Source organism: Podarcis erhardii (genome assembly GCF_964252035.2).
Source record: "Podarcis erhardii genome assembly, chromosome: 5".
Classification (NCBI taxonomy): domain Eukaryota; kingdom Metazoa; phylum Chordata; class Lepidosauria; order Squamata; family Lacertidae; genus Podarcis; species Podarcis erhardii.
The window spans coordinates 72469839-72758196 of NC_138509.1; the positions used below are offsets into that span (position 1 = coordinate 72469839).

At 41.9% G+C, this 288358-nt stretch overlaps 7 protein-coding genes and 4 long non-coding RNA genes across 40 annotated transcripts; 6 read left to right on the plus strand and 5 right to left on the minus strand.

The window, feature by feature from the left end:
- Positions 1 to 2838: 2838 nt before the first annotated feature.
- On the plus strand, positions 2839 to 29087 carry MFF (mitochondrial fission factor). Of its 7 annotated transcripts, none has more exons than XM_081861604.1 (10): positions 2839 to 3027; positions 4046 to 4150; positions 4836 to 4992; positions 6634 to 6854; positions 7082 to 7254; positions 8034 to 8122; positions 16151 to 16309; positions 23369 to 23428; positions 27113 to 27197; positions 28252 to 29087. In XM_081861604.1, exons 3-10 carry the CDS (start codon positions 4955 to 4957, stop codon positions 28381 to 28383), a joined length of 957 nt encoding a protein of 318 aa, XP_081717730.1. In that variant the 5' UTR covers positions 2839 to 3027; positions 4046 to 4150; positions 4836 to 4954; the 3' UTR covers positions 28384 to 29087. The 7 variants fall into 7 exon arrangements, with proteins under 7 accessions (XP_081717730.1, XP_081717731.1, XP_081717729.1 ...); XM_081861605.1 differs by having other exon boundaries at positions 4095 to 4150; XM_081861603.1 differs by lacking the exon at positions 4046 to 4150.
- Positions 20288 to 22286, minus strand: LOC309341833. The gene is made up of 2 exons (XR_014156576.1): positions 22168 to 22286; positions 20288 to 21835 (listed from the first exon to the last, which is right to left on the minus strand). It is a non-coding gene; the product is annotated as an uncharacterized lncRNA (long non-coding RNA).
- LOC309341823 lies at positions 21756 to 22490 on the plus strand. The gene is made up of 2 exons (XR_014156564.1): positions 21756 to 21844; positions 22176 to 22490. It is a non-coding gene; the product is annotated as an uncharacterized lncRNA (long non-coding RNA).
- A 1156-nt stretch (positions 29088 to 30243) lies between the features above and the next one.
- Positions 30244 to 31975, minus strand: LOC309341828. Its single transcript, XR_014156572.1, has 2 exons — positions 31838 to 31975; positions 30244 to 31079 (listed from the first exon to the last, which is right to left on the minus strand). It is a non-coding gene; the product is annotated as an uncharacterized lncRNA (long non-coding RNA).
- Positions 31886 to 39811, plus strand: MRPL44 (mitochondrial ribosomal protein L44). The gene is made up of 4 exons (XM_081861615.1): positions 31886 to 32329; positions 35014 to 35482; positions 37425 to 37603; positions 39503 to 39811. The coding sequence occupies exons 1-4, from the start codon at positions 31932 to 31934 to the stop codon at positions 39672 to 39674; spliced, it is 1218 nt and encodes a 405-aa protein (XP_081717741.1). The 5' UTR covers positions 31886 to 31931; the 3' UTR covers positions 39675 to 39811.
- A 3208-nt stretch (positions 39812 to 43019) lies between these two features.
- Positions 43020 to 70381, plus strand: AGFG1 (ArfGAP with FG repeats 1). 20 transcript variants are annotated; one of them, XM_081861572.1, is made up of 15 exons: positions 43020 to 43587; positions 46296 to 46389; positions 52757 to 52872; positions 54811 to 54973; positions 55620 to 55773; positions 58399 to 58518; positions 59092 to 59181; positions 60253 to 60456; positions 63574 to 63670; positions 64543 to 64622; positions 64875 to 64967; positions 65918 to 65965; positions 67439 to 67591; positions 68623 to 68714; positions 69091 to 70381. In XM_081861572.1, the coding sequence occupies exons 1-15, from the start codon at positions 43421 to 43423 to the stop codon at positions 69148 to 69150; spliced, it is 1731 nt and encodes a 576-aa protein (XP_081717698.1). In that variant the 5' UTR covers positions 43020 to 43420; the 3' UTR covers positions 69151 to 70381. The 20 variants fall into 20 exon arrangements, with proteins under 20 accessions (XP_081717698.1, XP_081717688.1, XP_081717687.1 ...); XM_081861556.1 differs by having other exon boundaries at positions 43024 to 43587; positions 63574 to 63757; XM_081861567.1 differs by having other exon boundaries at positions 43024 to 43587; positions 59092 to 59166; positions 63574 to 63757.
- SLC19A3 (solute carrier family 19 member 3) lies at positions 65972 to 109411 on the minus strand. 4 transcript variants are annotated; one of them, XM_081861588.1, is made up of 8 exons: positions 109256 to 109411; positions 79815 to 79975; positions 78018 to 78840; positions 76602 to 76794; positions 75558 to 75699; positions 73120 to 73480; positions 72347 to 72465; positions 65972 to 66629 (listed from the first exon to the last, which is right to left on the minus strand). In XM_081861588.1, exons 2-6 carry the CDS (start codon positions 79944 to 79946, stop codon positions 73310 to 73312), a joined length of 1461 nt encoding a protein of 486 aa, XP_081717714.1. In that variant the 5' UTR covers positions 79947 to 79975; positions 109256 to 109411; the 3' UTR covers positions 65972 to 66629; positions 72347 to 72465; positions 73120 to 73309. The 4 variants fall into 4 exon arrangements, with proteins under 4 accessions (XP_081717714.1, XP_081717712.1, XP_081717713.1 ...); XM_081861586.1 differs by lacking the exon at positions 109256 to 109411 and adding an exon at positions 87852 to 87925; XM_081861587.1 differs by lacking the exon at positions 109256 to 109411 and adding an exon at positions 82920 to 83641.
- On the minus strand, positions 84030 to 86839 carry LOC309341824. The gene is made up of 2 exons (XR_014156565.1): positions 84709 to 86839; positions 84030 to 84180 (listed from the first exon to the last, which is right to left on the minus strand). It is a non-coding gene; the product is annotated as an uncharacterized lncRNA (long non-coding RNA).
- CCL20 (C-C motif chemokine ligand 20) lies at positions 100607 to 104614 on the plus strand. The gene is made up of 4 exons (XM_081861677.1): positions 100607 to 102201; positions 102697 to 102811; positions 103573 to 103650; positions 104174 to 104614. The coding sequence occupies exons 1-4, from the start codon at positions 102099 to 102101 to the stop codon at positions 104208 to 104210; spliced, it is 333 nt and encodes a 110-aa protein (XP_081717803.1). The 5' UTR covers positions 100607 to 102098; the 3' UTR covers positions 104211 to 104614.
- Positions 109412 to 109470: 59 nt separating the features above from the next.
- DAW1 (dynein assembly factor with WD repeats 1) lies at positions 109471 to 134568 on the plus strand. Its single transcript, XM_081861649.1, has 13 exons — positions 109471 to 109638; positions 114189 to 114261; positions 116764 to 116908; positions 121884 to 121942; positions 122513 to 122635; positions 122788 to 122887; positions 123441 to 123548; positions 124910 to 125016; positions 128075 to 128177; positions 129357 to 129471; positions 130508 to 130584; positions 132468 to 132630; positions 134445 to 134568. Exons 1-13 carry the CDS (start codon positions 109599 to 109601, stop codon positions 134477 to 134479), a joined length of 1248 nt encoding a protein of 415 aa, XP_081717775.1. The 5' UTR covers positions 109471 to 109598; the 3' UTR covers positions 134480 to 134568.
- Positions 134569 to 137246: 2678 nt separating this feature from the next.
- SPHKAP (SPHK1 interactor, AKAP domain containing) lies at positions 137247 to 216836 on the minus strand. Of its 2 annotated transcripts, XM_081861491.1 has the most exons (12): positions 216270 to 216836; positions 191950 to 192052; positions 180330 to 180440; positions 154821 to 154880; positions 153284 to 153418; positions 152539 to 152794; positions 148470 to 152232; positions 146992 to 147174; positions 145114 to 145200; positions 143410 to 143462; positions 143136 to 143320; positions 137247 to 139729 (listed from the first exon to the last, which is right to left on the minus strand). In XM_081861491.1, exons 1-12 carry the CDS (start codon positions 216302 to 216304, stop codon positions 139586 to 139588), a joined length of 5115 nt encoding a protein of 1704 aa, XP_081717617.1. In that variant the 5' UTR covers positions 216305 to 216836; the 3' UTR covers positions 137247 to 139585. The 2 variants fall into 2 exon arrangements, with proteins under 2 accessions (XP_081717617.1, XP_081717616.1); XM_081861490.1 differs by lacking the exons at positions 145114 to 145200; positions 154821 to 154880; positions 180330 to 180440; positions 191950 to 192052; positions 216270 to 216836 and having other exon boundaries at positions 153284 to 153506.
- Positions 216837 to 288358: the final 71522 nt, after the last annotated feature.

Genomic DNA, 288358 nt, shown 5'->3' on the forward strand with positions numbered 1-288358 from the left:
GGACACCTCTTCAGTTACCATAACCAAATTTTGCATTATGATTCCTGAGATCCAGAATCAGGATTTTGTTTATGTTTAGATATAATTGGGCACCATTTTGAATCAATATTAACCCTTAACCCTTTCCAAGCTGCACTGATTTTAATGACTGACTTCAAAACTGCATCAATTTTTTTGTTTCTTGGAATTCCTGAGCAGCATCAGGTATAAGGCTGCTAGTATCCAATAAAGAACCTTTGTGTGTTCAATGCATGTTTTTATATGGAGTTTTGCATCACATGGCAGCTATGGAAAGTTAGCATCTTAGATCACTGGAAGCACCTGTAATAGCTGCTCTATGTTGATAAAAGAACTTTAGGAAGCTCAATCACAGGGAAAGACTAACAGGTTCTTTTAAACAGCTTTGGCTAATGTACTTGACTCTCACTATCTGGTGTATGCAACATATCTGAAACACACTGATTCATCAGCTAGTTAACAAACAGTGCCTAACAACTCAGAAGTAAATCCTATGGGATTCACGTATGGTAAGAATTGTAGCCCAACTCAGCGGCATCAGTGGAATTGTCAAAGGAGGGAGTTCTTTACAGATTACCAATGGTTATGGTTTGGCTATCCCTTAAGTTTTTTAACTACCAGCCTAGTCTTATGCATGTTACTCAGCAGTCTCACTAAGTTAAAGGGTGCTTACTCTCTAGCAAGTGTACATAGGGCTGCAGCCTTGGACAATTTTGATTTTGTGGTACTTGTAAACATTTAAAAGTGCAGGTTGGCTGCATGCAAGTTAATAGAGCACAACATTTTTGTGTACATTTGAGTGCTGGATTTGGGCTGGCAGGGGGCAATATAAAGAACATGACATTTTTTTTGCAATCTGAGTAGTTTATTTGGAAAACTTTTGGCTGGAAATCCAAACCAGCCTCTGCCTCACCTAACCTGTACTAATAATAATGGACAGCACTGCAGCAGTCATAAACCTCTTTGCCTGCAAAATGGGCTGTACTGGTGGCGTTGGAAATTGCAGGTGCCAGCCTTTTCTTTTTAAGGGTTTGATTATAAGTGCCTCACTCAGAACAAGACCTGGGTACAAGAAAATCTCTAAAGACAATGAGATGCCCCCTCTTATTTTTTACTTACAGTATTCTGTGTGGAAGCAAAATGAATGATTGACAGGAAAGTAAGAGGGAAGAGAATAACATAATCCATGAGAATTATGTTTTGAAAAAGAACCTATGAATACACAAGCAGATAAATTTCCAAAAGGAATACATATACTGTAATTCAGTAACCACAATGCAAGCGTACATGTAACTAAGCCCCATTAAATTCAGTGGGAGTAGACACAAGACTGCAATTCATTTTACAGTTAGTTGAAGTGTGCCTATGCTTGTGGAAGTTAAAAGGAAATATCTCCTGAGATCATACTTCTGGGGGTTGGGTGGAACTATAGAGCAAGGCAAGAAATCCCACTCACTGAGCATAATGGTTAAAAGCACCATCCTAGGCTAGTCTACTCAGAAGTAAGTCCCACTAAGTTTATAAGATCAGGCTAGTGCAGTGGCTCATCTAGTCCAGCATCCTGGTCTCGCAGTGGTCAGTGGAGCTTCCTCCCAAGTATGGGTGTACTGGATTGAAAGCACTGATGTGAATCTCACAGCCCTAACTCCAATATCGGAAAATAATAGAAATTGATATACCTTTTATCGTAGGATTGTAATGTGCGTGAAGCGCCCTGAGCACGCAAACGTGCAACGCATGTATATACATATACATATACTGCTTCTTGGGAGAAAAGCAATGACAAACCTAGACAGCATCTTAAAAAGCAGAGACATCACCTTGCCAACAAAGGTCCGTATAGTTAAACCTACAGTTTTCCCAGTAGTGATGTATATGGAAGTGAGAGCCGGACCATAAAGAAGGCTGATCGGCGAAGAATTGATGCTTTTGAATTATGGTGCTGGAGGAAATTATTGAGAGTCCCAGGGACTGCAAGAAGATCAAACCTATCCATTCTGAAGGAAATCAGCCCTGAGTGCTCACTGGAAGGACAGATCCTGAAGCTGAGGCTCTAATACTTTGGCCAACTCATGAGAAGAGAAGACTCGCTGGAAAAGACCCTGGTGTTGGGAAAGCTTGAGGGCACAAGATATATTACTTTGAAAGCAAGTGGGGCGGATCTACAAAACAACAAAACCTTAGCAGGATATTAAGCTCCCTTCCCCGCTCTTAACCCTGAATATCTAGTCAAAACAAAACAAATTCCTTCCAGTAGCACCTTAAAGACCAACTAAGTCAGTTCTTGGTATGAGCTTTCGTGTGCATGCACACTTCTTCAGATACACAGTGTATCTGAAGAAGTGTGCATGCACACGAAAGCTCATACCAAGAACTGACTTAGTTGGTCTTTAAGGTGCTACTGGAAGGAATTTGTTTTGTTTTGACTATGGCAGACCAACACGGCTACCTATCTGTACCTGAATATCTAGGTCTTCGCAGCCGCCAGTGTATCAAAAAAACCTATCTGCAAATTCCGCAGCAAACTGAAGCTGAGCATCACGTATGAGCCAAATCCCCCACACTTATATAAGGGCCTGAGCTCTCTTACAGCACATGGGTCTCATCACCTAAACCACGCTGCATCGCCAGGAGCAGCAGGGAAATGAATCCACAGTACGGTACTTGCTTCCTCGGAAGCAGCATTGTGACCACAGTAAAGATGGCCGCTGCACCTTCAGCCCCTGCCGGCTACCTTTTTTTCCCTCCCCACCCCTTTTCCCGTCACGTGAGGTGTCACGGCTCATTCTCCCCCCCCCCCCGCCGGTTACGGCAACGCTGTGGGGCCAATCGGGGTCGGGTTTTTTTTTGTTTCGTTTCGTTGCTTCTGTTCCAGGGCTGTGTAGGCGAGGGGCTGCTTGGATGCCCTTTGGCTAACGGCCCCGGAGAGAGAGAGAGAGAGGAACCGAGACCAAAGCGGTCGGAGTGGATACCCGAGACCCAAGAAGCCGCCTCCCCGTTGGCCTCAGGGTGAGAACCGGAGAGAGTGCTGGTCTGGGCCTTCCCTTCCCCTCAGAGGGAGGCGGTGGCGGGGGGCGCGGGAATGGGGAGGAAGCTGCGAAATTAGCACACACACCCCCCCACCGCCGACCAGATGCCCGAGTCCAACCGCCGTTGCGCCTGGTTCCCTCAGCATTGGCGGGAGGGGGGGGGCTTTATTCCCGCCCCATCTTTGAACCCCCTTCCTCATAAATAACGGTCCCTCAGCCCACACAGGTTCCTATCAAATCGTTGCCTCAGCCCGCCCACCCGGCCGTTGCCGTTATTCCTCGCCCCCACCCCCGTCGCCGAGGCCTTTGTTACTGTCATGTCAAATCCCCCCCCCCGCAAAAAAAATACCCATTGACCTGTTGGCTTACTGCGCTTTTCTCGGTTTCTGACCAGAGTCTCTCCCCCCCCCCCTTCCCCACCTCTCAATTCGGCTATGGCTGTAATTTCTATGCTCAAGAGGCCTTTACATGCTATATATTACATGCTTTGTGCTGAAGGTTCTTGTCAAAGCACCCAGCTTGCCACGTTGAGGAAATGGGTGCTGAATTGGGTAGACCTCTGCTCCGATCCTGCCTTGGGCTCTCCTGAACTCTTACTACAGAGTTTGCCTTATGAACCTGTTACACTCCTTGCCTTCAGGCCGTTAAGCATTGCAAACCACGTCTTTGGTGCGCCTTAAGAAGAGCCCTGCAGGATCAGGCCAAAGGCCCATCTCATCTAGCTTCCTCTTCTCAAAGGAGTCATCATGGGAAGCCTGTAAGCAGGATCGATGCACCGCAGCACTTTCCCCACTTGCGGAATCCCAGCAACTGGTATTGCGAACCAAGGGTCAGACACTCCTCTGTTGCCTGAAGATTTGGGTAACAACTTTTAGCAGTGCTTTTATGCCAAAAGCTGATTTCTGCATGTGCCAGCAGTTCCACTGGCTTTTCCCCAAACCATTGTCCTCCAGATGCTGCCGATGTAGAGTGCTTCAACCTGACACACTCATCCACAGGTGCACAAGGCTTACAGGGATTAATGTTGGTTCTTTGGGCTTTCTTCAGTGGTTGAAGGGATTGGCCCTGGATTCTTGGCCTTTGCTATCAAAGTTGGACCACAGGTACCTCATCTATGCTGTCCTTTGTTCACATCTTGTTCTACCTCTTAAGATTCTCAGTAGGGGTTGAGCCTTTTTACAGAAGTGTGAACAGGCTGACGTTCATGTCATAATTGTTCCCACATTTTGTATGGCAGCAAAATAATATCTCTTGCTACATTGCAGCGTGGTTAGTTGTATTCTGATTTCTAAACTCCCACCACATATACTTATTCACCCTTGTGAGATTTGCAATAAACCATATGCTTAAGTAGGCAGATTCCCTGTCTTGTTTTTGGATCTGCTTGCCATGTAGCCTAGAATAAAAGCAAGTGTTAGAAACCAAGTAGTCTCTGCTTTGTTGTAGTTATATTTATATAGGCACAAATACAATCTATTTTTCTTTAGGATGGTTTAATTATTTTGTAAATTTAGCAACTGCCATCTGATTGCATATTTTGCTCCTTCAGGAGCACATCTGTTGAATTATAGTTCCATTCTTGTAAAAATCAGAACTGGGGACTTAAAAATTTGGCATTTACGAAGCCTCATAAGTTTAAGTATATGGAAGATATCTGACATTTACTTACTGAGCTCACATTACGGAATAATTGGGTACAGATCAGATATGTCGTAGGTAATAAATATTTAATTATGTAATATGCCTAATGCTGTTTTCTGTTCTTTTTTTCCCTCCCCCCCTTTACAGCTTGAAAGCAGTTGTCATGCTGTCTTATGTACAAAAGTTCCACTGTTTAGGGATACTGTTACGTAAAGTGAACAGTGCTGCAGTGTAGTGATATTAAAACGTTGCAAGCAAACAACAAAATGAGCAAGCGATCAAGCAGTGACATTCCTGTAGGAAGGTTAGTGAAAGCTGTAGAGTTGAACTTGTGCTTGTAGAAGCAGATAGAAGATTGACTCTTGTAGGTATTTTTATCTCTGTTGATTGCAATATTTAAAAAACTTAGCTAGCCTAATGTGTTCCCTTACTTGAGGGAAAGATAGGGCCTTGCCTCCTTTTCACAGAAATTTGGATAATGAAAGAAACAGTAGAAATGTATTCTTCAAATTGCAGCACAGCTAAACATTTGGTAGTTAGAGCCTATACTTGCAAGCAGACAAGTGGAATTTTGATGTTTTGTGGGGCTACATCTCATTGGCCTCAGCCAACATAGGCAATGGTCTGGGAGTTGGAGTCCCACAACATCTGGAGGGCTCCTTGTTGGCTGTCCCTGCCTTAAATGTTAAGGAATCCTTAATATGAATCTATATTGGAGAACTTAAAATGCATACAGATTGGAACTGTTAATTTTGTTTGATTGGCTCTTGGAGAAGTCTCATTATTTAAGAATGGAGAATGCTGATATGGCCTTCGTTGTCTTCCATCAGAACACTGGGCTCTTCAAAAGTGTGCTTTGTTCTTGGCCAGTGGTGGCTAAGCTTTTTTGGCCCAAGGGCCACTTTCACCCTTGGCTGCCCTTCTGGGAGCCACATTCTAAAGTTGGGTATGGTCAAAAGAGTGTGGCCATTCCACAGTCTCCTGCACACTGTTCCCCCACACAGCAAAGGACACAGGCAGTCAGGCACATAGCCCCTTCTTTACTTGTATGTGCATAGCAGTTAAGGAGGAGAGGTTAACCACCCCTGTTCTTGCCTCTTAGAAAGAGATGTCTTTAAAATAAATTGCCCAGAGCTAGGTACTCATTTGGAATAATTAGTACTATTTAATTTAGGTGGTTGTAGATGCTTCATGAATCTTGAAGCAAGAATCTAAGCTGTGGGGTGAAGCTGGGGGAAGAGAGACACAGAACCTTCATTTTTTGAAATGTAGGTCAGAAAGTGAGACTTGCTCACTTTCAGGCTCTCTTTGTACCCTGTATGCTTAATATTTGTGAAATTTGTCTCTTTACCATCTGCCTCCAATATGGTTGCCCTGGGTTGGCATAAATTGGCCACATTTGCACAAACTAATTTCTGTTTAATAAGGCTTTGATATCTTGGTGCAAAGATATGTAAAATTTTCATGCAGCCACATGCAGCTCCTGTGCTCTCACTTTGCTTTGCCCTTCACACACGAAGCTATGGTTAACTCTAGCTTCCTTTTGCATCTGATCTGGGAACTATGGTTAATGTCTTCCAAACAAGCCAAGATATGGAAGCCAACTTTAAACCTTGGTTTATATTATGGTTTGTTTGAAAGCCATTAATTAATTATGTTTTTTATCATTACATCAAAATCAGAAGCTATGGATAACTGGCTATGTGGCTTCTTTCTCTACTCACATGGAGCAAGCAGTAAAGCAGGTGTATGCAAATTTTAATTCCAGTGTTAAATCATAGGGGGCATCTTATACACAATGGCTGTGCTGCACATCCACCGTTACATAGACTTAAAACACATTCTCTACCAACAGTGGAAGACTTCAATTTACTGTGGATCAAAACCCATGTTGTGTTTCTTTTTACTACTGAGGGTTAATTGAGGTTGTTTTATCTCGTATTAGGATGAGCACGACAGCATTCCCATCTCCGGCTGCCGAAATGGCAGAAATGAATCGAATTCAATATGAAATGGAGTATACTGAAGGGATCAATCAGAGAATGAGAGTTCCGGAAAAACTCAAGGTTGCTCCACCAAATGCTGACCTTGAACACAGTGCTCATGAAGGGGGGATTCCAAATGCCAGTGTAACAATGCAGGTTCCAGAGCGGATTGTAGTGGCAGGTACGTTTGCCTTCAGGTGGACAGAGGTGATAAAGTAGCATGCTGTCAGACTTCACACCCATTCAATTTATTTTTACATATGAACTTGAGTGTGATTTGCTTAAGACCACCTAGTGAATTCATACTTCATATGGGATTTGAGCTTGATTTTACCCAGCTCCAGCAATCTACCCATTGAGCCATTTTGAATAATTTGTTAGTAAAATGTTCTTGATATTAACTTACAGGTAATAGTGAAGACATTCCACTCTCCAGGCCGCCAGATCTAGATCTTCTCCAGTCAACTCCATTCAAGTCTCTGTCACTGAAAACACCTCCCCGTGTTATTTCACTCAGTGAACGACCACTAGATTTCCTGGACTTAGAGCGAGCCCCTACTCAAACTCCTCAAAATGAAGAGGCTAGTATTCTTTAGGCCTTTCATTTCATCATGTTTTGTTTCAATATTATATTTAATAAGTCAAAAGAGAAGTCGAATATTTATTGCTTTATACTCCATTTCAGATCAGTACTATAAAGTAGGTTACTGCTTTGTAGAACACAGTATATTATTTTAATACTCCCTGTTGAAAGCAAAGATACCCCCAGAACACTTTTTTGTGTGGTGCTTACTTGGTTGTATTTTTGGTACCAGGCTGCTTAGACATAATTTGGGCTATCTTGATTGTTTTTATCTGGCTTATAAGACTTAATGCCTTTTGGTCTTCAAGTTTTTCTGATAATTTGGATTTGCATCTTAATCATTTGTATTTTATTACTGTGTAAACTGGCATAAGAATTTTAGTGGAAGGGCTGTATATGTTCTTGGACTACAGTTCCCATCTTTCCTGATGTTCTGTGCTTGCTGGGGCTGATGAGAGCTGGGAGTCCTACAATGTCTAGAGACCCAATGGTTCTCTATTTCTGTCTTAAACCAAACTTAATTTCAAAAGCTGTTGGTAAACTTAAATTATTTTTGACATTTTTTTCTCATTTTAAAAATTGGGGACATGCAAGAGAGGGGAGTCTTTGTTCTCCTTACTTTCCAAAATATCAGGAAAAATGTCACCATCCAGGAAGACTGTTTTTATTCATTTTCTGCTTTACTAAAAATGAAAATGGTTCAGTTGTTGATATTAGATAAAGCTGGATACTGATTTCATAGCATTGGTACCCCCCCCCCCCCGCTTTGTTTTGCAGGTTCGCTCAGTTGGGAGACTGAAAAGAGAACGCTCCATGAGTGAAAGTGCAAATCGTCAAAATGGTCAATTGATGAGAAATGAGTCAATGTGAGTAGAGGGGTTATTGGCGCATGCAACATTTGTAGAAAAAGCTTCTTCATGTGTTCCTTACCAATTCATGCTTAGGATATGCCTTTCAACTGATTATCTTCTTTATAAAGAGAAGTTACTTAATCTTACACAGCTACAACTGACTTTCCAAATATTTTTTCTTCTGTTTGTTGGAATAATAACTAACTATTAATGAAGTAAATTTTGTGTGATTGTTCACAAAACATTTTTTCAGCTGCAGAAAACAGCATTTGCTAAATGACTTCATATAGCAGCATTTGGTACCCCCCCCCCCAGTATATATGTATATAAGGATGTGGGTGGCGCTGTGGGTTAAACCACAGAGCCTAGGACTTGCCGATCAGAAGGTCAACGGTTCAAATTCCCATGACGGGGTGAGCGCCCGTTGCTCGGTCCCTGCTCCTGCCAACCTAGCAGTTCGAAAGCACGTCAAAGTGCAAGTAGTTAAATAGGTACCGCTCCAGCAGGAAGGTAAACGGCGTTTCCGTGCGCTGCTCTGGTTCGCCAGAAGCGGCTTAGTCATGCTGGCCACATGACCTCGGCCAATAAAGCGAGATGAGTGCCGCAACCCCAGAGTCGGTCACAACTGGACCTAATGGTCAGGGGTCCCTTTACCTTTACCTTATATATGCATATATTGCATATATATTTCTTAATTTAAGAAAACAAACAAATGCATCACTGGATCAGCTTAAAATGTGTTAACTTTGGCTGCAGTCCTATACCTACCTACCTTGGGAGTAAGACCCTATTAACTCAGTGGGGCTTGCTCGTGTGTAGATATGAATAGGATTGCGTTGTTAAACAGCCAACTTAACTGTGTGTTTATCATAGTGGTTCAACACATCTTAATAAGTACACATCCTGGTACATATTAAGCTAGAGGTTGATACCCACCAGTCATGTTCAGAGTAGACCAGTTGAATTTAATGAACTTCACAAAATGACAGGTGGATATCACCCAAAATCAAATAGGACAAGCTATATATCAGACTGTATATCTTCACATGAAATACATCATTTTCTGTTCCTTTTTCAACTAGCACTTTTTGTGTGTGTAATTCTTCTGGATAAGTGAAAATGTTCTTTAAACTTTGTATGATAATTTTTAATAGTTCCTTCTTCTTTTTCTGTATTGAATCCAGGCTAAAGTGACACTTGAGCTCCATTGAAACAGAGGGCAATTTAGTCATGACAGACATAAGTTCCTTTAATTTCAGTGTGGGGGTGGCGCTGTGGGTTAAACCACAGAGCCGAGGACTTGCCGATCAGAGGGTTGGCGGTTTGAATCCCTGTGACGGGGTGAGCTCCTGTTGTTCAGTCCCAGCTCCTGCCCACCTAATCAAAGTGCAAGTAGATAAATAGGTATCGCTCCGGCGGGAAGGTAAACGGCGTTTCCGTGCGCTGCTCTGGTTCGCCAGAAGCGGCTTAGTCATGCTGGCCACATGACCCGGAAGCTGTACTCCGGCTCCCTCGGCCAATAAAGCGAGATGAGCGCCGCAACCCCAGAGTCGGTCACGACTGGACCTAATGGTCAGGGGTCCCTTTACCTTTACCTTTAAAGTGTCACTAACCTAGTCTGGATCCAGAACTCTCTTTATAGGATAAAGAAAGTTTGTTTCTAAAATACATTTATAGTGGATTTGTGTGAAGGGAAGTATTTCAAATTGTTATTGGATCTACTTGAATCTTCTGCTGCCTGCATGCTTAGAATTAATTACATCGTCTTTGTTTATGCAGTGCAAAGGACAGAGTGGGTCTTTATTACAAACTTATAAATGCTGATTCATTAAGACTATGGGGTGATCAGTATCTTTTAATTAAGATTCTTGTAGTGAGGTAAACACTTCATTTTGCTTCCAGCTATGAGCCTGAAGAAAGAAATCACTTTCCACTACTGTTTTCCTGCTTGTCCCCTGTTGGCAGGAGAGGAAAGTGGGGAGATGGAAACAGCTAGAACAACAACTCCTTGTCTCCTCTGTAGTTGAAGTTATATGCTATCACAAGGGTGACTGGGAGTTCAAGGTCTCACAGAAGGGTTTCTAGCTATCTGTAGGTCACTATTGGAGCTGGTGTTGTGAGGCCTTTTTGTGAGGTTGGTGCTGTGATGACTCATTCAAAGGGTAAGTGGTCGTTGGATATAAAGTATGTCTTCCAAGTGTCAAGCTAAGGTATATGACCTTTCCTGAATCTATCTGCAGCCATCATAGTACTTTTGACAATCCCACTTGCATTTGAAAAGGGTAGGATGATATTCTAGTGCTGCAGTGGTGAGTTTTACATGGACCGAATTAAGGGTGTTGCTTGATGTGGTATACTGATAGCATTGCCTTCTCAGTTCTGAGTTTCCAGGCTGCTGCCTCCAGTTTTCATTTTCAATTTGTTTCCTGTTTTTCCACAAAAAAAGAAATTGTGGCCAAAGAAGCTAACAGTGTATAAATAGTTATCCTTTCAAGTGCTGTTGTGCAGCATTTTGGCAAACACATTTTTCTTTCTTTTGGAGGGTGCATATGCATGTTAGTAGTTGGAACTGTGGCCATGCATGGCAAGTGCAATTGCACAGGGTAGCTTCCACATTCTAGCATAGGAACTGTGACATGACATTCTAGTATGTTTGTTGCAACAATGAGAAAATTCTGTGCCAAACCTTACCATGTCTAGAAGAGGAATTGGCTTGGTTCCTTTTCCTCATCTGCCTTCTTGGAACAATATATGTTGTCATTTCTGCACTTGCCATACAACTGTATGTAGTGGCTTTCCTGATAACCTTTTGAGCATACAGAGATTCTCAAATGCTTTTGAGGACTAGTAATAACTAGGCACAAGAAGTGATAACCAGTAATGATGATTGCCTTAATGACCTTCCAATTATTTAGAAAGTTGCTCCCTCTTTAAGATATTAACAACTGTGATTAGTGGAGTCACAGTCTTGAAACTGTCCTGAGAGTTAAAATGCCAAGGTACCAGTCACCCTTCACAGCTAAAGATGAAACGTAAGCTTGACCACTAATTATAACCATTCACTTTTAGATATGTCAAGTGTGTACATAATGCATTGCCATCTAAGAGACTTGTCTATATTGTCTGATTTGATATTTTTTAAATATTCTGTATGTTTGGTTCCACCTGTAATTAAGACACAAATTAACGGAATATGAAAATTTTTCAGTATTGTAATGAATTTGGGAGCATATTTTTGCTTAGTTTTTAACTATAAAATTTGAGTACAAATTTTAGGGATAAACAGTGGTTGGTGGAGAGGACAAGGCTGCATGTTTCTGGCATACTAATCCTACATGAGCGTAGTAGAAATATGTGTGTGCAAAATCCAACACATATCAGCTGAACCATGTGGTTGGTTTGTGGATTGACTGCACTGTTCAGACCTATGCACTTTGGATTTTATGCATGCAAATTTTAGGCCAGTGCAAGGATATCAGGTGGCCCCAGAGGCCAGATAGGTATCATAATCAGGTTGGAAAAATATGACAATGCATAACTTCTATTTGCAAATATATTCTTTCTACATAAGTGGCTTAGCCAGTGTTTTTTTTTTCCTGGGGGTACACATAAACCTAAACATTTTGTGAATCTAAGTTTGGCCTCATTGAGGGGGCAGTATTTCAGTATGAGTAGGAAAATGAGAGTACCCCTAAACATTTTTTTTGAAAAAAAAGCACTGGTATAAGCAATATTATTAGTTGTAGAAATACTGTAGGGAAGTTTGCCTTCTTTGAGTTATTGTTCCTCTGTCTCTCTCTATTGATAGTTAAAAGCTGAGGCTTCTTAGATCACTAACTTGATACAGGGAATAAAGGAAGGGGAGAGACATAAATTTTTTAATAAACCCTTCTTGTGCTAGTCTTGAAGCTTCTTGCTTGAACTTGCTAGAGGAAGTGACTGCATATCATAGCTAATGAGAAATTGTTGTCAGATTTTAAGCTGAATATGATTTTGTACATGTTCCTGAATTTCCCACAATTATTTATGGGTTTATATTACTCGTGATGTCATTATGAATGTTGTCTGTTATTTCCCCTTTGCCATTTTGTAAATAGTTTCATCCCCAAATTTGTAAATAAGAGTTTGATCCCTAATATACATCTTATCACACAACCTGGGGAAAGCTCACCAGAGTGCATTCTTTGCATGCAGAAGGTCCCATTTCAGCTCCTATCCTCTCAAGGTAGTGTTAGGAAATATTCCAGTCTCAAATCCTGGACAGATGCTTCCAGGTATAGACAATACTGAACTGAATGAAGTGATGGTTTGATTATTAAATAAGTCTGTTGTATAGCTTTTTGAGTGTATCTTAGCTTTGACTTCGGTTTTTAGCACCACATTTTCTCAGACATTATATACACAACTAGCCTTGCACAGTGTCCCTGAAGACAGTTTTTGTGGCGATAAAAGCAGTAGATGTAGTTCATGAGCAGATGGTGGATGAATCAGTCAGGTTTTTTTTCTTACTTGTAGTCAAATCCTATACATTCTGAGGAAGTTCCATTGAATTCAATTAGCTCTTCTCCTGGTAAGGTTTAGAGCAGTGGTTTTCAACCAGTGTGCTGTGGCACCCTGGGGTGCCTTGAATGATGGTCAGAGGTGCCCTTGGGCAACACTGGCCTCTGTCTCCTTCCCTTCCTCCTCTGATGCCCTCTCATGTCTCTGCCTCCCAAATAATAATAATAATAATATAATAATAATAATTTATTATTTATACCCCACCCATCTGGCTGGGCTTCCCCAGCCACTCTGGCCGGCTTCCAAAAAAATATTAAAATACTGTAATACATCAAACATTAAAAGCTTCCCTAAACAGGGCTGCCTTCAGATGTCAAAAGTCTAGTAGTAGTTCTCTTTGACATCTGGTGGGAGGGTGTTCCACAGGGAGGGCGCCACTACCGAGAAGGCCCTCTGCCTGGTTCCCTGTAACTTAGCTTCTCGCAGTGAGGGAACCGCCAGAAGGCCCTCGGTGCTGGACCTCAGTGTCCGGGTAGAACGATGGGGGTGGAGATGCTCCTTCCGACATACTGGACCAAGGCCGTTTAGGGCTTTAAAGCTCAGCACCAGCACTTTAAATTGTGCTCGGGAACATACTGGGAGCCAATGTAGGTCTTTCAATGTAGGCTTGCACAGCTGTTTTATTGCAGCAGCCCTGGCTATAGGCTCTGCAGGCTCTGAGAGGCACCTCTCTTTGGGGCAGGGCAGGTCAAATACCAGGAACCACAGCAGCAGCAGTCCAGAGAACTCCCAAGGAGAGAGGAGAGGAGGCTGAGGGAACACTCCACAGGGTGAAGGTGTTCGAAAAAGGGTGAGAGGGTGCCAGTTCTGCAGGCAAGGGGTGACATAAATGTGCTTCTGAGCCCCATAGGGGTGCCACAGAAAGAATGTAGTTGGTTAAGGGAGCCGTGGACTCAAAAAGGTTGAAAATCTCTGGTGTAGAGGATTTCCTCTTCAGTCATAGAATCAGTCCCAGCAGGTCTTGACCATCATACAGTCATACCTCGGGTTGAAGTAGCTTCAGGATGAGTATTTTCGGGTTGCGCTCCGCAGCGACCCAGAAGTAACAAAGCGCATTACTTCCAGGTTTCACCTCTTGCGCATGTGCAGACGCTCAAAATGACATCATGCGTGGAAGCGGCGAATCGCGACCCGCTCACGCACGGATGCGGGTTGCGTTCGCTTCAGGATGCAAACGGGGCTCCGGAATGGATCCTGTTCAAATCCAGAGGTACCACTGTAGTTGGTTTTTGGGTATGTGAAGATAGCAAAGAATAAAACAAATTTCAGCTTATATTAGCTGAAAAATATATTGTTAGGTATATTTCTTCTCAAGTGGGTAAGTGAGCCATTCATGAGAACGCTCTGCATCCCAGGCCACTCACGTTAATCACAGCAAATCCCCCTCTTCTCTGTGTCAGGTTCAGCATGACATCCTGATTCCCTAGTCATATTTTGTTTGTCTAGGTTCTCAGAAGCCGAAGCCAGTTAAATCAGTTAGTCACATGGCCGTATTTTGGACAAATCACGTTTCATGGCCGACTCACTTATCAACCTGAGGTCCTATTCACAATAAGAGACCCAATGTTCCATTTTAGGTAGTAAGCTTGCTGAGACAGGGACCTGTTCTCTCATTTTATTTACTTATTTATTTAGTTAGTTAGTTAGTAAAACACCAGGATCATAGAACAATATTAATTTGTAGCCTTGTGTTTGCTAGAATAGTTGTTTTTGGTTTACTTGCAGAACTTCATATCCGAAAATCTGCATTTTACTGTTGCTGAAGTAACAAGGTACAAGAGGTTTGCAGTTCTAATGAGACTTCCTTGAAAGCAAGTTCCACTGAAAACTCTTTGAGGTTTCGTTTTATTTAAATACATTCAGGATTGTGAGAATAGCCTTTCTTATTTGTTGGTTGTGTAAAACATAAGTAATAATTGTCCATTTCAAGCACAACAGACATAGCCTCCCTGTGAGAATATAGGGTTATGTGTGAGGATATAATTACAATATATAACCTATATATAGTCATTTTTAAAGGTGCATTGAGTGTATTCATCAGAGCTATTTCTATATAATATATACGCACTGTACAGCAGGCTTGGCAGACAATTATATGGGGACACTACATGTGTATGGTTGTTGTTGTTTTTTGAGGCCCAAACGTTTTTATTTCCAGGTTATCAGTATTGCTTTTTCTTTTCTCTTTCCACAAGCTCTGTATTTTTCTAACATTCAATAAGGATTTTTTAAAATTGTATTTTATATATAATTGTTTCGCTCTTAAACAGAGGATAGGCATGACTGCCTTTCAGTCCCTTGATTGATTAATCCCTCTTAGTTCATCAGGTTCATTTCAAAATAATTATTTAAAATTTTGCTTGAAACCAAAGTGCTTGTTGGCTTGTACCCAGATTGTGTCATGAACTGATTATTCAGAAGGACTTAAAATGCTATACCCGTAATGCTTCTCTTCCTGCTCTTAGTAAGGCAGAGTTCAGACTAAATGGTAAAATCTTGATTAATGTAGTTAAACCTCAAAATTAAAGAACAATCTTAAATGTGGAAAGGGAGAAATGTTTCTTTTTAAACAAAAACAAAAAAGGTCAATACTACAAGCTTTGAAGATTTTGCTTAGTACTTTTGCCTATTCATATGTGTAGTTTTCTGAAATCTTGTTGGGATCAATAGCTCTCTCAGAATTGACCTTTGAAAAATAAAAGTTTAATCAATATCCTGTTGAAGTGAATTGCAAAATTCCCATTTATATAGATGGTGCTGAATTGCACTTTCATTTGTCTTATAGGCAATGAGTGCTTTTGATGCAATTTTTTTGGTAAATCCTCAGCCTCTTGCTTTCAGGATAAGTGCTAAAAGAAATTTTTGCTTATTGGAATATTTGGGATATAAGAAGCCTTCACCAGTGTTTTTGTTATCTTGCATGTTTCTTTTGTAGTCCTATATTTGCATGTTTTTCACATAGCCCTGTATTTGCAAAAAAAAAAATCAATCAATCAAACTAGTATGTTTATGTCACTCTTGTTTTATATAGGCTTCTGTTTTTCAGAATGTTTTCAACATACTCTCCTCCAGTCTCTGAGTAACTTGGATATATTTGAGGCTGTGATCTGCATTGTATGATTCTGGCATACAGTGAATCCAAATCTGTCTTTACTATCTGCTAAAGAGTGCTGTTGTGTCCTGTGTTTTTAATACAGACCTGCTTATTATCATGCCTCTGGTTTTTAGTATTCTTTGATCACAATGAATCAAAGCCATTATCCTTGATATTTTGCCTCATATAAAGGGTTCCAAGAGTCAGTTCACAAGATACCCACTAACATTTCCTTGATGTGGTTTTTAATCTGTTGATGGGGAAGGAAGAAGAAAAAATGGGGGTCAGCTTTAATTTTTCAAAAAGGGTTGGTTGATGGATGATTTTTTTTCCTATCTGAAACCTGACACTAGTGTTTCTCTCTTCATTTGCTACACTTGCACAAACAGTGTGACACCATCACCTCAACAGGTTCGTGTCTGTCCACCCCAAATGTTCTCTGAAGATGGATCTAATCTTTACTCTGCTCGGGGCATATTGTCGCTTATCCAGTCTTCTACCCGTAGGGCTTACCAGCAAGTCTTGGATGTGCTGGATGAAAATCGCAGGTGATTGGCCATCACTGATTCTGCCCAGTTTACTGCTTTTTACTTCCCTTTCATTTCCTAGTTAATTGGTTTTGGTTTGCTTAAATTACATGAAATAAAATTAACTCTTTTTTTTTGCTTTTGCTATTTGCGAATGACATTTCCAAACTTCACATTTCATGGAGCTTAGTTGTCTTATTTCTTTGGTCAAGAGTGAAACAACTGAACAGTGACTTAAAACGTCAGTCTCACTCTCATTGGAAATCCAAGAACAGAAGGGCAACAAGGTGCTACAAACATAGCTGCATACTCTAGACAAAGTTGATTGTTTAAATCCTCTTGCTTTCAGCGGGAGAGTTTTTGTTCTTTTTGAACGCAACTGAGAGTTTGAATTGTTTTATACTCAAATCCCAAAATGGCCTTAATAAACTAAAAATTCAAGGTCCACTAATATTGAGAGGGATCTAGATGAAAATGCTATTATTGACATTCATCTCAGCTGAGTCCTATCTGCAATTGCTCTGATTATTGTGATAAGAAAAACCTACATTGAAAGGCAAGTCATATAGTAGCTCTGGACAGAAACTGGAAAAAAATCTGCTCTTACGATCTGCTGCATGGAGGAGAGACTCTCTCAAAAAAATCCAGAGTCTTTGTTTGTTGTCAATCCACCAGTTAATTGGAGGTGGGTGTGCAAATATTATTTTTATACAATTTAAGTTGTAAGACCTCCTTACATATGAGCCAGGTATTTATTCATTTTTTGTTTCCTTTTCACACCAAAAGAAGTGTTATTTTATTATAAATAACATTTTTAACCCAGTTGTGTCTAGACCCTCTCGTTTATGTAACTGTCTTATCAGACTATAGATCAGAAGTCTGCTCCTCTCTCACATTCTGCTAGTGGAAGATTTTTGTGTTGGCTTTTGAGAATCTTAGCCATACTAGAGAATATTACCCAAATAAAATTCTTTGTTTAGCAGCCATAGACCCTGTGATCCTCTTGGAGGTGCGGGGGGTGCTGAGGACACCTGTGCAAATGAAAGGTTCACCTCCTTTGACATAACTTTTTTTTTACCATGTGAAGGGCCTAGGTTGGGGTTCAGATAACTGCAGAATCCTCAGTTTGCAGTTTCTTCCAAGGCCGGTTCAAAGGAGCTTTTAGTGGGGAAGCAAAGCCTTAAATCCCTTCCTCCTTCAAGTCTTTGTACTAATCTTGAAACCAAGGGTGGTTGGAGGAACCAAACCTAAACCTACTGCCTTAAAAGACTAATAATTGGGCTGTTCACTGTCAGGAGGAATTTTGTTTGTTTTTTATTTAATATTTGTGCCCTGCTTTTCTGCTTTAAAAATCTTGCAAGTGGAAAAACTTACACAAAGTAAAACAGTAATTTGGAATACACCAGAAAAATATGCACACATAGCTTCCCCAAATTTAAATAGAAAGTTTTAATATACTTATTTTCATTTTTATTGGGGGGGGGGACAAAAACTTTCACTTTTATCCCATCTGGGAGTTCTAAAATTTTTAAAACTATTTGAGCAGGTTTTTTCTTCATTTGGTATATTAATAGTAAGAACCTGAGTGTTATTGGAAACTCTCATTGCAGTTGTTGCCAATGTTCATTTTCAAAATCTAGGATAACATCCTCTTTTTCTTCAGTACTCAATACACCATTTTGTTAGATGAAACTTTTCTAACCTGCATGTATGAATGTGAAATTTGGAAAATGCATCACTTGCATGGCTGCAAAATACTGTCTTTTTAAAAAAAAACATTTCACACTATACTCTTTCTTTTATTGGCCTTGGTAGCATAGTCTCACTGCTTAAAAGGTATGTTTTCTTTACGTGTAAGTACAATACTTATTTCAGTGATTGAGTTTTGGCTTTGTTCTTCTTCCTAAAGCTTCTGGTTTTAGTTCTGTTTTGGTTTTCTCTTTCAAATTTTTCTGGTTCCTCTTCCTACCAGTTTTGCATAACTATACCATGTTATACTATAATGAATTGAAATGTTGAGAATTTATCATTGCTAATAATACTATGGTAAAGTAACTCTTCTCTGTTCTTCAATTCCCTGCCCCATCCCACTCCCTCATTCCCAATATGGGAATGCCTTGGTAAATACCAACACTTTAGAGTTAACTTGGTATGGTTCATACTATCTCATGTGAGCAAGGTGCTGTGCATGAAAAACATTTTATAACCTGGATACTTATGTTACAAACAAGTATGTTATCATAGGGACATCAGTAAATATGCCCAAGAGTTAGTGAAAAAGTACTCACTGGACTGAACTATTCCTATTCATGTTGCCTATTATTTCTCTACCTTAGCTTGGATAATGAAAAGGGGTCAGATTATCTCTCATTTTTAAGAATCCTCTATTTTAGTGGTTGAGAAATTACAAAAAAGTATACTACCTGAAGCTTATGGGTGTTTATGTTTTACAGGCTGTAGCACAAGAGAGGACCCCTTTAATACATCTTAGGTTCTGTGTATTGGTTTGGATCCAGACTTAGTCATTCTTAGTCATGATTAACGTAAGTTTCCTTGGTTTCAGTCCGTGCATGACTGAACCTGAATCCAACCCATTGCATATTTTGTAAAATCTGACTCCCATTTAATACCTAAAGTGAGCATCATGGTGGTGGTTTCTTGGCTCAGTGGTAAAGCATCTGCATACAGAAGGTTCCACGTTCAATATTCAGTATCTTCCAGCAGGACTGGGAGAGACCCTTGTCTGAAGCCTGGGAGATCTACTGCCAGCCAGTGTAGTACTGCACTAGATTGACCAATGGTCTGAGTTGCATAAGGCAGTTTCCTATGTTCCTAGTTATCACGAGCATTTAAAATTAAATATTTATAAAAGCCAATTTTTTTTTGTTAAACCACTAAACTAAAGTGTGAAATCTGTAGTCTTACAAGCATACTTCCACTGCAGCAATGAAATTCAGCTTCCGGTCCTCCTCCCTTCTGCTCTCCCCCACATGCCTCCCAAATGCTCTGGGTGATCTTCTAACCCTCTGGGGCAAATTGGGAGTCTGCTGGGGGGCACTTGAACACACATGGTTGGAGAGAACTCATTAAAATTTCATTTTGTAAGCAAAGAAGTCCAAACCTGATAGTTTGTTGCTGAATGTATATTTTCTAATATTAGAAATTGCTACATTAAGGCTGCAGTCCTTAATAAGCCCATGGAATACAATGGAACGTTTGAGTATGTTTGCAAAGAATTGTGATCACAGAAGGATATATATGGCATTTTAAAGGCAGGTATAGAAAAACTAAAATCAAGCAGAAGTAGCCATCTAGTAGACGGCTAGTGATTATTTTCTTTCTATGCCTTATTTTCTTTAGGGAATAAATACTGAATTTTGAACATGAAACGTCAAGTCAGTTAAAGCATATATTAACCTGGGACAAATTTGAGCAGCTGCATAGGAGCTTAAAGTCATATTTGAATGTGCTACTTGAAGCATTCCTATTTGCTATGAGGTTGTGGTCATTAGTTTGTTAATGCAGAACAATATCATTCAGTCAATACGTCATTTCAAGATAAAATTTGATCATAGCTTGGTTGTAGAGTGTAGCATTCACATACCAAAGATTTCTGGTTCAGCTCCTAGCACATGGGTAAGGCAAACTAAGGCCCGGGGGCCGGATCCAGCCTAATCACCTTCTAAATCCGGCCCTTGGACGGTCCAGGAATCAGCGTGTTTTTACATGAGTAGAATGTGTCCTTTTATTTAAAATGCATCTCTGCATTATTTGTGGGGCATAGGAATTTGTTCATTCCCCCCCCCCAAAAAAAAATATAGTCCAGCCTCCCACAAGGTCTGAGGGACAGTGGACCGGCCCCCTGCTGAAAAAGTTTGCTGACCCCTGTCCTAGCATCTCCAGTTAAACTTTTTTTGGTTGCTTTAATTATGCTTCTTCCCATATATTAGCAGCCAGTCAATAACTATTGCTGACCAGTGCTTCTGGGGTGGGTTTAAAAAAAAAAATCTCTGTGAAGAGTACTATGTGAGAGACGATAGTATGATATGGAACCTTAGGGTGGAATTCAATGTTGCACACTTCCAGTCATTCTATTTGTGCAAGCATTGCAGCTTGCCAGATAGCATGACCCCCCTTTCCTCTCCCTGAGTACTGTTCTGGGGGCTCTCCTGACCTCCCCAGAGCTAATTTCAGGGGGAGGGGGGAAAGCCCCATTGTCCAAGTGAAAGTCCTTTCACTGAAACCTATCCCCAGTCTCTTGATTTCTAAACCATTATGGCCATTTACACATGCATAGTAATGATTAGAGGTTGCAGTTGGCAAGCAATGGTCATGCATATTTAGAATCTCCCTAAGTCTATAAAATATTAAACCTGGTAATGGACTGTCATCTATTTTTCCACCTATGTTGAGTATAATTCACTACAACGTACCCATGTTCTGATGTCATTACCTTGTGTTTCTCTGTACACCACCTTTCTTTTCCACATCTGGCCGTGGCTGGTAGACACTTGGTAACACTCAGTATAGGGAATTGAGACACAGGGTGGACTGTGCCTCCCTCATGTTATGTAGAGAGTTTGAGGGAAGCTCTCAACTGGCCACCATTTCTTACAATGTGCAGTTCCAACTTAAGAAGAATGAACTCTGGTCTCGTTCATATAGCAGCACACTGTTGATGTGTGATGTATACAGTTATTGTATTTGGTTTTTACTGGAAGTGCAAAACCTTTAGTTGATCAGTAGCTGTGGTCTAAAAAAAGTCAGGTACGTAACAGGATTCTTCTGTTTTAACAGCAGTTTGTACCCCTGGTCTTGTCATTTCCAACAGAACATGGGTATTTATGGCTTCTTGAGTGCCAATTTTAAAAGTATTCAAGTGAGTTGTGAACAGGATTTTTTGTTTATTCTCTCATTGTGGGAACATCTTTTTCATCCCTCGTGATTGTAGAGAAATAGAGATGACAAGTTTCTTTGGGAAAACATAGACAATACAGGGGAATTAAGTAGAAATTGTGGTGATTGCAGAAATAACTTTTTCCATGGGTCAGCTCTCAACTCAGGGCAGTAAGTTACTGTACCCTTGTTGTTACAGTTGTTTTCCTTCCTCCTACATTTTTTCTGAGTTCCAGTCATTTTGTCTATACAAATTATAGAAACACTCCGTCTCTGACACAAAGCAAAATTATACAACTCTATAAACATAAACTGTGTGAACAACACACATAAAAATAAACTGCAGCCATTCTGCCCCCAGAGTATATTTTTAAAAATGTGAGTCCCATTGAACAAAATGTGACATATTTTAAGACTACATATTCAGCAGATCAGGCTGTAAGTATCTAAAACCAAGGACTGTTAGTTACTGGGCAAAATAATGTTTCTCTATGAGCTGGAAAGTAAATGTACATGCTGTTAAGTTAATAGTTGTAGATTATCACAATTTGAAACAACACACTGCAGAACTCAGATTGTTTGAGGCCATAGAATAGGAATGCAAGATAACCTATATGGACTCAGCGGATTATCCTGTTGAGAAACTAGTCCCTAAGTACAGTGGTGCCCCGCAAGACGAACGCCTTGCAAGACGGAAAACCCGCTAGACGAAAGGGTTTTCCGTTTTGGAGGTGCTTCGCAAAACGAATTTCCCTATGGGCTTGCTTCGCAAGACGAAAATGTCTTGCGAGTTCCTGCGGGTTTTTTTCCCTTTCCCCCCTCTTTTCCTAAGCTCTAAGCCGCTTATCAGCTGATCCGCTGATAAGCCGCTAAACCGCTAATAGCGCTAATCCGCTAAGCTGTCAATGGGCTTGCTTCGCAAGACGAAAAAACCGCTATACGAAGAGCCTCACGGAACGGATTAATTTCGTCTTGCGAGGCACCACTGTAGTAGGAAGTGCACAAAAATAAATATGGTGCGTGATTATAATTTATTGTGCAGATTCTTCCTCATTGATATCTTTCTTTTAGGAAAACAGTTTTTTAACTCAAAATAGTCTTAATCCAGTTTTCAGGGGAAATGTGTAGGCTTTAAAACTGTTAAGAACAGAGCAGGGAGAAAAGAGGAAGTGGCAGTTTTGTTGCTTGAGTAGATGTTCATCACACAACTTTAGGTATCGCCCAATAGTCTTACATAATATAGCATTTTTTAAATAAAAAAAAAAGTTATTAAATTGGGAAAAATAATTTTAGACCCTAGCAACTGTGAAATAAACAGCCAAAGTGTTCTATTACGATTTATGGTCGCTTTAGGCCCCTTTTGACAAATCTTTAGTTGTGGTTATGCACACTGAATTGTTGCATGGAAAACTTCAGTTTAACTTCTAACATGATTGTACCTTGACCATACTTTAGATGGGTGAAAATGATCTATATAGTTTTAAAACTATATAATCACGTAAAATACCTGCATGGGCTACTTGTATGTTACTGCATCACCTTCAGGGTTCTTAAGGCCCTAAACAGCTTCAGTCACGAATACTGTAAGGACAGCATGAGCTCTTATATTCCAGCTCAGTTACTGAGATCACGTGGAGAAGCATTGCATCCCATGTTCAGAAGCCTTGTGAGCAGTGGCATGCTGTGGAATACTCTTCCAGCAGTGATTTGGTAGTGTCCTTGCTGCTAATTTCCAGGTGTCTCTTGAAGGACTTTATATATCTACAGGCCTTGTCAGTTGTTTAAACTTTCCAAAGTGAGCCAGTTATTTTTATGATGATTTTACATGGTATTTTATGTTTTTGTGTATTTTGTTGTACACCACCTAATTATTTTATATGAGAGAATAGTAGATCAGTATTTTAATAAACAAATAATGTGTAAGCGTTCCAACATTTCTTCACAGATTTTGTATCTGGAAAAGCAACAAGCAAATAGTTAAGTTCCCTTCGCACATTGATAATTAGTATTTATAAAACGGAATATATTGAAAACATAACCAGGGTTTATATTTGTAGTATTTCAGTATAACAGAAGAAAAATATTTAACAATTTTTGTCTCTGGTTTTTTATTCTGCTTCTTTTCTCTGTCTTTCCTGTTTTCTTCTTCTGTCTTGTGTCTCCTATCTACAAAACTTGCCCTAGGCCAGTGTTACGTGGTGGGTCTGCTGCTGCCACTTCCTCTAATCCTCATCATGACGCCAGGTAAATTTGCACTTAGTTAGCCATTCTAGTCTATATTCAGCTTTCTCAAAACCTGAGACTAGCTTGCTCCTGAACTTTACTTGAAAGTAAACCCCTCTGAGTTCAGCAGAGCTTGCTTCCTGCTATTAAGTGATATATAATCATTTTTATCAAACAGGCTGTGATTATGTGTACTAATCTAACTGCTGGTTTCTATATTAATTTTAAACCCTTTCACTGACATTCTTTTTCATTGTACTATGCCTGGTGATTCTATGCCTGCTGAATCTTAGAATAAAAGTATTTCCCATTGATTTTAGCATTCAATATAAGACGAGTCCAGGTTGGAAATCTGTTTCAAAATAACTAAAAATCTGGTGAACACTCCAACAAATTTTGCAGTACATAACCCATCACAGAATTAAAGAGAGAGAAAGGGTGAGATTCACCTGTCATCTGTTAACAGAAGGATGGAGCAAGCTTGTTTTCTCCTGCTCCGGAGACTAGGAGCCAAACCAATGGCTTCAAGTTACAAGAAGGGAGATTCCAGCTAAATATCGTAGAAATTTCTAACAGTAAGAGATGTTCAACAGTGGAACAGACTCCCATGAGAGGTGGCGGACTCTCCTTTATTGGAGATTTTTAAGCAGAAGTTGGATGGATCCAGTTGAGGTTCTTGCATTGTAGGGGGTTGGACTAGATGGTCCTTGGGATCCCTTCCAGATCTGCAATTCTATGATTCTATAAGCCCTGAACAAAGACTTCTGCTTGAGCAATGGTTCTTCCCCCCCCTTAATTGGCTCTGAGTGGATCAGGAGAACCCATGGAACAACAAATGGGGGGGACAAGGGGAGGAATTCATTCTGACTGGCAAGCTGAAATGCTTGTACAGACGGAATGATTGGAAGAGCTTCATGTTGGATTCCACCCTAAGTAGTTTTTCAAATAGAAATTTAAAGTTAAATCAAAAAGTTGTTAAATAATGCCAATGGTTGTGCAGAATGCTTTCCTTCTCCCTCCTTTCCTATGTTCCTTTTACTAAGTCTACTTGGATCTCATTGTATACAACTAAAATATTATTCTCTTTATGCATTTAAAAAGTTTTTGTTTTCTCCCTCTCCAGTCCCTGATGTGGACATAGGACTGTAAAACTGTTTAACATGTTTCACTATTGACAGAAATAGGAAAAAATATTTTTTTGCTATGCAACCTTAGAAAATTGATTTGGACTTTGAAGAAACAGGTTTGGCAATATTGGGTTTTTAAAATATGCCCAATATGGTTTACAGAAGGAGAATGGAGCGCATTTAATATAAAAGTTTCCTGCTGGTTTACAGAAAGGAAATAATTTACAATCTTATTGTGTAAAGGGATTATGCAGGGCTCCCCTGTGCATTTAGAGAACTGTATGTCTGAGGGTAATAAAACCCATAGCATATGAATCTAGTGCCCAAATATAACTTGCAGTTTTCAAGCTTTTTCATATAGGAGTTCAGTGGAGAAGAGAATAAAAGCTTGTGGTACCTAGGGCAGAACTAGTACTTTGCAAGAATAACCCCTGGAGGCAGGGGAACCTTTGTAAAGTAAAAAGGAGTTGGTTCATTTATCTTTCCTCATATCCCTTTCCAGACCATCAGTGTGCCACAAACTGTTAGCATAAGTAGGTATAATATTTTTTAATGGATATTGTAAAGGTTTTGAGTAACTTTTGTCTGCAGAACATCACAAGTCCTTCTGTAATTAAGGCTGCAGTCCTGTTTCCACTTCCCTGGAACTTTGTCCCATTGAACTAAGTTGGACCTAGATGTTTATAGGATTGCACTGTAAGGCATTCTTCGCACAGACTATAAACTGATAGGCATTCAGAGATGTTCTTTGTATGCATCTTTCTTAAGCCACAAGACTTAAAATAAAAAAATGGTGCTTGTGGGTTGCTGTAAAACTTGTTCAGTACTACAGAACCAAGTCCCAAATTTGAAATTATGTACTATAAAATTAAAATCCCCAAAATGCAATTGCTATGGAAAACAAGTGCTAGTACAATTATAACTATATATTTGGATTTCTCTTTTGTTCTGGTTAGTGTTAGATCAAATGCTATTTATTTACTGTGCCTTTTCAGCTGTGAGAGCTAGAAATCTAGGTCAAGATTGAATGTTGCAAAATTGGGCATCCACTAGTGCAACAAGGCTTCTTTTTCCTTTCTTCCTCAGTAACCCCTTAGGTGACCCCAAAATCTGATCCAGAAGGTTGAGAGACCCCCTGGAGCAGATTTTGAGGGTACAGTATATGGGGGACTAGAGGGGAGGAGAGAAACTGAAATTCCTGTTGTACCTCGCACTTGTTGGCCTGCCCCGGCTCCTGATCTAGTTCTTCCAACTCTGCCGGCAACTGCCTCAGAGATACTGCTGGCACCGGGGAAGGTTCCTCCTCACTGGTGCCATGGAACCCCACAACTCACTGGACTATTTCCCCAAATCCTCCTCCTCACTCTCCCATTCCTCTGCCTGCACATCCCCTCCCCCCCCGACCCCTTCATCCTCCAACTCCTGCCAGTCTCTTGATATGAAGCAGTCTTTCAGATATTTGGGGTGTTTTGGGCTTTTAGCACGAGCACCTTGAATTGCTCCTAGAAACAAACTGGCATTCAACGCAGCTGTACTAAAATAGAGGTTGTGTGAGATCTAAATGGAACCCCAGCCAGTAATCTGACCACTGCGTTTTGGAGACATTTAAGTTTTTGAGTCATCTTCAAGGGCTGCTCCACATAGATTGCATTGCAGCAATCCAATCTGCAAATAACCAGAGCATGGAGTACTGTTCAGAAGGGACCATAGTTGGTGGGCCAGCCAGAGGTGGGAAAAGGCACTCCTAGCCACCTGAGCTTCTAGTAGCAGTGTTGAATCCAAGCGGACCCCCAAGCTGTGGACCTGCTCCTTCCAAGGGAGTGCAACCCCATCCAGAACAGGCTGTCTTTCCACTTACTGGACATGAGAACACGGGACACATAATTCCTCTTTCATTTTAGGCTTCAGCTTCAATTTATTTGGGAAACTTGATTGAAACTCCTGAAATTTATCAGGAATCCCAGGGCCGGTGATGTACTCGACATTATGAAAAGCACTTTATACATAAAAACTGACAATATTTGATCATAGCTCCGTCAGTACAGCATGAGACTCTTAATCTCAGGGGCATGGGTCTGAGCCCCACATTGATCAAAAGATTCTTGCTTTGCAGGGGGTTGGAATAGATGATCCCTGTGGTCCCTTCCAAATACAGTTCTACATTTAGATGGAAATGGCTAGAGAGAATTCAGCCAAGGTTATGTTTCTTTAAACAGAAAATCTATGTATGTAGGAAAATAGTCAAGAAAGCACTTAAAAATGGTTGGTTCCCCCCCCCTTTCATCTAAAGAACAGTTAATTGTATATTTTGAATGGAATCCAAATACACCCAGATGTATACTATGGTCACTCCTATATGCACCTGAGAGGATCTACTTATTTCCTTTCCCATTTGTAGCCCCTCAACCTGCATTGCATACAGCTATGGAAAGGCCTCTGAATGTCAGCAGTTGCTTTTCAGAGGGCACAGGGATAATGGAGAAATTGAAATGACCCCATGTGTGTACAAAAGACCAGCCCGTGTGCAGTTAAATGTGTGACATTTGAGGCATATTTTTGGTTGTTTTTTATCTCATAGATATACCCTTTCAAATATGGACACAACATTTGAGGGAACACCAGAAGATGTCACTGTTGTGGATGCTGTTTCTTTAAGACGACAGGTAATTAAAATGCTTCAACTGTTACAGTGGAAGTTTGTATGCCTCTTTCCAGTCTAGTCAATGCAGAATGTAATAAGATAAAGGGGGACAAAATTAAATTTGGAAGTCTGAATACCACAACTTTTTCCGAGGCATGATGATACAATTTCTTTTCTTTGAATGTTAATATGTCTACGAATAAAACTTCGTGCATTCTCAACTCAGAAACATACTAATAATATATAGGAACTAAATAGTGCATACATGATTGATGGGAGAGGAATTGAGAAAGAAGAACCTACTTGGATGGAAAATATCCAGCGGTGAGGTGTGGCTGCAGTCAATGTGTTTAAGGTTTAGTTTAATGGTAAACAAGCAAACAAACCATGCAGAATGGAATCTGTTCGGTTTTGTATGTTCTGTATCTTATTTTTCTGTTAGGTTTCTATTCTCTTTTACTGGTTTTAAGCAGCTGAATTGATTTGCTTGCATTACATACTTGTTTTGGTTGTATTGTGATTTATTTATACTATATTGATACATGGGCCTATTTGCATATCATAGTAAGTCATAAACCACGGCTGAGTGTGAATGAGTAAGGTGCTAGCGCATGCTGCTTAGATGCTCCTGTTTTGTTCTGTCCTAGCTGGATACCTATCAAAGTTGGCACACAGACTCTCCACCTCTAAAATGAGAGATCCAGCCCACACATTTTTTGCACTTAAAAAGGACGAGATGTAGAGTGGAAGGACAAAAATCAGAAATGGAAACTGAAATGAATAAAAAATCCCAGTGAATTTGCCAGCATTGGCAGTGAATCTAAACCCAGCATTAATATAGGTATAAAGAGCCAGGGTTTTGAGGCTGGAATCCATGTGTGTGGCATCAATGTACAGAAATATTCTACTGTATTAACAAGAACTGCAGACTTCCATTACTAAGTCCCCCATGTGAGCAGACTTTTGGGGTGAGAAGTGATACAAATCTGAAGTACATGAACGAGAAAAGTCTTGAAATAATTAGTAAACTTATAGTAAGCACTAAAATTGAAAGGCATTTCCTTTTTCTTTTTTAGATAATTAAACTTAATCGTCGTCTACAACTTCTGGAAGAAGAAAACAAAGAGCGTGCTAAACGAGAAATGATCATGTACTCAATTACTGTAGCTTTCTGGCTACTAAATAGTTGGCTTTGGTTTCGGCGCTAGAAATGGTCACAGCACTTCAGAAGATTTGTCAGTGGAGAAACATATAGAGAATTTGCAAAGTCCTTTGTTTCATTCTCTGAATTGTATGGTGATTTAGGATCCATGCACTGGATATTTCTGACACAGTAAACAGCTGTAACATAACTTTACAATGTTAAAGGGATGTCTGGATGATTGTGTATATATTTTCAGAATTGTTGTATCATCCTATTATCTTCCTTTTGCATGACATGTACATTTGCATTGAATTATTTTGCAAAGGGAATTGCATCCAGATAACAAAGGTGTACTGCAGACAGTTCTCTCTTGTGTAGAAAGAAACAACTGGGTTTTGGAATTACCTGCAAAATGGCCTAACTTATGGTTTCTCATTGTTATTCCATAATTAAATGTAGCACCTTTATAGTTCACCTTATTGCACTTGTTTTATTTTAGCCAAATTTCAGGTAGTAGAGCAGCAGATTAAAGAGCATCCTGAGTATCTCTCATTCAAGCACATGTACATATTGACTAAAATACATTCTTTGCTAAAATAAGTCAGCAGATTATCCAGAGGTGTGTGTAAGATGTATTTGAGCTTTAATTTTGCAATGTTTTTTCTAAAAAAAAGATGGTTTTTAAGCAAATCTGTCCATGAGTGATCTTAAGATTATGGAACAAAGTACCAATGTAATGTATTTAATAAAAGTCAGCCAAAAGCAGTATTTAATTTCTTATTTTTCCAATTAACTGTACCTTTTGCCCTTTGGATGTGTGGAGCATACAAAAAAGCTTTTATATCTCTCAGTCTAGATCAATATACTGCATCTAAAATCACCACTCCCATTATTGATTGCATTTTTTTGCTTGCTCGTAGATTTCTATTCAATTCAACCATTTGCACAACTCTTATTTTCTTACATTAATATACACTTTGTGTTGGATTTTAAAATATATGTCTTCTTTGGCCAAATAAAAAATGGAAAAGTATTTATTTGGGGGTGGGGTGGAATTAAGCCCTGCTCCTAAATACTTTTATGAGTAAAAGCTAGGTGAGCTGAGTGCTGAAATCTTTAAGAATGGTGTATGCTAATTTGTTTAAATATCAGTGAGATAGGCACAAATGGACTTCTGGATAGCCACTTTGCACAATGGGACTGCTTCTTGTCTTCCCATATCCCCCATGTCCTTCAAAATCAGATCTGAAGAGTTGGGGAGTAGGCAAATGTGTGTGTGATGAAGTCAGAAGGAAATGAAGTCTTGTTACATAAGTGGAAATCCTGTGCATCACTGGATTTCACCCTTAGTTTCCAAATTGAAAGTGGAAGGCACCAAAAGACATCAGGCAGAACTGTGTTTGGAGTTATCCCTATACAAAATCCAAATTGGTGTGTTACCAGCAGTGAGTAAGTATAGTGGGTGAAGGTGTTTGCAGAGCAAATAGCTTGGAAAAGGAACCAAATAGTAGATTTTCTACATATGCTTATAGGTTCTAGTAATAGGCTTTCTTAAAGTTAAGAATGAAGGGAAAGGTGGGAGTAAAATTTTGCAACTTAGTCATGTTGTTTCTTTGTTCACCCTACCCCATTTTTCAAGTAGTGTGTGAAGTGAGATACCGCCCATAATGTGAACTTTCAGCTATTTCACCACTAGTGAGAGTTTTGTATGGGAGAAGCAGAGAAAGAAGCACACATTATTTTTTGTTTCATTCTTTTTCATGGAAGCTAGACAAGACCTTACAACATTTCTCCAGTAATAACAGGACAGGAATTGCCTGACTCCACTCATAAAAGTTAAGTCCATTGCTACCTAGTGACTAAACTCAATACAGCTGCTCTGTGATGTGAAAGACAGATCAGTTAACATCTGCAGCCCTTGGCCTGGTTTGCATGTCATGCTTTATTCTTGGCTACAGCTAATGGTTAGTGACGAAAGAGCTTAACAATCCTGGGCCTGAACAACACATTTGACTGAGCTCAGTGTGGGGTAGGAGGAAGAAAGATTGAGGATAAATGCAGCTGCAAGCTCCTCTCCACAAGTCTACACATTCATGTCCCAGTAAGCCATAGTTTAGCTTACCATGATGTTTGAACCAAGCCATTGCTTATGGCTGAAAGAAAAAGAGTTAATAAGCTTTGTTGTGGGAGCACTGTAGCAGAACTGTGCAATATTTGTAAATTACTTGCTTTGGCTGAGGAGAACTAAGACCATGACTATTTGTTCTGGCCAAATTGGATGCACATTTTACTCCCAAACGTAATGTATTTGGATCAAAACAAACTTTTTCATAAAGAACTCGGGAACTCTCAGAAGTTGCTGACTCATTTGTTAGAAGCCCTTATAAAGTAACTAAAGCACGAGTTTGGGGATTAAAACAAAGCACCTTTTAAGATAGGCCTTTGCCTAGAATCTCAGGCAGTTAATAATGATGTAGGTAATAGAATCTCAAGGTAATAGTGATGACAAGGCCAGAAGAGTTGATTAAAACTCATGTTGGAGAGCAGTAGCACCCAGACACCGATCCAGGGCCTACACAGCCATCCCAATTCAGATGTTAACAAAGAAATAGTTGAGATATCATCAATGTACACTGTGCTCCAGATCTAATCACTTCCTACAGATGTTAAATAGCATTACAGACAAGATATGCAATGCTATCCTCTGGAACGGTTCTGGAAGATAAGACCTCATCTGAAGATCACAGCGTGGTTCACAACCTAAATACACAAAATGAGAACATAAAATACATAATAAAACAAACAAAAGCAAACCAATAACCACACTCCCCAAAACTTTTCCACTTCCTTCTATATCAAACAATTTTACTTAAAACAACTCAGAAAGGCTTACATTCATCACCCGGTGTTTTTTGTCAGTCTTCACTGCAGCCCAGTGAGGTAGGCCGGGCTGACAGATAAGGACAGTCTGAAGACCACCCAATAAATTTATGGCTGAGAAGGATTATAAATCTGGAACTGCCCAGTTTAAGCCCAGATTTCTGGCCTCTTTCTCTGTATTGCTCTTCATCTGAAGATCACATGGCAATTCACAGCATAAGAACAAAAAATACATAGTGGAACAAAAACAAATCGATAAGACACAAACACGTTTAAAAGGCCATAGAACGTTAATCAACCTCCGGACCTCTTGAGGAGGCACACGAAGAAGCGCCTCAGAAGATGATCTTAGGATCCAGGTGGGTTATGGAGAGAGAGAGAGAGGCAATCCTTGAAATATTGTAGCCCTGAGCCGTATAAGGTTTTATCGGTAAAAACCAGCACTTTGAATTGGGCCCGGGAACTAACAACCAGAGCTGTCAAGCCAGGATCGGTGAAATATGCTCAAACCATCCTGCCCCACTAAGCAACTTGGCCATTTGAATTCTGCACCAGCTGAAGTTTCCAAACCACCTTCAGTGATCCAACCAGTCAGTGCCAGTGCCAAGGACAGCTGGACATATAATGGACCCCATTACCTTCAGTAGCTTAGAGCCTCATCAAACCTAAATCCGGCCCTGGATGCAACCTAGAGGTTACCAGAACATCGGGATCACTGGCTAAACTGTCCAGATGAGGACCACCGTGGCCACACGTCATTTACACGTCATTCGCCTTCACCTGTTCGTAGGGGCAAACCTGCCCTACACTTTTCTCATTCACCTTTCTACAGCTAGGGGAAAAAAACCCAGTCCCGAACTTGGCCGGAACAGAAAACGAAGCGGCGCTTGTTTCCGGACGGCGGGGCAGCCAGTGCGCCTGGTCCCCCGCTCCTTTCCCTCTCTGCCTGACTCCCTTCGATGGAAAATGGCGTCCGCGTTGCTTCGGCCTCTGTTTATTGAGGGCTCCCACCGCTTACTCTCTGCCGCGCCGGGACGCGTCGCGCTCCGCCCTCAGCCGCGCCGAGATAAGCAGCGTTGGGTCCGCGCGTATGTGGAGCAGCAGCGGCTGCTCGAGACCCCAAGGCCCCGGTGAGAGAAGAGGGGGGAAGGAGGATGCTTGCTTGCCTGCCTGCCTGCCTGCCTGCCTGCTGGGAGGACGGAGGCTTAGAAAGAGAGGGGTCGAGGGCTGCTCGCCTTTACCGCCCGTCTCCTTCCCTAAGGCAGAGCTTTGACCGTCGGCTAACGAGCGTCCCTCGCCGAATAGGGCTGCTGCCTTCGCTTGCTTCTGAGGTTGAGGAGAAATCAGGAGCCGAAAGGGTTGCTTTGGCAGGATGCGTGTCAGAAACTCTGGAAAGGAAGAAAGGAACGTGGGAATGGGTTTTTTTGCCCCCCCGCCCCCAAAGCAGGCTTTTTCAAACAGCCCCGTCTTATCTCTTTGCCGGGCTTGCAAAGTGACTTCTTTTGAGGAGGTGGGCTGGCGAGAGAGACGGGTTGCCGCGGTCAGTCGTGGAGTATTTATTTTTAGTTATTTTAATTAATTAATTAATTTCATTTTTTTAAAAAAAATTACTGCTTGATTGTAGGGCGGGGTGGGGGTGGGGAGAGAGAGAGAGAAGCCTCAAGGCTGCTTATGCAAAAATAATAATAAGGTTATATTGCTAAAACCTCTGCAGCCATAATTTGAAACATGCAGGAAGTTAAAAAGCACGATAACGTACATTAATATTCATGCATTTTTTTCTAAACCTGTGGATAGGTAAAGGTAAAGGGACCCCTGACCATTAGGTCTAGTCGTGACCGACTCTGGGGTTGCGCGCTCATCTCGCTCTATAGGCTGAGGAAGCTGGCATTTGTTCACAGACAGCTTCCAGGTCATGTGGCCAGCATGACTAAGCCACTTCTGGCGAACCAGAGCAGCACACGGAAATGCCATTTACTTCCCCGCCGGAGCAGTACCTATTTATCTACTTGCACTTTGACGTGCTTTTGAACTGCTAGGTGGGTAGGAGCTGGGACCAAACAATGGGAGCTCACCCTGCTGCGGGGATTCAAACTGCCAACCTTCTGATTGGCAAGCCCCGGGCTCTGTGGTTTAGACCACAGCGCCACCCGCGTCCCTTAAACCTGTGGATAGGCTTGCCAAAATAAGAATGTCTTCAGCAGGCACCAGGGCAAGTTCCAGCCTGATACTGGTTGGTAAAAAAATGGTAGGGAAGGAGGGCTTCCATAGTGTCTGAAATGAGAGGCTCCCCATACGTATAAGAGTGCATGGGTATAACTGGGATTTATTTTAGGGGGGGTGGCTTTATGTGGGAGGGGACTGAGTTATCTGCAACACAATTGGTCAGTTGTCTATTTATTTATTTAGTTGAAGGGGGTCAGCTACCCCCCCAGCTACGCTCATGTAATAGTGTGTACTGTATGTATTTCCTTTGCATCCACAAAGGCTTCAAGGTGGCTCCCACCCCATGACATCAGTTTTTGGGGACCAGAGAACACTTATAATCAGATGCATGGAATATCAGCTTGAGTTGAGATGACAGGTTTTTCAGTCAATCAAAACCATAGCTCATCACAATATTGAATAAAAAAGCCATAAATCATCTCAGTACAAAATGCTATAATGAGGGGATAGGTAAAACTGGAATTGATTATAAAAAGTGACTTAATTGGAAATTTGTAGTCAGCCCTTCAAATGGCATACTTATCAACTGGCTAAGCTGTACTTACTTGCCACAGGTGTTCCAAATTTTAGTTTGTAAGTAACTATTGACCATAGTGAAAAATAGATGGATTTCTCCCATTATGGACTAAAAGTCAATTATTTCCGATAAAGCAATTCATCATTCACTTACATTTTAGCCAGTAGTTAAATACCTGCAGAGGACTCATGCTGAGGATTCAGAGTAAGGATGCAAAGTAGAGCAGAGTGATATAAGGAAAAGGTTAAGAAACACTATACTGTATTGCTTGAGAGTGTTTTTTCATTCTTGATCTGTGGGAAGAGGCATGGTGTCACAGTGAGGCAAGTCCAGCAGTATGACACTGCAAAGGCTTTCAGGATGTTTGACAGGGAGTGCAAAGTAGGCAGGAGTTAAACAAGCCAACCGCATGAAACAAGCCAAGATCTGTTTGATTGTATGTGGGGTGACTTGTCCTTGTTTAATAAACAATGGCTTGATTAACAATAGTTTCACTTTGGCTTAGCAGGATGTGCAAACCAGACCGAAGCATTTGATTTCTACATGAATTTTATGCCTGCCTTTTCGCCACTTTGTTCAACATTAGATAGTTTACCCTTGCATAAATTAATGCACAGTAAATTAAAGCTTATGTAATTAAAGATAGTGGGTGATATTCAACTAAGTCATAATAAGAGTAGAGCCATTGAAATTAAGGGACTGTGGGTAATACCATTCAAAGTTCATCAGATTCTCTCTTCCCAAAATGTTTAAGCTAACAGCAAATAACTTGTCTTATTGGGCATAATGCATTATTAAGCTTTGCATTCTTGCACTCAAGGTTTTCCTGAACTGTCAGAAACGAAACATGGCACAATTGGGAATGTAATATTTGTTTTGTAAAATCTAGTTCAGAATGATCAGCTAGAGTTGGGATGGACAATCTGTGGTTGGACTCCATCAGCCCCAGCTGGCATGACTAATAGTCATGGATAATGAGGGTTGTAATCCAACAACATAGCAGGGCCACAGGTTCTCCATCCCATTCAAATGCCTTTCATTATTGTTTTCTTGCTTTTTGTCATTATTTAGCTCTGAGAAACCTAACTGGGATTACCATGCAGAAATACAGGCTTTTAGCCACCGGTTGCATGAGATGTTTTCATTGGAATTCCTCAAAACTGCATTTGTTAACCGTTGTTATATTAAACAAGAAGAGTCGAGACGCCAAGAACTGGGACTAGACAAAGAAGCAATTGCTCTTAATCTCAAGGATAATAATGAACTTTCTCTGAAGGGTATCTCTTTTTCACGATCTTACCTCACGCGATGCTTGGAAGAAGCCTATCCAAAAATTCCACAAGCTGGCATTGAGGCACTTGTTAACTTTCTTACCAGTGAGGAATTAGTGTCTTATTTGGCCAGAAACCTGTCTCTACAAGACTTCACACTTTGTGCAGAATTTCCTGTGCCACCTAATGTGCTTCAGAAGACTTTCTTTGCTGTAATAGGAGCATTGCTTCAAAGTAGTGGCTCTCAGAGAACAGAAATCTTTGTGAGGGTAAGTTATTGTGCACTATAACATTGTTATGTATAGCGTAATTAATAGTTCTTTGGCACCCATCCAGAACTACAGTGCTCTCTCTGTCATAACACTTAAAGGAATGATAAATTGCATTCTGCTGCCCAAGCATATAGTGTGTAATCTCCTACAACCATCCTCTTAGCTTTAACTCCATGTGTGTGATTGAAGTAGAAACAATGCTGCAAGCAGCTTGTGGCAGGAGTGTTTGTAAATTGTGCCCAAGAAAACCAATGTTGCACCTAGAAAATAGAACCTATATTACATTATATATTGCTGTATTACCCAAGTTGTAGTTGGGAACTGCCCTGAGATCTACAGATCTACAAATTAAATTAATTACAATATTAATAATAATTCAGGTACAGTGACCTCTATGACCCAGTCTTCTTTTGGCATGGTGCTTTCATGCATTCATATCACTCCAACTTACTTTTGAGAATTGGATTATACAAATTACTAACAGGGATTTTTAAATGTATTATTTTTAAAATGTTAAATGAAGCATTAAGGTTTGGAAGAGACAAAGACAAAGACCTGCATACGTACATGTCAGGGAACTGCCATCGGCTCAGGGGCGAGAGGGGAAAAGTCAGATGGATTACAGAGAGCCCCCAAAGATCGTGGGTAGCAGCACCTCCTCAGCAGAGGAGAGTAACCACGCCTCCAGTGGAGAGGAGCTTCAGGGCTCGGAGGAGGCAAGGCGGTGCCAGGACACCTTGCCTGGGCAAAGCAGGGAGGAGAGAGGTCCTCCGTTACCCATGCCCTCCCTGCGCAGTAGGCTTCTGTGCCAAGAGGGGAGGCGCAGACTGGGCATCAAGAAACTACTCTGCTGGGCAAGGTTTAAGGACCACCCCCTCACAGATTATGCCAGTGAATGAGCGAGCCACGGAATAGTGGCGCTCTGCATGGTGAAAGGTTTTTGGCACCAATAACGAGGCTTTACAGCCGACCAGGGAGGCATTTACCTGATTCCTCTCGAGTAACCCCCTGATATCCTTGCAGCACATTTAATACAGACATCTGAAAACTGGAGAGCTCCCACTGCTAATTACAAAGCATGCATATCCAGCTATATTAGTAGAACTTTAATAGTGTTATGACATTGTTTATTAGTCTGCTTACAGCATGCACATGTTTGACTACTGCAATAAATAGGGCTCTGGCCTGAGTTTGGGGCAAGGCACTTCACAAATATGTGGTTGGGTCTTTGTACTGCCTTCAGGGGTCAGAAGGACCACTAGCTTAACTACCTCTGTCCTTTTAGTGGGTGATTTCTGAGAACATGTGATGTAACCAGCAGGCTGTCTTGTATGCTTGATGTCTTTATCTGCATGCAGGCCTGTTGGTGGGAACAGACACCAAATCGTAATGACTAGCTTTCTCTGTCCCCCAAAGAGGGATGCAACATGTTCATCTCAGCTGCATTAATCTACAAGAAACTTTTTCCTATTAATATGCAAATAAAAAAATGTCCTTGATTGTGAAGTGTCTTGAGAGAGGCGTACTTAGTTCATCATAACAGAATGATGTATCAGCAGTTAGCCTTTGCAAGAAATACAGAGCTGTATCCAACAAGGTTCTACTCACTGCAGGCTAGTCATGCATTCATTAATTTTAGTGGATCTACTCAGAATATGACCAACATTGGATACAACCCATGGTCATGTAATCCTTAACAGTTCTGTTTGACTTTAAAGGATTGTATGTTTTTATTTCTTAATATTTATTTTAAAATATTAATCTGTGCTCTGTATTACTCCCAGCCTGTTGGCTATCAAGTTTTTCTGTCTTTGAACCATTAGAATTAACAAGATACATTTATAACCATGGCTCTTTGTAACAATCATTATCAATTAAACATACATACCAGGAATCAAAATGAATTGACATCTGAAATTTCTTCCATTTTTATATTTAGGACTTCTTTATTCCTCAAATGATAGGAAAAGATCTGTTTGAGATGTGGAATGTTATGAACCCAATGGGCTTGCTGCTGGAGGAATTGGCCAAGAGGAATGTGTCTGCTCCAGAACCAAGACTAACTCGACAGTCAGGAGCTAGCACTGTACTGCCCTTGTACTTCGTTGGATTGTATTGGTTAGTAAGACCTGAGATTGGTTTGAATGACCTTACTGGCTGTGTATTATGAGATCATACCAGTCCTGCTTCTAGGCCCACAGGTTGTATGTGTGGATGTTGCATTTGAATCAGTGCATGAAATATATCACAGCCTAAGCCCTGACCATGCAATCAGTGTAATCTGGGAATCAACCATGGCATATTGGTGAGTCAAATGTGATGCCCTCACAAGTAGATCTGCTAGGGCCTGTGATGTGGCATTGGCACTCCTAGCGGGCACTTCTACCCCACTTAGTTGGTAAGATAATCAGAACTGGCTTTTTATCTAGTCACATTTTTTGCTAAGGTGTGAGATGCATCTTATAAAGAAGCTACATGCTTCTGTTAGTTTCCACTCTCCAAAAATGTTAGGTATCAGTGTACCAATAAATCTTGCAGCTTGGCAGTTGTACAAGAAATGTGTGTCAGACTGTTCTGACAGGAGGAGACTTGTCTGGCATTCTTTAGCCTGATTCACTGTTCACTTCCTTGAAATGTCAGTACAGAAAGTATAATGTCAAAATGTTAGGTTGCTGTGAATGCCTCAGATTTAGTCTGATGTATTTTTAATCTTTAAAAGGGAGGAGGAGAGAATTTAATTACATAACCAAGCTTTTGTCTTGACTTTATCTTAGTCCTACTATCGGCTTTGTTATCACTACTGTTTTATAGTTCATTCCTATCTCCTTGTCTTCTCTGAATGCTTGGAGTAATCTTACAAATTCAATTCTTGGTTGTATAAACATGACTGTTGTTTATTTCCTGCCAAGTACTTAACTGGACTTCATTCTGAATTTGTTAGATCTTGTTACTCAGCATGTAAGTTGAGGCTCAGTGAATTAAAATTGCCTGTGAATATTTATCACATGGCCCATAGGGACTTGGACATACAACGAAGGCAGTATTGTTGTTTCCTTCTATACTATCATATATACCGTATTTTTCGCTCTATAGGACGCACTTTTTCCCCTTCAAAAATGAAGGGGAAATGTGTGTGCGTCCTATGGAGCGAAGATGCCATAGCCCCGCGACCCTCTCCCGGCTGGAGAGCCTCTATAGCCAGCCGCGCGTCACCTCTCCAGCCGGGAGAGCGCACGCGGGGCTAAAGAAGCACCCCGCAACCCTCTCCCAGCTGGAGAGGTGACCCGCGGCTATGGCAGGAGCCTCTATAGCCGTGCGTCACCTCTCCAGCCGGGAGAGCGCGCACGGGGCTAAAGAAGCCATAGCCCCGCGACCCTCTCCCAGCTGGAGAAGTGACGCGCGACTATGGCAGCAGCCTCTCTGCTGCGCCTTTCCGCTGCTCCCCACCTGCTCTTTGGGGCTGGTGGTGGGCTTCCCCCCGCCAGCCCCGAAGAGCAGGTCAAAAGGAACCTGAAGCCTCTCCAGGCTTCCAAGGTAGCCGCCTGAATGCACCTTAAACGGCACCTTGTTTTAGAGGGGGGAAACAAGAGGGGGGAAATTCTCCCCCTCTCTGCGCAGCTCCTCCTGCCGCTTCGCTGAAGGGGCGCTGGGCAGAGAGGGGGAGATTTTTTTTTTCCTTGTTCTCCCCCCTCTAAAACAAGGTGCGTCCTATTGTCCGGTGCGTCCTATGGTGTGAAAAATACAGTACATAGTAAATGTTGTTTCTGTGCACTCTGTTTTCCATCATGGTGTTCTGTTGCACCAGAAGCGGTTTAGTCATACTGGCCACATGACCCAGAAAGCTGCCTGTGTACAAACGCCGGCTCCCTTGGCCTGAAAGTGAGATGAGTGCTGCAACCCCATAGTCGCCTTTGACTGGACTTAACCACCCAGGGGTCATTTACCTTATTTACCTTTATCTGTATGCACAGTATTAATTAATTAAGACTTCTCATAAAAGTATTTCCTCTTTTTCAGTGATAAGAAGCTTCTGGCAGAAGGTACTGCTGAAACAATATTAGCAGCTGAAGAAGAGGCTGCACGTGTAGCCCTGCGGAAACTTTATGGGTTTACTGAGAACAGAAAGCCATGGGATTATTCTTCTCCAAAATGGGAGCAGAAAGCAGAAAATGCTATTAGCAGCAATTAGGCAGAAAAGGTCACTTCTTATGTGTGCAAGAATGCTACCTTTTAGAAGAACAAGATTTAATGAGTGAACTATTAAGAAACTAAGATTTTGAAAATGCCAGTTTCCCTTACTGCTAATAAACATGTTTGTGGTACATATTTTTTTCTACTAGTTCATGCATTATGGTGTGCTGAAAGCTCTGTTAGACCTTGTGTTGCATAGGCTCAGAGCAAGTGTGGAGTACTGAGGGAACTCTACAATACAAAATGCTAGTATAATTTAGGCCAACACTGCATTTCAGATTCCCCTATAGCATAAAATTAACTCATAAATATGAGTTATATAACAGCTAGTACTGACTCTGTCTTCTGAACATCTATGTGTCACAACAACTTTCAAAAGTTACCCAGCTGTATATATTTTCTCATATTAGAAGGAAAAAATAAAGGAAGAAAATCTGCTTTTAATTTATTCATGTATCCCAAAGAATCAATATAGTCCATTATCCCAATCTCTAGAGTCATCTATTTCCATTACTTCCAAAACCCATTATGAAAAATATCTGCTAATTTCATCAGGCATGCTTAGCATTAATGGAACTGAGTAAAAAGCTACAACAAACATGTTAACCTTTGCATCCCATTTTTCTTTCCCTTCTACTTAAAATTCCTCTCGGTTGATTAAATCTGTTTGAAAAAAAGAGTAATCAATATGTAGCAATGATTCACATGAGCTACTGTCTTCAGCATTCCTTCATTCCTTTGTACTCTGTTTATTTGAATTCCCATACTTGGAAGAGAATGTATCGGTATCTCTCTTGAAGGGGAAGTAAAACTGAGATTGTGTCATCTTCCTTGATTACTCAGTGAATTCATGACTGTGTATACTTTTATGACCAGGTCCAAGTTCTGCATTCCAGTGGGCAATGCTGGTTTGCAACACATTCTTCAAAAGGCTTCACTCAGTTTCAAACAACGTTCCCTTTTGCTACTTGCCTGTTGTGTGCTTCTGCAAATTTCTACTGGACTATTACTGTGTATGCATCTCACTGGAATGAACAAAAATTGTGCAAGACCAAGCATTCCAATGGAGCATGCAAAAATATATTTGCCACCGTGCTATGCACATAGGGATTTAGAAATGAAAATGACAGCTGATCATAGCTTTCAAAAAACATTAACCCATGCCCAAGCATGCTTTTAGTTCCTGGTTTTTTATTCTGAAAATGGAATGCATTTGTGGCATTAAAACCTTGAATTAGCTTCTTAAAGTGAAAGTAAATGTTAATTCTAAAAGCTGCTATTAGCTATAGAGAGCTTTTAGAGAGCAATTCTACACACCAGTTATGCGCTGGTTTGTGTGTGTGTGGTGGGGTGGGGGGTAGATATGCTGCTGCATGATATGTACATAGCTCAAGGAGATCAGAAAATGCAGAAACTAAAAATGGAATACACCCACCCCCAATCTCATGGAAAACGCTGCCAAAGCCACCAACTGGACTGCTCCACTGGAAGTCCAGCGATCCAATTGAACTCATGACCACAGGGGCGGAATCCCTGCACCACCTCATTCTGCCAACCCCTTCAGGAAGGGGTTCAAATGCCCTTATCTGTTCATAGCCACAGTTTTGTAGTACAGCATTCTTAAGGGAGGGAGACAACTTATCTGAGCAGAATGCCTGCAAAGACCATAAGCAGCCTTCCTGGATGAGGGTTCAAGACACACCCTGGAGGGGTCAGTAGTAAAAAGGAAGGGGCCAGATGAAGGAAGCCAAAGACATAGCAGAAGACAGGAGTTTGAGCCCTGGTATAGGGTAACATGTTCACATTCACATTTCGGATACCTAGCAAAAACTGAATGAATGGGACAGAAGAGCTTGTGGGGCTTGCACATGTCAATGAGCTCTTTCTGCCCCCAGCTCCCACCTCTGGGAACCAATGAGACCAATCCTTCCCTTTCTGTTGCCTGAAAAACAGGGGTGTACCCAGGGGTTGGCGCCAGTAAAGGGTGTGGACCCACAGGAGCACAAAAATTGCAAAAAAATATTCTGGCAAGGATGCAAGGGACCGATGCATCTCCTTGCCAAGGGCACAAGGGAGCCTAGGTAAGCCTCTGCTGATAAGCTAGCTCTACAGGGTAGCATACCAGATGGACTCATTGCTCATCTCACATCAGCCTTTTCTGCCTTGCCCCACACTTAACTGATTTGTACATGGTGATAGCAGCACCCAACCCCCCTGGGTAAAGTCCAAAAGCTCTCGTGTGCTCTGGAGGGAAATCCTTTCCCCTTAGATTCCTCTTGCCAAAATTCCTCCTTGCAATTTCTTAAGGGTGCACAAAATAACAGGAATTTTGCCCAATAGGTAAAATGTCAGGGGAAACCCAGAAGTATGGCAATGCGATGTAAAAAGCAATGGAAACAGCCCAAAAAAGCTCAACAATTCTGGGATCTTCCTAAAGAGAGCTCAACAACTTTGTGGGTTGTCAGGAATTTTTACTTTTTGAAAATTGCAACCCTAGCCACAGTATGCTGTGCTCGCCGTCAGTCTGAGTAGACAATGCCCTGATGGACCAGTGCTCTTACTTGGAGAAGCACTTAGGCCACCGTCCAACAACAGTGAACGTGGATAGCACTGCTTAGGGCACTGCTTTGATCCGCATACTGATTAACTCTGTTGGATCGGGGCCAGTGGATTTAAAGAGCTGCCTTGTAGTGGTTTGCTCGCATAGAACACACCCTCGCTGTGCGTGGGTGCAACACACACACACACACCCTTTCTCTCACACACTTTACCTTACCAGCGAAATAGCGGGGTGGCTATATACTGCCTCCAGCTTCGGATCCTGCCTGCTTCTGAATACAAGCAGCTGGGAAATAGCCGCGGAGAGGGCTATGGAACTATCCTGTCCTGCCTGCTGGGGGCCTTTTGGCAGGACACAGCTAGGAGCTATGAACTACACATGCCATGGGTCAGATATTTCATTAAAATCAGGCAAAATTGCGGGGGCAAAATCTCGGGGGGGGGTCATTTGCTGCTTATTGGCTGCCAGTTGTCCCATCTGCCTCCATCCCTTCCCTGACATTTCTCTCTCTGACCTCTTCTCGCCACCTCCCCCTGCAACTGGGCCAGGTTGTTGTTGTTTTTGCCCCCTCTCTTCCTTCTCCTTTCCTATTTACTTATTTTTAACCGCCTACAGGGTCACGCCAGGTAAGCATCTCCCACAGGGCGAGGTGGGGGGAAGAGAATGAGACAGGAGCCGCTCGTGGAAAGAATCCTCCCATGCGGGAGGGGGCGCTCGTCGTCAGGCGCCTTCAGGGCGCAGGCGGCGGCTTATCGCCGAGCTGCTCTCCACCTCCTCCTCCTCCTCCTCCTCGCTCCCCCCTCCTCCTCCTCCTCCTCCTCTCCTTGTCTCTACAGAGAAAAGGTGCCGCGCAGGTTCCGCTTCGGCTCGTCATTCAGCCGCCCCGTCCTCCTCGCCGAGGGCCGACGCCGCTCCCCTCCCCCTCCTTCCCTTTCCCCCCGCCCTTCTTCCCTTCCTTCCGTCGGTCCGTCAGTTGGGGTTGGGCGCGCGCGCCAGGGGCGCGGGCCCAAGCCTCGTCCCCCTCGCGCTCCCCTCACGGGCGTCTCGGAGCCGCACGGGTCCCGGCCTCCCTCCTCATTCCCCGGCCGGCGTGAGCGAGCCCGGGGAGCGGCCTCTATACCTCCGCGCGCGCGCGCTCACGGACACACACACATTACCCGGCCGCCTCCTCCTCCTCCGAAGCCATGGCGGCGAGCGCCAAGCGGAAGCAGGAGGAGAAGCACCTGAAGCTGCTGAGGGAGATGAGCAGCCTCCCGCCCAACCGCAAGTGCTTCGACTGCGACCAGCGCGGCCCCACCTACACCGACATGACGGTGGGCAGCTTCGTGTGTACCTCCTGCTCCGGCATCCTGTGAGTTGAGGAGAGGAGAGTTGAGGAGACCTAGGAAAAAAAGAGACACTGAGAGAAAAAGAAAGGAAGGAGGAGGAGGAGGAGGAAGGGTTGACCTCCTCCCAGGCGGGAGGAAACAATCGAGAGGGAGGGAGGGGGGTGGTGGAGCTGAGGAGAAATGCGGGGGCTGGGAGGGGGGGTGGTGAAGACTCCCCCCCCCGCCCCGCTCCTGATCCCATATGGGAATTGGCAGCGGTCTCGGGGAGGGGGGTGGGGTGGGTGGGGAGAGGCTGAAGCGTGAACGAGACTGCGGGCAGTTTGCGGTGTGTGGGGGGGGATTCCTTTTTTCTTTCCTCCTCTCATTTCCCCCATAATTGCTGGGCCAGACCCTTTGAGAGGAATGGGGCGCGTGGTGTAGGGCAGAGAGCGGGGGTGGGGTGGGGGTTGCTCGTGTGCCTTTCAGGCGAGTGACAGGGGCACACGGTGTGCAAGAAGGCTGCGCCTGGGTATGGATGAGAATTGGGAGACCAGGCTGAAGAGATCCCCGGAAAGAAAAGAAGGAAGCTGATGTGGTGGAGGATAGATGGTGTGGGGCTTGCTGAATCTTCCAGCGTCCCTTAAGTGTAGAAGGGGTGGGTTTTATTTCCTCAAAGTGGGAGGAATATCGGTAATGAAAAATTGAGGGTCTTAACGAGCACATTCTCTCTGTATATAAAGTGGGCTATGTCTTTAGGAGGAGGGATGCAAACTTGGTTAGTTTGATCAAGTTCCCTTAGAGCATATGAAAGGCTAGAGGTGGACAGGTGCCAATTGTGATATTAATCCAGGAAGTATGTAAAAAGGGTGGGGAAAGCTTGACAAATACTCTGCAGATGCATTTTTATTTTTTGATACACTTTTGCCTGAGTGTTCCCTTCATGGGTTTGAGTTTATTGAGCACATTAAAAGTTTGCCTTGAGGGTTTACAACAGGAAACAGATTAATGGTTACTGGTTAACCTCTGGATTTGAGTTCACCATGCCAGTTGTTTGGTTAGAATAATTTGGTCTTTTTTCGTAACCCAATTAATATCAAACTTGCTGTACAAATGGTTTGCAAACTCTGCAAATTGCCCCTCATCATTTTGAAGCAGTTGCAGTTTTCTCCAGCATGTTATCCTTTTTACCTTGCAAGATTTGTTTTGTTCAACCACATGGTGTTGCACATGGAGCTTGATTTGCTGTGACAGTTACTAAAATGAAGGTACGGCACTTGTCAAATGGATCAGAACTGTTGACTCCTGCTTCTAGATTGGAGCTCATAGGTTGAATATGTGCTTTGTATGGAAGGTTCCAAACCGACAATTGGATATCCAATTTAAAGCGTATAGTAAAGAAAGTCACTGGAAGGTCTTATGCTAAATAACTTGTAGAACCAAAGTTATAGTGCTCCCTGTGTGACCATGTTTAAGGAATCCATCACTTGCCATCCATAATTAGACACATGTGCATGTAAAAAGTTCTCCATAAAAATTATATGTAAAAAGACTTGCTGTCAACACCATGTACTTATATTATATACTCACAAGTTTACTCTTAATTGATTTTTACTAGCTTACTATTACAAGTACACATGAAAGTAACTTTAGCCATATCACTATTTCCATTGAGTCACTAATCCTTTCTGCAGTAATCCTTATACAGAGGTGTAGCTTAGATGTATTGCTGAAGTTTCCTATTTAGTACTTGCAGGAATCATTGGTTCTCTCACTTTCAGACCTTTGGGTTCTATTTCATACATTATAGCAGTGGCAAGGTTGCTGCTGAACTTTTGCAGTTGAAATTAGCATAACCATTCTCAAACTGAGACAGGACCATATGCGATATGACAAGGGATGAGGGGAGTTCAACAGTGTCTGGACCGTAAATTTGTCACACCCATTTTAAGGAACAGGTTTGATTTTAAGAAGTCTGAAGAGACAAATATGGAGGGAGGTGGAACAAGTAAACTTCTTCCTGTTTGCTTGTTTATTAGACTATATTGCTTAGAGATTTTTGAAATATTAAGCAGTTTAAATAAATCAATTTCTTGGACATATGTGCATTTTTAGAGTAGAAAAATCTGTTAAATCAATAAAACTTCAATGGTAGCAATGTGATACTTAAATAAATTTCAAATCCTTCAATGATGTTATTATTATTATTATTTATGTGCCACCCATCTGACTGGGTTACCCCAGCCACTCTGGGTGACTTCCAACAAATTAGAACACAGTAAGACATCAAACGCTAAAAAATCAAAAGAATATATAAAACCTCAGGTTATCTAACACTTTTAGCTTTCCAGATCTTAAGCAGGTAAATAGGGAAAAAATGTCACAGATTCAAGGCAACGAGGTGAATCTGTATCTTTACAAAGTACTTTAAACCATCCAGTTCCTTAGTCCCTTCAAAAGATTTATGTCCTTAAGAGAAAGGGCTATGGAATTGAGATCTGATATTCTTAATTGATTCCTGTAAAATTTTAAATACATTAAACTAAAATTATTAGGCCTAAGTTTTTCACTGCTCTTGGATAAGTACTCCAAAACAAGTACTAACACTTAGAAAAAGGCAATTTTCTTTCATGCCTAAGATTCTTCAGAGCTAGGATGGTTTCTTTGACCAATTGTAGCTTCAAGGTATAGTAGAACTTTATTTTCTTCTTGAAAAGTTTCTAGAATGACTTCCTTCAATTTTCTTGTTTTATAGACGAGGTTTAAATCCACCTCACAGAGTGAAGTCCATTTCCATGACCACATTCACACAGCAAGAAATAGAATTTCTGCAGAAACATGGGAATGAAGTAAGTATTACAGACTTGTTTTTAAGGGACTAAATAATCCTCAAATGAATGTGATTTATCATTGTACAAGAAGATAGAAGCCTTTAATTCAGGGATGGTTAACTCTTGGACTAATGAAGTCCCCAAGCAAGTTTTTCTGCCCTATAAACCACACTGATTTTGGTGTTGGTAAAAATGGAGTGTTAAGTAGACATGGTGCAGGATGGTCATAGATTTATAACCCCCCTGCCCAGCACCCTGATGGGTATTAGAAATGGCAAATTATCATCAGATTGATCACTTGATGAGTGGGGAGGATGCAGTGACCGTCATCCTGAGCTGATGGTGGACCAACTGGGGGCTGTGTGTGAGGGTGTATCTTGTGTGTGAGGGAGAGTGGCCAAACCCACCCACTAGCATGTACACCCTAGAGAGATGGCCAAGGATGAATACAGCCCCCGAGGCAGAAAAGGTTAGTCACTCCCATGCTGAAAATGAGAATGGACATTTTCTTTGCTGTATGTAGCAAAAAAAAAAAAAAAAAAAAGCATTTGAGAACTATGAAACTTCAGACCCCTCCAAATTGGTTTCGGCAGCAGGAATGATGTCTCATAGCCTTGTGCCAATTGTATTTGTTACTTTTTTTTCCTTTTTCTTCTACAAAACTGTTTATTGTTCAAAATACTGCAGTGGTACATTTTTCAGTGTGGGTAGAGCTGCCTGTTAAAGATGAGTGGTCTTTCCTCAAACCACTTAATTCCCATCCATTTTACACAGTGCAGCAGTAACTTGCCATATGTTAATTATAGGGAGAAAGGAAGAAGTTGCTGCATGTGGGATCTTTGAAATTACCAGAAAATATAATGGTTTTGTAATATAAAAATGGAAATTCCTGGAAGAAAGAAGAACCTAAGTAGAGCCTGCTGAATCAGGCCAGCAGCCTGTCTAGTCCAGCATCCTGTTCACACTGGCCAAGCAGGTGCCTTTTAGGAAGCCTGGAAACACCTGCCCACCTGCAATTCCCAACAACTTGTAGAACAAGCAGCTGTTGATAGCCTTGTCCTCCATGAACTTATCTTAATAGTCTGTTAAAGCCATCCAAGTTGGTGGCCATCACTGCTTTCTGTTGGAACCAGCTCCATTGTTTTAAGTATGAAGAAATACTTTCGTTTATCTGTCCTGAATCATCCAAGGTTCAGCTTCAGTGGATGTCCATGAGTAGTGGTGTTATGAACAGAGTTTGAAATTAGCAGGGTGCCAGGCACATTTTGCACCTAAAGAGTCTCCATTTGCGAGCTCCTCCAAAAGTCTGGGTGCCTTTTTTTTGTGCCTGGCTGACATTCAAGGATTAGTGAAATGTATGTGATTTGAAGCTTTGAAGTCTATGTTAAGGACAGACAGTATGTTAAGGAGTTTAACAAAAAAGAGTAGAGTGTTTTGAAAACGGAAGTATGGTACCAATATTTTTATTGTAAACACAAAAATAAACAGGTAGTAACAATTTCTGCTAAAAATGTGATATTAACAATGTGTCCCTTGTGTGAATTGTGTATTAATTCATGCTTATCAAAATAATAAATAAAAAGTGTTGCTTCCACAACCCAGGTCCCAGGAGCCATTTGGCTCCTAGTTTTTCTATTCCAGTTTCTAACACTGGTTATGAGAGAAGGAGAAAAACTCTTCTCTATCCATGCTAAAGCTGCTTCAGCAAGCCTTGTTCTTCTGTATGTTCGGCTATTTTATCTTTAACAATACTTTCCACCAGTTTTCCTAGGGCACACATAGCTAACCAGTCTGTAATTTCCAGGATCTCCTCTAAATCCCATTTTAAAAATTGGTGTTACGTTGGCTACTTTCCAGTCCTCTGGTATGGAGGCTGATTACGAGGGACAAGTTACATATTTTTGTTAAAGATTCAGCAATTTCACATCTGAGTTCTTTGGGCGGATGCCATCTGGACCCAGCAGTTTGTCAGCTTTTATTTTGTCTTTTAGGCCTAGGTCTTCTTTTATCAGCCACTATCTGCCTCAGTTCCTCAGACTCCCTCCCTGCAAAAGTTAGTTCAGGCACTGGGATCTGCCCCATGTCTTCTGTTGTGAAGGCAGATAGTTATCAGATTACAGGCATTGGTTCTGGAATCTTCTAAAAATAATTTCTTAACAGCATTGTAAAAGATCTAAGTAAATTTGGCATAAATTTGGAGAATACTATGTTTTGAGACTTGACACTGAACATATGACATCTCATGAAATGAGTACTTCATTTAGGCATTAGCAGGGTATCCCAACTACTTTATGAATGCCATAAAGACACCATAAATAATAAAATTGTAGGTCTTTATAGTTAAAATAATAGTAGGTGATAGCTAATAAACATGGGTGGAGCCTGGCCCATGACTCTGTCTTACATTATTCAGCCAGGTCATCTGCTTGCTGAGGAATATAGTTAACTTACATCGGCAATAAACTTTTCCATTCTTCAGCAATCAGTTAAAAGTTATTTTTAGAAAGGGGTTTATAGCACTTAGTTTTTCTGATAGAGCATAGTGAAACATAATTATGCTTGATTATAAGTTAAAAGAATATCACTTGTGCCAATCCATACTTTTCTTGTCTAAACAGGCAAACATAGTTGGTGCTTAACCTGCAAAATGGGATCAAGAACCTGGTTTTGATTTTGTTTTGCTACATAACAGGATTGGAGTTATTAATTTCCTCATGCAATAGGACGAAGCACATAAAACCAAAGCTCCCTAGGCCTTGTTCTTTTAACGCTAAACCTTTTGCAGCATTAGGGCAATAGAATTTTCATAGTCTGACAGTCTATCCCATGTGTAAGGTGGCATGGTCTTCATTGGGAGTGTTGCCCTCTGCAGTGCACTAAACTTAATGTTTCAAGGCTTTGACCCTTTGGTGTAGTAATCTCCCTCAAACTTAAGTTATATCTAGGATGACCGGGACTATGTGTGCCAACCTTTTCTGCAATACAAATTCTTACAAATATTGATGCCCCTATGATGCATGTGTAAGCTAGTTGTGACGCTATACAAATTTATCATAGGTGTCCTTTTTCTATTAGTTATTGTCTCCCAGAGCAGCTCACATCAGTTAAAAAGAGAGAAGGGCACTTATTAAGCCACAAAAAGAAGGTGGAGGAAAAAAGTAGGGGTGGGAGATCAGTTCTTTAAACCCATAATAAAGTGGTGAGAAATAAGTGGGCATTTATATCCTCTTGGGACCAGGCTAATCAGTATATTTTTCTTGTTTATCGGAAATGTAATATGAGCAGTTGTGGTCATAAGTTACCGTTGAAAGATGCAGAAACTATTAAACGGGTCTCTGTAAGCAGTTGTGGTATTTAGAGCAATTCCTTACACAAATAATTGACAAGTACAACCTTCTTACATTTTCATAAATTTATTTTTGTCTACTTAATATTTTTTATTGTGTGATACACAAAAGTTGTTCCCATTACAGTATTTGCAAAGGAATAAACTGCTGCAGATGAAGAAATACTGTGCCATAATGAATTACTATGCTCACAAAACAGGAGTGAGGCAGTTCCTGTAGAAATAGAATACAGTGGTACCTCGCAAGACGAAATTAATCCGTTCTGTGAGGCTCTTCGTATAGCGGTTTTTTCGTCTTGCGAAGCAAGCCCATTGACAGCTTAGCAGATTAGCGCTATTAGCGGTTTAGCGGCTTTTAGCGAATCAGCTGATAAGCGGCTTATCAGTGGATCAGCTGATAAGCGGCTTGGCTTAGGAAAAGGGGGGGAGGGGAAAAAACCCGCAGGAACTCGCAAGACATTTCATCTTGCGAAGCAAGCCCATGGGGAAATTTGTTTTGCGGAGCGCCTCCAAAACGGAAAACCCTTTCGTCTAGCGGGTTTTCCGTCTTGCGAGGCATTCGTCTTGCGGGGCACCACTGTAGAATGTAATCAAGTAAAATGAAAGTGATATAGAGGGAATATTTAAATGTCTTATAAAGGCAGCCAAGCAAGTAATTCTTGACTGAAGTGCAATTATTATTTATGGAGTATCTAAAATTGTGTTGGACTAAGGCTTTCAGCTCTTGCATTTCTAGGAAGCATATATTAGCCAATAGATCAGTGACTAAGACAAAGGAATTAGGGTATTTACTGAATACAAGTTACTGCTTGCTTACTCAGGAACACCGTTTCAAAATCCTTCCTGTGGCAAGTTTCACTTGTACTATAGTTCTGCTTTGTTGCTATGTCAAATTGTAAATTTAGTAATTGACTGCTGCAAAATATACGTTATTCATTCATTGTATGGCATATTCTGAAATGTTCATTATCTTTATTACCAAACTGTTTTTATACAGAGTAGTCTGCAGATGAATGAAATGTGACTTATTTGTATCAGACCACCTATTTTTAACTAGAAGTTATCCAAATGATCTCTGTGCCATAAGGTGGAAAATACTGAGATACAGGGTTTTGACCAGTCTGCATAAGCAACAGTGTGCAGTTGCATCTTGAATGAAAGATAAACTGGCACTCCAGTCATTCCATACTTGCATCAACTGTGGAAAGTGTCTTTCATAACTGAGGAAGCTTTCATAAATCAAAGCATGCTTTTCAGTACATTAACAACTTAGTTGCTTTAATTTAAATTGGTTCACTTTTTGCTAGGATTTGAGATATATACAGCTTATAGCTCTCTACCTGTATTATCAATTCACTTGCAAAAACCTATTGAGAATTTTCTTAAGCTTAGTGTTAATATTTGGTTTCTGGAAAGAAAATTAAATTATTGTGCCTGCCTGCCTGCCTGCACTTAGGCAGCTAGCTGTTCCTGGCCAACTTCCTGGTTTATATTAGTCAGGGTGACCCATGGGAATCCTCATTTTCGTCATTGCTGTTAAATGCAGACTGGCAACAACAGTCTGCATGCAAAATCCCAGTTTCTTTGCATTTGCTAGGAGGGAAGTAATGTAACAGATAAGAAATAGATGCCTTTATCCCCGAATACATTAATTCAGCTTTATGCAACAATTGTCCTATCCTATCGCAATGAACTGAGCAACCACTTGGCCTCCTGCTGTAATATATGGGACGCGGGTGGCGCTGTGGTCTAAACCACAGAGCCCGGGGCTTGCCAATCAGAAGGTTGGCAGTTTGAATCACAGCAGCAGGGTGAGCTCCCATTGTTTGGTCCCAGCTCCTGCCCACCTAGCAGTTCAAAAGCACGTCAAAGTGCAAGTAGATAAATAGGTACTGCTCCGGCGGGGAGGTAAATGGCATTTCTGTGTGCTGCTCTGGTTCGCCAGAAGTGGCTTAGTCATGCTGGCCACATGACCTGGAAGCTGTCTGTGGACAAACGCCAGCTTCCTCAGCCTATAGAGCGAGATGAGCGCGCAACCCCAAAGTCATCTGCTACTGGACCTAACGGTCGGGTACCTTTACCTTTATCGCAATGAACTGAGCAACCACTTGGCCTCATGCTGTAATATATACATTCTAAAAAAACACATTTTAAAGTCCTGTGGATCTCCTTATGTGTTGCCATTATGCCAAAAGGCCTTTTGTGTCCCCAATTTTAAATTTATCCATTAAAAAAAGTTTTAGGTTTTTTTAAAAACAACAACATTTTTTCTTACAGACCACTCCCATGATGTGATTCTGTGATGTCAAAAGGCTTTTGTGTGCTCCCCTCAACACCAAATCTGTGTCCTTTTTAAAAAATGGCCATTAGCATCCTCTTCTAGAAAGCCATAACCAGTTTGAAAACTGTATGGTTTGTTTCGGGAACCTTTTTGTACCAAATTATATATATTGGACTAAATTGCATCTTTCAATTAATCAGTTGTATTAATTTAGGCATTCAAGGTCTTGAAATACAAATAAAATTTTGGATGCATTTTTACAGAAATGTATGTAAAGTTTGAAACAAAACCCCTCAATTAAAGATGTAATTTGTAAAGTGCAGATTTTTATTTGGGGAAACATCTGTTGTAAACTGTTTTAGGGGCCTTTGTTTAGGTTGAAATGCAGGATAAATAACTGAACTTCTGTGATATGTTTTGGTGATACTATCTTACACAATTACACTGTCAAGAAACGGATTAAGATTTATGAAAAGCACTGATATGCACACCACTAAATTCTTAAGCACAATGCTTATTCTGCTTCTTGATATAAATAGTTGCTATTGTAGAGGAGCTAAATGGCCTTGCAGGTATGCATAGCAGGATCAGATTACTGTGTCTCAATGCACACCTATAAATGTTTACTCCGAAAGTAACCTGGTTGAACCCAGTGGGACTTAACTCCTTGGTAAGTGTATGTATGCACTGTTTGTATGAATTAAATGATCACGTTGAAATTGATTTAACCTAATACTGTATTGTGTTTCCTTCACAAGGTGTGTAAACAGATTTGGCTAGGATTATTTGATGATAGATCATCAGCAATTCCAGACTTCAGGGATCCTCAAAAGGTCAAGGAATTCTTACAAGAAAAATATGAAAAGAAAAGATGGTCAGTGCACACCTTATTTTGCTAGTATTTTAAAACACATTTTTTGTTGCTAAAATTGGTGTTTCTTAATTTTGTTAGTATAACTATCATTTAAGTATATACATGCTTTATCTGTACATTGGTACCTCAGGTTACATACGCTTCAGGTGCAGCAGCAGCAGCAGGAGGCCCCATTAGCTAAAGTGGTGTTTCAGGTTAAGAACAATTTCAGGTTAAGAACGGACCTCCGGAACGAATTAAGTACTTAACCCGAGGTACCACTGTATTGTTATTTACTTTGTCTGGATGCTTTGCAGGAAGATAGGTTCCCACGATTCATTTGTAATTGCCAAATCTTGATCACTATCTTAGAAATTATTCCTCTTGGGGCCCCTGAAACTACTTCCTCTTCTCCATTATTATTATGATGTTTCATTGGGCTTGGGCTAGCATGAGGGTTGGCACTTCTCCGAAAGAATGCAAAACAATTGTTCCTGACCACAAGGAGCAATATTGAGGGTAAGACCGGACAATGGAAAATTTGCCAGGAAGCAATTCTTGTGGCATAGGGGCATGCGTTCTCTTTTTGTAATAACTTTCAGGCAGGCTTGTTGACAGTGCCTATGATTGACTAAGCCAGTCTGTAGGTACTGGACAGAAGCAGGAGGAAGGTTAAGACTGCAAATTCAAATCCCAGTGATGGGACTTTTTGGAGGAGAGGCGAAACAGTGGAGAGCCTCTCCCAGCCAGGATAAACCTAGCTAGCTGAACCAGTGGTCTTCTGTAGCATGAGACAGCTTCCTTTCCCCACTACTTATGTGGCAAAATAATTTATTACATACATATTGCTTCCACAAAGGTGGAAAACATGACAAAAGCATACTCTTTGGTAGGTGTACGTGAAGTTAAAGAGATGTACAGGTTTACTGTATATTCAACGAACACTGGATTTTCCTCGATGAAATAGACACTGATGTGGGAAACAGTCTTGTATCAGCAGACCTTGGGGATACTTCAGTTTGGGATTAAAAATATCAGTAGCATTAATTGAGAATTTAGTTTGTTTAGTGGACCATTCAATGAATTCCTTAAAGTTTAGTATGCTGCCAAAATATTGTAAATTTTATAACACATTCCCAAATGTGCGGCATGTTTGATTTGCTCTTCTTGAGGTTAGTGCACCTTAGTAGCAGTTGACATAAACATTAAGAGCTGTACAGTTACAGAAATTGTACTTGAAACTGTTAGATGATATTGCCCACTGCCTCTATTCATTAATTACCTTATACTCTTAAGACCAGGAATGGCAGGTTATCAGAGTATTTGAGATGGATTCTAGGGCAGACAACTGCTGGTAGTAGCTTAACTGGAATTGAATTGAAATAGTTTTGCAAAATAACTGTTCTACTCTGGGGTCTCTTGTCATGACTGCTATGGGGAGATTTGTTGAAACTGTTTTTGCATGGCGGCTGTTCTGTATTTTAAGCTGCTATAGTGCAGTGGTTCCCAACCTCACCACCCCCTTGGGCACTTGAAAATTGTTGTTCTTGACAGACCACTTAATGATTTTTCTGCCCAATTTAGCAGTTGTAATGTACTGTGTTAGATGCTATATGATATTTTATTTTATTTTTATTGCTGCTTTTGTTTCTTACAGTATTTTATTACAGTTTGAATTCCATAGAATTCCAATTTTAATACCATGTAAGACATAAAAGCCATAATATATAATTAGAAATCAATATACGTATTTAAAGGAATGACTTTGCCACCTCCCATCTTCAGCCACAAATCCACAGACACACCAAGACCACCTGAATGAAGCTCATTCAGTGGCCTGTGGACCACACTTTGGGAACCCCTGCTATAGTGCTTGAAAAAGTAACTTTGGGTTCTCTTTCTGCTAACAAGATATATTGGGACCGTGTCTATTAAATTTGTGATATATATTTGTCTTAGGTATGTTCCACCAGAACAAGCAAAAGTTGTGGCATCTGTCCATGCATCTATATCTGGCTCCTCTGCTAGTAGTACAAGTAGTACTCCAGAAGTCAAGCCACTTAAATCTCTTCTGGGAGAGTCTGCACCGGCACTGCACTTAAATAAGAGCACACCTACACAAGTGAGTAGAGGAGCAAAAACTGTTCTTTCACACCCTACAGTTCTCCTGAATTTCTGATTTTTCCTCCTACTCTCATTTCTTTTAGCCATGCTGAATCTCAGCCAGCCTTATTGCTTGCTCAGCACTCGTATCTCTTCTCTCAGATATTTCGATCATATAACTGCTATTTTGGCTGGCTGCATTAGCTGCCTGTATATTCCCAGGCCTAATTGAATATGCTCATTTAAACTTGCAAAGCCTTACATAGCTCAGGACTCCAATATTTAACAGAATGCCTCTCCTGCTATGAACCCAACCATACTCTTAAGTCAATATTTGAGGCCCTACAGTTACCCCCTCTGAGAGAGGTTCAGAGCATGATGACAAAGGGCCTTTATAGCAGTGGACCTTTGTCTGTGGAATGCTCTCTCCAGCTAGGCATTCCTGGCACCAACTTTGTTATTCTTTCTGTGCCAGGTCAAAACCTTCCTCTACTCGCAGAGAGTTGGAGGGATGGAATGATTGCACAGATCCCTTAGCGCATTATCAGATAGAATAACTTGATCTGGGTGAAAAGTAAAATGGTGTGTCCTTCTACATCAGTAATAGAACCTTGGATTAATCTCTCTTCATGTTTGTTTAGCCAACTTTAACTTGTTGTTTACAGTCTCCTGTTGTAAATCGATCTCAAGGACAGTCACAAGAAAAGAAACAGTTTGATCTTCTCTCTGACCTTGGTTCAGACATATTTGCTGCTCCTGCTCCTCATTCCACAGCCACAGCGAATTTTGCTAATTTTGCACATTTCAACAGTCATACAGGTAATAGTCTTTTCCATTCCTGGATTTGTTACTGATAACTGATATTGAAATACAGTCCCTACAAATGTACATAGAATAGTTTTGTTTGTTTTTTTAAAAAAAACTATTTGCCCAATTTGCTTCAATAAGAATGGTTAAATTTTCCACTTAGCTGTTACACTGAAATTGCCACTTTCCCTTTACTGTTAAATGTAAGCAGGAAACTTAGTCTGAAAAAGTGGACTGATTGGCCTGTCTTAATTCTGAAATAACTGGCAAAATGGCAGTCCCTCACCATTATGAAAACCTTATTTATTGAAATTGTGCACTATTTATTGTTTTAAACATCTGGCCCTTCCAGTCTATTATCTTAGGATCATAAATTGATAATTTAGTACTGGTAGTATAGCTTATATGGAATACCAAATCTAGAATTAAATTGTTCATAGTGTTTTGCATACATTCTCTCAATAATCCTTACCACAGCCTTGTAAGGTAGGTCATTATTTTTGCACTGCAAAGGGAAGGTTGAAAGGATAACATACTGAGTAGCCTGATAATCAAGCACTTGACAGTTTGTATAATTGAATATATTATACCAGCTCTCAATTTATTCGTTCACTTCTGTTTATGCAAATAGTTATGTATGGGAAATGAGTACTGTTGGTTGTGTTTTAAGCAAATGTATTAGTGTGGCATTCTGTGGTGAGTGGCCTTTACAGAATGGGTGGAGAGCTGCCAGACCTTGAGCCAGATCGGGCCTATATCATATCTGGATCCTTTCTGCATGGCCCAACCCCATGCTTGTTTAATTCATATGTCCTGATTGCAGAGGGAGACAGGTGACCTGGAGAATTGCTCCGTCCCTCTTCCAGCAGCTTGCTCTGCTTCTGTGCTGTCAGTAGAGGAAGAGAAGCTTCTTCATCACTGGTCATCAAGGAAAGTGAGCAGTAAGCACAGAATGCATAGTAACTGCTTGGGATTTCTAATCCCATGCTGATTATTGGGAATTTCCTCTCAGGACTTCCCTCTTCCTCTTCCATTCTCTCTGTGTGTATGTGTGAGAAATTAAATATATGGATCGTAGGTGAATTGGGTACAATTTTATAAATGAATGCTTGTCTGACTGCCTGCATTTTGGTCTGGCCACTGCTTGCATGTATTTCCCAACACCCCTGAGGGATTTTGACTCAGAAGCAAGGAGGTTGGATAAAAGGAACAGAGTAAGCAATGAACTGAGAGAAGAACCAGGAGGGAAGGATAGGTGGAAATTATGCATGAGGAGAAAACAATGCGCTTTGTGGCAGAAGGAGAGAGGAGTGCATATCAGACTTATGAAAAGTCAGGGCAGTTAAAAGGAGTAACAAATAATGCAGGGACCAAAGGAAAATAAAGTTGGATACTTTCTGCTGAAGAAAGAAGCAATGGTGCATGATTGATGGAAGGGAAGAGGCAAGAAAAGCTTTGAGGGCTGAAAACTAGAATTGAGAGTGCCAAGGGTGATAAAAGTTTTCCAAGTCCAGGCCCTGATGGGAATTCAATGAACTCTGTTTTCAACTGTTACTGAACCTCTGTGATCTGGCAGTCTAAAGGAACAACAGAAAGAGGTGCTGAATTTCAGAGTGGTTTCAACTCACTAGTTAACTCTTTGATTGCATGCTTCTGGAAGTGATTATAGGAACAATATATTAAAACTTTGATTAACCTTGTTGCGTCTATGGACGACTTTGTAATGTGTGCACTTTGTTACTTGCCTTACATTCTCAATATTGTAAAGTGATGGAAATACTAAAAATCCTAATTTCTTTTGGCCCAATATTTGACAGCGTTGTTTGCCCTTCCTTTTGGATTTTTCTCTTAAAATTTATATTGGCTGTCTTGTCTTCTTTTACGGCTCAGTAACTTCTCAAAGGCCAGGACCCAGAGAGCTACCTTAGGTGAGCTCAAGGGGCTTGTGTATACCCAGTGGGGTTACTGACTTTCCATGGCATATTGCACAATGCTTATGAAACTCCTTCACAGTTTCAAGAGCTATTTTTTTGTGGCATGGATATTTTCTGTTCAAGAAACACCAAAAGCCTTGGGTGCACAGAACTTGCAGCCTGCTTTGTACATCAGCCAAAATGTTGTAAGATCACCATGATACAAGATGAAGCTGTCTTAAATGGATGCCATAGTAGCAGTGAACAAAGATCCAACTGGCCCATCGCTCTATCCAACAGAGACCAGGAGTATAGTATTGCAATATGATGACATCCTAAAAGAACTCCAAATTGTGTGAGCTGGAATTTGATAGCTGTTTTTGTATTTTTAAAAAAGTGCAACTTATTTATTATCAATACCAAAAATGTGTGTTTGGAGGTATTGTGATCAGCAGAAGTGATCTTTTCTGTGTTGCGGACCAGCATGAGAGACAAACATCAGTTCTCTGTATCTTGCACAGATCCCATGTAAATAACTATATTCCCATTTGGAGGTTATGTTTTCAAAATTATTTGTCCCATACTTCATAAGTGACAATTTATGTCAGTGGCATGTTTGAGGTGCAGCTTTGCTACCCTCAAAGCCTGCCATAATCTGATTCAGTTTATGACCTATTTTTTGTTTTCATACCATTAACATGTTTTGTTCATTTGCAATTTACAGCGCAGAACTCTGCAAATGCAGGTTTTGCAAACTTTGATGCATTTGGACAGTCTAGTGGTTCGAGTAATTTTGGTGGTTTCCCCACAGCAAGTCAGTCTGCTTTTCAGCACCAAAATACAGGTAGAAATGCTCTAACATTGTTAGCTTTCTTAATGTAAACTAATCTGGACACAATTTAGAATATCTTAACTCTTTTCTTCATCTAGTTGTCTTAACACACACACTTTGAAGCTCTGGGGAAACCTGTAATGAATGCTGCCTTTTGTTTGGTGTGGATTGTGCTTTTTTCTCGCATGAAGTTTTTGCCCTGTAGCTTCTTGATTATCCCTACACATGAAATATTTGTGTCGTGTTTGTGGGCACTGTACAATATTGGCTAAATTAAAAAATACTGCTTTCCATATTCCAAGTTGTTGATAAATACACTGCAACTAGAGAAGAAACCAATTTAATGTAACACAAGTACATTACTCGATCACGAAAAGAAAAGAAAATCTCATGTGTAAGGGCTACTGCTTTGCTTTTTCTTTAATTTCGGTCATGTTGTATAATGTTTGCTTGTCTTGATCTATGGCTGACTTATTTTCTTTTTTCCTTTTCCTTTTTTAAGTGTGTTGTCTTAAGATTTTCTTTTAAAATTTTGTTTTTCCCTTTTGTTAACTTTAACCCCTCACACAATTTCTGGCTGTCCAGCGTTCAGAACGCTTTCATCTAGCTGCAGTTTTGGTGAATTTACTACTTCCGCTTTCCCTCTCCAGGCTGTGCGCAGTAAGTTCCACCAAGGTGGGAAACTCAGCTCACTTCATTTACAATTCCTTTTTTTTTTCCTTTTCATTTTCATGTCAAGCTTTTCATTAGCCACTGAATTAAAAGATGTTAGCTTGTAGTTTACTAGAGCAGCACTTGATTGAGACCTCCTAATATAAACGTTTAGAGTCAAAGTTAAAATGGTTTTCTTTTTCCTGCAAATTAAAAATGTCACTGAATTATCAGCATTTAAGAGAATCTAATAACTTAAGGATAGCTATATAAAACCTGGTCAGTATCTCATAATTGGAGTTTTGAGGTATTAAGGATGGAAATTTTAATGACAAATTTTGTAGAACCCACACAAACTGATCTCTCAAATGTTGTCATGAGTCAGGTCACCCAAGATGTATGGCAGTTTCTTGTGAGGAAGGAGGCTTTATATCCTGTTACCTTCACCAGTGGAAACAGATATTCGTCAGTAGTTAAGGACCACTTGGTGGCAGCCTTTGAGTGGAATCTCTTCCAGTTTAAATTTGAAAACATTAAATGCATGGTTGTCACAGGTACTGATGTGGATTTTATTTTATTTTTAAAATGTGGTGCACACTTCTTCTACGCTCTTTAGCTATCTTTGTTCGTCAAAGATAGCAATAGGATGTGGGGTGCCCACAACAATAGTCCCTGGGAAGAAAGAAATTAAGGTCATAGTAAGGCCTCAGGATCCTTTGTGTTTACTTCTTAACTTGATATTTCTGCTTCTCTGTCAGAAATAATCAAAGTATGATTAATCAAAGGAATTCTTATTTAACTAAATTTGCAGCAGGAGATACAATACTAAAATACTTGCTGCTTATGTGAATCGTTGAGGTTAGCCTTGTTGCGACACCTACTCTTGCAGCACTCTGCTATAGCACTGGTAAGCTAGGGCTTTTAGATTTTGGGAATAAAAACCGGCTATTTTAACCAAGTGAAGACCTGGCCATAGGAGAGGCTTCTTGAAATTTGTGACCCTTTAAACATATCCGCACATGGCCACCAATAGTATTTGAAGAGACATTCATTGAGCTTGAAAGTATCCATCATGTTTAACTTATTTTGTTACAGGTGGGAGCGCTGGATCAGTGAATGCTAACTTTGCACACTTTGATAACTTCCCCAAATCCTCCAGTGCTGATTTTGGAGCCTTCAGTGCTTCTCAGAGCAACACAACTGCAGCCAGTAAAGCTGCAGTGAATAAACCGAACCTCCAGTCAGCAGATAAATATGCAGCTCTTGCTAATTTAGATAATATCTTCAGCACAGGGCAAGGTACTAATTCTTATTCTTTGACCTGTTCTCTTACACTATTTATCTTGGCAGTAGTGGTGTTCTGTTATGTTCTAGTAGACATTTATTTATGAAACGTTTATAGACTACCTTTTGGCCCCCTTAAGGGCTCCCAAGGCAGTTTGCATTAAAAAACAACCCCAAACCCCCTAAAATCTTGATACAAATAAAAAATGAGAACAGTAAACCCATTATTAAAACAAATGAAAAAACAATAGACAGCAAAATAAAAACTAAAAATAAATAGTCTGATGAAATTAAAATGTTTTGATTGTTTACTTAAAATGTTTCTGAATGCTATACACCATATAAACTGATAGCCTATTGCTTGAAAATGTGATACACTGGCAGTCGTGCAAGCATTGTGGATCTGGAAAAGGAAAATTAGTGCAGCAGTAGTGGTCCCTGCTCTATTCAGTTGTTTCCTCCATCCACACCAGGATCCAGAGCACCATTTACATTCTGTCAGTTATCTGGTGGTATTATGTCACTGTGTATATAGGTGATGACTCAGTTGATTTGACTGAGGACAAAGCTTCCAAGGAAATACATCTCTTTCAGTGTAGTTAATACCATCAGAGAACTCAAAATGTGGTCAAGTTGGTGATGCTAGAAATAGCGATCTTAGAACCTGAATATTTTTTTGACTTTTCTTCTACTTTCCCTGCTTATTTCTGTATCAATGTCACAATGTATTTTTGATACACAATGCATAAAAAACCCTCTGATGCAGTTATAAAAATGAACTTGTGGAGATTTATGTGTTTCAGTTATTATATCTCATCCTTTAGAAAGGCAAAGGTAACCTTAAAGTTCACAAGGGGCCATCTAGCCAGGTTCCCTTCAAGCTTAAAAAAGCAGAGTAGAAATGTCCATTCACACAGCTGCTGAATGGTCACCCATCATTCGGAAATTTGTGCACCAAAACTGCAATTTCCAGAAATAGATGACTAGCTGACTTCATGTGGTACAATGTTCCAGAGTTTCTGTCCATCTTTTCTTCCAAGCAGGTCAGGGTAGCATAGATGGATCTCTTCCCCCTGCTCCCTTGCCTCTCATTGCAACCTTGTGAGCTGGGTTGTTTAAATTGTTTTATTGTAATTTTAACTTTGTAAGACACCCAGGTATCAGTCAGTCAGTCAGTCAGTCAATCAATCAATCAATCAATCAATCAATCAATCAATTAATCAAAGAAAGATGGTTGTGAAATCAGATAGAGAACTTGATGGCTGAATGGGGATATCGCAGAATAGGTCTTCCTGGTTCTAATCTGACACTACAACTACTGCACCACACTGGCTCTTGGGTCTCTCATACCCTTATAAATTATATCGAGTTTCAAATAAAGTAGAAATATGCCTAAAGCTGAACATCTATAATAAAGGAGGTGTTTGGAATGCAGTACAGTATTTCAAAATAAGTTCAAAGTCCTCTGTGGGATACATTTCTCATTAACCTAGAGCTATGGGTCCACTAAGAATCAGAAATACTCTATTAGCCCAATATGATATATAAGCAAAAAAAAAAAAAAAAAAAAAAAAAAAAAAAAAAAAAGGCTTAGGGTTATAAATATATCTTAAAAATATAAAATTGCTGTATTCCTTTTATAATGCCTTCTGTTTTTTGTGTTTGTGGACCTTGTTGTACACTGCCCTGATATTTTGTATGAGGGGTGTGGTGTATAAATAAATAAATAAATAAATAAAGGATAATAGTACAAGTTAACTGTTAGTATTTAATATCAGCTTTTCCCTGGCCAGCTCTGCAACCATTTGGTTTCTTTATTTCCTGCAGCTAAGCTAGGAAAAAGCCTCTTAACAATGAGGAAACCATCAGAAGCCTCATCCTGATCTCATTGGGCTCTCAAACAGTGGATTGTGTCCAACTAAGTTTTTCCTCAGAGTAGACCTATGGAAAATAATGGACCCATGTTGGGCATATTCACTAATTCAACAGCTCTACTTTCAGTAGGACCAGCATTGGATATACTTGCCCTGGGGTCCTTTGAAGGAATGTGCAGGATATAAACTTATAAAATAAAGCTTAGTAATTTCAGGAATCTACCCTCCAATTGAGGTTAAGGACTCAAAGGCTTGTGAATGTGCGTATCCTAAGCAAAAAATTACAGCCTTTAACTGTACTCTAATTTTTAAGATTTTCATGGTGTTAGAAGTTTAACACTACAGAGAATAACTTGTGTTGAACTGTTTGGGATGGAAGCAATGTAATTGATTATTGGGTATGTAGGTTTCATTTTGTTTGTTCAGTATCATATTAAAGTTGCAATACGCTAGACACGGATACAAAAAAGGATGCACATTTATTAGGGCAAAATCCAGTGGTGTTTGTGTGTCAGCAGGAGAAACACCACTATGCAATGAGATTTCCCTGCGAGCCTCCCAAATTTGCTCTGGAGGGTTTGAGGACGCTCTGGAGCAGACCAAGGGAGCAGGGCGGAAAGAAAGGAAGGCCTGTTACATAATCAGAAGCCTGCTTGTGTAATGCTGGAGTGTGCCACAATTTCTTTTCATATCTTAGTCGATCATCTTTTTGTTTTCTAGATATTAAATATAAAAGGGTTCACTTTGAGTGGCTCTTACATGAAAAGCCATTCACATGCAGTGACTCTTCACTTGTCTCACACTACCACAGAGCTTTTGGAGGTAGTGTTTGATCTGCTTACTTAGGTTCTACATATGAATAGCAGTTAAAGCAAGCATCCACATGGCATTCCTAACATGTATGCTGGTCTTATATGAGCTGATTGTATTACATTGAACAGGTCAGCCTATGTCCATGTGTGACTTTCAGAAAGTGCTCCTGACTTGGGACTCTCTTTTAATGTTCATATTTCTGAAAATGAGGTGAATACAAGGTTTGGTTTGATACAATATGTTGAATAAAGTTTAATGCTGCCATGGAGAAGGTTTGCATTTGCTGGGAGCATGACTTTCTCTGATTTTAAAGAAAATGGAAAAGCATGGTTGCAACTCTCTAATAGTAGGTTGCTCAACAAAAAAATGTCATATCAGTTATTGCTAACTTAAACTCTAAAGAAATCTACTCTGTGAATTTTTAATCTGGTCTCTTTCTTCCTAGGTGGTAGTGAGCCAGGAAGTGGCTTTGGTGCTGCCCATACAGTACCAGCAGGTCCCACTGTGTCAGCCCCAAGCCAGCCAAGTGCATCTTCAGACAAGTATGCAGCTCTAGCAGAATTAGACAGTGTGTTCAGCTCCACAGCAACCTCTAGTAATGCATATACTTCCACCAGTAATGTTAGCAGGTACTCTTTCTTGATAGAAGTTGTTGTAAACCAGTCATGTTTACAAATGGCAAAAAAATGAAATGGTAAAATTTTGAAGTGCAGACATTTTGTGAAAACCCATAGTTTAAAAATTGCAGTTACATTGGGAGTTTCTGCTTCAGTGGGAGGATGAAGAGGTTGATTGGTTTACTCAGGTGAAAGGTTTTAAACAAGCTTATAAGTATCGCCAACTCAAAGTAGAAAGAATAAAAATGTAACAAATATTCTGGCAAAAGGGGAAAACACTTTCAGTATTCTCAGTGCTTTAGGGCTGCATTCCTATAGACACTTACTTGGAATTATGTCTTGTTGAGTTCAGTGAGGCTTACTTCCAAGATAAAATTAGGATTGCTTTAAATTGTTTTCAGGGATAAGCCATTTGTATGAATATTTTTATTGGTTATAATGGCATAATTGGTTCAAATCTTTTCATAAAGAGAGGTTTGCAAAACTTGGTACTAGCCATGTCAAAAGAAATTAGATATATTGTTATTGTAACTGTCTAGAAGTGCAAGTTTCTGCTTGAACCGTATCTAAGTTTATTTTGTTATACAGCTGTGACTACTTTTGGCTAACTGGGAAAACAAATTCTGATCTATCACCAGTTAGCTTTTGACTTGTGGTTTAAGTTGAACGAAATGGAACCAACCCCCCCCCCCCTGTGATTTAACAGCCTCCTATGTTTTCACATGCAGTAATTAGCTGTAGGTGTCTTAATTGTTAAGTAACTGACTCTGATATTGATGAATGTGAATTATTTCCAGTAATGCTTTTGGAACAGTACCAGTGGGTGCTAATACACAGACACAGCCTGCGTCATCAAACGTTCCTGCTCAATTTGGAGGTATTGTAAAACATTACTAAGCCATATTGCTAACCTGTGTTTGAGAGATTCAGCTGCATGACCCCATATTTTCTGTTCCAGTAGCTATGCTCTACATCTTGAAGGCAAATGTGCCTAGCTGTGCCAGGCTCATCTTTAACCAGGAAATGATAAAAATATGTCTTAAACATAAGAGTTATCATACTGTTTTCTTTTGATAGGCAATTTGAGGGCTGTATAGTGTGTTAAAAATGTCCATTCTTAATTTTTCAGCAACACCATCCACAAATCCATTTGTGGCTGCCCCTGTAGCCGCAGTAGCACCTTCAACGAACCCATTCCAAACCAATAGCAGAGCAGCAACAGGTTAGAAAAAGAAAACATGCTATGCATTTGTTTGATAGCAATTAATGTTTACCTTCTGGTACTATAGAATTTTAACTTTGAGGCAGACTAACATGCTAAATATAGTTAAGCTCTTATGAAATCAAATGCAGGCGTCTCCCCACTTATGCGGGGGTTATGTTTCCGGGGACACACATATACGTGAAATTGCATAGAGTGGGGAGCAGCATCTAAGAAGCCTGTAAACACTGTCTAAACCTCTGGAAACCCTTGAAAAACCTCCCTACAAACTTCCTTTCCCAAACTCAACTTTCCACAGGCCTCATAGGTTGGTGCAAAGGCTCATGGGATTGCTAGCCATTTTCCTGTTATTTTTGCACCATTTTTGCAGTTTTCCTGCTCTTTTCCAGACTGTTTTTGCTCTTTTTACACCTTTTTGTGGTTGAAATCAATTTATTTAATTATTTCACAGTGTAATGTATATACACAGTCACATGTAAGTCAAATTTGTGTAAATGGGGAGACGTCTGTGCTTTTGTTGTAGCTTTATCAATCTGGGACAGACAACTAGGAGCAGGGAACATAGATAAGTCTAGATAAAAAACTTCCACTTCCTGCTTTTTAAAGTATAAATGGAATTGTTTATATATTTGTGTTTCAGACATTTGCATTGTGTTGCTACTTTTAGAACACTTAATCTTTGTAGTTCATTTAACATATATAATGTATGCAAGAAAATTTACACATTTATCCTTGCAGCTTTTGAGCCCTTGTGCACATTAAAACTTGTATAGCTTCTGTATTAGAGGAAGGAATTTGACAAGTGACTTGCGCATAGTTCTATCTATGAAGTATTCTTAATTTTTAAATGGTGTTTTAATACTGGCTATTTTATCATGCAAAAATATTTCTGCGAGAAGTTGTTTATAAATCATTTGACACTGTCTGGTCTCTTTGTGACTTCCCATAAGGCCTCTCAGGAGCAATGCACTCTCATATATTTCCTCAGGCTCACTTTGGTAGGTGGCCACATTTTATATGAGCTTCATGTGGCTAACTGTCCATTTGCTTGTGATAGCTTATTGCCAGTTACTGGTTTCTCTGCATGTACGACTTTTTCAACCCTCCTTCCATATTCTGAAATGGAGTGGGCATGGATGGTGATGCACCTGAAATACATGATGACATTACTCGGTGTAAATGTTAATACATTTTACACCTCGCTCCTAAACACACATACTGAAAAGTACATGCCATTTATTTCATTGGGACTTGCTGTCAAGTAAGTGCGTTTAGGATTGTAAGCAGAAATTGTTATCTTACGTCCATGGTCACATTAGTAGGTGCTTAAAATGTGGAGTTTTGAAGCTTGTGTTCATAGTAGCTCAAGTGAAATGAGTCATAGCGCCAAACCATTTTGCCACAATGTGTTTGGCTTTGCTGTTTTAGCAAGCTTCACTATTAAGTATCCTCTCTGCTAATAGTAGCTTGTGTAAGTTCTGTCAGTGCACTATTTGTATCTTGTCTATTTTTCTAGTCATGTGTGGCCTCCTTATTCCACAATTCCCTTCCGTTAACTCTTATGCCATGTATTTCCTGGCTAGCCATAACTATTGATGGATGTGATGACATAAATCTGTGCCAGATCTCAACAACAAATTCCTTGGAAGCGTCATTCTAAATCTGTAAATAAAGCAAAAATAGTTCCTGGTTCGGTAAAATAATGTTCTAGAAATTCTTGTGAGACTTTTATGTCTAGTAATATTAGGTATAAATTAATTACTAGACTGTTTCACATGCAGTGCTGCCACTGAAAAATATTTTTCTTTTCTTTACTGTGACCCGGGTTAAGAGTTTCCTTGAGTAGCACCTCCCTCAAAAATCAGTTTGAAAGGGCAGATAGATCAGTTGTCAGAGTACAAATTTCACTAAGGTAGCCAATGAAGCTGCTCTTGAATCTTGACAACTGCTGTGTATTGAACAGAATTTAATAGTGGTTTGCATCTCAGTGAACAGCAACAGTGTTCTAATGCTTTCTGCTCATTCTTTCCTTGTTAAATTATTTCTGAACATGCTCTTGAATTACTGAGCTAAATGGCTCCATTGCACTTTTGAAATTAGGTGCTTTTTCCTGCCCTTTTATCTTGAAATTAGCTGCCTGTTTTGTATTTTTGTCCCCTCTAAATAATTTCTGTCTATCTTGTATTCACTGGAAATCACATCCCGATTGCCTGTTATATCTAGTTTCCATGTTCTATTTTTTTAAAAAACATTTGGAAATATCTAGGCAGAGATACTGGCAAATGTTATGTTGTCAAAAAGAACAGGCCCAACAAATTGTTGGCCGTGTTCTTAGAAAATCCAGAAGCTTAATAGTTTTAAGGCTAGCCATGTGACTGGCTGCTTCATAAGGGATTCTGAGGATATGCGTGACTTCACAGAAAAATCATAGCTCAAAAATAATTGAATACTTACATTTCCCTTACCAGCAGCAACATTTGGCACAGCATCCATGAGCATGCCTGCAGGATTTGGAACAACTGCCTCATACAGTCTTCCTACTAGCTTTAGTGGTAACTTCCAGCAGCCTGCATTCCCAGCCCAGGCAGCCTTTCCTCAGGCTGCTTTCACTCAGCAACCAAATGGTAAATGCTTGCATGTTACATTTTGTTTTAGCTGATGGGAGTATACAATAGTAGCTTAAGAATGTCTTGGAAGTTGAGACTGTTTATTTCAAGAGAATTTGCCTATCCTGTGTAACATCAATTGAATGTTACATTGCTGCTTCAGAATAACACTGGTGGTATAAACATTTGTGCAGGGAGGAGGGTGGGGGAGAGTCACCTGAGCAGCGTATTTTATATTCTCATGTTCTTTGTCCTTAGGCACAGAAAAAATTGTTGTGAAATTTATTCTACTAGCATGAGCTGTTTTTATTGTGCAAAGAATTTTTGTCAGCCTTCCTTTCCTTTTATAAGGAAAAGAGTGTTATAATTTCTAAATAAGTTGTGTTTGGCCCTAGCAAAACCAGGTTACACCTAAGTTGCTACTTAACAAACACAGGGAATGTATTCAAGATGATATTCTGAATCTTTTCACTTAAAGAATCTGGCAAATATACTACTGTATGATTAAGTAGAAACTTAGTTTATGTATAATTTTATACCATGAAGTTTGAATGTGCCTTTATGTCAGAAAAAGATGCATGTTTCATAGGCTTTGCTAGCTAGTATTTTTATATTTCAGACACACCTAGGATCCCAGCGTTAAAGAACTGGGCACAAGAGATACTAAGATGGTTGTAGTAAGCCAGACTTCCTCAACCTTGGCCCTCCAGATGTTTTTTTGGCCTACAACTCCCATGATCCCTAGCTAGCAGGACCAGTGGTCAGGGCTGCTAGGAATTGTAGTCTCAAAACATCTGGAGGGCCGAGGTTGAGGGAAGCCTGTAGTAAACCCTTCTGAGCGCACAGAGAGCAGTTCAAGTTGTATTTTTAATTGACATGATTTTGTTGAAGAAACCTACAGTAGGAAGCAAATCAACTAAGTGATTAAGTCCCATTGTTTAGATTGGGATCAGATATTTTATTGAGTTTAATTGCTGAGAGCAGAGTATATGCATAGTGTGATACTTGGTTACCAGTCTAAAGTTAACTTCTGATATTTTATTACAAAGGAGCCGGCTTTGCTGCATTTGGACAGGCAAAACCAGTAGTAACCCCATTTGGGCAAGTTACAGCTGTTGGAGTATCTAGTAATCCTTTTATGGTAAGTGAGCTCTGGTGATATGGTAGTCTAGATCAGGGGGTAACTTTTTCTGTCATTATTGACTTGGATTCATGAGACAGTTCAGTTGGGATGGAGCAGGGGGCCATGCTCTTGATGCTTGTAATTTTATATATTTGGAGTCATAGCTGATTCCAAAGGGATACAAAAAAGTAAAACTTTCACCTCCCCATCCTGTTTTATACAGTCATCTGTGTACATTTGCTCTATGCTGTTAGCTCTTTTCCTCTTGTGCCTTTGCTAAAAATGTATTATAGGCAGTTGGCCCATCTAGAGGAAATGGAAAAATTAAGTTTTGTCCAGATGGTATGCTTGGCATATGGCTTTTTGTGTGAGACTTCTCTTTTGTTTTCTTTAGGCAGGTGGACCAGCAGGGCAATTTCCAACAGGAAGCTCATCAACCAATCCTTTCTTATAGCCTTATAGACACTTTACCTAAAAGAACTCTTATGTGATCACACAACATCTCTGCGCCTCTTGCACTGTTGTCTTGTTTCACTGATCTTAGCTTTAAACACAAGAGAACTCTTTCAAAAAAAAATAAAAAAGCCTGCATTGTGTATTAAAACCAAGAAACACCAGGTAATGTGCAAAACAGGGGCCATGGAAACATCTTTTTATCTGTGCGTTGGCAGGAGAATGTTAATGGTATCATGTATTTTAAAATTGGCTAATAAGTTATTGCAGATACCACATTCATTATGCTGCAGTACTGTACATATTTTTTCCTTAGGAATTAGTTATTTGTGCATATCAGTATTTGTAACTTTTAACACATTGTTATGTGAAAAACGTTACTGGGGGAAATAGATCAGTCACTTTAAGGTGCTGTCGTATCTCTTGGAATGAATGGCCAACATCATTTTAACCATTGCTGTTTGGAGTTATGAGTTCAAAATTGAAGGTTTTATTCATTTCTTGAAGTGTTTTTCCTTTCCTAAAGAGCTCTTCTATTTATACATGCCTAAATTCTCTATAATGTAGAGGGATACCTGTCTGCATAATAAAGCTGATCATGTTTTGCTACAGTTTGCAGGTGGAAAAAAAATAAATATTAGAAAAAAAAGTGTTTGTCTTTGTCGGCATTTGCACTAACCAATTTTGTTAAATCTTTAGGAATCCTTCCAGGATGCGTTTCCACAGCTGCTTTTGGTAATGTTGAAAAATCTCCTGTGATCAGCCAATAAAGCCTGTGCACAACATTATATAGGTTTACAGATGTCACAAGACCAGTCAGCCGCGCGTGTCATTTCCTCTTTGATAGTTTGTGTGAAAGAGGGGGAAGAGAAGATGACACAGTGAGCCCTGAGAGGAAAACAGATTGGGGGGGGGCGGGAATCCAAAAGGTGTGTGTGTGTTTATAAAGAGACTGCCACCTTTCAGTGAACAGTAGAGTGGAGAAGCCATCTACAAATCAGGTTGCATGAGGGGAAAACTGAGTCCCACTTCATTGCAATGAGCCGCAGGAGTAGGGCGGAGACTGTTGGAGTGAGGAAGGAAAGCTCTGTAATAACTACATATGTCGAGGAATGGGGAAGAGATTAGCGGGGAAAGGAATGAGCCCTGTTGTCTTGAAGTATCTCACTTAAGATACTCATTGCCTTCAGTGAGCTGCCCACTTCTTTACTCTGGAGCTCATGAGACATTTCTGTGGCTCATGGAAAATATCAAATAAAATATCAAACTGTCATTATTTTGAACACTATAGCTAATCTGATTTTAGATGGGCAGTACAGAACCTACTTAACTTCTTGCTCAGTTTTGTTCATGAAGAATCCCACTCTGGTGGGACACACATTGTTTGATTTATTGATCTAGGCTTGTATCCCATGCACTGCAAGCAGAACTCTGTGCAATAGGCCTTCCCTTCCCTTCCCTTCCCTTCCCTTCCCTTCCCTTCCCTTCCCTTCCCTTCCCTTCCCTTCCCTTCCTTTCCCTTCCCTTCCCTTCCTTTCCCTTCCCTCCCCCTCTCCCCTCCCCTCCCCTCCCCTCCCCTTCCCTTCCCTTCCGCATTAACAGAACCAGAGTGTTGGATGTTGCCCGAGGTTTCTGTTAAACTTATTTTGAGATCTCCATGACAGGGTGCAAGAACTTAATAGGCCTTGTTAGAGGCTAGACACCTGTTGCGATAGTTTGTGACTACTTGAATCATAGCAGCAGTTTGCTCAACATATCCTGTGTATTTTGTACAATACTCATTGAAGGTTAGAGGGTTTTACTTTAATATGTTGACTCTAAGCTTCTGTAATGGTAATAAACAAAAGTTCTGTATTTTACTACAGTTGGCATACAGTTGTTTCTCTTTCGTTTAGTTTAACGGTGTGAGATGGTAAGTGCTGCTTTCTACATAGGCTCAAAAAGCAGTATGAACATTATTTTTGGAGAGAGCTATTCAATATGGAGACTTTCCAAGGGAGTTGACTTATAAAGCAGACAGAATATTTTGTACAAGAATTAGCTAAACTATGGTAATGCACAGTTTTTGGCTTGCCAAAAAAAATCAAGGCAGTGAAATGTACCCCACCCAGTACTGCTTTTGCTGCATCTTATTTGAACTCTTCTTTATGAGGAGGGTAAAAAGAGGGTAAAATAAAGGAATTAAACTGGCCAGAAAATATCAGTTTATGTAAAGTTGGACCAAGCTCCCATTATATTGTTCACCATAAACCTCTGGGGAGCTCTAAAAAATATCTACCTTGTATGATTGTCACCCTCACATACCTATTTTCAAATCAGGAAATGGAAAGCAAAAATTAGTACCAAAATGCAGACTTCACACATTTGACCACAGAGCTCAAAACGAACATCATATGAGAGTGCTGTGATGGGGGATGTGGTCTCCCAATTTGCTTAGCTGTAAAGCAGCTGAGGGCTGCAATTTCCATTGAAGTAATAGCTGAGGATGAGAGATTTGTAATTTCTTCCTCATGCAGATTTAACCCTTCCATCCACCAGTCACTAACGTTTGCACTGCCTAGGGGAAATAATAGGTAATAGTCATGCCTTCACCTGGACATAGAATGTAATGAGCAGCACTCTTGCTTTTCTGCCTCACTTTCCCTTCAAAATAGAGCAAGTGTACTTTTTCTAGAATTTTACAATATTTAGTATGCCATGTACTTACAGATTGGGCATAATCGCAATAGAACTTGCTTAATATAATATAAACATCTTTAGAATTATTGATTTAAAGTTAATGTTAATGCTCTTATGTCTTACTAACTTGACTTTGTTTTCTATGCTTCAAGCATTATTTTGAATTTCTGATAAACAGTTACATGATTAGGCTTGGTCATTTGGTTTGGGCGTGAAATGCAGTTTATATAGTGGGAATAGATGCAGCACGTAACTGTAACATTATTGCTTGTGTTGGGGTGGCAATCCTAGAACGCATTGAATAACAGATTAACAAATTTCAGGTTACCTGAATATTAATTATGGATGAAGGACTGGGTTAATGAGTGTTTCAACAATACTTAACATAGTTTGCCACTGTGGATTGGCACAGTTGCAATGATGAAATTTGTGAAATGTTTGCACCGGGGTATTTGGTCTGAAATCTCAATTAGCACTTTAAAATATTGTCTTTATAAAAAAGAAAAAGGGATACTGGCCTTAATCTAGCTGTTGTCATACATAAATAGAGGATAGGTTCATCCGTTTTCAGCCTACTATTTCCACACTCGCCTCCTGTATTAAGGCCACTCCAGGATTGGATGCAAGTTTGACTCAGCTATAAAAAAAAATGACAGGCATAGATAATTTACAATAGATAATTTAAACAATGAAAGGGTATGTTCTTGCAAATACTTAATATTCACACTATTTATTTACACCATTCCTTTCATGCTTTTTCAGCTAATGAGTCTGCAAGATGACTAATAACCATACAAATCACAATAAAACTATGGAAAATAACACTGAAATATATGCTGCTTAACAAAGCAGTTCCAGCAAGTACACAAAACAACAGAAAATCGGAGAGGACCCACGAGTCTCTTAAAACAATATTTTCACCTGATTTCAAAAGGCTGCAAGTTTCAAGAGAGAGGCAGAGCTACAAATGTGTAGCACCAAAGGGCCCTGATTATAGTCCAGAACCCTCTTGCCTATTTGTGCCGTATGTTCAGTGCCAGTCCAATGTTTACCATGTGACTTACCTCATGCAACAAGTGACTTACAAACCATAATTTACCTTTCATTTGGTGAATGTGAACTTAGCATAATAAGGAATGCTGAACAAGGACCAAAACTGGAAATTTTAATCCGATAAGTTGTGTAAACATGATAAACCTAACTTTTAAAGATTCAGACCAACAAAATTCAAAATTCTATTTTTGTTTTTGAAATTGAAAAATGCGATTGATAAAAAATAAACAGCCATGACCTGGCAAAATGATTTGGAATTGAAAGATGCTCCAGGCAATTGCTGTCTGGCTCACAAATGACTAGGAATGCAATGGTGCACCAAACATGTTTGCTTCCATTTCTTCCTCCCCCTTGATTAACATTGTGTGGATGAACAAACCCCAAAATGAACTTTATTCTCAGGTAATTTTTTGCTGAAGGTGCTAAAGTCACAGTCTTGTGTCATAGCGGACTGCATTCTGCTCTTCTGTCTCAGTCTTCTGAAGATTTTCAACCAGGTTCTTTGACTCCTTTTGGCATTTGAGTGATGTTATCGTAAAAATACTTCTGATTAGGAAAATCACAGCTATCACTGCAAAGTAACTGCCATATATTAGGAACTGCAAGAAAGCAGAGTGAAAAAATACAGCTTTTTGAAAAAACTTAGCTTCAATCGTAGAGCTTTTGCAACCATTTTTAAAATACCTACTGTTTACTAAGCACTGCTATGTTCCTAAGCTCCTTGGCTCCAGCAGATGTTTAGCCTTAGGTCGCTGTCCTATGCATGCTTACCTGGAAATAAGGCCCAATGCACTTGGTAGGACTTAATTTTGATGCATAAGATCACACAGTCCTCTTACTTCATCATCACAAGAAACTTAATTACCATAATATAAAGTATATAGTCAAAAATGACTTGCAATTATATGAAAGCCAAAGCACTGAAATCTATATTTTGAAGACTGAAACTTAAAATCCACTGATACAGTATGAAAAGAGCATAATGCATTTTAAAAAGGATTATATTTTGCTGAAGTAGGCAAATAAGCATGTGATGTCCTCAGCTTCACCCTATTATTAGGGAAGTTGATTCCTCTCCTCTCCATCCAGTTCTATCATGAATGTACTTCCTCAGAACTGGAAGATGACTAATGATCCATCTCTTTGTCGCTACACAATAATTGTGAAAATGCATATCAAGTGACCATATGTTGCAACAGCAGATGCTTATGGGAAACACACAGGGACCTGAGCGCAGTAGTATTGTCCCCTCCTGCAGTTTCCAGCAACTGGTATTCAGAGACATTCTGCTTCTGTCAGAGGAGGTGGGACATCTTCCACGAATCTATCTCTTATCTTTTTGAAAGCCATCCAAATGCTACATACTGATGAACAAAATTCACCTCTGCTTTGCTGTCAGTAACTTCAAGGCAAATCCCACAATTTGTCAGAGTGATGCTAGTTTGAGGGCATTGGGGGAAATTAAAATGGTGACAAGATCCAGCCATCTGCCACTGTTTGGTGTGCTGGTCCAGAAAGAAAATTAAACAAGGCCTAGTGCAGACATTGGCAGCGAGTCCTGGCAGCTGCCCAAGGGTACCAGGTGCTGATGCCAATCCAGCCAGGGATACAGAATATCAAGTCACTGGGGAATTGGAGGACAGCCAGTATTGTGTGTATGCACACTGATGTGAAGGCAACACACTGGAATTGCTGTGTGCAGTGAGATAATGAACAAGATTTTTTTTAAAAAAATATGCTTTTGCCAGTTTAGACGGGTTATTCATTGGAGATCTGGGTGGTGGAGTGGTAGAATGTTAATCTAGGCCAGACATCAAGCATGCTCCTTCCAGCCTCAGCGTAAAAACTGGGCTGATCTGAACTTCATAACCTGCACAGTCAATTCTCGAAATCCATGGACCACAGAAAAAAGTGCTTGTTAGCAGTTACCTGTTTGGGTGGGGCACTTGTTTCAGTGATTGGTTGAGCAACTTTGAACAAGACTAAAAAGTCAGTATTAACAAATGAGCCAAAGACTGCAAGCAAGGAGACGTGAAAATTTGGCAATTAATGTTAAAATTCTGGTGAATTGTGGAGAGTTACTCCTGGCTAACTTTTAAAATTCCCAAATATGTTTTGTATATTTCACTAATAGCGCAATCCTATGCATTATCAAGAAAGTTTTGCTTTATCTATTGTGGCTTACTCACAGGGGAAAACGATTGTAACCTAACTATTTTTAACGTTTAGATGATTTATACTGTAAATCACCCTGTGATCTTCGGATGAAGGGTAGTATATTAATAGTAATGATGATGATGCTAAGGAATCCAAACTAGAAATTGACACTCCTGTGGAATCTTATGGTATTCAAAGCACCAAATCACATTATATCATTTATAGAATTATGCAGTTGATAGGTAGGCAACCCCGCCTACCTGCCAAATTTGGCTTACAAAGTAGATCCTGAAAAGGATCCAACCTGCGAAGACAAAAAGGTCCCATATACCTGCCCTAAAGGATGGGGTAGAAATACATTATAGATGTGTAAGCATATGTTATTTATATAAACAGACGTTTATAAACAAAACAAAAAGCCTCTTGATTTGAGTGCCGCATCTTGCAAATATGTGAAGCATGCAAATGTTACTGAATTAGCAATAGTGCCCACAATACAGCATCAACATTACAACTTACCTGAGTCCCAATATCCAGTCCCAGTCCTTTGGAATCCACCACTGTGACAGTCACAATAGTTTGAATTAGCAGTGCAACAAAGTTGTTGAATCCAAACATTAAGGCATAGCGTTCCATGCTGAGACTGATGGCAATCTGAAAACTAAAATTCAGCTTATTTTAGAATGTTGATATCACCATGATATCTAAGTGCAGATGACTTGTTTTTCAGACCCGGCAAAATGGGCACACACTTGTGTGAAATGGATGCAGACAATCAGGATGAGGAAACCTCAGCCATGCACATAGCTTATTTCAGGGGGTTGGACTAGATGACCTTGTGCGTCCCCTTCCAACTCTGATTACCATAGGATTTCAGGAAATGTGGGCAGTACCGAAGGAGCAGGAAAAGGCCTGCAAAAGTTTCATTATTATGATAAGAGATCACATCCCACGTTTGCCTTAAACCTGTGCATAAGTACTGGTCTGAACACGAGCTCTGTTTATTTTATTCACAGCAGGTTTGAACTGTGTATCAACTACAGGCCCATGAAGGGTATGCAGGTGTATATTTGGCAACACTGATGTGTGGCTGGAACAGCAATTGCTAAAGAAACAAATCTCAGGGTCGTAGAGTTGGAGAGAGTCTTGTACTGCACCCATCTAGTCCAACCTTCAGTTTAATGCAGGAAATCCAGAGCTAGGAGCATCATCAAGAGATGACTATTGAGTCTCTGCTTGAAGGGTTCCAGCAAGGAGAGTGCCATACCCCTCTGTTAGGGTATTGGTTCTATTGTCAAATGGCTCTTACACTTAAACTGTTGCAGCAGAGAACTGGTCTTAGTCCTCTTCTATATGACAGCCATTCTGAAATTTGAGGAGAGAGTTCTGCATTTCCCTCTCAGTAGTTTTTTTATGTCTCACAGGGTATGCCCCTGAACCTCTCCCCCCATTTTCCCTTTCCCCAATCTTTCTTACTTTCACTGGCTTTATCTAACTTTCCTGTAATAAAGGGCCCAAACAATAACAAATTGGCCTAAGTGAACTATACCTATATATACTTACGTTGCTATGGTTATAAGGAGCATATAACATGCCTTGAAAACTAGATAGCTGGCATAGCAAACCCAGATGTTGCTGGTAAAATGCATCAGAAGCAGGGAACCTGCATCCAGGGCAGAGAAGATTCCTAACGCCATCTCCCCTGTAAGGTCCCAGTTCATTTTCACATATCCCACAGCCAGTGATGTTACCGAACCTGGAGAAAGAGATAGTTTTAGACCTACTATGCACTTGCAGCAAGGGTGGCTAACATTTGGCTTTCTACATGGCCAATCATCAGGGATGGCTGGACCTGGCATCCATCAGCATTTCCAGAGTAACAGGTTAGCCACCCCTGTTCTGCAGGTTCTCAAGTCTTGCTAAAATGGTTTTAAAATACCCTATTTCCCTCAAAATGTAGATACAAAAGATGCCTAGAGCATTTCTCTTAAAGGGGAACGAAAATACTTCCAACTGAGCAAGATTTAATAAACAATTACAGAAGAGTAGCTTAAATTGTTCTGCAACAAGTCCTAAAGATTATGGGACAAACTAGAGCAGGAAAAACATTGGAAGTGGACGGGAGAGTGGGGAAAAACCATCGGCAATTCCACCCCATTGCACTCATGCAGGACAGTGCTCAGAGGTGCAAGGAGAGTCTGTAGTGGTCTTGGGAGAGTGCAGTAAGGTTATAGCTTATAAAGCGTTGTTTTGACTATATGATTTTGGCCCGAAAATATGTCGTACCTTTAAAATTCGGCAGCTTAGGGGAGGCTTGGGAGCCGCGGACGAGATGGGCACCATTGCCCCGCGGTCCCGGGCTGCTCGGGGTGGTGGTGGTGGAGCCACACCACTTTGCTGGCGGCATAAAGTCATGAATATAAGCCCCACTTTAACTTTTCACAATCGGAATTTGGAAAAAAAGTGTGGCTTATTTTTGGGCCAATATGGTATTTCCAGAGCATAACTGCTGTATAAGCCGCAAGTCAACTACCTGCATATTTGTACAGAAAGCAAATACAACAGCAGTACCTAAATAAACAAATCTATGTGATCAGACACTTCATCACACTTCTAGATAGGCACAAGTTGTGAGCTGTGGACCAAACTCACTGCAGAAATAATTTGTTCCCTCCAATTTGTTCCCTTCCTTATGGCTATGGAATCTCTGATGTGCACAAAGAGCTCCCCTCCCCAGATATCTGTTCATTTTCACTGCTGCATGTGAAAATTACCTCCACTGAAATAAATGGTGCCACTTGCGTGCCCCAAAACATTATGCACACCACACCTAGATGGCGTGTGGGATTCTAGAAAATGTTTTATGATTTCCCATACCTGGTTATCTTGTTCACCTTCCTATGCTGCATGGGAGTGGGGGAATTAAGTGCATTTACCTGGTGGTTTGCATACAGGATATATTTTAAGAGGGATACTTACTCAGGAATGTTGCTATGGCTTCAACAGCTCCATTGTACACTTGAGAGCTATGGGAAGGTGCTTTAGCATCCCACAGTACTTGGACGTAATTCAAAACCTGGTTAAATCCTGCAGTGGCTAATGCCCACCATATTGACCAGTAAAGGAGTTTCTTTGTGGTGTAGCATTCCTTCAAGTCTTTACAGAGCTGGAGAAGCACGGTCAGAAAGCGATTCTGGTCTTTTGTTTTGGGCAACTGATCTACTGGCACATTCTGGAAGTTGCCGGATGATGTTGTTGGAACACACGGATCCCATTGGTGACTTGGCTGGCCTGAGACATTTGGTGGATCCTTATCTGTTGGTCCAATAGATGCTTCTGGGGGAGACGTTCTATGAAAGAACATACTTTTTTGAGGCATGGGTAGAAAAAATGAAGACATAAAGGCCACAGAGACAGAGGCCATGGTTATGGCATTGAGGTAAAAATAAGAGACATGGGCCAAAGAGACTAGAAGCTGGCCCAGCAAGGAACCTATGGTGGATGCCACAAGAGTGATGCTTCTGCAATAGCCAGTGACTTTTTGGTAATGGTCAGGACTGACAACACTGTATATGTAGGCATAATAGGCAACCTCTGTGGCAGTCACCATGCCATAGAAAAATTCCACCAGCTGCATGGCAGGCACACCATATGCAAATAAAAGCAGCAGCCAGGTGATCAGGAAACTAACTCCCTGGAGAATAATGACAGGCTTATAGCGTACATAGTCTGTGATCAGGAATACTGGGATTAGTAGAGCCAAGTAGGAGTACGTCCAAACAGGGAAAACGTGCTGCGTCACCTGGAAGGGAAAAGGAGGAATTTTGTAACATTGAAAGGCTAAGAAATATAAGGCATGAAAAATATAGAAGCACTTATTTAAACTACAAGGTTTCTGTACAATATAATTTCACGGTGGAGACCCTAGGCGAACTTTGGTAGCCGAGGCCTGTTTTCTCCTCTAACAGCTCCTCTGTCTCTTCAGTCCCCTATTCTCTCCCATTCATATTTTGCTAGAAGCTAGTGGCGAGCTCACCATCTCATTCACAGCCTGGCCTTTCTTTAGGCACAACACATGGGCATCAACTTGCTTTGGTTAATTCCAAACTGGCATTCCAGAGCTAGATTGATAGCTGATCTTTTCACACACGATGTCCGATGCTTCATTGCTGTCATTTCTTTTTTCACACAGGGCATTTTCAGTCACTGTCTTTCACTTGCATGGATAATACACCTCAATCTCCTAGAGCTTTAATAATGCTAGCCACATAAAGTAATGTCCTGGAAAGAAGTGGGACAAAACTTGCTTGCTTTGAGTTGACTGTGGGCCTGCGTGTGCAACCAGGTTGCTTTGTTACCAAAACAAAATAAAAAAACGAAAATCAGGGTGAAAGTCTTGAAATTATGTTCAGAAGTAAAAAAGAAATGTATTGTGGGAAGTAGTATGTCCAACAGGTTTCAGTCTCTTCAGGAGGTGTAAGAGATGGCAAACATTAAGCACTAATGGAAATCTAACAGGTGGCAGCATAGCATGATAACATGGAGGAACTCTGAATTATTGTGGCAAGAAGTTCAACAGACCCTGAAATATAAAACATAACGAAATACATGTATCTAAACTTACATTTATAAAAAGTGAGATGAAGGTAACGGTTTCTCTGTAGAAAATTATGTTACCTTTTGTTTATAAGGTTAAACGAATTCCTTCCCCATTTGTAATTCACTCCCAACATATGACTGAATACCTTACTGTGAATAAAATGTGCATCACTGTACCTCATCAATAGTCAGGTTTTTATCAGGCCCAGCAAGATAAGGAGTCAAGAAAGCCTCAGATGGTCTCATCAGGGAGAAGAAGCCATATATGCAAAGGATCAAGGTGGGGAAAATCCATTCACTGCTTTGCATTTTCCTCCAACAATCTGTCGTTTTCCCAGCTAAAATACAATGAAGCAAGAGATTGAAGGGAGAGGCTCTCAATTGGAAAAAAGACTCTTATTGAAAAATGCACAATGAGACATTTTGTAGAAGGACTGTTGCTTTCACTTGTAATACATCTGAGGGCAGCAGGCTGAGGGGCACATAGCTCTCTGCCCCCCAACACCTTGCGACAGCTTCCAGCATTTGCCACCTGAGGCACCTGCCTCATTTTGACTAATGGTATGGTTGCCCCTGCAAGTTGGCATTTCATTAAGAAATGGCTGGACACTCCCTGGTTTGATTTCGCAGTCAAATTATCAAGCCACCCACCCCACCCCAGGCAACGAAGCAGGTTACTCCCAAATACAAAGCAAGTCAATATTTATTTATTCAATTTATATCCCACTTTTTCCTCCAAAGAGCTCATAGTGGTGTTTCTCCCCACTCCATTTTATCCTCACAACAACCCTGTGAGGTGGGTTAGGGTTAGGGTTAGAGAAACAGGGACCAGCCTAAGGCCACGCCAGTGAGCTTCATAGCTGATTTCAACCTTGGTCCTTCAGGCCCCAGTCTGATGCTCGAACCATGTGTGGTATTTTTTAATTAAGTCTTAAAGCGCACGACAGCTATGCCAAGAGTTAAGCCCTCGTCAAGTTCCTATTCATGGGTTTGTCAACACCCACAGCCACGTTTTTATATTCTACACAGGGCTTTTTTTCAGCTGGAACTCACCAGAACTCAGTTCCAGCACCTCTCAGGTGCCATTGCCATTATAAGAGAACAAGAGAGGCGTTCATGGTGAGTTCCAGCACCTCTTCTAGAAAAATAGCACTGATTTTACATATACATGCCCTGGGCTGACTGTACCAGAAAGCCTCTTTGTAAGACTCCCGCAAAATGCAAGACAAACATTAAACACTGTATATACTGATAGAGTCAATTACTTATGTACTGCCCTCATGCACAGTCTGAACTTCAGCCATCCTCTCCCCTCTTAGGCTGGAAAACCTTCTATGCAACCCTTACAGCAAAGCTGTTTATTTACTATTACTCAGATGGAGCCTGAATCAATGATCAAGGTTGAAAAGACAAAAAACACAGGCCAAAAAACACAGGTAGTACAAATGATTCTGTCCTTCTGCATTTGTATTCAATACAATACCTTTCACAAGCTTGCAGCTGTTCTTTGAGATCCACAGGCACATCTGCTCAAAATCTTATGAGAATCCTGTGTTAAAATGTCTCTTACTTATTAACCAGCTTGACTTTTCTCTGAAATTGTCAAGGCTCTAGTGTAGTTTCTCCAGGTATTTATTACGGTGGCTTTAACTTGCTTGTCAGAAATAAATACATAACTATGTGGAAGTCCTTCTTTACATCCTTAGCATAGGGAAATAAAGACGAAAGCTTGCTCTTTTACTGCAAAACAAAGCACCAGGCAGGACGCAAAATGATGTAGGGGGAGAAAACTCAGCCTGTGTCTATACAGAAGCAGGTGAATCCAGGTAGCATTTGGATATGGCAAACCTTGTTAGGTTGAAGAACTGCAAGAGGTTCTGGCTGATGGCTTGTTCTGTGAATTACTGTCAGCTTAAAGCTATGTATTAAAACTATTCAAATAGCGAGAACCCAACAGCAAAAGCAAGGCTGATCAGTGTGTTTACACTTGCGCCCAAAATAAGAACAAGGGACTGTGGACCAGGGCTGGCCCAAGACATTTTGGCATTTGAGGTGAACGACAAAATGTTTACCCTGCCAGGGAAAAAGGGGTGAGTGAAGATCTACACCAGGAACAAGGGGAAAGAGAATCAAATCAACCTTACCCTATGGTTGAAATGGAAGTCCAAGTTGCCATGGCAGGTTTTGTAGGGGGAATGGGGCTGCTCTGAATCATGCTAGGTTGATGCAGAGCCCAGGAAACCCCAGAGGGCAGACCCACTATTCCTTCCGTGGGGCTCGGAGACCACCAGTGGCACCTATTTGCCAAGAGGTTGCTGTAGCTGTGGCATGGTGGTGGTGCCTGCTGAGAAGGCAACAGATCTGGCCTCCAAGGAGTGTGTCGCAGCCATCCCTGCCACTGCAGCACCTGATGGTGATCTGCTGCCCCAGTGTATCCTGCCACCAGAGGCAGTTGTCTCATCTTGCCTCATGGGTGGGCCGGTTCTGCTGTAGGCATTTTTGGCTTTAGTATGACTTGGCCCTGACTTGTTTGCTCTTACTACAAGCCTCTCTTTCATTTGGATGAGGTTTCCGACCTGCTTTGCAAGATAGCTTAGTCTTCTCTTGTAAACACAGCTGAAATCCTAGCAAATTACTTGCAATTCCCATAGAGACTAGGAGTGGTCAAGTGAAAAAGAGGAGCTTAGAGTAGCTACCGGTATATCAATGAGTGATTATCAGGAGGTGTGACTTGTCATGCAAAGCCACACCTGCTGGAATCACCCCTTCTAAAGTTAGTAGTACACAACCACTAAGGTGAATCCAAATTACCTGGCACTGAACATTCATTCCAAATTGTTTGCAGGGAGGTTATACAACTGCCAAGCAGTTATTATACCAAAGTTTCCAGTTAATTTCCTCACCCTCTTCCTTTCAATATTTATCTCCCAGAAGTGGGATTTTTGCACTTGAGCACCAAGGTTACTTTAATTGCACAACCTGAATTTGCCAGCCTGCTTTTTCACCCGATCACCCTAAGATAGACTTCAGACAAAGAGGGGCTTTTATGGATGGAAAGAAACTCTGCTCAAGGGTCTAACACTCCATTGTATATCAGTACCATGAGTTTTCATTTTCTCTTAACATGACAATAGTCAATGTGGTACTCTCCAGATACTGCTAGACTCCAAATCCTGATGGTAGTCTTTAGACAATGTCTAAAGTTCACCATGTTGGCTATGTCTATCTTAGCACATCTCTTCTAAAGTTTCTAGAGATAACTTTGCTTTATCATGTAGTTACCCATGCTGTCTTCTCAAGTCCTTTGGCTGGTCACAGAACTACAGACTTCTCTGCTTTCTTCAGATGATTGAGTCAACTTTTCTCCTTTTGCCTTCCTTTTATTTCTTGCCAGTGCATGTCCTGGATTTCAGATGTTTTAAAATCCAGACAAAGTCAAACCTTTTCAAATACAGCGAATTCCTGATCCTGTTTCCACCTTTGCTGTAGGTTAACTCTCGGCACTTCTTATTCCACTGGCTGTGCTTGTAGTTTAAATCTTGTGGATTGTTTTATTCTAATATACTTTGGTGTAGTCTCTTTCGTGCCTTGTTCTTGTTACTCCAGTCTTTCAACTTCGAAAGCTGCCACCGCCTTGAAAAACTGGCTCCATTTCAACATCCTCCTCTCAAAGGAAATGAAAAACATATGACAAGGATCTTTTAATTCTTATTCTGTTTACAAAGTGGCTCCTGCTTTTTGTTAATCAGGGGGGAAAGGTGCAAGCAAGCTGAGATACAAAATGAAGTTCTGATGAGGTAATATATAGAAACAAAAGGGACCTTTGGCCTGTTTTAAAGCCCAGGCTAGGCATGCTGTATGATAGTTTTACATTAAACTAGGACTGTGACCTGGGTAGAATCTACACTTATCTACGGTGAGATTGCTTTCAGCATGGATTCTCGTGGAGTAGAATATGTGGGAAGGGCTATGGCAAACTGAAATAGCCATGTAAAATTTGCAGAAAAGATCTGAGATCTGCTGTGTGAGCCCCCCCCCCCCCATTAATAGAGACCGTGCCCAGGATAACTTCATTTTGCTGCTTGAAAAAGCAAAATGGACAATGTTAATGTGATTACCTTTACAGTATGTTTTATTTAATTTTACTACAAACCTTTGTTGATTTATAAAAGTATTTATATTCCACCCTCCTGAAAAGAAAATCTGGAAAGCTATGTTGTCCATTTCAGTTATATTTCACAGTGCTGTAAGAGGGAAGATTAAGAGGGGAAATGAAAGAGGCATTATCAGATTTTAGCCACTGAGAAGTCTTCTCACCCTTTGTGTTAATTGGAACCAATTGCGTGGAAAGTTCCCGCCCACCAGGATAAATAAAGACACGAGACACCATAATTTAAGGTTAAATGGGCGAATTAGGCCACAACTTTATTGAATTCAGGAATGAGAGGCATTGGCTTAGGCATTGGTCCTATCGACTATCCGGCTCCAGCCCATTTGCTGGAGACACGGGGAAGGGTTAACACCATAGAGGGGGAGTCTCCTGCTGAGGCACGTCAACTAGGAGCTCCCCCCAAACAGAAGAAGACGCCTTCACCCCGGTATGGCTCCCCTTTATCACATACACAGCCCAACAGGACAACGACAATAATCCACCAACAGCATACAAATCAATATGGCTAACCTGATCCAAAACACCCACCCACCTCACTCACACACGAAAACAAAGATCACCACAGCCAATCACAAGCAAACAATCACACCCTAAGCCAACCCCAACCTCTCTCACCACCAAAGGAACACAAGTGAACAACACAAGCAACGCTGACACCAAACTCTACATACATTAAACATAATAGAAACACCGCCACCCGACCCCACCCCCATCCATCCTCCCTCTCCCCACCCCCCCTTTCTTTTTTCTTTCTGTTTTCTTCTCCCCCTAATGCCTCAACAAATGAAACGGATTTGTAAAAACGTTACATGGAAGAAGAAGAAGAAGAAAAAAAACAACGAGGCACTACACTTCTGTAAAACAAGAAAATCCTTAATAAAAAATATTTTAAAAAAAAACAAAACTAGGAGCTCCCCCGGGTCACCGCTCGGGAGCGTGCCTTTGGCCCACACCTCCATAGGCTTTGGACAGGGCCACGCCCCCCGGAGTCCTTTATCGGACCACCCTTTGTTCACTGGGGGGAGGTGATGGCGTTCCTCCCCCCCCACATCCTCTTAACCCCTTCTTACCAATGCCTAACCGCCACACGAGCAATCGCTCACCGCCAATACTCTCATGCCTGAAACTAATCCCTTATCCCCTTTGCTATATCCATCAGCCAAACATCATTGCCAGTATCCGAAAGATGCATGCCATCAAACCGGTAGAGGGCCTCACAGCTGAAACGTATGCCCGGGTATTCAATGACCTTCCCACCCAGGGCTGCCACTCTATGCACCACCACCCGATCCAAGGCTTTCCTAGCCCTATTCATGGCTATCGGGCACCTGCAATCTCTCCAGACCCGCCTCTCCATCAACGAGGCCCAAATAATTGTGATGTTCGGGTAAGCGGCCTTAAGCTCCTCAAAGTCATTAAATATGTGCCACTGCAAATCAACTGCCTTTCTGTAAGCTATGTCATTTTCTCCTAATTGTATCAGTAAAGCATCTGGGGGGCCCTCCGCTGCTGCTCTGGCCTTAAGTGCGGGCAGCATCTCGGCCCAGGGCATTCCCCTCCGAGAGACGCAGGATATAGTGATGTCAGACGGTAAGCCAAGGCGCGGCCCAAAACCGGAATTGATGGCGCGGACCCTGGCCCAATGCACAATGCTGTGCCCGATTATCCAGACGCGCACCCCCATATCTCCTGTAAGAAAATTGAAAGAACAGGCCATGGTCAGTTAACCCCAGATGAGCCGTCATAATTTTTTTCTAACATAGTGTTTGTAAGCATCCAATTTCCAGCAGCCTAAGTCCTTAATCCTCTCAGCAGTGAGGCCCAGGTGCATTGCTGTGGTGGCCGCTCCTATCCTAAAAGAGTGCGCCGCGAAATCTGCGGGGGGAAGGCCGCATGCTGCCAGTGTTAAGCGCATGACATGAGTGAACTGGTGACGCGTCAGGGGTAAGCCATCTGCATGGATCAATAGTGGCCCTGCCGAATTAGCCCTCAGAAATAAGAAGCTCCTGGTGTCCTTAACTGGACACGGGCCTGGTTTTCCGGTTGCCAGGAGCCGAACCAGAGCCCCCCTCCCGTACTGATCCGTTTTGGAGCTACGTATCCGCAAAACTAGATCCTCCCGTGAAAGCGTAATGTCGCTTAATAGCAAACCCCGGGAGGAACTGCGCTGACCCTCTTCGTATACCACCTCACCAACGCGCATTGCGCCGAAAAAGGCGATGGAGTATGCCGCTGAAAATAAGCGCGCCTCATACTTCGACCAGCAGACCGTTCTCAACTTTTTATGAATTTGAAAAAGGATGTCAAATGATATTGGCCTCCTCATATCGCAGCTTGGGGGCTGCAGCCTGCGCCAGCCCTCTAAGGTCTTCCGTATGACAAAATCGGCACATGGATCAGAGGAAAATACCGCCTTGCAAAAGAATGATATTGCCGCAACCTGTAGGTTGAGGGTTTTAGGGGTGCAGCCCAAGCGTCTCAAATATACTAAGTAGGATAAAACCTCTGACTTGACGGGAGGGGCGTTGCTTCTGGCGGCGCAGGTTTTACTGTGGAATTTTAAGAAATCTGACCAAGCCTTCTTATAAGATCTTAAAGTGGAAGGCGCCAATGAGGCTAATACTCCCTGAATCACTTCTGGTTCCCAAGACTCTGGTCCCCAAGACTCCACAGATGTTCTGGGAATGGCTGAGGAAGCGGATGTGCGTCCGGTGCTAACGAGCGGAAGCGGTCCATCTGAAAACGAGATAGGGCGTCCGCGATGTCATTGTTTACACCAGGCACAAATTTAGCGGAGAAGTGGATATTGAGCTCTAAACACCGGAGAACGAAGGAACGCAGAAGGGCACCTACCCTTGGGGACCGTGCGACCTGCCTGGAAAGGACTGCTACTACTGCCTGGTTGTCGGTGTGGAAGCAAACCCTATGGTTACTAAAGGCTTCAGACCACTAGTGCACTGCCACTACAATCAGAAAGAATTCTAGGAAGGTTAAATCTCTGGTTACGGGGCCCCCCTGTCAGGCTGCCGGCCAGTGCAGCTGTCCCCCTGGCCATGTGGTGACTTAAAGTGGCTACCAGGAAGAGCTCGTCACCAAGCAACCACGTCGCCACTTCTCGCTGGCATCCGCAGCAAGTAGCACACAACCAGCCTTTTCCTCCGCCCGCACATTGCTAAAGGATCCCCTGGACTCCCCCGGTTTTTTCGCTACTCACTTGCGCTCCCCGGCCCCAGCCGTTGCTTCGCGGCAGGAATCGAGAGGCTAGTCGGCTCAGCTGAGGAAAACCTTGCAGCGGCAAAAGGTGGGACGTCAGCTGGCAGAAGCCCCGAAGCCCCGAATCCAGAAGCCAATCAGAAGGCTAGCTGCCTCCGCTAAACAAAGCACTACACGCCAGCACGTGTGGGAGAGCCAGCTGGGGAAAACGAAGAAGCCTCGATTCCGTAATCCAATCTATTTGATATATCCCAGGGGGGGCTCTGTGGTAAACGGTAGCTGCCTGCGACTGGATCATTTTACTGGCCGACAAGTGGAGCGAAGAACGGAGCAAGGATCAGGTAGAAGCAGCCGTCGGGAGACAAAACCTGCAACAAAATTAACTGAAGAACAGCGTAAGCCAAGCGAGCAAACAGCAGCAAAAGAATACAAACCGCAGCACAAACGAAAACGTGGGGGCTAGCCGGCGAAAAGAGGGCGAGCCCCCTCTGCGCCAGCCCTAAATAGGGCAGGCCACGATTGGCTGGCTGGGGGGGGAAGACGCGGTCGGGATTCCCCTGTTCTCGCGGGGGCTGAAACCAGCCCCCGCTCACATGGGGGTGGGCGTGAAGCCCGCAACCCCACCTCTTGGGCAGGCCGGAAGTGGCTTTAGAGTTAAAGGAGGCGAGTGAGCCACTGGGGATTAGCCCCTAGAGTCACGCTGGAGGTGTGCAGGGAAAAACACTGAGGAGTTCTATATACAGCACTCCATCTAGAAGAACACAAGGTAGTCAGTTTCAAGAGAATGGTGTGCAAGTTCTGTTATGTACTTCAAGGAAAACACAACTTACATCCTTCCAAAAGAAGACATTGGAGCATTCCAAATCACTTGCCCATGAATGTGCACAGAAAATAGTAAATCTAGCTGAAAGGCAAAACATGGAGATTTTCACTGATTATTGCAATGCATCCTAGTTATTATCATTGTGCATCCAAATGATTATTGTACATTCTTAGCTGTCTGTATAATCTTTGAATGCTGCGAGAGGGCAGAGCTGTAACTATCAAGAAGGGACCCCACATATCTGAATTTACCATGACACTTCTGCCAGTAGAGCTTCCGTGTTTCCAGCAGAGAGGTCTTTCCTATCACTTGCTACCTGACCATTCAACTGGAGATGTCCAGTGACTAAACCAGAGGACTTCTGCATACAAAGCAACTGATTGAACACTGAACTATGTCCCTTCCCCAACCAGGATCCTGTGCTACACAATAGGACCCCATGTTGCTACTTCCCTGAATACAACCAGATAAATGGTGTTAGCATACTTCAAGGTGGGGGGGGCAGGGTGTGTGTGTTTTGCCTTTTTCTCTGATCAGCGGCAGCAGTAGCAGCAGGCCCCATTAGCAAAAGCATGCTTCAGGTTAAGAACCGTTTCAGGTTAAGAACGGACCTCTGGAACGAATTAAGTTCTTAATCCGAGGTACCACTGTACACCAAAGTCTTACATCAATGAGCAGGGCGTTCCAGAGTACAGGTCTTGCCACACTGAAGGTTCATTTCCTTGTGTGTGTGTGTGAAGCAAACAATATGTGACATAGAAGTGCCAGTTCTGCAGATAGAAGTGGTTGAGTGGGCGTATATGGAAAAAGGCATTCCTTCAAGTCAACTGGAATTTTGTTTCTTGACATTTCAGGAGCCATTGTTGACAGAGAAACCTTCTTGACAAGGAGATTGCTTTGCTGTAGAGTAGGGTGGCAATGACAAATCCCCAAATAAAAGGAATTGCATCACCCCCCACAAAGGACAAAAGGGTAACACTCATCTGTGGGGCAGGAGGGTGATTTACCTAACTGGTGGTTGCAGGAAGCTGCAGCAGTGTTGTTGCCACTCTGATGGTGAGAGGGCCATCACCAGACAGAGGTTTGATTTGAAAATAAGGGACAGATTTGAAAATAAGGGACCAGCAGCCTTGAAAATAAGGGACCAGCAGCCAAAATAAGGGACCTGCAGCCTCACCTGTTCCAGGCACTCTAGTCTTCCTGTCCTCCTGCAGTCTGGTCAAACTCATGCTGGTAGCTTCGAGAACACTGTCCAACCAACTTTGTAACCAGAGGTTCAACTGAATAGAATCTGAATCACATGCACCACAAGGCCTATGCAGCCTCAACTTAAGATGGCTCCCCGTCCTGGCTTTGCACTGCAAAGTTTGCAGCAGCACGTGCAACAAAATGGCGTCCAGCATTCAAAAAACCCCTCAGCTTGCATTAACTAGCCACACACAAGGCATGCAAGCTCCACCCCCCAGTCGTTCTTAGACTTCTTATTGGGCGAGCACACAGCCAAGCAACACAGTTGGAGCCTCCCTCCTCCCTGGCCGGCAGGAAGGGAGGGAGAGGAGCTGCTTCCTTTGAAATTTAAGGGACATCATTTAAGGGACATTTAAGGGACATCCATCAATAAGGGACAGCAGCGGGACATGGCGCTGGAATAAGGGACAGTCCCTTCAAATAAAGGACACTTGACAGCTATGGTGCAATGGCAGAAGGGCTGGCAATAGACCCTATTTAGCTATCAGGCCCCTGGAAGATCCTGATAGTGCTGAGTGAGTTTGGGGAATCTGCAGATTCAGCCCAGTTTAGAACACCTGAACACAACCATTTTTATGGATAAACAGCAGAGAGAAGGAAACATCCACGGAAAAGGCTCCATCTGCCTGGTTTCTGCAGCTGAGGGCATGCACAGGCCACTATCTCACTTGCTGGACAAGTTTTTATGGCTATTCACATCAGGAAAGCAACACAAGGGAAGAAGGTACCCTCTTCCAGCAGCACACCCCCAGCCTGATTCATGCACACACATGACTGCTTTAAATGTTTTAAAAATGCAAAGATCCAATTATGTCTCAAAGAGGCTCTGGACCCTTATTGCTTTAAAGGAACAAATGTGGGCCATTAATATAAGGCAAGGCTGAGGAATGTGTTGCCCTCTAGAAGTTGGGCTTCAGTTCCCAGCAGCCCTGGTCTGCCTGGTTGATGGTCTGGGATAAGAGAAAGAGAAATGGTTGAGTCTTGGATGGTCACTTTCCCTTTGACAAGCTCCAAACCAGAGACCATTTTGGTAATTACAGTGGTACCTCGGGTTATATACGCTTCAGGTTACATACACTTCAGGTTACAGACTCCACCAACCCAGAAATAGTACCTCGAGTTAAGAACATTGCTTCAGGATGGGAACAGAAATCATGCTCTGGTGGCGCGGCGGCAGTGGGAGGCCTCATTAGCTAAAGTGGTGCTTCTGGTTAAGAACAGTTTCAGGTTAGGAACGGACCTCTGGAATGAATTAAGTTCTTAACCCGAGATACCACTGTACTTCCAAACACACTTTTCTAGGGAGCCATACTCTGATTATGCAACTTTGTAGTCTTCCTGAATGAGGACAAATTGGTTTCATAGATTTCCAGTATCAACTATGACAAACGGATTGAGAAAGGGCATCTCCAACACATCTCTACCACCCACCTCATTAAACCACGCGCAGGAAAAGGACGGGCAACCCTGGGAACATAACAGACACAACTGTGAAGAGACGAAAGAATGAATGGGGTCAACTGCCATGAAAGGAAGCAATAATGAATAGAATTCTCTATGACGATAGCTAATTACTGGCTATTTCCCAAAGTGTTAAAATTAATGAGAGCTCACGCAGGTTAAACCTCTTGTAGTTGCCTTATCTTGCTTTCTGTAAATATGAGAATATAACTAAGATAGGATAAGTATGCCATAGCAAAAGAGTAAGGCTTGCAATAGAGAACTCCATCTATCAACCTTTCTAGATTGTCACTGAATAGTGTGACAAATATCCTCAAATGTAGTTCTTCTGTTATATGGATGTCTAATTTTCTCACCTTTTGTGTGAATAAAGCTCCCACGTTTTGATTCTGGAAAGTGATTTCATTCCCTGGCTAGTATATCAAGAGTGGTTGTTAGGTAGTTTGGTGAAACACAGATTTGTCCCTGTCATGCACATCAGGATTCCATTCAGGGACAGGAAGCTTTTGATGCCCCAGATATTGCTGGACTGACTCCCATCATTCCTGACCTTGGGTCATGATGGGAGTTGGAGTACTTGTCATTTTACAGCTGTTGGTGAGCAGCGGAGAAGGCAAACTTTTCCTAACACAAGCACAGCTGCGTTGCTGCACAGCCCCACAGAGTATCAAATAAATGTTTCCTGAATTATGCAATGAGATGTGGGAGGAGTTCCTGGCACTGAAGGGACAGACGAGTCAACCACACCGCATAGCCTAAAGCCTTGGTTTGGGCAGGGACATGTTAAGATTAGACCTGTGGTGAATATTTCACATACTAGCATTTGCTTGGAAGTCGCCCCCGCCCCCTGCCTTTGTATTTTATTATTCGTGTAAAACTTGGCTTGTGTGGTTTTCCAGGGCCAAATTTTGCTAGAAGGCAGCTATTTGGCAACTTGCTAACCGCAGCAAGGTACAAGCAGTAGTGACTAGTGCCAACTGGGACTGGTAGGATGCAAGGCAGGGAGGCCAACAGCAGGTGGCACCAGAAACAATGGCAGTTGGAGGAAGAGCCAACAAATTCTAGTTTTGTCCCTATCCCCCCTTCCTGCAACAATAAGACTAAGGAAGGGGAAACTGATAGCCACCACCACTGCCCTGGAATAGCTGTAAGAAAGCAGACAAGTGGGGCTGGGTTGTACCGCATTCATTCTACTGGACCAGCCTCCTCCTGGAACAAGGGGAGAATCCTGAGGCATGACTGCCATTTAGGTGATCACCTGATTTTATATATATATATAAAACTTTTACACGGGAAGACACCCGAGGACACCAAAACCTGCATTCCTGTACCCGTGAAAATCTACGAAAGCATATATATATATATATATATATATATATATATACACATATGTTTTGTTCTGCTGCGGCACTGCATTGGCAGCTTGGCCTCCATTTTGCATTCTCCACAGTGCTCCGTATTTACAGTGGTACCTCGGGTTACATATGCTTCAGGTTACATACGCTTCAGGTTACAGATTCCGCTAACCCAGAAATATTACCTTGGGTTAAGAACTTTGCTTCAGGATGAGAACAGAAATCGTGCTCCGGCGGTGCGGCGGCAGCAGCAGGAGACCCCATTAGCTAAAGTAGTGGAATCATAGAATCATAGAAGTGTAGAGTTGGAAGGGACCACAAGGGCCATCTAGTCCAACTCCCTGCAATGCAGGAATCTTTTACCCAACGTGGGGCTCGAACTCACAACCCTGAGACCAACAGTCTCATGCTCTACCAAGTGAGCTTCAGGTTAAGAACAGTTTCAGGTTAAGAACAGACCTCCGGAATGAATTAAGTACTTAACCCGAGGTACCACTGTATCTTCATTCATGGGCATTGTGGGGAGAAATGTCAGCCACGAGGGTGGAGGCGGAGGTTAAACTGGTAAAGAACACTGAGAGGATTCAGCAAAGTGGCCTTCTTTTTCAGGGGTGGGGGAAGAGAAGCTAAAGAAAAACCTTAGAAAAATGTCTTCCGAGAAATGTTGGCTCTGCTGTAGAGGAAATTCTGAGAGAAGATTTGTGAAGTACGCTGTGTTAAGCCAACCCATTACAGTGCTAGGGATTAAGCTTTCCAGCATGACATGACAGGGCCCTTTGAAAAGACACAGAGGAGAATTTGAGGGAGCTGGACCTGTTCCAAATTACATCAACACACAGCAGCATGTTTCGTGTGTCTTCTCTCCAGTTTGGCTTTATTGGAAGAACAGCTTCCTCCTCTGCTTTGTGCAGTACAGCCCTCGCAATCGGAAGTTACGCTCTGGACTTTTCCCTTCCAATTTGCAATTCTTTCTTCCTTGTCTCTGCTTTGCTAAAGAGTTTCCCCTCCCCCACTTCTTTCTTTTATAATAGCTTTGAGTGTGGCAACAGAAATTGACGTAAGGTTACATTGCATTGTAAATGCAGGAAATCTACAGAATGAATAAAATGCATTTGACTCTCATTGGCTCTATCCTTCCTTTCTTTAGGCAAAACAAAAAAAATCCCCCACCTTTTTGTGGGTGGAGAGAAATGGAGCCTGGCCAATTTTATACAAGCTGTACATCTGACCTACTCCAGAATCAGAGGAATCAGTTGACTTTAGCCTGTGGCTTCAAGTCTTCTGTGCTGCCGCCAAAAATGTTCACAAATAAACCATTCAAGATAGTAAAGCACCTGTAAGGTCATGTAATGAAAAGGAAATCAGTAATGATAAGAAACCCTTTGCAATTGTGTAAGCAAATATAAAATATATTTCCCACAGAGATAACAATGGACGGTATTCAACAAGTCTGTCTCATCAGCACAGTGATGTATGCTTGTGCAATGGGATGTTCCCACTTCCCCCTTGTGCCCACTTCACCCTCCTCAAATCTGTTCTAAAGGGTTTGGAGAACAGTCTGTCCCCCTGAACAGAGTTAGGGGTGCATGGGTAGAGGAGAGGAGGAAAATTCAGTTGCTCAAGGATAAATCTCTATACTGACAGAACAAGTTACTTAGAGCTACATTGGATTAATACTACTACTACTAATAATGATAATGATAATGATAATAAATATTGCCAGGAGCTCTGTGGAGATATCATGGAGGGGATGATCATATCCTGAGGAGGAATGGGAGCTTAGGGAGCCCACACTGGATGACCATGGGAAAGTTCTTAGGGGGAATGTGAAACTGGGATGCCAAGAAATGTGTGAGTCCAGGAAGATGGCCAGCAGTCGAGAGGGTGGAGAGCTAGACCCAGAGGAGGGACCAAGCAGATTGACAGAGGAGTGCTCTGCCCCTGTGTCATTGGATACTCCAAACCACATAGCTCCTCCAGTCAGTGTGGAACCAGGGAAGTGATTGAGAGTAAACTGGAAGCTGAGCTGGCATGCCCATTGTCGAGAACATGGCCAAACTCACTTGAAGGAGTGCCCATTTACATGACTAGTCCTGGGACTATGGCTGTTTGCTGTGCTAGAAGTTGTGCTTGCCCTGTTCTTCAAAAGAAAGGTTCAAGGGGTGTGTAACTCATTGGATGAACGTCCTAACTTGCACTTAGCCATGTACCTTGCCTATGTGCAGTTCTGATTTACGCATTAAAGCCTTTGGCAGAAATTGAGCTGAGAGAGTTGTTTGTCTAGTAGTGAGGGCCAAAACACCAATAGATCTCAACCCCTAAATTTGACAAGAAGCTTAAGCTTCTTGTTTAGCCTTTGTTCTTCTGTGGCTTCTGAGAGGAGACTGGAATATCCATATTACAGCAGATCTAAGAGGTGACTAATTTGGAAGGTCTAGGTACTTAAGTTTGAAAATACAGAATGTCTGAACAAATCAGTTAAAGTCTGAATAATGAACATACAGTAGTGCCCCGCAAGACGAATGCCTCGCAAGACAAAAAACTCGCTAGACGAAAGGTTTTTTCGTCCGCGATTTGCCTCGCAAGACGAATTCCCCTATGGGCTTGCTTCGCAAAACGAAAACGTCTCGCGACTTTGTTTCCTTTGTGTAAAAACCGTTAAAACCAAGGGTGCTTAGCTTGAGCAACTGCAGTTGCAACTTGACTTCGAGGAGCAACTGTTAGCACGTGGTTTGGTAGCCTTTTCTCAGACTTTGCTCACTTTTGAAGATTTTCCAAAACTTTTCCAGAACTTCTCTTTCATCCATTTGGTAAGTTAAACTTTTAAAACTTTTTTGGGGGGTTTTGGATTTTGGATTTGGGGTTGGGGTGCTTGGGATTCAAGGCCTTGGTTCTGGGTTTTAATTTCTGTGTGGTGGGTGGCTGGCTGCTTTTGTATTTTTTGGGTTTGAAGCACATCACTGATTTTTTTTTCTGTTTCTGAGTTTACGAAGGTAGGAGCTGTGCTGCCATGGGACCCAAGAAGACTGCTGCTGCGGTGGCCGGCGAGAGGAAGAAGGAGAAGGTGACGCTGGAAATGAAGAAGGAGATCATCTGGAAGCACGACGGCGGAATGCGTGTGACGGACATCGCCAGGGAGTACGGCAGGAACCCATCGACCATCGGGACCATCCTGAAGATGAGGGAGAAGATCCTGGCGACTGATGCAGCCAAGGGAGTCACCAGGATCGTGAAGAACCGCCCAGCTGTCCTGGAGGAGGTCGAGAAGTTGCTGCTCATCTGGATAGAAGAGAAGCAGCGTGCAGGGGACAGTGTCTGAGGCCGTCATTTGTGAGAAGGCCAAGGCCTTGCACGCTGACCTCATCCGGGAACAGCCAGGAACCTCAGCCGAGCCAGAAGTCTTCAAGGCTAGCAGAGGTTGGTTTGACCGGTTCAAGACAAGATCTGGCATCCACAGCGTGGTCAGGCATGGAGAGGCTGCCAGTTCTGATGTTCCTGTGGCTGAAGACTTTGCAGCGGAGTTCCTGGAGGTTGTGACGACGGAGGGCTACGTTCCGCAGCAGGTCTTCAACTGCGACGAGACCGGGCTGTTTTGGAAGAGGATGCCCAAAAGGACTTTCATCACTCAGGAGGAGTCCAGGCTGCCTGGCCACAAGCCCATGAAGGACCGCCTGACCCTGCTCTTCTGTGCCAATGCAAGCGGCGACCTGAAGATCAAGCCCCTGCTGGTGTACCACTCGGAGAACCCACGGGCCTTCAAGAGACACAAGATCGACAAGGAGCGGCTGAGTGTCATGTGGCGATCCAACAGCAAGGCTTGGGTCACACGTGTGCTGTTTGTGGACTGGGTCAATCTTGCTTTTGGCCCTGCTGTCAAGCAGTACCTGCTGGACAACAACCTGCCGCTGAAGGCTTTGCTTCTGATGGACAATGCTCCTGCCCATCCTAAAGGCCTTGAGGTGGACTTGTTGGAGGAGTTCAGCTTCATCAACATCATGTTCCTGCCGCCTAACACCACGCCACTGCTCCAGCCGATGGATCAGCAGGTCATTGCCAATTTCCAAAAACTCTACACCAAGGAGCTTTTCAGGCGATGCTTCGAGGTGACTGACTGCACCACCATCACCCTGCGGGAATTCTGGAAGGACCACTTCGACATCGTCACCTGCTTGAAGATGGTCAACACGGCCTGGAAAGGGATCAGCCAGAGAAATTTGAATTGCGCTTGGCGCAGCCTGTGGCCGGACTGTGTGGCACCAAGTGACTCTGATGCACCAGAGTCAACAGTGGTGCAGGACATTGTTGCCTTGGGGAGGACCATGGGCCTGGAGGTCACGGAGGAGGACGTCTGCGAGCTGGTGGAGGGGCACGACGACGAGCTGACCACCGTGGAGCTGGTCGAACTGCAGGCAGAGGCTGCGCAGGAGCAGGCCTCACTGGAAGAGGAGGAAGCAACTGAGGAACGGCTGTCCTCCGAAAGACTGAGGGACATTTGCCAGAAGTGGAAGGAGGTGCAGACTTTTGCAGATCTACACCACCATGAGAAGCACGTGGCACATGACGCTGGGAACTTTTATGATACGAGGGTCATGTCGTCTTTCAGGGAGCTGCTGAAAAGGCGGATAAAGCAGCAGACTATGGACAGGTTCTTGACCAAGAAGCAAAGAGTGGAAGAGGAGCCTTCTTCGAGTGGTCCCCCAGAGTCTTAGAAAATGTACTGTACACTTTGTTGATTTTAAAATGTTTTTCTGTCATGTTTATAAAGTTAATTTATTTTCCCTTCAATTTTTGAACTGCTCTTTACAGTATGTGTGACTTTAAAGAGCAGTTAATAAATTGTTGTTGTACCAAATTTGGCTTTGTTTGGACTTTTTTTGACCATAGGAACGCATTAATTGATTTTCAATGCATTCCTATGGGATTTCGTGCTTCGCAAGACGAAAAATTCGCTAGACGACAAAAATTGCGGAACGAATTAATTTCGTCTTGCGGGGCACCACTGTAGTTGTCTCTCTGGGCCAAAGTAATGTCAACTGTGTGAGTGCAATCAATGTATGTGTGCTTTTGTTATGAAAAAAGGTGCAGGGAAGCTTTGGAACCATGGGGTAGCTTGGTTGAAGAAGGGAAAGTTGGATTTCTATGAGAGGCTGAGGAAAAGGTGAACTTCTCTCCACCTGTTCTTCCCTTTATAACTAGGGGGATTAAATAAAAAAGAACCCTGGGTGATTGAATGGAATATTCTGCCTTGGTTTGCATTTATTTACACTGGGGGTTTCCAAACGAACACTCCACGCCCTTGAAGCATAAGATGGAAGTTCCCTGGAGTACAAGGCTTGTTTGGTGGCCGAAACAATAATCTCAGGGCATAATCAGGGTTGGGAATTTTATTTTTTAATTAAACAAAGTTATAACTGATTTGTAACTTCCTTCTTATTTTAGAAGGGCTTGCACTTCCCTTGAAGTAGTGGGTAGGAGCTTGGGTAGTCCTAGAACCATCTGTCACTGGACGCCCAGGTATTTTCAGTGGTGAGGTGTGTTATTTCCTAGCTATGGCTGTTTTACAAGCTATGGCCACTCCTGGACAGAGATTATTTGACAACAGTAATCCATACTGTGGTAACTTCTACATAGGGTGTCCTTGAAGAGGGTTTGGAGGTTGCAACTAGTACAAAGTACAGCACTCAGGGTGCTTGTAGAACCTGTGGGACAGTGATATATAACACAAGTTTTGAAAGAACTGCACTGGTTGGCTATTATCTTCAAGGCCTGATTCAAGGTGCTTATGCTGACATATAAATCCCAAAATGAATTGAGCCCGAAATATCTGAAAGAAGAAGAAGAAGAGTTTGGATTTGATATCCCGCTTTATCACTACCCGAAGGAGTCTCAAAGCGGCTAACATTCTCCTTTCCCTTCCTCCCCCAAAACAAACACTCTGTGAGGTGAGTGGAGCTGAGAGACTTTAGAGAAGTGTGACTAGCCCAAGGTCACCCAGCAGCTGCATGTGGAGGAGCGGAGACATGAACCCAGTTCCCCAGATTACGAGTCTACCGCTCTTAACCACTACACCACTCTGGCTCTCCATACAACTTCCCATACTAATCTGCCTGGGCATTAAGTTCTGCAGAGGGAGCTGTACTTCTTTGCCCACCACTGAGTGAAGTCTATAATGCAGGAGTCCATGAAGGAGCCTTCTGCATTGCAGCATCGCACTTATTTTCATTTTACAGATGGTTTAAAACATACGTATTAAGGAACATTGAAATGTACTGTGAATTGGGAAGGGCATTAATGTTAGATCACTGCCTTGTCGTAGCGAAGGGGCTTAAATAACTCAGAGAAGCTATGAGCTATGCCATGCAGGGCCACCCAAGACAGACAAGTCATAGTGGAGAGTTTTGACTAAACGTGATCCACCTGGAGCAGGAACCGGCAAGCCACTCCAGTATCCCTGCCAAGAAAACTCCATGGACAAAAACAAAACCCAGCAGTGGCCAGAGAATAGGAGAAGATCAGTGTTACATCCCAATCCCAAAGAAGGGCAGTGCTAAAGAATGCTCCAACTACCGCACAATTGTGCTCATTTCACATGCAAGCAAGGTTATGCTTAAAATTCTACAAGGCAGGCTTAAGCAGTATATGGACTGAGAACTCCCAGAAGTGCAAGCTGGATTTCAAAGGGGCAGAGGAACCAGAGACCAAATTGCAAACATGTGCTGGATTATGGAGAGAGCTAGAGAGTTCCAGAAAAACATCTACTTCTGCTTCATTGACTACGCAAAAACCTTTGACTGTGTCAACCACAGCAAACTATGGCAGGTTCTTAAAGAAATGGGAGTGCCTGATCACCTCATCTGTCTCTATGTGGGATAAGAAGCTAAAGTTAGAACTGGATATGGAACAACTGATTGGTTCAAAATTGGGAAAGCAGTATGACAAGGCTGTATATTGTCTCCCTGCTTATTTAACTTATATGCAGAATTCATCGTGCGAAAGGCTGGACTGGATGAATCCCAAGCTGGAATTAAGATTGTCGGAAGAAATATCAACAACCTCAGATATGCAGATGACACAACTTTGATGGCAGAAAGTTTTGGGGAATTAAATAACCTCTTAATGAGGGTGAAGGAGGAGAGTGCAAAATATGGTCTGAAGTTCTACATAAAAAAACTAAGATCATGGCCACTGGTCCCATCACCTCCTGGCAAATAGAAGGGGAATCATAGAATAGAATCATAGAATCATAGAGTTGGAAGAGACCACAAGGGCCATCGAGTCCAACCCCCTGCCAAGCAGGAAACACCATCAGAGCACTCCTGACATATGGTTGTCAAGCCTCTGCTTAAAGACCTCCAAAGAAGGAGACTCCACCACACTCCTTGGCAGCAAATTCCACTGTCGAACAGCTCTTACTGTCAGGAAGTTCTTCCTAATGTTTAGGTGGAATCTTTTTTCTTGTAGTTTGGATCCATTGCTCCGTGTCCGCTTCTCTGGAGCAGCAGAAAACAACCTTTCTCCCTCCTCTATGTGACATCCTTTTATATATTTGAACATGGCTATCATATCACCCCTTAACCTCCTCTTCTCCAGGCTAAACATGCCCAGCTCCCTTAGCCGTTCCTCATAAGGCATCGTTTCCAGGCCTTTGACCATTTTGGTTGCCCTCCTCTGGACACGTTCCAGTTTGTCAGTGTCCTTCTTGAACTGTGGTGCCCAGAACTGGACACAGTACTCCAGGTGAGGTCTGACCAGAGCAGAATACAGTGGCACTATTACTTCCCTTGATCTAGATGCTATACTCCTATTGATGCAGCCCAGAATTGCATTGGCTTTTTTAGCTGCCGTGTCACACTGTTGGCTCATGTCAAGTTTGTGGTAAACCAAGACTCCTAGATCCTTTTCACATGTACTGCTCTCAAGCCAGGTGTCACCCATCTTGTATTTGTGCCTCTCATTTTTTTTGCCCAAGTGCAATACTTTACATTTCTCCCTATTAAAATTCATCTTGTTTGTTTTGGCCCAGTTCTCTAATCTGTCAAGGTCGTTTTGAAGTGTGATCCTGTCCTCTGGGGTGTTAGCCACCCCTCCCAGTTTGGTGTCATCTGCAAATTTGATCAGGATGCCCTTGAGTCCATCATCCAAGTCGTTGATAAAGATGTTGAATAAGACCGGGCCCAAGACAGAACCCTGTGGCACCCCACTAGAAGAAATGGAGGCAGTGAGAGATTTTACTTTCTTGGGCTCCATGATCACTGCAGATGGTGACAGCAGTCACGAAATTAAAAGACACCTGCTTCTTGGGAGAAAAGCGATGACAAACCTAGACAGCATCTTAAAAAGCAGAGACATCACCTTGCCGACAAAGGTCCATATAGTTAAAGCTATGGTTTTCCCAGTAGTGATGTAATGGAAGTGAGAGCTGGACCATAAAGAAGGCTGGTCACTAAAGAATTGATGCTTTTGAATCATGGTGCTGTAGTAGACTCTTGAGAGTCCCATGGACTGCAAGAAGATCAAACCTATCCATTCTGAAGGAAATCAGCCCTGAGTGCTCACTGGAAGGACAGATCCAGAAGCTGAGGCTCCAATACTTTAGCCACCTAATGAGAAGAGAAGACTCCCTGGAAAAGACGCTGATGTTGGTAAAGATGTTGGGCACAAGGAGAAGGGGACAACAGAGGACGAGATGGTTGGACAGTGTTTATGAAGCTACTAACATGAGTTTGACCAAACTGCGGGAGGCAGTGGAAAACAGGAGTGCCTGGTGTGCTCTGGTCCATGGGGTCACGAAAAGCTGGACATGACTAAACAACAACAATAATTGTTTAATTGTACATTGAAAAGGAAAATGATTCTGTATGTGTGTTGCTTAAGGTTTAACATAGGAAATTACCATTGAAGCTAAGTAAGAGCTCCCAGTAAGTGCCTAACAAGTTGGTAGTTAACTAGTAAGGTATCTCAGCTGGCTCTTTTATGAGCCTAACTTAGATCACATGGTATTCAGTTGCAAATCGCCATTTGGAGAGAGTTGCCTTTGTTCTCAAGCCACTGAAGGCAAAGGTCAGACACACTTTGCTCCTAGGCCTTCCCACTAGGAAACACTGATCTCACTTCTAACACCAGTGTTAACAAGCCACCCCAATCTCTGCCAAGCAATGCACGAAATTCCAGGAGTCTTGGCCCTGAACAAGGGTCTGTGTCTCTTCAAGGCAAAATAAGGCAGTGTCTGTCAAATATGGTTTATTTACAACCTGAGTGTAGATGGAGTACAGAATTTACAGCATCCTCACCTCAGGAGCAGCTAGTCCTTCCCCATCACCTGGCACTGCATTCAGAGCCATCCTATGTGCCATCTCTTTGTTCCTGCTTCTTGCCTCCACAGCAGCTCATTGAATTCTGCCCCACTCTTTCCCAGCAAACTTTAAATTTTCTAAAGGCACAAATTTTCCTGTGACATCATGCCCCCGTCACCTTGGCAACCTGCCAATTCTCCTGTCTCTAACCACTCCTTGGAGTGGGAGGGGGCTGAAGGACGGTTCTTTTGCATTGTCAACAACCCTTAATGGTGCATCACCTGGTTCCCCATGGTTCCTTAATGGCTCTGCACTATGCCAGCCCAGCCACGCTGTTTTGCATAAGCTAACCCATTAATTCCTTCTCTGCCACAGTTCTGCAGCTTGTACTTTCCCTTCAGATCCCCCAAATTAGATGAATACTACTGTTTATTGGTTTCTAATATTCACTGACAGTCTCTGGTATCCCAGCTGTGGCAACGCAAATGATGTAGAAAAATGATGGGGAAAAGGAGGAGGGGAAACTCCACAGTTCCCTAACACCTACTTGATATTCCAGGGAATTAACAGAATGTGCGTGATTTCCCCCCTCCTACTTGGGAAATAGTATTTTGGAATTTCCTGCACCTACCACTCCTCGGGAGTTTTGTCAGTGAATGGTGATGCCACAAAAAGGATCTATTCCCTCTTCTGTTTGGCTGCACATACATCCCTATATTAATTAACCAGCGCTCAAACAATGCTATAAAATCAGCTAACTAGAGTAGGTAAGAGGGAAATCCCCATAATTGCAAAGCGGAACAAACGCCCTTAGGTGAACTGCCAGAGATCTCGAGCAGGTGTTATAAATAAGCTGACTGAAGCTAGTTCACTCACATCTGAAGTCAGATTCTTTTGATGCACATAAGCAGCAGCATGATCATGATGACTGGCTTCAACATGAAGAATGTGCCCTTAGCTGTTCTGGTGGGTCTGCTGCTACTCTTGGGAATGTGTGAAGGTAAGTGGTGTTTCTGGATACCTCCTGCTCCAGGACTCCTTGTGATGCTGAAGTATGTGCCCTGAAAATTAAGATGGAAGATAGGATTCCCAATGGCTTAAAAAGAAAGAAGGGAAGGAAGGAAAGAAGGAAAGACAGACTAGTCCGGAATAGTGTACTTCAACCTTCTGTCTCCATCTGCTGTTGGAATACTTTTCCTATCTTCCCTGACCACTGGCTAAACTGGTTTAGGATGATGGATGTTGTACTAGTTCACCAACTTTTGGGCACTCAACAATGAAGAATAGTCTAGAACATTATTGGAAATGCTTGCTATCTGATAGCAAACTGATCCAAAATATGTGCACTAGGAAAGGCAGTGATAGAGATGAAAATGTTACTTTGTGCCTAATTTAATATATATATATTTTGTAATCTGCCCTGGGACCTGCTGGTAAAGCCCGAGTAATGAATTAAATTAATTAATCAATGTATATTTTTTCTTCCTCACTCCAGCCCAAAGCAACCAAGATTGCTGTCTTTCCTATACCAAGACGCCTCTTCCTCGCCGGATTATCAAAGGATTCACAGAACAGCTTTCCAGTGAAGTCTGTGACATCAATGCTGTCATGTGAGTTGACAAAATGAAACAATTACTTGTATCAATGAAGGATGATGCCCAATCATCCAGGAGTTTAGCTCAAAAAAGGTTTCCAAAATGCTTTAAATACTGTGTTTCCAGCAGCCACAATGAAACATTATTTTGATCCCATAGTTCTCAAACCCTGTAGAACTTGAGAAACCTAAGATGGTACAAAAATTGGCATTTCTCATAACCCAGGTCAGAGCTTGTAGCTGAGCTATTTTTAGTATCTATTTTTGATATCAGTATTTTTGCTTTCTTATCCGCAGTGTACACAACTTTAGTTACACTGTACATAACTTCAGTTGTTGTCGCTTAGTAGCTTTTAAGCCTTTCCAGCTGAATGCAACTGAAAACAGTCAAGCAACAAAGCTTGCAGGAGAATCTCACATTTTCCATGCAAAGTGCACTAAAATTTCATGCTGTCACTAACAATGCATGACACAACTCCATTCCTCTTCACCTCCCCTATTTTTTGTGCATTCGTTGGTTTCAGGAGGATCTCTTTCCACCTTAGTTTGTACACACACAAAAAATGCCGACAGCTTCAATCCATACTATGGTGATTGACTGCCATGTAATAGGCTCTGTATGCAGCAAACCCAGTGCTACACATTGGGCGGAGAAAGGACCCCCCACAACAGCATGCTGATTTTGTCATCTTAGAAGATGTGACCTTTCTGCTTTATTCTGCTGACTGTAACTGTTTATGTTATTTTAAAACTGATAATAGTCTTTGCTCTTTCTAGATTTCACACTAAGGGTGGCTTGAAAGCTTGCGCAAATCCCAGAGAACCTTGGGTGAAGAAACAGCTCCGCTTGTTGAGGTCAGTAGGAGGAAGGAATTGGTTGCCCTGGCAAAGCAAATAATAGGATCCTCTAGCTGCCCTGTATCTATAACAGTGCAATCCTAAGTTTGCCTGTCAGAATATTAACTATGGGAGGTTTCTATAATATCACAGTTGTGCTTAAGGATGGTGAGCCACACTGTGAAAATGAAACATTTCATTCTTCACTTCTCCAATTGGAAGGAACAGCAGCTTAAGGCTGGAATCCTGTGCACACTTGCCTGGGAGTAAGTCTGAGTGGGACTAACTTCTGACAGGCAAACCTAGGATTGCACTGTTATAGATATAGGGCAGCTAGAGGATCCTATCATGTCATATGATGTTAGACTCCAACTGTCTTCAGCTTCAGCCAGTATAGTCAATGGTGAGCGAAGCTGAGGGGTCTCCACCACTAATATCTAGAAGACACAGGTTCTTCAGTTTTGGTATATAAGACAGGAGAGCTGTATGGAAGCAAGGAAAAATTTAGCTTACCTATTTATTCTTTCTCTCTTTTTTACAGTAAAAAACTCAATAAGATGTCACACTTTCCTTTTTGAAATGAAGCAAGAGGCAGAGCCTGGTAAAAAAAACCAAACTAGGTTGAAATCATACTTCTGGACACTGTTGTGTGCTTGCTGACCACTAATCTCTGGATTTTCTGGAAGCATAAAAACTGATTCATATTGTATCAAGTATTTTTTTGAATGGAGCACACTATCCAAGATGCTTTGTTTGCTTATGCTGGTTCACATTTTGTGATTAACTGATAAATAAGTGTGTGTGTGTCTGTCTAATGTTCCTCACTGGGTCAAGTTCACAAGTCTGTCATATGATGTAGATGGTAATGATCACTATCATTGGCAAAAGGCTGCTGCTATCAGGTGTACTACTCATTTGCAATATTTATTTTATAAAATTAATATACTGCTTGATTATAAAAAGAACTCTACAAAACTTTAAAGTTGTTGTCTTATTGCCTTATTGTCTTATGTTATCTCTGGACTGTGGCCTTTGTTTGGACATTCTTTTTAGATGAATAATAGCTCCATTGTGCATATGTTGCTACATGTGCGCGTGCACACGCACACACACACGGAGAGAGAGCAAGAGAGAGATTTGTAGGTTTAGGTATATAGAGCTTTTAATGTTTGAAGAACACAAGACAAGCCTGCTGGACCAAGTCAATGCTCTATCTAGTCCAACATCCTGTTCTCACAGTGGCCAGAAGATGCCTGTGGAAAGCCTGCAAGCTGGGCATGAGTGCAAAGCACTCTGCCTACCTGCGACTCCCAGAAGATTCAGAAGTTGCTATACAAGTACATTTCCATGGGAGGTTTGGAGGGTGGAAATATGAGATTGCGCCTTTTCAGTGGTGGCCCCTAAGTTGTGGAGGGCACTCTCCTGACAGAGGCATGACTGGCATCCATATCAATTTTTGGGTGCCAGGCAGACTTTTCTCTTTACCTGGGCTTTTGGCTCTTAATCCAAAGGGTAGCCTCTCTTAGTGGGGTGGGATCAGTAAGTCCTGATCTGTTTTTTTCTGTGTTTTTAAATGCTTGTTGGATGTCCTTACGTGGTTTTAATGCAAGTTGCTTTGGGTCACCTTGTGAAAAAAGCAAATAACAAATACAATAAATAAACAAATATGGGAGAGAAACTGGAAAATAATAATATTATTAATAATAAATAATTTATTTATTATTTATACCCCGCCCATCTGGCTGGGTTTCCCCAGCCACTCTATATGAACAAATAAACTTATATCCTGCAATAACATTGCTTATGCTGTATTGTGGGCTAAAGACAAGAGTGAATGATAAGGCAACTCCACAAATGAACGTTCAACAATGCCTGAACAGGGAGTGGTGTTTAGCCATAATTTGGCTAAAATTGGAGGGCAAGTCAAGGGATGGGGTTTATGGATGTTATTAGTGAACCTCTTAATCCCCCCTCTACATCATTTGATCACTGTTACCATAGGCCCCCTCAAAATCTTAAAGGGGGTCTGCCAGAGTCCCTATTTTATATTTGAGTACTGGGAGAGAGTTTTACCAGGGACAGATGTCAGAATATAAGGTATTTTCCTTGTAAATACAGTAAGGGATCATTGGTATATGCAAGATTTGTATTTTTACTCACTACCTCCTCCTCCTGAAGATGTCTTGTTAGGCTTCTCTTTCCCATTTCAATGAAAAATCATTCCCTTCAGCCTTTCTTCATTGTCTTAGATTTCCGAGCAGTAAATATGCATGTACCAAAGTACAAAACTGCTACCTAGCCACTTAGGACTGCCTAGAAGTGAAGCCTGCTTATAATTATATGCTGTGCATGAAGTGTTGTTGTTTTTTAAAAAAAAGTTTGCTGAAGTCACTTGTTGCATACAACCCACAATGTAGAACTTGGTCTTTAGAACCAAGGTCTCAGACAATGTCTGTTTCGGGTATCAAGAGAAAGCATGGTAGATTAATTATTTGGCTTTCCGTCTTTAGCTTAATTTCAAGTGTAAAGGAGCATATTATAGATTCCTGGCCCAACACTGGTTATACTATCCATCCCAGAAATCCAAAAGGGAGAACTAATATGTAGAAATTTAATTATCTTCTTGCTGGCAGCAGCTCGATCAGAGGTGGCATGCCATTGGAAAACAGCTGATTTCTTTGTCAAAGATTGGTCTGCCTGTGTCTGGCAATTAGTGCTGCCTAAAAAAATTATGCAGTACTGCAGGGTGTGGGTTGGCATCAACCAGCCTCATTCTGGGTTTCCAATCTGTGAGTGCTGGATTGCAGCATGACCCAAGGATTGAATTAATCCTCTTTGATCTTGTTGACTGGAGCTGATGATAGTCCAGCAACATCTGGAGGGTCATAGGTTCCCCATATCTGCTGCAAAGTCATGGTGATATCGAGTGGACAAATGAGAAGCCATGGATGCACCTTCCTAATAAGTCTCTGCTGCATGTTTACAAACCCACCACTTCCTTTCCCACTTTATGACGGTTGCAGAGCCAAAACCAATGTGCTCCCAGCAAACACCTCTGCTGGTTAGTGTGAATTAATCCTAAATGAACCAGCAAGTGATTACAAACCAATACTATTGTGCATATCAGAACACTCTAGAAGCATTTTTTTCATTTAAACGAACACCTCATTCTTCAATGCAAACAAAACAAAACAAACAAACCCATTCAAAAAGCCAAGCATTCTTATCCCCCAAAGTATTTTAAAAACCCTCTGCTATTGTATCTTATTTCCTGACTTTGAAGCATAAAAGATTCATCTTCAAAGGGTAAACAGCAGGTAGTCATAAGAATGCTTTGAAAATGTGGTGGTTTATTAAACTCTGACCTGTATCATATTTGTGTTGACTTATAATGTTAATTTTCTTTTCAAGTTTTAAACAACTCGGCCTCTCTCACTGTTGCATATATTTCCCACAGTATATAAATTTGTTCATACTGTCAATATGAATACTTTGAAGGTTCACTGATTACCACCAATATTTATTTGGGTATTTGATCAGGATTAATATTGATAATTGAAGGAAAGAGTACACGGTCACTGCTCTTTTGCAGAAGTATTTCTCTGCAAACTTGCTGATTTTCTCCAAAGCTGCAGAAAGATATGTTAAATCAATTCTCTTTTAGACAGTACTGTTTCTGAGATAACTAATACTTTGTTCTTGTAAGATAACCCCACAGCAGCTACAGAAAGTCTCAATACTTTCCAGTGATTTTGGTATGTTTGAGGTTTTTCTGTTTCATTCCCCTTTGTTTGGAGGCATAGTAATGGTTAGTATCATGCCCTTTCTACTGGTAGAGGCAGCTGTGAGTTTTGTTGTCACAACTGAAATTAGAGGAACTAGGTTTTTGACAGGTGCTTGGGGATGGGGAGATTAATAAATTCTATATGGAATTTTGTGATCCCGATAAAGAGCATTTAAATAATTAGGGTGGGACAAGGGCTGCTACACTTCAATTCCACTGATAACCTCAGTGCTTGATTATTGCAATGTGCTCTGTTGTGGTGCTACCTTTGGGCCTGTTCTGGGGATTCCAGCTGTTACAAAATGCTGCAGCTGTTAATGAGGACAGACCATTGCCAGAACATAACTCTGGTACTAAAAAATTTACACTGGCTGCCAATACACTACCAGGCCAGGTTCAAAGCTCTTGTACTAATTTACAAGGTCCTGGATACTTCAAGGACTGCCTTATATTCCTGCCCAATCACCAGTATATTTGGTGGGAGTCGCTGTTGGTGGGCCCCGATAGCTTGGATGCATGGCTCACAGGCATTTTAACTGAAGTTTCGCTTTATGATTCTGATTTATTGCATCCCTGTAAACTGCTTAAAGATTACTTTTCCACCTGTCCAGCACTAATATACAGAAGATGCAACTTCTGACATTCCTTCTTCACAACTTTTAAACCTCCACACCTTTAATCGTAGCACCTGATCATTCCTTGAATGTAATAGGCATCATCTGCTAAAATTTTGCACACTGTTGTGATGGCAGGAAGGAAGCTCTTCTCTAAGAAACACCCACAAAGCTGTCTGCACCATTTGAAGTATCTCTGGGCTACGCTCCTTCCTACACATTTCCTAGTGAGCACATGCTGTCGAGTTCAAGGGGGCTTCTTCCTGGTTTGGATCATGCTACAGTACTGCGGGTGGGGCGTGGGTGGCACTGTGGGTTAAACCACAGAGCCTAGGACTTGCCAATCAGAAGCTCGGTGGTTTGAATCCCTGCGACAGGGTGAGCTCCTGTTGCTTGGTCTCTGCTCCTGCCAACCTAGCAGTTTGAAAGCACGTCAAAGTGCAAATAGATAAATAGGTACTGCTCCGGCGGGAAGGTAAACAGTGTTTCCGTGCGCTGCTCTGGTTCGCCAGAAGCGGCTTAAGTCATGCTGGCCACATGACTCGGAAGCTGTACACTGGCTCCCTCGGCCAATAAAGCGAGATAAGCGCCCCAACCCCAGAGTCGGTCACGACTGGACCTAATGGTCAGGGGTCCCTTTACCTTTACAGTACTGCAACCTTACTTCCATTTAGCTAGAAGCAAGCCTCATTGAAGTCAGCTGGGCCTTTGGAGTCATAATTCGTTTTATTATTACAGGGGTACCTTGGGTTAAGTACTTTAAGTACTTAATTCGTTCTGGAGGTCCATTCTTAACCTGAAACTGTTCTTAACCTGAAGCACCACTTTAGATAATGGGGCCTCCTGCTGCTGCCACGCCACTGGAGCACAATTTCTGTTCTTATCCTGAAACAAAGTTCTTAACCTGAAGCACTATTTTTGGGTTAGCGGAGTCTGTAACCTGAAGCATATGTAACCTGAAGCGTATGTAACCTGAGGTACTACTGTATTACATTTATCTCCCCTCCAAGGAGCTCAAGGTGGAGAACAACAAGACCCTCCCCCCTCTCCGTCACAACAACCTTGTGAGGTAGGGCAGGCTGCGAGACAATGACAGGCTCAAGGTCACCCAGAGGGCTCTATGGCTGTGTGGGGACAAAACACAATAATACAGGCTCGCGCACCGCAGCTTCCGTCTTAGGCGCAATAATGGTTCATAGGATCGCAATGCAAGCCCCTCCCTTACCCTCTTGCGCGATTTCCTCTCCGAATTCCTCTTACGACACCGCCGCCCCCCCAAAAAACCCACTGTGAGGCAACGGGAAGCAGGTGACTTATCCCCTCACGCCCTGCTGCCATAGCAACGGGCTCAAAAAGCGCGCCAAGCTCCCACAGCGCTCGCGCACAATGCATCCCCCTCGACTCCCGCTAGTCAGCCCTGTGAGGGCGGAGCCGGAGTAGCTGCGGGCGGCAGAGGAGAGGGGGCGGGGGGTAATCCCGGGCCGCGCGTGCGCGCTGCGGAGAGCGTCGGTTTGTCTGGTTCCTATGACAACGGCGCCGGCTTGGAGGCCTCGGCCGCCCGGGACGAGATGAAGCTGAAGCGGTTCTTGCTGCGATATTACCCGCCGGGTGCGGAATGGGGCAGGGCAGGGCAGTGTGAGGGGTCATTAAAGATGGGGAGCGGGGGAATGACGACGGGGAAGCCTTACGTGCGGCGGGCAAGTGTGGGCGATTGAAAGGAGGGGATGGTGGAGTCGGGGAAGAAAGGGTTAACGGGGATATATATATATATATATATATATATATATATATATATATATATATATCGGGGATATATATGTGTGTTTGTGTGTCATTGTGTGTGTGTGTGTGTGTATATCTATCTACATACAGACAATGACACACAAACATATATATATATATATATATATATATATATATGCTTTCGTAGATTTTCACGGGTACAGGAATGCAGGTTTTGGTGTCCTCGGGTGTCTTCCCGTGTAAAAGTTGGGGTGTCTAGGCGACGTTTCGACGAGGTCTCACTCGTCATCTTCAGGCTGGTGCTTTCGGCTTCTTGTTACTGGAACAGAGCAGGATCTCAGTGTTTGAGTTCCTATAAATACTGTAGAGGGGGTGTGGTGTATAGCCTCCAATGTTCTGGGCAGAGAGGAAGTTCCCAGGTTAGTGTGCCTTTTCTTCTTTTGTTCCTTAATTACTTGAGAGGTATCTTGAGTGATTTCTTGAGTGATATCCTGAGTACCACTTAGGTGGGTCATTAGGTGTGGATTAGTTGTTAAAGTCTTTGTGTCTTGACCTCTTGAACTTTGTGAAGAGTTTTCCTGAGAAGATGGCTGTACTGTACTTAGTTGTGCTCTGGCTTGGCTTCGTGTATAGGGGCGAGCTGTGGTTTTGTGGCTTGTGTCAGCCAGATCTGTGTAGGGATTGCAGGGGGGTGCAGCATCCGGAGGTGCCACCATGGATTGGCTACTGGATGGTGTCTGTAATTCATCTGTGGAGAGGGTCTGGGTTTGGGTCTGGTGTGGTTGATTGGTGTTGGCGTTCTGTGTGCCTCTGGATCTGGTGTCAGTTTTTGTGGGGAGGGCTAATTTCCAGATGTCTGGCAAGCGGGATGTGTCGTCACGCTTGTTCATGTTGTGAGGGTGTTTCTCTATCTCGATGGCTTCCATGATTATTCTCTTGTGGTGATGTTCCGTGTTAAAGAGCAATTTGGAATCTGCAAAATTAATTTCGTGTCCTGTTTCTTTCATGTGTTGGAAAAGAGAGGAAGTTTTTTCTTCTTTTTTGACGGCATTCTTGTGTTCTGCGATACGTGCATTTATTCGTCTGTTTGTTTGTCCAATGTACGTGGCTGGGCAGACTTTGCAGGGTATTTCATAGATCCCTTGGTTTTCCAACTGGATTTTATCCTTGGGGTTTCTGAGGATATTGGCTATTTTTTGGTTGGTGCAAAAGGCTGTTTTGATATTGTGTTTATGGAGGATTTTGCTAATTTTATCTGTAGTGCCCTTGATATAAGGAAGGAGGGCCATGCCATTGTTTTCTTCTGTGTCTTGGTTTTTGGGGGGTGTTTCCTTTTGGATTAGCTTCGTAATCCTGTTTTGCTGGTATCCATTGGCAATTAACACGTTTGAGAGATTCTGTAACTCAGTTGTCAAGTGGTCTTTGTCAACTAATCCACACCTAATGACCCACCTAAGTGGTACTCAGGATATCACTCAAGAAATCACTCAAGATATCTCTCAAGTAATTAAGGAACAAAAGAAGAAAAGGCACACTAACCTGGGAACTTCCTCTCTGCCCAGAACATTGGAGGCTATACACCACACCCCCTCTACAGTATTTATAGGAACTCAAACACTGAGATCCTGCTCTGTTCCAGTAACAAGAAGCCGAAAGCACCAGCCTGAAGATGACGAGTGAGACCTCGTCGAAACGTCGCCTAGACACCCCAACTTTTACACGGGAAGACACCCGAGGACACCAAAACCTGCATATATATATATATATATATATATGTTTGTGTGTCATTGTCTGTATGTAGATAGATATACACACACACACACACACACAATGACACACAAACACACACCCCGGGAAACACAAATGTGGAGGGGAAAGAGTCTCAGAGTGGGGGTGGGGGGGGAAGGTTTAATTGAAAGAGTTGAGCCCCGGAACCCATTTGCTCAGCAGGTCTGTTGAATGGAAAAGAAGCTCCGTTGCGTTCCGTCTTCAGTGAGAGCTTGTTCCGTAGTAGGTTTAATGCGTTGAACATATTGCATGGACTGGCAGTGCTTCTAAAGAAGCAAGCAAGCAAGCAAAATCGCTAAGTGAGCACAGGATTGCAGCCTCGACCATGAAATGTGAAATAACAACAACAATAGAAACATAGTTTATCTGAGGTTGTGCAGAGTGCCTTTTCCTTAACTCTTAAGTAACCATGCCTACTCTTTTGGGGAAACTTGTTTCAAACATGTTCTTGTGCTTTTTAGAAATTAAATTAATAGTTAATGGGGAATCAAAGGCAAACGCAGGAAGGGTTTCAAAAAGAAAAGTCACTTGCAAGTGCTCAAAGATGGAACTTACCCCGTTGAAATGAACTTTTGTGTATGAGTCCCCCACACTGAAGATGTACCGGAATAATGCACAATGAGGGCCAAAGTGGTGTCATGGTTAAGAGTGCTAGTTTATTATAACCAGGTGCAAATCCCAACTCAGTCATTAAGCTTTCCAAGTGACTATCTCAGCCCAAACCTACCTTTTAGGGTTGTCGTGGGGATAAGATGGGTAAGAAAATCATGTTTGCTGCATTCAGTGTTTTGGAGAAATGATGCAATATAAATGTCATAAATAAAATAACGGCCTTATTTATCTGACCCTTTCTATCTGTGACAGCTTTATCTTGTGGTTGCCTAGGATGACATTTAGATGGTTCTGATAGACAGTTACATTGACCACTCTGCTGAAGTCAGTGCATAGGCTTTTGACATTTAATAGTTGTGGAGTTTTAACTAAAAGTACCTTATGGTAACCAAGATAACTTTAGCATATGACAGGCAGTAGGAACACAAAGTACTTGGCTCATGGTTGTGCACCATGGGTAGATAAAAAGCCATAGCTGCTGTCAGCTGAAATGATTTATTACTTATGAATTGATGTAGAGGTGACTTGAAGAAAAGCTGCATTCTACTAAATCCCTAGTGTTACAAACATTTGTGTAATGTTGACAGTTCAGCCATAAGCCAAATAATGGTATACTGTATATCATACTGTTTCCTATAGGGAACAACAGACTAATATCAAAGCATTAGTCTAATACAGAATCCACAAATTATTTGTAACTGGATTACCACAGAATGCAATAAAGGTAATGTGGCAGTCAGTTTGCTTCTATGTATATCTCAGTTGTTATATATATTAGACAGGGTGTCATATTTTGCAGATTTACTTTTATATTTGGAAGATCTCAAACTGGTAAATTAAGTTGGTGAAGTAGCTTCTGCTTTTCTATACTATCAGTTGTTTGGGCTATGATCCTACAGTAACCTGAAAGTATCAGTCTTAGATGGCCATGACCATCTAAGGGCAAGCTTTGAATTCCCTGGTCAATTATTCAGACCAGCAAATAGCCATTTAAAGTGTTTGAGCCTTTGCCATGGACAAACACAAGTGGGCTTATGCAAGCTACTGTAACTCAACTGTAGCAGGAACCACACTGGTATTCCTAAAAGAAGCATTTCTGTTTCAGGGGCATCACATATTGCACCACTTAATTTTGTTGCTGGAAAACTGGATTCTTTTACTAACTAGAGTTTCTCCTGTGTTGTGTATAGTTACATGTACATGAATTGTATCTGTAACATCATTAGTGAGAGAGTTACAACTATCGCCCCCTATTTTACAAAGCCTTTAAATTTTTTATGTTTCATTCACCTTAGCAAATTTTTTATGTTTCATTCACCTTTTCTTTAAAAACAAAAACAAAACACTAGCAAAGCTTCCTCCTTCATCTACAGCAGCACTTCTGCTATTTCCTGGGCCGTTTTCCTGTTCTCATTTTTTATCTTGTGCCAGAGAATTCCATAAGTTAATGATGTGGTGTTCTATTGGATGATCCAGAGTTCTATACGTATCATGAATAATTACATTGGTTATAAGAGTCAGCATTTATTTTTTCTATGTGAAGACTAGCTGAAGTTCAAAAGAGCTGCTTCAGTGACTGGGAATCCTTTGCACATAGAGGGACATCTGAGAAGATGTAGGATTGTGTGGGCTTGTACATGGACAGTGGAATTTTGGGCATTTCCCCTTTGAAGAGGAAATCCTCAAGCCCATATCACAACACCCTTCACATTTGAAAAGCAGCTTGTCATGTGGAATGGGGGTTGCCTTTGAAGACCATAAGTTCAAAGAGCCTTTAGCATATGCATCCAGTTTCACAGTTCTTTGGCCCCTGACCTGTGTCTTACCATGTGTCACTATAGAAAATGACAAGATGTCTGCCTGATTCTGCTCCCTTATATGGTTTAAGTTAGATGTGTTGCTACTGAAATCAATAGGATTTTTTTTATCGAAGGGAAGGTCAGTCTTTGTACTGTGTGCCATCAGAACCTAGCTTGATACTGAATTAATAATTGTCTTGTTTTGCTTCTTCAAAGGCATTATTTTGGAATATGTTCAAGGTGGGGAAGTGAAAACCAAATCTATAGATTTACTGGATCTCAGTGCTGCGTGAGTATTATATTTTGCTGGATATTGACACAGAACAACTTTACTGATATTTACAAATCTGCTAAACAGCTAAGAAATGTATTGCAGTGTTTTTGGTCATATTGAATAAGACAATCATGCTGTCAAATCATCCTCTTCCAAGTACAGTCATTTAAGATTGAGGTGTTAGTGCCCAATCCTGTCTCCAATGGCATATCTAGCAATATGGCTGCTACTTTCAATGAAAACTTCATAGGGTTGAAAATTCAGGGGTGTGTGGTTTCCATTTCACAACTGATGAAGTTACAGCATTTTTGGAAAGGGCTGTAGCCTTTCATAGAGAAGGTCCCAGGTTTAATCCCTGGCACCGCCGTGTGAGGTTGGGAGGGACTTTGTCTGAAACTCTGAAAACTTCTGCCAGTCAGCATAGAAAATACTGAGCTAGATGGATGAATGGTCTTAGTGTAAGGCAGCTTCCTATGTTCTAAAACATAGTATTCCTACAATGGGATATATGTGAGTAACAAATATAAGATGCATTTCATGCCTTGTAAGAAGATCTCCAGCATTCATAAAGTGTACCTGAATTAGACATATAAAGATATATATTGGCTTTGGTGTTCATATTTGTTGTAAACCTCTCTTGCACACCTCTGCCTTGATTACTTGATGTGCACTGGCAGGAGCATGCAAAAGGCGTCTTTCAAAGCCACAATTAAGACTTGATCCTGGGCTAAATTGAATATGTCAAAGAAATGTTTCAGAAAACAGACATTGGGTTAGATTTAGATTAATTATGCTGAAGTCCCCTTGAAATAATTGGGATAAGGTTGTCATGATGGCTAGCTTTAAGTCCTATATTTATTTCAGTGGAACTAAAGCATTCAGTGGAACTAAACTTTCCATCTGGATCCAACTCAGCATCTTATATGTAATATACTTTTGCTATCATACCTAACAAATGTAGTCCTTGAGCATGTCAGTGACCTGTATGGAAAACATACTGGACAAATTCAATTTGTTCAATGGATGTTATTCCCTAGTGGAACATACATCCTTCATCATTGAGACTATCCTTACGGAAATCCTTCACAAACAGGATCTAGTTTTGTAAACTGTATATTTGTTCCCTGTGATGCTGCTGTGCTTTTAACATACCAAAAGCTTTGAGATTATTTTTAGAATATTTATTTTTTTAGCTTAAAGAGAAATTTAACTCCTTACCTCCCATGACTAACCCTTAGAAACACAATGCCAAAGTAAACTTTTTAAGACTATGTGATATTTTTTGACAAATTAGCATGTTGTTTGAAATTAAAACAAAAAACAGGTATGAGTGCTGTCACTGAGGTTATTTAAATTCAAGCAACAGAGTAGAGCTGACCACTTGTTTTAAACCTGCATGAACAAGTCACTGTTGTTGTTGTATAGTCGTTTAGTCGTGTCCGACTCTTCGTGACCCCATGGACCAGAGCACGCCACTAGGAACAAGTCACTAGGAAAGACCTAAACATACAGAATATTCAAAATTAATCACATTCAAGTAGAAAACATTAAAATTGTAAATAAAATGACTGAAAAATGGGAAGCCTGTCTTATACTCAAAAGATGCAAGGCCTAACCTAGAAAAAAAAAAACTTTTACAATTGGTGTGGATTATGTTAGTAGCTGACCCTGGACTTGGGTATTTCTAGGTGAACTCAGGAATTTCCAGTGGCTGTCTACTTTTTATGGGGAGGGGGGGGCAAGAAATTTTGTATCTATCTTCCTGACTGATGTGTGTGTCAGAATATGAGAGCAACGCAGCTGCAAACTGATAGCTTGTTTACATCACATGATGTGACTAGCTGTGGGAAAGAATGTTCCCGGAAGTTCACGGGTTTCTCAGAGCTTTGTGAAGAGTGTAATATGAAACCTTCCTGTTGCGTATGTAAAGGAAGTTTGACTCTCTTGCTAGAAGAAGTCTGAACTGATCGGACATGTTTTCTGTAGTGCTGTAAAGTCAGAAATAAACAAGATGTAAATAGACTCTCTGACTATCTCCTTTTCCCTTGCTGGGATGCTAGAAGGGAGGGGGTGTGCATTTCCCACGCTGGGAAATGTCACCTATCAAAATCTCCCTGGTCTGTCCGGGATGTCAGCCAGGGGAAGATTACGGGTAAACAAGCTCCGAGACCAGCCACTCCGGAGGGGGCTTGTTTTCCAACAGTGTGCTCTGATGCTTCTGTGACATAGTCCAATCCTCTATGTGTTTATTCAGAAGTAAATCCCATAGAGTTCAATGTAAATAAATGTACATCTGTTTTTATGGAAAGATAAGAAAAATACATCTGTGGAGACCCACAGGTATGCTGCCCCTATTCTGAAGGATAATCTCTGTGGTTGGCACATGGGAAAATATCAAAATGACTCCCCTTCCCCCTTTCATCCTGGTTGATAAAAGCAACAGAAGGATTTTATTTTCTCTTAACTTCAGGAGATGAAAATTGTATTTTAATATCTTTAAACATTATTCTACTTTAGTACAGATGTAGAAGCCTTAGTAGCAGATATAAGAAAGGCAGAACCTCTCATCACAGCATCACGTAAAGACCAGGTTGTACATTTAATACTGCGACTACAAGAGAAGCTAGGACAACAGGTGGACCACAAATTCTATCTTTTTAAGGTAAGAGCCATGAGACAATTTCTGATGCTTGCTTTCAGTTATGTAAATACACAGAAACTAGAGGTTTTAAATGGCTGTTGGTTAAACTGTCCTGCTCTCAGATCATTGTGAGAGCTTGCAGAAATGGAGCCAAAACAGGGTTGCTGAGAAAGGAGATAGCAGCCTGCTTATGCTGCATAAACAGATGTTTGCTGTAGACCCTCACACAATCCAGTGAGCATGCTCTGTAGCCATGGAATGTTATGGGAGAATAATAGAAACTAGGTTGTAGGGATGGAATGGAGTATTCTGGAGGAGGACAGGGCTGGCTGGCACGCTTTTAAGGATACACAGCAACATTTCATTGCAGGTTTTAGTTGTTTATTTGAATATGGACTCTAAGGATCATGTTAGAGTATACTGAAGCAGCTTATGAGTGAGGAACGTAGTTATTTACATGTTGGTGATTCCTGTGTTTGGATAAGCAGGCCTGAGCTGGTTGTGTCCCACTTCCCCAGAGAATGCCAGTTAGCAATGTATTGTGGCTTGCCTCGAGTTCAATTTCTGCTGCTCCTGGCTGGCAGAAGAAGCAGGTTTATCAAGCTCCTAGTGGAACACCATGCATGAATATGGGCTGCATTCAGGTTGGTGCCTCTCAGGTTGTGCAGCCCTAGTCCACAGACTCTGTAAAGGCACAAGTAGAAGCAAGTGGTAACTTGTGAGTGGGGTGAAGGCAGTGGTGTCCTCCCAGTGGTAACAATAAACTTATTGGGCCATTTCGGCTAGTTTGGAGCTCTCCCAGCCTCACTGCCATTGCCCTGATGACTACAGCACTGCCACTGCCTCTGCGCCCCATGAGCCACTGCTCAGGGGAAATGTCATATGGAAGGCCAAGCCTGAGTGCAGTGGTTTTGGGCTTTTTACCTAATAATCTGTTCTGACAACAGATCACATGAATATATTAATTCTCACACAGTTCCAATTCTGTGACTGCACATTGTTTTTAACTGTTTTTATAATGGGATTTTAAATTGTTGCACCCCACCCTGAGACCTGCTGATGAAGGGCAGGTAATACATTTAATAACAACCACAACTCCTGTGGGTGGTGGAATTGGGGGTGTTTTGTCTGTTGTCTGTTGTCAGTTACAGATGGGTAGCCGTGTTGGTCTGCCATAGTCAAAACAAAATAAAAAAATTCCTTCCAGTAGCACCTTAGTTGGTCTTTAAGGTGCTACTGGAAGGAATTTTTTTATTTTGTTTTGTCTGTTATCAGTTTCAGTAGCTTTTCCACAAGCTGCAGTACCTTTTTCACAGTGCCAGATGGCAGTGTTGAGTTACCTAACCAGCAAGTTCATTGCTGCTGATTTTCAGAAAGAGGATTTCAGCCAGAGCCTAGCCCTCTCCAGGGAGCTCACTCTGATCACTCCCTTGGTTATCTCTGCTGAAAGAGACTGGCACTGGGAGCTGACCAATACATACAAGTAGCCGAGCATGTTGGAAAATAAGTTGCAGTGCTTGATGCACATATCCTTGCTGCATTATGTGGTTAAGTGGCTGATTTACAATCAGCACAGGCTCTCTGAAAGCCTATATTTGTATGGCAGGGTGGGAGGGAAATCATAGGAAGACTATATGAAGGGATGGTCTCTGTGTAGAACAGCTGTGTGGAAAAAAATGATTTAAATATGAACCAGAGCTATTACTGATGTCCCTTCCTCATCTGCATTTGATGTCAAAGAGTGTGGATAGATCTCTTAAGAACAGCACACTACCTTCCATCTAGCAGCATGAGGTTTATCTACACATGAGGATCTTTGTCTCTTCTAGAGCGCCAGCTGACAGTCAGTCTGTTGCTGAAAGTTGGGGATATGATGGTTTTAAAGAACAGCACAACACTGAACTCAAGCTGTTAGTCAATGTTTGGGAGAGGCTTTCTTTTTTGCTGATTCTTTCATGGCCCCCCTTTTCCCCAAGCAGTGAAAAGTGATCTGTATCCTTTGGATAGCAATACAGTGGTGCCCCGCAAGACGAACGCCTCGCAAGACGGAAAACCCGCTAGACGAAAGGGTTTTCCGTTTTGGAGGCGCTTTGCAAAACGAATTTCCCTATGGGCTTGGGGGTGTTTTGTCTGTTGTCTGTTGTCAGTTACAGATGGGTAGCCGTGTTGGTCTGCCATAGTCAAAACAAAATAAAAAAATTCCTTCCAGTAGCACCTTAGTTGGTCTTTAAGGTGCTACTGGAAGGAATTTTTTTATTTTGTTTTGTCTGTTATCAGTTTCAGTAGCTTTTCCACAAGCTGCAGTACCTTTTTCACAGTGCCAGATGGCAGTGTTGAGTTACCTAACCAGCAAGTTCATTGCTGCTGATTTTCAGAAAGAGGATTTCAGCCAGAGCCTAGCCCTCTCCAGGGAGCTCACTCTGATCACTCCCTTGGTTATCTCTGCTGAAAGAGACTGGCACTGGGAGCTGACCAATACATACAAGTAGCCGAGCATGTTGGAAAATAAGTTGCAGTGCTTGATGCACATATCCTTGCTGCATTATGTGGTTAAGTGGCTGATTTACAATCAGCACAGGCTCTCTGAAAGCCTATATTTGTATGGCAGGGTGGGAGGGAAATCATAGGAAGACTATATGAAGGGATGGTCTCTGTGTAGAACAGCTGTGTGGAAAAAAATGATTTAAATATGAACCAGAGCTATTACTGATGTCCCTTCCTCATCTGCATTTGATGTCAAAGAGTGTGGATAGATCTCTTAAGAACAGCACACTACCTTCCATCTAGCAGCATGAGGTTTATCTACACATGAGGATCTTTGTCTCTTCTAGAGCGCCAGCTGACAGTCAGTCTGTTGCTGAAAGTTGGGGATATGATGGTTTTAAAGAACAGCACAACACTGAACTCAAGCTGTTAGTCAATGTTTGGGAGAGGCTTTCTTTTTTGCTGATTCTTTCATGGCCCCCCTTTTCCCCAAGCAGTGAAAAGTGATCTGTATCCTTTGGATAGCAATACAGTGGTGCCCCGCAAGACGAACGCCTCGCAAGACGGAAAACCCGCTAGACGAAAGGGTTTTCCGTTTTGGAGGCGCTTTGCAAAACGAATTTCCCTATGGGCTTGCTTCGCAAGACAAAAATGTCTTGCGAGTTCCTGCGGAGTTTTTTTCTCCCCCCCCCCTTTTCTAAGCCGCTAAGCCGCTTATCAGCTGATCCGCAAAGCCGCTAAAAGCCGCTAAGCCGCTAATAGCGCTAAGCCGCTAAGCCGTCAATGGGCTTGCTTCACAAGACGAAAAAACCGCTAGACGAAGAGAATCGCGGAACGGATTCTTTTCGTCTTGTGAGGCACCACTGTATAAGGCTGTTTTCTGCTTCTGAACAGGGTGCAGCTGCAGGGTGGGGGTGGGGAATCTGTTGCGAAGGTTGAGCTGCTCCATGTTGCAGATCAGTAAAAAGCTGTTTGTGGAAAGACAGCAGTGAGTTTGACTGTTGATGAAAATATGTCAAATTAGGTACACTCACAAAACATCTCATGCATGCTTGAGAATATGTTCTGTCTTTCTACCCAGATCAACAGATCCAATGTTGGTGCAATCTGCTGTTGATAATATGTATAAGGAAGCGGTATCTCTCACATTCTCTCACTATTTGTGCTCGACTTTAAGAGTTTTAAAGTGCTTTCATACAGTTGGCCTCAGAAATAGTTTTTCTTTCTAGTCATTGTCTTAACACCAGCTCCTTGAATACTGGCTTATTTTTATTTTTGAAAAGGTGATTACACTAATGTAATGTCATTGCAGTGCTCCACACGTCCACATTGTTAATCTGACTGCTGTTTTGTTATTTTTTTTAAAAAAAAGTTGAATTCAGCTGGTTCATGACCCCACAGACAGGCTACTTCATAATTCCAAATCTATATCCCCTTCTTTTGTTTTGTCAAAGTCAGGCATTGTAGATAAATCTTTTAAGAGTTATACAGTACCTTCCACTAATTCACCTAGAGGCATGGATCCAGTTCTGACAGTTGAGCTTTGAATATCTGAGTTTTTAATAGTATTGGGAGAAGGAATAATGGATATGTACCTGTATAGTTAATTACTCAAAGATTTGTTACAAGAAAGTTACAGAAAAAACTGACTTTACCTGAATTGTGACAAAGCAGGGATGAGGAATCCAGAGCCATCAGTGTGCTTCTTTCCTTTGTATAGCACGCTACATTCTAGCCATGTAATAACAACAGGTTTCTGTATCCACACATACATCTGTTAATCCTTCACCCAGGCAGACAAGAAGCATTATCTCAGTGAGGCAAAGCACCCAAGGAGGCTACAGATCAGGGCTGTTGATCAGGGGAAGGGGTGAGGCCTGGTGAGAGTCCTGAGGATGAGATAGAAAGGTCTGGAGGGCTGCATTTGGCCCCCCAGTCTGAGCGTTCCCATCCTTGGTGCTGCTGGTAGTGATTTTCTTGTGCAGTAATAAGAACTGCACAAATCTATTGAGTGTGAGGAATAATTAGGGGTATGCAGAGTGTAATTGGAAAGAGGACTAGTGTTGCATTTCCACTTCATAGCACATTGCAGTTGCCAGCAACACCTCCTAAATGAAGACACAGAGTTGGTGTAAACCTATACCTTTCTTTGCAGTTTCCTGGGTGATAAAGTTTTTTTCCCAGCATAGTAGCAAGCTGTAGTGTTCCCAGCATAGTAGCAAGCTGTCGTAACATAACTTAATAGGGGTTTGAATGTGCCATGGATACAACATGCTGCTGTAGCATAAGGTTTTAATCCAAATGGGCCCAGTCTTTCCAAAGCGCCGCTGAGTTCAGTAGGAAAAGTAAATGTATCCTTAAAACAACACTACTGAGATTAATGTGACTTAAAAGTTCTTAACTTTAGTTTAGCCATTCCCATCAATTAAAATAATATTTAAGTATTTAGATTTGTGAAGGCAAATACCTAGGAATGTAAAGAAAATTATATTACCTTTATTTTCTATTTCAGGTACTCCGGGCTCATATATTGCCACTGACTAATGTTGCCTTTAACAAATCAGGTTCTTGGTAAGTTTGGGTGTTTAAATTCAAACTATGCATGATCTACCAAGGCTTATCTAAATATAAACTGAATCCTGTATAGTATTTTACAGTCTATAATTTCCTCTGCTGAGATTCTGGTTCAAAAAAGCGTTATTAAGATAATTAGTAGGATTGGAAATGCCAAAATCCAACATATTTAGTTAACAATTATTATTTTGTAAAAGAAAATACAGCAAAATGACAGTGGAAAATGTAAGATAGCTCTTGTTTTGCCTCCCTCCCCTTGTATTAAATCCCCAGTTGTTCTTATACTCTTCTTGCCTGGTCTTTGATCCTTCATCAAATCAACTGAGAAAAGTGAAAGGGGATGGGGAGCAGGGGAAATACGTAAATTACAACAAAAACCCAACATGTTTTTAAAAATATCATTAATTGAGAGGAACTTAGAAGCAGTAGAGTCAATTCACAAGAAGTTGTATTTTTTCTGATCCCTCTGAGATGTTTTAGCAATGTAGTCAGCAGTGGCTTAAATTGTGGGGTGAGGAATAGGGAAGAAATGTTTCTTAAACCTTCCATTCTTCTTGTCCGCTCTAGTTTTATCACTGGAAGCTATGACAGAACATGCAAACTTTGGGACACTGCTTCAGGAGAAGAGTTACGTTCTCTGGAAGGACATAGGAATGTGGTCTATGCAATTGCTTTCAATAATCCGTATGGGTATGCAACTTTTCAGAATCTTTGATCTTTAAAGCCCTAGATGGCCTCAGCACATTATTTCTTTGGTACTCTACATCCAAATCATTTTAATTTTTCTCTGTAAATCATTTTTTACTTTCCCCTTGTACTCTGTTTCATTCTTTAAAATTTAGTGACAAGATTGCGACTGGATCATTTGACAAGACCTGCAAATTATGGAGTGTAGACACAGGAAAGTGCTATTACACCTTTAGGGGACACACAGCAGAAATAGTGAGTACAGGAGCTTTGGAATAATCATCACTATATATGGAACAATCTAATTCTTAAAAACCACTTTAAAGTTAAGTGTTGTTTTCTCTGTTATTCTCAGTGAAACTATGCTAACAAGTGTCACAATACATACTACTATTCTCAAAAAAACTGGGACGATAATTTGTACCTACATAAGTGAAGATATGGAGCAGTGGTAGCTCCATGTTTGCTGTAACATATTTTTCCTGATTCTGTGGCATTATCATTCCAAGGTAGAATGGGCTGCTTTATTACCGTAATCTTCCTCCACATGGTCTAATTGTGAGAGTAAAATTCCTTCCTGTACCCCAAGGAAAATATTCCAAGCAATTGAATGAGTGAATGTTTATTACCAGCTATGATCCTATGGCTGTCATGTTTTATTTTACAGGCCTCTAAACAGTCAATGGGGCAATGACTAGAAACAGTTACTGTCATGCTCTAACATATTGTGACTGTGACCAGTACCTAGGAGAACAGAAAATCCAAGAATTTCTTATAAAGGTTTTCCTTCTCTCTCTTTTTCTAACAGGTGTGCTTGTCATTTAATCTTCAAAGTACATTGGTTGCTACTGGAAGTATGGATACCACAGCTAAATTATGGGACATACAGACTGGAGAAGAAGTAGTCAGATTAACAGTGGGTTGCAGCTCTTATTAGTGATGACTTGGTGTTTTTTTGTGAAATTGCTATTAAAAGAGCAGGTCTTAATTAAAAGAGCAGTTCTTAATTAAAAGAGCAGTTCTTAATTATCATTTGCAAAATTCAGAGACGAAAATTTATGCAGAACTCTTAGCTTATGTAGCTAAATAATGCATTAAGCAAACATAAAGGAAGACTGAAAGCTGTGAAACTAATTAAAAACCATTAAATCTTAAGTGCAGAGCAATCCTATGCATATTTATTTGGAAATCCTACTGTGTTCCGTGGGGCTTCCTCCCAGCTAAGTGTGAATAGGATTGCAGCCTAAATAACATACTTTTTCCAGATTCTGTGGCTTTACTACTAGAAGGTAGAATGACCTGCTTTATTAATTAAAATGGACTGGTAATATTCTTTTAAACCTCTCCTGCACTCAAAGGCACTGTATAATTGCTTTCAGATCTATTATTACCTGGGATTACAAATAAAGGGGTTATAATATACCCTGTAAGATTGAAGAGAGCTCTCTTAATAATATCACAAATACATGTAGACAGGTATTGCTATTTGCTGCTTCACAGTTTTTAAAAATCTGCACAAACTTTGGATAGTGGTATATTTCTATCACTGCAATATACTCAATTTTTAAAATTTCATTTTTCTTCTGCCTTTCCTTCAAGGAGGTCAGGGAAACATTTAAAAACATATAACAACTTTGTAAGGTAGGCTAGTGTTGAGAGACAGTAACTGACCCAGGGTCACTGAGTGAGATTCATGATTTGAATGTGACGATTTGAACCCAGATATCAGTGTTATTTAATTAACCTTCCCACAAAGAAATCAGAATGAATGCTCAGTATAATAGCTGACTGTCTAACCTCCATGAAAGCAACTGAGACTGAATGCTCAATAAGCAGCTTGTCTAGAAGTGACCCAGGACCTTACATTACATGATACTTTGCCCACCCAGACTGGGATTTTCTATGTTCTTTTTTGAATCTTTGGGGGGGGGGGAAGGTTTTTTGAATAAAACATAAAGTTGTATGTTTACAGACAACTGGAAGGATTTTTTTTCAGGATCACTTTCCATAAAATAATAGTAACAAAGAAAACAAAACACAGAATCATTAAAGTTTGTACATCTTTATAAATCCTAGATCAGGCATAGGCAAACTCGGCCCTCCAGATGTTTGGGGACTACAACTCCCATCATCCCTAGCTAACAGGACCAGCGGTCAAGGATGATGGGAGTTGTAGTCCCAAAACATCTGGAGGGCCGAATTTGCCTATGCCTGTCCTAGATTATTTCTACATAAAGATCTTTGTTTAAACTTTAAACCTTCTTTCTATAACTTCAGGGGCACTCTGCAGAGATTATTGCATTATCATTTAATACTACAGGAGACAGAATCATCACCGGTTCTTTTGACCATACAGTTGCAGTGTGGGATGTTGGCACGGGCAGGTACTATTTTAAATCTTGTTTTATTTCATGCTTTACAGAACTCTTAAAATAGTTCTATACAGGCTCTAAGAGTTGTTCAAATTATAAATCTGCCTTTATTTGTTCGTATTTAATACATTTCAAGCAACAATAAGCTTCTAGAAACCAGGAAGATGAAAATTGGGCATATTGCTTCTCTGCGATTCTTCCTACCAACAGTTCAAAGTTCCATCTGCCAGAGAGCTAAGATAATAGTTCTCTGTGTTGGCAAGTTATGTAGGATATTATAGCAGAGCAGTGGAGGATATATATTGTGATATTAATCTTAGACCTTTGTTTCTTCACCTGGGAGGCTTGCATTGAATAATCATGACATGAGCTTTCTTATATTGAATTAGACCAATGGTCCATCAAACCCAAATATGACTAGCAGGTGCTATGCAAAGTCTGCAAAGAGACCACCCCTAGCCTTCATGGGAAACTATGGGCGTATTCAATATAATGAAACTAATGCATCTGAATAACATTTTGTCAAACTGATACAGTGGAAACAATAAAAGCCTTATGATGATCAGCAATAACTTATATGAGCCCGGAATAACATTCATTTCCCATCTTAAGTTATCGTTGAAGGGTCAATATAATTATAAATACATGATATGAATTAAATAGTTAATTGGTTTGTGAACATTAATAAAAAAAATTTTTGAAATTACCACAAGCAAATAGGAATTCCCCCCCATTCAGAATATTTGCTTTTGTGATGTTTTCATTTGGTGCAACCATTAATTAAGGTGTCTCTATGTTGCTCAGTCCCAGCTCCTGCCAACCTAGTAGTTTGAAAGCACGTCAAAGTGCAAGTAGATAAATAGGTACTGCTCCAGCAGGAAGGTAAACAGCATTTCCGTGCACTGCTCTGGTTTGCTAGAAGAGGCTTAGTCATGCTGGCCACATGACCCGGAAGCTGTCTGTGGACAAACGCCGGCTCCCTCGGCCTGTAAAGCGAGATGAGTGCTGCAACCACAGAGTCGTTCGCGACTGAACTTAACAGTCAGGGGTCCCTTTACCCTTTACCTTTATGTGCAGTCTAAGAAGGACCACAAGTTACATGTATTATATAAGGGAACACCCATGAATGGTTGTATAGGTTATAAAGCACTGAACCATAGGAAACACATGAATACACATGTTAAAGATTGATTGTGTACACACACAAACACAAAAACATGGATGCATGAGAGAGTGGTATGACTGCAGTGGTATTCATTAATGGTTTCTTGAATTGCAGTGATGACTATTCTGTGACCCCAAAAACACACTGATTTACATTCTCTGCAGTATACATACTCATTAAGGTTTTCTAGGGTTTAACCTATAGGATCTAAAATGGTCATTGACAACTAATTTTCACACTTTCTTCAAAGTGAAATATATATTAGCCTGCCCTCAGTGGGTCCGGTAGATGGAACTGCCCACCTGTGAATCACCTGGCATCAAAATGATGTCAGGTGAAGCATTTTTCTTTGCCCATGTGGCTTCAAAACTCTCTTTAATGTATTTATATGGAGAACAATATAGCGGGCTATAAAACCAGCACCTTAGAGTTCTTTTGTGCTGTAGCAACAGGTTGGCATCTGTCTGTCTCGGAGACAAAGGAGAAGTGTACTATTGGGGGTGGTCAATTTGTTGGAAGGTTGCAGCGTCTGCTGTAGCTGTAGGAACAGGAGAGACCTGTTTTTGTTGCAGCTGGGGCAGATGAAGGCGTCTGGTTGTGCTGATGCAGATGCACCACCTTGTTTTTTCTCTCTGCACTCCTCCCAGCAGTCATTCCTCCTCTGCTCACTGCTATGGATACCCAACCTCAGTGTCTGTCTCATCATCTGCAAGGAGTTCCCACACAGCTGATGCTGTCACTCTTCATGTCACATTTGAAGACATCTTTGTAACACAGAATTGGTCTGCCAACAGGAGTGAACTATTATTGCCCTGTGACTTTATATGTTCTGCCTGTGTAATTGTCCACTCTTGATTATCTATGAGATAACCAGTAATACTTGAATTAGACTTTTTGTCTTGTTTTGCAACTGAATTGTATCTAGGTTGAAAAATACTATTTCTAAGCATGCGGTGGACAGGTGCTAGGGAGTCATAACCAGCTGAGACTCCCAGATGTGTACCCACCATGTGTCCTTGTGTATTATATGGGTACAAATGTGCACTGGATAATTTTCTGATGCTAATTCTAATTACAGTAGTTGGCATCAGAAAATTTCTAGTTTGCATTGGAAAATCCTCCGATGCCCTAGAGAGTGATCTAATTTAGCATGCTTATTTTACTTGTGTTTTGTAACCAAATGCAAAGCTTTGAAACTGTCAACTGCCTAATATTGTATTTGCAGTTGGCATCCAATCACTTACAAACATTTTTGTGTGCTTATGTGTGGAAAGATTAAGCACTGGAAAAATTTCCTTAACAATTTCCACAGAAAATTGTGTTAATCTGATCTGAGGCTTCTGAAGATTTACATAGACTTGCACGTGTAGGTCAAATTGTAATACAAAGGCTGCAATCCTATGTATATTTATTTGGGAGGACAGCTCATTGAACTGTGACTTGGACTTGCCGATCAGAAGGTCAGCGGTTCGAATCCCTGCGACGGGGTGAGCTCCTGTTGCTCGGTCCCTGCTCCTGCCAACCTAGCAGTTCGAAAGCACGTCAAAGTGCAAGTAGATAAATAGGTAGTGCTTCAGCAGGAAGGTAAACAGCGTTTCCGTGCGCTGCACTGGTTCGCCAGAAGCGGCTTAGTCATGCTGGTCACATGACCCGGAAGCTGTACACCCGCTCCCTCGGCCAATAAAGCGAGATGAGCACCGCAACCCCAGAGTCGGTCACGACTGGACCTAATGGTCAGGGGTCCCTTTACCTTTAAGCGTGCATAGGATTGCACTGCAAATGACTGGGGAAACATTAAAGATTTAACCTGTAGCATTTTGTCTATTTCTTTTTATAGATGCCCTTTGCATAATACATTTATATTTGAATCAACCATATAACATGTTTTTTATTCTCTCCTGGTAGGAGGATGCATACTTTAATAGGCCATCGTGCAGAAATAAGTAGTGCACAGTTCAACTGGGACTGCACTCTTATAATCACTGGATCAATGGACAAAACATGCATGGTAAGATACTTGGATCCCTATTAACCTGATTTATTGCTGTCAGTAGTATACGAAAAATAATCATAGTATTGACTAACCCATACATTTGTAGGTCTGAATCCAGGAATACATTTTTCTTGGCCTGCATGAAGGCGTTTGGGGAAAATTAGCTTTCCCCCAGAGCAGGTACAGAATAAAGGTGTAGGTTTACTCTTACATCTCTTTAAAATAATAGACAAAGGGCATGTACACACTGCCTGATAATATGCATTCAGTGCTGGTTGCAGAAAACCAGAATATTTCATTTGGAGCAAAAACAAAAACCAAAACGATCTCAACTCACCAGGCTCTTAGCAGGATTCCTTGTTCACAAGTAGACCTTTCTTCCTTGAAGCCTTCCTCTCAAACTCTCCAGAATCTCTGCGTATCACCTGAGATCTGCTTGGTGAACCCACCTCTTGGCTATCCACCTGCTTATATAGCTTCTCCCTGTCTGTCATTTGATCCCTCCAGATCTGGGCTGCAGGAACAAGGAAGCTGGGAGCTTTTAATTTTCCCACCCCTAGAGACAGGTGTGCAGTTAGTCACATCAGCAATGGTGGACCCTATGCCTTGATAGTTTATTAGTCCTGGGGCACCAGCTAAGACTCCACATTAACCCTATACTTCCCAAATGAGCAGACAGGTAAAAAGATGCATTCCCATTTTATAGACAAACAGTCCAGGACAGTAAAGTCCAATTCCTTTACTTTCCGTGTTTCTAAAAAAAGGCCCAAAGCTTATCTCTAAAAATGCCCCACCAGTTCATTTGCAATATCACACTTCAAAAGAAAGAAATACAGAAAATAAGAGGAACACTATAGGCTAGCCTGGTTTAGGGAAGAAACACCAACATTTATTGACTTCTGGGGAGTTCTTTTTTCTTTTCTTTTCTAGCCTTTATTGGCATAAGAGTTGAATCTGTGAATAAGCTGCTAGCATGGAAATCAATTCCAGGAGATATCTGGCTTGTGCTGGTAACACGTCAAGCAAAATATTTGTTAACCTTGCTTTCTGCCAAATCTGTGTGCTCATATGAAAGAACGAATAGTGATTGACTAGCTACACAGGCCGCAAGCAGTTCAGTCAAATAAATAAAGAAGCTGATTTGGGTTCCCTGTCATTATTTGCCTGCAATTTTGTTTTCTGTCCACATTGCAGTTGTGGAACGCGCTGACTGGCAAGCGTGTGGCAACATTAACAGGCCACGACGATGAAGTATTAGACGTTTGCTTTGATTACACTGGCCAGCGTATTGCAACTGCCTCAGCTGATGGTAGGTGAAATAGATTTTTTTTTATTAAAATGTCTTCATCCTGTGTCAGCTGATTTGAAGAGCATCTCTTGAGGGGTAACATGGCAACTCCCAGTAGCTCCTTCTGTGCATCATGGATGACTCCACATGAGGGCAAAGAAAGAATCTTCTAAGAGAGGAACTCTGGTGAGGTGAATGCTTGTTCTGGAAACTGGCTAAGTTTTCTAATACAGCCAATCTTGTGGAAAACCTCCATAATAACACCAAGGAATGATTATATCCATATAGTGAGCCATTTTTTATGTGTTATGTGATGTGCTCTTTGGCAGCTTTTTCACAGGGATCTGTCTAATGAGTCTAGAAGCTTCCAAACCATTTTCGTATGAGTGCCGTCTTCTCATAAGACCATGCAATTTTAACCTGCTTTCAGTGACCACCACAGAACATCAAAAGTTTATAGTGAAAGAGTATGCATAGCAATGGTAGCTACTCCCATATAGGGATGGGGACAAATTCAATTCAGTTTACATTTCAAGGCAAACCCACCTAATTTGTACTTTCCCAAACAATACAAGTATGTAAACACAACCATCTTTCAAAATTTGAACTCTGAATTTTGCAGTGCAGATGTCCAACCAAAATGCATATACTAAAGTGTACATATAAAAACATATTTTGTTGAAAATAATATTATGTTATATTAGTGAATATATTTTTGCAAAAATGCATTATATTAGGGGAAATTGTATACAAAAATGTGTATATTAGGATATATTTGGAAAGGCTGATGAATTTTCATGAGAACTTTAAAAAAAATCTGCCAACTGATACTGAAACATTGAGAACTGTACTTAAGATTTGAAAAATTAGAAACTTAAGGGAAACCAAAATTGACAGATTCACCCATCCCTACTCTAAATCAGTGGGCTTTGAGTTGCAGCCACTCATTTCTAACATTTGCCTTCTCTGGTTCCTGACAAAATTGCAGATGTGTTTAAGCACAACAGGTAAATGCCTATACTAAACTCATGATTGTTTTGTTTGTTTTCTACTGAAGGATCAGCAAGAGTTTATGATGCAGAAACAAAAAAATGTATATCAAAACTTGAAGGCCACGGAGGAGAAATTTCAAAGGTGACTGTTGTTTTATTTCTCTGTACTGCTGGTAAAAAAATTGAGAATATTTGCATAAATGTATATATATATATGTTAAAGACAGATGCTTAAGTTGTTCTTAAATCCATACCGCATGAGCAAGACGAAGGCAGCCCATACATATGTTTCCTGATTTATGGCAGTGTTGTTGGCTAGATACTCTGTTTTGTCATTTAAATTTTGGAGAGCAGTAACAGGTTCAGTATCTGTTTGGATGATTAAAGGAAATATTAGTGTCTGTGTGATGAAATTTGGCAGCACTGTGATATGATGAATCTAATATAGCAAGGATAAAATTATATTTGCAGATTAAAATTTCCAATTTCTTTTTTAGTTCCAAAAGCTTAAAGAGTAGTAGTAATTATAGTTATTTTACATAAAATAAATAAACATTGTAGATTCAATAAGAAAGGAAGAATTGCTACTGATTCTATAACTTTTTTAAAAAGCAGAAAGCTATTCAAATAGAATACAAAACGGTTTCCATGTAAGGTTTTGGAATGCCTGTCTTTGGATTTTCCTTCCTTCTTTTTAAAGTTATTTCTATGAGTTTCCTAAGGAAATAACAGTTTTACATCCCACAATTTTATATGTACTTCATTAATGTTTCCCATTTGTTGTGCACATATGAAATGACAAATGTCACGATTCAGCTATCAGATGTGCCCCTAAATTGAGAGGCAGAAATAGGTAGAGGTTAAAGGACTGCTTTCAAGAATCAGTTCATGTGGCTCATGAATCTATGCACTAAAGAGATGCACTAAGGCCTTTGGAGGCCTGCAAGGAACCTCCAGAGTAACATTTAGATTTAAACTGACCTATTTGGTAAAGGAGAGAGAAGTGCAGAAATTATTGAATAAAGGTGCAGGTGGATGAGAAAGAATTTTAAATTTTTGGAATGTTGATTTCAAACATGAGGCTAGTTGCTAATTGAATATTAATGTCACAATTATATTTGGCTACTGAACTCCTCATTGCATATGTGACTAGTTAACTGTAATTCATTATTCTCTCCATTACTCACCTGGTGCCTTCGCAGCATATCTTTAGGCTCTAAGCAAAATCATTCTCTATAACCAGACCTTTGGCTGAATATTCTATGGCCTTTTAAATGTGTTTGTGGGACGGGGGTTCTTGGTTTGTTTTTGTTTCTGTTTTTATCATGTATTTTGTGTTTTTATCTACTATTTTTGTGTTTTGAACTGTCCTGTGATTTTCAGATGAAGGGTGGAATACAAATTTGACAAATAAATCCTAAATAATCCCAGAGTTATTATCTTGAGGTGACAATTCCTTCCTACCTGAGCAAGCTCCTTGATTACTGTCTTGGATCACTTTAAGTCATTGTGCTGGCTTGTGGAACTGAGAATAACAATAGCAATTCTGCTGTTGTTTCTTTGGGAATGTTTCATAAGTTACTATTTAGTTCTCAGAAATGGAATCCCAAATATAAAATATGGTATAGCGTTATAATTTTTGAAAGGCTCATGTTTAGCATTAAAACCACAGTTTATTCACAGAAGCCACCCATGATTGAGCCACTTTGTGAATATTTGTCTACTTGGAATCAAGTACTTCACAGTGTTTCACAGGATAAAGTATTTCACAGGATAATGTGTGACATGACCCTTGTTTTAAGATGAAAGACAGAAAAGCTCCTTGCTTTGGAGGGTTTATTATTGACCAGCCCACTCCAGCCTCTGAATCTACCCGTGTAGATAGAAACGAAGACAAAATATATTCAGGGGCTGTTGTTCCAGACACTGCAAACCTGCATGAACCATGGTGGACAAGCTTTAAGATAAGTAATGCCACTTCCTTGCCTCTTTAAAAAATAATTCTCGTTTCTTTGTTTTTAAAAGATCTGTTTCAATCCTCAAGGCAGTCGCATTCTTACAGCCAGCTCAGATAAGACAGCTCGGCTTTGGGAGCCTCAGACAGGACAATGCATTCAAATACTAGAAGGCCACACTGATGAAATATTTTCATGTGCTTTCAATTACAAGGGCAATATAATCATTACAGGTAACTAACAGCTATATTTGAAAATTGTTCTTCTACTTGTTTACACTAAAGTGATGTCAAATAAGGACAGTTTCCTGCTTTCTGTTGTCATGCCTCATTCAGTCCAATTCCGTTGAAAACTTGGATCAAACAGTTATTTCTGTGGCATATTGCTTTTCCACACTAGTTGAATTGTTTCAAAATGGGGTGCTGGCCTAGTGAAGTTGGGTTAAGTAAGTAGGGTGGGGTGGGGGAACGGGACAGCCATTGAACAAGTTTCAACAAATAGATATGGCTCCGCTCTTTAAACTTTTCAGGATGCATTAAGGCAACCTCCAAATTTGAACAGCTAAATACATTTTCCTGTGCTATATACATTGTATTTGCTAGTATCTCATTGATTCCAGTGGTGCTTTCCTCTTTCATCAGTGGAGGTGTTTTTCCAACATTGCAATAAGAGGGGAATGGGAGCATAGCAGCATTACTAGGACAGTTGTAATCCTAGAGCCAAATTTAAGAAGCCTTTTCTACAGCATTTCAACACAACTAGTTTAGAATATGTACAAGAGTTAGGTTGGCAGTTCTTAGATGGTGGTCTCGCATTCACCGGAAGATACTGATATCTGTAGGTTGCAATCTGTGTTGGCACCTTTTTCCTGATAGAAGCTCTATGCCTTTAACAACAGCATTGCAGACAAATATTCATGGGATGCACAGAGATTTAGTGATGAGAAAAGGTGCACCTTTTGAATGTATGCCTGTTGGGTTCCTGTTAAAAGCCCAGAACACATGAAACTGCCTTATGCTCAGTAGTTCTGTCTTTTGCGTGGCAAGTTTCCTCCCCCAGATGAAATGAAGACACAGACACATTGTTTTAAGGTTAATGGGCGTAAAAAGGCCACAACTTTATTGATTACGGAATTGAAGGTATTGGCCTTAGGCATTGGCTTCTATCGACTACCCGGCATGGTGACCGGGAAGGGTTGAACACAAACCGCAGGAGTCCTGTTGAAGTACGCCAACTAGGATCCCACGGGTGTCACCGCTCGGGAGCGTGCCGGAGGCCCTACCTCTCCAGGCTTCGGTCAAGGCCACGCCCCCCCCTGGGAGTCCTCTACCGGACTACCCCTTCTCCTTGGGGGAAGGTGATGGCGCTCCCTCCCCCTCCTTTTCCTAAAATTTGCCCCATGCCAATGCCTAACCGCCACACGAGCAAAGCTCGCCAATACCTTCAGGCCCGTAACCAACCCCTAATCCCTGCTATGATGTCCCCCAACCAAATGTCATTTCCTGCATCTGAAAGATGCACGCCATCCCATCTGTAGAGGGCCTCATTGCTGTACTGGATGCCTGGGTGGCCGATGATGCACCCGCCCAGATCCGCCACTCTATGCGCAACCGCCCGCTCCAAGACCTTTCTTGCTTTATTGATTCCTTACCGAGCTCAAGATTACTTATGCTCAGTAGTTCTGTCTTTTCTGAAACTAAGTGCCTCTCCAAGATCTCAAGCGTGGAAATTTCTCACCCTTCCTACTTGAGAATTTTTTTGATCTAGAGATATTTGGGCTTCAACTTGGGACATTCTATATACAAAGCATGTGTTCTATTACTGTGCAGTTGGCTCATACATCTGAAGGAGAGAAGTTTGCAAAGTGTTGTTTGCTAAACTCTTATTCATTCAACTGCGTCATAGTTGGAAGACAAGATTGCCAATGAATTTGAGAGCGAGGGGTGTCTTTGAAATATCTCCTGCCCCAAATAACAGGAAGCTGTAGTTTTATATTATGGATATATGAATGACATTTGAAATGTTAATCTATTACTTTTCTTTCTAGGTAGCAAGGATAATACATGTAGGATATGGCGCTAACTGAGGACAATCTCTGACCCGACTTCCCAGTGGCTTTTGTATGAGGAGCTTCTTATTGTACAGGCAATAACTACTAAGCCCTTCAAAAACCTGTTTTCTGTTTTTGCCTTTTTAAAAAATGTTTCTGAAGTAGACTTATTTCCTGGACTCATGAAATTAGCAATGTTAGCTAGTTATGTGATAGGTTCTACACTAATAGCATTGATATATTTGTTAGTGACTTAGTTGCGACAAGTGGCATTGTTTTCTTTGTAATGGTTTTTAGGCCAGTTTGGGGGGGGGGGGAGCACCGTGATCTTATTAGCAATGCATTGCCTTACTTGAATGCCTCTCACATTTGGTTGGATAATTTTTACTATGCTTAATTTTTATTTAATAAAAATATTTAAAACACTATAAAAGTCCAGCTCTTTATGAAGTATTAACAGTTGAGCATATATTAAAACTGTCTATTCAAGTATTGTCTGAAACCTCTGAAGAAAGTCCTTATTAAAACTTTTTTTTAAAAAAATTAAAAAGCTGCCATATAGCTCTACATTTACTCATCAATTTTTTAAAAAAACAAATAATTACATATTGGATTTATAGTCTCTTCCATCTTGAAGCCTTAGAGTGACCAATAATATATTAAAAAACCGTATCTGAAATGCAATATTAAGTTTCAGCCTAAATCAGTTAGTTCCTAAACTTCAAGCCGCACAGTATGAAGCAACATAATGGATTGTAGTGAGTATGCACCAAACATTTGGTAAATGTTTTTCTCAACTGCTACAAAGGGTGCTTCACTTTTTAACCTTTTCCTTTGTGCTATATGAATAAAATATTATATATTATCTAAGTTCTGGAGTGTAAAACAGTGCATGGGTTCTTGCATTTAGCTTGGGAGTGGTACTATTGTGTCATGGTGGGGAAATTGCAAAAGTCCTACCCCTCCCTTGTGAACTGAGTGCCCAATCTCAAAGAAGCCTGGCTCATGTGATCTGCCACTTTGGGCAGGAATGATTACATGAAAATTGGGCCTCAATAAGAGGTCTGTCTGGCCCACACTGGAGAAGTAGCTTGCACCATAGAGGAGAGGGGCTCACACCTTTTTAATCAAGCCTTTGCGAATATATGAACCATGATTTGTTGATGTTTACTTCACAGCTTTTCATCCTGTTGTTTCACATCCATTTTCTTTTTTTCTCCAATCCCGTTTGTCCTCTTAATTGCAGTAAGTGATTAAAGTGATTTGCCTCAGCATGTATGTATACCTGAATATCCAGATTCTGCTTTGGTACTGGAATGAAATCTAGCTTCCCAATGTTTTGGAATTCCTAGTGTCCCCAGTATGAGAACCTATTTGCTGTGCTGCCCTGAAAATGTCAACTGAACTGAAATATAATCTAGCCTGACTTCCCTGTTCAGCTTTATCCTAAGGAGTCTCTGATATTATGCATGGTTTACCTCCCATGAAGGCTGTGGAAGTGCTAGGTGTGATCTGCTATGAAGCAAAGCACTGGTATTTGCTACAGAGCAATGCACAATACCTTTAGGCTCTGGAAAGTGTAGCTTTTTTTCAGAAATATGCGAAGATACTTCTCCTGAGAAAGAAAACTTTTGTTGCAGACTTCATGATATTTTGAAGCTATTGGCATTTACAGTATTTAAGCCCCCCTACTGGAGGCGAGGTAACCTTTAACTCAGGGTTACATTGCTAGAGCCTCAGACATGTGTTTTGGTGAACCCACTTTTTTGACAGTTCTCTTCTGATCCAGCTCTACTTGCACTTTATGTGCACCTGTTATTCTGGATCAGAAATGTTACCTCCTCTAACTCAGATGCACCTGTTAATTTGAGTGGGGCCAGATCAGCATTGTGAGGTGCAGCTGCATTAGCAGAGGTGGCTTAGAATGTCAATACCTTAAAGAAGTCCATAAAGTGTAGTCCACCAACAACATACTATGGGGTGTTTAATAACTCTTTGAGTTTGCTGCCCCACGTAAAACAAGCTTATCAAACTCCTAATGCAGGAGTTCAGAAGTCACTGAACTACGTCTCCCATCAGTGGCAGCCAGTATGGCTAGTGGTCATGGAAGATGCAGTACAATAACACATAAGGGCTACAAATTAGCCTCCCCTGAGTAAGTTGCTCTGTTTGGTTGGCCTGTTGAGACACAAGCTGTGCAGTTTTGATCTAGAATTATATGGATTTAATTTTATATAAAAATTTATTGATATTTCACTATTCTGTTTAAAAAGAAAAAACTTCAAATGCTCCCCACTTCCCTCTTTAAAAGCTTGTTTGTCTATCCATTTAAGATTAAAACTCCAAGAGCAGTTCAGTATTTCTTTGGCTTCCAATTCAGATGAAGGCATACATCAGTAGTAGTCTTTTGGGATGCATTTTTGAGCGTACATGTCTCCCTATTTGATCCACACATTAAGAATTCTGGTCTCATAGCCTGTTCCTGCTAAATGTTGAGATATTTGTGCTTTGGATTATGTACTTTTAGCGGCCTTCCATCAATCTTCAAGCCACAGGTGACCAGCTACTTTGAAAACTGAAGCCTTTAGGGTATGTTGGCATTCCAATTCCATGTACTCCCTTCAGCTTGTACTGAATGCATTTCACAGCAATTCAGAACTTTTGTAAAATACCTTTTTGTCTGATGTCACACACTGATCCTTTTGCTTGCTGAGCTGCTATATGAAAATACTTTATGTCCTCTCTACTGTGTAGAAAGGCTAATTCAAAACTAGGTTTTACAAAGGCAAAGAGGACACAGACTGTTAACATAAATTTATTTCAAGTCAGGCTGCAATACTAAAAAGTAGCATACAGAAAGGAATTGCATCACACTTTCACATGTTAGCTATGTTATTTGTGCTTGTAAACATTTATTCTACCACCGCAAAACGTCTGTGTAACACACAACTAACTGGAATTGGTCTAAAAATAAATAACCTTTCCAACAGTGTAATTTCAATCTATAATGCTCCATAACTTTATTACTGTTTTCTGAGAGGTCCTGAGTGCACACTGGTCTTGAGAAGCTTTTTGGATTGTGGCACATCTCCAGAGTGGACCCAGGTGCTGTTCAGCCAGTGCTTGCAGTATAAATTGGCCTTTCTATTATTAACCACGACCTTTACTCCTCTACATGTATTGTGGAGTAACTATATAGTCAGCAAAGTCGCTTGAACACTTAGATTAATATGCTGGCAAATGTCACCTTTGCGAAAGAACAGGCATGGGTGGAAGTGGATTTAACAGAAGCAGTGGTGACAATTATGGCTCTTAATAATTTTATTTAAAAGTACTGCAAAAATAGTGTAAAAAGATAATTTACTTTTGGACACATTACAGAATCATATACTATCTTAATGAAAATAAGAGATGTCTTTCATAGTCTTCAGGAACATACAGGCAGAATCTGTATATGGCCAAACGATTGAAATTCTGTTTTTCAAAAAAGCAATTGACAGAATTGCTGCTTTGCAAAGATGCTAGTAAAGGATATTGGCAATTTGGAATAGAGATATTTAGTGGGTAATGAGCTGAAGATTTTTATTGCAACACAGTTCCCTTTCCTGGCTTTAAATTAAAAGCAGTATTTTTGGCCAAAGCCAAAGAATGTTTTAAGTATGGGTGCAAAAACTACTAGTTATTTGAAAATCAGGGTATTGGGGATGTACACTGCTAATCAGGCAAGTTTTTATGCAATAAAAAGATCACAGGCACCCCAAACATTTAACCTCATTTAAAATTTTGGTTTTAAAGTGTTGATAATCACACGATTCTATCAGTATAAAAAGAATAATGAAAAAGGAGAAACTTGTTCTCAGAAGTGTCATCTAATATAATTCATCACAGCTCAGTATATTTTGGAGCCCAGGTTCCTTCAGAAGCAATCTTAAAACTTTCACATTCTGTAGAATAGTTGAGGCAGTTTGAACAAATATTCCTGCCTAATAGGCACCCCTTTTTTCTTGCTTTGGTGTTTCCCTCTTTAGGATAAAAAGCTTTCACAGTCACACCCTTTTCTATGAGGGTACAGTCTATGAGGCTGGCCTAAGCTAAACCAATTTGAGTGCAGCAGTTAAGACCAAATGACTGTAAATCATGAGCACTTACTTGGAGTAAGGCTTGTTGAACTCAGTGGAACTTAGCATCTGAATAAATCTGCATAGCATCAATTTGTAAAATTTGAGTAGTAAAGTTGAATTCCTTTAAAAGCAACTGTTCATTCGCAGATTGCAACAAACTTTAAAAAGGACGTGAATCACCATTCCAGGTGAAAGAAAGGGGAGGCTTACCAATGCCAATACCTGCCCACAGCCTCACAGCGAGTTGCTAGTAAAGCTGTGTGTGGGATTCAAATCTGTTAATGAGCAGTCCAATATTAGCATTCACTGGAGCACAGAGCCTCTGAAAACTGCAGGGAAAGAACACAACACGATAAGGAGTTTTAAAGACCTGCATGAAAACCTGCCAACCTGAATTTTGTTCCTTTCAGCAGAACATATACGCCTGCCGAATGGCGAACGGCTTTTAAAAAGGAATTTCAACAGCTTGCGAATGTCACTTCTTTGTGACACAGTTCAAGAGCTCAGGCTCCTCTTTCTATTCTTCTGGAGTAATTTGAAAACATAATTACACAGAATTCATTGAGAGGCATATCCTCCTACGTATTCGTTTGCCTCGCATTCTGCAAACCGCTAGTGTAGCCAAACAACAAATACTAACCTCTCTTTCTCTTTCTTTTAAAATTGCCTTTGTTACTGTGTGATTTCACTGTCAGTCAATACACATAGCTGACAGAAATGTATGTATGTTTGATTACGGGAAACAGATGTTGTTTTTTCCTCAAGTTTCCACAAATGTCAATTCAAAATGCGCACGCCCCTGTCCTCCAACGCAAGGTTCCCCCATGTGATACAACTGTATACTCCGGGTCTTTCCTTTCCACCCACCAGTTTCTTTCCTGTGCACAGCTCTAAAACACGGCAGAGTTTGTGCATTTCTGCTCAGTTCTATGTGCTGATGTTTTGAAAAAGAGGGCCACTCACAAATCACTGCCACTTAAAATGGATTAAAAATGAAAACAAGTGTAACAAGGTTTCTTATCCCAACTCGAGTAGCCAGTCAAACAGGCTCGGAGTCCGCTCTCTGCTTTCTTCATGGAGTTTGCAGAATTGTACCACGGCATGAAAGATATCACCCACTTTCCAGGACTTCTCGTGGACAAGCTGCACAACATCTAAAAACTGGAGAGGGAAAAATGTTTACGCATAAGAGTTGGTTTCATCCAATTAGGTTCTCTCCTTTTCACTGTAACTATATGAATCCAGGAGGGTTGGCTCACACACTGCTCTAATTGTTCATCACTCATTGACTACAGAATCAAGTGAGGACTTGTGTGTGTGTGAGAATGAGTCAGCTCAGTTGGTTAGAGCAGGTTGCTGATAATGCCAACGTTTCAGGTTCGTGCCCCGTATGGACAGCTGCATATTCCTGCATTGCTGGGGGTTGGGCTAGATGGCAAGGTCCCTTCCAACTCTATGATCCTGTGATCACAGGCCAATCATGTTTGATCTTTCCTGCCCCCTCCACAGCAAAACCTCTGACTGGAATCAGTGACACACTCAGCTGTCGATCAAGTAACAAGTAAATAAGTAATGAGAAATCAATTGGTACTTAAATGCTTGTATGAAGCAGTCCTGAGGGAAAAGCTTTGGTTTAAGAATAGGAGGCAAGCTATGTTTAGGAATTTACAATGCAAATAGTAAATACAGTGGTTTCTGCACAAAATGTTGCAAGGTGGAAGATCCTGTTCAGGACTAGCATTGCTCCATTCTCCTCCAATTCTGCCCACGCCCTTGCCTGGCAAACAGTCAGAATTCCATGGTAACGGAGTACACACCATTCTCATTAGCTGTCTTGGACACCCCCCAGGAGTTTTTCCCTATTTTTTAAAAAATATTTATTCCTTTTTGAGAGTGGTGCTTTTTGACTACTTGAGCAATGGCGCATGCGCACCTGAACATGGGGGACAGAGGGAATGAGGGGTCTCAAATAAGAGTTGTTTTGTGCCCAGGCTGCCCCAGTGTTGGCAGCATACTTAGAATCTAATCCTCAGATTGTCACGCTTCCCGAGAAAGGCGAAGGGGGAGAGAGGCAGCTGATGTTATAGACATTTACTCCTCAGGCTCATTGTGTTGCATCGTTACATGAAAGAACACCTAATGGCAAACCTAGAGCACCAACATGAAAATTTCCACTCAGGTAGTGGAGTGAGGTGGTTCAACAATGGGCAGACCAGAGAAATCTGTATTGCACCAGATCATCTGATCGTATTCCCTACAGAAATGCCTCAAATTAGGCCTGAAGGGGAACGCCCCCACCCCTGTCCTCTCTCCAAGCATGTTGCATTTTCTTTGTAGAAGGGGTCTGTACGTTTGATAAGCCATTATGTTAAAGGCAGCTGATTGGCTGCATGTGGTAGCTGGCCCACCAGCATCATCACTGAAGTCCCTTTCTGCCTGCCTGTGGCTACAAGAACTAGAGCTGTGTGTATGTAGTAGTGGCACCTGCCCTGTGGAACGCCTTCCCACCAGATGTCAAAGAGAAAAACAACTACCAGATTTTTAGAAGACATCTGAAGGCAGCCCTGTTTAGGGAAGCTTTTACTGTTTGATTGACTATTATATTTTAATATTTTGTTGGAAGCCGCCCAGAGTGGCTGGGGAAACGCAGCCAGATGGGGCGGGGTATAAATAAAAAATTATTATTATTAGTAGTAGTAGTAGTAGTAGTAGTAGTAGCATTCTTTTTTGTTGCGCATTCATGAGGATTTGTGCTCATGATGCTGCCAGGGTAGCTAGGAATGATTCTGTTTTAAATATGCTTTGTGCCTACAGACATACTGCTCCATTTCCAATCAGGGCGGGTCCTGTAACTTCTTGCTGAACTCCTGGAAGTTTTTATACCACAAACGTTCCGTTTATTTCCTCTCCCACTTTTGTTGTGCTGTAATGCAAGAGTATCCTTCCAGATAACAATGATGCATCACGGAACAACTAGTAAAGCGGAATGTTATCCCGTATAACTCTGCCACTAATGCAACTCTTACTGTGTTAATGATGTGTTGCAGAATATATGTGCAAAAACATCCTAGTTTGAAGGGGTTCTAAAATGCCCAGAACTCATTGTCATTGGAAGTCAAATCTAGAAGGAACAATAATGCATTGATTTTACCGCATACCAATTGTGTGTTGGTGTGTGTTTAAAAACCTTCCTTTAGATTTCCAAGCAGCTGGGGGGAAATATTATACTGTCTACTTTTGTGCTTTGCTATTATTTGAAATGAAGATCATCATCACACCACACACCCAGGCCCTTGGTTTGCAAATGGAAATTAGTGCTTTCTCCTTTTTTTCTTCTTTTTTCCTTACTTTTCACAATCAATATCTGATTAGGCTTCATCACTCCACTTTCAAAACAAGGGAGGAAATGTATTGTGCCTCCGTAGCTAGAGGGACAATTTGCCATTTACATGTGGTCTTTTAAACTTAAGCACATATTTTAAAGATGTTCAACCAGGCTGGCTGTTTCCAAGGGCAGGCTTTCAGGCAGGATGTGTTTCATCACTTTCTGGGGTGTTTTAGGAATTGGTTAAAGTATTTACAGAGGCATATGGCAAAGCTGACAGCTGTTTCTATAATGGGACACAATTTCGGCAGTTGTTACTGAATGCAGCTTAAATTATTGCTGAAGATTCCCAAATATTTTGCCTTAGAAAATACTAAACAATGCCTCAGCTGTACCTAATACCAACTCTCTCTCTCACACACACTTTTTTTTTAAGATCCAGGGCTTGATTCTATGAGCTCTTGTCCTGACACAGCAGCTCATAGGATCCAAAGGCAAGACCTTGTGCAGTACCTGCTCCATCCCTGTTGAAGGCAAGAGAGAGCAGGAGTCCCACTTGCTGCTCATATCTATTTATACAAAACATTTTCATCCCGTCTAATTTCACGAGCCAAGATGGCTTAAACTGAGGGTACCCAACATGGTACCCAGATGTTCTTAGATTACATCTTCCATCACCCCTGACCATTGGTCATGCTGGCCGGGGCTTCTGGAGGGCACCACATTGATTGCCCTTGTTTAAATAAACTCCTGCTATGCGTCTCAGTGCCTGAGATACTAGAGCAAGCCTAGTTTACAGGGACCTCTGTGCCCCACAACTGTGACTGCGCAGGTTTTTTGCGATACCTTAATGTGGCACAAAGTGCATTCAAATTATAAGGTCATTCCTGAATGGCTTTTCTGTCACAGGTTTGTATTTCATTCTTCCCACCCAATAGTGAAGCTTAGTGAATGACCTTCGGCCAGTCACTGTCCCTATGCAAACCCCATCTGACAGGGTTGTTGGGAGGATAAACAGGGAGGGGGAGAATATTGTATGTCACCTTGACCTTTGCGCAGGCAAAGTGGGATATAAATGCAATAATAATAGATAAAAATACTAGAGGCGGGGCAGTATATTTAAAATGTTACTCTAATGCCTATGGCAAGAAAACATGATGGTCTTAGTTTTTCAAATACTGCCTGTCAGTGGGTGCTACCCCACATTTGCCATCATTTTTCTCCTGCAACAGAGATCCATACCTTTTCAATTCTATTTTCCTGAGATTTCTTAAAATAGATCATGGGGATCCCAAGCTCTGATGCAGCGATCCACTGAAGGGTGGTACGCAATTCTGCGTCAGGACACTCTGGTTCCAGGTCAAAGTTGATCACCAAGAGATCCTTTTGCCCATTGGCTGTTCCGGTGGATAAGCCAGAAGCACATTCTGAGGAAAGAATGCCACCGTCATTTTCCCAGTGCTTGCGGGCAAAACAAAACGAGTTCCTACACCCTGTTTTACGACATACAACTTACCTTCTACCTTTTCTGGCATTTCGTTGTGGAATGTGTTTTCATCTACTAATTCGCTTAAGAAACAAAAAGAACAAGAAAAGATTATTGTATATAACTTTGCAACATGGCCTGACATCCATTCATGAAAGCTGAAATGATTTCAGAGAGGGACCTGAGATGCTCCAGTTTGATTTCTACACTTAAAATGAACTTGCTTTTGGGGTACGTGTATCAGCATTCACACTAAGGGGTCTTTTATGTTTTTATCATTTGCTACCAAGGTATCAAACTCAAAGCCCTTTGAAACTCTGAAGTATCTTGTGAAATCTCATTAGTCACAGAGTCTTATAGACAGGAGGTTTAAGCATCAGTACTCAGTTTTAAGGCTATCAACTTGATATTATTTCAGAAATTGTGTATCTACCCTCCCACTGTAAGCACTATACTCAGGGTGACTTAAAATAAATTTTAGGAACACTGAGGATCAAAAATTCTATGGGGATCTTTCCCCCCAAAAGGAATTCTGGTTCCTTCCCTTTCAAAAATATCTACGCAGCTGCCAATCAAACCTGGAGCAAAACCAATGGCAACCTAAGAGGCAGGGCTGCGCACCCAATCTGGTCAACTCCTGAACCGAATTGGGTCCACTCCAGATTGGCACAAGGCAGCTCCAGATTCTGTCTGAAACTCTGGAAGGCCATTGCCATTGTACCATGAAGCCATAATGGTGCTCTCCAAATGTTAGAGTACAATTTCTATCAGCCCGAGCTTGGGAGTGAACTTGGGATATTCTGCATGCAAATCATGTGCTGTGCCCCTGAACTACAGCTCATCTTATTCTGGGTTCACAGACCTTAGGGCAAGCTCACTAAAGTCTCTGCCACTGCCCAGAGCCCATAAGGAGGTCTGTCAGACCAGCCTTGCCCAATCCATTGGTCAGAGAAGCAACCTTGCGACCCACTCCCTGCCGGAAGGAATTTTCTGATTCAATGCCTAGTTCCCTGGGGCTGGGTGCCCAAAGGAAAGCACGTTCTGGCCCTGTCCATTAGCTAGAAAACTAAAGGTTGCTGGGCTGTGCATGTGCGTGAGATTTATAGCCATTCATGTATATGATGTATATGTATATGTATATGTATATGTATATGTATATGTATATGTATATGTATATGTATATGTATATGTATATGTATATGTATATTACAACCTGTTGTAAATCATTTGAATGAAAGATGGGGTACAAACCTTCGAAATAAACACAAAAATGTGCTGCTCAACCAGGGCCTGTGTTTGCTGTAGGCAGTTGTTTATATCAGAAAGAGATGGCTGCTTGCCAGAGATAGCAATTACTGAAACTGTAACTGAAACTGCTGGCTTCTAACATTTCAGGGGGGAAATTCACACCTTGCGTTCGCAACAGTATATTTAGAGAATGAGGGCAAAGTGCAGCTAATCTGCACTTTGGAGCACACTATGAAATTAAGTGTGAATGTGGTGGGCAACTGGAAAATGTGGACACCACTTTATGGAAATAATTGATCACCACTTAATGGAAATAACTAACTTTATATTGTAACCATCGCTGATGGGAGTTAAAGCGGCAGCAAGAAAGGAGAGCAGCTGGATGAATAATGAAGTCACTTGGCACATTCTGGATGATGTGAATGGTTTTCAGCTGAAATGGAGCAGCGCTTCCCAAGATCAGAGGTCACCTTAGCAGCTACTTACTTAATTGCATGAGAAGATGGCATGTTTTCCTGATAAATTTCCAGGTCCATAATGCCAAGACTGCTAGTGGTACTGCTGTTGCCATTGCTGACGATGCAAAAATTTAAGTATTAATGCCAGTCTGCACCAGCATGCACTTGAAGACATTGTTAAGCAAAGCGGCGGACAGAGCGGCTGCTTTTCTGCTTCTCAGAACAAGGGCACACAGTTCTTGCCTGACTCAGCAATTTGTTACCAGCAACACAAAAGATGGGGACGTATTTAGTCAAACAATACACAACAGTTACACATCTATTGGTACTATGAACTGACAGAGAAAGAATCAAGTGTTAAGCTGAGGGTTTGGTAAGGCAAAATGAAGATTTCATTTCAGCTCAGAGCAAAACATGCTTTGTAAAGTCTGGTTACATCGCTTGATGTCTCATCACTTGCTGAGTGGCAGAATGTTGTCCTGAAAGTGATGTCAGGGGATGTGAACATTTGGTGGTATTTGAGTCATGATGGCTGCTTCATATATGTGCTAATTATCACTTGATACTGTGTCATCAAGTGGTTGCCATATTATATAAAACCCTAAGACTCATCACAGTGTAGCCAGAGATAATGTTGAGGCCTTTAGGCCTTTAAAGTGCTAAATGGCCTCGACCCTGCATACCTGAAGGGGTGCCTTCACCCCCATCGTTTAGCCTAGACACTGAGGTCCAGCTCCAAGGGCCTTCTAGTGGATCCATCACTGCAAAGGGCTTTCCCATCAGATGTCAAGGAGATAAACAACTATATGACTTTTGGAAGACATCCGAAGGGAAATTTTTAAATGTTTGATGTCTTGCTGTGTTTTTTATAATTTGTCGCCTCTTACTGTCTCCAGCCTCAAACACAAGATTTTTAAAAAAATCAATTTATTGCATTTATATCTCATCTTTTTCTCCAAGGAGCTCGAGGTAACATACGTGGTTCTCTGCCTCCTTATTTAATCCCCACAACAACCTAAGAGGTAGGTTAGGCTGAGAGGCAGTGACTGGCCCAAGGTCACATTCATGGCCAAGTGGAGATTTGAACCCTGGTCCCATAAGCCCTACACTGGTACTATAAACAGTACACCACACTGGCTGTGAGTCATATCATGCAAAGACTGAAAACAACAGTGGGATCTCAATAGTGATTTTCAACTCATTTTTTTAACTTCTTGGAACAGATGACCTATAGTGAGATCTCAACCAACTAATGGCTTTTAGTGGTGGTAAATTTGGCAATTATGTTTAGGCTGCAGTGATAGCAGAGATTTAGATTTGAGTAGTCAGAAACACCTGATGAGCAATGAGGCAAATTGCCCAAAGAGAACTGGATTCTCCAGGGCTTTTCTCTCCTTACAGACTGAGTAGTTCTACTGAATCCAGTTTCAAGATCATAAGAAATCTATATGGACCTACAGTTCCCATCTTGGAACTGTACTGTTGACTCTAAGAGCTTGCAATGATATGATAATACTTAGATGCTAGGAAAGAAAGAAAGAAGTCCTGCTACAGTAATTTGTCCAGTCCTTAGTTTTCTATCGTGTCCACGCCAATAGAGAATGAGAACTGAATGCAACAGTGTTAGATGTAAATGACCCAGATGGAACTGACAAATGAGCCATGATTGACTCAAATTAGCTTCTCAGATGGTGTTATCCTTGCAGGAACAGGAAGTGATTGCTTAGGGTTGGGTGGCAATTTCTTTCCATGGTTTCCAAATACTTAATGAGGCCTCCTGCAGCACCGTATGAAAGCTAGTCCTCTTTTGGACACACTCAAGCTACATTCATTCTGAGCCAATGACAATCAAAACGTTTATGCTGGTGATTATACCCCTTGCGGCTCAAAAGGGGCATGCGGTTACCTCATAGATCTCTCGCTGAGTTGCAAATAGCTGCTTGTATCCTCAGGATTGTCCTCGTCATTTGCCAGCTGGCACCAGCTGCTACCTGTGCTTTCGTCACTGCTGCTGGGAGGGACTGGAAACTCTTCCACCGCTTTGGCCTCCTTGGGAGCTTGAGGTTCAGGATCGCTGCGTATAATCAAGCTGATTGGGGAAAGGAAAGGAAAGATTCTGATAAAGCAAGAAGAAATATCTTGGGAAATTCTTCCTGTTCCTAAGCACTGTTGTATCGGTCAACCAAAGCACTTGGACCATTCTTTATTTTACTTTATTTTTTGCAAGTCATGGAACACCACCAGCTAATAGATTTTTATTGCCTTTTTGGATATTAAAGGGGGCACATATATAGAATCTGCCGCCAACAGGGCTGGTAAATTGCAACATGGGGATTGCACTGCTGCATCTTCTGATCCGTTCCCTTCTGGTCCCTGTCACCCATCCCCCTTCTACATCTGTTGTCTGGCAAAATCAAAGTCCAATGTGGTTCAGTGGGCAGAGAAAAGGAGAAGACTAGGGAAGGAACATAGCATAAAGCAGGAACATTATTTCTTGCTGCATGTAGCCGAGCTCATCTTTAGAAGTTCTTCTCTCGGTAACAATGCTTGCCCTCCAATATCTAATGTGCGGTGGGTGGTGACTGGAGTATTTCCATAGTCTTAAATCTGCGCACAATATGAAACCTAGAGCTCTTTAGCCTTCACAAGTCTGTGCGATTTTGGAGTTCAAAGAAGAAATGTGCAGGGCAGCACACCTCAGAATCCACAGCCACCAGCAGCTTATTGGAAAAGGAATAAATTGATAATTAAACTTAATATGAACTACTTAGTAGGGATCTAGTCATAATGGAGGTCCAGGTCTAGATCATTTACAATAATAACAGAGTGTCTGCCCAGCCAGATCTTCACCACGGGGGGATGTAACAGATTATTTTGGCACGATTGAGGAGTAGAGATTATGCTCCAGATTACAAGCAAAATTGAAGAGCAAAAAAGTATGTTTTGCAACCTTTGCTCATGCACTGGCTAGCTATATGGCCCGTCATGGCTTTCCTTACAGTATAATTTTATAATGTCTTATCAGAAATAAGCCCCATTGAGCTCAGTGCTTCCAAATAAGTGCAGGATTCTTGTATTCATGCCTTATAAACATGTGTCATATGTAGCTACAGATTCTGTTATGACATTTAACTTTTTTTGAGTGGGGAGGGAGCATAGGACATAAGATATGCAAATTTGCAAATTAGGGTCCTTAGATTTGAAAAGCGTAATTCAGCTTTAAGGGGTACAGCAGAATAGAGATGGAGGGAGCTGTTACGTGTGTGTGTGCGTGTGTGCGTGTGCACGTGTGTGCCTACATTTCTGCGTATGGGGAGATGTGTGGTGCTCCACAGGTTTATCAGGCACAGGGCCCCATGCTTTCAATCTGGTTATAAAACTTACCTGCTGTTTGTTGAGGAATCGAGGTGCCTTCCTGAATCTGCTTCCGCATGTTTTTGTTTGCTGAGATACCCCCTTGGTTTCCCAGAGGCCACGTTAACTTCTGCCAATGGTTCTGAGACTTCGTCAAGGTCTTCTCTTTGTTCTGTTTCTATCTGAATTAAAGGCACTTCCCTTAGGCATACAGAACAGCTTGTATGGTTGGTAGGAAAAAATCCAGGGGATGGAGAATGTGGTTTTTTCACATCTAAATCTATTCTGTCTCCTATTGATTTACAGTTTTTTTGCATCCCTATTGGGTCATGGCTGCTGTCTGCTGCGTGATCTCTGTTTGCAGAATCTTGGTGATGGACAATTAAAGTCTTCCCGCTTTCAACAATATTAGCAGCCAGCCTGTTTGCATACTGTTGAACATGCGGTGGGGAGTCATGAGGATGCTGGTCAAGCTCAGAAACCTCTGCGTCATTTGCTATTATTTTGTTCTTGCACATTAGAGCTTTGATGGAATTTGCCCATGTCTCATGAATCAGCATGTCGGTTGCCTGATCAGTCCTACATCTTTGGTACAGGTAAGAGTCTGATTTGCAAAGCCCTGAAGAGGAAGCTGTGCTGATTGGCTCTACATTTAAAGAATCCCTGTGGCCATTGCGAGAGAAGCCGTCTAATGAATTTGCTTTGATGGGCACATTCACTGTTAGCCTAGAAGCTGAGCTTCTGCTATCAGGCATCGAGGACTGTCTGAAACAAAAAGGTGAGCGTTGGGAAGGAGGTAATAAATTGCTACTCCAGTCCTTGGCACTCCTAGCAGAAGACACATTCTCTCTATTTTCCTTTTCAATTTCCCTCAGCATATATCTATAAAATTCTTCTGTTATGCTTTCTGTGCTGGACTGTTTGGATGGGCAACTTGGCCTCACATTGAGGTGGCCACTTTTCTTGGCAACTTGTTGCATTGCAGAAGTCAAGATGCTATTTGCATTCTTCCCAGCATAGTAGTCAAGTAGTAAATCAAACTCTCGACCTTCATTTTCCATCTGGTTGACCATAAACCTTGAAAACTCGTCTGTAATGCTCTCGCAGCTGGACTGTTTGGAGACAGAGCTGGTCCTGCTTATTGGCTGCCCTAAAGTGTTTGTGAGACCCAAAGTGTTTGCAGACCCTTTGGAATCGGAGTCCTCCTCGGGAATGCTTTCACAGCTGGATGCGTTGACTCTGCTCCATCTGTCACAGTGCAGTCTATTTCGAGGGTGGTTTGGGCTTTGCCAAGCATTATCAGCCACAGAGAACTCGGCCAAATTCACAATTTTAGCAGCTACTTCATTGGCAAAGCTATTGCATGGATCCAGTGTGTCATCAAGGTTAATGGATTCGTCCACCACCCTGTTCATAAGCCTTTCTTTTAGCTCAGGGTGCTCATCTGTTTTCCTCTTGATCTCACTAAGCCTGGGCGGACGATGCTTTCTCACGACCGATCCACTGGACTGTGCCTCCTTCTTCCTTTTCATGGTTCGGCATGACAAAGCTTGGGGCATCAAATACTCGCCGCCTCTTTTCCACGCGCAGAACCAAGGTTGCTTGCCGTTTGAATTGTCAAGGCAAATGGCAGCAATTTCTGTTGCCATAGAGACCACCGTCTCTGCCAATTCCTCTGCAAAATCTGCTACACAGTATTTATCTGCTGGATGCTTCAACTGTAGCAGAGGTTGGGAAGGCAACAAACCCTGATTACCCAATAAGGGGAGGCTGAGTTGGGCTTCATTGTGCCATGTGTCACCACACACATGCTTTTCATGACTTTCTGTGCTTGGTGCAGTGTTGGAAGATGGACGTTCCTGAATGCCATGTCTGCATTCATTGGCTAGCGTTGTGTCTTCTCTGCCGGTAAACGACCGGAGTTCTTTCTTTGTATGATTGCTGCTACTGGGATGTATGGATTTGTAGCACTCTCTTGCAGTTCTTTTCAAATACCTTTTTTTGGGAGACGTTTTTCCAGAAGGTGAACTATGGGCATTGACCCTAGGTGGTGAAGCTGCACAAGGTGCGGCCGATTCCCGGGTCTCCAGCACAACTTCCTCTTTGACGTCTTTTGTTGTGGGTACAACACCAATGTTAGGGCTAGTGCCACAAAAAGTACTAGGAGGCTTATTATCAGAGTCATCTGGAGATGGTTGTAATAGATCATTTGTAGACTGCCTTGGTTGGCTCTCCATTACCTGCCAGCTAAGATTATCTTCAGCTAAAGTACTTAAAGACTCAGTGAGCTGTGTGATATCGCTCATTTTCTTACAAGTGAAGTACAGCACATCAAAAAGCAGCTTATTGGCAGTTGCAATAAAAACATCTTGGGTACTGAGGTCTACGTTGCTTTCAGATTGTGTGTTTAGCTGCTTCTTCCTGACCTCTTCCACTGAGTGTCTTAGAATAACATTGGACAAGTTCTGGGCAAGTTCATCAACAATTACTTCCTCCAAATGGGGAAGTGAGGGCTTTGTCACAGCCTGGACAATTTTCCCATTTACAGATTCCATAAAGTCCCCTAGGTTTCTGTACGTTTCAGGCTTGGCTAACACTAAGGATGCCTCTTTGAATAATGCTTGTGCAACGCTATTGTTCAGATTCTCCATGCTGCTCCCTACGGCGATGCTACAGTGAAGAGTGATGGCTGCCGACGTCTCTGCAGCAGACAAGAGTCCACCAGAGGCTGCAGGATACTTATCATCTTTCTTGTCACCAAGACCACAAACTGCAACAGCACTCGCTACTTGAGTCATGCCGCACAGGGCAGATGGGAATGAGTAATCCACAGGCGGGTTGTTACTGACGCTTTGGGGAGAGTTTTCCTCCAACACTTCATTAGAAATTGTTTGAGAGTCCGTGGCTTCCTGTTCTCTTTTGAGCTTCTCTGCAGCATGTGGGCTCGATATGGTACCAAGGACTGTAGCGGCACAGGCCAAAGCCACCTCCAAGGCACTTTGAGTGCCTCCACTGTTGTCTTGCAACCAATCTGCAGCTTCACGGGAATGCTCAACGTCAGACCAAGGACACAAATTTGGTAAGCTAGATCCAGGCCATTCAGATGTGTTTTCTGTGCCGTCTGGACTCTGAACTATGACAATTTTGGGGAGTTCGTTCCATGGCCGCGAAGCCATCGCATCCTGTGCTGCATATGCAGCTGGAGTTAAGGAGCTACCAGCAGAGATGCTGATGGCAGCCTCTTTGGTAAAAGCAGACTGAGACAACCTGATGAACGCGTCTTGCAGGACCGACTCTGCCAAATTTGTAGCGAACTGACCTGCTGTGGCCTGTTCATTTTGCATGGGGGGATTATCTGTTCTTTCATCTCTACAATCCAAGGTGTCTAAACGAACGTCTTGTTCTTCTGCTGCATCATCCAGAGAAATAATTTCCTCCTTGGTTGCTGCGTTCAACAACACGTCTTCCAACACATCCGAATTGTCTGTATCACCTCTGGAAGAGTCTTCCAGATCATCAGTATTTGAGGATGGCTTAGATTTCCCAGCTATACCAGATTTCCAATGCTTATTGGCTTTGTCCACAATTCGCAAAACACTGTCTTCTCCCTCACCGTTCAAGTCCTCATCAGACGAGCTTGAAATCCTAGCAGGAGCTGCGCTGTCTTTGTTAATACAATTTGCTTCCAGAGCAAATGGCAACCTGGGATTTTTGCACTGTAAGCTTTCAAGTCCTTTCCCTCCGTGCTTTTTGAACTCTGCTGAGGACTCAGTGACATTCACTTTTTCCTGACCTGGAAAATGAAAAGCAACATGTTAGCCTTTAGAAAACCAGCCATCGTGTCCTGAAAAGTGGACGTGCCAAAGTAGCATGAAGAGGAAGTGTGCAATCACCATGTATAATGACCACATTTTCCATCTCACGAGCAATGGTATTTAACGGCATGAGGGATTTTGGATCTTCCTCTAATTTCATTGCTTTCAAGAGGCAATTAAATGTATGCACAATTAACACTGAGTGCTATTTACATGAGCACAAGCCCTTATGTATTTGACTGCACAGACTGGGACAGGTTCACTTTCAGCCAGCTAGATTTTACCGTTTTTATATTCATCGGCCTCACTCTCATCTTCAAAGTGTTCGGAAGCTGTAAGAAAATCTTCTTCTATTGAGGACACAGAGCAGTTAGTGTCGTCCTCAGGCTTTAAGATGCTGGCCTCGATGTGCAGCCGCTTCTCCTGCACAAGCCCCAGCCCAATCAGAAACTTGTTTATTTCAAAGATGATGCAGTTTGCTCTGTTCTTTCTGTTTCCTCTTGCACACTGAACCAGACAGACATCTGCCAGCCAAGAACACTGGAGGGAGAAGAACAACAACACCCAAATTCCAGTGATGCAATTAAACGGAAAAGAAATAACTTTTTATCAAAATCTTTTCGTTTTCTCCTAGCTATGCTCCACAACAAAACATCACCAGCAGCACCACCAACATTTATAGGTTGTAATGCAATGGACGCAATGGACTCCCATGCACATAAAGGAGCTTTCTCTTCCTTATCTGTCTCCTCAGCATCAGCTCTGGAGGGTTAGGAAATAATAAAACAATATAATTATTAAGTTTGTATGTGTGAGGGTTTGCGGAAAAGTTTTGTTTTTGTTCTGTAATATCCATTTTTTTCAAAATAAATCAATCTAAATGCGTATTTGTATTATTATTTTTTTAAGACGCCCACGCTCTTTTTATACACTAGCTAGCTAGAACGCATCCTGCCGTATTTCTGGCATTTTCCCTTTGAGCATCCAACCAGAGCACTGAGGCATTCCCAAAGACTGACTGAACCGTACCTGGGGTACTTCAAAACCAGCCTGAAGGCTCCCTGAAGTCAATCCACTCAGCAGGATGATTTCATTCTCTTTGGGAGGCTGTACATTCATAGAGCTGATAAGCTTCGGGAGATTTGGAGAGATACCGATCAACCTCTGAAGCACAAGAAAAATGAGCATGAGAGGCGAACCGCACTTCTCTATCTAGCCATGCTATCAAACATGAAAGAAAAAGCAGCCACTGGCATCCCCTTGAAAGTGCCGTTCACACTGACAGTAAGAGCCCTTATCAAACCAATGATGCCAGACAGGTAGATGAATACAGGGCACAGAACCCTGGATGGGCATCTGGCCCCTTCACTCCTTGGCTTCTGTGTTCTTTTCCCACCCCGACCTGGCCACAGTGATTCATGCAACGGTCACCTCCAGGCTTGACTACTGTAATTTGCTCTACGCGGGGCTGCCCTTGAAGCTGTCCCAGAAACTCCAGCGGGTGCAGAATGCTGCATCGAGGCTCCTCACGGGGTCTTTGCCATGGGAGCATATTCACCCAGTGCTTTTCCAGCTGCACTGGCTCCGGGTGGAGTACAGGGTCAGATTTAAGGTGCTGGTTTTGACCTTTAAAGCCCTTCACGGCCTAGGACCCTTGTACCTATGGGACCGCCTCTCCTGGTATGCCCCACGGAGGACCTTAAGGTCCATAAATAGCAACACCCTAGAGGTACCAGGCCCTAAGGAAGTTAGATTAGCCTCAACCAGAGCCAGGGCCTTCTCAACACTGGCTCTGGCCTGGTGGAACGCTCTGTCTCATGAGACCAGGGCCCTGCAGGATCTGATTTCTTTCCGCAGGGCCTGTAAGACAGAGTTGTTCCATCTGGCCTTTGGCTCAGAATCAGTTTGATTCCCTCCCCCTCTTTCTTTTTCCTTTCTCCTCCTGTGAAGAGGCTGCATCCTAATATTTTAATGTTGTATTTTAAACTTTTTTAAAAATTGTATTTTAATCAACTTGTTTTTATTATTGGTTGTTAGCCGCCCTGAGCCCGGTCTTGGCTGGGGAGGGCGGGGTATAAATAAATTATTATTATTATTATTATTATTATTATTATTATTATTATTATTATTATTCTAGTTTACATTAGAATAATTTTTCTTCACAAAGACGCCCCATGCATTTGTAGAGTGGCCATGTTTCCTGCTTAGCAGAGGACAGTGTCTATTTTAAGGTGTCTCCTCTTTGAGGACAGTCCAGTCCAAGTCTGATTTAAAGGTGACAAACTATAAAAAGGAGAGCAGGAGCTTAGAAAATGCCCACCACCAAGAGTTAGAAGATTGAGCAGGCTCACAGGCCACCTGGTGTGCTCCCACTATGGTGAGACAAATTGTATTTCTATTTGAATTGCAGTAATTATACATGGCAGTTTCAAAGCAGTGTTTCTGTTCCCCCTCTCAGAGGTGGGTAGCGGTTGAGACATCTCTTCGTCTTTCTGTTGACTATCCTGTGAGTAGCAAGAGCTACTTCTGTATTTGCACATACTGTGTGTATTAGCAAAGCACTTGCCTGTTTCATCAGTTCATCACTGCAGTTACCTTCATGCGCATTCAGATTCACAAAGCAAACCTGCAATTGGAGAGGAAGAAAGGAAGGAAAAGAGCAGATAAGATTCTGAAACTCCCACAGAAGTATCTAGGACACTATTCAGAAATAAAGCCAAGGTTATTTTTTTCTTAAACAATTTGTGCAACGTATCAGCTTCTGCCATGAAAGGGAGGATTGTCAAAGGTAAGTGGTTCATCACTTGGGAGAATCACACTGGAAAGAAATAAAGTATTCAAGTTAAACTGGAACATAGAAAACCAAATTAGTTTTATTTGTTTGCATTGTCCAGTGAGCTATGGCTTTCCTAGGGTATTCCAACACATTCCCCCCCCCCATCCTCTCCTTTCAAAACCCCCAGAAAGCACTCCTTGGATACTGAGCATGCTCAGTTCTCATTGTGCTGTACTTTCTTGGGAAGGGGCTTCCCATAATAAGCATGCTAAAGCTGGCTAGTTTATGGCCCACTGCTTTCTTCCTTCACCCTCCTACCATCCGATGGTGCATCTTATAATAACTGAAGATTTCCTCAGCCTCTTTAGAAATAAATATTGCAGTGTTTCTAACGGGAGCTTTTCCCCCCTTGTTTCTTTCTTTCGGAATTTGGAAAGTCAATGATGCTTATACTTCCCCTTAAGGGTGTCCTTATTCTCCTTTGCAGGAGAATAATTAAGCTTGCTCTAAAAGAGCAAATTACACAGAGAGCTGGAAACACAACTTCAAAATGCTTACAGTGGAAAAAAATCACTTTAGAAAACACATGAAAAGGAGAAAAGAGAAGAGTTTTGTACTTCTACACCCAAACCCTCCTCCCATTATCCTTCCTTAGCAACACACTGAATGACATTATTGGTTGGCCATCTGTCATAGATGCCTTAGTTGAGATTCTTGGAATGCAAGGGGTTGGACTAGATGACCCTCGGAGTCCCTTCCAACTCTACAATTCTATTATCTATAAAATACCACAAATGAAAAAGAAGTCTGTATAGTCTTGGGTGTTTAGGAGCAGCTAATTACTTGATGCATATGATAAATATTTTTATTTCAGCAAGCCTACCCAGACATGTAGAATGTGGAATGCTGTGGGTTATAATTTGGCTTTTAACTTACCACTGTTTGTTTGTTTTTTAAAAAAGGTTTAAAATACTTGTATTTAATCTTTTTTTAAAAAAAATACTGATGATTTCATTGTTTTACTCTTTTTGTAAACAGCTTTCAGAGTTGGTTGGTTTGTTATAAAAAACAACAACAAATCATCAAGCCGGATGTATATTTTATGAAATATTAACCAGATCCCAAGTTTTAGCCTCATAAGCATGGTTTATAGTTAGGCAAAGACAATTTACCAACTCTGCAGCAAACAATGAGGCAAACCTACTTGCCACATGCTGTTTGATGACGCAAAATAGCTCCTTAGAGGAGCGAAGCAGAACTTTCCCTGTCTCTCTGGCAAGTGGTGGCCAAGCCGATGTGCTGCATCAGAGCAAGTCACTTTACCTCAAACAGGTGAGGCTCCTTTGTGTTGCACAAGACAATCCAGTAGCCTGTTTAACCTTAGGAGAAAGTTCTGTATCTGCTGAAAGCTGTTTATAGGGAGCGAAGATGTATGGGCTGCTTGATCATCCAATACAAAGCTCAGAAGAGACCTAAGCTTGAGCCAAAGCAATGGTGTGCACTGCCACAGCCACAACTCACCTGGCACAATGGTAGGTAAGAAAAGAGTTTGTTTATCTGTTTTCCAAATTTACATTCTGACTTTCTAAACATGCGGACAAATATACCTCAACTTGAGGCAGTTGACGGCATGCATATTATGAAAACAATAAGCTAAACACATGAATAATCTATTAAGATGCTAAAAGTAGACAAACAACAGAGAGAAAGGCAGCAAAAAATGAGTCCTGAAAAATCCCCACTGAAAAGTAAAGCATTGACTATTGGCTGAAAGGAGAGCAGCAAAGGGTTGTGGACAATTTCTTTTGGAAGGGTGTTCTATTGCCTTGGCAGCACCAGAAAAGTTCCTGCCCACTATCCCCAACAACCAGATATGCTTAGCTGTTATAGAGAGTCACTCCACAACTTGGTTTGCACACATACACACTCGCACATGGAAACCCTAATCAGGCACTGGGATCCTGTGGCCCTACAGATGTCACTGGACTCCAGTTCCCATCAGCCCTAGCCAGTATGGCTGATGGTCAGGAATGATGGAAGTTGTAGCCCCACCAGCACCCAGAGAGTTCAAAGTTCCCTGTCCGTGTCCCTGGTCCTGAAAGCATAGTTACTCATATTTTGCAATACTAACAAAAAAGCAAAACTAAAGGGAAGAGTTGCTTTGCAGTGACCTTGCCGCATCAAAAATGATTGGAACAATTAGAATACCAGCTGACAGAACATTGCTAATGATGCTAGAACATGACACAGGACCATAGCCTTGTATGGTGGGAAAGAATCTGAAAGTCAGTTCACCCAGTACCTTTCAGTGAGGCAGGACATTCCACAGCAAAATGGTGTTAAGAGATTATCATATACAACAAAAGAATAAACGAATGATCAGGCAGATCACAGCATGCTAATGAGGAAGCTACAGGAACTTCAAGGGGAGGGGCTTCTGCAGGGCAAAGAAAAAGATGCAAGCCATTCACAATGCAGCAATGGCAACAATTTGTTGCATATTGGGTTTTGCATTAACCTAGTACTGACTCAAGCCTGTGTAATATGTAACTTATCACATGCACAAAACATGGCCATCTGCATAACAGGTTGCATAGCAGATGGCCAGATTCAACCCTCCTAAGAATAATCAAGAAAGGGCAAAAAACCCCCAAAAACCCTTATATTTCTTTTTAAAAGCTTATTCCCCATCCCACCTCACCCAGCCTTAGTTATGTAACTTTTTGGGATAAACAACACAACATTCCCTTTAAATATACTAAAATATGAGTCAAGTTGGATGGTGCACATCACTGTAACCGTGAGGCTTTAACCTAGGCTAACTTCCAGGAAGTGCTGCTTGTTAGAAATGTAAATGTCAAAGCTATAAAGATACCCCTCAGCTATAAAACACAGCTCTATTTACAACGTGTACTGGACTCGGTACTAAATGAATTGTTCATAAGGACATCCTCTTTTATGGGCTTTTAAAAAGTCTGTTCTCTGTTACTGCTAATCTGTGAAGAACATGCACATGTGACAATTCCAAGGAAACAGTGCAGTGAGCTGTTGGTGAAACAATTAAACTGTCATTAAATAATGGTCCTTTCCAGTATATATATATATCCATTTTAAACACTTTTAACCCATGGTGCCTTTTAACCTGCGGTAATTTTTAGCAGATTGGTTTGAAATTTGGCACACTGACCAATCTCATCAGGTAAATCATGTATACAAAGTTTCGTGTTATTAACTCAACAGGTGGCACTTTCATAAGCAACAGACTTTTGGGGCTTAAAACAGTAGAACCTTGTTATTTGTTACTCATGTTAACTCAAGGTGTGCCTCCTCTTCATATACTTCTTTGTAAAGATAGATGCATGCTACGGATGAAGCTGTGGGGGTTACAGGTGCACAAAAGCTTTGGTCTGTTCTGGTCTGCAAGATCCACTAGTTTGAAAAAGAGATTATTAGTTTCTGTCTTTATATTGGCTCTATATTCAGTTCTACATTTAATCAGTTTGTGTTCTGAACAAATAAAGAAGTCTGCTGATTTTGCTTTCATTTCAGTAACTGCACCAGCTAGTCTGCTCTAAAAGAACATTTCCCTGGACTGGGGACATTATGTCCTTATTTTATTAGATACTGTATCCCTGATCAAGTGGGTAGGTTGGAGCTAAATGGAAACAAACTTCTTCCAAAATTCATAAGCAGGAAATTAGGGTGGTGGTGGTGGTCTGACAATTTCAGGAGCAAGGGCATTGATGATGATGATGATGATGATGATGATGATGATGAGGATGATGATGATGTTACTTGCTATTTGAAAATTTTGTTGTTGTGGCTGCAGCAGGACTTCTTTAATGCTGTAAGTATTAATCAGGCTAAATTGAACACTTTGAACACTCCGAAATACTATATAAATGTGAAGCATAATTATGTATGCTTCATTATGTCCCAGGGAAAACATAAATTCATTTCTTGTTTTTTCATCCGGTTTGTTAATCTAGTAAATGCACTGTATGCACACCTAAAATGATATTGAATCAGATACATGAAATTGTGCATTGAAGTGCATTTGTGTACCCATTTCAGCCAATGATCTCTGGTATAAAAGGACAGAAATAGATTCTGTACTTTTATACCGGAGATCATTGGCTGATGACAGCTATAAAGGCTGCTCCAGTGGATGATAGATCCTGTTGAGAGGTTGCTAACCTGTAGTTACTCAGCAGGCCACATTTAAGTGCTTTTCTCTGCTTTTTCTCCTTGCCCTCCCTGTTCAACGTTGTCCCAAGGTACTACTGAATTCTAGAAGTCCTGTTTATGTGATAATCTAGAAATGGGTAACCAAATTACAAATTAAAACCTACTGTTTTCTGTGTGCCAAAACCCAGGAGGACTGCAAAGCTGGTTCAAATGTTAGGAAGTGTTAAAAACTCAGAACAAATGACTTGAAGACCATGGATTTCACCATGGCTGAAATAAGTCCCATTTCAGGTATTCAGAAGGAAAGCAAAGGTCCAAGACATTTACATTTCTGCTTATGTTGCTTCTTTGTAACATTTTGAACCAAATCTTAGTTTACGGAAAGCTGAAAGGCATAGCTCCAGGATCTAGAATGCCACTAAAGATAGAATAATTTATTCACGTTATCTGTGTTTTATCTACTAAAATATTGATATCTGAATTGCTGGATACGTATTTCTGTTCAGTGTAAGAAGAAACAGCAAAAAATTTACTGCCAGCAATAAATTTGCTTGCAATATCACATAATATATTTGTCAACTGGCTGCTTAAATAGTATGCAACATGGATTTAACTGTTCAAATTAGTGCAGGGAAGGACTTTCTGAAGATGTCATGGTTTCTTTTAACAGTGGTATTGAGACTTCTCTAGTCCCTCAAGGCTGAGGTTCGGATTCTGAATTAAAACTTACGTCTACTGATAATTTCACTTCTATACTACCCTGAAATATACTGCAATGGTAATTACTGAAATTGGTATCTTGTAAACAGAGATAGAATTAAAAATTTAGGGTGCAATCCTAACCCCACTTACCTTGGAGTAAGCCTAATTGAATTCAATAGGACTTACTTCTGAGTAAACACAGTTAGGACTGCAGTTTTATAGACACAGGGAAATGTGGACTGCCTATTTGACAAATGAGTTCCTCAGAGAGGTGGGTAGTGCTATACATGGAGCTTTGCAGTGGGGAAAAGGAAGGTTTAAGGTGGAAAGCAAAGATAAAGTTGGAGAAGAGTCTAGGGCTTTCTCCCACCCATCTCTTCCATGGTTCAAATTGCCCCCACCTCCTGCTATAGTAATATAGCATCACATTTCTAATGGAGACAGAGGTCTGCATCAGTCATGCCTAGTTAGCCCAGCCTTTGCTGACCTGGTACCCTCCCAGCCAGCTGATGGCCAGCCCTCCAAAACAGTTGGGGGGCACCAAGGTGGCAGAGCCAAATGACGGTGTGCTCACATTGACTGGTACCATGTTACTTTCCTTTGTACCACATCCAGCTAAGTGGAGCGTTCGCCAACTCATTTTCATATCTCAATTCTGTCGGTTCAGATTGGAAGCAAATTGAATTCATTTGGATACATGGTAGGGGGAGATCACAGCATGATCTTATACTTTAAGGGGGGTGGGGGAAGATAGCTTAGAATAAGAATGATTTCCCAACAGTATCATAACTGAATACTGAGCTTCTCAAAATCATTGCTCCCTTGAGCTCCTTCAGTGTCTGGGCAAACATCTTTTGCAGAAGCTGGAGTCAGCTAAAGGCTAGAAATGAAAATGTTGTTTTGCATTATCTTCCTTTTGGGGAAAGCAAAATCCAACCCCAGGAATCACTCAAGAAAGGCAGAGGGCCAAGTGTTATCAAATTTAGTTTCCAGTGTTTCATTTCCGAAAACGAAGCACAGTTCTTATTTCTGATGTCTCTTAGGATGATGCAAAACGGTGTCTTCAGCAAATTGCTATACTGGAGCCATCTGCTCCCCTAGCCTATAGAACAGCCCCCAATCATTTTGATGGGCATCAAAGTGCTGAGCCACAGACCTGTCAAGTAAAATGAATTGCACTTACGATTTATTGAAATTCATAGGGAAAAGGCAAGAGAGCAGATGTGTGCAGGATCTGCAGTCTTTGATAAATCTTGCCTGTGTAGTGCCTTGATAACTGACACCAAGCCTCCACTTGCCAGATTGCCAGAAGTTAAGTACCACATGCCCTGTGCCAAGTCCCTTTCCTACCTAGGATGCCAGATGCCAAATGTCCTCAAAAGGTTCTCAAAAACACAAACATGGTCTATTATGTTGTGCTGAGCCTTGGAGTGTTTGATGAGGGTAGATGAGTCAGACTCCATTTGGTCCCCTAAGGACGATGACATGACCAGATGCAGGTCAATTCAATTACAAGATGCCTTTAGTGGGTTTAGTCTACTTACTAGGCACACAAAGTCTCCCTAGTTCCAGCACTGGGGAATAAAAGAGACTGAAATGAGGACCAGCCTCTCATACAGCTGGGCTCCTGGAAGAAGCCATGGCTTCCTGGTTGCAGAAACAACAGGATAGCTGTTTCACTGCTCTTTGGCTCTCCTTTCTTTCTCTCTCCTCTTATTACAATTCTCCTCTGCTTCCTCGCACTGTCTGTATCTATGTCTGTTCCTGCATTGTCCATTAGACTGACGAGCCAAATCAAAGCTTCCTCTTCTCTTCTTCAGAGTTCTCTTTTTAAAATTTCGTCTTTTGACAATTATTACTGATAATCAACAAAACTCTATTCCAGAAAAAAAAAATATTTCACATCCTAATAATTTGCAAGTAAATGTAAATTAACAGAATATATTTCTTCTAAGAGAATTCTAAACCTACTTGGATTTGTTTTTGCAGGTGGTTAAATATTTTCTTGACAATATGATTTATTTATCTCTCCCCACAACTGATTTCTATATTCACTTGCCATTATTGCTCTTAAACACAGTTATTTTTGCCATTAGAGCCAAATACCAAACTTTATTAAGCCATTTTTTTTCCAGGGAGGGAGTAATGCAACTTGTGATGCTATTTTGAGCCAATGCCATCTTTGCAGCTGTTAACAAATAGGAGGAAAGTTACTTATGTTCTTTTTTAGGACAGGTGACATGTAGTTTAGAAATATCAATACTGGATCCAAGAAAACTTCCCATTTTGTTATTATTCTATTAACCACCTTCCAGTATTTTTGTACAAAGCTACATGTCCATCACATAGGTTAATATGTTCCATTCTCCTTTTTGCACCTCCAACTTGTTTGTGAATGATTTATTTATCGCTCCAGTAAATTACAGAAGTTAAATACCGCTGTGCCATAACTTTGCACCATTTTTTTTTCTTACATCTGTATTCAGTGAAAAATTATGTTTCCCCCTATAACTTAAATCCCATGTTTATGCTACTTCCTGTGTCCTTTCCCTGCTTACAATAATATTTTAACGACAGATGATGTATTTAATATAACTGACGTCTGGATTTTTTATGAGTTACCTGGAAAGAGGGTCTGAGTGTTAAACCACTATGAAAATCATAGCCCAATGCGGAGAAAAGGGGTATCCGGCTTTGAGCACACTTAAAAATCTACAGTTCCCAGGCAAAGGCAAAGATTGTTCTCTCAGGATGCTAATGTCATCTGAGTTGTCCTTTTAAAGATTTCTCACCTCCTTGGTTTGTGATTAGTGCTGTGGATTTTTTAAACTGGCTGCGAATTTATGTATGTTACTAATTTTAAGCTCTTGGCTACAGTTTTTTATTTTTTACTTTATTATGCCTATTATATCTTTTATTTTTTTTCCCCCATTGTGAGCCACCTTGAAACATCTGTAAATAAAACAGAATATGAATCTTTGTACATAAAAAAATATAAACAAATAAGAAAATGTAAAGGACATAGGTTTGACTAAGGCCATCTACTGAATGCATACGTTGTGGCAAATCTTCTCATCTGATGTTTAAGTAACCCTCAGTAATGTGGAAAGCCACCCAAAATGTTGCTTGCCTGTAGTCTCACAAACTCAATGGAGCTTACTGCTAGGTAAACATGAACAGGACTGCCGCCTTGTTGAGTTGTCTTTGCTTCTCTTGCCTTACCTTTGGTTTCCCATTGACTCTGATCCTAGCTTTCAGCTGCAGGAACCTGCTTTTGCAAAGACTTCTTCCCCACTTAAAGGGAACACTGAACTTTCAGAAAGGCCCTGTCTCCAATCCAGAACAGGACAAATTTGCATTTAAACCCAACAGTCCAAAGTGAAAACTGGGAAGCAGGAAGACAGGCTTTTCTTAACCTGCCATGTGCAAGTCCCAAAGGTGAAGGTTAGCATACGGGGGTTATGGCTTTTACTGCAGTCTATTTATATCATTGCTTCCTGGCAGATGGAACTGTAACCTTGAGTTACAGGAAGAGAAGGCAGGAAGTCTGTCACAAAAGTAGCTTCATAGTCTTTCCTTTATATAGGTCACCCATTTCAGATAAACAGCTATCTATGCCTCTTAAGTAATAGACACTAGCCAGCTGGCCTGGAGAACAGGATTAAGTTTGTTGCTGAACTCAGATTCTCTCATTCACACTCTACTGAAGGCAACATACTGTGTCTTGGTACCAAATTCATCCATCCAATTAAGCAGCATCACTGGCACATTTTGAGAAGGGCACTTCAAGGGCAAAAGCAAGGAGTCACTATGCAAAGAGGTGTAAAAGTTGAAGAGAGCTTGGCAGGGCAACATGTGACTGAAAAGGATTCTTGGGGAAAATATTTACACTGAGTAAAGGATCATGAATAAATGAAGGTAAAGGTAAAGGGACCTCTGACCATTAGGTGCAGTCATGGACGACTCTGGGGTTGCGGTGCTCATCTCGCTTTACTGGCCGAGGGAGCCGGCGTACAGCTTCTGGGTCATGTGGCCAGCATGACTAAGCCACTTCTGGCAAACCAGAGCAGCGCACAGAAACACCGTTTACCTTCCCGCCGGAGCAGTACCTATTTATCTACTTGCACTTTGATGTGCTTTCAAACTGCTAGGTGGGCAGGAGCAGGGACCGAGCTGCTCACCCCGTCACGGGGATTCGAACTGCTGACCATCTGATCAGCAAGCCCTATTTAACTCACAGTGCCAGTTTCAATGGAAGGTACTGCCAAGTAAATGTGCTCATTGTTAGTTAGGTGACCTCTGGAAGCTCAATCTCATAAAGATGGTGAAAGCAAGTAGGACTGAGTATTGAAAGAGCCATTTCCTGCAAGGAGAAACATCATAATTCCCTTGGACATTCTTTCTAGAATGACCCAGCAAGTCCTTTTTGCCATCCACAATGATGAGCTTTCAGAACAAAGACTGTACAGTCCTTATAAATCAGGTTGCAGTGTGTTGAATGCTCTTTCCTCAATCAACCTTCAACTCAGAAGAAAGAAATAATTTGCCAGAAACTCAGTAGCAGCACACACGTTGAGCCCCTTGCCTCAGGCAGCAGATGGGAAGAGACACTGGATTACTGCCACCCAGGCCCATCCACTTGCTACCACAAGCCTGCAGCATCACCTGCTGCTGTTTTGCTGGCTAGCCGATTGGCTGACTGCTGCTGCTCTCTCTCTGGAAATGCTACTGCCACTTGGAAGTTACAGGAATGTGGTGGCAGCTCGCTTGTTTTTGCCTGCCTTGCCTTGAGCTCAGGAGGTTCCTTTCTCAGCACAGAACATTACGGGTGAATTGGACCTGAAGCAGGTCTGTTTGTGTATCACTCATAGAATCATAGAGTTGGAAGAGACCACAAGGGCCATCGAGTCCAACCCCCTGCCAAGCAGGAAACACCATCAGAGCACTCCTGACATATGGTTGTCAAGCCTCTGCTTAAAGACCTCCAAAGAAGGAGACTCCACCACACTCCTTGGCAGCAAATTCCACTGTCAAACAGCTCTTACTGTCAGGAAGTTCTTCCTAATGTTTAGGTGGAATCTTTTTTCTTGTAGTTTGGAACCATTGCTCCGTGTCCGCTTCTCTGGAGCAGCAGAAAACAACCTTTCTCCCTCCTCTATGTGACATCCTTTTATATATTTGAACATGGCTATCATATCACCCCTTAACCTCCTCTTCTCCAGGCTAAACATGCCCAGCTCCCTTAGCCGTTCCTCATAAGGCATCGTTTCCAGGCCTTTGACCATTTTGGTTGCCCTCCTCTGGACACGTTCCAGTTTGTCAGTGTCCTTCATGATGGCAAATAGTACTAAACTGCCAAACTTTAACCACAAAGGTGTTGGTCACTGCAGGCAGGCACTCTCCAAAGCTCCCCTGCCCACAATGTGCTGCTCTGAGAAAGGGCCCTATGTTCTTCCAAATAAGACATGGCTGATAAGACCTTAAAGGCCACAAGGTGGGTGGACTAGAGGAGAAAGTGGGAGCAGTGGGGGAAGGAGGAAGAGGAGATGATGGGAGCCACCCCCACAAGGAGGCAGATGTAGCTGGTCTGCCTCTCCTCAGATGACAAAGCATCTTGTGTTGGCCCTGGCAAAGAAGCTTTGGTATGAGCAAGAGGAGCTAAATTGAACTAAAACCTGCCTTCCTCCATTCCAAAAGAAAAGAATTAGTAACAGAGGATAAAAAAAAAAAGTTTCAATCTGTTCTCTTTATCTCTGCACTTTCAAAACTTGGTAGCAATAAAGGGGGGGGGGGAGAGATGTTAAAACTAATTTTAAAATGTAAGTGGCTTCACGAAATAAAGCTGTCATGTTTGAAAATAAAAATCTTAACCTTGGCAGGCAGAGATGCTGAATAACCCCAAAACTCATGCTATGTTGGGACACCACAGTGTACAAGCGGAAAAGCAACGATGCATCCATCAACTACATCATACAGTCAATCACAGCTATGAAAACCAGAAGTTACAGTATAAAGATGAGCTGCTTTGTTGTGCTATTTTTTAAAACTGCCCTTGGATATCTCTTTGTATTAATAAAAGTTATGCCACAGCAGATAGGCATTGTAGCCATTTGGGCTGGATATTCCATGGCTGGCCCAAGGCATTTTGATGTTCAAGGTAAAAAAATGACAATGTCACCTTTACTTCTTTTGGAGTTACTAAGCTAGCCTAGCGACCCCCCTCACCCCGCCTTGCTTGACCTTTTGGATTCTGGAAGCTGACTGACACATATTTGTGGTTACCAGCTCAGCCTTTCTTTGTGATACGTGAGTTCTGGGTGCGAGAGGGTGGTGCTGTTTACACATGTCACAGCCATTTCCAATGCTGTCTTAATCTTGTTCAAACAACGCTTTGAACAAACCCTAGTCTTCCACTCATTCAGGCTAAATGGGAAACTGAAGTTTGTTCCAAAGCTTACATATCAGCTTGAAATCTCCTGCCCTCGTGTGCAAATGCAGAAGGGGGAAAGGGAGCATACAAGCTGGAGACTTACTGTATAATTCATGCATGTATCACTAAAGTATGATTTCATATTGTATAAACTCAAGCATCTATGTTGGATTGCGCCCACCGGTTTGACCCACTTACTGACATGAACTAGACCTATAGCGAAGGCAGTTAAGCAGCACCACTTTAGACAAACCAGGAATATTGTGAGAAAAACACCTACCTCATTGTTGCCGTACACTTAAAAAAATCAGTAGCCTAAGTAACAATTTCCCAAAGGTATGCATGGTTGGTTTTATGTAAGATTTGACTTAAAGGTGACTGTTATTTCAGTAACTTCCATCATATATTTTATGTTGGGCTTTGTTCTGCCAGTTCAGGCTAACCAATTATGCTGCATTACAGTTTTTGACAAAAACCAGTACTCATTTTTTGAAAAAGGTGGAAGAAAAGGTTCTAAAACCTCTGTGCATGACTGTGTTGACAGGTTCAATTATTTAAAAACTCTAAGAATTACCTCCTAAGTTTCCGAAGGAGTCTTAAAACACCAGCCAGCTGTTAACAATGTATTATGACTTCCATAACATTACTGCCCTACCGGGTGTTGCAATTAAATGCTCAAAACAAGTGGTGAGTCATTTTGCGAACTACCTAAATACCTGAATAAAGAAATATACAAATAAATACGCACACAACTTTGGAGATCCACGTGTGAAACATTTACTTGCCACTCGCAAAAAAGAAAGGTGACTGAAAAAAATGGTCTGTTAACTTTAGTCACTTAGTTTTATATGTAATAAAAAGAGGTATAAATCTTTTGTCTTGCCTGCTACCTCTGCCTTTGAAGTCTCCCTTCTGCTTCAGATGCCTGAACCATAATCTAATCATCTGAGGCAGTAATTATATATCACAAGCTTGCTTAAATCTAATCATGGGGAAGGTTTTTTACGCTACCTTGCATTTGATTCTTTTACCCACACCGTTCCCTTCTGCCTAGTTTTGTCCTGCTACCCACCCCACATGGGTCCATCAAACCTCTGCCGTTGACAGTTTAAACACCTAAAGGGAGCGAACCATTTCAGCAGTCTTCAAACCAGAGATTTCTTGACGAGTCTTCGGGGATTCACATAGGCTTCTACAGCTCTTCCTCCCTCTAATGTGTTTTATTTCCTTGCTAGGATGGCCAGGAGTCTTAATTCACAGAAGGCAGTCCTCTGTTTTGAAGGACTGCATCCAGTTTAAAGGTTTTTTAAAAAACCATTAGAAAGCAGAACAGGAGCCCTGAAGCTGCCCATCACCAGAAGACAGCTGGCAGCAGACTAAGCAAGCAAACAGGTGACTTGGTCATTCTTCCCCACTATGGTGAGATGCATAGCATTTCTATTCAAATTAAAACAACCCTTTCTAAATCTGCACTGAAACATATAAATCTCCATATGCAAATTTTATGCAAATAGCTGCCCTCTTGTAACCCCCCTTTTTTTTGAGGGCGGATGATGTTTAATTGGCCACCCTATTCCATGCTCTTCTATGCCTACCACCCACTTTTCTTGCCAATGCTGACCCTAACTGTATTTACCAACAACTTCCAGAAATTGAGGCTTATGCAGTGCTTTTTTTCTTTAAAATGTTTAGGGGTACTCTCATTTTGACTCAAGAAAATCACCATTTTATAGTTCGAATCCGGAAAAATAAATACAGTAAGTGGACAAAAGTACAATGATTCACAACCAAATAAATATACACACATGTGTGTGCGTGCACACACATGCACACACATGTAGAAAACTAGTACTAGGGGAAGTGGGCTGGTCTAGAACCTTGGGGGTGGGTGGGGGTGCTTTGCAGCAAGTTTTTACATGGGAAATGTGGTCTTTTTTAAAAGGCACCTCCCTCCTCACTTCCAGTTTGAAATGTTATGCTCCATTCTATCACCTCAGGATTCTGCTATATGTGAACCAGCCCTGCCCATGCAGCAGAATGCGCTGTTAGAATACTTAGGTGGCAGAGTGGACTGTACCACTTCAGACTGGATGTGAGTTTTCTCCTTGATGGACTAAGGTCCCCCCACCCTTTCCTTTTTCCTTGCAGTGTTTGCTTGTTTGTTTGGAGGAGAAAGGTAGCCAAAATGGCACCTCTCTCTTTCAGCCTGAAGCCATGAACCAAGTCAATGACAGCAAGTAAAAATGTGTGTATTTATGCATTACATCTTTCAGTTGCCCTGCACCCACTGACGGAACTTATTCAATAGTATACATCCAACTTTTTCTTTTGTGTACTTCCCTCAACTCGGTATTACAACAGCATCTAATACTGGACCTTTTCCTGCCAACAGTACATATTTTGACAGCAAAATATTTCCAATTTTTTTGAAAACTGGATCTTAAAGCTTTGCTGGAATATGCTGAATTTTAAAATTTATTTGTTTTGATTTTGGGATTATAAATGAACACCATTGTGATATTAAGGTACTACACATGTGAACTCTGTAATTTAACAGAAATGCATAATGTCCCGTTAATCTTTCAAGGAGTCACTGACAGGACACACTACAAGGACCTGTGGACATGTGTTACATTCTAGAAACCTCTTGTGTACTTACTGTATAATTAGTGTGTACTTAAGACTGTCAGATGTAGTACAGAAGTGGTAGTTTAGTGACTAAATTTAAGAATTTTATTATACTCTGTCGGTGCCAATGGGTCTGTCTCAGTCAACTGAGAAAGGTTCGTGATTTGCTAATAGTCACTATTTTTTCATTTTAACATCACATTTAATCTCTGAAATCTCAATGAGACACGTTGAGACGTGTTCTCAGTGTTACAACCACAAGCTTGTAGTATCTGCCTTGTAGATCTGTCTGCCCTTTCTGGTGGTGTTAGGCTTTGCTGAGGTGATAATTATTATTTCCACACTTTTTGCCTATTTTTAAACACATGCATACTGTATCAAAGGTCTGTAAAAACAGCAGCTATAAGCATCCTCTGCGAGTCATGAATCATCAACACTTGCCAACCTGCTCACCTGCGTTAAAGTCATCAATTCAATTAATTTGACAACTTAAATATATGCTCTTGAAACCTTAAATGCCACTGTATAATTCAGGGAAAGGTTGCCATAGCTGAACTTTAACACCCACATTTTAAAATCAGTCCATTGTTTTAGCACACGCTTCACTTCACTATCATATTATTTATAATTTATCTCACAACAATATCCCTGAGTGTAAAATTCCCTGAGAGTAAGGGTTAGCTAGACAATTCTCCTAGCTACTAGATCATTTAAGAAATACACACAGCACATGTGATGTCTATTTGATCCATTTCTGAGGATATAATGTTATATACACATGTGTAACATTCCCATCCAGCTATAGCTCATATCAACACCTCACACAAACTGCTTTCTTCACACAGCAGTGGTTATAAATTTGCTTTTTTGGGGGGGGGGTTAATATGTGTGACTTTAAAAAAGAAACCCTGCACCCCTTTCTACACACCCACATGTTGGAAAGTGTGGATTGTCTTGTGATATTTTAGTATGCTGAAAGTCTTCTTTAGGCATTACAATACACACATACATGTGCCCTTACAGTGAGGAGAGAGCATGCAAGCCCACCCACGATGTCCCCACACATTCCAGCTTCTTCCCCAACCTGCTTAGCATGAAGGTCTGAAGCAGGATTCTAACCACATTCACTTGAACCCAGTTAGAACCTTCCCTGTGATTCTCTCAACCAAAGGGCCACCTCCAGAAGCTCTGTTTATTCAGCATCCATCCTGATGAGCTTTGCACAAAACTTATGTAGTGGTTAGATTACGCCCAAACTTTATTGAGCATTCGATCTGATTTGCAACAAAGAGCATTGATCCTGATTTGCTTGTGGGGTGTTTATGTGTCGTCTTGCTAATAATTCATTCACCTCATACTTTTCAGCGCATTCCCCTGTCACTTTCCTAACCACAAAAAGTCTGTGTTCCTTTTTTAATGTGGACCCCCCCCGCGCTACACTAAAACGGCAGTTAACTCACTTTAATGACGCATGCCTGCATTTCTAGTGTGCACCTGTATTCCTCCCCTCCACACACACACACACACACACACACACAAAACAGCAACAGTGTGCAGCCACTATAATTCAGCTAAACAATGTCAGAATCATCTAGCAGACTTTATGTTCAGGAGACGAAGGGGCAAGGCCACAGAGATGTTGACGGCAGGCCGGTACCCACTTTCCTAGACCCTCTGCACCAGGGTTTCCCAAACTTGGGTGTCTAGCTGTTTTTGGACTACAGTTCCCATCATCTCTGACCACTGGTCCTGCTAGCTAGAGATGATGGGAGTTGTAGTCCAAAAACAGCTTGAGACCCAAGTTTGGGAAACCCTGCTCTACACCGTTCTTCTTAACATAGTACGTAGAACTATGGAACTTGTTCCTGCAGGAGGCGGTGATGGGGACCAACTTGGGTGGCTTAAAAAGACGACAGGACAAATTCATGGAGGATAAGACTATCAGTGGATACCAGCCCAGGAAGTAATGCTTCTGAATACCAGTAGCTGGAAACTAGGGGTGGAGTGGGGGACAGTGCTCTTGTGCTCAAGTCCTGCTTGCCGGTTTCCTATAGGTTGGCAACCATGAGAACAGGTTGCAGGACTAGATGGACCACTGGCCTGATCCAGAAGGCTCTTCTTATGTTCAGGACCCAAGGCAGTTCACAGCATTAACGGTTGCTAGTTACATGTTGCAGATAAACCATATCAACATCTCTCATATTCCAGAGGATTGTCATCAGGAGACAGTGCCTAAACCTTGAGGTGAACTGCAGAGAGCAGCTGAATCACCAGAGGCACAGTACGTCAGCATTTGTACTTCAGGCAAAGTCTGCACCTGTCACACTCAGCTTGACTGAGGAGGTTTTAAAATAGTACCTAATTTTGATGAAAAGTCAGTCGTTATATTTAAAAAAGGGGGGTAGTTTTGACTGCTTAAAAATGAAATAGCTCATAGCATCATGAGATTTTGGAGGCAACAACCTATTTAATTAAATGCATGAAGAGAGCCAAGAAAATGGTGTGAACGTACATATATCTATAGGGGTTTAAGAACAATGGAGAAGAAACAACACTGATAAGGTGAGAACTAAAGAGCATGGGAATTCCAAACTTTTTGTAACTCCAACAACGAATTACACATCATGATCTCAGCTCAATAGCCCATGATTTACTAGGCTGAAAATCAGCCTGGCAAATCAGCTTTGGGACTTCTACCATGGTCTGGTTATACTTTAAACTACAGTTTCCTAAACAAAACAAATTCCTTCCAGTAGCACCTTAAAGACCAACTAAGTCAGTTCTTGGTATGAGCTTTCGTGTGCATGCACACTTCTTCAGATACACTGAAACAGAAGTTTCCAGACCCTTCTATATAGTGAGAAGGTGGGGAGGGGTATTACTCAGAAGGGTGGTGGGAATGGGTGATTGGCAGATAGCTGTGATGAGCCTGTTGACGACTCTTAACGACTGCAATAGGTCTTACAGGAAAAAGCAAGGTGTGAAAAGGTGAAAAATGGCTTTGTCATGTATAATGAGATAAGAATCCAAGGTCTTTGTTCAGACCAGGTTTCTCCATGGTTTTAAGTTTGCTGTTTCCTGTTGTATCTAAACAGGGAAACTGTGAACTAATCTCAGTTTAATAACCACAATATGGCTTGAATATTCGTATACCACGGACCCCTCTTATGGTTAAACTTAAAAATATATGTACATCAAATGTCTACAGAAGTATACAAGTATACAGAAGTGTCATATACGGGCACTGTGTGTGACCATCTTTTCTTCCTTTAGTAGCTTCAAGTTACTGTTTCCCTTCCCTAACCCTAACATCTGGGACACACCAGATGTTTTAAGATACAATTCCCATCACTCGTGACCATTTGGGCGAGCTGAATTTTTCAACTTCCAAATTCCAAAAATGCTAAAAAGTTTTAACATGACTCGGGGATTCAAAAGGTCAGCATGCCTGACTGACAGCCTGAAGGTTGCAGGTTCGAGCCCACCCAGGGGTAGCTGTGAGCAGAGTTTGCTGCACTGCATGGGGTTGGACTCTTGGGATCTCTTCCAAGTCTAGAATTCTATGGTTCTATGATCATATGAATATGCCATGAGGCACAATCTTATGCAAAACTGCCCCCATGCACTGACAGGACTTTGCCATTTTCTCACCACTGCTCACTTATACAGAACCCACATTATCACTGAAACTGTGCCTTTAGTCCCATGGCTATATGATATTGTTCACGGGTGACTCAACCCTGAGTTGTAGATAATTGATAGGTAAAAAAAGATGCCCGTGCCCCATGAGCTTTGTGTATTCCAGGATAGGAATATAGCTCTAAAGAGAGACTACATAATGCCAAGTAATGCGAGGATGACTTTTTTAAGCAAAACATGTCAACAAAGAAATGTACAGAGGCACAATATTTACAGAAAATGAAACCCATCTCACTGGAACATATTCAGACTAATTATTTGGAAGAAATTGATGGAGTGCATCTCATGGTAATTTTCATAGATGCCAAAACCTCGTTGGCAGGGGGAAAACCATACACATAACTGCTACAGAGAGTGGAAATGAAAACATTTGGATTAAATGGCCTTTCATTCATCTCATAAAATCATGCTCACGGTGATGGAACTGAAAATATAATGAGGAAACGAGAGACGTTTTGAAGTTTCTCTTGGAAGCACTTCCAGAACCTTGACTTCAGTTATAGGGTTTCAAGACAATACTGTATATTGTGACAGGAAAAGAGCCACTCAAGTGGGATATTTATTATCTTTTGGCACCTTGTTTTGATGTGACCCGTTTTAATTTATTGCAAGTTTCTCCGGTTGTGCAGTCATGCACTTTTACAAGCACAGCTCTGATATGCACAAAGGAGGCTCTGATGCCCGCATAGAATCTTGCACCATGGAACAGCATCTCTGGATCACTTCCCAATATGGAAGTGGAGAGAACACTTGCGTATATAGAGCTTGGAGGTCTAGAGTACTGAGGTCCTCTGAGTGTCCTGCCATAAAAGGAGGCACCTGGAATTCAACAGGAGAATGCTAATATTATTACCCTGTAAACATTAGAAGCACAATTGAAAATACCTCATAAGAAGCACTAAGGCAGCGTGCCTCGGAAAAACAGATAGCGGTTGGAGTTACACCACCTTTTTTGCCAACATATCTTAGACCGGGTTGGCAGGTCATATGACTGAGATGAACAGATAGGATCCAGGCTAAGTCTCCTGACTCTTGTTCTGCCCCCACCACGCCACTGGAATGCCCCATTTTCAGGCTTAAGATCCACCAGGCTCAGCTGAAGCAGCTAAACCAAGATGGGGGAGATATGCAAGCATATTTCCGGCTCAGCTGAGGGTGAGGGACAGCAAAGCTTAGCCAGAGACCCACTGGATCCTAACCCCACTCATATCAATGAATCTTGCAATAGGATTGCTCCCTTATTATTCAGTCTGGAGTCTGCAGCTTGGAACTGAGGCTATAAGCTGGTCACATGGCTACAACATCTAGCCTAAGTTTCGTACTTCTTTGCTAGTTATTTAATTATATTTATATTCCACTCAATAGGTTCAATAGGCAGAATTCCCAAGATGTTTAAACACTACAGTGGTACCTCGGGTTACATACGCTTCAGGTTACACACTCCGCTAACCCAGAAATAGTGCTTCAGGTTAAGAACTTTGCTTCAGGATAAGAACAGAAATCGGGCTCCGGTGGTGTGGCGGCAGCAGGAGGCCCCATTAGCTAAAGTGGTGCTTCAGGTTAAGAACAGTTTCAGCTTAAGAACGGACCTCCGGAACAAATTAAGTACTTAACCTGAGGTACCACTGTAAATCATCATCATCATCATCATCATCATCACCACAAATAAACTACATGTATCATAGCAACATGCATCTAGGATTCATAATATGCACCTAGATTCATAAATATAGCAGAACGTTGCAACCAAGCCCAGTTAAGACTTCAGGGGGCATTTAAAATGAACCAGTTTCTGACTCATGAACATTCTGTGGCATGTAGAATGGTGCCACTCCTGAGAAGGCCCACTTTTTGAATGTCATAAGACATTTCCTTATCCTTCTACCTCCAGCTCTGCATAACATCTTGCCTAATACAGAATTCTGCAGAACTCCAAAGCATGCCACTGTTTTGACGTTTTGGTTGTTCCTAATAAAGGTATTGCCCTGTTGTGGATTTTGGAGTTATTTCTTAATGAAATTCACAAGACAACAATGTAATAAAAACAAGAATAACCGAGGGATCATCCCCCCTTCCCTGAATTGTTCTATTTACTTCTTAACCTGCTCATTAAATTGCAGCAACCATAGGAATATAAACATTCCTGCTGAGAGCAAAACAGCTTGCTCCTACACTCTTATGAGTAACTTGATGGTATTCTGTTTTCTCTGTTAATAAACGATTTTTAAATAAGAACAATAGAGTTACTTATTAAATCGTAAAGATCATTTCCTGCAACACTTTAGATGTTATCTCTAGAACAGGCTTCTCCTCCTCTGCTAGCTAACTAGATGACTTAGCCAGTTTCAGCCACCTCACCCTATGCTCAACAAATCTGAAAGAGACAATATGTGTGAGAGGTGAGTGCTGCATGAAACGAACCACCTACATGCATTGTTCAGATGGGATAGCTCAGCTGATTAGAGCTTGAGTGCTGATGCTAAGGTTGCAGGTTCGATCCCCATAAGGGACAGCTACATATTTCTGCATTGCAGGGGCTGACTCTATGATTCAAGCAAGTTGGAGAGAACATTATTCATCTCAAATAGCAGGCAATGTAGGGTTGCCATACATCTGGACTTTTCCAGACATATCCGGAATATTGCAGTCGGCAGCAGTGTCTGGGTGGAAATCGGAGAAAAATCTCTAGGAAAATTTGGATGTATAGCAGCCCATGTTGGCAGTGCAGTTTTTGCCATTTTCCCATAAAAATAGTTCAAAATCGGCATATATATTTTTTTGTGAATTTGCCCAAAAAAGCTCAACAACTTTTCTGCCCGGATTTTTTTTCACTGTTTGAAATATGACAACCCTAGGTAATGCCAACTGGTTTGCAAGCTATTCTCCTCTCTTTCATTTTTGTTACCATATCCTATGAAGTACATGGAAACTGTCATGCCCTCGTTCCTGCCACCCGTCTCTTGGCATTCTAAAAACACATGGTCCTTGCTGTGTCACTCCTTTCCCCATTCCTCTGCTTAGGGTGATAGTTTAGGGTGATAAAACATGGCAGCTGCAGGGAATAGCTCTCCTTTTGACAGAAGAAGTCTGACAAAGCACTTAACCATTTCCTCCTCACCCAATTAATGTTTGCCCTTTGGGGAGAAAAAAATGTCATGATGCAGATTTCCATGTCCCAGCGGTATAACTTTAGCCAAAACACCTGAAGGACACTGGATTGGGCAAAGGCTATTATTATTATTATTATTATTATTATTATTATTATTATTATTATTTATTGCATGTATAGCTCACCCTTCCTCTTGAAGGAGCCCAGGGCAGCAAACACATCCACAATTCAAAAAAAGGAAAGTGCTCTAAATAGTTAAAAGCTTTCTGAATGTTTACTCTCTTTGGCCTAGGAAGGTTTTGAAGTTGCTGCCTTAATGCAACACACACCAGATTTGGTCAGATTTCCCACTCTACTCCCTGCCTAAATATTTCAAGAAGCACCACTATGTGTCTTGCCACATTTTGGAAAGTGCTCAAAAAAGAATGTAATTGACACTTAGTGCCAATTATATTTCAAGAGCCTGCAAGAAAAATAATATCCTAGTGGCTTTAAAGGCACATTAAAAACTGTCCTTAGCTTAACTACTTGGCTGCATTGCCAAGAGTCCCTTTCTTCGGATTTCATTGCTTCAGAAACAGCTGTAAATGTTTTCTTCTCATTAAGGATTACTTCTTTTTGGTTTCGGTCTAAATTGATTGTCACTTGTGATTTAAACTTAAAGAAAATATGCCAATAAATATTTATGTCATGCAAGCCATCTGCTACCCTTTTGTACAATATGCTAATGATTAGCAAGGCACCATTTCTCTCTACCTGACGTCATCTGGGTCACAGTAAACCCTGGACTCATGATAGCAAGCAATCGTGCCAATGCATAAGCAACATCAAGTTGAAGACTCATTGGGGATTCCGTTTCTAAGGGCTGTGATAGATCACAGGTGCAAAGTAAAGGCAGTATCTTCAAATACCCATCATGCTCCGCATCAACCACCTGGCCCTATGGAGCATCATTTACAGCCTTGCCAGTCCCGGGCTATATGCCCAGTTCTTCTAACAGCACTTTTGCAAGTTTCCTATTTATTTATTACTAAGTGGATTTGTCGATAGTGGTCTCCAAATACACCAGTAACAGGCAAGAGCAAATGAGGAAGAGAACAAACCCGGTAGAATAGCAATTATTGGATCAGCTGGGATATTTCCCCGGTGTACCCCACAATCCCGAACACAGTCGGGCGACAATAAATTAAAACAGATAAAACATAAGCTTCCAGTTCATGAGTTGTCACTTAAGCATGGCAGGGACTTGTGCTGCAACAGCCCAAGAGATATCTTTTCTCTGGTAAGCAGGGCAGGTCTATGCAGTGCCGATCTATTTGCTCTCCATAAGCCTTATGAGATGACCATTTGTTTTTAAACAGAAGCCATGGCCTGAAGTGAGGAAGGGGAAACGCAGCAGTAACTTTGGCTCTGTCCAGACTCAGCAGCAGTTAAGGTGCCTGAGAGGAGAACTAGGTGTCAAACTTTGCATTATGCTTAAGGCAGCTACACCTCCAAGTTTCTTTATTTATAGGCACAAAGGAAAACCTGATTGTTAATAGTACTGTTCCCATCTATGATACCAGCTAAAAACTGTCCTTTCCCCAGCATTCAAAACTCCCATTGTTCTAGCTGTGTTTTGCGACAGGGAATTTCATTAATACGGGCAGTTTCTGAGCTCTGGGTACAGTACTGCGCCTAAGATTTCAGATTAAAACTGCCACTACTGGAAGGAAAGGAGGACCTTTTTCTGCCTCTCCACTTCCAGCCACTCTCTGTAGATTGGAGATAGGATCCTCAAAAGAATATTAGGGGGGTGGCAGGAGAAGTATTGCTTTTTTTGCAGTCTTCAGATGAGAACTAGACCATGTGAAAAATGAACATAAGATTTTAGCTGCAGTTCATTCATTTTCAGCTTTGTATTCTTGTTGTAAAAAAGTGTGCCTAGACATTCTGTTGTTGTGCCCATAACCTAGGTTTATGGTGCCATTTAGCTCCTAGCTTTCATATTTCAGTTTCTAACATTGCCTTTATCCTAAACAGCTATGAAGGCTAGTAAAATAACCTCCACTGGGGCCAGTTGGAACCTTTTTACTAACTCACATAGTCTGGGGACAGGAGTTTTATGGAGTGGGGGGGGGGGTCACAGCTGGGGAAGGAAGAGCCAAATTTCTGCATTTTATAGTCCCAATAACAACTGAGGCTGTATTTAAATGAGCAGTCATTTGAAGTGGAGTCTCCCCCTTCTGAGGACGCGGGTGGCGCTGTGGGTTAAACCACAGAGCCTAGGACTTGCCGATCAGAAGGTCGGCGGTTCGAATCCCCGCAACGGGGTGAGCTCCCGTTGCTCGGTCCCTGCTCCTGCCAACCTAGCAGTTCAAAAGCACATCAAAGTGCAAATAGATAAATAGGTACCACTTTGGCGCGAAGGTAAACGGCGTTTCCGTGCGCTGCTCTGGTTCGCCAGAAGTGGCTTAGTCATGCTGGCCACATGACCCGGAAGCTGTACACCGGCTCCCTCGGCCAATAAAGCGAGATGAGCACCGCAACCCCAGAGTCGGCCACGACTGGACCTAATGGTCAGGGGTCCCTTTACCGTTACCTTTACTCCGCCTTCCTAACCTGATATTGTTAATCACCACAACAAGCATATATATATTGGCTTGCATGACAGAAACAGGCACAGCAGGTAAACAACACCCTGATCATCTGTTGGGACGGGAGATTATGCATGGGGCCAGGCTGAGCCGTAGCCATGGGCTCTCCTTTACAGACACCCAGGGGAGAATCTTTTGCTGACATGAAGTCACTCCAGCTTTGGGAGGATGGCACCACTGCCACAACACCATGGAATGAGACACACAGAACCTTTGCTAGCGGAAACAACCCAGAATTATACGGAAGCTGTGGCTTGGCCACTTAATCAGGTAAGAACTGTCTCTAGGCGACGAGTCAGGGAAGCTTTGCACAATTTGGGTATTTTCTCCCTGTTACAGGCAGCAGATGATTAACACAGGCATGTGTGAAGCAGATGGGCTAGTAAACAATTTTGTGATCTAATAATAATAAGGGACATGTGCGACGTTGGAACAGAGAGGACCTTGTATCTTGGCTGTATTCCTTCACATTTACTAATGAGAAGGCCACGTGATGACACGCGTTTAAAAGGCCTTGTGTTCACTGATGTACCATATTTGGGAAAGGGCTGTGGCTTATTACTGCCACGGTTTTAACCTCCAGCTAACTTATTCTTCTTCCTTGGCAGAATATAATTAAGGTGTTTTAAAGACTGAGCTAGGGATTAAACTAAAAATACCTCTCTAGTAATAACAGCTTAGGTTTGGGGAGGAAACAAAGACCCAAAGATGCAAAGCTTTTTTAAAAAATAAAATAAACAATAAAGGGTAGCTTGACTCATACTCACTGTTGCAAGATAAAGTAACTACACACACCACTAATTCTCAGTTGGCATGCCAAGTACTAGGAACAATGCTTGAAAGCAATGTAAGAACACAAACAGACCTGTGGGATGCACAGCTTGCTTCCACTCCCCATTATAACCAAATTGTTCTTGTTGATTAAAAAATGGGCAGCAAAATGCATGCCTTATTAAATTATTCCTATAGTAACCATAATTGCTATTGATGGTGGTTCAGAGATAGCATGAACACAGCATTAAAGACAGGGGTGGGAAATGTGTAGCAGTCCGGATATTGCTGGACTACAACTCCCATAATCCCTGCCCATTGGCCATGCTGGCTGGGGTTTAAGGGAGTTGGACTACAGGTTCCCCATCCCTGCACAAGGAAAGCATCTTTAAATAAATACTGTAATCTGGGAAGAGTAAATTCTGTTCTACGTACAGTTCTCTTTACCAATATTAATGTTGCAAAGGTATACCTATGGTTGCTTAACTAGCTCTCTAGCCAAATAACCTTTCTTCATGTTACAATTTCTCTATACTTGGTTATAAACATGCATCGCTCTACAGCAGGCATCCCCAGACTCGGCCCCCTAGATGTTTTGGGACTACCACTCCCACCATCCCTAGCTAACAGAACCAGTGGTCAGGGATGATGGGAACTGTAGTCCCAAAACATCTGGAGGGCCGAGTTTGGGGATGCCTGCTCTACAGAGCAACCTCCATTAGAGGAGAAATGCAATACGAAAAGCAGCCCTAAAAGTAACATTTTAAAAGTTGAATGCAGCCAAGATACTATATAAGTTTCATCTTAACAAAAGCCACATTACTGACACCTTTTCCCTTCTACTCTGGGTAGTCTTCTCTTTTGAGATCAATCTCACCTGCCACTCACTCTCCTGCCCTGTAATCCTCTAATCTCATGTAAACCAGCACTGATAGCAGAAATCAGAAACATGCAGTTGAGTTGAGAAATTTCATTTTTGATTGCCTAAATAGTTGACTGTGTTTTTGCTAATTTTTTAGCAATTTTTTTTGTTGTTTTCAAACAACAAGCCAATACATTTTCAGATTTACGATTTATTCACTGTTCTGACTGCACATTTCTTCTCCTGCTAGGGTTCGGATCGCTCATGGACTTACAGAGGCATAGTTCTTCTCCAACTTGTCCTCCACGATGCCAATCCGGCATGGTGTCCTCTGATTCTGGAACCAGTAGTCTGTTGATTCTAGCAGGCTATTACTGCAGAGAACCTGTGGAAACACAAGATTTCATAGTCCTCCTTCCATCAAAGTCATGAAGCCTGGATGCCTGCATCAATGGAAGTTTTCAAATCAATTTTGCGTTTGAGTCATCAAGCAATTTAAAGAGGTAAGTCCCCCCCAAAAGGGATGGGGTGAGGCAGGGCAAGGAGAGAAAATCCAATTCTCTTGCAGCTCGGTGACATGACGTGGCAACCCAGCAGAACCTACACCAGCAAAACTGGTGGTGTAAAGTCAAACTTTGTTTTAAAGGCTTATTTTCCAAAATTTCACTTTGGAAGCTCAAACCATCATGTAGGTTCTTAACTCTGACTAGGACAATTCACATATCTGAACGCTGCCATTGGGCTCATCCAGATGCAACAATATTTTGGCTTAATAAAACGTGGTTTATTCAACTCGGAACAATCACTGTGCCTGCATGCTCCTTTCTTGCTCCTTCCCTTCAATTCCTGTACATTGACTTTGACACCTCATTGTGATTACTTTAAACTAGCACCTGACACGGGAAACTGTGGTTTAATCTTGTACTTCAGACTACATTAGGGCATTAGCATGGTTTCAGATTGTAGCGTACAATCAAAGATTAAAACTCTTATCTACATCATTTGTGATGTAATAAAAAATGAAAGTAATTATGATACGAGACCTAAAGCCATGGAAGGAGTGAGGGATGGGGAAGAAGGGCGAATGTGCAAGCATAATGTTAAATTCCTAGCTTACTAAACCATGGTTTCATTTGCTTTCAGCTCTATCTTTCTCAGGTTTCAGCCTTGCTTGTCCATCATCTCTGGCTAGTGTTCAAAACAAAAACTCATTGTGTCCTCAAGGACTGAACTTCTTGGCCAGGCTTTTCTTAGCACAAACGTGGAGCCTACCCAAGCTCACTTTCAAACCCAAACTAAGCAAAGAGAGCTCAGTCCCTGTTTCTTTAAAGCAAAACTTTTTTTAAATAATGCATTAACACCTTTAAATATTTTTTTCCCAGATCATTATATGTTTCTATGCAAGGGATTTTCTCATTTTGCATTAAAATGGGTTTCCCTCCTTTTAAAGCCACGCTTCATTGAAATGCCTCTTTTTTAAAAAAAACGGTGACATTAGCTCAAAATTGCAGGCAGTGACACCACACATATATTTGGTGCTAAGCATATTGTAATAAAGCATACTTATTATTCTAGGCTCTGATTCTGTAATGTGAATGGGATGCCATTTGCCACCTTTGAAAATAAGCACAATAAATAACACCATATTAAAGTGATTGGAAATGTACATAAAAATTCATATGCATGAACTGTGATGGGAAATGAACTGCACATTATGTCCTAGTAAGATATAAACAATGTGATGCAAGTTCATTCTCTTTAGGGATTTCACTAGTTGAAGGCAATTATATGTTTGAACACTGGAATCCTAAATATGTCTACGCAAAAGCAAATCCTTGCTCCCAGGTAAGTACAGGTAGCATAGCAGCTTCACGGCACATCTTATACATGCCTTTTCAAGAAGTACGTCCCACTGAATAAATCGAACTAATAAGCATGTAATCATTCTGTTTGGCACAAATAATCAGGATGACTCGTGCTTAATACAAGCAAATAGTTCCTGCAAAAAATATATTGCTGCAGTGTTTTGGTTACACAAGAATCCACAACTTGGAGAACGACTTTGCTGTTTGCATAAAGGGATGTAACTGTCTCTCTCATGCATTTCACTTTGAGTTTGGAATACAGCGGGAGGCAGGGATTGATTTGAAAGCCTTTCTGAACTATCAATTGGCATGGGAAAATCTGAAATGTATGAAATAATAGTTTGGGGTGAAATCCATGTGCATAGATATAATTAAGAGATTATTATTGTTCACACCTGTCTGTCTCAAAAGACAATGGAGTGCGCCTCCAGGGGTGAAGTGAAACCGCTGGAGAATCACAGTGCCTGCTGTGGCTGCAGAGACCAGTAACTAGTAAGTTCCTCCTGCATTGTTTTGCTGCATTAGCAGCATGGTAATTAAGAGATGGATGCAAAATAATTATGAAACTTCCACCTGGCCGTTTTGTCAGATACCACATCAGTATATTGGGGTCTTAGCAAGATTAGCTCTCATAATCAGTTTCTCTTTTTTTAAAAAAATAATATTTATTCAGATTTTCAGGATCCAAAAACATTTAAAGCATAAACAAACAAAAACAGAAAAAAGGCAAAAGAAAAAAGATAAAAAAGAGAGAAAAGTAAACAAGATTCAAAAAACTTCATTTCATTATCTTGTGTCTTAGACTTCCTCATACCTCCCTTTTTTGTATTCCAATTTAATCATTGTTTCAGCAAATTCTTCCCATATTTATCAAAAAAAAGAATAATTTATCTTAACAATCTATTTCAAATTTATCAATATTACCTTTAACTTTATCTTTACTTTCAAAACCATATACCTTTAAATTTAGACTTTAAATTATATTTATGCTTATTATCTTCGAATCTTTCTACTAAAGCCAATTATTTCCTTTCCGCCACAGTCTATTATTTCACAAATGTTACTCAGAAATAGCCAAATATATAAAAGAAAGTTCAATTCTAGTTTTGTCCATCGTCCCTTTCTTCCTGGTTTCGGGTTGCGTCCGTCCTTTCTTCCCTTTAATCTTAATTTTCAGTCCGGTGTTCTAATGTCTGAGGCACTCAAGTCACTTCCATGCCACCTCTGCAGATTTTCTTGCTTCTGGTTGTGATACGACACTTTCTTGTCCCTTGTTGAAGTCTTTCGTACTTTCTTCCCCTTCTCCTTGGGGAGTGGATCCCTGGGAAGTTCCATACAGTCATAATCTCCATTTTCATTTATCAGGTTGTTCCATTCCCCCCAGTTCCACTCCCCATTGTTAAATTTATAATCCAAACAGTAGTTGCTCCAAAAATACTTGTTCTCTTGTTTCACAGTCCCACTAGAGCTAAGAGTCCCCTTAACTCCAGAAGTTTGCAGACACCCTTTGGATTCAACGACGTTAGGTCTCTCATTTTGTGACTTTTGAGGTATAATAGCAATCTCTTCCATCTCCCACTGCCCTTGGGTTTGCTTTAAGTCAGTTTCCTGGGTCAATTGTTGTAAGGTTTCACTCTCTTCTTCTCCCGTCAATCCATACTTTCTAGCTACAGCAGTCATGGCATCCAGTTTCTCATCTACCAAGTTCATATCTTCCTGCAGCTGCTGCAGCATAGCATCCACTTTAAGAAGGGCAGCAAGAAAAACTTCCTTCCTGCTCATTTTTAGTCAAGGTCAGATATCTGGTCTCACGCTGATTCCCACGGCTGTTATGTCTCTTTGTGAACTGCAACAAAGAAACTAACAAACTCCCTCTAGAGGGCAAAACTTCTGTTAACCTCCATCTTTAAAATGTATCAAACAAAGGAGAATTTACTTTCAATTTTCTAATACTTTGTTTCCTTGCAACAAGCACAAGCAGAAAGCGACATTAAAGTGTATTTGTTTCTCTTTTATTTCTATCTGTCCAAGTCCGTTTCCTTCAAAGAATCTGTCCTGACGTCCCGTCCCCAGGTTGGGGGCAATGGAAATTTATTCTTTTACTTTCTATCTGCAGGATTAGATAGTCAAAATTCTTTTACCCCCTTTCCTCCTGCCGTCAAGGGGGTTTTAATGGTCATAAGTGCCGGAAATTTCAATCTTTGAATCAAATTCAAGGCTAATTAGTTTGTACGATCTTTGCTTCAGTCTGTTTACAAAAACGGGAGGCAGACTTCCTTTTTATACCTTCCCGCTTCATATCTAATTCAAAAGATTTTTTTTTTCCTTAACCCAATCCTCCGTTTTTACTCACGGGTACTTGTTTAGAGTCCAAATGTCATCAGGAAAAAGCCGGCGCTCTCCGTCGGTGGCTATGCGGCTTCCCTCCATGAAAGTAGCAGTCGGTTCGATTGCACCACGCTGCTCACCCCACTTCACTCTGGAGCCCCAAAAAAGGGTTTCCCGGCGAGTAGGGGAGGCGCTCTCGGTGCTCCGCCGAACCCCACGTCCCCAGGCTCCTCCACCTGGGGTTTCTAGTGGGTCCCCACCTTCGCCGCGGTGGGAAGACCCAATTTTCACGGAGCCCGTTCCTCCAGTCGGTTCCATAATCAGTTTCTCACTAGAAATGACATTCCCCCACCCATGGAAAAAAAGTCTGTCTTTCCACATAGGAGTACATATGGTCCTATGGTGTAAAGCAGGAGTGGGAAATCTGTGGTCCCCCAGATGTTGTTGGACCCATCAACGCCAGCCAACATGGCCAACAACCGGGAATTATGGGAGCTGTAGCTTGACAACAACGTCTGGAAGGCTACAAGTTCTCTAATCTTGATTTAACTAAAGAAGTAACAGCCACAGCAGGGACACTTACTGAAAAACACTCTAAGTGTCTGTACTGAGCAATGTTTTCAGCTTAATTTCAGGGAAGCAGCAATTTGCATGGACCTACATGTCTTAATTCATGTAAATGAATGCCTGTTTAAAATAGGCAATCAACATGGAGTAAGTGCCGGAAGATAAACGGTCAGCTATTCATCCAATCATGGTAATGGAAATAAGATGAGGCTATTTGTTACCTGTTTGCGTAGGAGAGCTGAGTCGTTTGACTTCATTATAATAAAGCAGTTTATGATGCAAGAATGATGGGATTTGCTCCTTGAATCCGCTTTTGGCAACTTTTTTTATTTGCAAAATATGCTAATATGCACACACAGTCTTTACCTGGTACACTGGAATCCTAATGAAAAATGGATGTATTTCCCCACAGTTTGCACAATGCCGTTTACATAAAATTATAAGGATTTTCATGATAGCCAACTAAGCTTTACTCAGAGTAGACCCACTGAAATTAATGAATGTGGCTTTAATTTCAGTACGTCTGCTGTGATTAAAGCATAGCTGAATACGTCCCTTTAAATATATATATTCATACTCGATCACAACACATCAGATTTTGGGACAAAATATGTGAAATACCGTATTTTTCACCCTATAGGGCGCACCGGCCCATAGGGCGCACCTAGTTTTCAGGGGGGGAAATCAAGGGGAAAAATATGATCCCCCCCCCCCGCAGCTCTGGGAGCAGCAGCCTGTGCGCTACTCCAAGACCTTCTTCCTGCTTTTGCGGGAGGTGGCGGAATTCCCCCACCTCACGCAAAAGCCCACAGGAGTGCGCGACTCCTGTGGGCTTTTCGACCAGGAGGGAGAAGGGACTGAAACGGCCAGTCAGTCATTTGTCCCTCCTCGGGGAAAAGCCCCCAGGAGCGGCGCGCTCTTTAAAGGCTGCGCGGCTCCTGCGGGCTTTTCTAAGAAGGGGGGGAGATTTTCCCCCACTCGTAGAAAAGCCAGCAGAAGCCGCGCACCCTTTAAAGAGTGTGCGGCTTCTGCGTGCTTTTGCGGGAGGTGGGGGAATTCCCCCACAGTCAGTCCCTTCTCCCTCCTTGGGGAGAAGCCCCCAAGAGCGGTGCGCTCTTTAAAGGCTGTGCGGCTTCTGCGGGCTTTTCTACGAGGTGGGGGAATTTTCTACGAGGTGGGGGAATTTTCTACGAGGTGGGGGAAGAGCGTGTGGCTCCTGCAGGCTTTTCAACCCAGCTTGTGGGGCTGGCAGTGGGGGGAAGCGCTGCTTTCCCCCACCGCCAGCCTCAAAGCTGGGTCAGGGAGCAGCGCTACGGCGTTGCGCACCTTTTCGCTGCCCCCCGATCCTCTGGGGCTGGCGATGAGGGTAAGTGCTGCTTTCCCCCACCGCCAGCTTCCAAACCAGGTCGGAGAGTAGCGCGAAGGTGTCGCGCGCCTTCCCACTGCCCCCCGATCCTCTGGGGCTGGCGGTGGGGGGAAGTGCTGCTTTCCCCCACCGCCAGCCTCAAAGAGCAGACTCTCCTGGCTTCAGCAAAAGCCTCCAGAGCGTTGCTATCGCTGAAGCCAAGGAGCCTGCATTCGCCCCATAGGACGCACACACATTTCCCCTTCATTTTTGGAAGGGGAAAAGTGCGTCCTATAGGGCGAAAAATACGGTATTCAGTTTTTAAACATGCAATAGGAATGGGAGGGAATTGCTGCCCTGTTGCTTTGAGATTGTTCCTTGGTGCTACAGGGATGGGTGAATTCCTGATGGTGACAGCCATCAGCCTGATCCAGAAGCAAGTTAGAGGGGCTTGTTTAAGAATATTAATTCCAAACAGCTTAAATTTAAGAGCTGCCTCACATTCGACATCAAGGTTGAGAGAGTATGTGAAAATGATTGGCACAGCCAACCCCCATCATTTCATATCATGTCAAAAGCCACCCTAGGCACCCTAATGATAGATTATTTTTGCCACCAGTAATACGCAGGTAACTCCCAAGTGGAACTGTTCCACGAGGATTCAAGGATATTTAACGAATGGCAATCAGATTGCACTAAGGTTATCTAAGGTGAAGTGGAGAAGGGAGGAACTAAGTTCCCTTCCTACCACGTCTCAGTCCTTCATTGCCTTCAGGGTACCTACACTTGGCTAAGACTGAACAAAATGACCTGACTCTTTAGGGATGGAGGGGAATGTCAAGAGAATACGAGCTGGTGAAACATATGTATTTTTGGCAGCCCTCCTCCTGTCTCCAGAAAGCAAGAACAATCCTTGTGCATGTATACTCAGAAATAAGTCCCATTCAGTTTAATGGGGCTCACTCTCAGGTAAGTACAACACAGGAAGCTGTCCTGTGTTGTATACCAAGCTGTATACCAAGGCAGACTACTGGTCCATCTGGCTCAAGATTGTTATGTACACCAATGGGCAGTGACTTTCCAGGGCTTTGGATATGGCGCCTCTCCCAAGCCCTACCATGAGAAGTTGGGATCTTTGCAACACAAAGCAGCTATTCTTCCACTAAGCTAAAGCCCTCCCCCTAATTCAGACTCAGGGTTCTTTTATCTTCTAGAAGGAAGTGGTAGGCTGAGTGGTGTCATTCACTGTTAGCATTGCTCTGTTATTGTCCTGATATTACTCTGAAAAATTGCCATGCCTTTATGGTCTAATAAAAGGTTTTCAAACAGAAGGGCATGTTAAACAATTGCTGCTACTGCTTCTCCAACAACAACAATTCCCCCATTAAAAGCTATCTAGAGTGTAAGGCTTACTATATCAGATTGACAATGGTATTGCCTAATCAAATAATTAATTTCCACTGTCGGCATTTTTGCACAAAACAGTATCGTGTTCATCGCACCCCGGGGATTTTTAACCACAAAAATTTCAGACAATTTTTTTATGGCAAGAAAGGATTTTTCAAGAGAGATCAGTAGAACAATCCCATCTGAGTATGAGCATCCAAATAAAATCTTTCATTATTTCTGAGGCAGAATGGTTCCCTATCTCAAACAAACCAGCAAAGTTTAACAACTCAAAGGCCGAACCTTGACATAAACCTAACAGGAAAAGGCTTGATTCAGTCTTGGTTTGCTTAATATAATCAATATAATCCCTTAACTTCTCTCTTCATATTAATAGATCAGTTGAATGAGATGCTTTTTTCAGAAGACCTGGGAAAAGGTGGGGGGTGGGGTTTCCTGCTGAAATACTATTTGTATTTCAAATCCCAGGTACTGTGGTTGAAGCAATGAAATGGGATGCTTAGGTGACTCTGGAATCTGCTTCCTTGAGCATGCAATGGCATTTCAGAAATGTTTGAGAAAGGTGACATCCTGATTAAGAGGAAGGATTTGGACTAGATGATCCTTGTGGACACCTCTAACCCTATGATTCCATAATCAAAATCCCATCTCCACCCTCTCAAAAACTGTATGAGGTAGGCCATTATCTTCCCATTCCACAAACAGAAAACTGAGTATCCATAATGTTATTTTTCCAAGATCGTTAAGAGAATTCATGGCTGAGAAGTCTAAGTGACAATGTTTCCACTGCCCCCCAAAACAAACAAAAACCCTTTGCCACTTCTGTCTAGACTAAACTGTCACCATTATCCAGTGTGTTGTCAACTGTCAACCAGTGAACACAAACAGTATCTAACAATACATGCAATGAAAACTTAATAGTTTTGCCCGGGAGGGAAAGCAGCCCATAAATTCAGTATAACCTCATCTTTCTCTAAGTGACTAATATTACAGATGAATCCTACACATGTCTATTGGAAGTCCCACTGAATTCAATGGGCTTACTCCCAGGTAAACCAGTATAGAATCGCAGCTTTAATATGTAATGGAGCTCTAAAGGGGCTCTGCTCCACACAGGAGATAGCAGCATGTTTTTGCCTGGATGTCTTAATTGCTATAGTTAATTAAAGCTCATCAAAAAGAGATGAGCATAAAACAGGCAAAACAAGACGAGAGCTTGGTGGCTTGTTCTCAGCATTTTTTGAAATGGGGACAGTGAACTGATCTTTGGCACCTTGAACGCTGCCTAAAAGGCACCGTTCATGTCAGGAATAACTAATCAAATGCTAAAAAAAGTGAATTGGATGGGATGTGTAATTTATTCTCTGCCAGTGCCAGTCCATTGCAAATGATAAATCTACTTTTTTAAAAAAGAATGAAAGAAACCCATTAAATTAATAAAATGTGTGGAGAGAAGCTGATGGACTGTAATAGCTTATGATGAGGACTCAGAGACATTTCCCATGTTAACACATCTTATAATAACCCTTTCAATTTGCATCAATTCCTGCTATTGTCAAAATGCAGGTGAATCATATTTATGTGGATTGGAATATTTATTTTTGGTTACACAGAATATTAAATGAGCTGTCAAGAGGCTGCAGTAAAAACAGAGAGGGTCTCCCACACTGAAACAGGGGTCAAAGTTGGCCACATTTTGCTGTTTCCACGCTTTGCCTGTAAAATACAGAAAAGGAGCTTGGGAATCTCCCTCATAAGGAAATGTATGTGCTCCCAGTGTGGGGATAGAATGTTCCTCTCCCAGAGCATCAAATCATAGAATTGTAGATTCAGAAGGGATCCCAAGACTCACCTAGTTCAATCCCCTGCAATGCTGTCTATGTTTCACTTTGGAATGTTAGGTAAAGGTATAGGTACCCCTGACCATTAGGTCCAGTTGTGGACGACTCTGGAGTTGCGGCGCTCATCTTGCTCTATAGGCCGAGGGAGCCGGCGTTTGTCCACAGACAGCTTCCAAGTCATGTGGCCAGCAGGACTAAGCCGCTTCTGGTGAACCAGAGCAGCGCACAGAAATGCTGTTTACCTTCCCTCCATACCTATTTATCTACTTGCACTTGACGTGCTTTCAAACTGCTAGGTGGGCAGGAGCTGGGACCGAATAACAGGAACTCACCCTGTCGCAGGGATTCGAATTGCTGACCTTCCGATCGGCAAGCCTTAGGCTCTGTGGTTTAGACCACAGTGCCACTAGACTCGAAGCTTGTTAAAATGTTCAAAAGCTAGAAAAAAATTCAATGGAGATTGAAGAGCTTTAAGATGCCAACATCTTTAGCACTGAAATTTAGGAAACCTGCATGAATACAACTAACTATCTACAGGTAAGGTGTAGTATGGGGGACTTGGAGATCTATAGAAAGGTTTTCACATCACTTCTAACACTGGCCCGAGGATCAGTCACCACAAACTGAAATAGGAATAGCATTCTGTACATAGGGCGAAATCACAGAATAGGCCATTCTCCGATAAGCCAGTCAGCTCACCTCAGCAGGCAGGAGAACTTAAGAAGGGCCTCATATTGTCAGAATGAAACTAAAGCCCTCAGAGATGTGCATGGGTCAGCAGAAATCCTGTTCAAGTATCTACAAATTGTAGATAGCTAACAAAACAGTACAGACCAATATCAAGCTTTTTTTTTTTAAAAAAATGGAATTCTCAGTCTCAAGCAAAGCTAGCTGCAGATATGACTCATAACCTGAATCCACTGTGAGGATTCGCTTAGGCACCATTATAGCTCTCAGTTGAGCTGTCTTAAAAGAAGCTGCCAAATGAGAGAAAGATTCTGCCCTCCACTGATCTTGTCTGGTTGCACCTGGACGTGAGCAACGTGAGTCCAGGGCATGACATGAAGGCATAGGAAGCCACCACCACCTTGAAGCTAGGAAGGCCCGAGTCTGGTCAGTGCACAGACTGAAGACTTACCTGAGTACCGCATCTACACTGTCTTAGGTTTCATGATGGATGGAAGGAAGGTGAAATATAAATGTAAGAAAACAAAAAAAATAATAAAATGCTTCATCCATTGCCTGACTCAAATAAAGCAAATATGCGGTATGCGTGCTCCTTCGCATGTAATGGGAAGTGATGGTGCAAGGAACCCAACATCTCTCCCTATGTGCTCTAGAGCTCACCCTTAGTTTGCCACATGTCTATTTGGCCTTGCTTCCTTTTCCTTTTATTTTCTGAACTCGAAATGTGGAGTACAAGTTGAGATATTAGCTCAATTGCCTGTCTTAATCTTAAATCTTAATTACATTTGGAGCTTTTCCCACTTAGCAAGTTTTTTCTCAGAAGGATATCTGCAGGAAATCAATTTCCATCTTATTTACTTCAGCTAACTGAAAATAGAAGATTAACGACTGTGAATATTATCACTGGTAAGTACACTTAATGCTTGACCCATTCCAATCAAGCTGATGATACGTATGTGTCAGGGAACTGCCATCGGAGCTCAGGGTGGTGGAGAGGCTCTCGGATGCTGGGAGACCCTCGGATGCTGAGGAGGAAACCAGCAGGGGGAGAGGGAGAGTTTCCGCTGAAGAAGGAGGGAAGGAGGAGACAGCGTCGGAGGTGAGGCTCAGAGACGCTTCAAGCGAGACCAGTGGTGAGAGCTCAGGACCTCCCCTTGGAACGCCCACTCTGCGCAGAAAGCTGTCGCGCAGAGAATCAAGGAGGAGACTTTCTGTCAAATAACTTTTATGTTGGAAGAAATTCAGGAAACGCCCACTGACGGATTCTGCCAGTGATTAAGGCAGCCACGCACTCATGGCTCTCCGGTTAGGGAGAGTTTAAAACTAACCACAAAACTGGGAGCGTTTTAGCGCTTACGCACAAGCAACCCCTTATCCCATTACAGTATGATTCAGCTCAGAGGTTCCAGACATATATGGAGCGGGCAACTCATCTCCTCGACTCAAGTCTACTCTTTCTGTCCATGCCCAGTCACAGAAACTCCAGTGGTGGAGCATCTGTGTTCACTTTCCTAGAACCATTTGCCCTTGAGAGTTTCACTGGCACAAGCCACAGTTTGTCTCTACAGCAAAAGGAGCACAGCAAGATCAGACTGTCCATAAACACAAGACACCAAACATTTTTGGAATATCCAGCCAATGCAAGACTTGCAATCTTTTTTGCCCATATCCAGATGTTCATGCTGATTTTTCCATTTCATATTTTTTATTTACCGTACAGCTTGGGCTTCAAGCACTATTGAGACAACAGCTCAGCAGTACAGTCAACCTGCTGGTTAAGAATAACGTGAGCTTATTTTAATAATGCAAAGTTTATTTTAATAATGCAATCTGATTAAAAATAATGCAAGTTACCTTCTTACATGCTGTGACCGAGCTTCCAAGACTGCTTCCTGAACTATCTGTGCCACTGCTCTGGTGCTCTGAAACTTCATACATCAGTGGAGATTCAAAGTTGCTGAAGAGAGAAAATCATTCAGTGACTCATTGGCATAAATAAATCAAATATGGCTTCATTTTTAAGTCCTACCCAACACAGATCACTTCAATCCCTGCTGTTTTCTAGGTTAGCAGCGCAAGTCTATTGACTGGTTCATTTTGCTGCTTTTGGAAGTATGCTCTAAAATAACTCCCTGGTGCCTTTTAAAAACTGAGAATAAAGACCTTAGCTGGACATAATGGCATCTGTCTGCCTTCAACAATACAATTAAGTGTTCTCTTCCTCCTCAAGCACAGTTCTAGGGACGCAACTGATATGGAATGGCAGCATTCATTCAGCTTGACAGATTCCAAGTTAAAAACAAACAAACTTCATGCTGTGCTTCAGCCTTTGCCAACCTGGTATATATTTTGGATTAATGTTACAATCAAGCTCCAGCCAGCTAGCTCTACTGGCTCATAGTCCCAAAACACCAGAGGGCACCAGGTTAGCAAAAGCTGCTATGCCTCATCCCAGTCCCCTGATTCACAACCAGGAAAAAAAGACAAATTACTGTACAGCTATTCAGAGACAAAACAACAACAAAAAGTGCAATGGGAATGACTGGACTAGAGAGCCCAAGCTGGCTTTCCTCATCATTGTTAATGTGGTGTGGTGGTACAGTACACAGTGTTGCAAGCATGAAATCCAGAATTTGCAGACATAGAGGACAGTCCGGTGCTATCATCCTCAGGCGCAGCTTGTCATGCAGAGCCGACGCCAGTCATAAAATGTTGCTTCTGATGGATTTGCAACTCATGATGGCCGCCCATGGAACAAATCGATAAATCATTGCCCTCATCAAACCCACTCCACTGATTTGGCGCTGTGGGTGGCACTTTCACCATACACTCACGGTTGCTACATAATGGTCACACGATGTCCACGATGAACCTGCAGAGGTGGCTCTTGCCAGAGGGCTCTGCCCACATTCTTTGTTTTTTCATTGCTTGGGGATGCTCTGCCTCCTAGCCTTTGGAGTATTGGGAGAGCAAGTTTACATGGGGGGTGGGATGAGAGGGGAACTAAGGAGCAGATACAGATATACCTTGGGTTACAGACACTTTGGGTTGTGCGTTTTCAGGTTGCGTACCGCGCCGAACCTGGAAGTACCGGAACAGGTTACTTCTGGGTTTCGGCGCTTGCGCATGCGCAGAAGTGCTAAATTGCGCTTTGTGCATGCGCAGAAGTGCCGAATCACAATCCGTGTGTGCGCAGACGTGGCACTGTGGCTTGCGAATGCTTCGGGTTGCCAACGTGCCTCCCCCACAGATCACATTCGTAACCCGAGCGTCCACTGTATTTATTTATTTTTCTACAGCTCCCATAGCACTAGAACTTCAGACCAGTCAGCAAAGTTCTTTGGAATTGCTTCCTCACACTGTACATAGTTAAATTATGGAATCCACTACCCCAACTTCAATAGTTTTAAAAGGGCATTAGCCAGATTCATGGACCAGGGTAAGGTTATCAATGGCCATGATGGCTGTACAGGATATTACTTCCGGTATCAGATGCAGAATGCCTTTGTATACTGATACACTGGGGAGCAAATGGGGAGGAGTGATTCTGCGTTCCTGCCATGCTTGTGAGCTTCCTCTAGGCATCCGATTGGCCATTGTGAGAACATAATGCTGGATCCAGCAGAGCTCACCTTCTGTTCTTCTTATGCCCCTTCATTAATTTTCTCAAACACTTGTTTCAAGCTATGTATTCTGGCTGCAGCCCTTTGATTATCTGTTCCACAGAACTCCCTTGCATATCATCTTACCTTTCCAGGTCGGGGTTGGACCAACCATCAGGCAGAGTGAGGCTACCACCTTAGACTGCTGATTTTGGTATCACGAAGGGCCAGAAAACTGCTGGTGGTTTTATTTATCATAACTGCATTTTTACTTGCCAGAAAGCAGGAGAGGCAGTTGTAGAATTTTCTGCTTCAGGTGCCAAAAGAATCTGGTTTGCCTTGAGTGAAAATGGGCAGGGAAGGGCCACCATTTGCTACTCTGCCTCGGGCAGCAAAATGTCTTGCTTGCCAACGCTTTTCATCTTAGTCATTCATTTGTTTTCTCTGACTTCTTTTATAAGGATGCTGAGCTTTCCATGGCTGGCTGAGCTATTCTCAGCTGCTCTGACTCATCTCTGGCACCATGTTTCAACAGAGTCTCCAAATTCTTACTTGCAATGGCCGGCAAAAGTCAAACTCACTACTGTGATAGTTGGATCATTTGTTGGAGGAAATTAGGAAGCGGGGGAAATGACAACTTCCCTCTCCCCAGCCAAACAAGGGCTATGTCCACACCACTCATTTAAAGCATCATTACACCACTTTAACAGTCATTGTTTTCCCCAAAGAATCCTGGGAACTGTATTTGCTAAGAGTACAGGGAATTGTAGTTTTGCAAGAGGTCTCCTTTCTCTCAGCATGCTTAACAAACTACAGCTCCCAGGATTCTTTGTGGGGTAGCCATGACTGTTAAAGGGGTGCTTTAAGCATATGGTGTGGATGTGACTTGGCGGCATAGCAGCAGTTCCACCTGTTTTAATATGGAACTCAGCCACACGTAGGAAAGAAAATGAGATTCAGTTTTAAAATAAAAATGGGGTGTGTGGACAAGTTCATAATGGTTCCACCACCTGCAGCTCTATTCCCCACAGCTTGTCTGCCAAGTGCTTTTCTCCTCAGCTGAACTTTAAGATTCTGGAAATGGCCTTAAAACACTTTAAAAGGGGCTAAAGTGGAAGGATAGTTCTGTACTCCTCTCCTGGCCATGCCTTTTTAAAAAAAAAACCAAACTATCACACCTTTTACATGACTGGAACAGTGCCATAGGTAAACATACGGAACTGCCCCCGTAATGTCTAGTTTGGCCTTTAAGACTTGGTGGTAGTCACAACACTTTCTGTCTTTAGGCTGTGAGAAATGTTTCACATTTCTTATCACAGTCCAATATGCTGAATTTCAGTGTCACACTTTACCAACATTACAGCTACTTGCTCTTTTTACCTTGACACAAATGTATGTTGTTCATATAGACACTTAAATATAAGCCGATACAGGTTTTTTTAAAAGTTATGAATTGCTTTTCTATGAGGAAAGATGATAAATACCATGAATTTGTTTCACCATAATCAAGGAACAAACATGCTCCAACAATACAAGTCACCAAATAAATAAATAAATGTTTATCTGTTCTTTAGTACTCTGAATTTTTCTACCATTATTTCAAACATATACATATTCGATTCAATCCTATAAAATGGCCTGCTGAGGCCCAGTTCACATGTAACAGTAAACCATGGCTTAAAATATATCATGGATTGCTATGAATGATTTGCACCCACCCTTCTCCTCTCCATGTCAGACCAAGCGGGGAGTGGGGGAGCTCAGGAGAACTTAGCATTACTTGTGAACAAGCGCTTATGGTTTGTTCCCTTCAGAGAAACCACAATCTGTTATCCCGAAATAAACATTGGCTTCTGTCCATGCAGTGGCGTAGCGTGGGTTGTCAGCACCCGGGGCAAAGCAAGTAATTTGCGCCCCCTAACCCATGGATTTGCGCCCCCTAACCCGTGGATTTGCCCTAACCCCAGATGTTGCGCCCGGTGCGGCCGGCCCCCCCTGCACCCCCCACGCTACGCCACTGTGTCCATGGTCTGCTAGGAGAGAAACAAAAAAAAAGGAGTGCTGGTTCACACGTAACACTAAGCTGCCGCTCTGTTTTATTTCCTCAAAGGGAAGAGCTGGTGGAAACAAATGAGCAGTGCAAACCAGAATGCTGCTATTTCACATTAAGCCCTGGCTTACAGCTAACAGTTTAGTGGCTTTGGTAATAAAGCAGCACAGAACGGAACGGAACAGAACAGGATAAAAATTAAAAGGTGTTATGTGGATTTTGGGTCTGACACAGCAACTCCTAAGTGGTTTAATACTGGTTTAAAGGGACAACATTCCCTTGCAACAGGGCAGATCCCCCCTTTATTATACTTCTGCTAAGTATATGAACTGGACAGGTACGCTTTTGCAATGGGCAGTTAAGAGCCTACACTATTTGTACAGAATCCTAACCCAAGAAAGCTACCAAGATTGGAATAAATGTCTTTCTATCTCTCTAAGATCGGGATCAAACTTTTTATTCTATAGAGGAATTGAGGGATTGTGCCACTGCTGCTTAAGTCAATCCATAGGACTGATGCAGAGAAAACCAACAAGCAGATGTGTTGCTGCTGCTGCTTGTAGTTTAATATTCTACAAACCAGTGCTCCCCCCCCCAAAAAAAATGTTTAGGGCTACTCTCATTTTCCTACTCATATTGAAATACTGCCCCTCAATGAGGCCAAACTTAGATCCACAAAATCTTTAGGGGTATGCATACCCCTGTGTGTCCCCCCCCAGAAAAAAGCACTGCTACAAACTAACTGAAAAGAGGTACATATGAAGAAACAAAACATGCATTATATTACATTTAAAGGTATGTTGCCAAACAGTCATCTATCTACCATCGTGTATATGCACAGGGGTTGCAGACGAGGTTCTGTGGGCCCATATATTCCCACAAAGACCTTCTTCAGAGCCCATGGGCTACCCTTTCCCACCCCTTCTCTCATTGAAATAGCCAACAGATAGCTTCTTGGGTTTGTCTCCACAGGTCCAAAAAGGCTGGCTACCTCTGGCTCCGATAATTTCTACCACTGATTTAAATAACAAATGAACTCATTTAACGGCAAGTCAAGAAAAGAAAAAAAGAGAAAAGTTTGCATTAATATGAAGTGATAGAGCAATATGATAGCAGAAAACCTAAAATGTCAGTGTATTTTGTGAGTGACACTGAAAGAAGCAGGCCACATCTCAGTCTGAAGATCAGAGTGACATTTAAATCTCTTGTTTTCAGGGTCACTAGAGAATGAGATATATCTTGCACTGCTGAAGCTCATGGCTATATAACTTCTAAATCCAGATACATCTTCCACTTGACCAGAAGTACAGCAGATAATATGATAAGATATGGGCCAAATGAGTTGTTTGAGACAAAATTTAAGACCCTCTGAAGGTGAAGTAGGGTTGCTATCTTTGGTCTCCGAAGGAATTAGAAGTGCAGAATTTTGACGCTTCTCTTCATGCAGCCTCATTTTTCTGCTTTGTGACTAGCAGGCTCTCTGTATGAACATCCAACGCTGGACTGGACTGCAACTGAACACGGCACAAACTTGGGTAAAAATAAATTAACAACTGTAATAGTGACCATGAGCCAGTTTCCAAGGCCTGGCACTTTGATCCAGTAAAGACTCTCCTCCCTGAAAGAGAGGGGAGTGGTTGTGGACGGGAGCCTGAACACTGCTCCTAGCAGGGGGCGTCGCCCCCTGCCTCCAGCTCACCTGGCTGGCACTCACGCCCCCCCCCCCGGTGGCCGTCCAACCAGGTGCCATGGGGGGGGCGTGTCCAGCAGCCTTTATGCTGCAGTGCCAGCCACTTCCCCGGCCTCATTTCTCTTTGTCCTCCTGTGCGAGTCACCCACCCTCCACTCCCTTTGAGTTAGGGCTTAGGTCATTGGCCTTGCTATGGACCTTAGGTTGGTCACCCCGGTTGCCCGGGGGGCCTGGTAGGAGTTTTTTCCATTTGGCATTAGGCTTTTTGGTTTTTTCGCCTACCTCGTAGCAATCGTCACAACTTTTTGGTGGTATTGGTGGGTAGGTTAGGCATTGGAATAATGTGTTGTGGTGTGTCGAAGTGCTAGGTGTGGCCATCGCCTATGCCTTCAATGTCTAGGGGTATTCCATTAAAGGAATCTGGCGGTCGTGTATTCCGTCCGAAGCCTGCTTGGCGGGAGGCCATGGCACGACCCTCGGTGACATCAGGGGTGAGCCTATAGTTGGATTAGCATCAACAGGTGATGAACCCCTGGTGAATAAACCCACTTGTTTCGCGATCCAATGCCTAAGCCAATACCTTTTCATTGCTGTAATCAATAAAGTTGTGGCCTTTTCTAGCCCATTAACCTTATATCACGTGTCCCTGTGTCTTCATTTTACTTCGCGGGGGTCAGGTCCTCGAACCACAATGCAGTCTCATGTGCACACGAACACAGCCCTTCCATTAAGAACAAAGGAAGCAGCCTTATATTGAGTTAGACCGTTGGTCCAACAATCTCAATATTATCTGCACACTGAATGGCAGAGGTTCTCCAAGGTTTCAGACAGGACTTTTTCTCAGCCCTAGCTGGAGACACTGTGGACAGAACCTGGGACCTTCTGCATTCAAAGCAAATCCTCTACTACTGCCCTTCCCCTTGGCAGCAATGGCAAGAGTGTTGGAGCGCAAGCTGTTGTCAGTCAAACGTTCCCACACCGTTCTGACAACACGAGAACATATCCAGGCTGCAATTTTTAAATATAAGAAACAATTTTGTGGAAAAGCCATCTCTTTAAAAAGTTAGTATCCATTTTAACAACTGGAGAAAGTGAGAAACTAAGAGTCCGAGGGCCAAAACACTCCCAATATTAAATTCGTGAATGCATTAAATGTGTTCTTTTCTTTAACGATAGCAGCCATAGGGGAGCTGAACAGAAATGGGAGCATGACACATGGGGTGGGGGAGAGAGAGAGTTAATATGCCTAGGCTCAAGCCTTGCAATCTGTATACTGGGTGGGTGGGAATGCCCACCACAAGCCCTGAAGGAAACATTGTGGCTTCATATTATTTATTGGCTTTGTTGTTGTTGTTTAGTCGTTTAGTCATGTCCGACTCCATGACCCCATGGACCAGCGCACGCCAGGCACTCCTGTCTTCCACTGCCTCCCGCAGTTTGGTCAAACCCATGCTGGTAGCTTCGAGAACATTGTCCAACCATCTTGTCCTCTGTCGTCCCCTTCTCCTTGTGCCCTCAATCTTTCCCAGCATCAGGGTCTTTTCCAGGGAGTCTTCTCTTCTCATGAACTGGCCAAAGTATTGTAGCCTCAGCTTCAGGACCTGTCCTTCCAGTGAGAACTCAGGGCTGATTTCCTTAAGAATGGAGAGGTTTGATCTTCTTGCAGTCCACGGGACTCTCAAGAGTCTCCTCCAGCACCATAATTCAAAAGCATCAATTCTTCAGCCATCAGCCTTCTTTATGGTCCAACTCTCACTTCCATACATCACTACTGGGAAAATTATCTACTTCTGCTTCATTGACTATGCAAAAGCCTTTGACTGTGTCGACCACAGCAAACTATGGCAAGTTCTTAAAGAAATGGGAGTGCCTGATCACCTCATCTGTTTCCTGAGAAATCTCTATGTGGGACAAGAAGCTACAGTTAGAACTGGATATGGAACAACTGATTGGTTCAAAATTGGGAAAGGAGTACGACAAGGCTGTATATTGTCTCCCTGCTTATTTATTGGCTACCACCAAACAAAACATTTTCAATTTTTACACTGTTGGTGTACCAGTCAGCCACAAGTTAATGTAACCTCACAGGTAAGAGGAGGATATTCCCAGGCCAAGTTCCAACGCTTATGAAATCACTGGTTAGACTTAGAAAGGTTATTCACAAGCTTGTTGTAAGACCAGTTGAGGCAACATGTACACATATGGTGTATTTCGAGCATTTAGGACAAATCACTGGAATTAGTATCACATGCCCTTATTATGATGTGCAAAGTCTCCATGGCTCAGCTTCCCTTGCTGATAAAGAATCCACTTTCCTATTGCTCATCCTGATTAAGCAATCTGTATCCTTGCTCATTTAACACCGCTGGAAAAATGTGATGCTATCTAGGCTCTCTAGCCATGGGGATAAGTAAGTATCCTGCTGCTCTTAGTGCTGTGACTAATTGTGTGAGCAATGAAAGTGTTCCTTTCTTTCGACAAACAACTCTCAATACGCACCCAATGTGACTTGTTCATGCAAGCTGAGAAACCAAGCTCTTTACAACACCACTCTGTGGAGTCAATCTTCTCTTAATAAGGATTGACTTGAAGTTGTGTATGTGCAGTTTGTTGGCCCTTTGAGCAGTTTCTGGACAAAATGTTCTAAATCAGCTTTCGCCAACCTGGTACTCATCAGATGCATGGGACTACAAAACTGGCCGAGGCCGATGGGTGTTGTGGTCCAAAATATCTGGAGGGCACCAGATTGGCTAAGGCTGCTCAAAATGGTTTCCTCATAGCTGACCATAATGAAAGCTCCTATTCTGCATTTCAATTTTGGGCACATCCTTCTTAGGACTGCTAACATTACCATAAATCTAGTTACAGGTAGGTAGCCATATCTGAAGAAGTGTGCATGCACACGAAAGCTCAAACCAGTAAGAAACTTAATTGGTCTCTAAGGTGCTACTGGAAGGAATTTTTTTATTTTGTATTTTGTTTCGATTACCATAAATGTCAACCCAGTTAAGAAGCTGTGGTTAGTTTTGCATATTTATTCATGACACTCCCTTTTTGACAAGTGTCAAAGATGTCAAAGATATTCTTCATTCCAAACGCTTGTTAAATAGTAAATGTTGTCTTAAAAGCTGGCAACTTTAACCACAATGGTACAACATTCATGCAATTAGATTATTTTTTTGTCCACTGCTTCACACTTGCTGCTCTTAGCTATCTTTTATATTATCATTCATACTTCCAGTCCCCAATAATCTCTCATAAATGCATCACAAACTATGAAATTTCAAAGAAAGATATAATATGCAAAGAAAGATATAATATGTAAAGTATCTAATAGAGAAAGATAAGCTTCCTAGTCAATGGCATAATCCGAAACTGTATAGTCCCAAGGAAAATTTAAAGCATTAATATTGGAAGGCCAGAATTTGTACCCGAAGGATTGCAAAAAAAAAAAAGACCTATATTTTGTGAACACATCAACACTGATCTCAAATCCTATATGAAGTGGGAAATTGCATCCTGGCCCTTGCTTATGCATTAGACCAGACATAGGCAAACTCGGCCCTCCAGATGTTTTGGGACTACAATTCCCATAATCCCTGACCACTGGTCCTGTTAGCTAGGGATGATGGGAGTTGTAGTCCTAAAACATCTGGAGGGCCGAGTTTGCCTATGCTTGCATTAGGCTTAGCATGCATAGGGGATATGTATGCATGAAACCCAGCATACATAGGCTTAATCCAAGGAACCTGCACACTGAAAAACAAAGGTAATTGGGTCATGTGAATGGAAACAAAACACTTTGCTTTATGCATGTAGATGTCTATGCAAACTTCAAAGTGTGAATGTCAGGTAGGGCTGTGACCATGATAAGTGTTAAGGGATGAGAGAATGACCCCAACCCATCAACACAAACAGTGACATTGTTGATTGTATGTCAGATGCCTGAGACCCAATGGCCACTTGAACAGAGTGTGGCATCTGCTTCCCTCTCTTCCACAATAGCTGGTCACCATTGCCAGTACTGATAGTGCTGACCATTCACTGAGTGGAGTGGCTTGTAGGAAGATTTGTGAGCGGAAGCCCACTTTCAACTGCAGATTTCTCTTGCTGCATTAGGGTGACTGTCAGTCATACACTTTGAACCTATCATCTCATAATACATAGTTCCACCATTGGCATAATTGGCATAATTATAATCCTGCAAAGGTTCAAAAAGCAATCATCTAATCATCTGTGACATAATTATAGTATTGCTATTATATGCTTATATATAACAAGATGTAATATCACTGACCTAAAGCCAAAATTATATGTAATGTAAAAAAAGCTGTAGGAGAATCATATCCAACAATTTTTAATGCAGAACTGTAGACCAGCAGAGCATGCTTTTGTATCTTTTCTCTAACAAAAGGGCAAACATCCCCTTTTGGGTCAGGGTACTCAAGATGGTGGCTTCAGATATGCTTGGTGGAGGCTCTCTTATCTGGGTCCATTTCAGTTTGGCTTCAGAACTGGTCATGGGACCCTGCTCATTCTTCTCAGCTTCTCAGCTGCTTTTGGTATCAAGGAATTGGAAGTTGTGGGTGGTTCTGCTCCTACCTCAAGGGCTGTTTCCAGCAAGAAGTTATGGATGGGCACTGTTCAAGGACATGGGAGCTTTCCTATGGCATCTCAGAGGGTTCCATCTTGTCCTTCATACTATTTACTGTCTACATATAGTCGTTGGCAGCTGTCATCAGGAGACGCAGTCAGGATAACTCAGCTGGTACATCACAAGACTATTAATATCAGGGCTGTGGGTTCGTGCCCCACGTTGGGTGAAAGATTCCTGTACTGGAAGGAGTTGGAGTAGATAACCCTTGTGGTCCCTTCCAGCTCTACAAATCTCTCTCTGTCTCTGATTTGAAGTGCAGTGTCACCAGTACTGTATGTAGACGATATCCAACTCTATCTCTCTGTTCCATCTGAATCAGCAGTGGTGCCTAAAGTGCTAGACAGATTTTTGGAGACAGTGATTAGCTGCATGTGGACCAATACACTGAATGTGAATCCTGAAAAGACAGTGTGTTCTTAATTCCAAAAGATGGGGAAATGACCACATAGATTGTTTTCTTGGTTGCTTGATGTACAAAATAAGTAGACAGCAAAAAAAAATACTAAAAATCATAGCTCTGAATTCTCAACTCACTCTGCTTCTGACTTCAAACTCAAACTCACTACAAACTATTTCTTTGTTTGCTCCACTGGATCCTAACAGCATTGCTCCACCTCTCCAGACAACTAGAGAATAGTGGCAGGGAATTATTTTGTCTCAGACTACTCATCAATGCAAACACGATATAATTTATCCAATAAAAGATACATATTTGAGGTGATACAGCTTTCTCTAGAATGAGCAATCAGTGGGTGTAATTCAAAGAAGTTTGTCCATGCAATGGGACTGTCCCACGGGAGGAGTTTAGTTGTGCAAGCAGACCTGGGAATTGGAAACAAAAGCTTATAAGCTCTTCCTCTGACCTGCAAGAAGGCAAAGTGGGAAAAGGCGAGTGCAAGAGTTCAAAACCTGTCATAGTTAATTAATACAGTGGAAAACCACTGTTCCCCATTACATCAGAACTGGGCCTTATAAGACCCTCATCAGAACTGGGTTTATAAAACCCTCAGAAGTCTGTAGATGTGAACTCGTCACTGTTCTTAGAACAGTGAACTCAGCTGAAATTGTAATTCCATGTCTGCAAAGTAACTGTGCTGTTTCTCAATCTCATTTTCCGCTGATGCATGTGATACACGGCAAGATCCATTGTATCTTGGTTTTAATTCTAAAAGAGCACTATTCTCACTGGGATTCAGTAGCTGACTTTATCAAGATATCCCCTTTCATAGTGCAGCAATGTTCCTTCTTTGAAATGCTAAGGTTATGGATGATAATTAAAAGATTAAAAACTGTAGACCGTGACAGTAGCTGCCTTAAGAATTATAATAGCCACATAGTGTTAAAACTGAGTGCATTCCTCAGGTTGCAGCAATTGCAGAACATTATCAGAAAGTATGAGTAAACTGATTTGCAGGTTGTATATATGTATAAATAAACCATATATCATAAAGACACCACAGTCTCCACTGTCCCTCATTCCAAGGAAACACTACTTTCTTTCTACTTACATGAACAAGGTTTGCTGGATATTCCAACAGTCATGAGTAAAATTAAAGTAGACCTATGCATGCCTGTTCTATTTTATGCAGGGAGGTATGTTTTCTCTCCTCTGCATTGTATCAAAACCAAATCATTTTTTTAGATGGTAGACTTTTTTTGAGTACAAGAGCCTCTGAATAACCATAGGGCAAAATAAAATATTAATTTGGAAAGTCCCTGGTAAGGTTTATTTAGGTAAAACAGAATGTAAATTCAGGTATCTAAGGGGTGGAGGGAAGCTAGTGTGCTAACTCATGCACTATTTCAGCTTAAGGTAATGTATGCTGTAAGCAGAACAAATTATTTATGAGAGTTTTATCTAAAGCACCTTTCAAAGTGAATTCCTCTTTCTGTTCTCAGGAAAGCAGATTGTTCCAGGTGGCTTGGTAGGAGACCCAGCTTAGAAAAACAAACTCATTTTCTAGGGATAAAATTGTTTGATATAAGACAACATCACCCTGTGAGGTAGGTTATGCTAAGTGATAATGGCTGGTGTGAAGTTACTGGATGAGTTTTATGACTAACAGTGCAATCTGGCACATGCTTACTCAGAAGTAAGTCTCACTGAGCTCAGTGGGACTTAATCCCCAGGAAAGGTGTTTATAATGGCAGCCTTCTTGAAGTTTTGAACCCATGTCTCTCAAGTTTATATCCAGAACTATAAACTATAACACACCGACTCTATGATATAGACATCTGAGGTCTGGATAAATGAAATGTGTGTATGTGTGTTTCTGCAGTTGCATTTGTGATTTTAAAGTTAAGACCGACTGCTATCATGAGCTTTGTTTGCTCCTAACCATGTGTATACTCCCGTGAAGGCACAGATGGTTAGTAAAATGACAGCTATAAATACTTCTAGCAAATGTTTTCATGATTTGTTTTGGATGTGAATCCCATGCATAATGTAAATGTTAGCTGCGGCCCAATTCTGTAAGATTTTAAGATCGCAGACTACAGCTCTTGTACGCTTGTTCTCAAGGGTACGTCTGTGGTCTAATTGAGAGAATGTAAGTAATAAAAAGATATGCCCTTCTGGTATTACAGGTCAAGGCTAAACCAACCTTTACTAAACACAAGCTTTCTGTTAAAAAATGTAGCATTGCCTTCACTAGGTGCTCATAATGGGATTTTGCAGAAGCATTTTGTCTTTGTCAGAGTTCTACACCTGCTGAAATACCACCTTTCAGCTACACATCATCTTGGAAAGCACAGAGAACAGAGAACACTGAATAGAAAAGTTGTGCCATTGTAATTGTAGTTTAACACACATTCTTTGCTTCTTTCTTTTCCAGGCCCTGAATGCCTGCTTCTATTTCATTAAATAAAAAAGGGAGACCTCATCTTGATGGCATACTTCTGGATTAAAAGGGATGCTTTTTTGCTTTTTTTAACAGAACTGAAACAGTACTAAGCCCGTGTGACTGATTAAGCAATGCAATTTTCAAACATATTCAAGAAAGCCTCTTTTACAGGGCAACTATAAAATGAAGCACCTGGGACTGTCAGGCAAGTAACAGCCTGGCTGAAACAGAACTTCTTCTCTAGTCCCTGCACCACCTTGAAATCTTCTCCAGAGGTTTGGACGAAAACCCCTGCACATGCAAAGATTAGTTAAAAACTAATATTCTGACCCCAAATATGACCCATAGAGCACAAGTAAAACATGAACATCAGATCTTTTGGGATTTTTCTTGGGGTTGAAGAGTTGTTGTTTTCAATGCAAGATAGCTTGGGGTCTTTTGGGGGGGCTGACAAGCAGCTCATATTGAATGTTACAAATAAATAAGGAGTGGTGCAACTCCATGCCAGTCAATGTCCCGCTCCACACTTTCTTTTTTTACTTCTAACTATGATAGAATCATAGAATTGTAGAGTTGGACGGCCCCCTAAGGATCATCTAGTCCAACCCCCTTGTAATTCAAGAATATGCAGCAGTCCTACAGGGGAATTGAACCTGCAGCCATGGTGTTATCAGGCCCACACTCTAACCAACTGAGTGTGTCAATCATATTTTGAATTTCACCAAAATCTTAAAAATTCCATTCCACCATAATCTTAAAAAGAAATGGTGTTTCCAAGTTAAAATGTCAAGATTACAAATAGCTCTGGCTGCGTATGTTTCAACACAGCTTCACAAGCTATCAGATCTTTTTTTTTAAATAAGCAAGCACAGCCTTAACTCTGGCTGTGAGCCACCTGTGTAAGGTGAGCCAGGTGTGTTCATGGGCTTAATAATATGTATCACTCTAGAAATGGCAACAAAACATACATTGCTCAACTTGTTCTGTGCCTTCAACTGGTACTGGCATAGGTGTAAAGCCACAAAGGACAGTGAGGCCATCTGAAATCGATAGAAAGAAGATTCACTGATGCACAACCTATTCTGACTCCTCTAACACAGCGCAGCAAGGCCGGATCTAGACACATAAATAAAACATTTCAGGAAAATGCGTATTCACGTTGGCAAAAGACGGAACTCTACAGTGCCATCTGATGGCAGTGTTGTGACATATTTAAAATGTTTTTCTTTACTAATGTTGCTGAGTTTGAACTCTCTCTAAGGCAGTGTTTCCCAACCGGTGTTCCGCGGCACACTAGTGTGCCACGGGACGTCGGCTGGTGTGCCGTGGGAGGGAGGCGGGCGAGTCGGGCGGCGAGAGGTGGGGCGGCGGCGGCGGCGAGCACACGCGGGGCGGGGAGCGAGCTCCCTCCCACATCCCATCGCCCCGTGCTCCGCGCTGGTGTCCGCAAGCCTTGCGCACCCGGGGGATCTCCCCCCGGGAGCGCAAGGCTTGTGGGCAGCAGCCTGCAGCGCGGAGCACGGGGCGCCCTCCGGAGGACGCCCCGTGCTCCACGCAGGTGTCCGCAAGCCTTGCGCACCCGGGGGATCTCCCCCCAGGAGCGCAAGGCTTGAGGGCAGCAGCCTGCAGCGCGGAGCACGGGGCGCCCTCCGGAGGACGCCCCGTGCTCCATGCAGGTGTCCGCAAGCCTTGCGCACCCGGGGGATCTCCCCCCGGGAGCGCAAGGCTTGCGGGCAGCAGCCTGCAGCGCGGAGCACGGGGCGCCCTCCGGAGGACGCCCCGTGCTCCGCGCTGCTGTCGGCCAGCCTTGCGCACCCGGGGGATCTCTCCCCGGGAGCGCAAGGCTTGCGGGCGTCAGCTGGCAGCGCGGAGCACGGGGCGCCCTTCGGAGGACGCCCCGTGCTCCGCGCTGGTGTCGGCCAGCCTTGCGCACCCGGGGGATCTCTCCCCGGGAGCGCAAGGCTTGCGGGCGTCAGCTGGCAGCGCGGAGCACGGGGCGCCCTTCGGAGGACGCCCCGTGCTCCACGCAGGTGTCCGCAAGCCTTGCGCACCCGGGGGATCTCCCCCCGGGAGCGCAAGGCTTGCGGGCGTCAGCTGGCAGCGCGGAGCACGGGGCGCCCTTCGGAGGCCACCCTGTGCTCCGCGCTGGTGTTGGCAAGTCTTGCGCACCCGGGGGATCTCCCCCCGGGAGCGCAAGGCTTGCGGGCGGCAGCTGGCAGCGCGGAGCACGGGGCACCCTTCGGAGGACGCCCCGTGCTCCGCGCTGGTGTTGGCCAGCCTTGCGCACCCGGGGGATCTCCCCCCAGGAGCGCAAGGCTTGCGGGCGGCAGCTGGCAGCGCGGAGCATGGGGCGCCCTTTGGAGGACGCCCCGTGCTCCGCGCTTGTGTTGGCAAGCCTTGCGCACCCGGGGGGCGCATGGGGCGCCCTGAAACAGAGGGTTCCCCATGATGCGGACTGTAGCCTGCCGCCGGACGCGCGGGGCGCCCTGAAGCAGAGCGCCCCTCGCGCCAGGCAGACATGGGCCAGCCCCACAAGCTCGGGGGACAGCAGGGAGGCGCAGCACCGCCATCCCACTGTTCCCCGACCTGGTTTTTTGGGGGGGAAATAAAGGGAAAAAAAATTTCCTTTATTTCCCCCCTCAAAAAAGTAGGTGCGTCCTATGGGACGGAGCGTCCTATGGGACGAAAAATACGGTACTTACTATTTCATAATAAAGTAATTATAAAATACTTTCTTTGTGTTTATTTGACTCCTATTAAAGAGAGTTACTTTATATATAGTCAGTATAGGCACAGAGTTAATTTTTTAAACATTTTCTAATGGTGGTGTGCCTCGAGATTTTTTTCATGAAACAAGTGTGCCTTTGCCCAAAAAAGGTTGGGAAACACTGCTCTAAGGGATGGCTACCAACATGAATTTGACGAAACTGTGGGAGGCAGTGGAAAACAGGAGTGCCTGGCATGCTCTGGTCTATGGGGTCACGAAGAGTCGGACAAGACTAAATGACTAAACAACAACAAAATTAAAACATCAGCCCTATATTCATATGTGACTAAATGTATGAGCCCTGCTGTTTCAGTCCAGGAAGCCTGAAAGCTGGGTTTGAAAGCAGATGAGCACTTGTCTTGTTGATCTTAAGCATCAGGTATTCAGTGGTATACTGCCTCTGAGTCTGGAGGCTGCACAAAGCCATCATTACTAATAGCTGTTGATTGAGTTTCCTTTATCCCATGAGTTTCCTTTATCCCTCTAAGCCAGTGGAAATCAAAGCATATGAAAGCGAATCCCATAATAAATCAAGCCTGCATTGTGCAAAGGAGTGCTTTCTCTTGCCTCACCTGGCTCTATTGCTTTTCAATTTCACTGGATGATCCCTGGCATTATGAGACAGGGGATGGGGGAAAGTTATCCCCAACCAATTTTTCCTAAACATTTACCATCTCCTCCCCTGCTGAGTCACTTTCCCCCTTAAATGTAAAAAAAGCCCCAGGTGCTGCAGCTTTTTCATGGAGGACATTTGGATCATTTGGGGGGGGGGGGCTTTCTGGTTCTTTTTGGAACATTATACCATCATTTGGGGATGGGCTGAACGAAATGTATGCAGCATTCCAAATGTGGCTGCATCGCAAACTTATATAAAGGCATGGTACTGGCAGCTTTTCTGTCAGCCCTTTTCCTAATAATCCCTGGCATGGAATTTGTTTTTTCAATGTGGCCACATGCTGAGTGAACAATTTCATCGAGCCACCCTCTGCAGAGCTACGCCACTTCTTCCTCAGCAAACTTTGCTCTTTTGTATGCTTAGTAATTTTATCTTTAATCATGCTTCCCACTAATAAACCCGGAATGAACATTTAAGCGAACCAACCTGTAATGGATTCCCATATATCCCTTTTAAAAAGCTGGCATTGGCTGAATTAGCACATCCCAATATACATAAACTGCGGCACAAGGCAATGGTGATCAGTTTACTCTTCCCCTTTCCTTCCCACTCATCTGCAGAGAAAACAAACCATGATCACCGACTGAGTGTTACATCCAAACCAGAGATTGTAGCTTGCTCTGCTCAAATGAACCACAGTTGGTAAACCAAGAACTACCACGTTTTGGGTGGTGGGTTTTTGTTTTTTGGTTTTTTGGGAGTAAAACAAACCACAACCCCTGGTTCACACATAAGGCTAAGACAGTTTATTGCTTCCCAACACGAATGGGAAGGAGCAAAGCAGGCATGATAAATTAATGCATAGTAAACCATAGAGGGACGCGGGTGGCACTGTGGGTTAAACCACAGAGTCTAGGGCTTGCCGATCAGAAGGCTGGCGGTTCAAATCCCCACGACGGAGTGAGCTCCTGTTGCTCGGTTCCTGCTCCTGCCAACCTAGCAGTTCAAAAGCACGTCAAAGTGCAAGTAGATAAATAGGTACCACTCCAGCGGGAAGGTAAACGACGTTTCCGTGCGCTGCTCTAGTTCGCCAGAAGCGGCTTAGTCATGCTGGCCACATGACCCGGAAGCTGTACGCCGGCTCCCTTGGCCAATAAAGTGAGATGAGTGCTGCAACCCCAGAGTCGGCCACGACTGGACCTAATGGTCAGGGGTCCCTTTACCTTCACCTTTAAACCATAGAATGGTAGAGTTGGAAGGGATCACAGGGGTCACCTGGTCCAACCCCCCGCAATGCAATACTCATCCAATCTGAAACCCTATCAGACCCTGCTTAGCTTTGCAAATGTGCTATCAGTTTTATTGCTGCACCACTAGGAGGATCTGCAACTTATCATGACATGCAAATACAGCCATTATGCTGGCTACATTTCAGACTTTCAGCAACAAGGCCAATTTTTATGGCAAGCTGCATATTTTTCTTAGAAGGTCAGCATTTTCATATTTCAGCTCTTTATGAACCCTGGGTAGATGCCATCTGGATCCACTGACTTGTTAATTTTGTAGTCTACTTATAAGCCCCAGAACTTCATGTCTCTTCACTTCTCCTTCAGTTCCTCAGCTACCCTCCCCGGAAATAGATGCTTCAGGTGTGGATTATCTTCCACAATGAAATCCAAAGGAAGTAATACACAGTGTTCAGCTCCTTTGCAATCTCTCTGTCCTACAGCTGAGGCCAGAGGTCAGTACAAAATGCAACCTAGGCAAGATGGACAACAACTGAACACCTGCCTCTAATTTGCACTCTGATTATCTATGCATTCCTAGCTAATAAGATATTGTTTCTATAACCACCTGCAGTTCTGCTCCTAAACTATCAAGCTAAACTCTACACATACAGCTTGTTATCGGTTTGATGCCACAGGCAATTATTCCATTAAGAAAACAGCCTCCGGCATATCCCACTTCTTTATAATTTATAATGGGGTTGAAATTGAACAGCATAGGAATAAAATAATTTGAGAGCACAAGCCTGGCCACATGGAGAGAAAGTTATTGCCTACCCAGATTCTGCAGATATAGAACAATAGTTTTGCTGGCTCTAAATGCTTGACATAGGAAGCTGCCACACCAGGTCAGACTATTTGGCAATCTAATGCCAGCAGTGGGCAACATTTTCTTCTCTCAAGAATGCCACAAGCAAACTCTGGGCAGGGCCAAAGCAAAACATTCCTTTATCTCTCTCTTTCTGCCATTCTGTTCTCTCTCTCGACACATTCACACCATACATCTAAAGCACTATGACAGCACTTTTATGGCTTCTCCCCAAGAATTCTGGGAGCTGTAGTTTAAGGGTATTGAGAGTTGTTAGGAATCTTTATTCCTCACACAGAGCTACAATTTTTAGAGTGGTTTTTAGCAATCACTTGATCTTCCCAGGCAACGTTGAGGCTGGCTACTACAAATATAGACACTGCTTTCCAATCACAGGCTCTGCTGGTAGGCTACATGAAGCCATGGAGCCCCTTAGACACGCAACATAGAATAATACAATCAAAGATGTGTTGAGTTGCAAAGGACCACGAGGGTCATCTAGTCCAACCCCCTGCAATGCAGGCATATTTTGCCCAAAATGGGGCTCAAACCCACAAAGCTGAGATTTCTCGTGCTACTCCTACCTATCGGCAATAAAATCCCATCTTCCCCAAGGAGCCTTAGGAGCAATGTCACGCTTTACAAGTGAACCCTAAAATCCCCAAATGAACAGACGCAAAAGATATGCAATGGACAAGAGAGATATGCATTCCATTATGACACACAACAGTCCTCACAAACAAGGTCCTTATGAACAGCTCAGGACACTAAGGGACATTATAGCTATTTGAATTTCATAGAATATTACAGGATTCAGATCAGAAGTATTCTTCAAGGACATGCCATGGACCACCTGAACCAAGCCCACAGGCCACAGGTGGCCCATGGACCAGAGTTTAGGAACCCCTGGAACAGGTGAAGGGTGAGCTACAAACATGTTAAATAAATGAATATCTATTTTAGCTTATGCACTAAATTAAATAAATTAACTATTTAAATTATAGATCTGGACATTTTAGTAATAGTTCATACCTTACTTAAATCAAGGTAGGAAAACATTCAGTGCTTAACCTCTAAAAGCAAACGCTGCAAAGCTTGATTTACCTCCTCTGCTCCAACAATTGGCTGTATGCTCTCCCGTGATTAATCAATTTCACTACAAATTGCTCTCATAGTTCATGTTGTGAAAAAGGGACTTAACAACACTACATCATTAAGTATGATTTATGAGGCACGCTGGAAAGAGCCACTTACCAGAGCTTGCAAAGTGAGGCCACGATTAAATGGCATTTTTAGCTGTAATTTCTTAACAACTGGGTGCTTACAGCTTGGCAGTTAACCTACATATGGGAGAAACTGTTGGCTCATTCTGCCATGATGACCAGTTATGGAGCAGCTGATTATCTTAATACACCTGAGTTAAATGACACCAAGAAGCAGCTGACAAGAACTATGTCCCTATCTGGTGAACCCAGTCTTATTGGTATTGGCCACCAGCTTGCATGGTACAAGTAAGTCAGCATCCAGAGTTCTGTCTTGGCTCTGAAATTTTATATTTCAGCTCTACATTCTTGCAACATTCCAGTAGGACAGGCATAGGGAACCTGTGACTCTCCAGCGGTCACTGGACTCCAATTCCTATCAGCCCCCCCAGCCAGCATGATCAATGGTCACAGATGATGGAAGCTAAAGTCCAAGCACACATCTTTGCAGTTGTATAAGCTATAAATTCTTTGTACCTGTTGACGTAGGATTGTGCTAGGTATTGCCGCTCCTGCCCCCAATATCTAATATGTGCAAATTTTGCACAACCGGGCAGTTCCACAGTTGCATGTGCTCTGTCTCAAGTTGCTTACATACACCACAATCTTTTAAAAAAATTAATATTTGAATGCTGCCTTTCCAGTAAAAAAAAACATGCTTAAGGTGGCATACAACATGGGGGGAAATCACATAATTACAAACATAACAAAAGTAGTCATAAACAATAAATAAAACATTAAAAAGTGCACAACCAAATTGCACACTTTCCACACAAATCACAATAAATTTGGCTGATAAAATACTTGTGTGACAGGAGCAATGTCCCTCCTCCGCTGACTTAAAAAACACAGTAAGATTTAAGGACTTTAATTCTCTGGCAGCGATTTATGTCTATTATGCTACCACAACATTCATGCAGCAGCAATTTAATAAAATCATCCTTTGTGACACTGCTCTGGAGAAGCAGTTTATACCTCTCATTCCAGGTGGTGCAGCAAGTCATAACACCCAGACACAAGTTGCTTAAATCCAATTATTGCAACTTTACTGATTTGTGGATCCGATTATGTTTTATACTGCCTTAGAGTGATATGGTATCTTCACGTAAAGGGGCACGGATCATCATAGGGAGATGAATCGTTTCACTTTTAGGGCTTATCATGCAATTACATCTTTGCCAAGACAAGCAGAAGCACTTTTTCTATGATAGCAAGCACAGGAAGTTGTAAAATTTAAATTTAACTCAAGTGAATTTCAATAATGTCGAGGAGTGAAACTACATAGATGAGAGAATGCAGAATTCTAGAAGCCTGATCAACAACAACCTTCTCGTGCCGGAAATTGTTTCAACTACTACTTAAGGGAGGGGTAGCCAAATGTTGTTGTCCATTACCTCCAGCCAGCAAAACCAATGGTTAGGGATAAGAGGTGGTGTAGTCTTGCAACATCTGAAGGGTCACAGGTTCCTCACCCCTAACCTGACATCAATGATGTGAAAGGGACTAGCACATTAACCTTAAACAGATTCATGGAAATTGGTGGGACTTAAGAATTAAGTCCCCCTAAGTTCAACGGGACTTACTCTCTGGCAAGTGTTTTTCTTGGGATTGCAGCCTTGCACTGAAATGCCATAATGTCTACTTACTCAGAAATAAACCCCATTGAGTCCACTGAGGCAAATGAACATAGGATTGCAGTCTTAATGGCTCTGAATACAGTGGTACCTCGGGTTACATACTCTTCAGGTTACAGACTCCGCTAACCCAGAAATAGTACCTCGGGTTAAGAACTTTGCTTTAGGATGAGAACAGAAATCGTGCAGCAGCGGCACGGCGGCAGCAGGAGGCCCCATTAGATGAAGTGGTGCTTCAGGTTAAGAACAGTTTCAGATTAAAAATGGACCTCCAGAACGAATTAAGTACTTAACCCGATGTACCACTGTACAGCTGTTCAAGATTTGAACTGAAGTACAGTAGTTAATAAGCACAATATGCCGTATCTCAGTCTCGCTGCATACATTATGTTTTTCATGTGTACACACAGTGCATGTGCTAAAACCATAATGCACAACAAAGGCATGTGCGTGCTTTGGCAGACACAGACATGGACACAAAACACACATAAATACACCAGTGAGATAGTGCTTGCTTAGGGCTCCCTACAATCTGAAATAAGTGGGAAGGTTCTTGATCCTATTAACAAGCTAGCGATTAACAGCCTCCTTGAGCTCTTTATAGGCATCTCATGGTTTTATCTTCTGTTTACCTCTGGAGTTGTTTTACTACAAAGCTAATTTTCTTTCGCTTTAAGGAATTGTGATGGAATGATGAAAGAGAGATCTCACTGGTTATAAGCAAATGCAGTTTGTTAGTCTTTAAACTGCCTTTTCAAATATTGGTTTGTCAAAATGAAAAAGCTAAATCATATTGAAAAAGGAAGCCATTAAAAAGCCTGCAGCAACCATATCTCATTTTTCTCCTTATCAGTTTTGTTCTCACAGTGGAAACTGACTCTTAATTTACACCCTCTGCTGTTCAAATATGAGACATGTTTTGCAAAACACACAGGACTGCTGCCCTTGTATTCTGTTCAGCTACTTGCAGTGTGTATGAATGAGACAGATGCTGTCCATTAAGAAGGGATGAAGAGGCTTGAAGATGTCCGGTTGTTTATTTTTAACCGCACCTCCAAGACACCATTAACCTTGCATAACGATTTTATATATTTGCTAGATGAGCTGGGTTAGCCTAAAGCAGTGAAAACTGTTTCATTAGCCAAAAGGATACACCATAAATCCATTGCTTCTTGTGGCAGTTGTGCTCACAACCTGTGTATGTAGGTCAGAGAGAGATGTATGTAGGCCAGCAACAATATATTGTGTGGAACAAAACTAAACGGTAATGAACATTAACATTGCATTTTATATGCATTAGAAAGTGCCTGGCTTCCTATCTGTGTCCTTAATACTGTTTGCACAAAACATTTAAGGCGAAAAACAGATTATCACAAAATCACAAGGGTGTTGTCGTTTTAAGAAAATACTCAAAAGGACACACTCTGCGATGTTGACTTTGAAAACCTAGATCACTTCCACCTGCTTAATTCTGAATGACACATTAAACCATGCATTCCCTTAGAGCCCCAAGAAAACATTATTGCTGCAGTGCCCTGCACACCTGGGAATGTGTGTGCTACTAAAACTCAACACAAGAGATTGTTTACATGGCGATGGCTAGCTTTTGAAAGCAATGCTGCTTATGGTTTCTACGTCAAATAAAAAATGTGACACAGATAAATAACCAGGGTAGTATCCTATCAGTTCCTATTACCAAAATGCCACTCACACATTTTTTTAACGCTGAGACTTGAAAGCAAGAAGAGAACTTGATGGCATTTCAGGTGTGTGTTTGGTGTTGTCATTTTTGCCTGCCCAGTTTTAAAGCACATCAAAATTCACTTTAACATCACTCTGGCACATGGGCATATCATTAGAGCAGTCTCAAAAGGAGTGCTCCAGGAGAAAGCCAATCCCATTCATGGAAATAATTTCGCAGGAAGATCACAGACAGACACCCCCCCCCCCAAAAAGACGCATTACTAGGAAAGCTGTCCTCTGCTAGTATTCTCTGATACCTCATGCAAGGCAAGAAGCAATTTTCCAACCTAATTATTATTCATTTCCTGGAGGGCTCACCTCCTCATAGAGAACATTCTCAACAAACATATCACATGTAACAACCACGGCTTTGCTCAACTGTTCCGAATTCCTTCCATTTCCACGTGCTCTGCAGCCAAGAGTCACATTTCCCTCAAGCCTCTGAAAAGCAAAGCTTCCTCCTGCATTTATAAGCAACATGATCAACCATGAATGAAACACAGCTCTTCTAATGATGCGTCCCACTTGTAATGCCAGGCTGGGTGTTTCGCGTGTGAACGCTCGCTCGCGTGTTCAGGAAGGATTTCGACGCAGGCGAACAGCAAGAACGTTATTTATCAGCAGTGTCTTCCTAACGCGCTGGAGATGAGGAAGGAAGAAAAGGCTGAGTTGGGCAGCAGCTAGTTTAAAATTCGGAAGATGGCCGAGCTTTCGATGCTCCCCCCCCCCCCACACCTTTAATTCCCGCTCGTCATTCTGCACAAAACACACAGACACACACTCAAGCACAACTCCTGCGACCGTCCCATGAACGCATGGAGCCCTTACCGTCCCTTCGCAAGCTGATCTCCGTCACGGATCTCCAAATGCGCCCTTGAAGAACGCCTCAGGCAGCGCGCAAGACACTTGAGCACTTCAGCGTGCGTGTGTGTGTGTGTGTGTGTGAATCTGCGTGTCTTGCGTGTTTTTAAAGTCAAACCCTCCTCCGGAGCTGCTGGCCAGGAGTGGCGAGAGGGAGGCGAGCTTCTCCCCAAGCCAGCCACCCTCACCCCGGGAGGAGGGCACGGGGCAGCAGCGGATCCAGCGGCTGCTGCTGCTCCTCCTCGGGCGCCCTAGAGGGAGGGTCCCCCGCGCGCAGGCAGCTCGGCAGAAAGGGCTACAAAGCGGGAAGAAGCGAGAGGTGGGCTCGGGCGCGGAGGAAAGCGCGGCTTCTTACCTCGAAGGGACCTTCAGCGTGGAATTCCCAGCCATTAGCAGGGCGGGATGCTCTTCCGCAGAGGGAGGAGGAGACGCAAAGGCAGACCGCGCTCCGCCACTTCTGGTAGTCCCCCCCGTCCTACTTGGCCGGCTTTAGTACGCGGTACACCACAGCCCTGCCCTTTGCCGCCCTCTCCGCGCCCGCCTCCTTTTCAGGCTCTCCCTCCCGCGAATAGGAGGAGGCAGAAGGAGCCGCATGGGAGTCGCTCGCTTCTGGCGCCAAGAGCCGCTCTGGAGGCTGCTGGTGGCTGAGGGAAGAGCTTGAAGGCCAGTGGGACACCCAGATTCAGATCCCCACTCCGGCCCTCCAAGCTCACTGGGTGTGACCTTGTGGGTCAGCCACGATGGTTAGGGCAGTTCACACGTTACGCTGAGACGTGCGAGGAGCCTGTAGGCATGTACGAGTGTCGTCCTTAAGGGTGTTTAAGCGTTACTTCCGACGAGCCTGCAGTGGGCGTGCAGCAGCTCGCTGACAGTTTTACAGTTTGTTGTTGTTTAGTCGTTTAGTCGTGTCCGACTCTTCGTGACCCCATGGACCAGAGCACGCCAGGCACTTCTGTCTTCCACTGCCTCCCGCAGTTTGGCCATCTCATCCTCTGTCGTCCCCTTCTCCTTGTGCCCTCCATCTTTCCCAACATCAGGGTCTTTTCCAGGGAGTCTTCTCTTCTCATGAGGTGGTCAAAGTATTGGAGCCTCAGCTTTCAGGATCTGTCCTTCCAGTGAGCACTCAGGGCTGATTTCCTTCAGAATGGCTAGGTTTGATCTTCTTGCAGTCCATGGGACTCTCAAGAGTCTCCTCCAGCACCATAATTCAAAAGCATCAATTCTTTGGTTATCAGCCTTCTTTATGGTCCAGCTCTCACTTCCATACATCACTACTGGGAAAACCATAGCTTTAATTATACGGACCTTTGTTGGCAAGGTGATCTCTCTGCTTTTTAAGATGCTGTCTAGGTTTGTCTTTGCTTTTCTCCCAAGAAGCAGGCGTCTTTTAATTTCGTGACTGCTGTCACCATCTGCAGTGAGTTTTACAATTACTCACATGCAAACATTCAGTGAGTGTGCGGTCGTCGTGCTTGTATACACAATAGCTGAGCCGTGCAAATCGACAAGTGTACACACTTTTGTACAAACACTTCTGTGGTGTGTGTGTGTGAAAGTGACATGGAGAAAGGGGGCTGTGAAAAGTTTCACTCCTGATGCTAGAACTCATCCAACTTGGATAGCTTTAAAAGGCGATGAGGCAAACTCGTAAAGGATAAGGGTCATCAATGGTTACCAGGCAAAATGGCTATCCTCTGCTTCCACAGCTGGAGGCCGTAATGCTTCTGAAAACCAGTTTCTGGAAACCACAGGAAGGGAGAGTGTTCTCGTATGTGGGTTTTGTTTTAAAGTTTCCAACAGGAATCTGGTTGGCCACTGTGAAAGCAGGATGCTGGACTAGATGGGTCATTTGCCTGATCCAGCATGCTCTTTTTAGGTTACTGTGTACAGGGATCTTGTGCCTCTGTGTCCAGTGCAACATGAACAAGTCTATTGCGAATGATTACATGTAGTTAAAAGGGACGCGGGTGGCGCTGTGGGTTAAACCACAGAGCCTAGGACTTGCCAATCAGAAGGTTGGTGGTTCGAATCCCCGCAACGGGGTGAGCTCCCGTTGCTCGTTCCCTGCTCCTGCCAACCTAGCATTTCGAAAGCATGTCAAAGTGCAAGTAGATGAATAGGTACCGCTCCGGTGGGAAGGTAAACGACGTTTCCGTGCACTGCTCTGGTTCGCCAGAAGCGGCTTAGTCATGCTGGCAATATGACCTGGAAGCTGTACACCGGCTCCCTCAGCCAATAAAGCGAGATGAGTGCCACAACCCCAGAGTCGGTCACGACTGGACCTAATGGTCAGGGTTCCCTTTACCTTTACCTTTACACGTGGTTAATTTAAAAGTCGACATGTGGACTAAAGGGCTTGAGAAAATGGAGTATGGATTCTGTGTAATGCTGTACACATGTTGAATATACAGTACCAGTGTATGACTGCACCTCTAATCCTCAGTTATGCAGCTCACCATCTTTTAGCCTAACCTACCTTACAGGCTTGTTGTAAGGATGAAATTGGGGGGGATGGACCATGTACACCACCTGGAGCTCATTGGCAGAAAAAAGATGGTAAAATAAATGTAATATAGTATAAATAATAAATGCCCAAACTGGGTGGCTGGCTGGCTGGTGTGTGTGTGTGTGTGTGTGTGTGTGTGTGTGTGTGTGTAAAACTAGGAGGCACTGGACTTAGTTGTACCTGGATGAAGTTGGGTGTCATTTCTATTGTTGGAGAGAGACACAATACAGTTCTTGTCTGTCTTCCTAACCGGTGCATCTTTCAAGCCCTCCGTAACAATTTCCTTGAGCAAAATGAAGGAAAGGCTCAAAAGGATTATGGCCCTTTGTCGAATGTGGACAGAATTGGCTAGATGAATGATATGAAATGAATGTGTGTAGGAATGAAACTATAAGGTAGCAAAGGGTATCTTGCTCAGCCCTTGTATGTAACAGGGAGGGGGGAAAGCACCACTGAACTCAGTTAGATCCCCCCCACCTCCAAATAAGCACACATGGGGTCAGGCTACACTTACAGACCCTCCAAGTGTCCTTATTTTCCAGGGACATCCCTGATTTAGAAAAGCCGTCCCAGTTTCTGATTTGATCCTGTAATGTCCCGCTTTTCCTCAGGATGTCCCTATTTTCATTGGAGAAATGTTGGAGGGTATGAAGTTATCTGACCCCCGAGCCGTCTCAAAGCAATCCTATATAGGGAAGGTTTTTTAAATGTTTACTATTTTATTATGTTTTCATATGTGTTGGAAGCTGCCCAGAGTGGCTGGGGCAACCCAGTAAGATGTGTGGGGTATAAATAGTAAAATTATCCTTATGGAATGGGACATCCCTATTTTCATCAGAGAAATGTTGAAGGATATGCATTTAGGTGCTTTAATTATAGTACATTACATTTTGTACTATATGAATAAAGGAGGACAGAGAGGGGAAAGAGTTAATTATAGTACAGTTGGGGAATACAAATGCCAAATGGCTTTTATTTCCCAAAGAAATAAAATCCTCTTTCTGGGTTCCTTGGTTCTGGTAGATTTGTTTAATTCTTTCAATGTAAATAGTGTAAATTGTGACATATTGTTATTGAATGTACTGTATAATTCTACTCAATAGGAGGAGGAGGAGGAGGAGTTTGGATTTGATATCCCGCCTTTCACTCCCCTTCAGGAGTCTCAAAGCGGCTAACATTCTCCTTTTCCTTCCTCCCCCACAACAAACACTCTGTGAGGTGAGTGGGGCTGAGAGACTTCAAAGAAGTGTGACTGGCCCAAGGTCACCCAGCAGCTGCATGTGGAGGAGCGGAGACGCGAACCCGGTTACCCAGATTACGAGACTACCGCTCTTAACCACTACACCACACTGGCTCTCTCAATACTTGGTGTATGCTCTGTTTCTATTGCAGCCATGTCAGTACTACCCAATAAAAGCTGCAGAAAAACACAGGCCTTGCTGAGCCCTTGCACACATAGCCTTTGCGATCATTTGAAGCCATTGGGACTTCTGTGACATGCAATGGGATCCTGACAGGACTGCAGGCAACAATTTAAAGCTTTGCACAATAGGATATATTCAATATATACTCCCATTTAGAAGTGGGGGGGGGAGATGCCCTGCAGAGAACTGCCAATATTTTGAGACTTAATTTCTTTGAAAAGCCATGCTGCAGCTGGATTCCCATTCTTGCAACTTAATTATCAGTTTCTTAACAATGGCAGATGTTTCTGAAAGCCTGAAAACTCAGATCGTGACAAAACTATTAAAACTGCTAGACTGACATTTGGGCACAGTTCAGTCTGACTGAAATGACAAAAAGCATGTGGATGTTGACATGTGGGGCAACATTTGTAAGTGCCTAAAATCCAGTGTGTGTAGTAGGCCCAGATTGCAAAATCCATCTCCAGAATAAAATCCAGGGGTCACCTGTGCAATGTGGGTTTATCTGAACTGAAATTTATGCGCATATCCTCTATTTGAATGCTAGGCTCATCAAATGAACATCTGGTGACATCAGAGGTCAGACGAGCGGAGGAAAGGAAGGCATGGTCTCACTCCCCAACCCGCAAAGGCAAGTGACTGGGTTTCACCTGGCCTTGCCTAATGTGAAACATAAGAAGAGCCTGTAGGATCAGGCCAATGTGCCAATGTCTCACAATGAGCCAACCAAATACGCATGTGAAACCAGAGGCAGGATCTGGGTGCAACAGCACTTTCCCCACCTGTGATTCACAGCATATTGCCTTCAATAGCCATTATGGCCAGAAGTCATAGCCATATTCTAGCTGCTCAACACAAAAGCCATTGGAACCTGCCAGCAAGGCTACAGCAAACAGTTTTGTTGTGCAACACAGCTTCTTTGCAGTTATCTTTCACACACTCTGTTTCACAGTCTCTATTTTTTATTCTTCCACAAAAGCACAAATAAATGCCCTTATACATATTTTTAAAAAACCAGCTGCGGTTAATGTGATTGGTAAGCAAGTGCTTCATTTTTGCTGGATCATGTGCATGTTACCATCCCCTTTCCTTTCTCCATTTCTCTGGCTTTTTTAGTTCATGCGGTATGAAACCTGCTGTCACGAAAGCTGCCATCTCCATCTGTAACATTGCTGATTGCTCTCATACAATAGCAGCTTTCCTCACAGGATTTCACCCGTTCATAATTGTTACGAATTGTTCATATTGAGGAAGCTAGGTCCAAAAGAAGCACAAAATGTAATATGGATGGTTTGTGGTTTTTTTGTTTTCTAAGTTATTTCTCTAAGGGTGGCACTGTGGGTTAAACCACAGAGCCTAGGGCTTGCCGATCGGAAGGTCGGAGGTTTGAATCCCCGCGACGGGGTGAGCTCCTGTTGCTCGGTCCCTGCTCCTGCCAACCTAGCAGTTCGACAGCACATCATAGTGCAAAAGTAGATAAATAGGTACCACTCCAGCGGGAAGGTAAACGGTGTTTCCGTGTGCTGCTCTGGTTCACCAGAAGCGGCTTAGTCATGCTGGCCACATGACCCAGAAGCTGTACGCCGGCTCCCTTGGCCTGTAGAGCGAGATGAGTGCCACAACCCCAGAGTCATCCGCAACTGAACCTAATGGTCAGGGGGTCCCTTTACCTTTAAGTTATTTCTCTAAGAAACAAAAGTGCCATTGGACAGCAAGAATCCTCTGCATCAATGCTAAAAGCTAATTTGGGATGTCTTTTTACTTGTGCACTGCCATGGCTTTCCTGTTCCTCCCAAATCTTTGTTATGTTTTTAACTACAAGTCTCAGCAAGAAATTCACCTACAACACATCCCCTTTCTTTATACTAGGAAGGGTCCAACAGAGGATTCTCAGCACCCTTACCAAGCTACAATTCACATGTTTCTTTGAGGAAAGGTGTTATATTTTAACTGGTATGTCTGTTTGTAGGGTAGATCTGCCTTTAAGAGTCAGAATTCCCCGTAGTTCTCAAATAGCTGTTCCCATTCTCTAGCTACTGGGCCACAATTCAGCTTTTTTGATAAATTGTGCAAGCCTGCAATCATTTTTTAATGAGTGCGTTTGTGATCTCAAGATTTGGTTTCGGTGTCTGGCAGGCAAAATTCAACTTCAGCTGCTTTGCTGTGCCATGATGAATGGAGGCGGCACATTTCCCTGTAATTGCAAAAAGCTACTTACGTGCTTTAAAAATGGTACTGATTTTATTTATGGTCTTATTTTTCCAGGTACATTGCTTGTTTGTAAAACATAATATGGCCAAAGTATTTCTAATAAATATGATGATGTAGGTTCAACTTTAGTTTTTTTGGTAAATGGGAAACATTTTTATGCTTACAGTCCCACCCCCGCCCCAAGATACTGTATTTTCTGATGGGAGTGTCTTTTCCCCACTTGGATTTGAATTTAGTTTAAAATGCCTTCAAGCGAAGTTAGAAACTGAATTGTTAGAACCAAAGACTAAGGTATTATCTAGAATGTATAACTTGCTGTTAAAATGGAATACACAAGACGAAATGGTTAAATCGGCTATGATAAAATGGGCACAGGACATTGGGCATAACATTATGTTTGAGGACTGGGAAAGGTTGTGGACCACTGGGCTGAACTTCACCGCATGTAATGCTCTGAAGGAAAATGTAATGAAAATGATATATAGATGGTACATGACCCCAGTTAAACTTGCCAAAATATACCATTCGTCTGATAATAAATGTTGGAAATGTAAAGAAAATGAAGGAACATTCTTTCACCTCTGGTGGACATGCCCTAAGGTGAAGGTCTTCTGGGAAATGATATATAATGAGCTGAAAAAGGTATTTAAGTATACCTTCACTAAGAAACCAGAGGCCTTCCTTCTGGGTATTGTCGGCCAGAAGGTGTTAAAGAAGGACCGAACATTTTTTATGTATGCAACAACGGCAGCAAGGATACTCATCGCAAAAAACTGGAAAACTCAAGATCTACCCACACTGGAAGAGTGGCAGATGCAACTGATGGACTATATGCAACTGGCCGAGATGACTGGCAGAATCCGTGACCTGGGAGAAGAGAAGATGGAGGAAGACTGGGAGAAATTCAAGAAGTATCTACAAAAACATTGTAATTTGGTTGAATGTTAAGAAGGATGCTAGATTATAAAAAATTGGCCACCACTAAATTAGATTTGAAATTTGATGATAAGTGAGGCTAAAGAAAATATAAAATTTTTTGGAAGAAGTGCTAGATCATATTTGAATGTGTGGACATGAGATTGTAAACAAGTTGATAATTTGTTTGGAAAAAACTTTTAACGATGTAAATGGGAGCGGGAGACGCGAGGGAGTCCAAAGAAGTGATGAAATTATGTTTGTGATAGAAGTAAGATTGTTTATTATTTGTGCATTTATATTTAAAAACTTTAATAAATATTTATAAAAAAATAAAATAAAATGCCTTCAAGAAGCCAATGAAAAAGCACACAAATAATAATAATACTTGCATTCAGATCTTGAAGATGAGCAATGAGTGGTCTCCATGCTCACACTGTTCCTCTGAAGGTGGACACCAACACCATAATGATACCTGTCTTCAAAGTGGATGGTTGTAGAGCACATACCTTTCCATGCCATTGATGTCCTTAAAGGTTTCAGCTGATGCCAAACATGGTAATTTGCCTCTTTGCAGAGACTAGTCTCTCCGAGGTTGTTACTCCAGTTCTCCAGAGATTGTACTGTGTGAACTATATCTTCTAGATTCAGATCAAGGCACTGTTTATGATCAATGAATTTTAAAAAGTCTTGATTGCTATGATCTAGGGCTGCATCCACAAGCATAAATATGGGAAATCAAGTTACATCTACTATATACTGTATTGTGGAAAGTTTGTCCGCTATACATTTGGACACTTTTTAATATATCGAAACAAAGTTGTGCATGATGTTCCAGAGATTAAGGAGCAGGTTGTTTCTATGTTTGGATACAATTAGATGCTATTTTGAATCAAGATAGTAGACTGAGCCTTTCAAAATGATACTCATTTTAACTAAATATTGCATAATGTCCTGGACATCAAGGAGTAGTTTCCCCCCTCTGTGTTTAGATACAATTGGAAACCATTATGAATCAAGGTGGCAAACTGAACCTTTCAAAACTACACTGATTTTAAACATTGATTTCAAAACTGCACTTTGTTTTGTTTTCCTGGAATTCCCAAACTGCTAGCATCGAACGTGTCCATAAGGCTGCATCCTCAAGCACAGATAGAGGAAATTCACAATTGAATTGGCACTGAAAAGTAAAAATCTTCCTATTTTATTATGGACTGCCACTTTAGATGTGACCAAACCAAGATTTCACTAAAAGCCAGTTTCTGAGGCAGGATTACAGTGCTAATTACTGCCTCCAGGAATGGATAGTGTATTAGTCATACTATGAAGCCACTGTTTCAATTCCTCAATAAGCACTTAAAATGACACACTAAAAAGGGCAAGTAACCTACTAGAAGTATGTGGAAGAATATGGAGAAGCCATATTTATTATGACTCCCCTTTTACCTACTTACAGCTGTTCTTTGCGTTCAACATGTGCAGTGCCCAGCACATCAATACAGATGGCAACAAGGGACACTTTTCAAAAACAATTGGTATTGTTTCTAGGCATCCAAGCCAGGACGGATTCCAATTGGTCATCCTGAGAGAGTTTGTTCCTGACCACAGCACGCTCTTTTAGTGTCAGTAAATTATCATAACCTGATTAAACTTTGATGACAGGGTTACTCTAGTAATGAGCCAGAGGCGTCCGTTGTCCCCGCTGGTTATCCATCACTGACAAACCCATCTGACTTCTGGACAGCTTAAATGCTGAAAACATATAGATAAGCCCTGTGGTATTGTAATGCTTCTCTCCCAAGCCTGAATGAGGATGGTACAGTTTATATCAACTTTGACAATATTACTAGGTTACAGAGCAACAAGGGTAGAGATCTAGCTGTGGTATGGAGTAGGGCTTTGTAAAAGTCTTGGATGGGCCATGCATTCCAGGCTATGATTTGAAGCCGCCATTTTGCTGAAGCTAAGTAGGTCCCTGTCCACTCAATGCCTGGCTGGGTAACCACCTAGGAACTGTGTGAATGCTGCTTTGGCTACAAATGTAAGAAAATAGAAACAGTCTGAGGCAAATAGCTCTACTTTGGAGACATCTGGACCACTTCTGAAGCCAAGACAACTCAGGTCCAGGTTCTTATGTTCTCTGCTGGCGTAGGCTAATGTAAAGCCCTGAGAGAGGTTATTCCAGGAAGGGGCTGAGCTGACTCATTACATGATGACAGGTGAGCCTCTTCAAGGTGAGCATTCGACCAATGCACTGCCCAAAATGTCCTCTTCTTTGTAGAAGAACCTCTGAATTTCATTATAGAGGGGGCGCTCGGAGAAGGTCCCCTCTTGCTATCTTGTCTTCCATGTAATATAATAGTGCTATTGGAATGAGATACAATATTCTGGAAAATATTTTTATTGATTAGAGTGTCCTTTCCACATACTTTCTTTTCTTAATCAGCTAGTTGTGCTTACTGTAAAGTCTCATTTAGTTCAATGGGGCTTACTACCAGGCAGTTGGATATAGCATCACAGCCATAAATTGCCAAGTATTAATAGAAGATTTGTTAGAGTCTATACAGTCTTTTTCTGTGTAAAGTTCTGCACATCTTAATAGGTCAAATGTCCTTGCTTTAGTGGAATCACTAGTTTCCAAAACTCTCTCCCTCAACCTGTTATGCTGAACTGAATGAATATACTCCAATAATGTTAATTGCCAAGTTTTGGTGTTTTCTGTTTTGTGGCTATTTAAATATGGAAGATTGGGATGGTGTCACAGATTCAATAAATTTAAAACATGAAGATAATCTCAAAAGTGGTGGGGCTTTGCTTACTTCTATACATTTTGAAGTATTTAAGAGTCTACTTTGTTAAGCAATAGCTACTCATGAAGCATTTTGGAATTCAAGTAATCCAAGTTGAAAGAACTATTTCACTAAATGAAAACATGTTAGTTAACGTTACTGCAATATCAGAATAACAGGAGCTGTTTCAAAATTGCTTAATTAAGCAAGATAAAAATCAGAAGAATTGATGCTTTTGAATTATGGTGCTGGAGGAGACTCTTGAGAGTCCCACGGACTGCAAGAAGATCAAACCTATCCATTCTGAAGGAAATCAGCCCTGAGTGCTCACTGGAAGGACAGATCCTGAAAGCTGAGGCTCCAGTACTTTGGCCACCTCATGAGAATGAGGCATCTAATCATAAGCCTGCATTTTTATCAAAGCTTATATTTCGATCAGGGCCTGTATCTTAAAAAGAGCTTAAAGATTTTCAAATGTTTCATGCCAGGCAGAAGACCAGCTGCCTAAAGAACCTTGGCAAGATGTTTATTCTCCTGGACAAGGGGGCCCCCTGATTTATAGCAGAAAACAATTCTCAAAGTCGTAAAAAGGGAATTACAGGCTGAGTCCGAGGACACTGACCTTGCATGTTACAGAATATAAAAAAGGCTGAGAAAACATAAATTAAGAGTTGATAAATAGTAAAATGAAACCATGTGCCTCCCATTAAACTTGAGCCATATTTTCCTAAGGTTAAAAGGTCAAGAGCAATGGGGGGGGGAAAGCATCTAGCTGGCAGAAAGGAAGGATTTTTGGAAGTCTTTTCTAAAGTTGTTTCTTTCTTAAACTGAGATCCTTTTAAGATTTCTTTTCCTTTTAAAAGGTTATTTATGTTATGTATTAAATATATTGGCTTAAATGTAATTATGCAAAGGATTTAGAAACTAAGAAATGTTAAATCCTTATGATAGATTCTTATTTCATATAGTTGGAAGAGATCACAGGGGCCATCAGCCACCAGCCCAGCCCCCCTGCCAAGCAGGAAACATCATTAGAGCAGACATATGGTTGTCAGGCCTTTGTTTAAAGACCTCCAAAAGAAGGAGATATTTCAATGATGATGTGAACTCAAGATCCTTGACATCTGTCTAAGATAAAAAGTTAAGATTAACCATCTGTTTTGGAAGGCAATAGGGCAAGGAGGGCAAGAGGTGAGCTGGTAATTAAGGTTCTTTGTTGAGACACATGTAAGATATATGACTACTTATTTGTCATTTATAGATAGAAGAATATATAGCTTTTTGTTTTCCATAAAAGGGCAAAAGGAAATGGGTGTATCTTTTGTGATTGGTTCTAGCAAACAGCCAATAGGAATTTCAACCAGGCTGATTGGACAGAGGCAGCCACAGGAGGAGCAAGGGGGCTGGATTAAGGAAATATAAGTGCTGGCCAGAATGGCAGGAGGCCAGGCCAGAGCTTGGTAACCATATACCACTGTGCCTCTCATTTATTTGTCCGACAAATAAATTACTATTTTAATTTCTCTATTGCTGCGTTGAATATTTCATTCCAGCTAAGCGTTAACCACAAGCAGGGTGCTACAAGAAGAGAACACTCCCTGGAAAAGACCCTGATGTTGGGAAAGATTGAGGGCACAAGGAGAAGGGGACGACAGAGGACGAGATGGTTGGACAGTGTTCTCAAAGCTACCAGCATGAGTTTGACCAAACTGTGGGAGGCAGTGGAAGACAGGAGTGCCTGGCGTGCTCTGGTCCATGGGGTCACAAAGAGTTGGACACAACTAAACAACTAAACAACAACAAAATCAGATCCATCTTAATCCCACCTTACAGTTTCAGTAAAGGCTTCTGTATAGCTTTGACTGAAAACTTTAAAACAGGACCAGTGTTTATGCAAGCGTAATTTACGTGTAATGCAATTTGGTGGTTTTTGGAAGAGTCACAACTGAAAATGACACCACACACATTTTCACTTGGCTTAGAATGGAATGAGCATCTCCCTGCAGAATCCATTGTTTAAAAACAAGTTTACTTTAACTTCCTTTAATATATCAATACAACTGAGCAAACTTTGAGTTTGCAGAAGGGTCTCAGTCACTAGAGGTCAGCGGGGTTAGCACTTCCCACACTACTCTCAATTTGTCACCATTTGCAAATCCCACACACAACAAAGTACACCAGCGCCAAAGACATTACCATCCATTAACAGATAAAAAGACGATGGGTTAGTGCCATTTTAAGATGTGCTTCAATAGACAAAATCATGTTGTTTGAGATGAAATTGCAAGGGCTTAAATGCCATCCATTTTACAATTTTGAATTTTCCTCCCACCAGACGAAAACTCCTTACACTTGGGGTGTCACCAAGGTTGTTCCTCATTCAAAACACATCTGCTAAGAATAAAGAAATAAAAACGACACTGTGTAATTGCCGGAGTATACGCAGCTTTAATTTACAGTCATTTATAAGTTCATATTCTCTGGAAAGAACTTCAGAAAATATCATACTTCATTTGGCTAAAGTGTTGGAGGAAAGATAAGGAGTTTCAACCCTCCATTCAGCCATGAAGCTGAGATGACCTTGGGCCATTCATTCACAATGGCCAAGCCTAACCTACATCCTCTTCAGGTGATGGTTGCATGGTCTGGATTGGTTCCTATGGGGAGAGGCGGTCCTTGTGGTCCTGCAGTACTGAGCTTTTTAAGGCTTTATAGGTCGGAACCAGTACTGTGAATTGGGTCCAGGAACTAACTGTCAGCCAGTGAAGTTGGGCCAGTATTACATGCTCAAACTGTCTTGACCCAGTGAGTAACCTGGCCACTGAATTCTGTACCAGCTGAAGTTTCCAAATTGTCTTCAGAGACAGCCATACTTAAAAAGCATTGCAGTAATCTAATTTAGAGGTTACCAGAGCAAAGAAGACAGGTGAGGCTGTTAGGATTTTTATCCATCCTTGCAGCTCCAGCAGTAGCACTATGTTTTGTATATATCATGTGAGTGTCTTGAGAGAGCATGAGACAGGAAGTCTCAGTACTGTTGGAAGTTAGTTTCACTTCTGAATGTGATGCTTTTCTGTACTAGTGCTCAAAGAGCACAGACATGCTGATGGATTCTCTGTATATATAGACTGTAAATAAAGTAGTTTTAGAACTATGATTGATTCTTTCTTCTGCTATGATATGCCAGAAGATGATTGTGCTCCTCTCAAGAGGGAGAGGTTGCTTATTATTGGTCTCTCTGGACTGAGGGAGATTTACGGCCAGGGAGGACCACCGGAGAGTGTGTTTCCCGAGCGTGTTTCCAACAGAGGCTACCCCTGTCCAGATAGGGGCACAGCTGGATCACCAATGATGCTGAATTCTGGACAGGCTTTAAAAGAGGATTTGACAAATTCATGGAGGATAAGGCTAGCAATGGCTACTAGCCATGGAAGCAGAAATGCTTCTAGACTCCAGTTGTTAGAAACTGGCAGGGTGGGGAGTGCTCTTGTGCTTAGGTTCTGCTTGCAGGTTTCCTACAGGCATCATGTTGGACCCTGTGAGATCAGGATGCTGGACTAGCAGGCTCTTGCAGAAAACCTGTAAAATGCAGGAATCAGAGCAGTGCTGGCTGAGTGTACAGTGCAGAAGATCTATTCTGGCCACCAAAATAGCAGCCCGATAGCCTATGAACCATGTAATGCAGCTTAGTGACCTCGCTAATTTAGGAACGGACAAGAGGCTTGTGCAAGAACAGCTTAACATTCACCTGAAGGAAAGCACTTTGGGCTGCACAGTACATGGCATACGTGCACTTCCAGCGATGACATTAGTACCTGTTCTTTATTCAGCGTTGCAGGGAAGCGTGGGGGCAATTCACACTTCATGTGACAGGTGCGTACGTAAGTATTTGCCATGCTGAACGCCATGAAGTGTTAAAATAGCAGAACAGAAAGGGATGGCTCATGTGGTCGGCACAATAATCCTCACATAATTGCAGTGCTTTAGAGCTTACGTTAAAAGCCCCATATGACTTGGGCCCCAAATATCTGAAAAAGAGTCTTCTCTCCTACAGACCCCTCCTGAGAGTTAAGATCAAAGGACCACCTGCATGGCAGTTCCCCCACTCTCAGAATTTCAGGGGTGGCAGCTGGAGAAAGGAAATCCCCATGGAAGCCACTGAACTGTGGAATCCCCAAGAAGTGTATCTGGCACCTTCTTGATGTAGTTTCCATCAGATGTTTTACCATTTTTACCTTTGACACCTGAGATGTATAATTTAGGATCCACCCCTTTCTCTGGATTTTAACAGGTTCCAACTGTTTTTAATATTGTTTTTAAAAATTGTTGTAACCCACCTTGGGACCTCATAAGGAAGGGAGAGTAAGAAATCGAATTTATTATCACTACTACTAATAATAACAACAACATCCCTGTACCTTTACAGAGACATGTCTGTCTTTCGCATTTTATGACGAACCTCCCTTCCTAAGGCAAGGCACTCCAAGCAAAACTACTTCCGAAAAATTCTGCAATGAGATCTTTAGAAAGGATCTTGAAAGTCATCAAGTCCAACCCCTTGCTCAATGAAGAAGTATTGCAGCTATTCTCTTGGGGTGTTCTTAAATTTGCACCGTCAGCTTTTCTTAGATAGGGTGCTAACTGACATGTTTCAGATTGTGATGAGAGTTCAGCTTTGTATTTGTAACTTTTGACTTTGATGCCTACTATAGGAGCTGACACCTAGGGGTTGAGGTACCTTCAGGCTTCCCCCCTAAAATATTTGAGGGGACCGCCCCCCCAAGTTGCTGCACATTGCCATTCAAATGGGGGAGTGCCGTGTTACGTGGTTGGGGTTTACCTGGGCCCCCTAATAATTATTCATGTTGGCACCCCTGATGCTTACACTGGATACAAAGTAGCAGAAACAACTTGGTTGCAGAAATCTTAGGTAATGATTCAGCACGCCAACATTTCTGAAAATTATCTTTTGGGGCCAGGAATTTGGCTGCTAAAGGCGAATGTAAAAACAGTTTGTTGTGTTTTTTTGTTGGGTTTTTTAATCGTTATTCTGTAGCTTCAGCCAAAATTACTCCTGGTACTCTATGTTCAAATATCAGCATGGTTTGGAGGATTAGCTAATAACTGGAAGTAAATTCTTCCCGGAAAAAAAAAGAAGCACTCTCATTACTTAGATTTCAGCTAAAGCCATCTGCCATCTTACCCAAAGGCAGAGTTTGAAAAAACACCTAATGACCTACAGCACTATGTTTGGCAGAGGTGACAGTGAAGATCTACTCCACTACTTGTTTTCTTGCCTAAAGCGGTGTGAGACATGCCTACCCCAGAGTTATTGCAACAACAAGAGCAATGGAATATCTCTCTCTCTCTCTCTCTCTCTCTCTCTCTCTCTCTCTCTGTGTGTGTGTGTGTGTGTGTGTGAGAGAGAGAGAGAGAGAGAGAGAGAGAGAGAGAGCGCTCTTAATAATGACCCAAAGTCTGCTTAAAAGGCAGCTTCTTTTGTGCTGGCATTTGTTAAAGCTAAACAAAAATCTATGGATGAACACACCTTGGGCCACCTCCTGGCTTAATTAAATATTCAGTGGGTGTAAGCCTAACGTTCATTCTGCAGCTTTCTTATCATTTGAAATTGAAAATCTATTGTTACGGCTGTTGGTATTATGGCTAATGGCAAGAACAATGCATTTTTATCTTGTCATCGACACAGCAGGATTCCTCCCTTCCCCACATGACATTGCAAATTATTTTCTTGGATTTAAACGGTGATTTGCCACACAATGCAGCAGCGGCGATATCACAATGTTTTAAATAACTAGGTGGGGAGAATAAGCAAACTGTTCAGTCTGATCATGAGCAACGTGGGTTAAAAGGGGGAGGGGGCAAAATCTAATAGAGGACTTTGACCCATGACACTGTTTTTGTGCATCCATCAAATATACACAGCCATGGGAATCATTCCAAGTATCATTGGATAACAGCTAAATACCAGATTGAAACAGGCTCTGTTACCAGCGATTGATGCACTCAATAATTTGCTCAGTCCTTTTCAAAACCCCCATCTGACTGCTGGTTTTCATTTAATAACCAGAAACTGGGAAATAACCAATGATTAAACTGGTACCGTACATGTGTGGGGAGAGTTTTCTTCATCTGAATTTTGCAGAAGTGTTTTTGATATCCTCTCTTCTGTTAAGAAGAAACAAAAAAAACACTAGGGATAGGGAGAGTTTTTCAGCCCAGGGGCTGCTTTCCCATCATGGAATCCTTCTAGGGACCACATTCCAATGGTGTGTGAGTCCAGAGTTAAAAGGGAGTAGAGCAACGACTGTAAATGTCACCTTTGCAATGAAGGCTAGTTTCTAAACACCCCTCTCTATCCACCATCCAGACAGGCAAGAAGAATCATCAGAGTTTAAGAACATATTCCAGCCAATCAAAAGAACACAAGTTGGGTGTGAAGCAGAGCCAGACAGAGGGGTCAGCAGGGCTGCATTTGACACACACCCCTCCGGCCCCATTGGCTCCATTTGACTCAAGGTATAAACATACACCACCTATCTCAACTGTAGAGTTGTCGTTCTCTAGACATCTTCTTGAATCGTATTCCTGATCTACCATTCTCCTGAAATACATCACAGCACTAGGTTCTTGCATGCTTCAACTAATGAGGCCCTGTTGAGAAAAATAAGCAACAACGAATGACCAAAGGGAAGACTTAAAGGGGCAAGCAAGGAAGAGGTGAAAGGAAGAGGACAAGGGGGTCAACGGGAGCTTTGGTTAGCAAGAGGATCACTAAAGGGGCAAGAAAAGGGGAGGGCAAGTGAAGTTTTTAAAAAGTTAAAATGCACAACAAAGAGTCAGAAAGAGCTAAGAAAGGAGAGGGGGGCAGAAAGAAGGGGTGGGGTAGAATAAGGAAAGAAACAGAGAGGCACTGAAAAGTCCACAGCAGTGGTGATGGAGAGATGAATCCTAAAGGCATTCCTGGTAGCGCTAATTTGCTTCCCGGTTTTGGTACTTCCTACCTATCAGTGTGCGACTACACCTAGCCCCGGACGATGCCAGATTTCTCCCCAGGTCCCCATGCCCAGCAGTGTCTCTATTCTCCTTGATGAAAGGTTTCAGGTAAATATTAAATCAATGCACTTGTGAGCCGCCTCTAGAATTTCTCAACTGCATTACGTGATCAGAATGACTTGCTTTGTAAGAAGAAGAGAAAGAAACAACTTCTCGTCAACTGGATTTGCATGTTTGCTCTCCGAAGAGCTGTAAAACAGCAAATCCTATTAGGGGATTCACTTAAGGCACCGAAAAATATATCTCCGTCCTGTTAATCAGCTTTTTATAGAAAGCATTAATGTTTCATTCAATAAAGATGACCCAGAACACTCAGTTGCTCAAGAGCTCTTCAGAAAGGGTAAGATAACAGAATCTTCATGCCCATAGGAAATGACTGTTGTGTGTTCGGTGAAATTTTCAATTTGCATCTACATCATAGGGATATCAAACCAACGCTACAGCTTTTACTAGTCCATGTAATGGCATATGTTTTGCAACATAGCTTGCTTTGTGCCGGGCACACTTGAATTCAAAGAGGGTTGACTCAGTATTCAAACTGAAATAGATTAAAAAGAAAGTTCTGTGATAACAGCTTCCACTAAAAGGCTGCCATGTTTTAATAAGGAGAAATGATGGAGGAGATTCTAACTTAAAAGTTTTTTTTTGGGGGGGGGGGACGGAGACACAGATGCACCTTCTATTTTGGTGGTATCTAACTTTAGCTCACGCTTGACACCTTTTATGCCCAGTGTCTTTCAGAAATATTAGTTGGAAGTAGGGATGGGGTAGGCATTTGGAGCTGAATTCATCCAATTCACACTTTCCAAAACCAGCCATCCTTCATAATTCACACTTCTCTGAATTTTGCAATGCAGTTCTCCAGCCAAGAAAGGTGTACAAAAGTGCATGTGTTAGGTTAAATGGTGTATAAAAATAAACACATTGGTGAAAACAAACATACCAAAATGTGTTATATTAGTCAAAACTACAAACAATGCTATGTTTATTGGGAGAAATTCACACTAAAATGCTGAAGTATTTTCATGAGGCAGTCTGGCTGGCTCCCGGTCAGGCCCCATCCAAGAAGCAGAAGGATTCCATAGAAACGGGAGGGCTTCAACCAATCAGGAGGGGAGGCTGGACAGCTGACTCACATCCTGTTGCCAAAAAACCCCCCTAGCATGATCTCCACCACTGGGAATAGAACCACAGCCCCACTCAGAGAAGTGCATTCCTCTAAGTGCACTGGCCTTATTGGGAGAGACTTCCCTTTAAATGCCAGTGAGAGGGGCATAAACAGTTGTTGAGACATCTTTGCAGCAGTTGTCTGGTCCTGAACTCCTTGTGTCATTTTTGAACTTTTAGTTGTGCCGTTGCTGATCTGTACTGGTTGCCTGGCCTGAATTGTTATAAGCCTTGAATAAAGCTTCAATTCTTACATACACGTAGGAGGAATCAGTGCCATTGCTTCTGGAACGAGAGCCAGGAGAATCACTTGACATCCGAGTACAGAAGCATGGAGGCATGTGACTAAGCTATTGTTGTGGTCTGAGTTTATTAGAAGGCTTGGTGCAATTATCATTGAGCTCATATCAAACAGTCGTTCAGCTGGGCAGAGCAAACCCTAGACTCAGACTGAATGTTGTTTAAGTGCACATTACAGAGGCAGCTGCTTTAGGGACTGTTCTAAATGTGAACCTAAAAGAATCTGGATAGGTTCATGACCTGAAATGGCCAATAGAGGCACACCAGACATTATCTACATGTATAAAATGACTGATAACATGTAGGGTGGCCACTTATGCATCATCAAAAAAGAGGAAGCACATCACCAAAGCGGGGGCCGAAAAAGGACACAGATTTGCACAAAACCAGCATGTGTTAAATTATATGTATAAATAGAAATTAAGAAATAATTACTATAATTTAAATAGAAATACATTTCACAATGGAAGACAGTGACCAGGTGATCTGTGTACCTGCTCAGTCCTCTGTCCAGGTGATTAAAATTCAACTTGGATTGTCTATATCATATTTATTGCATTTTATTATTGCTTTTAGTCACTTTGAAGGCTTGGCAAAGGGCAGTCTTCTACTTGAAGGTGTCCTCTATTTGAGGGGCTGTCATTATTTCCTTAATTCATGTGTTGCAGCAGCAGCAGCAGCAGCAACAATGGTTGATGGGCAGCTTTAAGGCCCTTGTTTTCCTTTCTTATACTTCTTCATCTTTAAACTAGATTGGACTTTAACCTGGACTTCAAATAAGAGGACACATTCACACAGAGGACTGTCTTCTGCCAACTCTTCAAATAGAGGAATGTCTTCTTTAAAGTAGGACATATGGCCTTCATAATAGCAATTCAGACATATTAAAATTCTCCAGACTCCCAAGTGTTGCATATAAATCCTATGGGAGGGGAAGTGAAGTTACTCTAATAATTCCATTTCCAGTGCTATGTGGTGATCACCAGCAGGTGTCCTTGAAAATGACCATTTTAATTGAAGCTTTCCTTCAGAAACCATTTGGGTGTACAGATAGCAAGAAGCAGCTCAGCATGTGAGCTACTGAAGTGTCACACTGAGCACTGCATACAGCATACATAAGGGAGACTTCTTTCCTAATGGGACAAACTTATGTATTTTTAAACTATATATTCTTAATGGGCGCAACAAAACAGTAGGTGGTTTTGTCTTCCCACGGCAGCTGTTGTTTAATCTCTTTGCCTCTCTGCTGTCTTCCAAATGCTGCATGCTACAAATGAAAAGCGCTCAGAGAAGCTATGAAAATTAGGGCTGTACGTTGACCCCACTCTGACCTCCAAGCCCTAATCTGCCCTATGGTCTCTAGATCAGGCTGATATGCACTGTGCTGCTCCAAAGACCATGCAGTGTTAAAATAGGGGTTAAAAAGGTTGGGAGGGGGTTGTACTAGCACCATGTAGGACCAGATCCCCCCCACAGAACATCCAATTCTGTGTACTGCCAATCACTGCTCCTGATCAGCTTTCATTTAAACAAGGGAACAATAGCCAACCAAGCCAAAGAGCTCACATCTCCTAGCTTAAGGAGAACTTTGTTTAGCCTACAGGTGTGACTCCCTTCCAAGTTTGTTAACCACAGTTAATAGGGAGCCAGTACCAATACTAGCCCTCACTCTTTCTTGGAAAAAACCAGACATGCTCTTTCAAAACATAGTGATTTCTTTTAAGTTCACCTGCGAGACTCGCTTACAATTTCAGCCAAGGCCTGAAATGTTATCCACCAATTTTTTAATGGGCCTCAAATGCGTATTCAATGTGTGGGTGTGAAACCATTCTGTCTGGAAGGGAAAACTTTCAGAAATAACCATTGTCCCTCATAATTACAAAGCAAGAGTCATACTTTATTAGTATTTTTTCACCCTTGTAAATAGCCTGAGGCAAAACTGATGGAAATAGATGTGTGTGGGAGTTTTAGGACAGCATTTCTCTTTCAAAGGAAAAGCAATTGCAATTTTTTTTTTAAAGTAAGTAAATTAAAGCAAAAGACCTGTGAAAGAGAGAGAGAAACTTTCCTTTATAACTTCCTAAAAAGAAGAAAAAGCATCCTTTCAATGTTGCCTTCAGGAAAATAAAACCAGTTGAGAAAAATATGTAACAAGCTCCTACCCAAAATGCTGATAGTGTAGAGTGTTCTGATTCCAAACCTGACAGATGTGGTCAAAACAAGGACCATCTCAATTAAGCTTTGATATCTGGTGAGCCCATGCATCTCCAAAAATACACAGTGTACATAAGAAAAAGAGTTTATTTATGCATTCATTCATTCATTCATTCATTCATTTATTCAATCCCTAGGCAACATAGACAGAACAGACAAATAAAAGCATAACATACAACCACTCAATAAACATCAACGCAGCAATATTAAAAGACCATCTCATCTCCCACATACCCAACTGATCACTGAGCTCTGCAGGAGAGGGCATCCAACAGATAACTATCCTATCTTGGAAATCTGTTCTGCATGATGTTGGAATTCCACATTAAGTTGGTGGCACATACCCATTGGAACTCTCTCCCACTGCATATCACAGGCACCTTCTCTGTTGTCTTTTTAGCACTGTTTTCTCTTTCAACAAGCATTCTAAAATCTTCATTCCATTTGCTAGCATGGGCCTTAGCATTCCAAAGCTTTTAGTAACAAGACTTTCCAATCAAGATGTATTTTTTCGAATGGTCTTGTGCCTTTGGGCGCTTTTTGTAATGTCTCCTGTTTGTGCAAAACTTTTTCTTTTTAAAGGTTAACAGCCTACTTCCTCCACCACCTCACTCCAGTGCTTGGACATTTCCTTGGTCTGTTTCTCTTGTTTAAAACCAACACACTTGTAATAACAGCACCATCTGCTGACAGGCTTCTCTAGAGAACTTCATTCTACAAAGGCTGACTCTGCATAAACTGACTTAATTAAAGAGCAATCAAGGTTTGGTGTATAAGAGGGAAGCACTATAGATTGCATTATCCTGTAGTTTGCAATGCATTAACCTGGATTTATTGCTGAAGATTTAAAAAAATATCAAGGGAGGAATTCTACCACTTGCCTGGTACCTGGGAGTTGTCATCAGGGGCTTTTGAGTAAAGTATGTAGTGACCAGATTGCTGGTTGCAGTTCCGTATTTAGTTCTCACATAATCCCTGTTTTGAAAAGAGCTGCAATTGTTGTCAGTTTGTTTTGGGACCCAATTCAAGGTGCTTATGTTAGTGTTTAAAGCTCTAAATGATTCAGGCCCTAAATTCCTGAAAGACTGCCTCCTTCTCCACAGATGGTTGCTCCACCAGCCTCAGGAGCTTGAATTGCGGTTGCCCAGGAGAGGACAGTCCATGCAGCAGTTCCTAAATTGTAGAACTCCCTCCCTAAAGAGGTACATCTGGTATCTTCATTATACAGCTTTTGGGGAATGCTGAGGATGTACCTCGTTACCCTAGTTTTTGACACCCGAGAGTATATATTTAGGACCCACTTCATTTTTGTGATTGTACCTTGTTTTCAACATTGTGTTTTAATTGTTATCACTTGCCCAGGAATCTTAGGATGTAGAGCAGGTAATATTGTGCAAGTAACACTCTTCATATAGAAGTGAGATCAACCAACAATTTGTTTTGCCCTCTAATCTTTGGCAGAAGACCATCTCTCCCTCTTCTTTTAGATGCCAATTTTTTGAAATGCCACATCTGTTTAATTTTCTCTTCTTTAATTTAAACATACCTGGCTTCTTTTCTTCACATCCTTTGCCTCTGTGATTCTCATAACTAACTTCTAATATCTTCCAGACCAGAGTGAGCCCAGGCATTAGGCAGAGTGAGGTGACCACTTCAGGCAGCAGTGGCAGCCCACCAACTGTTTTCCATGAGTCTAAGCTTTCCCTTCTGTTAGAGGATGGAGCTGTGCACACCACACAGCCTGCTTGCTGCCCTCAGGTGTAGGGGAGGAAGTTACTGCATCACCAGTATTGAAATCAGATTCAACTGGCAATCCAGTTGGAATAGGGAAGGGTGCCACCTTGTCATTATGTAGAAAAAATGTCTTGGGCTAGCCAGGTTCTACATCTGATTTGAAAGTCGGTGCCCAGAAGCGAGTGCCAACCTCCCAGTGTGCTGTGTTTTAACATTTGGAATAACTTCATATCTGTTATTGCATCCTGAGATCAGGAATCCAAACAATGTTGCTTCTTTCAGTATGTAATTCCATGATGACATTTCCAAAGGTTTTGCATTATTCATACAAGATCTGACTGATTTATTGTGCAGTTCTTAAATTGTTCCCAGCGTTGTATCATTTTCCCTTTGCAATATAAATGGAATTGAGAGTGGGCATCTTTATTTTATGCTGAAGTTCTTCAGCATAAAAACATATGACATTTCTCTTCCTCGTACTGCACAAACTGCACAATTGTATTTTTATCTAACATAGTGTAGGCTGTGTGCTCGCTAGGAAATAAGTTCCATTTGAATTCAGCTGAAATGTCTTCTGAAGTTACATACATCAGATCAAGTCGTATTGAGGCAAGGAAGAAGGGCTACCCCTATGCTATTCATATAATCAGTTATCAGAAATCAATATATTCATATATGCTCACACATAATCAAGGCTCACAGTATTTGAAAAATCCATTTTGAATCAAAGGGAAGCTGTGCCTTAGCTAACTGCATATTGCTTGGAACAGCAAGATTTAGAACCGACCTTTCCCCTACTACTTCTGTGAACCCTGGACATGGGGAAGACGTGAATCAGAGATTCTGGTACAAAACCCCCTCAGATACAGGCTAAATTAGTCCACAGAACAGGAAGAGCAAAACCACAAAAACTCCAAACTCCCTGTCCTGTCATAACTAGGGGAGAGGTTAGACAGAGCGTCACTACAGGCATCGGAAAGCAGAACTTGAACTCGGTGTTTGACCAGTGCTTGACCAGGTGCTGGACGTATGGCCAGAAGCTTGCTAATTGGTTATTCCTTGCTGACAATGTCGTGACTGTCTCGTGATTGTCTCATGATGTATGATTTGCTGTGATCTACTCAGGTATAAAGACCTCTGGATTTCTGTCAATCGGGGTCCCAGTTCTTTTGGAAGAGATTCCAACTGGGTCCTTATTGCCTGGCAATAAATTTCACCTTCTTTTTCTCCTATTACTGAGTCTGCCTGATCCTTATTTTGCACCTAGTGAGTTCCTGCTCACGCTCACCTGCAACAGTATGAGTTAAGCACTTTGAAATCTCATTTATTTCCATGAGAGATAAACAGCACAATCCTCTATCTGTCTCCTCAGATATAAGTCTTGCTACTCTAGTAATGGAGGTTAACCCAACTTCACATCTCCACATCTCAGATCAGATGGGCTTGGTCTTTTGGGGATTTCTCAGAGAGCTCTGAGAAAAACTAGACTTCTAGATTAGGGTTAAAATCTAGACTGGCTCAGGATATTTTGCCACCTGAGACAGAGCTCTAAATGATGTTCCCTTCAAAGCTATTGTGTCTAGTGCACAAGGCCACCCATTGTATTTTGGCATCCGAAGCAAAAAAAATCCTAATCACGTCTACCTCTCCCCAACAGTAAAAATATAATGATGATACATTTAAAAACCCGAACATTTGCTGTCCCTTTCATGACACTCAAAACCAGCTGCCTGTGCTGGTCACCTCAAATTTCCTAATGTTTGGCCAGTCCACAGGAGCTTTCCATCAGTTCTCTATTATGCTCATCTGTCATGATCTCTGGTTCCAAACTTACTTTGCAGGAGTCGGAAGGAGACCAGTGTCAGTGAAGACTGGGAACGTCTGACACTGAGGTGAGCTAATTAAGATAAACTCACCAGAACTTTGGAGACAGGTTTAGCTCAGCTTAAAATTGGCAAAAGTTTTCACACATAGGAAAACAAACCCCCTAATTCCAAAAAGTTGGTGCCATCTCTAACTTAACTTAGGTTCAAAATACATAGGGTGGTGTGCAATACTAGTCCTACTCAGAGTAGACACATTGAAGTTAGTGGACATGATGAACTTGGGCTGATTAATTTTAGGGGGTCTAATTTGAGCAGGACTTAGTTAAATACAACCCTTAATATTTATTTATTTTCTGGATCACGTCTGCCATTGTAGGTTAGTTAGGACAAATGTTCCTGATGGAAAACTTTTGGTTTTCAATGGTATAAGCAATTGGTGCAGCAGTAGAACAGAGGGAGATTAGTTAGCAGCACCTGGTTCTAAACCTAGGGATGAGGAACCTGCAGCCCTCCAGATGTTTCTGGGCTGCAATCCTCATCAGTCTCAGACACCATGGCCATTGGTATAAGGAGATGGGAGTTGGAGAGGACCACAAGTTCTCATCCCTGTTCAAAAAAAATTTCTCTGACAATTCATTGACCAAGATATTGACATGGAGATTTAGCTCCAAAACGCAGGCTGTCAGATTTGTAGATATTAGTTGAAGCCACATGGCTAGCCTTGATGTATTTTTTTTTTTTACTGGGCTGCATTTGAAATGGTTCTTATTCAGTAAAAGACAGCAAAAGAAGCATTTCCAGATGCTACCTTCCTGATTATTGAGTTTGACACCTGAAGTGAATCTTTATTTTGCCAGCTTCTTTTCCCATCCAACTCAGGTAATTGAACAAACAGTTGTTTCCGCAGATGTTTAGAAATTGATCAAAATAGCAGGTGAGATTTAGCGCTTAAAAGCAGAAAGAGGAAAAAAGTTGATTTAGCAAACATTAAATTATATCTGGTCACACTTAAAAAATGCTAAATACAGAACAGCAAACTCTTTTTTAAAAAAGGCAGCATACGGTTCAAAAGCTGTTTGAATGTCAAGCCCATCACCTACGTACAACAGGTGTGACCCACCTGATTTTGTTAGACTTTCACAACCCCTCTGCTCAAGCCAGCATGGCCCAAGGTCAGGGATGATGGGTACTGTAGCCAACAACACCTGGAAGGCCACAGGTTCTCCATAACTGTCATAGAGCTATCATGAGATTAGGTTATATGGCATAGACTGAATTTGTATTAGAGGAATTATGAATATTTGGCTTTTGGCAACAGGTGACTTTTTAAAATATCCAAGTATGTTTACACCCCACATTTCATCCATCACGGAATTCAGTGCAATGCACACCAGGTAATCAGTGGGTGTCCCATCTAGGCATTAACTGGACCAATATCCACTTAGCGTCAAGGTGATTATGATGTACCGTCAGTTTATCACTATGTTTGACAAGCTCATGGGTGGTCAGGGACTTAATAAAGAACATTGGCATTCAGTGATTTCTGGGGATTGCTGCCCTCAGCCTTCTTAATTTGACTTCCCTCAGAGTTCAAGAGGCCTGGAAGAGGCACAGCAGCACTTGGAAGCAGCCCTTGAAGTTTTAATTTATAGTCAGAGTGACTCATTCAGGGCCCAACTGCATGTTACGTTGATTGTGTGGCTTGTAGTCACATCAGCAGATATTAAAATGTAATCCTAGGAGCAGCAGGGAAGCCTTCATGTACAGCATGTGGGGAAGGGATGTTTAACACCAATGGGAGAAAATTACCTTCATCTCACTAGTGGCAGAAGGGGGTGATATTAATTGAGATCATGGTTTCTCTCAGCTACCAGCGTTCTGTGGTCCCTATAAAAATCACACCCACACACAAAGCATTACTTGAAAGCAAATACCACAGTAGTTCCAAGTGTTTACTTCACCTAAAGTAAACTAAGCTCTATACAACAAGTTAGAAATCTGTGGCCCTCAAGATATTGTTGAACTACTACTGGATCTTCCAGAAACAACAGAATAAAACCATTACTCTCCACCATCATTACAAATGAGAGACAGTGGCCACGATTGTCCCAGAAGTAAACTATCAGTGGAGCAATAATAAATAGAATATACCCATTATAATTTATAGCTCTTAATAAAGTTTAAACTAATAAATATTTAAGATCAAATCTTCAGAAGGTACGAGCTGGGACTCTCTTGTTCCTCTTCATGTTGTTTGGATGAGTACCATGAAACATTTTACTAGTATAAGATAAAGCAAAATACCGGTATGTTCACCCAATATTTGTATAAGCTTTCTTTTATATCAATTCCTTCAAGGGAATGAAATGAAAAGGCCTCATTATTTTGCTTGTGTTAGCAACTGTAGAAACAAGTTCTTCCACAGTGGCCTTCATAATTTCACTATTTTGTTGTGTAGTTGTTTAACTTTAGCGCAGCCATTTTAAAATTGCTTGTTGCTCCCTCAGGAGATAACTGGTGAGGAAATGGGTTTATGTAATGCTCAGTCTTGGCAGATTTAAGAAAATTGTTTTATTGCTGTCATATGTCTATTGCTGTGACCTCCACAGTTGTCCCCACTGCAACATATTTTCATTTTCATTGTTTTTGTTGCTCTAAACAAAAACAAACAAACAAACAAACAATGATAGGATGGGAAACACTGAGATTATCCTCTCTCTCTCTCTCTCTTCTTTAAATAGAAAAATCTAATGACTTGTGGAGAAGATGATGCAAAAGCAATGAGATCTGTAATAAGCATCAATCTGTCATCTCCTGACGACTCTCAAGAATTTAAAGTTTAAGGGTGCTATTCCAACCCTACTTCCACCAAAGTAAACTCCACTGAGTTCAGCTGGACTTTGTTATGAGTAGACATGGTTAGTATTACATTCCTTTTTCTTTCTTTCTAATATTTCTAAGCAACCTTTAAGGATAAAAACCTTTCAAAATGGCTTACATATACAGAAACAACCACACCGAATTAAAAAAAAGTCAGTGTTAAATATCCATCCAACAAATATTAAAAATCCAATATTTGTAGGCTAGATGGTTTTGCTTGGACATTTTCCAGCTCAAAAATGTGGTCAAAAGTTATGCATTGGGGAAAAGTGTGCACAAGAATACACCTATTGGTGAAAATAACCTGGAAATGCATTATACGAGAGGCAATTTCTTTCCAAGTTGTGTATATTGGGGAAAATGCACACAAAAATGTACAAATTCTCACAAATTCAGAAACCAGTGTAGAAATAGGATGAACTGAGAATGGAAAACGAGAAAGCAAAATTGACAGATTCTTCCTGCCCTGCATGAAGGACTCCAACAAGGTCATAGGATCTCTTGTACTTCATTACGTAAGACATAAATACCGTATTTTTCGCCCTATAGGACACACTTTTCCCCCTCCAAAAATGAAGGGGAAATCTGTGTGCGTCCTATGGGGCGAATACAGGCTATCGCTGAAGCCTGGAGAGCGAGAGGGGTCGGTGCGCACCGACCCCTCTCACTCTCCAGGCTTCAGGAAGCTATCAGCAAGCCTGGGGAGCCTGCGGGAGTTCCCGCAGGGCTCCCCACACTGCGGATAGCAGCCTGCTGCCTGGCGTGTGGGCACCCTGAAGCAGAGCGCCCCGCGCGCCGGGCAGACATCCGCAGCGTGGGGAGCCCCGTGCGCTGGGCAGACATAGCAGCCTGCTGCACGGAGCACAGGGCGCGCTGAAGCTGAGCGCCCCGCGCTTCGGGCAGACATTGGCCAGCCCCACAAGCGCCGCCATCCTGCTGTTCCTTGACCTGGTTTGGAGGCTGGCGCTGGGGAGAAGCGCGCTCGGGGGACAAGCTCGGGGGACAGCGGGGAGGTGGCGCGCCGCCATACCGCTGTTCCCCGACCTGGTTTTGGGGGGAAAATAAAGGGGGGGAAATTATTTCCCCCCCAAAAAACTAGGTGCGTCCTATGGGGCGGAGCGTCCTATAGGACGAAAAATACGGTGGATAATAATTTGATACTAGGGTCTCCAGTAATAAAACTTTGAAGAATCATATGTTTTTGTCTCTAAAATTTCCAAGGGGTGTGTGTGGATCATTCAATGGACCCCGCTTCTTGTGGACTGATTCCAGGCTAGTGACCCAGGACCGGACTTTGACTACGCCTACGGTAACTGTCCCCCCAGGATCAGCACAACAATTCTTTCTCTTACCCCTTTTACCCATCTTTTACTTTTGAGTTCTAGAACCCAACTATTAGCATAAAGCACATGTTTTATAAGCCTCCAGTCCCATTGCAAGGAGGTTCATAATCAGTTGGCCAATTCACCAAAGTTCATGGGCATTTTACTACATGTCACTGGTGGACTTTTGGAAGCTTCTTTTCAGGGGCATGACAAAATGTTTGGGAGCATTGGGGCAGGGGCAGGACTAAGGTATGAGCTAGGGAGCCAACATATCCACATGGTTCTGGTAAGCCACAGCTTGGCTTACAATGATGTGTGACCCTGACCATTCTCACGCTGTACTGTGGAAAAGACATAGTGTACCTTCTGACCATAATAGCACAGTACACTTGATGTTCCAGTTATGACATCCATTTAGATGGTTTAGTTAGCCATTCAAATGTGCTGGTACTTTTAGTGAGTATAATAGTTTACTGCTGTTGATGCTGCTGCTGTCAACATTCCTTTGAGAAGATAGACATAACGCAGCTTTTGGGAGATCAGACTACATCAGAAGTCAGCAACCTAAGGCCCATGGGCTGGAAGCAGCCCATGAGGGTCGCTTAACTGGCCCATGAGCCAACCCCAAACCGAGCCGCCCTCTCAGCGAGTCCCCGCGTGCTGTGCTAAACCGGCGCAGTGCAATGTGGGGACTCTCTTCCGCAGCTCTGGAAATTGCTTCTGTGCATGCCCAGATGTCGAAAATCGCTTCTGTGCAGGTGCAATTTTTGGAATCTGGGCATGCACAGAAGTGATTTCTGGTGCTGCAGACATTTCCGGCTTTGCGTTGTGCCGGCCCGGCCCATGGAAGATCTCCACAGGAGTGATCCGGCCCATGCCTGGTAAGCCTTGCCGACCCCTGGACTACATCATTCTTCTTTCCTGGAGGAAACAAAAACAGGAAGTGTCCAAGCCGGGGGGGGGGGGGAATCAGTATAGGCATACATATCAGGAGTGTATTTAACAAGGCAGAAAGGGAAACCTGCAAAACCTCTACATTCCTTCCAAGGGAACATGACGTAAAAGGGAGTAAAACAGAGTTAGTTTTTTTTAAATAAAACCCCACCAATCACATTTATTTGTGTATAAACCGTTGATTTTTTTGTCAGTGGGAAAATTTCAGCAGCAGTGTAAAATGTTTATTTGATTGAGCAATGAAAGTGACAAATATTTTCCTGAAATAGGGAGTAATCCTATATATGCAGTAAGATGGAATGAAACAAGCTAGTGTAAATAATGGTGGCAAAAAGTTATGCCAGATCCAAACCCCATTCAGGAACAAGCAAGGCTACTGTTGTGCACTGGATCCAGCTGAATCTAAGATAACAAACCAGTTTGGGTAGATGGGGGATTCTGTCAGATTGAATTGATACAGACACACACTGGACCACCTGGAATGATCCAGGGATGTCAAAAGATGGAGTGGTCAGGCAGTGGTCAGAAAGACAGGCTTCTCCAGCATATTCCCTGCAGCACCCAGCATCTCCTGCCTCACTCTACCAAATGGAAAGACCAGCACTGCTTGTTCTTCTGTCTGCAGAGAATTCCGCAGTAAAACTTTTCTACTAATTTGAAATCTCTGAGCAGAGTGACCCAGATGCATATAATTAAAAATGGAGGGGGGTGGGAATACATGTCTCATTAGTTAGCATGATGCTGAAGATAAATATCTTCCTTTTAACAAGTTTGAGAGATGGCTTATTCCTTTTGCAGTGGCTTGTCACAACCATTATATCTGAGGCTTCCTGTAAAATGCAAACTGAAATGACAGACACAGAGACTTGCTTCCAACTGAGACCTCCTCGGCCATCGTTTTTGCTATTTTTTATTTTTTTTTGGCAGGGAGGGGAGAGGGGGGGGGGTTGTCAATGCTATCCATTTGCATTATGTTAATATTTTGCAACCAGGAAGGTTTTATTCCAAGTCTTGATAGCTTGCTGTTGTTGAAATAAAAAGGGCATGGCTTTCTGATACAGAAGCCTCTCTGAGATCAGTTTAATCCTCGTCATTTAAAATAAATAAATGCTAGACTTACTGTATTCCTTGGCTTCATGTCTGTATCTCATAACTGTCAGTAACTCTCTTGAGAATGACAGAAAGTCAGAAATCCAGTAAGAATGAGAACCTCTTGTGTAAATTTTCAGAAACTCAACTGTGTTGTTTATCTATCCTCAGAGCAGCCTTGGATATCAGTGACTAGGATGTTGCTAGTATTGGAAAACATTCCATGTAGCGCTGGTTAATTTCCATGAAATGAACTGTGAAAATGGCATTGGCATAGAAATTTAGGCAGTTTCAACGGCATGAGAGGATGGACTCAAGATTCTGACTTTCATATTTAGCTTTGTGAATCAGCTTCTTATCCTTGACAGGAAGAGTGAAGGTATATGTATACTGTATATACTGTATATTGAGGACCCAAAAGATACAACAAAATTGAGATGCTACTACAGAGATGTGACAGAGCCACTATAGATGCCCTGCAATGTAACACCAGACTGGAACATGCTTAATCTAATTTATGTGCAAGTAGACTGCCACCACTTCCTCCTTCAAAGCCACCTAGGACTTGGGTGAGAAAGAAACCCAAATCTTACTTTATTTAGTTACCTGGGAGGTTAATCTGTCTAGCTGCAAGCATCCAGAGATCAATATATTATTCCTGGTAGATTCCCTCCAAGCAAGGATTTTGGAATCAAAATGGCCAGGCTGCCATTTTGGCTTAGACCAGTGCTATTTTTTTTTCTAGAAAAAGAGGTGCCAGAATTGAGTTCCGGTGAGTTCAGGCCAAAAATAAGCCCTGGCTTAGACAATATTATGAATTGTTGCAACAGATTTGTGGACCCTCACTAAGTAACGGTTGAATGAAATGGTTGCCTTTTGAGCCATTTTTTTTTAACGATTCATGCCATAAATTCCTTTCCTTTTCACAGGTTCAGTTTCACAAGTTTTTGTTCTTTTTTTGCAATCTGTGAGATGTACTGCAATATTGCCAATCAAAACTGTTGAGAAAACATACAACACTGAGAGAATTATTATGGAAATTCAAAGTCTCTCTCCCCTTTCTTACAATTTCATCCATGGCTGACACTGAAAGGCAACTCTTTAAGGTGGTTATAAAGAAAAATGATCCTGTGGCAACGTCCAAAGCATATTCACAGGCATATATGTGGGAACAAATTGTACAATTTTTCAGTGGGGAAGGGAGGTATCTGAACAATAAACTCTAGTGGAATGCAAAAGGGATCCCTATTGGGGAAATCTATCATTTAGTTTCTTAGCACGAGGTTAACTTGATGCTTCTTTCTGCTTCTCTTGTTGAGGGTCAAAGCAGCAGTTTTGGCATTTTCCTTTTTTCAAGATTGTCTCTCTCTGGCTACCATCAGAATCACCCATATACCATGGTTTCAATTCCCCCTCCCCAAGTTTTAAAGGCAGTAATTATTATATTATGATTTATTCCATTTATTATTTACTTGCCACATAAGGATTCTTTAGTGGCTTACTAAAGTATAAACTGCAACATTACAATAAAACCTTACGGTCAGTTATATGAATTTTAGAAAGTGGTTTGTCCATTTGTCTGTTTGTTCTCTATGAGTTTGGAAGCCTCTATTGTCTCCAAACTCAGCATGAGGGTTCCTAAGGTGGGACCCGTGGTCTTCATGGACATTTGGATACCGGGCACCATTTTGATTCAAGATTGCAGACCGAAACTTGACTTTGAGGTGACTTCACCCATTTTTTGGCACAGGTTCTGGCCTGTCGATATATTGCTGCCAAACATGACAGAATGGTTTCTGAGGTGCGTGTAGCAGTCTTTGTCAATGTTTAGATGCCAGGTGCCATTTTCAATCAAGATGGTGGAACAAAAGGTTACTTTGGTGTGACTTCACCCAATTTGGGGCACGATGGGTTCCAAACTTACAAAATACACTATCCATCTAGAACTCGCAATGCTATTTGGTTACTACAAATTCCAGAACAGTGCTAATCTATATATATATATATATTGCAATGTTGTCTGTCTGCCTGTCCATCTATGCTCTATGTACTTGGACACCTTTTAAACTATCATCACCAAATTTAGCATGATGGCTCCAAAGATTGAGGAGCTGGTTTTGTTCTATGTTTGGACAACATTTTGAATCAAGATGGCAGACTGATTTGGATACCTCTTAAGACATTATAACTAATATGCTAGTTCCAAGAAACCACTCACACTTTTATGTCTTTTTTTTTTTTTTACATTTTTAAATTGTGACTAGGCTCCTCAAAAGCCAGGCCTCTCTGGATCACTGAGAGGGACTGTAAAGGTCACCCCAGCTGATTACTTGAAATGCTAGATCACAACTTATTCCATTATGACTATTTTAGGGCATATTCTAGAATATGGGAATTAAGACCGGAGCATGTTGAATTGCAGTTCACACAATTGTTCTTTCAGAGAACACTTGCCAGGAAAAGCTACCTTGATTCATCCTTTCCTGTTCTTTTTAATGGTCTGATTAGAGTGTTGATTGTAAAAATCAATGAGAAGTAAGTGGAAATCATGCTGCCTTTGGATCTTATTGACAATCACTTTTTACTGGATTGAGGAGTCCTTTTGGCAGACTCATCGGCTAAAAATGCACTTATCTTTCAAGCCAAGCTACACTAATATGCTCCCAGGACTACCACCTGATCCTCTTCTTGTGAGTCCAGTAGCAAGCTGTCTGGCATTTTATACCTAAATAGGTAGCAAATGCCCAGTTCTTCTGCATTATCTTCTATTATCCACCTAGCGCTCAAGACAAATAATCTCTTTCTCAGCAGGTTATTCTATCTTTCAAGGTTCTCTTATGCCCAAACTGCTGGAAACACCAATATCCTTTTAGATAATCAATGAAGGTGCCTTAGTTCACCTCCCCCACACCCTCTGACAGCACTTTGACTCATGTAGTTCAGGATAGTAAAAGGCAGGAAAAAGGATTAGCACCACAGTAACATAGTGCTATAGTTTAAAGTAGAGGAAATCAAATCAAACAGGCTTAAGGATGAAATGGAAAATTTGATCTTGACTATCCTGCTGAGTTTAAAGCCCACCATTTTGGCTTTGTAATAATAATAATAATAATAATAATAATAATAATAATAATAATAATAGCCAATTTAAAAGTGGCCCCATTTATATGGGTTATGATACGATATCTTTATTGTCATTGTCCCATACAGAACAATGAAATTGAAAAATCTACATAAGACATTCAAAACCCCCTAAAAACTCTGAAACCCCATTTTAAAATACAATATACTCCTATAGAGAGAGACTCCTTATACTGTCTTTAAAACCAGAATTGCATTTGGGTAGAAACTGTTTCTCAGGCGGCTAGTCCTGGTCTTTATAACCCTGTACCTTCTTCCAGAAGGCAGAAGCTGAAAGAGATCATTTCCGGGGTGCGTCCTATCCTGTGCTATCTCTGCAGCTTTCTTATGGCACCTGGCAGCATAGATTTGATCTAAGATGGGAAGGGTGCACCCAATTATTCTCTCTGCAGTCTTTACAACCCTGGACAGCATTGGTTTTTCCCCAACCACCTTGCAGCTCCCAAACCACACACAGAGACCATAAGTTAATACACTCTCCACAGTACAATGGTAAAATGCCATCAACAGGTCCTTTGAGAGATTGTTTTTCCGGAGGATTCTCATAAAATATAACCTCTGCTGTGCTCTCCTCATCAGGTCTTTGCTGTTTTCTCCCCAGGTTAGGTATGCAAATGAGAGGTAGCGACATTTGGGGCGGGGGGGGGGTAGGTGTGTTTGCAACCTAAAATGTTTGAACCTGTTAAATTCTGGAGTGCAGGAGGTCTTCTTGACAGTCCCTGTCACCTAGGAAACCTCAAGTTGTAGGTGCAGATCCATTCTCTGACAGGGACTGGCAAGGCACTGAGGAATGGGTGGCAGAGGCCATGGGGCCAGAGGCTGACCTGTGGGAAAAGGGCAGTGATTTATAGGGTTTTGTGCCTCCTGCAAGGCAGGAGCCAGGGCTGGAAGGAGGAGAAGAGACTGAGCAGGAGAAGCCAGGGGAGGCAGGGCAGGAGGCGGGGCAGGAACCAGGGCTGAAGGAAGGGCAGGATGTGCCAGGAGCAGAGGAAGTGATGGTTCTTGAGAGGGGGAGTGGTAGAACCCCCTGTTCTGTGGTCCCCAGGACCAGGAGGGACATGAAGAGACAGGCACAGCAGCAATTTCTGTGTAGGAGAAGTCATGGGTTGCTTGTGCAAGCAAGCATACTTAAGTGTGGCTGGAGGCATGGTTATGTTGTTGTTCTAAGAGTCCATCTCAGAGCACAAGCCTGGGGAGGGGATGACACTTACTTTGTCGCCAGAAGCATGTATGTGTGTTCTGGGTGCTCTGCCAGTAAACCATTAATCTACTAATCGTTTGTCCCCCTTGAGCTGGGTGCACTCAGAACATTTTTTTTCCTCTCTCTCTCTCTCTCTCCCACACACCCAAGAACAGCATTATATGGCATAATACCCAATTTATTATAATCCGCATGAATACAATCCCATGAATAGTTTACTGGGCATTAACTCTGTTGAATTCAGTGATACTTGCTTCAGACTGGCTGCTTATGTTCCATTTGTAAAATGCATCGAGGTTCATAGCCTCATTCTCAGGCTATGTACACGCATAACCTTTGAAATACACAGGGGACATTTTTTCGTAGCATGCTTTTGTGCACAGAAGTTTGCAATTGTGCACACTTTCAGGCAATAACATAATATAAAGTGGCAGCTACTATCTGTGTCATCTGTACATATAGTTTTCAAGCTAGTGTGGGACAGGGATGACGTGATGTGTACAGCACCCCCCAAAAAGTGCCTGCACCCAGCACTGAATGCACATTATCATGTAATGCACACATGCCTACAATGCACATTAAAGATATTTTAAGCATAGCAATATTTTACACAGACGTGTGCACAGCCCCTCATTTAGATCATCACATTTGTGACATCACAGACGATTATGCTGCATGCACATATATGCACGTGCAATTGTTGTGTGTCAACATACACATGTTTCCCACCTGTTTTCTAAGCATGTCCTTTCACTGGATGATATATTCATTGGTCACATATGAAGAACCTAGATTTATTTGCTCCATTTTCAGTCACTTCTTTCCATTAAATTTCTGTTTGTATGCAAATGAATTCAATGGGAGAAGGAATGTGGGCCCTGTGGTGTCTTCTGTTTGTGGTGACTAAAAAAGCACTCAAGTCTCTCACTTGGAAAATTATAATAATGGTTTTTGCTGTCTTCTCTGAACATATGGTTCAGCCTCAGCTGTAATGGATGAGGCCCAACGGCTGGGAAAATTCACAAGCTACCCACCTGAGACCTAGAAAACACTGCAAGTAGTTCATTCCAAAATCCTCAGGTCAAATACTAAATAAACATCTGATGTTTTGCCATGTAATCACCATTTGCCCAGATAACTTTGTGGAGAAGCATACAATTGACACAAGCATTTAGCTGTGTTAAACTCAGTGGGGCTTACTTCTGAGTAAACATGCTCAGGATTGCACCGTAAACACAGTTATCCAGAAGTTTCAGGATTATGATATCTAAACAGCAATACTGGGATAAGGAAGAAATAGATAGCTTCTGATGAAAATCAAATAAAAAGTTACAGGGCACTTTGCTGTGCTTTCATTTCCTGTTTGTTCTTCTCACACCCCAAACCTGGATTTACAAAAATAAATAGAAAGAATTCATATTTCCTCCCACCTATTTCCCCACCAATGAAGCATTGCCTTTTAGCGAATCATCGTTATTAATTGGTCTAGTATGCAATATTTTACTTATACCCCTCTTCTTATCCACCAAAGCTGGGATAAGTTTTCTCCATCCAATTTCAAACATTTTAAGCCCTTAAAGGTCAAATCAAAATAGCCTTTCTCTTTAAGCATTTTATCTAGCTTGCTATTAAAGAGTCTCAATTTGGAAAATAGGTGGAATAGCTGTTAGCTATTTTCAGAATAGTTATTACACAGGTTATATTGGCACAAACTAGCAAGCCGATTGCAGGAGGGGGAAAATTGAACCCTCCCCCACTTCTTTAACCATTTAAGAATTGGTGTTGGTTACATTTGTACCTTACTTGCTAAATGGCCTTTGATAACTGCTGCTTACTCCCAGCTGCTGGTATTTCCTGATTGTACCAATAGTTTTTGTGAGTGTAGGTGGAAGGAAGGATATGACAGCTTTGTGAACCCAAAGAAAGGGGGAATCAGCAATAAGATCCCAGGACTGGGAGCGGCTGCTGAGACCATATAACACCGGTCTTGAAAGACCTACACTGGCTCCCAGTACGTTTCCCAGCACAATTCAAAGTGTTGGTGCTGACCTTTAAAGCCCTCGACGGCCTCAGCCCAGTATAACCAAAGGAGTGTCTCCACCCCCATCGTCCGGCCCAGACACTGAGGACCAGCACCGACGGCCTTCTGGCAGTTTCCTCGCTGCGAGAAGCCAAGTTACAGGGAACCAGGCAGAGGGCCTTCTCGGTAGTGGCACCTGCCCTGTGGAACACCCTCCCACCAGATGTCAAAGAGAAAAATAACTACCAAACTTTTAGAAGACATCTAAAGGCAGCCCTGTTTAGGGAAGCTTTTAATGTTTAATAGATTATTGTATTTTAGTGTTTTGTTGGAAGCCGCCCAGAGTGGCTGGGGAAACCCAGCCAGATGGTCGGGGTATAAATAATAAATTATTAGTAGTAGTAGTAGTAGTAGTAGTAGTAGTAGGAAAGGCATTGGAAAGAAACAATTTGGCAGTTTTGAAAGTAGCTGGATAAAAAGATACAGAGTAAATCAGTAGTATGGCTACAGAAAATGAGGCTGCGGTGTTCTCTCCTCCTACATCCCTGTTTACCTGCAGGACCCACAAACCACATGTCTTCTTCCTCCGTGCTTCACAAGAGCTACACAGTAATCGGTTTGGAACAATGGCTTCTTGCGTATTGTCATCAGGAGATAAATGGGATGGTGCTGCTTTCCTCTCAGCTAAAGGTGCCTAGAGATTACTGTAATTCAAAATCTTCACAATGAAGCCACACTCTCAGCACAAATAAGAGGCCTAATACTGCTATAGCAAGCAGCTCCGGGCAAGTTGTGTGAGCCTTCCCCAAATAGCACCACTGACTTACAAGTAACTCACAGCGTTGCAAAAGTGTGAACGATGGCCTCTCTCGGCGTGATACATTTTTAGACAGAGTCTTGAAAAGTACAGGCTTCAAACTTCTAAATGTGGCTCTTCTCCCTAATAGCTTTAAGAAAAAGAAAAAAGTAAGCAGCATTCAAGTGAACCTGAAGCCGCAGCAACCTTCTGAAATATTAGCGGACTTGGGAGTACATGCTAATTAAAATGCAGTTAAGGGCACATGTATTAAATTGAAGCATAGCACAAAATCCTTGCACACATTGTTTGGATATGCAATAACTGAACAACTGCTAATTTCACTGTGGGTGCCAGACTCAAGAGAGCGTGAAACTGAATTGCACTGGCATGAATAAAAATATCACTCTATGTGTAGAATAATGATACGTTAACTGTGTGGCTCAGAGATCTGCTAAAAATCTGACTGGCTGAATTTGTTTTGTGTCCACTGTCACTTGGAACAGCAGTGTTTTATTTCTAAAAAAAGAGGTTCTGAGCCTCAGCATGACATCTATGACTACGTTGCATTTTCAATTTATCTAGCTCACTGCTCTTGAACATTTTTAGCCTGGAACTCACCTTTAACTCACCTGCTTGCATTATGAGACACACTTTTGTGTGTACGTTGGTACCTCGGGTTAAGAACTTAATTCGTTCTGGAGGTCCGTTCTTAACCTGAAACTGTTCTTAACCTGAAACACCACTTTAGCTAATGGGGCCTCCTGCTGCTGCCGCGCCGCTGGAGCACGATTTCTGTTCTCATCCTGAAGCAAAGTTCTTAACCCGAGGTACTATTTCTGGGTTAGTGGATTCTGTAACCTGAAGTGTATGTAACCTGAAGAGTATGTAACCCGAGGTACCACTATACATATATCAACCCCATCTTTTCTTTTCTTTATTTTTAAAAATGGGTTATTCTTTAAATTTTCCTTTATAATATTATGAAAACTTGTATTCCCATACATAAACCATAGCTTATGGCACTAAGGTAAAGGTAAAGGTACCCCTGCCCGTACGGGCCAGTCTTGACAGACTCTAGGGTTGTGCACCCATCTCACTTAAGAGGCCGGGGGCCAGCGCTGTCCAGAGACACTTCCGGGTCACGTGGCCAGCATGACAAAGCTGCATCTGGCGAGCCAGCGCAGCACACGGAAACACCATTTACCTTCCCGCCAGTAAGCGGTCCCTATTTATCTACTTGCACTTAAGAGTGCTTTCGAACTGCTAGGTTGGCAGGCGCTGGGACCGAGCAACGGGAGCACACCCCGCCGCAGGGATTCGAACCGCCGACCTTTCGATCGGCAAGCCCTAGGCGCTGAGGCTTTTACCCACAGCGCCACCCGCATCCCAGCTTATGGCACTATATATCTGTAAAACATGTTCTTATTAAGTGATCCACCAGTTAGTATAAAGCTTTGTAATGGGCAGCTAGTTTTCTGGATAATTTGTAAACGAAATAAAGCTCCACCATTTCCCTCCATTCTGGGTTTTGACTTTCCTTCCCTGCATTTCCCCCCACCCTCCCCCATCCCTCTCCCATGCTGGTCACATGACTGAACATGTACACCAGAAATGTGCCTTGGGAGAAATGTGTATGTGTTCATTCATCATAGATAGCTAGATAGATTAGAAACACCATATGCATAGCTCAATGAAGGCCAAATTATCCACCAATAATTCCTGAGGTTTTCCCAGGCATGCAAATGAATGTACATCAGAGTCCTCACTCTTACATGCGTTTCCTATTTGTCATGTGCATTTGTTGGATGCCTCTTCAGTTCGGTGAACAATGTTCTCTTGCCTCTCTCTCAGCTTAACAACGACATAAAGAGAAAATTTATACTAACGCGACCCACACAAGGCTGGGCCAAGAGGAATCAGTCGTGCATTGTGTGGCCCACCAGTTTAAACCACTGCAGATTTCTCCAAAGAATGTTGAAGGCTTATATGGTTCAACATTATTGGGGAAAATCTTGAGCAGTTCTGGAAAGTAAAAGGAAAACCAGTAAATTGAGGGGTTTTAAAAAATAAAAATAGTAAAGCGGAGTGTGTTTTTTAATAATAATAATAAAAAATTCTTCCAAACCTCTTTTCCTGTTGCTGCCTCTCCCAAAAGCCACTGTTGGGGGTTGAACAGTATCAGCCAGAAGGCAGGAGTGGATACTACGGGAAGGGTGAAATGCCCGAAATTCGATCCTAAAATAAGCTCAGTGAAGAGACATTATTCCCTGCCCCACCTTCTGCCCTGGCTAGCACAAATGGATGTGTTGTAGCTGCCTGGAGTGGCTTGGGCAAGCCAGACAGATGAGTATGGTACAAGTAGTAGTAGTAGTAGTAGTACCTGCAAGCCCTGGCAGTGCTAGACTTGCATCTGGATTAGTAACGATCAGTAAATCCTGCAGTCTTACTTAAGGAAATTCATGGAAAGGAAGTTTCCTGTGTCTCATCACAGATTGGAGATTAAGACAAATGGTCTCCATTGCTCAGTATCATCTACTCTGATAGGCAATAGCTCTCCAGGGTTTCAGGCAGGAATCTCTTCCAGGTCTACCTGGAGATACTGGGGCCTTCTATATGCAAGGCACATGCTCCACTACTGAGCTACAGCCCATCTACATTGTTACGGAGAGCTCCAAGACCCTCTGGAGATTGTGTGGAAAAGTGCAGGTTGCTTCAAGGGGGATGCTGTGGGGAACATTCCATCTATGAGCTTTCTCGAGTTTGCTTACCTTAGTCAAAGAAAGCCTAGTCCTTTTATTGATGCTCAACACTTCATAAAGCAGTAGAGAAAAATGATACCACATCCTTGAGTATGCTTCAAAGAGTCTCCATGCGGAAGAAAGGTTATAACAATTAGGTGGCTTGCACTATGACACCAGGCAAAGCTGATGTTTGGGCAAGGCTTCTACTACCTCATATAATGTCAAGATTTTGTGTAATTTTTCAGAGTTCTGACAGCTCATACTTCTGTATTTAAACCAGTTGAATAGCTTTTATAAAATTAAAATGATAATTTACCAAAATGATTTCTTCACCCATCTTCCCTGAGGAAAAAATCCACACAGCAATATAATAACAGTTATTTCTACCTTTTTAAAGTTGCACGTAGGAGTTCAGCCATGTTTCCCTCCAAAAAAAAAAAAATAACATAAATGAGAGGCACAAATACAAGATGGGTGACAACTGGCTTGAGAGCAGTACATGTGAAAAGGATCTAGGAGTCTTGGTTGACCACAAACATGACATGAGCCAACAGTGTGATGCGGCAGCTAAAAAAGCCAATGCAATTCTGGGCTGCATCAATAGAAGTATAGCATCTAGATCAAGGGAAGTAATAGTGCCACTGTATTCTGCTCTGGTCAGACCTCACCTGGAGTACTGTGTCCAGTTCTGGGCACCACAGTTCAAGAAGGACACTGACAAACTGGAACGTGTCCAGAGGAGGGCAACCAAAATGGTCAAAGGCCTGGAAACAATGCCTTATGAGGAACGGCTAAGGGAGCTGGGCATGTTTAGCCTGGAGAAGAGGAGGTTAAGGGGTGATATGATAGCCATGTTCAAATATATAAAAGGATGTCACATAGAGGAGGGAGAAAGGTTGTTTTCTACTGCTCCAGAGAAGCGGACACTGAGCAATGGATCCAAACTACAAGAAAGAAGATTCCACCTAAACATTAGGAAGAACTTCCTGACAGTAAGAGCTGTTCGACAGTGGAATTTGCTGCCAAGGAGTGTGGTGGAGTCTCCTTCTTTGGAGGTCTTTAAGCAGAGACTTGACAACCATATGTCAGGAGTGCTCTGGTGGTGTTTCCTGCTTGGCAGGGGGTTGGACTCGATGGCCCTTGTGGTCTCTTCCAACTCTATGATTCTATGATTCTATGAACTATGACACACAGGAGAAATGACACCTCCACTATCTCTCAAATTCTGAAATGGTTGCATTGTAACCCTGTTCCTCCACCCTGGCCCCTCCAGATGTTGCTGAACTACCATTCCGATCATTCCTGACCATTGGCTAAGCTGACTGGTGATGATGGGAGTTGTAATCCAACTAGATATGGAGGCCCAAGGTTGAAGAGGGCTACCTTATAACAATGCAGGACTTCATGTCCAGATTCCACTGGTTGCTTGAGCCAAAAAATTTGTGCAGTGGTTCCAGCTTCCTGAGTTTTTAGATAATAAAAAGATAGAGCTTTGTACCATCTACATATTAATGAAAAAATATTCCAAATCCTTACATCCTGGTATGCCCCACGGAGGACCTTAAGGTCAATAAATAACAACACCCTAGAGGTCCCAGGCCCTAAGGAAGTTAGATTAGCCTCAACCAGAGTGTGGGCCTTTTCAACACTGGCTCTGGTCTGGTGGAACGCCCTGTCTCACGAGACCAGGGCCCTGCGGGATCTGATTTCTTTCCGCAGGGCCTGTAAGACAGAGTTGTTCTGCCTGGCCTTTGGCTTAGTATCAATTTGATTCCCCCCCCTTTCTTTTTTCCTTTCTCCTCCTGTGAAGAGGCTGCATCTTAATGTTTTAATGTTGTATTTTAATGTTGTTTTTTAAGTTGTATTTTAATTAACTTGTTTTTATTATTGGTTGTTAGCCGCCCTGAGCCTGGTCTTGGCTGGGGAGGGCGGGGTATAGATAAAAGTTATTATTATTATTATTATTATTATTATTATTATTATTATTATTACATGACCTGTCCCAGAGGTTCCATGTAGATACTGAATAACAAGTTCAAAGAATTCCTGATGAAGCCCCTCTACAGTAACAGGCAATATATTTATCAGGAAACCCCCAACAACACATCACATCCTGGAAACAACCCCCCAAGAAGATACCTGAACCTCTTCAAAACAATGCCTCCGAAATCTATCTTCATAAGTTCAAAAGAATACCATGGTCATTGTTACAGAACACAACTGAGAAGTTCAACAAAACCAACACAAGCATGCTCCCCTATGCCTAGTTCCTGGCCTAAGTCATCCAGGCTTTTTAGTTCCCAAACCAGGCCTTAAGCTTCAGTTAGTGTTGGTGCATGCATGCTGCTCTCTGGAAATTGTAGTGCAAAGTATTAGCCATGGTGGAGCTACCTGGAAATTCACCCCAGTTTTGGAAACAAAGAAGCAACAAAAACAAATAGGAACAAGACAGGGCTGTGGATGGGGTTAGCCCTACCATGAAGCAGAGTGAGGCAGCTGCCTCAGGTAGCTGATGTTGGGAGATATGCCACTAAAGCATGGTGTTTGAAGACAGGGTTTTGTATATTGCATGGTCTTCCCTGTGTCCCCTAACTTAACCTTCCGCTATCTCTTGTTATGGAGGTTGCTGTCCTGTTGTCAGTGCTGAAGTGAGATTCGACTGCTAATCCACTTCATCTCTGTACATGGAAGGGTAGGGGGTATTTGGGGGGGGGGTGCCTCAGGCCAGCCCTTGTTTTAGATCTGCTTGGAAGACAACAATTGTGCAAAACCTGTGCAAGAAGCAGTAAAGAGAACTGACCCAAAACGTGAAGACAGTTATCAAACAAAAAACTGCTTGTCATCTGGTCACACAGTTTACAGCAATCACTGAAGAATCCTTGCACCACCTACAAAACAACTGGATGTGGGCGCTTGTTCTGCGGAATGCTAACTGTGCCTCTGTGTTACACTCAAAAGTGGAGAAGAACCTCTGTGGGAAATGGACTTGTGCCATAAAATGTCTCAGTATTGAGAGCTTTGACACGTACATATTCCAAACCAAGTAAATTTAACTTTCAGTGATATCACAGGATGCAGTTCACAGCTTCCAGGCAAATCACATTAATTTCAGTGGGACTTTTCTGGGACCAAGAATTGGGGCATAATTAAGTTCTCAGTGGCTGCATTTTAGGCCCTTTAAAAATAATCTGACCTTGCATGAGCACTGTAGAAGACTAGTCGTATCAATGACAGTTGCACAGGGCTTTTGATGAATAATGGCTTTGGATAATAGAATAATTCCAGGTCATAGGAAGAGTTTCCTTTGGACCATGATCCATGTGTGCAAGTATCTGCTAAACATAGTGTAACTATTAGTACAACTGCAGCTGCAAATGATATATGCAGTCTTCTTTAAATTTCTCCTTTAAATATTTATCTGGTGATTCTCTGTTATTTTAATTTAGTTTCTTGGACATAGTTCTGCCAACCTGGGCATTCAATGTCTAAAGGTCACATATAATATAAAGGTTAAATATGCAATTTAGCACTTCGTTTGGAAAATGTTACAATTCTATTAAAGTGTGTTTTGATGTTATTTGCAAAACGCAAAATAGGTTGTTCTGGAGCCTTTCAAATGTTAAATACTCAGAAATGGTGACCTTAAGGAAACCTTTCGTGATGCTTTTGCAATTTATCTTCCCCTCCCCACTCTCTACCTTTCTTTGGATTATGTACTTCACAGAATGTCAACAGATGAATTGAGGCACGTTTAAAATGTACCCCTGTAACACAGCAACTTTCCTTATTCCAAGTCAGACCAGTGGTCCAACAGTTCAAAATTGTCGACACCAGGGTTAACTAACTATTTTGGACAGTAGGCACGTTTCTAATTTTGAGAAAGTGCTGTGGGTAACAGTCACAAATGGCTGCCATGGGGGCATGGCATATAACAAAATGGCTGCTGTGGGAAAATGACATAATTGCTGCCTTATTTGAATGAGTGTTAAAAGAGGGAGGGGCACAAAATGCTATAGGCATTGCTTCGCCATAAATTGGGGGGCGGGCGCTATCATCAGTCACTGTCACACAGTTAAAGGGAAACTATTTGCGATGGAATCCAATGTTTAAGGCCCATTTGGGTTTCTCTAAGAGGATATTTTGGTGAGACCTTTCATGGATGCTATAGGAAGTACTGGTAAACACTCCTTTCATGAGCAGGCATATGTCTATATGTATAGAAGGTTCATTCTATGAAACTTGTGCTTCTGTGATAGATTCTACAAAATTTCCTGTAATTCTCCCTTCTGCTCTCCCTCCTTAGGTCCATAGGTTGAGTTACCAATTGCTTTTTTTCTTTGAACAATAGTTTCATATCTCAGGAACAGAAGAAGAATATAACTACCAGTCATAAATTGGTTTTGGACCTGTTGGTGAATATGTCACATTTTACTACTTCCAAGCGGTGTCAGCAGTAAAATATTAATGTAAAAAAATTGATGTACTGAAACACATGGCCACAATGTGGTAAGAAAATATAATTGAAGTGGGATTTTTGTCTTGCAACTTGCAGGCTGGACACTGTGTTAAAATAAAACTCTGATAGAACAAGGTTCTGCCATAATATTGGTATTCAGGCAGGCCCGTATGGTTCTCAGTTATCCTTTTGCACATGCCTTTATTTATTTATATGAAAGTTTTTTTAATTAAATATTGAAAAACAAAGAAAAAATGATATGCAAAAGTTAACATCAAGTTATCAAGCGTTTTTTGAAAGAAAAACTGAAAGAAAAATAAAGAAGAAAAGAAATGTAAAAAACCAAAACCTTCTGATTCTCTACCAACAGTATACACATCTAATGTATGCAAAACACTTGCTCCAGAATAACATCCAGCTCTTCTATTTTCCATAGCCTTTTGCATACATTGACCAGTGTTATGTGTTTCAGAGCTCCTCTCCCCAATGTATGGAGATATAGTCCTATTATTTCTGATGGCAATGGCTATTATATAATTTCAGAAATCAATCATTGGAATGTATATCTTGAGAGTAAAGTTCATCACTCAGTAAAAGCTGAGTAAGACTAACCATTACACTGCATTCCATCACCCCCAATAATTTTTCACAAATGAAAATAGAGATGTGCTCATTGCCTGAGCCTCATTCTCTATTATGCATTGCTGAAGGTTCTTATTTTGTCTCTTGAATTCAGAATTCAGAATTCAATTACCTCTGCCATAGCCTGTCCTTCTTCAGTGGTGCTATCAAGGCAGGACTCTGGTGCAAAAGTCCAGGGCCCACTCAGCAGAACACAGGGTGGGTGAGTAAATGCAACAGAGCTAACTAGGGATTGCGAGTGGGAGAGTGCTACTGAGCTGATATCTTGCCTGCAGGCTTCCCATAGGCTTTTGGTTGCCCCTGTGAGAACTCAATGCTTGACTAGATAGGCTTTCAGTCTGATCCAGCAGGGCTTTTCTTATGTTCTTAATGTATGCCATTAAAAAGATGGAGGAGGAGTCCGATAGTTTCAGGACAGGTATGTGCCATTCCGGTTAAGAGCTGGCAGTTCCTAATTGGGTAAATAGAATTCTAGGACCACTGAATGATAGAAATAGTGGCAGAGTAAAGACTTTTAAATTAATAAGGCCCACATAGCTGCTACTTTTTGGTTTTCAAGATGTAGTCTCAGTTGTTGTTGTTGCTGTTCTTTAGTTGTTTAGTCGTGTCCCACTCTCCGTGACCCCATGGACCAGAACACGCCAGGCACTCCTGTCTTCCACTGCCTCCCACAGTTTGGCCAAACTCATTTTAGTAGCTTCGAGAACATTGTCCAACCATCTCGTCCTCTGTCGTCCCCTTCTCCTTCTGCCCTCCATCTTTCCCAACATCAGGGTCTTTTCCAGGGAGTCTTCTCTTCTCATGAGTTGGCCAAAGTATTGGAGCCTCAACTTCACTATCTGTCCTTCCAGTGAGCACTCAGGGCTGATTTCCTTCAGAATGGATAGGTTTGATCTTCTTGCAGTCCATGGGACACTCAAGAGTCTCCTCCAGTACCATAATTCAAAAGCATCAATTTTTGTGATTTTATGACATCTACTTTGTGATTTTCAAGATGTAGTCTCAATTATCACGCCATTAAAAACGACCATATACATCACACAATATTATTATTAGTAGTAGTAGTGTTGCCCCTGCATGTCATTCTTTTCTAAAGGCTTCCTGAGGCCATGAGGAAAGCTTCTGTGGGCATGGATGGCTGCAGTTGGTAGGAAAATTAGGGCACATCTTGCATGAGTAGCAGTGCTTTCTCCGCATGCAACTTTGTTTTGGGATCAAATCAACCAACATTGAATTTTTATTAGGGATTATTAACAGATATGTAACTGACAAGATGGTTTTATTTGCCTTAGCAGCACAGTGAGCATGCCAAAAGTTTTCTCCCCTGCATATATATGTAATGGCAGAATGTTTTAATAACTGACTGCAAGTATTACTTCAAAATTTGTACCCCGCTTATCTAATCAGGGTTCTTGTCACGATCAGTGATTCAAAGCAATCTGCAAATGAAGTATACATGTAAAGCACTGGTGATGGATTATATTGCAGATTTATATTTTATCTTTGTTTTGTCCTCTGTCCAAGTAGATAAAAATTACTGTTACTCATAACTGTGTTCTTATTTTCTAATTTTATTTTTTGTTAGTTTTGATGCAAAGTGTCTTGAGCATAATACATGGAAAGGTGACATGTAAAGAACATTGACATTGACTTTAGGCTTGTCTACACATTAGTTTTGTTCACACAGCTTTAAGCTGTCTCTACACATGTACCAGTGTTTGTGTGAAAGAGTGTACACAGGTACACATATTGTATACTTACTGAATGTAACATGTGAAAACCATTATAGTTGTGCTGTGCTAAATAAAAGCCGGTGTGTGTGTGTGTGTGTGTGTGTGTGTTAATTGAAGTATAAGCCAGATTTGCAGTTAAGGCCTATACATATTTATCCAGGTGAGTAAGCCTTGCTAATCGGGCTGCCATATGTCCAGATTTTCCCAGACATTACCGGCATGTCAAAGGTGGAATTGACATCCTGGGGTAATTTCCAAAGGCGGCTTTTGTCCTGGCAAGTCAATCGAAAAATCACGGGGGTTTTTTAGTGTTTTTTTGGGGGGAAAGCTCAACATCATCCAGGTTTTCCTGGTTTTTACTTTTGAAACATGGCAAACCTACTTACTAAGCTCAGTGGGCCTCATTTCCACAAACACATATATAAACTGTTCAGCCCATTGAAGTCAATGCCTTAGGTAAGCCTAAATTTGCATAGGATTGATTTGTTAGCTATATTAAAATGTTCAGTGATCTATTCCACATGCTGCAATCAGCCAATCACTCACAATTCATTATTAATGTTATCTATTACCACAGCATACTCATGAACACTCCTTTTAAGGTTATGGGTTGTAGTCCACGTTAGCCCTACTCATGATGGGTATGACTAACTTAGGTCTTTTAATTTAAATGTGTCTACTCTGAGCAGAAGTTAGTTGGGATATAACCTTATGCAGTCTGCCTGGCTATACTTTGCTTCGTTAGCTGTCAGGAAATAAGTTGAAATCGGATGAATCAGAGTATCCTTTTCAAATGTCATCTTTCACATTGTACTTGGTCTATCCTGAAAAAGCTATCAAAAGTTTTGAAATTTCATTATTGGATATGCTCTATTCTCTGCTATAGTCTCATCTCTTAATTTTAATGATGGAAAGGTCACATGTTCTGTGTCATTCTGACCAGAATCATTGCATCTGACCTTTCCTTAAGTAGGGTTTAAAAAAAATAATCAACTGCACTGTAGGTCAATGGAAAATAATTTTTAAAACCACACACACACACACACACACACACACACACACACAGAATCTCTATCCCTCTCATACAGCTTTTGAAGAGAAAACCTGCCTTTCTGCGCTTGCAGTTTTCTAAGATTTAAGTATGAGGTTTGCTGTCCTTGATGAAAATTACTTCTTTTTGCTCTAACAATCTCCACAGACACTGTGGTGATTCACTGTGGTGATTTAATAATGGGCCTCCCATTCTTTCTCTCTGCGCCCCTCCCCCACTCTTGAGGCATAATAGCACAACTATTGCTTGAATGGCTGTGAAAGTACTCATAACTTGATTCAATTTTCCTAGCCAATCCAAATATATAGTCATAATAATTCTGAAGGAATCAGATCATGAATGTTTATGCGTTAGCCAGAGGGGACAGTTCTATTTTTAAGTAGAACTATGGTATATTTAGCAAAATATAGCTGCAAGGCTCTTGGCTGGAAATGTCTTAAGTGAACTTTTGGCTGGGTTTATATATATTATATATATATATATATATATATATATATATATATATATATATATACCAGCTGCTTTACACAGCAGTCTATAGCTCAGCTAATCTAAAATATTTTTTGCACCATGCTACAGTTGCCTGCTTGAGGTGTCCCCAAAAATGCAAGTGGATGTGATGGCTTGGTATTAAAATTTAAGGCTAGAGTTTGATTTCATTGTATTGATTTCCATTGTATTGCAATGATTACAGGGTGAATTGATTGGTAACTCCCACTATCCCTCACCCCCAACTTCCTATCTATCTTAATCACCCTATCTTCCTATTTTAATCACAGGTAATTGAGTAGAGGTCCTGGAATCCCACCGATCTGCGGGGTAGTGAACTCCCATGGAAGGCGATGGGACAAGTCATGGGCCCATAAATAATTTAGCTATTTTCCATGCCATTAGAGTAATTTGAGCAATACTATGAACAGCAGCTGCCCAGAGACAGTACCATTTTCCATGCTCCCATACCCTAAGTTCATGGCAGCTGAAGCATTTTTCATCTCTTTACTTGTATACATTTAAAGAACTAGAAATTACTGATGGCAGGGAGTGGGAACTTAAATATAGATGATACAAGAATCCAAAGTGTTCTACGCTGATACAGAAGAAACACGGCAGCTGTGAAAAAGGCAAATTCCATGCTAGGGATCATTACGAAAGGAAGATGAGGCCAATGAGTGTAATCCAGAAACAAAGATAAACCATTGATTTCATGGTGCAAGCAAATATATACTGCTAATGTTTAGTGCAGAGAACCAGAGTGGTAGAATGGTTGGAGTGTTGGATTGATGAGACCTAAGCAAATCTCCTCTCACCCACAAAACTCATGGTCTCAGGCCAGTCACTCTCTTTCAGTCTAACTTATTACATATGTGTCATGAACTGGCAGCACAACAGGGAGGAGGATGAGGAGAGCGGTACAGCCACGGATGGGACCCACTAGGGCAGGCCGGGGCTGGGAAAGTAGAGATTGGGGTTGCAGAAGGTACACACAGGGTGACAGAGGATAGCAAGGGGATGGGGGTCAGTGTGCAAGGACCAAAAGAGCAGGACCCTATCACAGCCAGAGAGGCCCCCATCTCCCCAAATAAGGTGGGCTCTGAAGTGTAGGGAGCAGTGGTAGCACAGCATGTATGAATGAACCTGCTTAGAACTGGGGTCTCAATGAACTGGAAAAGTCTACATTATGCTCAGTCATTTCCTAAGGGAGTTCTTTTAGCATTTTCTCATGTATTCCCAATTCAAAAGTCACTATTTTTCTTCCCCGCCACAGCCCCTTCAGAGGATTCCAAGATTTGCGTAAAGGTAAATAATAGGATTATAGCGTGTTTCTGCAGAATCTGTATTAGCTCTTCATGTGATTAATATATATTTATATCTTCATCTGTGGGAAGTGATAATCCTCTAGATGCATTTTGGAGTCAGGGTCATCTTTTTTTCTTTAAGTGTGGATTATAGGAACATACTTTTCATGCCATCAGGTTTCTGATGGCAAAAAAGGGTAATTAATTTTCAACCTAAGCATTTTTAGTTTTTTGTTTAAATAATCTTTGCTGGGTTGTATCTTAAGCATAATGAAGGGTCCCTGCTAGGGATAGGATAGGTGAATCTGTCAATTTTGATTTCTCTTAGTTGCTCATTTTCCCAGTCCTGAATTCAGTTTTCCACATTTCTGTTTTTCCTTTTGAACCCTCCCCCAGTCCCCATGAAAAATCAATAACATTTTAGTGCATTTTTTTTTTCATATTTGCATTCAGTTTTGCCTAATATACACAACTCAGCCAGATGGGCAGAATATAAATAATAAAAGCAATTATTTATTATTATTTTGCAATGCAGTAGCCCCTAATATATGACATTCTCCTTCCAATGTGATCCAAACTGGATTTTTTCATACTTCCCTACTCACTGCAACAACCAACATTGGAAATGCAATTTTTTAAAAAAGAAAAGTTTCATGGTTTGTTAATCCACATTGACATTTAAAATGACAAAGCATCTTACCCTAGAGTTCTTACAAGTCTGGCATGTTGAGGGTGGGTGTTTGGATTCCCTCCCCCCACCAGATTTTCCAGCTGCCACTCTGTAAACTATTTTAATTTCTTGAGAATAATATATAATTACATATACATATAATATAATTAGCAGATATATTTTTAGCGGTCAGGCTACAGCTCTCTGGATGCAGCTGTACCTGCATTAATTTTTAAATTAAACCTATTTTCTAGCCATGTTCCTGCTAAGGTATTTAATCAGAGTAGCATCATGGATAGCTGTAGCACAAATATTTGTAGTTCTTTACTGATTGATTATCTAAACTAGTGTTTCCCAACCTTTTTTCGACCATGATCCCCTTCCAACCTTGTTTCCTTCCTGTGGCCCCCGCATGGGCGTATAATAGGCTGTCCTGGTCTCATGAAATCAATGGAGTCTTTACCGGACACATAATTCAGAGAGTAGCCTTAGCATATGCCAAATGTAGGAGAAGGGTTGAATTTAGTGGAGGATTTAATAAATTTACAGAGATGAGTGAAAGAATGGGAAGATTCAGTGTTTCTGTGCCATAGTGCAGCAGGAAAAGAAACAGATGGGTTGTTGTTGTTTTTTTGTCATGGCTGTTAACATAGGCGAGGGGAACAGCAAAGACAGGGAGCAAGTACCAGGATGTCGAAGGAGGCAGGGATTATAGATGAAAGCTGAACTTTAGTCTCATTGCCTTAGGTAAGCTATAAATCTCTCTGCCTAAACCTCAAAACGGATATGACATTGGCCACAGGCAAAGCATTGACTTACGCAAATGTAAGCATGCACCCCTCTAAATTTAAATTCACTTATCACATGACTAGCAGCATAACCACCACCCTACCCACCCCCCTTCCTGGGCTAACAGTCACCAGTATGCTCCATGTAAATAGGCCAGGCCATGTGGGGTGCTTAATTTAAAGCGCATTTGAAATTGATGGGACATATAACATTGGTATGTGCTTATCTCGTGGTTACCAACACATCTGTTTCAGCCCAGATTCTGGCCCCATCTGCAGCATGGAAATAATACCGACTGGCCTTACAGGCAGGATATATAATTGTCATGAAGTATTGGGCAGAGCATCCAAACGGGGACTGAGGCGGCACAGAGCAGCAGGTTGGCTGTTACGTCTGCAGCCTAACTGTCTGCTCATCCTTCCATCCTTCATCCAGGAAACTTCTTTCCAGCCAGGAGCTAAGGAGTAGTAATTCACCACTGCTTTGCTGCACCAGTTCCAGGTTAGGCAAGTGGGAATTATAGTAGTATCCGATGGAAGCGAAGCTATTTGAAAAGGGAAAATGCAAACTTCCTAAGGGCCTTAATCGAAATCGAAATAATAGCCATTTTCCACACGTGATGGACTATCAACAGAGCAATAAATATGTGAAATTTTAAAAGGAAGTATCTCATTCATCCTTTTATATTACTGGTGTTTTTTTCTTTGAAAATTCCACTTTTCATTGTGGGAAGATTGCAGGCAATTGAAGATCTAAACCAAAATGTACGGCTCCTCAGGCAGAGATGCAATCACAATGTTTCTTTTACTTGAAGAATCTTGAGTTTCACACCATAGTCAAATACAAGCAAAGTAAACATCAAACATTCTCTTTGATCTGTGGAAATCATGCTGAAGGATAGAGAACACAAGTGGTTGGGCTTTTTTTTTTTTTTAAAGAAATTACTAAACTTGCCAGGCATGGGGGGTTGGGGGAGAGAGGGTCCACTAAAGCCTGCCTACAGCAGGGATGAGGCACAAAGATTCCTGAAAACAGGGCAACTCATAGGATCCCTTCCAACCTCAGTGACCAGGTACTACTAGGGGCAGCGGTGAGGGAATACCTTGTTTCTCTCACTTCTCCACCTTATGAGGAAATTATTGCTGAAGAAAACCCGAACCAAGTCCAGCACCTTCGCCCACAGCAACAAGAGGCAACACTTCCCAGCAAATCATCCCTGTTAGTCCAAAAGAAACCCTATGAAACCTTTCAGGCTTGTGGTTGTGGGCTGTTGGCAGCACCAGGCCTTTGAAGTTGTTCACTAAAGTGTGAAACGAATGGAAGTCATAATGAATTAATAAAACATTTGGCTTTGGCTCTGACAGCAGGGAACTTCAATTCCTCTTAATTACTGCGAATAATTACATATATAATGTTTCAGTGTTCACTTTGGCACCCTAACGTTTAATTTCTAGAAGTATTTTGAACACATCTAGGTCAAATGACAGGGCTCAGCTACCAGAGTAGGTGTCTGACAGCATAATACTAGCTCTCCACAACTGGATAGCTCAGTTGGTTAGAGCATGGTGCTGATAAGACCAAGGTCGCAGATTTGATCCCCATACGGGACCGATGTAGAGGCTGCACTAGGTTGTCCTAAGGGTTCCTTCTAACTCTACAATTCTATGATTCTTTGTTTTACTCAAAAGGAAGTCCCACCAAACTCAATAAGACAGACCTATAAGAAATGAACCTGGCCATATTTTGACACAAATTTGAGTCTCTTAAGTGAGGATGGGGAATTATATATAGATATCCTTCACACCAGTGGTTAGGAGGGGCCAGAGGCAGCAGTGGGTGGAGCAATGGATGTGATCCTTATCTTATTCAGTAGGCAATGTTCTAGGCACACAGAAGCCAGAGGTTTCTAAACACATACATATACACACTAATTTCTCCAGGAAGCAGGAGGAACCCTCAGTTTTCAAGGACTCAGTCCAGCTACTTGCACTGACCTGGCCTTGTCACTACCCTGCACCCTTCCCCTCCCCCTCCCAGTAAGCAACAGTGATCCATCTGCCAGGAAGCTAGCACAGGCACTCCACTCCACCCAGAGAGCTGCTTCTGAATATACCATATTTACACAGACAATTGAAAATACTGTCTTTGAGAGTGAATTTGATGCTGCTGTTTACTTGTCATGGCTCTGGACCCTGAATACTCAGACTTGGAGTCCCTGAAGAGTAGTAGCTGCAAGAGGGAGATGGCTCACCCTGACCATACTTCCCAGCACCGGCTTCTGTACCAGACACTGAGGATGTTCATTTGCCTACAGAGGATAGGAAATAACTACCAACTCTTCCAAGGATCAATAACAGTCTTGAGGAGCTTCCGCCAACACAGAACCCACAGCACCCAAGCTTGCCACCCAGAAAAAGCCAAAAGCAGCTCCAAAGGAAGAAGACCCTGTCACTGGCATGTGGCACCTCTGAGAAAGCAGGCTTCAGTCTTGATCCTCCAGTGCAGACTGTGATGTTCTGGCAGTTGCAGGAAGTCAATGCTGAGGCAACTTGTTCCTCTGGCTCTCCATTGCAGAATTGTTGACCGTGGTCCTGAATCTCATGTTCCAACCCAACATCCTTGTTCCTGCCCAGTGTCCTGACTTCACTCTAGCATGAAGCCAACTTTGCAGTCCTGGGCCTCTCCCACATCTTATTTGGTCCGTTGCCTCTTCCCAGAGTTGGACACAACTAACATCAAGCTGCTTATCTGAGTTAATGAGAACTCTTACTGATCTGGTAAACTGCAGAAGATTTTCTGCTGGGCACTGGAAAGATACAATTGGCCATTATTATAAAATTGGTTCAGCTTGGATGGTGATGTCTTTGAAAAGGAACAAAGGGACTCATTCGAGGATTTTAATAATTTGACAAAACGAACAGTTCAAACGCTGCATAGTCATGTGTAACATGAATTAAAAGGTCAATTTTTTTTTTTTTGCAAACTATGTTTCTGAAATGACTGTGCATTAGAATATTTTTTAGCAGCAACGCACTTGACTGGTGTATCAGTTCTGTGATGAAAAATCAGGTTCATAATGCCTGAAGAATGTCAAGGTATGCAGCTATTCATAGAGTGATATAAATACTGCTGACAGCTATACCAGTTTTATAAGGACTCTCGTCTGATGTTCATCTCAGAATACTTGTTTGAAGAACACATTTAAAACTGTGCCCTTCCAGCTAGAGGACCTATGCCTATTGAGCAGGCTTCCATATGTGTATCACTAACTGCATGGAAATGACATGCAACTATGTGCAATCTCAATACTGCCTGCACACCTTCCTTTTCTGCTGGGGCTGTGCAAACAGAAGATAACATTACAGTGATCATTTGGGAAGGTAATCCTATTTCATAGGAACATAGGAACTGCTCCATGCTAAATTTGACCATAGGGTCATCGAGCTCAGCATTGTCTACACTGACCATCAGTAGCTCCACAGGATTTGACAGGGTTCTCTTCCAAACTTATGTGGAGATGCTGGGGATTAAATCCGGGACCTTTTGCATGCAAAGTAGATGCTCTACCACTGAACTATGGTTCTCCTTCAGTCCCTCCTGCTTCCCCTGCCATACCACACAGATGCTTCATAAGACTGTAGCATTTAGAAAGGTGTCAAGCTATGTAAATCTGGATGAGATCTCCTTTTCTGAGGAGGTCCCCTGCATGAACCAAGACCAGGGGAAACAACACCCAGAGGGAGCTCCTGAGATTGTAACCCAGAACAATTTGCCACTGAAGAAAACTGGGAAAATGTGACCTAACTGGTTGCATCTCTGACCATGGGCCCCCACAGTCACTACCATGTCATCATGAATGGAGTCAGCAATGAGCCTGAAACAAAGCCTTGCCCTGATACCACAGCACTCACTTGGTAGAACAAGGGCTCCCATGTCTGAGTCTGACTCTAAGTATGGGTATACTACTTAATAAGTAGCCTCAGCTGCTGCCCAGAAATTGCTGGTACAATGACCTCCATATACCCACTCCTAGTCTAGCTGAAATATGGACAGTGTCTGTCTCTTATGTTTCTGGTCCACACTACAATTGAACAAGGTAGGACAATTTCAATTTGTTTTCTCTATGAAGGTTGGAACGGAAGCCTATAGAGACCTGCTACGTTCCTCAACATGTTAAACCCCACTGAATGTGTTTGTTATGTTCAGAACACACTATGTGCTACATGTGTTCTTCCACAACCCACATTCCAAGTAGGCTTCTCTACAAGAGGCATCGCTAGATGATTGTTCACAATGTTGCGTCATAGATACATAGAAGGCTGCCCTGCACAAGTCCAACCATTGATTTATCTAGTTCAGTGTTGTCTGCACTGACTTGCAGCAGCTTTCCAGGGCTTCAGATAGGGGATGTTCTCTGCTTTTACTTGGAGATGTCAGAAATTGAATCTAGCACCATCTACAAACAAAGCAGATGCTCAACCACTAAACAGATCCATCCCCTAACTTCCTTACTTTACATTTCCACTGTCAAAATTGTAATCCAAAACTTTGATTTCCTCAATCAGCTAACAGTTTCACTGCTATGTTGTGAGTAAAAAGATCCTTCTGTCAATAATTTTCCAGATAATTAATTAACAATTTGACATAAAGACTTAAATAATTCATGCATTATTTGTGTGCAGGGCATTGCCTTGTTGGTACTTTTAGACCAATACCCAACATCCAGAAAATACTCCTATCTGCAACAACTGCCTGTTGTGTGAGGTTGTTCGCGGTGAAAAACCCAAAGCCATCCCTTAATTAAAAGCCACCCATTTGAAACATTTTTAAAAAACCATTTAAGTATTCATAATGGACTAGAGCACACAGAGAAACAGGGAAATCTTTTCTCCCATAATGAGTCTGGGCTGCATTTATCAAATTAATTATATGATCCTATCAAGGTTTAATGTGAATCCCAGACAGGAAGCTATGTTCCCCTCTACTCTAGGAGACAAATTTTCTAACTTAATGAAAGCTAAACTTTTTTTATTAAAAGCAGCAACACAAAACATTTGGTTATTAATAACTAGAAAATTCAAGCTTGCTCTTCACTTCATATGTGAGGTCAATCTACTGCAATCTTCAAAGTAAGAAAACAACACCCTCTGACTGTCACAGGTCCAAAATTAAGAACTCTTTACCTCTGCGGAGCAGCTGCATGGATATGACATTGATTGAATTAGAAACAATTAACTACACATTTCACAAAGTCCTTAATCGTCTGGCACAGTGAGGTGAAGTGAAACGGATATGTTGTTGGTTGTTCAGAAAATGTTATAATTGTGCAGATATGGGGAAAGCTGATTATTTTCAAAACGGATGAGTCTGAATCCATGCTAACAGTTATGCTTCTTAGCTTCGCATAATTACTGCACGGTGCTGTGTATCATGTTGTGCCAGAAAAAAAGGTGGAGCCCATAACACACTAATGGCTTTCTTCCTGGGCAAAATGTAATTAGGTGCAGTCTGCATAATGCACTGATAAATTTGGGAGTGCAAGGAGGTAGAATTGTTGCATGGAGCAAGGGTGAAAGGATAACTGAGAATGTGTATGCACCATACAAGCCAAGCACATTTAAAGTGCACACACACACATACACACCAAGAATCCTGGGAATTGTAGTTCATGCCTCATAGAGCTGTCAGGAGTTTGGACTACACTCAAGTAGGACCCTGGCAGAGACACGTGCCCGACTGGCATGTTCCCTCCCTCCTGGTCGATTGTTCGGCAGCTTCATAAGCTTTCTTCAGCCTGAACATCACAGCGACCGATACCAACTGACACCGGCACACTTAGGGATCAGCAGAGTTTGTGCAGTTGTGTAACAGACCTCAGCAACTCAGCATTTTGGTTAATCTACTTTATTTACATATAAACACACAGAGAGCACTGCAACATGGCTCCCTCTCTCTCTAGCATCAGACAGCAAAGAGAAAAAGAACAAAGGACAATAGTCCCACTTCACGGAACACAGAAACACAAACATCCTGTCTCCATCACATCCCACTCTGTGGAGTCAAAACATATACCGTCATGTGAAAGACAACAATCCCATGACTGCAATCATGGAGCAGGAATTCTAACAAGAGCTACAATTCAAAGCATCCTTAAACTTCTGTTCCCAGGATTATTTGGAAGGGGGTATGCTTTAAACGTATGGTGTGTATGCAGTTTATTTATGTCAGTGGTCCTGACCTAATACGTTCAGAAAAACCTAGGCATGTTTATTCAGTGGGAGTTCTTCCCATGCAAAATCAGTGCCCAGCCTGGTGATAACAGAATATATGATGCAAGGCAGGAGCTGCAGCCCATGACAGGAAAAAAGGTGAGAAGGGAAGACCTAGCTACTTTAAATGAATTCAAATCTCCAGGGCCTGATGAGCTGCATCCAAAGGTACTAAAGGATCTTAAAGATGTAATCTCAGAGCCTCTGTCTATAATCTCTGAGAATTCTTGGAGAACAGGTGAGGTCCTTGCAGAGTGAAGGGAGGACTGAAGAGAGGCAAATGTTGGCCCCACCTTCAAAAAAGGGGAAAAAAGAAGACCCAGATAACTACTGGCCGTTCAGCTTGACATTGATAACAGGAACAGATAAGTGGTCTATCGGTGAGTACTTAGAAAGGATGCTGTGATTAATGTTGTTGTTTTGTCGTTTAGTTGTTTAGTTGTGTCGGACTCTTCATGACCCCATGGACCAGAGCACGCCAGGCACTTCTGTCTTCCACTGCCTCCCACAGTTTGGTCAACTCATGTTGGTAGCTTCGAGAACACTGTCCAACCATCTCGTCCTCTGTTGTACCCTTCTCCTTGTGCCCTCCATCTTTCCCAACATCAGGGTCTTTTCCAGGGAGTTTTCTCTTATCATGAGGTGGCCAAAGTATTGGAACCTCAGCTTCAGGATTACTGTGATTACTAGGACCCAGCAAAGCTTTCTCCAAACTAACAAAGTGAATTTTATTCTACACTTAGAATATTCTATTTTTATTCTTCTACACTTAGGCAGAAATAACCAGCTGCACCACCTGGCTTGTCAGTAGTACACGCGAAAAGGATCTAGGGTTCTTAGCAGACCACAAGCTTAACACGAGTCAACAATGGTGCGGCAGCAAAAAAGGCTAATGCTATTCTAGGCTGCATCAACAGAAGTACAGCACCCCAATCAAGAAAAGTAATGACCGCTCCCCACTTAAAACGGGGGGCGCCCTTTGCGTGGACGCGTGCAGCCCTGGATCTGGAGTGGCCCCATCAGCATAGGCTTTGCCTTCCCTCAGGTGGGATACCTGGAGGTCCCCGCCTACCCCAGTGAGTTGTCCAATCCCACCTGGGGGAAGCGTTGCCAGGGAAACCAGGCCAGGTAGGGGGAGGGATTACCTGCCCACACAATAGAGGGTGGATCTTAATTGGTAATCCTCACTTGGCTCCAGAGCTTCTCCCACCCTACCCACCCTCAGTTAATGTCTTCTTTTGCAGGTTAACTTTTCTTCATAGGTTTTGCAGGTTAACCTGTCTCCACAGGTATGCGGGCGCTGCTATGATAAGGTCGCTGTTAAAGGGCCGGAAAGGAATTTCCCTGCATTGGCAGGTTTCGCCTTTCCCGTAGCAAAACGTCACAACTTTGGCGGTATCAGGCCTTGGGCGGAATCCTTTAGTCCATCTTCCTCTTTGCGGCGGCGATACCAGGGTTCCCCGTTAAAGGGGTTTTTGAAGGGAGGCTTTGGCCATACGCCGAAAGGTCGTCATTGCACTCCCCTGCGGCGGCGTAACGGGGGCGGCTATCTCTGCTTGAACATATGTTCTCCAGAGCCGGCCCATCCCCACACACACACTGGATAACCCTGATGCTCCCTAGGTCCCCGGCTGGGGACTAGGGAGGGAGAACGCCCAATGCCTGAGCCAAGGTCTACCCACATTTGAAATTTAATAAAGTTGTGGCCAATTTAATCCCATAGCATGTTGTCTAGAATCGTTATTCCACATGACGGGGGGGACCACTCGGGATCTGGGGACTCCGCCTGTCCACGCAATAGTCCTGATCTATTCTGCCTTGGTCAGACCTCACTTGGAGTACTGTGTCCAGTTGTGGGCCCCACAATTTAAGAAGGAAGTTTTTAAGCAGAGTTTGGCTGCCCATCTGCCATTGATGTTTTAGTTGAGATTCCTGCATAGCAGGGGGCTGTCCTAGATGACCATCAGTGTCCATTCCAACGCTACAATTCTATGATTCTATGGAAATGTTACAGAATTGCAGTCCTGAGTTCATTTACACTCAGTTCAGTATATTCCTCCTTAATAATATTTTAACGGCAATTTAAATTTTATTTTTTAAAAAATTCTGCGTAAGTTAAAAAACAACAACCAAGCCCAGATATTGCTACACTAATCATTGGCATGTGGTAGTGCTGTATCTCTTCTATAGCTCTAATAATTCTAGTTCCAGTTCAGGCAACTGTGATTCACTTGTATGTCCAAGATGCAGCTTGAGCCTAATTTTCTTTGACTTTGCCCAACAGCTTTTCTCTGTTTCAATCATTTAATATAGCTGTATATTTTGTGATTTTTTTTTTAAAGAGCACAATGGTGTGTTATTCACAGACAGGTGCACATATTGGCAAAATCTCTAATGTGTGCAGACTGCCAAAGTAATAATAGAACCCTAGCTATTTATAATAGCTATAAATCAGATAGAGCGGCTATAATATTCATTCTCATCAAATTAGATGGTATCTGCAACATTCTGTACGATGGAAATATGTGGGCAGGAAGCATGGCAGCCATTCAAAGGCAAGAAATAAAACTATAATCAGATCACTTCAGGGGCCAGTATATATATATATATATATATATATATATATATATATATATATATATAATGAAGATCAACAACCATAATCAAGACCGAGAAATCACATAATAATCTGTGTTGCTTTGAAGGGTCAAATTATCTCATAAATTCTCAGAACTTGTTTTGTTCTCTGCAATCAGTTATTAAGGATAGGGTTAACTATATTTAATTTACCACTGCTTTAGCAAGCTAAACACATGTGGAAGTGATATACCAGGAAGACCCAAGGCAATATCTTTTCAGCTGATTTGGTGTCTCCCCACGGACTAATATAGTTTTCACTATTATAAAATGCAGGGAAAGGTAAAGATAAGGGAGCTCTATGGGTAGGCTGACAATTAGGGGCTGCAGTCTACGTTTTAGGAGTTATTAGGCCAGAAATATGAGGGGTGTGTGCAGTGCTCTTTTTATGGCAGTACTGGGGCGAATTTAAGCTCCTTAATTGTTGGGTAGTGTTTTTTTGGGAGGAGGGAGGAGATGAGGGAAGGAGGAGAGAGCCTCATAAGAGCCTCATCATTGGGGGGATATGAGAAAGGAAGAATTGAGGGCCGGCAGCAGTTAGAAAACCTGGCTACCACTGCTGCTGCCACCTCCCAGTCAGTGCTGCAAGGAGTAAACAGATTGAGATGAACAGAAAAGGGGTGATCTCTCCCCTCCACCACTGCTGCCACACTCAGTGGGAGGGGCCGGGCCAGCAGCCAGCCAATGATGCCACACGCCCCAAGCTGCTACATCACAGAAACTGGGGATTCCGACTTCCAGGTTAGCGCGATCGGTTAATGGCGGATTCCCTCCGAGCTCCGGAGGGAATCGGCTCTGCTGAAGACGGGTCCTACCGCGCCGGCGACGCGGGGACCCTTAGAAACCGCAGGCGCGGAAGCCTGCGGACTTGGTGACTCGGTGGGCACCTTAAGCGCCCTCCCCGACCCACGAAGAGCCTTTTTAAAGGCTACGGAGAGGGTACGGAGAGCGGCGTGGTGCTGGGAGTAGACCGCTACTTCAGTGGAGCGAAGCTGCGAGCCATGGCCGGAGAGCGCTGACTTTTTCCCCAAAATTTGGACTGGAAAACAAACAACCCGTGAGTAGAATGGAATTTGGACTTTAAAATTTTTACCTTTGAATTCGGCACGACCGGGGGATGTGCTAAAGGGAAGTCCGCACCCTCCCTACCTACAAATGATCTAAAGCAAGAATCGGAGAACTAAGGTGGAGAGATTACTGTCTTTTTGGTGTTAGATAAAAGATATTTCCATGAATTTGACAGAAGAAGTCTTTGTGCTGGAGAGAAAGGGAGGAATTTTGGAACTTTTTGTGTAACCCCCCCCCCCCGAACCTGGGAGCGTCCTGTGCGTGTGCCGGAGGAAAAAGAATAAGGAGTTTGACAGCTGTTAAAGGAGCTGTCAAACGGGTGGTTAAAGTCAAGAACTTTGCTATTTAATAACTCTCTGAACTAAAGGTGTTACATTTGAATTGAGGTGGTTGGAAACAAAGTAGTAATAAACAACAAAGTAACGGATTGTTGGAAAAGGACTATTAAGCAATTGGAATCCCCCTAGGGGGAACTAGAGACATTACAATGGCTGCAGAGGGAAAATTACTGGCAGAGATAGAAAAAATGTTTTTTCTCGTGGGAATCTTGCAAGAGCAGAGTACGGCTATGAACAAAGAACTTATGACCTTGAATTCTAAAACAAACAACTCTGCTGAATCCATAAAGGATTCGACTGATAAAAAATCTGCAGCTGAACCAGAAGAGATATTTTTGAAATTGACGGAGAGGAAATTCCTCTATATGAGGAATAGAAGCAGAATAAATTTTGAAGAGTTGTCAAGCACAGGCCAAGTGCTATACAATTCTAGCTCTTGTATGTTCTCTTCAAATTGATTACATTACCAGCCAATCAAGGACCAAGTAAGGACAATGGTATCATGATGCTAAATAGTCAAACTAAATAGTCAAAGCCTTATGATGATATTACTGATAGCCAAGTGAGAGCATTGCTTCCTACATAGATTAGTCACACTGGTGATCTTAGCCAATTAGAGATCACACTGTGAATGAGATGAAGTCACTATGTAGCACCCTGCTTGTGGTTAACGCTTAGCTGGAATGAAATATTCAACGCAGCAATAGAGAAATTAAAATAATAATTTATTTGTCAGACAAATAAATTATAGGCACAGTGGTATATGGTTACCAAAGCTCTGCCCCCTCCAGCCCTGATGGCCAGCACTTATATTTCCTCAGCCCAGCCCCCTTGCTCCTCCTTTGGCTGCCTCTGTCCAATCAGCCTGGTTGAAATTCCTATTGGCTGTTTGCTAGAACCAATCATAAAAGATACACCCATTTCCTATTACCTTTTATGGGAGACAAAGAGCTATATTTCCTTCTATCCATAAATGGCAGACAAGTAGCCAGATAAAGAATTACCTGACGTTCAGAAGACATCTTAAGGCAGCCCTGTTCAGGGATGTTTTTAATATGTAATGTTGTATTGTTTTTAATACTGATTGGGAGCCGCCCAGAGTGGCTGGGGAGGCTCGGCCAGATGGGCGGGGTATAAATAATAAATAATAATAATAATAATAATAATAATAATAATAATAATAATATCTTACATTTGCCTCGACAAGGCACCTTAATTACCAGATCACCTTTTACCCCTGTTGCCCCTGCATTCCAAAACAAATGGCTAAAACAAATGGCTCGTGGTATTAAATTCTATCTAAACAGAGATCTTGGGTTCACATTCTCACACACCATCAATGAAACCAGAATCTAACATAAGAATCTAACATTTCTTATTTTCTAAATCCTTTGCATAATTACATTAAGCCAACAAATCTCATACATAACATAGATAGCTTTTTAGAAGAAAAACAGTTTCAAAAAAAGCCTCTTCAGTTTACACCCCCCTTTCCCAGCCAGCTGCTTTTCCCATTAGCTCTTCCCAAAATTTATTGCCCTTTAACTCTCTCAGTATACCTTAAACCTTAAGAAAATATAGCTAGAGTCTGATGAGAGGAACATGGTATTATTTTCTGTTAAACAATAAATCTTACTATTTACCAACTCTTAATTAGTGTTTTTGCAGCTTGATTGTATTCTGTAATATGTAGGGTCAGTGTAACCTTTGCTCCCAGCCTTTTACAACTTTGAGAAACTTGTCTCCTCCTACTGCTATAAATCAGTGGGGGCCTTGTTCAGGAGAGCAGGAAGATAAACAACTGCCAGAGTACTTAGCCAGCTGGTTTCTGCCTGGCATGAAACATACAAACATTTGCAAATATATCTTTAAGCTCATTTAAAAATACAGGCCTTGATCAGATGCCTCAACTATATGGCATAGCTAGGCAGATTTACCTTATCAATGACATCCCTGAGGGCAAATTAAGTCAACTGGGAGAAAAAGCAATAGAAGGCAATGTGGAAAATGCAAACAGATCTGCAAAAATGAATTGAAAGGGAGGACATTTTTCACACTATAAAAAATTCTGAAACGTCATGAATAGTTTCAGTTTAGTATATATAAAACAATTCAAGCCCACGGCAGCACAAGGTGATTAAAAATCAAAGTAGACTCTAGCACTTTTCTCTTCAGTTAGCAAACTAAGTAGACAGCACTTTTTTAAAAAAAGAAAAGAAAAATTCTTAGATGTAATGGGGTATTATAATTTACTTTGGCAGTCTGTGTCAATATTATACTAGATTTTCTATTTTCAGGTCCCTTATATAAAGTAAACTAGGCCAGTCAGCTAAGCATATTTATAGGAAAGAAAACTAGGAGATGTCACAGTTATCTTTGCTGAGAGAGACAGAAACTTCATTCTTGAGCAGGGACTCGGGAGGTTTTGAAAACTAGAATAAACTAAGGTAAGGAAAGGCACAGGAATCCTACTGGGTCAGGGGATGGAGAACTGAGCAGATGAGCAGCTGATTCAAAGCCCTGCCCAGCTCATGCTACAAGGTGGATGGTGATGGAGTACAGTTTTCGTTTTCCCCTTCTCCCCCTAGGATTGTACCTCAAATAAGTTGTCAAAGCTAAAAGCTTTTTCTAAAAGATAAGTGACAGAAAAATGACACATTCCAAGACCCTATCAAACTTGCTTCTAGAAAAACTTCATTTTGGCATTTGCCAGGAGAGTGAGGAGAGAATTCGACAAATAATAATAATAATAATAATTTATTTGTACCCCACCCTCCCCGGCCGGAGCCAGGCCCAGAGTGGCTGACATCATATAAATAATACAATATGCATAAAAACAAGCAATGAATCGATTAAAATGCACCCCCAAATTAATTTAAATAAATTAAAATTAAAACTGAACAAATGACAATTCTCAGGTTAAAACTGAAAGCGGTTAATACTCACCAGGACCAACTGTTTCCACTGACATTATAAGGACCTGTGAGCGGGCTGGGAAACCTCCTTCGTGCTTGTTCTTATACAAAGAGAAAATGAGTCAGACTAAAGTTTGCTACCATAAGAGAAGGCATCTACATAATTTTATGAAGAAAGTTAAATACTGGTGGCTTTTGCACCATCCCCAAGGACACCCCAGGAAACATGTTCAGGGAAGCTGCTGTGCAGGAAGATAGCCAGTGTAACACATGTTCAGTAGGTTCACACAACTTTACTACTATGTGGCACCCCAACACCCACAGCTCAGTATATTATTTTGACAATCATCACCCGCACGAAAAGTCTTTGTAGTCAACTGAAGTATCCTTTCACAGAATCCCCTTCCAAGGAAAATGAGCAGTTCTACATCCCCACCCCCCACCCCGCCAAGCTGAGAAGACACTGAAGTCTGCCTTGAGAAGTTCCTTTCAACATAATATTCTTCCTAGAAATTCAAGGCTCTCATTTCTATAGGCATCTAATCCATGGTGTCACAACTGAGTGTGAAACAAGACAACTTCCTGTCTGGAGTCTCTGTTACTCTCTCAATATGTACACATTCCTGCCACTTCATATTATCAAAGTCTGCAAATAAATGCACATCTGGTCAAACTCACGATAGACTCACAAGAGAGGACTCGGGGTGATTGTCCCATGAAGTGATACATTGCCTGTGTAAATGAGCAACCACAGATCAGCTATCATAGATTTAATATTCTGCCTGAGGCAGAGCAGCAAATGTCACCCACCTCCAAGTCTAGGTGCCCAGTGCCCAAGGCTAGCCAAGTACCGGTAATTTGGAACCTGGAGCAAAAAACAACAACAACCCCACATGCACCTCTCTCTGGACAGAAACAAAACCACAATAATAATGAACAACTTGTCAAAGCTAGTGAGCAAGAGAGAGAGCAGAGGCAGTTAGAGGTCTCAAAATGACACATTTCAAGACCCCATCAGAACCTCACTTCTGGAAAACACTTCTTTGGCACTTGCCAGGAGAATGCTGAGAGATTTTTTAAAGACTTAAGAGTATTAATGTCAGAGAAGGCACTTAAATGATTTTTTAAAAATAATAATAATCATACACTGAGGGCTTCTGCACCATCCACAAGACTACCCCAGGAAACGTGATCTGGCTTTGCAAGAAGATAGCCTGCATGGAAGAAAACACAATCCACATTTGATTACTTGTACACCAGATACCTTCAACTCAGGGGTCAGCAAACTTCTTCAGCAGGGAACCGGTCCAATGTCCCTCAGACCTTGTGGGAGGCCGGACTATATTTTGAAAAAAATAATGAATGAATTCCTATGCCCCACAAATAACCCAGAGATGTATTTTAAATAAAAGCACACGTTCTACTCATGTAAAAACACCAGGCAGCCCCCACAAATAACCCAGAGATGCATTTTAAATAAAATGACACATTCTACTCATGTAAAAACACGCTGAATCCTGGACCATCTGTGGGCTGGATTTAGAAGGCGATCCGGCCGGATCCGGCCCCTGAGCCTTAGTTTAGCTACCCATGCTTCAACTGGTCAGTGTGACATCATAATTCATCACCACTCTTGACCACCCTAACACCCATTACTAAATAAAATATCTAAACCAAAGGCTGCCATTTCATGAAACCCCAAATTAGCTGCCCAAGGCAGTTGTCTCACTACCTAATGGCAGGCCCCGTACATGTAAATGTGAACAAGCCCTAATAAACCCATCTCTTTTAGCTGTGGAATGTATCCTGTTGGTTCTTAGCTGCTAAATGGTGCACAGTCAATATATATTACACAGCTCCAAATAAAACAATGATGCTGGTTCCAGGTTTCGGGGTGCTCTTGGGCTGTTGTGTCCTCCTTTCCCTGAGTAGGACCAGTTGTTCCACCTCCTGGCTACTGTTGCTGGTGGCCGTTTGCTCTCCTCTCCCTCTGGGCTGAAGTAGCACCATAATTAAGAGTGAGAGGACAGAGCATGTAGAGGAAGCTACTCTTTCTCCTTCTGTATCTTACCAGGGGCAAGCAAATCTGCAGCACAGAGGAAGAAACAGCACGGCCAGAAGGCTCCCAGCAGTGGGCCCCGAGCTGGGGTGTGAGCCATGGCAGCTGCCTGACAATTTCAACTCCTGACGCCAGCCCTGGAATGATGCCCTGCTATGCTACATTTCTGGACAAACTCAGCAACATAATATTCGATGCCAAATTTAGCACCCCCGTCAATATTTTTTTGCCCACATCTTACTCATTTACATGGTGACCAGCATTATTTGGTGTTGATAGACCATATTTAGTTTTAGGGGAAATAATCATTGAAAATAAGTGCAGGGGGGGATGTTTTCCCTTCTCTATATATTTTTACTTGATAAAGAGCAAGATGGAACTGTATCTTTGAAGTTTGCTTAAAATATAGATCGACTCACATCAAAGTGATGCCTGCTTTAAACGCACACACCCTTCTAGGTTGGTTCCCCTCCTTGACATTTTTAGATTCCTGTAGACTGGATTCTTTAGAGTAAAAATCCTCGTTGAATTGATTAAGTGCAATAACATTCATTTGTTTAGGAAGTATGATTTGAATGTTTGTTTGTTTGTTTCTTATAAATTGCTAATGAATATAAGAGCATAAAAAGATCCTTGCTGGGTTAGACTAAAGGTCCATCTCGTGTTGTGATTCCATCACAGCAAGCGGCACATGAGGACAACTTCAAAGAGGTTTAAAGGGAAGGTGCCTCTGAATGCCACTGAGACAGTGAGTGGCATTCCACTAAATTTTACTCAGATTAGACCCACTGAAATTAATAATTTCTGTGGGTATACTCTGAATAAAAACATAGTTGACTACCACCCAGCACATATAACCACCATTAGCCGTTAGTAACCTATTCTCCATGATTGTGTCTAATAAGTATTAAAAGTCATCTAAAGTGGTACCCAACCACTACATCTTGTGGCAGGAAATTCCGTAGGACAGTATTTGCCAGCTCTCTGTATGTTTTAGATTACAACTCCCATCAGCCCCAGCCATGGTCATGTGTGTGTGTGTGTGTGAGCGCAAAGAGGTAGTTCCTGTTGTTCTGGAATAAACAGTGTTGATAATGAGTTCTACGCAAACAGTTTTGATGACTTGAACATAAGTGCTTTTCAAAGGAAATAAGACTTTGATGATTATAATTTCCATGCATGGTTTTAAATTTTTTTCCCCATTATGTGATGTCTGAGTCAGTTGATAATGCTTTCGTTTCTGCTTTATGCCATGAGGCTCAGATCACTTAATGTCTAATTGCTCCCTGTGCTGAGTTATGCAGAGCTTATGCAGAAGCAAATGAAAGTTAATTTGTTCAACGTTTCTCCCCCCCCCCATGTCTTCTGGCAATATTTTTAGTTGCCACTAAAAACTCTTACAGCACAATCCTAGGCACACTTACCTGGGAGTAAGTCTCTTTGAATATAGTGGGACTTACATCCAAGTAAATATGCATAGAATGATGCCCCTAGGCTTAAAGTGAACTGGGTCCCAATTCAATGAGGCATTGTGCCATCTTAATGCTTTTGGCTGAAAACACTTAGGAGTCTCTTTGTTGTGCTGAACATGTGAAGCCGAGCAGGGCAACTGGAGCACATTGTGTAGGTGTCAGGTATCAGAAACTGAATCTGGGACACTGTGCACACAAAGCAAGCCCTCTTCTCTTAAGTGGTCCCTCCCCAAGGAGCATTGCTTCTGTGTCTGTACCAGGCATAGCTGTTTTCTTGAAGTTCTCTCTAGTGAATTTAAGCTTGCTTCCAAAGGTTATGGGTGGTTGGAAGGTGTTCTTATGGCTGCGTTCTTGGCCCTTCATGGCCTGAAGGTTGATTGGGATTTAATGGAAGATCTCTGGGTGTCCAGAAAGATTGTAGACTTCTACATTATCACTCTTGCTCTTGCATTATCACTAATTGAGATCACTAGAGTTTAAATCGGGCATGGGGAACCTGGTCTAGCTGGTGGGCCAGACGCTTATCTATCCTTCCCTTCGTGGGCCAAATTTGGCAGGTGGGCAGGGCTGCTCGTCCCTTGATAGGTGGTGACTTCAAGCCTGCTTTCAGCTGCATGGTAAAGTTCTCCATGGGGAGCTCGGTTGAGCAGGTGATCCAGCTGCATCTCTACCTGCCCCACACCTGATGTTACCTATAATGCCATGGGTGGGCTGGTTGGTGTGGTTTGGAAGAATAATGGACATATCATGTAGCAGTGTTTGTCACTTCTTATACTTAAGTTCTTATATTAGTGTGCACATATGCAGGCTAAATGGTGGGTGTAGATACAGATATAAATATAAGGATTTAAATGGAATGTATGATGTTGGTTTTGAGCAAGCCCACCCCTCCTGCCCGTGACCAGAAAATGTAGTCACTGGAAACAAAGATTACTAGCATCTTTATGGTCCCGGTCCCTATGGGTGGAAGGATACACCAGTATTAGGCTGCAGAGGTGAAATTGTTCATTTATATGGCCTATTAATTTATTTTCTGTCACATTTCTGCCACTTGAAAAAAGAGAGTAAGCAATGACAATAGCTACAGCAACTTTCAGGAAGAGTACAATTTAATTTAAACATGTTTAGCCACCTTGAGGTAATATAGCAAACGCCAGCAAACTAGAACTTATTGGAAATCCAGTATTATTATGATTTCAATCAATGATATTTTCCACATCTCATTACGGTTGTATGAATGTGCACAATAACACTCATTTCTCAAGTAGTCATTTATGTGGATTTATATTATGGCAAATGTATATTAACCTCAGAAGAAATGGATGGTGGGAATTCTGATTAGTTGGGTTAGGTGATTATTGATCTTGACCATTCTGGTTTTCTTACTATTGCATAACTAACTACTCAATCTGTGTATCTGAAGAAGTGTGCATGCACACGAAAGCTCATACCAAGAACTGACTTAGTTGGTCTTTAAGGTGCTACTGGAAGGAATTTGTTTTGTTTTGACTATGGCAGACCAACACGGCTACCTATCTGTAACTACTCAATCTGAATTCAGGAAGGCCCTGTGCACACATAAGCAGGCTATTGCAGGCATATCTCTTGCTTGATAAGTAAACACATATACAATTTGGAGCTATGTTAAAGGATTCCACTTAGGGGTGGGAAAATTTGTCAGTTTGGGTTTCTCTTGCTTTCACATTTTTCCAGTCTTAAATTCAACTCTTCTTTTTTTAAAAAAAGTTGTTATGAAAATTAATCAGCATTTAGTGTGATTTCCTTCTAATATACACTTCTTTGCTTGCAATTTTCCATTACATATACATTTTGGGAGAACAATTTTACCTAATATACTGCATTTTTGCATGACATTTTCACTAAAATATGTATATTTTTATGCACACTTTACCCTAGTAGATGCACTTTTGTACACATTTCTTGTCTGGAGAACTGCATTGCAAAAATCAAAGAAATGTGAATTTTGAATGGTGGCTATCTTTCGGTTTGTGTATTGTTTTGGAAAGTGCAGATTTGGTAGGTTCACCTTTAAATGTGAACTGCATCAACTTTCTCCTCCATCCTTCCCCTTCCCCATTGCAGAGTGACAGTCAGTTTTCATAACATATGATGGTGGCACCACTGTCATTTTGATTAAACACGGCAGCTGTAACCACTGTCATGTTTCAGTGTGTGCGCACTTCTGTAAATGTCCTGATGCTCCTTCTGGAAGTTCGGTTACAATTGGCATCAAAATGTGAATATTACAAAAGGAAGGGAAGAGAGAGAAGAGACAACTAGCAAACAACAGGAAAGGGCTTGTTCTCAGTTCACCAATACATTTGTAAACAATTTTGAGGTTTTTTCCTTGTGGGACTAGTGCTTGTGCTAGCACCTTGTGTCCTGACCAGATCTTATTTCAGACATAAGGCTGTCTTGATTTGTCCAGTGTTACAAGAATTATTTAATTTATTCAGTTTCTGTTCCAAATGAATAGACCCATGCTTTGTCAAATTCAAACCTTAGGACTGAATTTTTTGGCTTCTAGAAAACATTTTGGGATGCTTTTGAAATTTATTTCTCCTTAGAATAAATGAGTTGGAGGGGCTCTTCTAGGCCATGTAGTTTAAGCCCCTGATCAATGCAGGGAATCCTCCAAGTAGTGGGTTGTCCAGCCTCTGCTTGAAAACTTCCATCAGGGCAGCGGCCACCAGCTTTTTATATTAGTGGTAGGCAACCTGGTGCCCACCAGATGATGTTGGGCTACAACTCCCACCATGCTGCTGAGGCTGCTGGGAGATGTAGTCCAACAACTTCGGGAGAGCACAATATTAGCTAACCCTGCTCTGGGTGAAATAGAATTGTGCATCTTCCTCCTGCTGCCATCTAGATTCCATGAAATTTTGGGAAATGCTGGATAGTGCCATTTGAGTGTGGCCATCTGTGGTGTTTGCCTAGGTGGGTCATAAGGAAAGGGTTAAAATGAGTGTGATGTGATTGGCCAGTGGAAACTGATAGGAGGAGTTAGGGTTAGAGGGAGAGTTGTGTGAAAGTCAGTTGAGAGTTGAAGAAGGAAGAGGGAGGAATAGTCTGTGGGTTGGTCGAGTTGTGTTGTGAGAGGAATTGTTAGGTGGAGTCAGATAGATAGTTAGTTGGGATAATCAGTTTGAAGTTATTAGGAACGAATAGGACACTTAAGCAACTAAGATTAAGAAACTGCCAAGAAAATTTAACTGTAACCATAAGCTTGTTCATGCCTATAAAATAAACTTGATTATTTGTTCATGTTACCAACTGACTGGACTCTGTGTGTACCCATGAGAAACGGGTTGGTGGCAGCGAAGAAAGCAATTACAGTGGTGGCACAGGGTCAATAGACTGTCAAACGTCCGGGGGCCCTGTGTGATCTCCACACCATCAACTACATGATCATTTTGTATAGACTCAGACAAAGTAATTGTGAAAAGCAGGAGCAGAAACTGTGTTCAGAATACTTACAATAAGCAGAAAGATACCTGGAAGGTTTCTCAAAGACAGCTTTGCTAGACACCTGCTGTTTTCTTCCCACTTTGTGGAAGTAGGTCACAGCAGATCTAATGGACATAACATATGTGCTAGTCACTTCTTATTTTTAGTTGCATTTATCCTCTCTTGCTGAATGTGTTTGCATTTCAGCGGTGTTGAAAGGTGGTCAAAAGCTTTGCTTAAACTCCTTCATATGTGGTTGCTCCTGAAAGAAGAGTGCAAAATTCAGGGTGAATAACCATTTGCTTATTTTGATACCATTTTCTCTTTCAACAATTGTATAAAAACCTGAAAACCTGAAAATGAAAAGTCGCAACAATAAGTAGTCATCTTTGCGGATTTATTATATTATGGCAAATGCATACTGACTTCAGAAGAACTGGGTGGTGGGACTAGGATCCAGCTAAACAGTGTTGCAAAAGAGAAATAAAAAGGGGGTTTTGAGGGAAAGGGGCATTGTGTTCATAGTGGGAGTTCCAGCCACTAGGGGCAGGGAGGGAGAATGGTGGGGGAGAACAGGAGAATTTTGAGCAGTTGCAAGTGATCTAAGTGAGCTTGAGGAGTTAAAGGCATGGACTTTAATAAAATGGGAAATACTGTAAGAACAAAAATGCAGGTGAGACAAAGTCTGTGGAAAGCTTTAAAGCAGAATTAAGACAGAAGCTCTGAAGTATATGGAAAATCAAAGCTGTTTTGAAGAATCACATGTTCTGG

Coding starts and splice junctions, on each gene's coding strand:
- MFF (XM_081861604.1), top strand. CDS start 4,955: ATGAGCAAGCGATCAAGCAGTGACATTCCTGTAGGAAG. Junction 16,310..23,368: donor GTGCTGGATGAAAATCGCAG/GTGATTGGCCAT, acceptor AACTTGCCCTAG/GCCAGTGTTACGTGGTGGGT. Junction 27,198..28,251: donor CTGTTTCTTTAAGACGACAG/GTAATTAAAATG, acceptor TTTCTTTTTTAG/ATAATTAAACTTAATCGTCG.
- MRPL44 (XM_081861615.1), top strand. CDS start 31,932: ATGAGGACCACCGTGGCCACACGTCATTTACACGTCATTCGCCTTCAC. Junction 32,330..35,013: donor CTCGAGACCCCAAGGCCCCG/GTGAGAGAAGAG, acceptor GTCATTATTTAG/CTCTGAGAAACCTAACTGGG. Junction 37,604..39,502: donor TACTTCGTTGGATTGTATTG/GTTAGTAAGACC, acceptor CCTCTTTTTCAG/TGATAAGAAGCTTCTGGCAG.
- AGFG1 (XM_081861556.1), top strand. CDS start 43,421: ATGGCGGCGAGCGCCAAGCGGAAGCAGGAGGAGAAGCACCTGAAGCTG. Junction 43,588..46,295: donor ACCTCCTGCTCCGGCATCCT/GTGAGTTGAGGA, acceptor CTTGTTTTATAG/ACGAGGTTTAAATCCACCTC. Junction 65,966..67,438: donor ATTTCCTCAGGCTCACTTTG/GTAGGTGGCCAC, acceptor CCTTACCAGCAG/CAACATTTGGCACAGCATCC.
- SLC19A3 (XM_081861585.1), bottom strand. CDS start 81,163: ATGTGCCTGTGGATCTCAAAGAACAGCTGCAAGCTTGTGAAAG. Junction 79,976..81,120: donor CAGCTGCAAGCTTGTGAAAG/GTATTGTATTGA, acceptor ATTGTATTTTAG/CTGGGAAAACGACAGATTGT. Junction 78,841..79,814: donor AAAACCTGACTATTGATGAG/GTACAGTGATGC, acceptor TTTCCCTTCCAG/GTGACGCAGCACGTTTTCCC.
- CCL20 (XM_081861677.1), top strand. CDS start 102,099: ATGCACATAAGCAGCAGCATGATCATGATGACTGGCTTCAACATGAAG. Junction 102,812..103,572: donor TGTGACATCAATGCTGTCAT/GTGAGTTGACAA, acceptor TGCTCTTTCTAG/ATTTCACACTAAGGGTGGCT. Junction 103,651..104,173: donor AAACAGCTCCGCTTGTTGAG/GTCAGTAGGAGG, acceptor TCTTTTTTACAG/TAAAAAACTCAATAAGATGT.
- DAW1 (XM_081861649.1), top strand. CDS start 109,599: ATGAAGCTGAAGCGGTTCTTGCTGCGATATTACCCGCCGG. Junction 121,943..122,512: donor TTTAACAAATCAGGTTCTTG/GTAAGTTTGGGT, acceptor TGTCCGCTCTAG/TTTTATCACTGGAAGCTATG. Junction 125,017..128,074: donor TGGGATGTTGGCACGGGCAG/GTACTATTTTAA, acceptor CTCTCCTGGTAG/GAGGATGCATACTTTAATAG.
- SPHKAP (XM_081861491.1), bottom strand. CDS start 216,304: ATGGCTGGGAATTCCACGCTGAAGGTCCCTTCGAG. Junction 192,053..216,269: donor ACGCTGAAGGTCCCTTCGAG/GTAAGAAGCCGC, acceptor TTCTCTCTTCAG/CAACTTTGAATCTCCACTGA. Junction 147,175..148,469: donor GATTCCTCAACAAACAGCAG/GTAAGTTTTATA, acceptor TTCCCCAATCAG/CTTGATTATACGCAGCGATC.